Source organism: Rattus norvegicus, chromosome 11 (assembly GCF_036323735.1).
Source record: "Rattus norvegicus strain BN/NHsdMcwi chromosome 11, GRCr8, whole genome shotgun sequence".
NCBI classification, from domain to species: domain Eukaryota; kingdom Metazoa; phylum Chordata; class Mammalia; order Rodentia; family Muridae; genus Rattus; species Rattus norvegicus.
In genome coordinates, this window is record NC_086029.1 from 37,989,517 (window position 1) to 38,277,874 (window position 288,358).

The window sequence follows — 288,358 nt, forward strand, 5'->3', positions numbered from 1 at the left end:
TGTGGGTTCATTTCTGGGTCTTCAATTCTATTCCATTGGTCTATCTGTCTGTCTCTGTACCAATACCATGCAGTTTTTATCACTATTGCTCTGTAATACTGCTTGAGTTCAGGGATAGTGATTCCCCCTGAAGTCCTTTTATTGTTGAGGATAGCTTTAGCTATCCTGGGTTTTTTGTTATTCCAGATGAATTTGCAAATTGTTCTGTCTAACTCTTTGAATAATTGGATTGGTATTTTGATGGGGATTGCATTGAATCTGTAGATTGCTTTTGGTAAAATGGCCATTTTTACTATATTAATCCTGCCAATCCATGAGCATGGGAGATCTTTCCATCTTCTGAGGTCTTCTTCAATTTCTTTCCTCAGTGTCTTGAAGTTCTTATTGTACAGATCTTTTACTTGCTTGGTTAAAGTCACACCGAGGTACTTTATATTATTTGGGTCTATTACGAAGGGTGTCGTTTCCCTAATTTCTTTCTCGGCTTGTTTCTCTTTTGTGTAGAGGAAGGCTACTGATTTATTTGAGTTAATTTTATACCCAGCCACTTTGCTGAAGTTGTTTATCAGCTTTAGTAGTTCTCTGGTGGAACTTTTGGGATCACTTAAATATACTATCATGTCATCTGCAAATAGTGATATTTTGACCTCTTCTTTTCCGATCTGTATCCCCTTGATCTCCTTTTGTTGTCTGATTGCTCTGGCTAGAACTTCAAGAACTATATTGAATAAGTAGGGAGAGAGTGGGCAGCCTTGTCTAGTCCCTGATTTTAGTGGGATTGCTTCAAGTTTCTCTCCATTTAGTTTAATGTTAGCAACTGGTTTGCTGTATATGGCTTTTACTATGTTTAGGTATGGGCCTTGAATTCCTATTCTTTCCAGGACTTTTATCATGAAGGGGTGTTGAATTTTGTCAAATGCTTTCTCAGCATCTAATGCAATGATCATGTGGTTCTGTTCTTTCAGTTTGTTTATATAATGGATCACGTTGATGGTTTTCCGTATATTAAACCATCCCTGCATGCCTGGGATGAAGCCTACTTGATCATGGTGGATGATTGTTTTGATGTGCTCTTGAATTCGGTTTGCCAGAATTTTATTGAGTATTTTTGCGTCGATATTCATAAGGGAAATTGGTCTGAAGTTCTCTTTCTTTGTTGTGTCTTTGTGTGGTGTAGGTATAAGTGTAATTGTGGCTTCGTAGAAGGAATTCGGTAAGGCTCCATCTGTTTCAATTTTGTGGAATAGTTTGGATAATATTGGTATGAGGTCTTCTAAGAAGGTTTGATAGAATTCTGCACTAAACCCGTCTGGACCTGGGCTCTTTTTGGTTTGGAGACCTTTAATGACTGCTTCTATTTCCTTAGGAGTTATGGGGTTGTTTAACTGGTTTATCTGTTCCTGATTTAACTTTGATACCTGGTATCTGTCTAGGAAATTGTCCATTTCCTGAAGATTTTCAAGTTTTGTTGAATATAGGTTTTTATAGTAAGATCTGATGATTTTTTGAATTTCCTCTGAATCTGTAGTTATGTCTCCCTTTTCATTTCTGATTTTGTTAATTTGGACGCACTCTCTGTGTCCTCTCGTTAGTCTGGCTAAGGGTTTATCTATCTTGTTGATTTTCTCAAAGAACCAACTTTTGGTTCTGTTGATTCTTTCTATGGTCCTTTTTGTTTCTACTTGGTTGATTTCAGCTCTGAGTTTGATTATTTCCTGCCTTCTACTCCTCCTGGGTGTATTTGCTTCTTTTTTTCTAGAGCTTTTAGGTGTGCTGTCAAGCTGCTGACATATGCTCTTTCCTGTTTCTTTCTGCAGGCACTCATCGCTATGAGTTTTCCTCTTAGCACAGCTTTCATTGTGTCCCATAAGTTTGGGTATGTTGTATCTTCATTTTCATTAAATTCTAAAAAGTTTTTAATTTCTTTCTTTATTTCTTCCTTGACCAGGTTATCATTGAGTAGAGCATTGTTCAATTTCCACGTATATGTGGGCATTCTTCCCTTATTGTTATTGAAGACCAGTTTTAGGCCGTGGTGGTCCGATAGCACGCATGGGATTATTTCTATCTTTCTGTACCTGTTGAGGCCCGTTTTTTGACCAATTATATGGTCAATTTTGGAGAAAGTACCATGAGGAGCTGAGAAGAAGGTATATCCTTTTGCTTTAGGATAGAATGTTCTATAAATATCCGTTAAGTCCATTTGGCTCATGACTTCTCTTAGTCTGTCGACCTCACTGTTTAATTTCTGTTTCCATGATCTGTCCATTGATGAGAGTGGGGTGTTGAAATCTCCCACTATTATTGTGTGAGGTGCAATGTGTGTTTTGAGCTTTAGTAAGGTTTCTTTTACGTATGTAGGTGCCCTTGTATTTGGGGCATAGATATTTAGGATTGAGAGTTCATCTTGGTGGATTTTTCCTTTGATGAATATGAAGTGTCCTTCCTTATCTTTTTTGATGACTTTTAGTTGGAAATTGATTTTATTTGATATTAGAATGGCTACTCCAGCTTGCTTCTTCTGACCATTTGCTTGGAAAGTTGTTTTCCAGCCTTTCACTCTGAGGTAGTGTCTGTCTTTGTCTCTGAGGTGTGTTTCCTGTAGGCAGCAGAATGCAGGGTCCTCGTTGCGTATCCAGATTGTTAATCTATGTCTTTTTATTGGGGAGTTGAGGCCATTGATATTGAGAGATATTAAGGAATAGTGATTATTGCTTCCTGTTATATTCATATTTGGATGTGAGGTTATGTTTGTGTGCTTTCATTCTCTTTGTTTTGTTGCCAAGACGATTAGTTTCTTGCTTCTTCTAGGGTATAGCTTGCCTCCTTATGTTGGGCTTTACCATTTATTATCCTTTGTAGTGCTGGATTTGTAGAAAGATATTGTGTAAATTTGGTTTTGTCATGGAATATCTTGGTTTCTCCATCAATGTTAAATGAGAGTTTTGCTGGATACAGTAACCTGGGCTGGCATTTGTGTTCTCTTAGGGTCTGTATAACATCAGTCCAGGATCTTCTGGCCTTCATAGTTTCTGGCGAGAAGTCTGGTGTGATTCTGATAGGTCTCCCTTTATATGTTACTTGACCTTTTTCCCTTACTGCTTTTAATATTCTTTCTTTATTTTGTGCGTTTGGTGTTTTGTCAATTATGTGACGGGAGGTGTTTCTTTTCTGGTCCAATCTATTTGGAGTTCTGTAGGCTTCTTGTATGTCTATGGGTATCTCTTTTTTTAGGTTAGGGAAGTTTTCTTCTATGATTTTGTTGAAGATATTTACTGGTCCTTTGAGCTGGGAGTCTTCACTCTCTTCTATACCTATTATCCTTAGATTTGATCTTCTCATTGAGTCCTGGATTTCCTTTATGTTTTGGACCAGTAGCTTTTTCCGCTTTACATTATCTTTGACAGTTGAGTCAATGATTTCTATGGAATCTTCTGCTCCTGAGATTCTCTCTTCCATCTCTTGTATTCTGTTGGTGAAGCTTGTATCTACAGCTCCTTGTCTCTTCTTTTGGTTTTCTATATCCAGGGTTGTTTCCATGTGTTCTTTCTTGATTGCTTCTATTTCCATTTTTAATTCCTTCAACTGTTTGATTGTGTTTTCCTGGAATTCTTTCAGGGATTTTTGCGATTCCTCTCTGTAGGCTTCTACTTGTTTATTAATGTTTTCCTGTGTTTCCCTAAGTGTGTTCATGTCTTTCTTGAAGTCCTCCAGCATCATGATCAAATATGATTTTGAAACTAGATCTTGCTTTTCTGGTGTGTTTGGATATTCTATGTTTGTTTTGGTGGGAGAATTGGGCTCCGATGATGCCATGTAGTCTTGGTTTATGTTGCTTGGGTTCCTGCGCTTGCCTCTCGCCATCAGATTATCTCTAGTGTTACTTTGTTCTGCTATTTCTGACATTGGCTAGACTGTTTTATAAGCCTGTGTGTCAGGAGTGCTGTAGACCTGTTTTCCTCTCTTTCAGTCAGTTATGGGGACAGAGTGTTCTGCTTTCGTGCGTCTAGTTTTTCCTCTCTACAGGTCTTCAGCTGTTCCTGTGGGCCTGTGTCTTGAGTTCACCAGGCAGCTTTCTTGCAGCAGAAAATTTGGTCTTACCTGTGGTCCCGAGGCTCAGGTTCGCTCGTGGGGTGCTGCCCAGGGGCTCTCTGCAGCGGCAGCAACCGTGGTGATTGTTTTTAGAGGAATATATAACTTGTGGCTGTGAAGAAATCTTTCTCACACATAGAGAATTCTGTCTTAGGTGGTGTAGAAGGAGTAAGGGGAAAAAATAACATTGTTGGAGCCTTGCTCCATCCGTGCAATATATCTGTCTGTCTACGTATGCATGCATGCATGTATGTATGTATGTATGTATATATATATGTATGTATGTATGTATGTATATATGTATGTATGTACATATATGGGGCATATGTGAAGTTGTAAGAGCTTCTTGGAACTTGCTTCATCCACCAAATTTGTGTGAGTGCATGTGTGATCCCCACCCCCTTGCTAGCCCCAAAGAATTAAGGTTTGCTCCCTCAAAAGTTTGCTGAGTGATTACTCACTGACCACACTTAACCTTCCTTGGGTTACCCTGGAATATCAAAGCTGGCCTTCCATGAAACATTCCCTGTGGGAAGGGGCATGAATAAATCAGAGGGGCTACAGTGTCTAAGAGCTCTGGGGACCATCATGAACCTCTTTGATAGGGTAGACATCACCTCAAAACTGCTCTGAGTAAGTAATGTTTCTGACTAGCCTCGTGTTCTAAATACCTTTTGTATTGTCTGTATTTCATCATGTTTACCAGGATGGCAAGCGCATTCATTCTTAGAGATACATGTATGCTTACAAAAGAACATAGAAATATGGTCTGATCTTGTTCACGATTCCACATGTGATAGAAACAAGCAGCATTTGTCTCTCTGAGTCTGGTTTGTATCATTTAATGTGATGTCTTTAACCAACTTTCAGAAAGTGATGAATTTTATTTTTTATGGTTGAATAGCAGTCAAATATAAACATGTCAATAATATGCATTTCTGGTATACACTGCACAATGTTGAAATATCATAGAGAACATTATTAATATGTGTAATCAATATACATAAGCAAAAGCAAAGCATTATAAAGGAAAATAATAATACCATAGACACTAAATGTTGATCATATTACCTTGGGTCATTCGGAAGTACATTTCTAGCCATTACCCTTTTCACATTTAATGTCCTTATTTGATATTTATGATAAACCTTAGAAGGCTACATTATTGTCTTAATTTTAAAGATAAGGAAATGAACTCTCTAAAAAATTAGGTAATGTATCTGGTTTTTAAATTTATATATCTTGCTTGACCTTTAAACTCTAAAGTTTAGAGTTTCAACTTTGCTCAGAGTTTTTATTTCTGTGCCCCTTTCGCCCTCACTCCCTCCCTGCCTGCCTCTTCTCTCTCTCTCTCTCTCTCTCTCTCTCTCTCTCTCTCTCTCTCTCTCTGTGTGTGTGTGTGTGTGTGTGTGTGTGTATGTGTGCCTGTGTGTTGAGAGCTGGTGATGTGAACGATGATAGAATCGTTTGTAACGTTCATGGAGAAGCATATGTCTTTTGCTAAGCTGTTTTCTGCCTGGTTCACTGTCACATACACTAGAGATTGGGCAGAAGTGGTTAGGAGAAGTTGCCCTGACTTCCATCAAATTCCCTCAGCCTCAGACACAGTAAACATGTTCAGGTAGGGGCAGGTTGCTGTGATCTTCCCCTTCCTCAACTGATGTTGATTGGATGAGTCTTGGGACTATTTGAGTTTACTCTTGAAATACTTCATTTTCTCTGAGGTGCTTGCATGCCTATGACCTTCCTGGTTAACGTGGCAAAAGAGATTGCTAGACCAGTAACGAAGCACTGCCTCCCTCAGCAAAGCGGAAAAGTGAGGTTACAGCAGCAAGCAACCCAACTCCTTCTCATTTCTGTGGCTCCTTCCTACGTCATTGTTGTGCTACCTCAGTACCTGTCCTTTATCCCAGTCTGACCTTGTCTTTTGCACACAGGGCTCAGGTTTGCCTTGACTCAGCTGGCTGGTGCTCTGTACGGATGGCTCCTTTTGTCTCTCCCTTCTGCTCTGCTGCCCTGTCCTAGGGTGTCTGCCAACTCTGCCTCCTCAGCAGGTTTTGGCTTTAGCTGCGCTTGGCCTCCTGCCCCATGGCCATTGACCTCGCCACTGCTTCTGTTTCTGCCTTCTGCTTTAAACCCTCATGTCCCAACGTATGTGACATTTTCTATCTAGGAGGTAGCAAGTACAGGTCTCTTTGGTCTTATTAATTGAATATTTCTCCTTTTATTAACAAATTTGTCTCCTGTTCTCTGAAGAGGCTACTGAGAAGAGTCAATGAACAACACTTGCTGTCAGATTGTTCGTTATGGCTGTACAGCAATCTTCTATGAGGCCCATGCCTTGACTTAGGGTGAGGACCTTAACTTTACCTTCAGTAGCACCATGGCAACCATTTTAACCTTCTCAGGGCAACAAAGCTCTTAGCTGCACATAAGCCTTACTCATTGCTGCCTGTGCTTCTTACTGAGCACGGATAAGTTCTGGTGACAAATGTGAGTTAGATTTATGATACACTTTCCTGGTTTCTCCTCCTCTGCTTCCTTTTCCTTCCACTTCCTCTCTTTTGAGAGGGTCTAATGTAACCTAAGATGGCTTCAAACTTGCTGTCTAGCTGAAGATAACCTTAAACTGCTATTAGTTCCTTCTGCATCCACCTCTCAAGTGCTGAGACTATAGGTATGTCCAGTAGTTAACATGGCTTGTGTGATGTCATGGACTGGGATTTGTGCCTAAAAACAAATATTTTATCAACTGGGCAAACACTTCAAGTCCTGTATTAAAGCAAAGACTTGATTTTGATTTATTTATTGACAGCCAGATTCTCATTATCATGATGTGCTCTACTATTATAAGAGTGGCAATGGTGGTTATAATGGTTATTATTTATTCAGTTATTAGTTATTATTGCTGGAGTCCTCTGAAGAAGTCACATGAAGCCTAAACTTCTGGTTTCTTCTTGGAATAATGTTTCCATATTAAGTAACAAGATAATCCTTATACAAGAAAGATCGATGAACTTCTAGTTGACTGGCAAGAATTTGAAGAGACTCAGAGTTAACTTTGTCACCCTCTTGCTGACTCAGCCACTTTTGTAGAGGTGCTCCAGTGACACTGGGGGACAGCTGACCTGAGTATACATGAGGAGCCTGGCTATGAGCATCTACCACATGTTTTAGCAATGAACATGCTAATCTACCTGTTATAGCGCCAGCTTTAGTAATGAGTCAAAGGTGAAGAAATCAAGGATGGTAAATGCCATGATTGGGATGACAGGGTTCTAGTCCAGAGCAGAAGAGTCTGGCTATTATCTGGGTTCTACCATCACATCTCACACTGAAACTGGCCAGGCTTTTCCTGGTTCTTTACATGACAGAAGTTACAGTTCCTATGGAAGACCAATGTTGGCTGAGATTGAAATAGTAGCTGGAGGAAACAGAACTCCTGACTGAAGGAAGCAATTGCTGCAGGAAAATAGCCATAGCAGGAAGTAGCAGGCTTAGTATGCTGATATAATAGAGTCACTAGTTGGCTGCTTTTCCTGGACTAGGAATCTTCCTGAGGTGTGAGACTAGAGCTATAAAACAGATACAGTGCTGGGTAAAGTGTGGTATGTTGGCCACTCTATAAAGACATGCCTTCGTTTTTAACCATAATGAAATACTTGCTAAGTATTGCTCAAGATTAAACATTGAAAACAAAAACATGCATGCAACACGTATTATATGGAATTGGTAGAAATCAGAGTGATCAGTATTTATTTACTTCTTATTGATATATGTGTGATTGTAATTCTTAAAGCCTCTGAACTAAGAAAGACGTGAGATACCATTTTGTTTCTCACTATGTGAATAACAAAATGGAATCATGGAGATAAGATTGCTCAAATTTGGGTAGGTAGATAAGGGCACAAATCTTTGGAGAGTAGATTTCTCCTGGGCCTTCCTCGATTCTTTCTCTTACTCCCCTTGGCAAGACATTTACCTTTTGGGGCTGCTTATTTTTATAGTTGTCTCTCTTCAGAAGGCCATAGCAGACTCTAGCATGGCATTAGAAGAAAAGCAAGTTGTAATGCTTCTACAATGATCACTGATATGAATAAGAACTTTCCTTTTAGAGCACAGCTACTTAAAAAGACAAGAATGTCAGATCAGGTTTATAATGGCCCTGTTTCCTAGGTGGGTTGAAATGAAGCAAGTGTGGATTCAAGGATCTCATCGAGCTATCTTGACAACCTGTATCTCTTCCTGATTCCCACCATAAATCTCTGCAATGGAACCTTAGCTCTATGCTCAGTCAATTTACTCTTTGCAGCATGCCATTTTTTCCCTCCCTATCTAGCCTATAAGTCAAGTTCAGGACATGTATCCCAATAGGAAGAAATGAAGTAAGATACTACACAGTGACCCAAAAACTGTTGTAAGAGCAGGCCAGGCCTGAGGAGCTAGTGAGAAAGACAAGTAACCCTTTAAATTTCAAAGTTTAAAGGAACATATCGATTTCCACTGCAGGGTCAGCTTGCCGTTTTTCATTCCATGTATTGTCAGGTCTGTGATGTTGTACATGCCCAGAGGAGCTTCTCAAGGATTGTCTCCTACAGAGAGTTACTAGGAGAAAAAATGTTCTGAGCAAGTCCACAGGTGAGATGTGTTCATATTTTTCAAATGTTTTGGGTGACTACTGGAGCAAAAAAAAATCACTATCCTGGATTCTCCTCTTTCAAAAACTTAGACCAGTAGACTGTTTCCTGGTAGTTCAGCGAGATCCTGGGAGGATGGATGAAGAGTAAATAAGTAGCTGGTTAAAGAATGCAGATATGGTGTTTAGATACTTGAATCTGTAAAATTTCTAAATGACGAGTTATAGGTACTATTGCAGTATACTTTTTATTTTATGTGATTTCAAAGCTTTCATTTGTTTGAACTTACCTTTTTGTTCACAGCAATGGTCAAATTATTTAAAAAATGAATGGTGTATGTGGGAGCGTGTGTGTGTGTGTGTGTGTGTGTGTGTGTGTGTGTGTGTGTGTGTATGTATGTGTGTGTCTGTAGATTATTCCAGGAATAATAGAGTTTTTGGAATGGTAAGGAAGAAAATGATTGTTACTGAGACCAAAAATTCATATTACAGACTAAGAATATATTTTAATCCATTAGAACCATGTCATGCATAAGGACATTGATGTTTCAAAATTAATTTATGTATCACCAAAATTCTAAAGACTATCTTTCCCTACCATTGAGATGTCACTTTGTACAACAAATCTCTAAGTACTTTAAAAATGTCTTAGGATGACTAGTAGAATATATCTCAATGGGACTTTTCTTTCATTAAGTAACATTGCTTCTATCATGGTCTTACATAAACACCATGTTCTGGGTTATACAATTGGAAATACCTAGAAGAGTCTAGGCTCTTATTAATCCAATGCTTATTAAATACTAAGTAAGGATAATTCATCTCTTCTGTTACTTAATAACTGTTTGACCTAAAATAGTTGACTTTCTTCCTTTCTTACATTAAAGCCCTTGCATGTACTTGTCAGAAGCAATTAAAAATTAGCTTTATGAGAAGTTTAAATTTAGATGGTTAATAAACTCACTTGGGGAATTAGAGAACCATTTTCTCAGACAGAGTAAGAGGTTTTCTTCATAAAAATATTGTTTTTGATGAAGAATCAGCCCCTAAATGACCTACACAAATATTGACTGTGAAGGAAAAACAAATAAAATATTTTGTTATATTTAATATATTTTTATATATTTAAAATATTTTATTGGTGAGGAAGCTGCTGAATCACGTTCAGAAGGCAGAGTGGAGCCCCTGATCACACACTCAACATTACCCAAGGCAATGGCAAAAGGCAATGCTAATGATCCTTATTCTAACATGAAACAGTACTTCCCATGAACATTTGAGGACAAACACTTGGAGCGGTATCTGACAGTATACCTTTTAATACAGGTAACTTGTGTGGTGGTTCTTTTGTTGTGCTTGATTGGCTAGTTTTATCATCTTTTTAAATTTGTACCCAATCAAAATTTATTTTACAATTTCATTAGGACCCTTACCTAAGGAGTAACACAGAACAAAAGAAGAAAACTACACCCCATGGCCAAAGCAGATATGAACATACAGCACCTATCTGTGGGAAAGTTCAGGTTACTAATATACACTCTTTTCTCATCTGGTCACGAGTGAAGGGCAAGCCAAAGTTACCTCCTAGTCTCAGTGCCCTAGTATTTTAAATGAAAACAATTGTTGATGATACTACCTTTAGAAGGATACTGAAAAACTACTGAGAGTCCTCCAACATAGCATCCAATATTACAGCCATGTTGTCAGCTCAAAGAGATTCTCATCAGTATTCATTGTAAAGCTAGGTTATGTGAATAGAAAATAAAATTCACTGTGTTAACTAGCTTTTTGAGACTGCATTGATTAATCTTATAAAATGGATTTTTTAGACCTTATACCTTTTGCTTAAAACATGGGAGAAGCTTTCAATAGAGTAAGCCACTGTGAATATTATAGACTTGGCGAGGGTATGACCTTGCCGTAGTTTCCTTTGATTTACTCTGCCTTTTAAATGAAAACAGTTCTTTAGCTAAACACAAGCTGGAGATTGACAGAAGACTTCGCTGTTTCCTTCCTAGCCAAGCTGTTCTCTGGTCCCACCCCACATCTGGATATACCTCCAGCCACCTGGGCCCCAGAATGCTCAGGCTCAGGTTGCACACATCCCTAGGCAGCAACACTCTACCATGTGTTAGATTTGTCCCTGGGGGTTGGGAACTATTGGATCCCACTTTCCTAGTTATTTCAATGAAAGCTCTGTGCTGCACACTGATCTTTTCAAGAAGAGGTCTACCCTTCACAGAGGGAAATCCTGTCACTCACTACTGGATACCTCAACCGTGCTAGCAAGAACTCACTGAAATGCCTATGTTCTTCTTATATCCAGAGTATCATAGCCAGCTTGTCTTTAGATTTTCAGTAGGTGATATTCTCTATCCAAATTAAAGCAAAAGCAATACGAGGGAGGAAACAAGCCTGGTATGTATACATGGGTGGGAAGAAAGGAAACCCACCATGGTTTGTTCTTGACTGTTGAGTCTAAGGTATGCTGGAATCTTCTACACAGTGACTCATGATGGAAGAAAAAAAATGAGACTGATGTCTCGTAAAATTTATAGAGTTGATAACTTAAAACCAAGGATGGACAGAGTTATTGTTGTAAATTTGATTATGGGAAGGCCTAAAAATTATGTTTAATGAAATTAAAGTTTTGAACAACATCCATTCATATGATAATGCAGTTCCAAAGAAGGAGCTTTGATGATGAGACTCTGTGGACTTCAGGAGTTGTGGTGGGATGAATATTAAGATGGTGCCCATGACCTTCACCCCTGGAATCACTGTCATCATTAAGTAGGTCATCTATTCTAATTTTGAACACTTGAAAACCTTGAGTTTTCTTGGTTGAGAGTAGAAGAGGATGTTAGCTGAAAGTGAAGCCAGAGAAGGATTTTTCTGTTATCTCTGTCTTTGATGATGGAGAAGGCCTCTGTGAAGATGTGAGTGTAGCTATGGGCTGACAGTAAGGTAACAGAACCTCTGTCCCATGGTTCTTTTCCTAATCCTCCAGAGAACTGTCTAACCCTGACAAAACTTCACTTTCAACCTTGGGATATTCTAAGCACAAAACCCAGCTAAATATCCTGTGATTTAACAAATGGATGTGATGTAAAGATGGTGATAGCTATATAGCATAAGATAGGTATAATGTGTAGACCATATTCCTATTTGGGGCAACTTTGTGTCAAACAGATCACTAAAGGGGAAGTAGTTAGAAAAATGCTGGAAAGCCACTTTTTTCAGCCTTTATGCCTCCTGGAAGTAGAACTGGGGGGTGGGGCATTAAAACAACAATAACAATAGAAGCAACAACAACAACAACAACAACAATAATAACTTCTTGCAATTTATAGCCTGGATGGTGTAGAAAGTTCTGGAGAATGAATTCATGTGGAAGAATGAATAATTCAGGTAGTATTGTTGATACATGTCTTCAAGCTTTGCGATCATTCACCTACAGTTCTGGTAAAATTCCCATCTTCAAACTGTTGATAGATATTTAAAACAAGAAGAGGGGGAGGTGATGGAGGAGGAGGAGGCAAAGGAGGAGGAGGAGGGGGAGGAGGAAGTAAGTCCAACATAAAACATAATTCCAGGCAGTATAAATTATATCCAAGGTTGACTCAAGTTGAGTTATAGTCAAATGCTCAGGTTAAATTCATTGTGAGTTTTATACTCATACTTTGATATCTTACTTGAAGTAAATTGGGTCTTTCTCCTCCAGCCTGTCTCTCTTTCTCCCTTTTTCTAGAAGTCTATCTGAATGAAAGTATTGTTCCTATGCATGACTAGACAGATTTTTCTAGGTACAACTGAATACTCTTCAGAGTATTCTGTACCCAACAGAGGGAAAAAGTAAAATACCTTTGTAAACCTAGTACTTTGATACATAGCTATTTTAGTTATTGGTTATCTGTGTGACAAATAGCAGGGAAAAACAACTAAAAGAGGATTGCTTGTTTTGTCTCACAGTTTCAGATATTTCAGTCTGTACTTGTTTGGCCCTCTGTGCATGAGCATATCACCATGGCAACATGGACATGTAGTAGCGGAGATTGTTATTGAAGACAGGAAGCAGAAAAAGAAAGGGAGCCAACTGGAGACCTAGCCTAATAGTCAAAGAAAGGCTTACCTCCAGGGACACATTTCCTCCAGCTAGGCCACACCCCATAAAGTTATACAATTGTCCAAAATTGCATCATTTGCTATTCAAAACTCAAGGCTGCTGGGGATAATTCGTATGGAAATAAAGCAGTGCAGGGCATCTTTCCACCACTTCTGGTTATAATAAATGTTGAGAGTGCCGGAAACAGTACTAGACTTCACTTTCATGGCATGACATAGCCAGCATGTAATCCCTAAAATGTCACAGCAGTAACGTTCTGCACCATGAGATCACAGGGGAATGACACCGTTAGGAAAGAAAGGCTGGGCCAGTTTCTGCCTGCAATTAGTTGCTGTGAAGTAACAGCTGCCATTATAACATTAAGTTAGGGCAGGGGCAGAAAGGGCTTCCATCCCATGGAACATAGGCATGAGTAGACATAGTCCATAGAATTAAAGAGGGAGCAGGAAAAGGCAGCTACTTCGATTTCGAGACAGAGACAAATGTTAATAAATTCATATAATAGAGCCGAACAGATTCAGCTTAAACGTTTTTAGTTTGGGGGTTGGCTTTTCCTGACACTTATAAATAACACAGAATTGACCACCATTTTATCAAATTTAATCTCAGATGTCAGTAGCAGGGAGTATATTCCCATTGTCATGCAACCCTGGGGGCATTTGCAGTTGAAGGATATGACAGAAGTTTGCACAATGTTTCCAACACTGAAGCCTGCTGTTTTATGCTTTACTTTGTCGCTTACATTATGATGTAAAAGGTATAACTTTGAAGAGTTTTGTTAATTTGCATTCTACAGATAGCTAGCTAATAGAGGGTATTATGTCTGTAGTCCTAAATCTCCAGAGATAGCTGGAAAACTCCAGAAGCAGAATAATTGAAAATATTCATTACAAACTGTTCCTAGTATACAATGATGAGTTTCCACTTTATAATGGCGTGAAAGGCATATCCATTAAGTAAAAAAAATGGGAATTTGGATTTTGAAGTTTGATCTCCTGAAACAGTGAAAGGTGGTTGCATATTTTCTTAGGATGCTGAGAAATAGCTGTGACCCGTAACATCGAGACAGCCTCACATCGTTAGTTTGAATGACCCTCATTCTGTGGTGGGCTGTGTAGCTAAGTGATGATACTGTTTGGAAGTTCATGTGCATTACAAACATTTTCGACTTCATGTGTTCAATCTAAGATGCTTCTTTTGGGCACATATCTCATAATACAAAGGTCAAAGAGTGACTATATCTTCTTCCTGATATTTAGGCATGTGCTATTGGTCCATTAACTTTTAGACCTTTTTGAACTATGTAAAAATCATGCTCAAGTAAAAGATGGATCCTAGTCCTCAGCTTTCTCTCTCTCTCTCTCTCTCTCTCTCTCTCTCTCTCTCTCTCTCTCTCTCTCTCTGTCTGTCTCTCTCTCCCCCCTGTCTCCCTCTCTCTCTCCTTTCTCTTTCTCATTCCTTTCTTCATTCTCTTCCTTCCTTCCTTCCTTTTTCTTTCTTTTCTCCTTTTCTCCACTAGGATTGAGGTCAAGGAATTATGCGACATACACTTAGGGTGGGTCTTTTCATCTCAATTAAATGAATCTGGAAAACACACTACAGGTATGCAGAGGCCTGTCTCTTTGATGATTCTAGAAATGGTCAAGTTGTCATTGTTAACCTTCACACCTATGTACTCTTCAGTAAGTTTATACACTAATATATAGAGACAATACTTTTTCCCATTAAATTTACAATTCTTAAAAAAATTTACAATTCTTGGGAGCTAGAGAGATGGCTCACAGGTTAAGAGCACTTTTTGCTCTTTCAGAGGATGCAAGTTTGACTTCCAGCTCCGACATGGTAGATCATAATCATCTGTAATGCTACTTTTGGAGGCTCCAAAGCCCTCTTCTGGCCTCCAAAGGCACCAGTCACGCATGGGATACACAGGTATGCATGATACATAAAATAAAAATGTAAAAATATAAATTCACAATTCTTTAAAATATTGTTTTGCATAGATATCTAGACAGTGCCCAATAATCAGTTGTTTCTAAGAACATAAGTAGTAAATTCTAGAATTCTAGAAGGGTTTTCATGAGAAAAAAACAAGAAAATGTTTATGGTGAGCATAGGTGTTAGTAGCTTCCAAGTGGTTTCGTGTTTTGTCGTTTTGTAGTCAAGTTTTTATTTGGCACTGGCGTATCCATGAATCCAGACAAGGACTATTATTAGAAGTCGTTCCTTGTCACAGCTTTCCTGTACAATGCTGAAGGCAGTGTTTCTTAACTGGGGACTGGTGACATCTGGGGTCAGATGATTCTTTTGGAGTTTTGTCTCTACCTGCTAGAAGCTGATCGCTCCCTCTTGAGTGTGAGCAACAGTATTCTTCAGAAATCTTGAATAATATTCTGTAATCTAGCCAGAGGAAACATACACAGGAATTGGGGCATTTCCAGAGCTAACCACAACCCTGGTTACAGAACCCAGAGGTATGTAGTGAGAATGTGAGCCTCCATCATGGGCATACATTTACCAGATGTATGTGATTCTGAGGCTACAAGACTTTTCTTGCACTCTCCCCTGGCTTTAGTCCAAGCTCAGTTCCACCTCCCAAGTACGCAGAATATAAAAAACTCAATTTTGGATCAAGCACAGGTCCCTAGAATAAGCCTTGTCTTCTGCTGAATTATACTGACACACATTTATTGATTTAGTTCTTTCTATGTTAATCTTGGTTGCCAAGTTCACTGGCTCTGAATGAACTAATGTCTCTGGGTGGGTCTCTGAGTTAATCCTGGAAGCCTTGACAGAAGGGGGCTGGAAGACCCTCCCCAGAGTGGGCAGTGCCTTCTCTGTGTGTCCCAGGTACAGAGATGGGTGAGAAAAGGGCTGCACTAATGGCTCTCTACCTTCATTCACACTTACTGGAACACTGATTCCTTTCTTGTTGCCGATGCTACAATCCTTTGCTGTCATTAGTCTTCCAACATGACCTGAAGACCAGGGGCTATCCAGGAATCTTCCAAACCTTTAGCACCAGGTAAAGACTGCTAAAGAGTCTCTCTTCACAGACTGGGCAACTACTAAGCCCCATGTGCAGACAGCTCTTGTTGGACTACCCGGCTCCTGTTGTGCAAGCCAAATCCCATTTTGTGATATCTGCCCTGTGACTCCAAAGTACCCCAATACAATTTCTTACATTTTTTCATATCACTTCCATCTCGTGCAACCCAGAAGCAACTGTACTTATTGCCCTAGTCCACTTACAGCTGAGCTGCCGGATGCCTGTTCTGCCAGCCATCCCTCCTCTAAAACGACTGAGTTCTTTATCACCAAATACATGACGAAGCATATCTAGTTGGAGGTTCATTTCTTAGAAGGCCTTGTTTTGAAAATCAATGGGAAAATATCTAGAGAGAAATCTCTACAGCAGCTAACAGTGTAAAAACGGCTCCAGCTGAGAGGAGGACAAAAGCTTTGTCACAGTGGTGTCCTCTGAGCAGACAGTGCCTGGAGTCAGTCCTCAGACCCCTCACTGGCTCATTGACAAACAGCTCATGCTCACAGCAGATTCAGACACTGACAAACGTGCTCCTGAGGTGGGAGATGTCAGCCTGTGTTCTTATTTGGAACATTATTAAGCACTTGAATTCTAGAAACTCTGCTGTGTTTGACTTGGAACAAAAACCTGTACTCCTCTTTCTGACATTCATTATACATTATTTTCCAAATGCCTGAAACTCCTCCAAATGAAAATATTTATTTAAGGTACATTAAGAAAACACCTCATTCTTCTGCAGGTATAAAAAAATATAATGATCTACTGTTTTTATGATTATAGATGCCAATGACTGTTTCCTCCAGAATATAGTATTGTTTTTAAAAAAAGAATAGAGCCATCTCCTCCAACAGACATAATAATATATTTTTTGAAACTAAAATATAAGTACATCATTTTTCTCCATCCCTTTTCTCTCTCCAACCTCCTTCCATGCACCCCATTGCTCCTTCTAACATTCATGGCCTCTTTTTCTTCATTTATTGTTGTTACATATATAAGTATATAAATACAACCTGTGCAGTCTAGTTAGTGTTATTTGCATGTATGTGATTTTAGGGCTGACCAATTGGTATTGGAAAACCAATTAGGTGGCTCTTTCTTGGGGAATACTTTTTTTTTTTGCTCCCAGCATGTCTTAGTGCTTGTGGTTGCATGGTTAGGGGTGGGCCTTTGTGAGATTAGCATCTTCCACCTTCCATGTTAGCATGGTGTTGTATCACATCTTTATTAGGTAGTCATGTCGTTGAGGTCTCCTTCTCTGTTGTATCTGAGGAGCACATCACATTCTCTGGTCCTCTTGCTCTTAGATTCTTTCCGTCCCCTCTTCCATGATGTTCCCCGAGCTTAGCTACAGGAGTTGTGTCTATTGGAGCTAGACATTCCCTAGCCTTTGGTTTTCTGCATTTTGACCAGTTGTGGTTTTCTGTAAGGTTCTCTGCCTGTCGCAAATAAACATTTCTTTGATGAGGGGTGAGAGTTACACTTACCGTTGGGCATAAGGAAAAATATTTAAACTATGATAAGGAATTATGTTGGCTTATTAAGGTGGTGGTAGAAGAATCGTCTCTAAGATCCATGACCTCACTCATTTGGTAAGGTCGGGTAGGTCTCCAGTGCATGCTTTCCCTTCTGTTGAGATGTACTTAGGTCCATTTAGGCAGGTGTTGGTTACTACCAAGATATCAGTACCACTGTTGCACCCTAGGGCTATCTAATCATGCTGGTCATTGTTGTGGATCATAGGGAGGTCTACTGGTTACTTTCTTCCTTTGGGAGCTTACATGACACCTGTATATTCCTGTCTTTCGTATGCAGGTGATATAATTTATGTTAAAACCAAATCAATTCTCACTTTTTCTTTTCTGTTTTATGCAATATGGACCCTAGGTAGTTTTACCTAACTCCATTGTGGTAGATGTAGACATTTTAGAGTACAGTTTACTGCAGTCTGTATCTATGCTGATTTAATATTATATTCAACATGGCAACTACAGTACTTGTGAGCACATCTCATAAGTTTATCTGGTTATTTCTTATAGATTATAGAATCATAGAGGTGAAGAAGCACTTTTTGCACTTCTGTGTTCTACAGAGCTGCCCTGTTGTCCTCCTAAGAGATGCAGCCTGCATCTGTCTCCCACTCCTTCTCTAGACACATATTTATTGACAGGAAATTGGTTTTCATAACATTAAAAAGACTGGCCAAAGTGAACTCATGAATTGATTTAGTTTGACTGCAGAGTTCTGTGACAATGTTCTTTTAAACAATGATTACATCAGTGTTTTCCCAGGTGAAATTTCCTCAGCTGAACACACAATAGGAAGTTGTCAAGTGTGGAGAGAATTAACTTCTGTTTATTGGGCAGTCAAACTGCATCCATCTGTCTTATAAGACAGCTTAGAAGCTCGGTAAGGCAGCTAACATCAGATTGAGTTTTTCCTTTGGATTTTCTTGTTGAGAAGTGATGGGTTCAGGGAACTGTATTATTTTTATCACATTCCCTAACAAAGAAAAACCTTTACCTCACTTTTCAGCATTTCTTCTGATAGGGTTATTTTTGAAATCCCTTTCTATACAATTTTTTAGAAGCCAGAGCCCAAGTGAATCACAGCTTGATTCTGAACTTGATGTGTGGTGGTTTTCAGAAACTGGGCCAAGAGTTAGTCCTTGAAATACATGACTGTAGCCAGACTAAGGCCCTCTCTTATGGTAGAATGAGACCCTGCTTGGGGCTGAATCTGGGTCAAATGATGGCCGATGACACACTGACTTCATTATTTTCTTTCTTTATTTTTTGTCATGAGCAGCACCTGTGAACATAGAGTGGTAAAGGACAGAGCACTGCACGCTGTTACTTCTTCATAGGAGTCCCTAGCCACGGGGTCTCCCCTTTACATCCTTCCTTGATTTCCAGGTGAAGACAAAAAGGCAAAGGAGTTTTCATGTAGAGCTGGCCTCATGGGGTGGATGTCTTATAATAATTATAAGATTGGATAAACCAATGGATAAACCTGAGCATGCATGATATTCTTACATTGTAGGGGTCCTCTCCACTTATAAAAATAATATGATCAGATAGTGTAACTTATTATCCGAAAAATATCAGACAGTCTCCAGAAAACAGAATCTAATGTATATGTGTGTGTTCGCCCCCCATTTTATTTTTTACATAAACACTCCATCTCCATCTGTATCACTCCTGCTCCTCCCTCTCCCCTCTAACTCCTACTGTGCTCCGTTCCCTACTTTTTCTTTAACTTTCATTGTACATATATGTATATATGTACTATATACTGGTTTTATTTACTGTTATTCATCCGTATATGTGTCCAGGGATGGTCACTTGTACAACCACATGTGTGATTGGACAACATGTGAAAGGGCTAATCAACAAAGGGAACTGATTTGTCGTCTTTCAGGAACCGTTGGCTACCTGTAACTCTTCATCTACTGGTGGGACCATTTAAGAAACTGGATCATGTGATCATTGAGTCTGTCAAGTTTAAAATGTGCCTTGAGGTGCAGGAGGGTGAAAACTCATCCAGGTTTCCATGTTGATGTCACAGAATTCCTTCTTCCTCAGGAGTCCTCAGCATTTATCTCTGTCTTCAACTGATCAGGTGAGGCCCACCTGCACAATAAAGGATGAACTGATTTACTTGCAGTCAACTGGTCAGAAATGTCCATCTTATCTACAGAAACTTCCAGAGTAACAGAGATTAGTGCTTAAACAAACAAACAGGTACCACAAATAGACCAACATGGTACAAGATATACATCAGATGGCTTGGTATGGTCATCCAGGCCTATAATTCCATCATTCCAGTCCAGGAGAACCTGAGAAACAAAGCCAGATAAAATAAAATCACAGATAGCTGTTGGAAGTACAAGCAAACTTACAATCTTTAGTTTACATTTTATAGATAGATAAATCGAGGCACTGGGACGTTCTGTCACTTCTGGAAGGTCTTACAACATCTCAGAGATGTAAGAGAGATTTGAGTTCATCTGTAATTACTCCGAAGACCCCAGTGTGTTTGTTACCTCATATCAGACTGATGAGGATTTATGCAGCCACCCACTCAGCTCTTGCCTGCTTTCTACTAAATCCTGCAGAGATCATACCAGAGTAGAAGAACGCTGTCCCAGAAAATCTTTTATTGATGCAGGAAGGTGAACAGGGTATGGATCACCTGAGTCCAAGAAGAAGGTAGAGATTACAGATAACAAAACATCCAAATTTTGTTTGTGTCTAGTGATGATTTGAGTAGATTTGGCCTGAATAGATTGATGTGTTTGAACGCTTGGCCATAGGGAATACCACTATTAGAAGGTATGGCCCAATTAAGAGAGGTGTAAACTTGGCAGAAGTGTGTCACCATATAGGTAGGCTTTGACGCTTCCCTATGCTCAGATTCTGCCCAATGTGAGAGGTAGTCTCCTTCTGGTTGCCTTTGGATCAAGATATAGAACGCTTGGTTTCTCCAGGACTGTGTCTGCCTGAATCATATCCGTGATTCCCTCCATGATGATAACGGACTAAACCATTGAAATTGTAAGCCAGCCCCAATTGAATGTTTGCCTTTGTAAGAGTTGCCTTGGTTCTGATGTCTCCTCCCAGCAATAAAACCCAAACTAAGACAGGTTCTAATTTGAAAAGTCCTGTGACAAAGATAAAAACGGTTCAAGGGGTAACTAAGGCTGAGTCCTATATATGCTGAGCCTGAGAGAAAAAGTGATACCCACAGCAATGCGTCACAACAGTTCACACTATGTATCTAGGAGAAGGGGACGTGAGCGATTGGAAGCACTCCCCATTGCCTATAGCAGCTTTCCCAAACCTGATGAGCTTTAGGCTTCTGCTTCCTTTGCTGCTGTTGTGCAAGTTCTAGACCTACTTCCTGTCACTTGTGGCTAGTGTTATGCATCCCTGGGCAGGGAAGCAGTGCCTGAACAACAGAACTTTCCACTTTTGCTTTATAAATTCTCAAGCGTATACACAAAGGATATTAAATTTCTCACAAATCACATCCTCATAAAATAAGGGGCCAAAGTCACATTTTGTTTGCAAGAGACAATTGGTTAAAAATACTCGACTCAGACATTCATAAGAAACACAGACTCATGGGCCCTCATTTTTATCTTATCTGACATGAATTGTGTTATCCCCATCTGCCATCCACACAATGAATGGATGCAGCTTCATGTTTCTATTTAGGAGCAACTGACCATGATCAAGCAGAAGCATAGGTAGAACTACAGAAAGAGGCTAGACACACCGAACATTTCTTTTTTTCCTTCTTTTTCTTTTTCCCTTCCTCTTTTCCTCCTCTCTCTCCCTCCTTCACTTCTTTCTGCCTCAGAGCAAGTGGAATCCATGCCTTGTATCTACTGGGCAAGAAGCTCTACCACAGAGCTACAAACTCAGTTCCCCTCAAGGATTTTTTAAAAATGAAAACACACAAAACATTTTTTGAAACTAGTTTTATGCATTGGAATTTTAATGCTCGATGCACGTATGTGCTCTCTCTCTCTCTCATACACACACACACACACACACACACACACACACACACACACCCCACATATTATGTAGACTCAGAAAGGACATAGTTCTTCCAGTATGCATTTGGTATTAAGGGATATTTAAGTAAAAGAAAAATCAGAGAGCTATAACTCTTGTTAAGAGTTTTATTATAGGAACACCTCCCTATCTGCCACCTCCAATCATTCTCTCCAATTTTTCCTCTATCTCTAACTACTTCAAGGTTCTTCACATTGACCTTACATGTCTAAAGTTTCCTTTATCTTCTGTCGAATGCAAATACGCATCTTGAATATTAGTAACTGATCAAATAACCACAGACTTATATGTTTACATCAACTCAGCTTCTGTTCTTTCTCTCCCTCTTTCCCTCCCTGTCCCTCCTCCAACCCCTCTTCTCCCTTTCCTTCTTGCCCTCCTTTTCTCCCTTCCTCCTTCCCTCCCTCTCTAGCATACCCTTTTTCTATTATCAAGCAACTCTGTGAGGACAATGGCAATTATAAATGGAAACCCATTGGCATTTGAAGATCAATGCACAAATGCCAAGATATCTTCCAATTTTGTCATTTGAATTGAATACACTATTAGTAATAGGTTCATATCTATTATGTACATGTCTATCTATCTATCTATCTATCTATCTATCTATCTATCTATCTATCTATCATCTATTTATTTACCTATCATCTGTGAGGTAGTTTGAATATGCCTGGCCCATGGGAAGTGGCACTATTAGGAGGTGTGGCCTTGTTGGAGGAATTGTGTCACTGTGGGGATGGGCTTTCAGGTCTGTAGTTCAGGCTTTGCCTATTGTGAATGAGAGCCCCCTCTTGGAGGCCCATGGAAGACAGTCTCCCCTGGTTGCCTTCGCATAAAGATGTAGTACTCTCAGCTTCTCCAGCATGTCTGTCTGCATGCTGCCACGCTTCATGCCATGATGACAATAGACTGACCCTCTGAAACTGTAAGCCAGTCCCAATTTAGTGTTGTCCTTTTTAGAGTTGCCTTGGTCATGGTGTCTCTTTACAGCAATAGAAACCCTAACTAAAGCAGTCTGTCATCTGTCTGTCTGTCTGTCTGTCTGTCTGTCTGTCTGTCTGTCTGTCTGTCTATACCATCTGTCTGTCTATCTATCTATCTATCTATCTATCTATCTATCTATCTATCTATCTATCTATCTATCTATCTATCCATCCATCTACTTATTTATCATCATCTATCTTCTATCTCATTTGTCTCAATATTGATTTTTTTTCCATTTTGCTCACAGTAAACTTTTAAGTCCTTGCCATTCTGACATTAAATTCCTCTTCATTTTGTTCCATCTGCCCAGTCTTAAGAGGTTCCTTGCTCTTCTGTAAATAAGCTCACAGTGTCCCTGCCTTGGGCCTGAGTACGTGCTGCTCCTATGGGCTCTTGCATCCCCATGCCTCCTCCTTACCTTTAGTTCTCTCTTTAAAGATTATGGCAGTGAAAGTCTCTCCAGTTTCCTATAAAACATAGCTTGCTATTCTTTACATCAAACCTGTTCTGTCTTCTTGGTACTTGCTTTTGGTTCCTCAGAGATTTTTTTCTTTCACAATGGATGTCATACTTTTTCTTTTATCTTTTATCCTTCTTGTTAGAATGAAGTGCTAAGGAGTTTTGCTGTCTGGGATCCACAGAGCCCACAAACCACAGGCGACATACACAAGGCTCTCAGTCAGTACTTGCTGAACAAACCAGAGAATGTTGGTAAAAACTGGTTTACATAGTACCTGAAGCTCTTCTTTGGTTGTTCACCTGATAGTTTAGGTCAATTTATTTATTTACGTGTGTGTGTGTGTGTGTGTGTGTGTGTGTGTGTGTGTGTGTGTGTACCACAGGAGTACCAATGCATGAGTGGGCGTATCAGAGGCAACTTTGGAAGTCAGTTTTCCTCTACCACTTGTGGGATCTGGAGATTAAATTTAACTCAGTAGGATCAGACTTGCCATCAAGCATGATTACCCACTGGGCTATCTTGCTGGTCTGTTTTCAATCTTGATAAAGTGTTGTAAACTGTGATAAGCTCTTGGTAAAAGTAAGCAGTCATCCAGCCAAACACTCAGCAACTATCACTTTATAACGAACAAAATGGGAAGCGTCATTAGTCACTGATGTTAAACAATAAAAAGCGAAGAACTGTTAGGTTTAGAACATGTTCTTCAATGGACTTTAGCTAAAGTAAATAAAACAGCATTTTGCCACTAGGGTTCTGCAAGCATGTGTACATGGATCCTCTTCATCCATGATACATTCACATTAGTACATTTTCTGATCTATAATAAAATATCTAAGGGGGGATCAGGTGTGGGAGAGCTGGGGATAGAAGACTGGGAGAGCAAATGGAAATCAGTGGAAGTGTGGGTAGGGGAGAAATCTCCAAGACATGCCAGTGACCTGGGCACACTCCGGAGAGTCTATAAGGGTGACTCTAGCTGAGACTCCTAGCAGTAGAGGATGTAGGACCTGAAGTGGCCACCTTCTGTATCCAGTCAGGACTTGTAGTGTAGGGATAAGGACACCAACCCATCCATCAAACCTTCTACCCAAAATTGGTTCTGCTTACAAGTAGTACATGGATAAAGGTAGAGACTGAGGGAATTGCCAAACAATGGCTCAATTTGCAATCTGGTGGACAAGAATCAATCCCTGAACTATTAATGATACTTTGATTGACTTGAAGATAGGAGCTTAGCATGACTCCTCTAAGAGGCTCTGCCCAGTAGCTCACTGAAACAGATGGCAGAGACCCACAACCAAACATTAAACAGAGCTCAGGGAGCTCTAGTGGAAGAGTTGGGAGAAAGACTGAAGAACTGAAAAGAATATGGACTCCATAAGAATAGCAGAGTCAACTAACCAGGACCCTTGGGGGCTCCCAGAGACTGAACCACCAAATAAAAAGCCAGCATGAACTGGACCTAGACCTCCCGCACATATGTAGCAGATATGCAGTTTGGTCTTCATGTGGGGCCCCCAATAACCAAACTGGGAGTTTACCCTGACTCTGTTGCCTGCCTGTGGATCCTGTTCCCCTAACTGGGCTGGCCTGTCTGGCCTCAGAGGGTGAGGATGTACGTAGTCATTCAATGACTTGAGGTGCCAGAGTGAGTTGGAAACTAGGAGGGACCTCCTTCTTCTCAGAGATGAAAGGGAAGGTGGGTGGGGGGCATCTGAGAAGGGATCTGGGAATGAGAGGAGGTTATGATTGGGATGAAAATTGAATAAATAAATTAATGGAAGGAAGGAAATAACATTTATTTGGCTTACATTCTGGCAGCTCTGCCATCTAAATAATATGGAATTGATTGAGTCTTGGTTGAATCACAAGATGTAAAAGAGAAAGAGGAGCTGGCCGTCTGCTGAGAAGTTTATGTGTGGTCTACATACCACAGTAACAAACCACCCAAAAAGTGAAACTTTTAGCATCTTCTAAGTATAGTGTTCCCAGAGAACATTTTCCCCCCTACTTCTCAGCATCAACATTGCCACATTGAAAATGGATCTACAAGGGATTGCAGCAAAACCACTAACACCTACCCTGACCCTAGGTTTTAACTACTGCTTCAGAGACAATGGTTTGAAACTTGGTGATGTTTGAGGCTTCATTGTTTTATCTGTACATAATAATAGGCTACCTGTTCAATTATATGCTGTGACCCTGCTTCCCATCCAACTCTATATAATAAACAGGTCTTCACAGCACTTTCTGTAACTGAAATTGAATGAACTATTTTTGCGATTATTTTGTAGACTGCTCTGTTTCTGTGAGTCAAGATATCATGAGCAGTTTCTTTGTTGCTGTATCTCTAGTCTCGAGGTCTAGTACAAAGCAGGCTCTGGATTAAAATGAAAAGACATGAAATTAGAAGAATGAGCATGATCTTGGAGAAGGTATCTGCAGATGTACAAGGCTTACTTTTTGGAAACTTTATAGGCAGAGACCATTATCTTGTGTCTAATCTACTAATTTTATTTTGAAATTTATTCCCAGAGATGTCACTTTACCAATTGATTTATTTTGCTAAATTTCTTTTTTGTTCTCCCTAATGTAAGTAGAAATGTGGCTTTTAATATTTTAATTTTAATACTGTCTTACAATTAGAGGGCCTAATTCACTTAAGCCCATTCCCAAAAGCATACATCAAATCTGGTATCAGGAAACAGCACTGCTGGGCTGAAAATTCCCCTGACAAAGATCCAAAAATATCTGATATCAGCTATGCATAACCAAGCACCTTAGTTATTCACGTTACAACTTCCTTCTCACCAACTATAAAATGGAGCTTTTTTGGAGTAGAATGTAGGTTGCTATTAGGTTAAAAATATATCCTGGGTTGAACAATGGGAATTTGCATATGTCCCTGGGAGGCAGTGGCATGTAGCAGTGACTTGGGTAAGACATAGCTTTCACTATAAAACTACAGCAAGAGAGGCCAATGCACCACAAGAAGTGTTTTTACCACTTAACCACCAATCCCTGAAGCTTGAAGAAGAAAGTGGAGCTTGGACCTTTTCCAATACTCCCTTGTTCTCCAGATCACCCCAGCCAGAGATGCACATCATTGCTGATGACATCTATTATAGTTGTTACACATTGGCAACATTTCAAAAGTAGTGATATCTTAGAAGTTACATGGTAATCTTTATGGTATCTTCAGAAAGCAAATCTTGGAGAAAATTACCCCTGCTCTGTGGAATCAGATTGGGCTGTGTTTCATAGTATAGTAAGCATCACTAGTATTTCTCTAGGTAGGGTATCCATTGAAAGTCTAATGCAGAGTTCCAAATAGCTGTGGTTGGTATTGATGGGTCAATCCCTCCCTGTGACCTAAGTCCAGAAGTGAAGTAGCATGGAGATGAGTAAGGGGAGGAGAGATCTTTTTATGATGCCTGTTTGTATGTTTGTAGGTATTTATGTATGAGTGTAAGCATGCACATGGGGAATGTGCATATAAATATCTAAAGATAATCTCCAGTGTCAGTTCTAGCCTTTCACCTTGTTTAAAACAGACTCTGTGGCTCATCGTTGTTCATGTCAAGTTCCCCATATCTCAGCAAAAGCAGGGGAGATTAGAGATGCATGCTACCACGCCTAGTTCAACCAGGGATTTAAACTCAGATCCTCATATGTACACAGCAAATGTTTTACCCACTGAGCCATCTCTCAAGCCTGTGATGGGAACTCTTGATTGAAGAAATTTGAGCTTAAATTCAACTTTGCTTTTGTTAGAGCCTGCACTGTAGTTCTATAAGACACATTAGACCATTGATTCAGCATGTCTTGCTTTAATTGAATGCCTGTATTGGGTTCTGGGAACTATGCATTCAACAGACATGCCCTCACTCTCATGCAATTTAAAGTCCAATGGGAGAAAGAATACAGGTTTAAAGTAAGAAAATAATGCATATTTAGTTCGATGTCTTTGGGAAGCATGCAGAAAGGTGCATGAATGGGCTGTTGGAGACCCACTCAGGTGGAGTGTCAGGAAAGGCTTCTGAAGGACGAGAAAAGACATGAATGTCTAAACAGCAGGGAGTGCAGAAACCCCTGAGTGTGTGCTAGTGTCATGGGTGTGGCCATGTAAAGAATCCTAGCCTTAGACCCATGGGAAAATGGTAAAGCCTTTCCTCCTGGGTGTGACTCTAAGGGATGGATGGCAAAGCCATCTGGTCCATGTGCAGATGTTGAAAGAATATGCAAAAAATTTCAACGATAACTTTCTCCCCAGATGTTTATGGCCAGAAGGCTGTTTGCTTCCTGCTTGGTAACACCTGATGTTAGCTAACCCTGTCTCCTTTCATAGTCATATGCCATAAGCCATGCCTCCTTGTTTTTTTGTTTTTTTAAATTGTTATTAGATATATTTCTTTACTTAGATTTCAAATGTTATTCCCCTTCCTGGTGTCCTGTCCATAAGCCCCCATCCCCTCCCCTCTTCCTCCCCCATACTGGTATTCTCCCTATACATCCCCCTCATTCCCCCCTCCTATATTCCCCTGCACTGGGGGTCCAACCTTGGCAGGACCAAGGGCTTCCCCTTCCACTGATGCCCCAACAAGGCTATTCTCTGCTACATATGCAGTTGGAGCCCTGGGTCAGTCCATGTATAGACTTTCGGCAGTGGTTTAGTCCCTGGAAGCTCTGGTTGGTTGGCATTGTTGTTCTTATGGGGTTGCAAGCTCCTTCAACTCTTTCAATACTTCCTCTAATTCCCCCCAAGGGGGTCCTGTTCTCAGTTCGGTGGTTTGCTGTTAGCATTGACCTCTGTATTGGACATGCTCAGGATGTGTCTCTCAGGAGAGATCTATATCCAGTCCCTTTCCACATGCATTTTCTAGCTTCATTAGTCTTATTTAGTTTTGGTGGCTGTATATATATGGGCCATATGTGCGTCAGGCTCTGAATGGCCATTCCTCGAGTCGCTGCTCTAAACTTTGCTTCTATATTTCCTCCTATGGATATTTTTCCCCCTTTTCCTGATTTTTTTTTTGGTTCTTTTTTTTTTTTTTTTTTTGGAGCTGGGGACCGAACCCAGGGCCTTGCGCTTCCTAGGCAAGCGCTCTACCACTGAGCTAAATCCCCAACCCTTATTTTTCCCCCTTTTAAGAAGGAGTGGGAGCATCCCCATTTTGGTCATCCTTCTTGAGCTTCCTGTGGTCTGTGGATTGCATCTTGGGTAATTCGAGCTTTCTGGCTAATATCCACTTATCAAAGAGTGTATACCAAGTGTGTTTTTCTGTGAATGAGTAATCTCACTCAAGATGATATTTTCTATTCTATTTCATTCCATTTGCCTATGAATTTCATGAAGACATTGTTTTTGATAGCTGAGTAGTACTCCACTGTATAGATGTACCACGTTTTTTGAATCCATTCCTCTGTTGAAGGACGTCTGAGTTCTTTCCAGGTTCTGGCTATTATAAATATGGCTGCTATGAACATAGTGGAGCATGTGTCCTTGTTGTATGTTAGAGCATCTTTTGGGTATATGCCCAAGAGAGATATATCTGGGTCCTCAGGTAGTGCATTGTCCAATTTTCTGAGGAAGCTTCAGACTGATTTCCAGAGTGGTTGTACCAGTATGAAATCCCACCAACAATGGAGGAGTGTTCCTCTTTCTCCACATCCTCACCAGCAACTGCTGTCACCTGAGTTTTTTACCTTAGTCATTCTGACTGGTGTGAGGTGGAATCTCAGGGTTGTTTTGATTTGCATTTCCCTGATGACTAAGGATGTTGAACATTTCTTTAGGTGCTTTATGGCCATTCAATAATCCTTAGCTGAGAATGTTTTGTTTAGCTCTATACCCCATTTTTAATAGGGTTATTTGGCTCTCTGTAGTCTACCTTCTTTAGTTCTTTGTATATTTTGATATCCTTTATCAGATATAGGATTGGTAAAGATCTTTTCCCAATCTGTTGGTTGTTGTTTTGTCCTAATGACAGTGTCTTTTGGTTTACAAAAGCTTTGCAGTTTTATGAGGTCCCATTTGTCAATTCTTGATCTTAGAGCATGAGCCATTGGTGTTTTGTTCAGAAAAATTTCCCCAGTACCCATGTGTTTGAGACTCTCCCACACTTTTTTTCTACTATTAGTTTGAGTGTATCTGATTTAATGTGGAGGTCCTTGATCCACTTGGACTTAAGCTTTGTACACTGTGATAAGAATGGATCAATTTACATTCTTTTACATGTTGACCTCCAGTTGAACCAACACCATTTGTTGAAAATGCTATCGTTCTTCCATTTGATGGTTTCATTTCTGGGTCTTCAGTTCTCTTCCCATTGATCTATCTGCCTATCTCGGTACCAATACCACACAGTTTTTATCACATTTTTGCTCTGTAATACCGCTTGAAGTCAAGGATGGTGATTCCCCCAGAAGTACTTTTATTGTTGATTATACTTTTCGCTATCCTGAGCTTTTTGTTATTCCAAATAAATTTGCAAATTGCTCTTTCTATCTCTATAAAGAATTGAGAAGGAATTTTGATGGGGATTGCATTGAATCTGTAGATTGCTTTTGGCAAAATGGCCATTTTTACTATAATAATCCTGCCAATTCATGAGCATGGAAGATCTTTCCACCTTCTGACATCTTCAATTTCTTTCTTCAGAAACTTGAAGTGCTTGTCATACAGATCTTTCACTTGCTTGGTTAAAGTCACACCAAGATATTTTTATTATTTGGGACTATTATGAAGGGTGTCATTTCCTTAATTTATTTCTGAGCCTGTTTATCCTTTAAATAGAGGAAGGCTACTTATTTGTTTGAGTTAATTTTATACCCCGACAGTTTGCTGAAGTTGTTTATCAGGATAAGTAGTTCTCTGGTGGAACTTTTGGGGTCACTTAAGAAAACTATCATATCATTTGCAAATATTGATATTTTGATTTCTTCCCTTCCAATTTGTTTCCCTTTGACCTCCTTTCACTGTCTGATTGCTCTGGCTAGGACTTTGAGTACTATATTGAATAAGTAGGGAGAAAGTGGGCAGCCTTGTCTAGTCCTTGATTTTAGTGGGATTGCTTCAAGTTTCTCTCCATTTAGTTTGATGTTAGCTATTGGTTTGCTGTATATGGCTTTTACTATGTATAGATATGGGCTTGAATTCCTGATCTTTCCAGGACTTTTATCACGAAAGGGTGTTGAATTTTGTCAAATGCTTTCTCAGCATCTAATGAAGTGATCATGTGGATCTTATCTTTGAGTTTGTTTATAGAGCAGATTACATTGTTGGATTTTCATATATTAAACTATCCCTGCATCCCTGGGATATAGCCTACCTGATCATGATGGATGTGTTTTGATGTGTTCTTGGATTTGGTTTGCAAGGATTTTATTGAGTATTTTTGTGTCGATACTCATAAGGGAAATTGGTCTGAAGTTCTCTTTCTTTCTTGGGTTTTTGTGTGGTTTTTAGTATAAGAGTAATTGTAGCTTCATAGAAGGAATTTGGTAGTGCTCTGTCTGTTTCAATTTTGTGGAATAGTTTGGACAGTACTGTTACGAGGTCTTCTATGAAGGTCTGATAGAATTCTGCACTGAACCCATCTGGACCTGGGTTCTTTTTGGTTGGGAGACTTTTAATAACTGCTTCTATTTCTTTAGGAGTTATGGGGTTGTTTAGATGGTTCCTGATTTAACTTTGGTATGGTATCTGTCTAGAAAATTGTCCATTTCTTCCAGATTTTCCAGTTTTGCTGAATACAGGCTTTTGTAGTAGGATCTGATGATTTTTAAATTTCTTCAGGTTCTGTTGTTATGTATACCTTTTCATTTCTGATTTTGTTAATTTGGATATACTCTCTGTGACCTCTGGTTAGTCTGGCTAAGGGTTTATCTATCTTGTTGATTTTCTCAAAGAACCAGCTCCTGATTTTGTTGATTCTTTGTATAGTCCTTTTCGTTTCTACTTGGTTGATTTTAGCTCTGCGTTTGATTATTTCCTGCCTTCTATTCCTCTTGGGTTTATTTATTTCTGTTTGTTCTAGAGCTTTTAGGTGTGCTGTCAAACTGCTGACATATGCTGTCTCCTGTTTCTTTTTTCAGGAACTCAGAGCTATGAGTTTTCCTCTTAGTTCTGCTTTCATCATGTCCCATAAGTATGGGAATGTTGTATCTTCATTTTCATTAAATTCTGAGAAGTCTTTAATTTCTTTCTTTATTTCTTCCTTGACTCAGTTGTCATTGGGTAGAGCATTGTTCAACTTCCATGTATATGATTGTTTTGATGTGTTCTTGTGTTCTGTCATTATTGTTGTTATTGAAGAGTGTGGTGATCTGACAGGATGCATGGAATTATTTCTATCTTCCTGTACCTGTTGAGGTCTGTTTTGTGACCGATTATATGGTCAATTTTGGAGAAGGTTCCATGAGGTGCTGAGAAGAATGTATATCCTTTTGTTTTAGGATGGAATGTTCTATAAATATCTGTTAAATCCACTTGGTTCATAACTTCTGTAATTTTCTCTATGTCTCTGTTTAATTTTTGTTTCCATGATCTGTCCATTGATGACACTGGAGTGTTGAAATCTCCCACTATTCTCATGTGAGGTGCAATGTGTGCTTTGAGCTTTAGTAAGGTTTCTTTCTTTTTTTTTTTTTTAATTAACTTGAGTATTTCTTATATACATTTCAAGTGTTATTCCCTTTCCCGGTTTCCGGGCAAACATCCCCCTCCCTCCTCCCCTTCCTTATGGGTGTCCCCCTCCCAACCCTCCCCCCATTGCCGCCCTCCCCCCATAGTCTAGTTCACTGGGGGTTCAGTCTTAGCAGGACCCAGGGCTTCCCCTTCCACTGGTGCTCTTACTAGGATATTCATTGCTACCTATGGGGTCAGAGTCCAGGGTCAGTCCCTGTATAGTATTTAGGTAGTGGCTTAGTCCCTGGAAGCTCTGGTTGCTTGACATTGTTGTACTTTTGGGGTCACGAGCCCCTTCAAGCTCTTCCAGTTCTTTCTCTGATTCCTTCGACGGGGGACCTATTCTCAGTTCAGTGGTTTGCTGCTGGCATTCGCCTCTGTATTTGCTGTATTCTGGCTGTGTCTCTCAGGAGCGATCTACATCCGGCTCATGTCAGTCTGCACTTCTTTGCTTCATCCATCTTGTCCAACTGGGTGGCTGTATATGTATGGGCCACATGTGGGACAGGCTCTGAATGGGTGTTCCTTCAGTCTCTGTTTTAATCTTTGCCTCTCCCTTCCCTGCCAAGGGTATTCTTTTTCCTCATTTAAAGAAGGAGTGAAGCATTCACATTTTGATCATCCGTCTTGAGTTTCGTTTGTTCTAGGGATCTAGGGGAATTCAAGCATTTGGGCTAATAGCCACTTATCAATGAGTGCATACCATGTATGTCTTTCTGTGATTGGGTTAGCTCACTCAGGATGATATTTTCCAGTTCCAACCATTTGCCTACGAATTTCATAAACTCGTTGTTTTTGATAGCTGAGTAATATTCCATTGTGTAGATGTACCACATTTTCTGTATCCATTCCTCTGTTGAAGGGCATCTGGGTTCTTTCCATTTTCTGGCTATTATGAATAAGGCTGCGATGAACATAGTGGAGCACGTGTCTCTTTTAATGTTGAGGCATCTTTTGGGTATATGCCCAAGAGAGGTATAGCTGGATCCTCAGGCAGTTCAATGTCCAATTTTCTGAGGAACCTCCAGACTGATTTCCAGAATGGTTTTACCAGTCTGCAATCCCACCAACAATGGAGGAGTGTTCCTCTTTCTCCACATCCTCGCCAGCATCTGCTGTCACCTGAGTTTTTGATCTTAGCCAATCGCACTGGTGTGAGGTGAAATCTCAGGGTTGTTTTGATTTGCATTTCCCTTATGACTAAAGATGTTGAACATTTCTTTAGGTGTTTCTCAGCCATTCGGCATTCCTCAGCTGTGAATTCTTTGTTTAGCTCTGAACCCCATTTTTTAATAGGGTTATTTGTTTCCCTGCGGTCTAACTTCTTGAGTTCTTTGTATATTTTGGATATAAGGCCTCTATCTGTTGTAGGATTGGTAAAGATCTTTTCCCAATCTGTTGGTTGCCGTTTTGTCCTAACCACAGTGTCCTTTGCCTTACAGAAGCTTTGCAGTTTTATGAGATCCCATTTGTCGATTCTTGATCTTAGAGCATAAGCCATTGGTGTTTTGTTCAGGAAATTTTTTCCAGTGCCCATGTGTTCCAGATGCTTCCCTAGTTTTTCTTCTATTAGTTTGAGTGTGTCTGGTTTGATGTGGAGGTCCTTGATCCACTTGACTTAAGCTTTGTACAGGGTGATAAGCATGGATCGATCTGCATTCTTCTACATGTTGCCCTCCAGTTGAACCAGCACCATTTGCTGAAAATGCTATCTTTTTTCCATTGGATGGTTTTGGCTCCTTTGTCAAAAATCAAGTGACCATAGGTGTGTGGGTTCATTTCTGGGTCTTCAATTCTATTCCATTGGTCTATCTGTCTGCCTCTGTACCAATACCATGCAGTTTTTATCACTATTGCTCTGTAATACTGCTTGAGTTCAGGGATAGTGATTCCCCCTGAAGTCCTTTTATTGTTGAGGATAGCTTTAGCTATCCTGGGTTTTTTGTTATTCCAGATGAATTTGCAAATTGTTCTGTCTAACTCTTTGAAGAATTGGATTGGTATTTTGATGGGGATTGCATTGAATCTGTAGATTGCTTCTGGTAAAATGGCCATTTTTACTATATTAATCCTGCCAATCCATGAGCATGGGAGATCTTTCCATCTTCTGAGGTCTTCTTCAATTTCTTTCCTCAGTGTCTTGAAGTTCTTATTTTACAGATCTTTTACTTGCTTGGTTAAAGTCACACCGAGGTACTTTATATTATTTGGGTCTATTATGAAGGGTGTCGTTTCCCTAATTTCTTTCTCGGCTTGTTTCTCTTTTGTATAGAGGAAGGCAACTGATTTATTTGAGTTAATTTTATACCCAGCCACTTTGCTGAAGTTGTCTATCAGCTTTAGTAGTTCTCTGGTGGAACTTTTGGGATCACTTAAATATACTATCATGTCATCTGCAAATAGTGATATTTTGACCTCTTCTTTTCCGATCTGTATCCCCTTGATCTCCTTTTGTTGTCTGATTGCTCTGGCTAGAACTTCAAGAACTATATTGAGTAAGTAGGGAGAGAGTGGGCAGCCTTGTCTAGTCCCTGATTTTAGTGGGATTGCTTCAAGTTTCTCTCCATTTAGTTTAATGTTAGCAACTGGTATGCTGTATATGGCTTTTACTATGTTTAGGTATGGGCCTTGAATTCCTATTCTTTCCAGGACTTTTATCATGAAGGGGTGTTGAATTTTGTCAAATGCTATCTCAGCATCTAATGAAATGATCATGTGGTTCTGTTCTTTCAGTTTGTTTATATAATGGATCACGTTGATGGTTTTCCGTATATTAAACCATCCCTGCATGCCTGGGATGAAGCCTACTTGATCATGGTGGATGATTGTTTTGATGTGCTCTTGAATTCGGTTTGCCAGAATTTTATTGAGTATTTTTGCATCGATATTCATAAGGGAAATTGGTCTGAAGTTCTCTTTCTTTGTTGTGTCTTTGTGTGGTTTAGGTATAAGAGTAATTGTGGCTTCGTAGAAGGAATTCGGTAAGGCTCCATCTGTTTCAATTTTGTGGAATAGTTTGGATAATATTGGTATGAGGTATTCTATGAAGGTTTGATAGAATTCTGCACTAAACCCGTCTGGACCTGGGCTCTTTTTGGTTGGGAGACCTTTAATGACTGCTTCTATTTCCTTAGGAGTTATGGGGTTGTTTAACTGGTTTATCTGTTCCTGATTTAACTTCGATACCTGGTATCTGTCTAGGAAATTGTCCATTTCCTGAAGATTTTCAAGTTTTGTTGAATATAGGTTTTTATAGTAAGATCTGATGATTTTTTGAATTTCCTCTGAATCTGTAGTTATGTCTCCCTTTTCATTTCTGATTTTGTTCATTTGGACGCACTCTCTGTGTCCTCTCGTTAGTCTGGCTAAGGGTTTATCTATCTTGTTGATTTTCTCAAAGAACCAACGTTTGGTTCTGTTGATTCTTTCTATGGTCCTTTTTGTTTCTACTTGGTTGATTTCAGCTCTGAGTTTGATTATTTCCTGCCTTCTACTCCTCCTGAGTGTATTTGCTTCTTTTTGTTCTAGAGCTTTTAGGTGTGCTGTCAAGCTGCTGACATATGCTCTTTCCTGTTTCTTTCTGCAGGCACTCAGCGCTATGAGTTTTCCTCTTAGCACAGCTTTCATTGTGTCCCATAAGTTTGGGTATGTTGTATCTTCATTTTCATTAAATTCTAAAAAGTTTTTAATTTCTTTCTTTATTTCTTCCTTGACCAGGTTATCATTGAGTAGAGCATTGTTCAATTTCCACGTATATGTGGGCATTCTTCCCTTATTGTTATTGAAGACCAGTTTTAGGCCGTGGAGGTCCGATAGTACGCATGGTATTATTTCTATCTTTCTGTACCTGTTGAGGCCCGTTTTTTGACCAATTATATGGTCAATTTTGGAGAAAGTACCATGAGGAGCTGAGAAGAAGGTATATCCTTTTGCTTTAGGATAGAATGTTCTATAAATATCCGTTAAGTCCATTTGGCTCATGACTTCTCTTAGTCTGTCGACATCACTGTTTAATTTCTGTTTCCATGATCTATCCATTGATGAGAGTGGTGTGTTGAAATCTCCCACTATTATTGTGTGAGGTGCAATGTGTGCTTTGAGCTTTAGTAAGGTTTCTGTTACGTATGTAGGTGCCCTTGTATTTGGGGCATAGATATTTAGGATTGAGAGTTCATCTTGGTGGATTTTTCCTTTGATGTATATGAAGTGTCCTTCCTTATCTTTTTTGATGACTTTTAGTTGGAAATTGATTTTATTTGATATTAGAATGGCTACTCCAGCTTGCTTCTTCTGACCATTTGCTTGGAAAGTTGTTTTCCAGCCTTTCACTCTGAGGTAGTGTCTGTCTTTGTCTCTGAGTTGTGTTTCCTGTAGGCAGCAGAATGCAGGGTCCTCGTTGCGTATCCAGTTTGTTAATCTATGTCTTTTTATTGGGGAGTTGAGGCCATTGATATTGAGAGATATTAAGGAATAGTGATTATTGCTTCCCGTTATATTCATATTTGGATGTGAGGTTATGTTTGTGTGCTTTCATTCTCTTTGTTTTGTTGCCAAGACGATTAGTTTCTTGCTTCTTCTAGGGTATAGCTTGCCTCCTTATGTTTGGCTTTACCATTTATTATCCTTTGTAGTGCTGGATTTGTAGAAAGATATTGTGTAAATTTGGTTTTGTCATGAAATATCTTGGTTTCTCCATCAATGTTAATTGAGAGTTTTGCTGGATACAGTAACCTGGGCTGGCATTTGTGTTCTCTTAGGGTCTGTATAACATCAGTCCAGGATCTTCTGGCCTTCATAGTTTCTGGCGAGAAGTCTGGTGTGATTCTGATAGGTCTCCCTTTATATGTTACTTGACCTTTTTCCCTTACTGCTTTTAATATTCTTTCTTTATTTTGTGCGTTTGGTGTTTTGACAATTATGTGACGGGAGGTGTTTCTTTTCTGGTCCAATCTATTTGGAGTTCTGTAGGATTCTTGTATGTCTATGGGTATCTCTTTTTTTAGGTTAGGGAAGTTTTCTTCTATGATTTTGTTGAAGATATTTACTGGTCCTTTGAGCTGGGAGTCTTCACTCTCTTCTATACCTATTATCCTTAGGTTTGATCTTCTCATTGAGTCCTGGATTTCCTGTATGTTTTGGACCAGTAGCTTTTTCCGCTTTACATTATCTTTGACAGTTGAGTCAATGATTTCTATGGAATCTTCTGCTCCTGAGATTCTCTCTTCCATCTCTTGTATTCTGATGGTGAAGCTTGTATCTACAGCTCCTTGTCTCTTCTTTTGGTTTTCTATATCCAGGGTTGTTTCCATGTGTTCTTTCTTGATTGCTTCTATTTCCATTTTTAATTCCTTCAACTGTTTGATTGTGTTTTCCTGGAATTCTTTCAGGGATTTTTGTGTCTCCTCTCTATGGGCTTCTACTTGTTTATTTATGTTTTCCTGGAATTCTTTCAGGGATTTTTGTGTCTCCTCTCTATGGGCTTCTACTTGTTTATTTATGTTTTCCTGGAATTCTTTCAGGGATTTTTGCGATTCTTTCAGGCATTTTTGCGGTTCCTCTCTGTAGGCTTCTACTTGTTCTCTAAGGGAGTTCTTCACGTCTTTCTTGAAGTCCTCCAGCATCATGATCAAAAATGATTTGGAACTAGATCTTGCTTTTCTGGTGTGTTTGGATATTCCATGTTTGTTTTGATGGGAGAATTGGGCTCCGATGGTGCCATGTAGTCTTGGTTTCTGTTGCTTGGGTTCCTGCGCTTGCCTCTCGCCATCAGATTATCTCTAGTGTTACTTTGTTCTGCTATTTCTGACAGTGGCTACAGTGTCCTATAAGCCTGTGTGTCAGGAGTGCTGTAGACCTGTTTTCCTCTCTTTCAGTCAGTTATGGGGACAGAGTGTTCTGCTTTCCGGCGTGTGGTTTTTCCTCTCTACAGGTCTTCAGCTGTTTCTGTGGGCCTGTGTCTTGAGTTCACCAAGCAGCTTTCTTGCAGCAGAAAATTTGGTCTTACCTGTGGTCCCGAGGCTCAAGTTCGCTCGCGGGGTGCTACCCACGGGCTCCCTGCAGTGGCAGCAACCAGGAAGACCTGTGCCGCCGTTTCCGGGAGCTTCAGTGCACCAGGGTTCCAGATGGTCTTTGGCTTTTTCCTCTGGCGTCCGAGATGTGTGTGCAGAGAGCAGTCTCTTCTGGTTTCCCAGGCTTGTCTGCCTCTCTGAAGGTTCAGCTCTCCCTCCCACGGGATTTGGGTGCAGAGAACTGTTTATCTGGTCTGTTTCCTTCTGGTTCTGGTGGTGTCTCAGGCACGGGGTTCCTGCCGCTCCTGGGCCCTCCCCCACGGGTGCCCAGAGGCCTTATACAGTTTCCTCTTGGGCCAGGGATGTGGGCAGGGGTGAGCAGTGTTGGTGGTCTCTTCCGCTCTGCAGCCTCAGGAGTGCCCACCTGACCAGGCGGTTGGGTCTCTCTCTCACCTAGTAAGGTTTCTTTTACATATGTAGGTGCCCTTGTATTTGGAGCATAGATATTTAGGATTGAGAGTTCATCTTGGTGGATTTTTCCTTTGATGAATATGAAGTGTCCTTCCTTATCTTTTTTAATTACTTTTGGTTGAAAGTCAATTTTATTTGATATTAGAATGGCAACTCCAGCTTGTTTCTTTGGGATATTTGTTTGGAAAGTTGTTTTCCAGCCATTTACTTTGAGGTAGTGGCTGTCTTTGTCTCTGAGGTATGTTTCCTGCATGCAGCAAGATGCTGGGTCCTCTTTATGTATCCATTCTGTTAGTCTATGTCTTTTTATTTGGGAATTGAGTCCGTTGATGTTGAGAGATATTAAGGAATAGTGATGGTCATTTCCTGTTATTTCCATTGTTAGAGATGGACTTATGTTTGTCTCTCTTTTGTTTTCATTGCAAGGAAATTATATTCTTGCTTTCTGTATGGTGTACTTTCTCTCCTTCTTTTGGAGTTTTCCATCTATTATCCTTTGTAGGACTGGATTTGTAGAGCGATATTGCATAAATTTGGTTTTGTCATGGAATATCTTGGTTTCTCCATCTATGTTAATTGAAAGTTTTGTTGGATACAGTAACTTGGGCTGGCATTTGTGTTCTCTTAGGGTCTGTTTGATATCTGTCCAGGATCTTCTGGCTTTCATAGTCTCTGGTGAGAAGTCTGGTGTAATTTTTATAGGTCTGCCTTTACATGTCACTTGACCTTTTTCTCTTACTGCTTTTAATATTCTTTCTTTGTTTTATGCATTTGGTGTTTTAACTATTATGTGACAGGAGGAATTTATCTTCTTGTTCAATCTATTGGAGTTCTGTAGGCTTCTTGTATGTTTATAGGCATCTCTTTCTTTAGGTTAGGGGAGTTTCCTTCTATAATTTTGTTGAATATATTTACTGGCCCTTTAAGTTGGGAGTCTTCACTCTCTTCTATACCTATTATCCTTAGGCTTTATCTTCTCATTGTGTCCTGGATTTCCTGTATGTTTTGGGCTAGGAGCTTTTTCCATTTTCTATTATCTTTGACAGTTGTGTCGATGTTTTCTATGGTATCTTCTGCTCCTGAGATTCTCTCATCTATCTCTCATATTCTGTTGGTGATGCTTGTTTCTATGACTCCTTGTTTCTTCCTTTAGTTTTCTATATCCAGGGTTGTCTCCCTTCGTGCTTTCTTTTTTGTTTCTTTTTCCATTTTCAATTCCTTCACCTGTTTGGTTGTATTTTCCTGTAATTCTTTCATGGATTTTTGTGTTTCCTCTCTAAGGCTTCTACTTGTTTACTTATGTTTTTCTGCATTTCTCTAAGGAAGTTCTTTATGTCTTTCTTTAAGTCCTCCATCATTATCAAAAATGTGGTTTTAAATCTAAATCTTGCTTTTCTGTTGTGTTTGGATATCCAGTATTTTCTTTGGTGGGAGAACTGGGCTCTGATGATGCCAAGTAGTCTTGTTGTTGCTTAGGTTCTTGCGCTTGCCTCTAGCCATTGGGTTTTCTCTGGTGTTTGCTTGTCTTGCTGTTCCTGAGAGTGACTTGGCCCTGCCATAGGCCTCTGTGTCAGCACTCCTGTAGAACTGTTTTCCTGTTTTCTTTCAGCCTTTCCTGAGAACAGTGCTCTGCTCTCAGCTGTGGCGGTGCTCCTGGGGAGAATGTCTCCCAGCTCTAGGTGTGGGCAGGAATCAAAGGGTCCTGTCCCTGATTGCTCGTGTAGGTCCTTGCACTCCACGGGCATAGTTGGCACTATGCAATTCTCTCTCGGGTCTAGACTGTGGGCAGAAGTTATTCTCCTCTGACTTCTCAGAAGTATTCACACTTCTGAGGGTCCAGCTCTCTTCCACATGGGATTTGGGTGCAGGGAGCTGTTTGGCCAGTTCAGTTTGTTCCTGGGCTCAGGCCAGTACTGCGGTTACCAGTGGCTCTCTGTTCCTATATCCCTGTGTCCAGAGGCACTGTGCAGCTTCCCTTTGGACCAGGGATGTGTGCTGAGGTGTGCAGAGGTGGCAGTCTGTTCTGCAGTCTCAAGATGTCTCTCATGCCTCTGTTTTCATCAGTACATAATAACCATCTTTCTTGTTTCAGACATATGCATTAATCCTGCCTCCCATTCACCTCTATATAATAAATGTGCTGCGTTTCATGGGTGCTATGTTTCTTTTTCAGTCTACTCAAACCCATTGCCTGTCAGGTCAAGATTCAACACTAGGCAGGGAAGTGATGCACAGAAGTCCTTAGTTCGAGAGAGGCAACTACAATCAGAACCAATAGTTATGCACAGAAGTTTTTCTCACAGTGTAGTAGATAACAGAAAACAGACTGAGTTAGCAGTCTCAACTTCAACATTAGCTAGAAGTAACATGGAAATTAGCATATTATAATAGAAACTCTGTGATTATGACTGTCTCTATCACAATAATTTATACATTCACCTTCTGTTTGGAGCAAGCACTGTAACGTCAAGAGTGCAGAATTTCCTCCTCACAGCTGTTCCGCTACTGTGAATGCTCCATGAATCAATTTTCTCATCCGTGGAATGCAGACTATGTTATGACTAAATGAGATGATATTTATGAAAAGCTTCATATGGTGCTTGGTACACACTAAATACTATGCATTTGTTCAGCAAAAGGTGAATAAGAAATGGAATAGAGAGAGTAGTCAAGTGATTGAGCCTCATGTCAGGACCTGCTCAGCCTTGGTCTTGGATTCACTGAATGGAATAAGGTCACCATCCCAAGAATGGACTTGTTAGAAAAGTTGGTTATGTCCTCTCTTCCTCCCTTGTTCTTCTTCCCACTTATTCTACCTTTTACCATAGATGAGGTAAGGTCTTCACCAGAACAATACACTTTGGATTCTCAGCTTCCACAATTGTGAACCAAATAAATTTCAGGTTATTATAAATTTCCTGGTCTCAGGTATTCTGGGACAACAGCAGTCTAATATAGTTATTTTAAAACTCTGGTGTTTGTGTAAAGTATTGGAGTTAGTCATTAATTTAATCTTAAAGTTCTTTCTTATCTATAATAATGTCCAATTATTTGGTGTATACATATATATTTCTTTTGATATTGTGCAATAAACTTGAACTTCTAAACAGAGTAACACAATACCAACTACAAACTTCACAGGAATATTTGCACCAAGTAGACTTACCATTCAGAGGATGTTTGAAAGTACAGATAACCCTAAGTATGTAGTCTAATTTTACCTATACATACATAAGTACATATTTGCATACATGCATGCATACATACATACATACATGTATAGATACCTGTGATATGGTTTAATTTATAATGTAGATACAGTAGTAAACAGTTACCATCAACAATAACTACAATAATATATTAGAGTAAGAGTCATATGAACTCAGTCTCCAGAACATGTAACTGAACTCTTATTTTTTCATTTAATGGAAGCATTTTAATCTTGTCTTGAACATATCTGAATTAGCAGCCTCATTCTCATGTTATCATGCACCTTTATTATTTAAAATAGGGGTTATTCTCTGCTCCCAGACCCGGTGAGAGAGAGACCCAACCGCCTGGTCAGGTGGGCACTCCTGAGGCTGCAGAGCAGAAGAGACCACCAACACTGCTCACCCCTGCCCACATCCCTGGCCCAAGAGGAAACTGTATAAGGCCTCTGGGCTCCCGTGGGGGAGGGCCCAGGAGCGGCAGGACACCTGCCTGAGACACCGCCGGAACCTGAAAGAAACAGACCGGATAAACAGTTCTCTGCACCCAAATCCCGTGGGAGGGAGAGCTAAACCTTCAGAGAGGCAGACAAGCCTGGGAAACCAGAAGAGACTGCTCCCTGCACACACATCTCGGACGCCAGAGGAAAAAGCCAAAGACCATCTGGAACCCTGGTGCACTGAAGCTCCCGGAAACGGCGGCACAGGTCTTCCTGGTTGCTGCCGCTGCAGAGAGCCCCTGGGCAGCAACCCATGAGCGAACCTGAGCCTCGGGACCACAGGTAAGAGCAAATTTTCTGCTGCAAGAAAGCTGCCTGGTGAGCTTGGGACACACGGAAGCAGAATTTCTCTAGGACCGGGCACGTTCTGTGTTTACCGGAAGTCCCACACCCGCGGATCCCGGCCCGCAGCAGCTCTCTGCTCCCAGAACCGGTGAGAGAGAGAGACCCAACTGCCTGGTCAGGTGGGCACTCCTGAGGCTGCAGAGCGGAAGAGACCACCAACACTGCTCACCCCTGCCCACATCCCTGGCCCAAGAGGAAACTGTATAAGGCCTCTGGGTTCCGTGGGGGAGGGCCCAGGAGCGGCAGGACACCTGCCTGAGACACCGCCGGAACCTGAAAGAAACAGACCGGATAAACAGTTCTCTGCACCCAAATCCCGTGGGAGGGAGAGCTAAACCTTCAGAGAGGCAGACAAGCCTGGGAAACCAGAAGAGACTGCTCCCTGCACACACATCTCGGACGCCAGAGGAAAAAGCCAAAGACCATCTGGAACCCTGGTGCACTGAAGCTCCCGGAAACGGCGGCACAGGTCTTCCTGGTTGCTGCCGCTGCAGAGAGCCCCTGGGCAGCAACCCATGAGCGAACCTGAGCCTCGGGACCACAGGTAAGAGCAAATTTTCTGCTGCAAGAAAGCTGCCTGGTGAGCTTGGGACACACGGAAGCAGAATTTCTCTAGGACCGGGCACGTTCTGTGTTTACCGGAAGTCCCACACCCGCGGATCCCGGCCCGCAGCAGCTCTCTGCTCCCAGAACCGGTGAGAGAGAGAGACCCAACTGCCTGGTCAGGTGGGCACTCCTGAGGCTGCAGAGCGGAAGAGACCACCAACACTGCTCACCCCTGCCCACATCCCTGGCCCAAGAGGAAACTGTATAAGGCCTCTGGGTTCCGTGGGGGAGGGCCCAGGAGCGGCAGGACACCTGCCTGAGACACCGCCGGAACCTGAAAGAAACAGACCGGATAAACAGTTCTCTGCACCCAAATCCCGTGGGAGGGAGAGCTAAACCTTCAGAGAGGCAGACAAGCCTGGGAAACCAGAAAAGACTGCTCCCTGCACACACATCTCGGACGCCAGAGGAAAAAGCCAAAGACCATCTGGAAACCTGGTGCACTGAAGCTCCCGGAAGGGGTGGCACAGGTCTTCCTGGTTGCTGCCGCTGCAGAGAGCCCCTGGGCAGCAACCCACGAGCGAACCTGAGCCTCGGGACCACAGGTAAGACCAAATTTTCTGCTGCAAGAAAGCTGCCTGGTGAACTCAAGACACAGGCCCACAGGAACAGCTGAAGACCTGTAGAGAGGAAAAACCACACGCCGGAAAGCAGAACACTCTGTCCCCATAACTGACTGAAAGAGAGGAAAACAGGTCTACAGCACTCCTGACACACAGGCTTATAGGACAGTCTAGCCACTGTCAGAAATAGCAGAACAAAGTAACATTAGAGATAATCTGATGGCGAGAGGCAAGCGCAGGAACCCAAGCAACAGAAACCAAGACTACATGCCATCATCGGAGCCCAATTCTCCCACCAAAACAAACATGGAATATCCAAACACACCAGAAAAACAAGATCTAGTTTCAAAATCATATTTGATCATGATGCTGGAGGACTTCAAGAAAGACATGAACACACTTAGGGAAACACAGGAAAACATTAATAAACAAGTAGAAGCCTACAGAGAGGAATCGCAAAAATCCCTGAAAGAATTCCAGGAAAACACAATCAAACAGTTGAAGGAATTAAAAATAGAAATAGAAGCAATCAAGAAAGAACACATGGAAACAACCCTGGATATAGAAAACCAAAAGAAGAGACAAGGAGCTGTAGATACAAGCTTCACCAACAGAATACAAGAGATGGAAGAGAGAATCTCAGGAGCAGAAGATTCCATAGAAATCATTGACTCAACTGTCAAAGATAATGTAAAGCGGAAAAAGCTACTGGTCCAAAACATACAGGAAATCCAGGACTCAATGAGAAGATCAAACCTAAGGATAATAGGTATAGAAGAGAGTGAAGACTCCCAGCTCAAAGGACCAGTAAATATCTTCAACAAAATCATAGAAGAAAACTTCCCTAACCTAAAAAAAGAGATACCCATAGACATACAAGAATCCTACAGAACTCCAAATAGATTGGACCAGAAAAGAAACACCTCCCGTCACATAATTGTCAAAACACCAAACGCACAAAATAAAGAAAGAATATTAAAAGCAGTAAGGGAAAAAGGTCAAGTAACATATAAAGGGAGACCTATCAGAATCACACCAGACTTCTCGCCAGAAACTATGAAGGCCAGAAGATCCTGGACTGATGTTATACAGACCCTAAGAGAACACAAATGCCAGCCCAGGTTACTGTATCCAGCAAAACTCTCAATTAACATTGATGGAGAAACCAAGATATTCCATGACAAAACCAAATTTACACAATATCTTTCCACAAATCCAGCACTACAAAGGATAATAAATGGTAAAGCCCAACATAAAGAGGCAAGCTATACCCTAGAAGAAGCAAGAAACTAATCGTCTTGGCAACAAAACAAAGAGAATGAAAGCACACAAACATAACCTCACATCCAAATATGAATATAACGGGAAGCAATAATCACTATTCCTTAATATCTCTCAATATCAATGGCCTCAACTCCCCAATAAAAAGACATAGATTAACAAACTGGATACGCAACGAGGACCCTGCATTCTGCTGCCTACAGGAAACACAACTCAGAGACAAAGACAGACACTACCTCAGAGTGAAAGGCTGGAAAACAACTTTCCAAGCAAATGGTCAGAAGAAGCAAGCTGGAGTAGCCATTCTAATATCAAATAAAATCAATTTCCAACTAAAAGTCATCAAAAAAGATAAGGAAGGACACTTCATATACATCAAAGGAAAAATCCACCAAGATGAACTCTCAATCCTAAATATCTATGCCCCAAATACAAGGGCACCTACATACGTAACAGAAACCTTACTAAAGCTCAAAGCACACATTGCACCTCACACAATAATAGTGGGAGATTTCAACACACCACTCTCATCAATGGATAGATCATGGAAACAGAAATTAAACAGTGATGTCGACAGACTAAGAGAAGTCATGAGCCAAATGGACTTAACGGATATTTATAGAACATTCTATCCTAAAGCAAAAGGATATACCTTCTTCTCAGCTCCTCATGGTACTTTCTCCAAAATTGACCATATAATTGGTCAAAAAACGGGCCTCAACAGGTACAGAAAGATAGAAATAATCCCATGCGTGCTATCGGACCACCACGGCCTAAAACTGGTCTTCAATAACAATAAGGGAAGAATGCCCACATATACGTGGAAATTGAACAATGCTCTACTCAATGATAACCTGGTCAAGGAAGAAATAAAGAAAGAAATTAAAGACTTTTTAGAATTTAATGAAAATGAAGGTACAACATACCCAAACTTATGGGACACAATGAAAGCTGTGCTAAGAGGAAAACTCATAGCGCTGAGTGCCTGCAGAAAGAAACAGGAAAGAGCATATGTCAGCAGCTTGACAGCACACCTAAAAGCTCTAGAACAAAAAGAAGCAAATACACCCAGGAGGAGTAGAAGGCAGGAAATAATCAAACTCAGAGCTGAAATCAACCAAGTAGAAACAAAAAGGACCATAGAAAGAATCAACAGAACCAAAAGTTGGTTCTTTGAGAAAATCAACAAGATAGATAAACCCTTAGCCAGACTAAGGAGAGGACACAGAGAGTGTGTCCAAATTAACAAAATCAGAAATGAAAAGGGAGACATAACTACAGATTCAGAGGAAATTCAAAAAATCATCAGATCTTACTATAAAAACCTATATTCAACAAAACTTGAAAATCTTCAGGAAATGGACAATTTCCTAGACAGATACCAGGTATCGAAGTTAAATCAGGAACAGATAAACCAGTTAAACAACCCCATAACTCCTAAGGAAATAGAAGCAGTCATTAAAGGTCTCCCAACCAAAAAGAGCCCAGGTCCAGACGGGTTTAGTGCAGAATTCTATCAAACCTTCATAGAATACCTCATACAAATATTATCCAAACTATTCCACAAAATTGAAACAGATGGAGCCTTACCGAATTCCTTCTACGAAGCCACAATTACTCTTATACCTAAACCACACAAAGACACAACAAAGAAAGAGAACTTCAGACCAATTTCCCTTATGAATATCGATGCAAAAATACTCAATAAAATTCTGGCAAACCGAATTCAAGAGCACATCAAAACAATCATCCACCATGATCAAGTAGGCTTCATCCCAGGCATGCAGGGATGGTTTAATATACGGAAAACCATCAACGTGATCCATTATATAAACAAACTGAAAGAACAGAACCACATGATCATTTCATTAGATGCTGAGAAAGCATTTGACAAAATTCAACACCCCTTCATGATAAAAGTCCTGGAAAGAATAGGAATTCAAGGCCGATACCTAAACATAGTAAAAGCCATGAACAGCAAACCAGTTGTTAACATTAAACTAAATGGAGAGAAACTTGAAACAATCCCACTAAAATCAGGGACTAAACAAGGCTGCCCACTCTCTCCCTACTTATTCAATATAGTTCTTGAAGTTCTAGCCAGAGCAATCAGACAACAAAAGGAGATCAAGGGGATACAGATCGGAAAAGAAGAGGTCAAAATATCACTATTTGCAGATGATATGATAGTATATTTAAGTGATCCCAAAAGTTCCACCAGAGAACTACTAAAGCTGATAGACAACTTCAGCAAAGTGGCTGGGTATAAAATTAACTCAAATAAATCAGTTGCCTTCCTCTATACAAAAGAGAAACAAGCCGAGAAAGAAATTAGGGAAACGACACCCTTCATAATAGACCCAAATAATATAAAGTACCTCGGTGTGACTTTAACCAAGCAAGTAAAAGATCTGTACAATAAGAACTTCAAGACACTGAGGAAAGAAATTGAAGAAGACCTCAGAAGATGGAAAGATCTCCCATGCTCATGGATTGGCAGGATTAATATAGTAAAAATGGCCATTTTACCAAAAGCAATCTACAGATTCAATGCAATCCCCATCAAAATACCAATCCAATTCTTCAAAGAGTTAGACAGAACAATTTGCAAATTCATCTGGAATAACAAAAAACCCAGGATAGCTAAAGCTATCCTCAACAATAAAAGGACTTCAGGGGGAATCACTATCCCTGAACTCAAGCAGTATTACAGAGCAATAGTGATAAAAACTGCATGGTATTGGTACAGAGACAGACAGATAGACCAATGGAATAGAATTGAAGACCCAGAAATGAACCCACACACCTATGGTCACTTGATTTTTGACAAAGGAGCCAAAACCATCCAATGGAAAAAAGATAGCATTTTCAGCAAATGGTGCTGGTTCAACTGGAGGGCAACATGTAGAAGAATGCAGATCGATCCATGCTTATCACCCTGTACAAAGCTTAAGTCAAGTGGATCAAGGACCTCCACATCAAACCAGACACACTCAAACTAATAGAAGAAAAACTAGGGAAGCATCTGGAACACATGGGCACTGGAAAAAATTTCCTGAACAAAACACCAATGGCTTATGCTCTAAGATCAAGAATCGACAAATGGGATCTCATAAAACTGCAAAGCTTCTGTAAGGCAAAGGACACTGTGGTTAGGACAAAACGGCAACCAACAGATTGGGAAAAGATCTTTACCAATCCTACAACAGATAGAGGCCTTATATCCAAAATATACAAAGAACTCAAGAAGTTAGACCGTAGGGAAACAAATAACCCTATTAAAAAATGGGGTTCAGAGCTAAACAAAGAATTCACAGCTGAGGAATGCCGAATGGCTGAGAAACACCTAAAGAAATGTTCAACATCTTTAGTCATAAGGGAAATGCAAATCAAAACAACCCTGAGATTTCACCTCACACCAGTGAGAATGGCTAAGATCAAAAACTCAGGTGACAGCATATGCTGGCGAGGATGTGGAGAAAGAGGAACACTCCTCCATTGTTGGTGGGATTGCAGACTGGTAAAACCATTCTGGAAATCAGTCTGGAGGTTCCTCAGAAAATTGGACATTGAACTGCCTGAGGATCCAGCTATACCTCTCTTGGGCATATACCCAAATGATGCCTCAACATTAAAAGAGACACGTGCTCCACCATGTTCATCGCAGCCTTATTTATAATAGCCAGAAAATGGAAAGAACCCAGATGCCCTTCAACAGAGGAATGGATACAGAAAATGTGGTACATCTACACAATGGAATATTACTCAGCTATCAAAAACAACGAGTTTATGAAATTCGTAGGCAAATGGTTGGAACTGGAAAATATCATCCTGAGTGAGCTAACCCAATCACAGAAAGACATACATGGTATGCACTCATTGATAAGTGGCTATTAGCCCAAATGCTTGAATTACCCTAGATCCCTAGAACAAACGAAACTCAAGACGGATGATCAAAATGTGAATGCTTCACTCCTTCTTTAAATGAGGAAAAAGAATACCCTTGGCAGGGAAGGGAGAGGCAAAGATTAAAACAGAGACTGAAGGAACACCCATTCAGAGCCTGCCCTACATGTGGCCCATACATATACAGCCACCCAATTAGACAAGATGGATGAAGCAAAGAAGTGCAGACCGACAGGAGCCGGATGTAGATCGCTCCTGAGAGACACAGCCAGAATACAGCAAATACAGAGGCGAATGCCAGCAGCAAACCACTGAACTGAGAACAGGTCCCCTATTGAAGGAATCAGAGAAAGAACTGGAAGAGCTTGAAGGGGCTCGAGACCCCAAAAGTACAACAATGCCAAGCAACCAGAGCTTCCAGGGACTAAGCCACTACCTAAAGACTATACAGGGACTGACCCTGGACTCTGACCCCATAGGTAGCAATGAATATCCTAGTAAGAGCACCAGTGGAAGGGGAAGCCCTGGGTCCTGCTAAGACTGAACCCCCAGTGAACTAGTCTTGGGGGGAGAGCGGCAATGGGGGGAGGGTTGGGAGGGGAACACCCTTAAGGAAGGGGAGGAGGGAGTGGGATGTTTGCCCGGAAACCGGGAAAGGGAATAACACTCGAAATGTATATAAGAAATACTCAAGTTAATAAAATAGGGGTTATTTCAAACAGGCACTGCTTTATTACAGCAGTCAATAACCTGATAATATTAACAGTTACTCAGTGACCAAAGGGTGGACAGCATGAAGGGTGGGTATGCAGAACTGAGGAAGGATTCACAGCCAGAGTAGGATTTAGCAAAACAGGTGAGTTTTTATTATGCCTCTCAGAATAGTGTACCACGTGAAACTTATCAATTGTTCATTTCTGGAATTTTTCATTTGTTATATTGAACCACAGTTGGTTATAGATAACTAAAACTCTAGGAGAGTCAGAATGAAAAATTTATTGTGATATCTAATATTCATGTTGCAGGATACTGGGGAAGGGAGGATCTATTAAAGGTAGGTACTGAGCCCAGGTGCTGTCTCAGAGATAAGAGGGGTCCATTTTCTTTTGTCTTGCCCATATTGTCATAAAAATAGAAATTGGGGAAGAATTGCAATAGATGAACAATGGAAGCATGTGAATCATTAAGACTATTCAAACATGTGGCAGAATTCAGGCAGGACTCAGGCCTCTCCATGAGGCCCCAGACTCTGACTGGAGAGTTTCATGAGTACCAAATTTGGATGTACTCTTTGAAGAACTCAAAGTTTATTCTTACTGAAACAAATGCTTTTTCTTTTTAACTATGAAGTCCCACAGTACAGATTTTATTTACAAAGGCTTAGGGATGTTGATTGTCCCTACCACATAGAGTTGAGGAGGGTCAAATTTGTGAGAATTGGCATACGCACAGAGAGATATTGTCACTGTTGTTATGACAGGTGACATTTGTAAGGATGATTCTATTGAGAATCATTGTTCATGGGCATTTCTCCTCTTTACAATGTGAGTCAATGCACTGTTGCTCTCTGTATACTCAGTAACAGCACAGAAGGTGATTTCCATCTCGCTCCCATTTTCCTTCAGTTTTAACTGTGTTTTATTTCTATTCAGAATATTCAATTCTGCAATACACCTTGACGAAATGAAAACAAATGAATCATGGCATCTCTTTTCAGTACAATGGCTTTTGAGTGAGTTGCTTGTACACTGTACCTAAAGTTTGAGTGGCAGCAGAATCTATTCTATGGAAATGTGACTCATGAAGCAATTCTTTTCATGTAAAATAGGAGAAACTCAGTGTCAATGTAAAGAACTAGACACGGGACTCTGCCAGGCTGACATGTGGCTTTATTCTTTCTAAAGTAGTCAGTCAAGATGAATACCTTTGTTTACATGGACAGACATGTACATTGTGTTCAACACCAGAATGCACTTGTGTCTGGATAGATGTGCGTTATCAGGCAAAACCACCAATCTCCAGCATTGGCTCATTTCTTAGATCCTGATCTCATACTCTGGACACCATGTAAAATATTCTATTCACTGCTAGCTTGCCTCGTCTAAGTCTTAAATTCTGTGTGTTTGTGTATTGCGCTCACATGTGTGAGTGCTTGAATGTATATAAATTGAGGCACATGAATTTGCATGTTTGGGAAGGTCAGAGGACAAGCTCAAATATCATTTCTCATGAGCTACCCCCACTGGTTTTGGAGATAGGGTCTTTCACTTTTACCCGGAACTCAGTTAATGCACACTGGCCAGTGAGTGTCAGAGATCTGCCTGCCTCTGCCGGTCAGTGCTGGTATCGTATGCCTGTGCCACCATTTCTAAGGTTTTTTTTTTCTTTTACGTCTGTTTTGGCGGTTGAACTCAGGGGCACATGCTTGTCCAGCAAGGTGTTTACTAATTTATCTGTCACCCACACCCAATCGAAATATTTTAAAATGTCCAATATTTTTCTAACTGAATATTATTACCTAATTAGTTCATGATCAAAAATATCGTAACCTCAGGAGACAATGTCAAAGTTCCTGCTTTCAAAGAGTTTATAGGGACACAAAATCCTGGTTATGAAGAGAAAAGAATGGCTACAAAGGTGGAAAGAGGAGGGACACAGTGAGTTCTGGCTGAGAAAACTACTACAGTCTTCTCTCCAGAGTTTGGGTCCTTTGGAGGAATGATTACATTTTCCCAGAATAAGCAAGAGAATGAGCTATCCCCAAGGCCAACAGGAGAGCAAGCTAGTATCCTGTGTTCACACCATGGTGAGGGACTCAGAGGGGTTCCCTGAGGCATCCTCACAGGAGGTGAATTAGGAATAGTTGACTCTTCTGATCTGCTACCAAAGAGATCATCCAAAAGTGTGATTGGTGAGGAGATCCAGAAAGGGGTATCATCTTGTTTTATGTCTGTGGATTTTAGAGAAGATTCAAACATCCATGTTTCAAGCCATGGAGACAAGTTTAGGCCTTTCATTTGCTTATCACAGACAGCCCAAAACATGTGAGGAAACGATGTCTGCCTATACTCGGAAGTTACCCGAAATGGCTTAGAAGAGAAGCCAAGGGGGAGGAAGCAGAGCTGTGAGGTACTTAATGGTCTCCCTGTCCCGAGTAGGCAGAGCTTCTGAGCACATTTTTGCAGTCACAAGCTTTTCTTTGGATTTGGATTTATTGTTTCTGTGTCTATTGAAGGATTAGGCTAAGGAGTAACTCCATCCATGAACATCCATTTTGAAACTGCTCTTGCAATTGTCCTGATGAAGATTGCGTAAGCTTTCTGGAACAGATCCAAAAACAAAGGCTAGAATTTGGGACCCTGCTGAGAGGTCTGGAGACATGAGTGGTCTGTGGCAGACTCCTTTCTCTGCCAATCACCATGTGCGGAGCCTAGATGAGATTTATGAGAAACACAAGCTGAGCATGTCTCTTTCAATATTACTCAGGAATGTGGTGTTTGGCTAGCATGGCCTTTGTGTGTTGCCAGGTCCTCTCTACCCCTGTCACTTCAAGAAAAGCAAGTTGATTATAGCCAGACACAGCCCACAGCCCATAGCTATTGAGCCATTATGTTCCTGTTAGAAGGAAACATTTGTTTTTCTACATCACCTAATGTCCAAATAGCCATTGTAGAATATGATAAAATACCTTGTCTGTGAGAAAGAGTGCCAAGATGGCCCCAACCCTCTCTACCTATTTCTTTTTGTTTTCTGGTGTGATTCCTCTTGTTTTTTGTAGACCGAACCCACTACCCCGATTCTAAGCAAGAGCTATGGTAGAAATGGTATGCTTTCAATTCAGACAGATGAAGTTTCAGAACCTTGTGATTCCTGCTGCCACTCTGTACTTTACTAGCATGTTCCCTGACCCCATGAATCTTCTCATTTTCCTGCTCCATGGAGAGGCTCACATAGTAAGAAAGTGAAGGTGGCCTCTGGCCAACAGCTAATGTGCATAGTAGGTTCTTAATCCAAGTGTCTTCGAGGAACTGATTTCTGTCAACAACTATGTCAGGGAGAAAGCCTGAAGCAGACTTCTTTATTTGTGCATTGATACAACTGCAGCTTGGGAGAGCTCCTGGGCTCCATAGAAGGCCCAGCTGAGCCAGACCTGGACTCCTGATCTGTTGAAATGGGATGTGGATCTTGTTTCATGCTACCCAGTTCTACGGTATTTTCTTACTCAGTCATGGCTAACTAGATCTTTGATTAGAGAAGTAGCATGGCTTTGGGTGGGCACAATGTTGGAAAGTGTATGTATTTATTTATATATATATATACACACACACACATACACACACACACACACACACACACACACACACACACACCTTAAAACATATAGTTAGAACATGGTTGAGACTGAAACAGATATCAAAGTGTCTTTACTACTGGGCTCATCTCTCTCAATCTGAGGTGGCAGCAGAAGGAGTGGGACAGGCCTGGAGAGGGTAGACAGGAGGCTGCCTGAGGACTCTCCTTTCTTGACGGTACTGACAACTTGAAACCTAACATAGTGGTACTGACCATCATGAAAACACAGCCTTATCCATTACAGACTGTGTCTATAATCAGTTGATAAATGTTCCATTTTCCAAGCAGGCCCTGATTGGGGATCTGGTAGCCCTTACATACTTCTTTGATGACTAGCAAGGGATCCTGGGATGTTAGAAACTGGTGTTAGGTTGTTCTAATGAAGCTAAAAAGTGAAACAACAAAATGTCATGAACAATGAATATATGCAGTAAAACAATTCACAAGACAGAGGAGAAATCATACCAGTTAGTACGCCACACTGTGAGACTGATGGTGTCTCGTGGATGTTAGACCTCCCTCATCTACAACTGAGATTTGTCAACATGGGCTTTGCCAGGCAAAGACAAGCTTGGAGTAGTGTAGACAGATGCGTGGCAAGGGTCGTTTCTGTTTGGTGGAGAACAGCAGTTATAGGAAACAGAATAATGTAGTGTTGTGTCTTAAGAAGGTGAGGCTGGCCCTGGATGCTCCTGTGATGGCTAAAGCAGAGCTGGCAGCTGCAGAATGGATCTGACTCTACGAAGAGACTAAGGTTGTCTGAACAGCTCCCAAGAGGATACCATAGTCTGTTTCCAGTCATTAGCTCTTTTGCAATATCTCTATTCTTGGACAGAGCTCCATCATTGGCTCTCAGGGACCTGCACAGCATAGCCTGTTAGCATTACAATCCTTCCTTCCAACACTATTGAAGGGCACTACAATTAACTGACAACATTTCCACCTCTCTCATTGTAGATTCTTTTGTTTGCTCAAAGTCTTCACAGACTTTGCAAGCACAGCACTGTGCAGATTGGCCGGCTCCGGCCGCATCACTTTGGAACAGGTTGGTGAGACTGAAGACATTGTTTTTTTAAAACTTCATCTAGTTCCAATTAATTTAACTCTAAATGCACATGTCTAGATGCTGTTATTTTATTACATGTTTTAAAATTTTAATTTGGGCTTATTTGGGTAGGGTAGTTTCCAAGTCTCAGGCTCCAAACTAAAAAACAATTGCACACATCCATCCATTTTCCAGGAAACATGTGAGGCCCATTCTATCATTCACCTTTCACAGAGCAGAAGTTTAGCTGTCAGAAATAAAGTATCCACCCTCAAATCAATTAGGTAAGAGACAGCATTAAAGAGCCAGTGTGGCGACAGACCTATTTCCTTGTGTACAGAAGTAAAGGCTCATTCAGGAGGAATAAGGGGAGGAATAATGACATAAGAGAGTTAAAACATGGTTCTTGTTACTCTGACACACTTTAATCACAGCACTCAGGAGGCAGAAGAAGAGGCAGAGGGAGGAAGATCTCTGTGAGTTTTGGGCCAGCCTGGTCTACAAAGGGAGATTCCACACAGCCACCGTTACACAGAAAAACTCTGTCTCAAAACAAAAACAAAAACACAGAACTACAGGTCTCATTATAGCAAGTTCTTTCATTTTATTGCTCTTTGTAAATAATTTAGCCATAGCAAAGGTTAGTTCTTAAACAACCATAATCAAAAATTTACATCAAATATTGTTTTCCTCTGATATACATTACTTCTGGAAATAATCAGTGAACTTTAGAAATCCATGATATATTCATGTATGATAGTATGACACTAGTAAAAACCAGTAAAATTCTTCATTGTAAATATATAGGTTTGTGCTATGCCTTCAGGCGAGTCATAACCAACTCAAAGAGAGATAGTGTGGACAGTTCCCATGCAGACAATGTTTATAGAATGTCAGAGGCATGTGGTAGATGTACATTCGTGTCAAAATGAGCATTCAATTTTGGCAGACTTGCCTCTTTATTTTTCTTTAGAAATGTGTAGTGGATTTGCAAACAACTTTCTCAGATCACTGTGACTTTGGCATTGAGGATTATTGCTGTAGAGTGGTATAAACTAATCACATTTGCCGAAGAAAAATAAATCAAAGCCCATGTACTGCTAACACTATGCCGACACTTCATGCTAGGCAGGAAGCCTCTTACTAGAACAGACAGGACCCCTGAAGGCTTTTCACATCTTCGAAGCTAAGATTATTCTTGCCTAAGCCAAGCAAATCACTCAAAACAAACCTAGCCTCAATAACTTCTGTAGACCATGTTCAGTCAGACCCACATATTTCTACTGCAGATATTTGATACAGTAAAAGGCACTATTTATTCATATTAACTTTCTCAACTATAAGCTCAGATCCCATAGCCTATATTGTCAGATATTTGTTTTGGTTATTTATCAAGTATCTTGGTGCCATTTTGGAATATCATTGAATTATAATCATTATACCAGATTGTTTAAGTTTGGTTAGTGTTTTAGGTTTTCTTTTAAAGTGACATAAAGGTCTGACCTTCTATCCCTAGTGATCATCAAACAATTTTAAAGTACACAAAAAGAGCCAAGTGGAAAAAATGAATGTTAGGGTCACTTGGAGTAGAACATGACGCATTGGAATTTTTTATTGAATGCTTTCATATTTAAAGGCAAGCACGTCACAAAACCTAGTACTCGGGCAAAAGGCAACACAGTGTCCTCTTGCCTTTCCCATTAATTATTTAACTTTTCTAAAAGATTAGTTTTTATAAAATGGAAGCAATGGCTTGAGCATTCATTTCCCCCTTTAAAAAAAGTCTTTTGTCTATGGTCAAATTACACATTTTATTACTGATATAAAACCCTGGAACTATTTGGTTTCTCACCTCTTATTCCACAATTGGAGCAACCTTCATATACCTGTGACTAAAGCGATATGGGTTTTTAGGAAGAGTTAGTAAGGACTGTGGAGATCTTAGCGCCCAGAACCTGGTGGGTACCTTTGATCTTGTTTAAATAGTCAGAGTCAATGGGTAAGATTGAGTTACTGCTGTCACTGCTGCAGACACAGGTAGTCACACCCACCTAAGACATAAGCAGACAGTTTGAGGCTAAAAGGATCGATTCATTTTAGACACCTTTCTAGAACATTTCTTTACTATACAGCTGCATTTTGTTTGGGATCTCGATGGAAGAGCTTCACAAAGCTATCTAGTCAACAGTAAGGCTGCGACTGGTTTTTTGTTGTTGTTTGCTTAATTTGCTTTGTTTTACACACATACTTTAGAGAGGGCATGGGTTTCATATACTCATACTAATAAGACTTCAACATCACCTGTGAAGCCGCTTGTCTTTCTTGCAAAGCAAATTTCACTAGAGAATCACACGAATACTTTTTGGTTTTCTGGTACACATTAAAGTTATGTTTATACTGTATTATAGTTTGTTAAGTGTCTTCAAAGCAGTGTCTACACCCTCATTAAAATATTTCATTGTTAAAGAATGGCAACTAGCAGCCAAGCTTTCGGCAGGTCCAAATCTTTTTGGTGGTGGTGGGGTGAGAGTTGCTGATGATTAGGCTGGTGCTTGCTTAATCCGGTTAGTTCCTTCAAATAATATAACAGTGAAATCTGCTACATGGGTTGAAACATCTCTTCACAAACGGGTTCTCTGTAGCATGTGATGCTGCTTGGCAGCTTTTAAAGCACGGTGTTTCTTCCTTCAAAATTGTAATTTTCTCCAATCCCACTGCAGGCTTTTCAAGTCACTTACAAATACTCTAAACCCTCTGCTATGACCTCATCTCTGCCCACAGCACCTTTCCCCAGCAGTGTGTTTCACCAGAAGAACCAAAACCTCCATTGCTCACCGTAAGAAGCAATTGTTCCTCTTGCAGTGATAGCCTGAGACATAGTATCTGAGTTGCACCTTCAATTTCCATCTCCAAGGTTAGTTCCTTTGTGAGTTTACCATATCTGTAGGTACTTTCTCCTCCAAAGCCTTAGCAAAGGCAACATTATGTATGAGGGCCGGAATCTACTTCCTCCAAATGTGCATTAATACTGACCTCTCGATCTCTTCTTGTGAATCATGGGTCTACAGTCACAGATTCTTTCCAGGACTTTGCCAAGCCCCCAGAGGTTCCAATTTGTGTCAGTTATGACCTTATAAAAGGCAGTTATTAAATACCAAGGCTTAGAAGTTGAAGTTAACCATAGTCTATGGGACACAGAGTAGGACTGGAATCGTTGCTGCATATGAACAGATCTTTGTTTCTTTGTACATTTCCATTGGAGCACTTGGATGAGCTTTGTCAATAAGCAGTAAGGTTTTGAAAAAAAGCAACAACTTGTTTTTCCCTGAGCAGTCTCAACACTTGGTTTAAAACATTCATTAAACAACATCAAAAAAAGACCTGGTTGTTCTATGTATAGACTACAGGCAGAGCGAACTATGGCTATTCTTAAGAGGGCTAGGATTTTTGGCTAGAAAATGAACATTGAACACTGGCTTCATGTGAAAGTCAGCAGTTATGTTATAGACACTAGCAAGAAGGCCAGACTGTCTTTTGAGGTTTGGAGTTAGGATGGCTTCTTTGTTCTGGCTGTGGAAGTTCTAGAAGGCAAGCACGTCTTCCAACAGTAGAGACTGTCATTTCCATTAAGCAGCCATCTTCTGTGTGATCCTAACTAGGTCTTTGAGAGAACAGGCGTCAGCCTCCATTGCAGTGCCTGAAGCTTCACCTTCTCCTTTGAATACGGGGGTAGGGTAGCTCCTTCTCTTAACTTCAGGACCTGATCTCTGCTCCTCTCAATCTTTCTCTTACAGCATGCAAGCTATGCTTACATTTCTTGTTCGCCTCTGCCAGCCATTGCAGAATGAAGAGTTAGGTCCCAGCTCTGGATCAAGCTTTATGACTTGAGGGAATGTGGTTGTTTTGATCTGCTGCATACACCACTAATGAGTTATTCTTATAAGCAGTGGGGCTGGTGTTCTCTTTCTTTTCTATCATTTGTGTGTTTGGAGAGAGACATTTTTAGTTTCCTTTAAGAAAGCCTCATCTGTGTTTTTATGGCTTAACTTACAAGCTAGCGTAAGATGCTGGCCTTCCAGCCTATCTCAGATTTGAACATGCTTTTGTCATGAAGATGAATTATTTCCATCTTTGGGTTAAAGTAAGAACCATATTATTCTTTTAGCTTGAACACTTAGAAGTCATTGTTGGCTTGTTAATTGGCCTAATTTCAGACTGTTCTCGGAATAGGAGGAGAGAGAGAGAGGAGGAAGGGGTGGAGGTTTTCAGTGGAGCAAATATGATACATACACACACACACACACTATTTATCTCACTATTTATCACACTAATCTCACTGTTTTATAGGGGCAGAATTCATGACATCTCCAAACAAATATCTACTATAACAACACCAACCAACACTAAACACAGATCACCATAACAGACATAATAATCGTGGCTATGAAAACATTTGGAATGTTGGCGTACATGACCAACATGTAATACAAGGATAGGAAGTATGCTTCTACTGTTGGGAAAATGACACTGCTTGGTGCAAGGTTATCACAAACCTTCAATCTGTAAAAAAACATGCAACACCACTGTGAAGTGCAAAAGGTCAAAGTGCAACAAGATGAGGTATGCCTGTGCCAGAACCAACGTTCCCACTGGTTACTTCTATCCAGAGCCCCTAACGTGGCCAGGCACTGAGTGGGCTCTAAGGCACTTAATACATATTTGTGGATAAATGTAATAATGAACTGTTCTAGTTCTCCTAAAGCTATATGGAATGCAGCTCTTTCCTGATGTAGATAAGACTGTCCTCTGTTTGTCTTGATTCCAGGTTCAATGCTGAAGTTGCCTTCAGCTCGTCCTAAAGCAGCGTGATTATCACATGGTCTGCCAAGTGCATTGCTTTAATCTGACTGTGCCTGGGTGGATCTGTAGATCACGTAATCTGTGACTTTAGAGAACCACACATCATTCTCTACCTAGCTCTGAGCAGGGAAAGAGCCTGCTCCACATGAATAGTCTGCCTGAGATGTTATCTGACCCTAGCCAGTAGACAATCATTTTATTTTTTGCACGTTTCTAAATTGAGGCATTTTGTTCTGGGTAATTGCTAATTGTTACATATTCTGTTCTGCGAGGAGGAATATTTCCTTGAATTTCCAGGATACGGAGGGGGTGGAGAGCGCTGGGCTGAAGCTTGAGGGGCTGGAGAGTATGGTGGTGGCAGGTCTGTGCAATATTCCGTCTCATGGTCATAAGTATAGGGGGGCGGTGCCACTGCAAAAGAAAAGAAAAAAGAATATCAGGCATTTACTAAATGCCGTAGTGATGGTGTTCAACCATTGTGCTAGACACTTTGAGGGAGGAAACACTTTTTGCTTGCAAAACTAGTAATATTTGCTTAGAATGTGGACAGGTATGGCTGAGTAAATGAGTCTCTATAAGGCAGTGCCCTGGGTGAGGTTGTTTGTAGTTGGGGCTTAGAGAAAGTCCCTCAGAAATATGATGCTGGAGTGGCAGAGAGTGAGGAAGCAGGTGGTGGTGGGTAATTCAAGTGTGGCTAAAAGCACAGGAGCAGGAGAGTATGTGGATTTCAGCAGAAATGATGGGGGAAGGGAGCAATTTAAAAGAGGCTGAGGAATAGCCATGATGGGCTTGGTGAGGAAGAGGGCTCAGTATCCCTATGCTGGGCTTGGTGAGGAAGAGGGCTCAGTATCCCCATGCTGGGCTTGATGAGGAACAGGGCTCAGTATCCCCATGCTTGGGCTTAGTGAGGAACAGGGCTCAGTATCCCCATGCTGGGCTTGGTGAGGAACAGGGCTCAGTATCCCCATGCTGGGCTAGTAAACGATGCTGTATTCTTTAAAAGGAAATCATAAAATTTACTTCTTTAAGATAATTCATTGCATATGTTCACTGAAAACAATACCTTTTATAAAAGGGACATTTTCAGACAAATACACACTGCACATTGTCCTTCCCATAGGCTCTGCCCTCCCCTTTCTCCCACCTGCCATTCTCCTTTGTTCTTTGATTGACTTATATATTCATCTCATACGTGACCTTAGGCATTTGTATAAAATCTAGGATCACTATGGGAGCCATACTACCTGAGACTGGCTGAATTCCCCTAGCACAATGCTCTTTGGTTGTGTCCATTTTCCTACAAACAATGTAATCTCATTCTTCTTTGTAACTGAAGATGATTCTATTGAACACGGGCCACATCCTGTCTACCGCTCTGTAAGTTTATTCAACTTACTCTGAACAGTGTTGGAGTAGACATCATCGTGTACATATCTTTGTGACATATAGAAAAATAGATTAGGGAATATGCTTTGGCAAGCACATTCTCTCAGCTGAGAGGCAGCAGATATGAGAGGTAATGGAATTTCAAGAGTAGTTAGAACCCACTCCTGAATACAAGGAGTGGATATTCACAAAACACCAAGCAGACGAGTCTGTAGATCGCTGGGGAAGTAGAAAAGGGTTGGAGGGTGAAGGGAGAGGTAAAAGAATTGAGCACCCAGCATGAGAATTCCTGGAACTTGCAGGATCAACAAGTTTGGGAATGGAGATGAGGGATTGGATTTTCTAAACCTTACTTGAAAATATGCCTTAATTTAAGTTACTGTAGTATGTCAGTAATTTAATAATCACCTTTGTTATACTTGATAGTGACTTCTCCCGCACACCTATTTTGTAGTGATCCTAATCCTGTCTGCAGGGGAGGAAGAGAAGCATCTGGCAACTCAAATTCATCTATGTCCTCAGGATGGTTAGCCAGAAGTGAATTCGTTCTCAGGGGATAGATCCTATTGGGAAGTGACAGGCCTTAACTGGTCACTATGAATGTAACATAGATCCCAAAACTCATGTCACAATAATGTGACTAAATCACCAAGCTTTTAGCATTGCAGTGACAGCAGGGAACAGCTAGCGTTTCAGCAAACTGTTCTTCCCCCAAGGACCTGCAGCATGGTGGAAAAGAAGTACACGTGCACACAGTAGGTCTAGACTACTATGAACATAGAAGAGATCCAATGGGTCCCTCTGGTGTACCTCTCACTAGCAAGACCGTAATGTTTGGAGTCATTTACTAGCCTCACTATAGACAGAGGAAGCAAGGAAAGGAATTAAGTAACCAGAGAAAAGAGGACTATGGGTGCACCCAACTGAGTGGTATGTCCCCAGAGAGCTCCGCTATGCTGTAAAGACACCACTAGTGTCCTTGGGGGCCAGGTGTCTTTCATCAGGGAACTGGGCTGCGTGAAGTCATCGTCAGTGATGCTCACAGCTTCTTTAACCTTCCTTCAGACCTGCCTGACTCTAAGCTCTGTCTCCTATGAGCAAACAGAGAAACTCCTGCAGAGTGCGTACACATTCTCTCTGGATTTTTGTGCCCAGTTCCTGGCTCTGTGAAATATAAAAAGGCTGATACAAAGACTTGCATCCCAAGAAAGGAGGCCCTACAGCCTTCGCACAAGCTAGCAAGTCCCAGCAGGCTGTCAGGTCATGCTGGTTCTTGTAAACAGGTGGTTCCCTCTTGTTATTAGGCTGAAGTTTCTCCTGCCTCTGGCATGAGGAGCACAGACTGACTTATCCCATAGATCTTCTCCATCTCCTCTTCTGTCATGAACTTACCGTGTGTGTGTGTGTGTGTGTGTGTGTGTGTGTGGTGTGTGTGTGTGTGTGTGTGTGTGTGTGTGTGTGTGTGTGTGTGTGTGTGTGTGTGTGTGTGGCGCATTTATGCTCCGCAGTGTTATGAACACTGCTGGAGGACAGTTCAGTGAGGATCTTTGTGGTTAATGTTGCTGTGTGTCAAACATGACAATTCAGCTATGAACAATGTTCTGTCACTCACAGCTCCTTTGAATGCTGATGAAATGACAGTGGTGCTGGAGAGTGGTGCTCTGAGGCCTACTTATCATGAAAGAAGAACATCTTTTGCAATACAGTCACTGGAGGACATGCCTGAAATTGTGTCACACAATGGACCGTGTTATCTCTCTTCATGATGTAAGGTCTCATAAAGAAGTAGATATTCAAGGTATCTACTTTGGTTTTGGAGTTCCTGATTAGTCCTAGTTGATTAAAGGGTTTGGTTATTTTCAATTGTGCATACGGTTTCTGGAGGATGTTTGCATGCCTGTATAGAGCTGAATCCTTTAAAACTCTTGCATTTCTGATAGTCTAATTCCCTGATGTAACTGTGCTATCCATCTTTACTGTCAGGTACGAGTGTCTGTATTATTAAAAAAACCAGCGTCGAGTCTGATGGGGTACATCTTTAATCTCACCACCTGAAAAACTGAGGCAGGAGGATTTCAATTTTGAGGACAGCGTGGGTTATAAGCTTAGTTCCAGCTCAGCCTGGTATATATAGTTAAACCTTGTCTCAAAATGAATGAATAAATGAATAGATACCAAGGGAAAATATGAAAATTAGAGAAGAAATGCAAAGTTTTCGACTCCTTCAAGCAATGTTTCCAAAGATGAGAAAATTTGGATACAGAAGATAGTCGTCCTGAATTTTGTCCCTTCAGTCCGAGCGGTCACACCTATACCTCTGGTCATGTTGGCATTTATACCTTGGCAGTTGCATAAATGGGCGCATCTTTGTCCTTCATATCACACCATTGCTTATGTTACGTGCGTTCTCTCCAAAAGTTTGTTATTACGGGGTATATACGATTCCACTTCATATTTACCTACTCTGAGGTTAACATTTTCGTTCTTGTAAACGACTGACAAACATCTTCTCACAGGAGACTTTACTGTTCTGAATGATTTCATTTGGAATAAAAATTCTAGGGGCTGGGGATTTAGCTCAGTGGTAGAGCGCTTACCTAGGAAGCGCAAGGCCCTGGGTTCGGACCCCAGCTCCGAAAAAAAAAAAGAACCAAAAAAAAAAAATTCTAGAAGTCTTCTGGCTTACACAATGCCTAAGTGTTATTATCCACAAATGCATGGCCTGGCAGAGGTAGAGTGTCATATTAGAAAATTCGTAAAGGGGAAAATACAGCTATCCTATCCCATCATTTCTCAGGTCAAAGCTGGGCTTTAGAACTTCTGTATTATGTTTCAGTGCTTGAAATTCTGGCTGGATAAACAATGTATTTATTCAGGTTTGTTTCAGTCCGGTAACTTCTGAGTTGGGCTCTTAGGATTTAGAATGATTAAAGTAACAAGGCTATGAAGGACAGCTTTCACTTGAAAAACATTGTGTCAGCCTTCTCTGGTAGCACTGCCTTTAAGCTCAGCACTAGGTAGTTAGAGACACATGGATCTCTGTTCTTCGCAGGGGGTTCCAGCCAATTCAAACCATAAAGCAAAGCCCTATCTCCAAAATGAACAAAGAAACAAACAAAACAGAATAATTCTCCAAAGTTGCTCCTTTACTATGTAATTTCAGACATTCCAAACTTTAAAAGGTGTATTTACCATTTTTTCTCACCTTTACTGTGCTGTTCTTTGTAAGGATATAAATCAGTCTTACATTCACATACCTGGTTCGTAACCATTGTTTCTGAGTTTACCCTCCTTATTTTTATATAATTATACATTTTCTAAAGACAGCATATTGCTATGAAGCATAGGCTGACCAAAAACTTACAATGTAGCACAGGCTAGTTCAGCTGCTCCTGGCTTGTTCCCTGAATGCTGGGATTTGTGGGCCACAGTTTTATATTTGATACTTAGAGTAAAGTTTACTTCTCTTCTAAGGTTTTAATCTTAGCTAAGGCATCTATTTAAATGTGGCCTATTACATAATCTACTTGCTAATTTATTTGCTTCATTTTATGGACCATGCATGTCTTTTTATACCAGAAGTTTATCTTAATTGATTTAGTATGTGAGAGGTCTAGTCAATCACATTGTTTAAGTATGTGTGTATGTGAATATGTGTGTATATTTGTGTGTATGCCCATGTCTATGTGTGTGTGATATGTGTGTGTGTTGTTGTATGTAATTTATGTACTTGTTCAAAGCTTCTTTTTGCATACAATTTTTAGTACTGTTGCTAAAAGCAAGCTCTCCTTTACTTTGTCCTCTTGAGCTCCACCCAGAACAGAAAGTTTACAGAAAGGCTCCAGAGTGGCTGGCAGAATTCCCTCTGCCTCACCCTCTGACACACACAGATCCTAAGACACATGAGAATCCTGTGTTCTCCTTCCTCTCTGATAACATCAGGACAAGTCATATCATATCCTGTATCCTTTTATTACCACAAGAAGGACACTCTCCTAAGACCGCTTTCATTTTAGACTTGTAATGCAGGCAGGCTTTGCACATCTAGTATAGCTCGTCCACGGCCCCCCATTTGCTGTGTGCTCATCTCAGTGGAAAACAAAGTCTGGCTTAGAACAGTCTTAGGTGTCTCTCTTCCATTTCTTCATCCCTTCAGCTAAGGAATGGGAGCCTTCTTTTCTGTGTCTGTTTTGTGGTTTGAGCATGTACTCATGCGTGAATAGATTAACCAAAAGTGTCTCTTCCTCAGTTACTGAGACAGATGCTATCTCTACAAGTTCAACATTGACTAGGCTAGGATAGCTGGCCAGCAAGCTGCAGGAAGCCTAGCATCACAAACACATGCCACCATGCCTGGTCTTTTACCTGACTGCTGGAGATCCAACTTAGGTTCTTCTGCCTGAGCTACAAGCTCTTTACCAACTTCTGCCTCTTCGTGACCCTGCTCCTGAGTATTGTTCACGGTCTTGTGAGCCATGGAGAATGTATCTACTGTGGGCTCAGGGGAGGTTTTGAATTTGGGGAAGGAAGTGGAATGTAAGACTATTATCCTAGGGCATGGCTATGAAGAACAGCTTCACGTGTGTGTCTAATTAAAATTTTGATTTTTGCACTGGCGAAATGGCACAAGGAGATAAAGATAAAGATAAAAGTTGTCCTGTGAACCTGGAAGTTTGAAACTCAGAACCTGCAAAAAGCTGGGAGAAGAGAATCAGCTGCAAGGAGTTGTTCTCTAGCTTCGACATGTGGTCTGAGACACACGCACCCACAAATACTGTCTGGTGATGATGATGATGGTGATGATGATGATGGTGGTGGTGGAGGTAGTGGTGATGGTGATGATGATAACTTTAAAAAATTTGATTCCACCACCCCACCCCAAAGATGGCTTTTTCTGCCACATTATCGAACCCGAGTTATTTTTCTCCTGCATCCTACAATCTGCAGGACCAGAATATACACATGATGTGTGATGTTAAAGTCATTCTTCAAACTATTCTCTATTCTCTTTTTAAAGGTCTGAGCTCTTTTGTATTACATAAGCCATACGATTCTATGTCTATATCTTATAGATACCGGTGACACTTTCTCTTTCAAACATGTGTTCACCAAAGACTTACAAGAGGGTCACAAACATCTGCTACCACACCTGGTCCACATGAGCCTGCCTGATAATCCCCATGACGTTTACGCCTTTTATTATCCTTTCTCCCTGTCACTAGCAACTATATTTTGAAATTCTTTATCTTTAAAATATGATTTCCGCTTATTATTTTTCTAGACTACTCATTGCACTAAGCGTGGTCTTTCTGTTGGTCCCCAACATCTTGAATGCAAACTGAAGAAAACGATTTAAATGTGTGCCACCTCTCTTCTGTTTTCTCGCCCCTTGTCATGTGGTGTTTATGTACTGTCCCTCCAATTACTCCTTTGCATCTGCTATGCAGGCACTTACATCATTCTGCCCCTGTGGAACCCGTGATGGGAGGGATGACTAAAAAAAGACACTGTGAGTCTCCTTAGGATATCAGGTTATCAGGACATGGACCCCTAGGAATTGGAATTTCTGCCTGGAGTCTCTAGCTGGAAGCACAAGGCTGAAGCTTGATCTCAGCCAGAATAGGAAGTTGTCTCCAAGGACTGTGACTGACAAGTGATGTCACCTTGCAGGAGAGACTGTAGCCAAGACAAAATGGGTCAGTGATAGGCAGGACCACACCTTGGCCAGAACTTCTTGTACTCTATTTAAATCTAAGACTCCTGTCAGGTGTGTAAAGACAGATTGATAGATGAGGGGGAGAGATCAGAGCTTCCTTTATTTGTCCCTCTTCCCAGTGTAGACATAATGAATAGATAAACCCATATTTTGCTTTTCATTGTTGTCTATTTAATTGGCCCACTGAGGACTGGTGGTTGAGCGTAGCTTGTTAGGGCTGCCAGGGCACATGCTCTGAATGTAACAACACTAGCAACATGACTACCTGGCAGCACCCAGGCTTTGATTAAAGTCCAACATTTTAACTACCCCGTATCTGTAGGTAGAAGCTTTATGTGGCTAGACAAGAAAATAACCATGCAGACATGATCTCGCTTTAAAGCAGTGACCTTTTCTTAAATGTGTTGGCCATTGGTGTTGCTCAGAAAGCATATATTATGTAGGCATTTCACATGTCCCCCTTCCCAAGATTGCTTTTTTCACTTTCCTTCACCTCAAGTATATCTGTATGCCTCTTCATTCTCAGGAGAAGACTGCGTTCTTATTTCACTGAGAAAATAGGAAGAAACTGAAGAAAAGAGTCTCAAATCTGATGATTAAATGTACTTATTCCTTCTAAGGGAAAGAAAGTACACCACTCTGCTGGTGTATAGGATCCAGCTCTTTCTCAGATTCAGACTGATTTTTAAAACTTAAATATGTCACTGTGTATAGATGATGTGTATTTGAGCATGTGTGGGCTACAGTGCACACATGGAGGTCAGATTCAGTTATTTCCTTCCAACTTTATGAGAGTTGAAGGGATTAAACTCAGGTCTTCAAGCTCTTTGCACACTAAGCCATCTCACTCAAGAGTCTAATCTTTAATAATGCTTCCTGCCCTCTATATTTGCCAGCTTCCTTTTAATTTTATCTAAACATATTTATTGCTAAAATACAAAATATCATGAACTGTCTCTATGGGAAAGAAATCTGACTTCATCTCTATATTCTTGATCTGTTTTAAAGTAAAAGTTAAACAAAATTGTATGCACTTCTTTGCCTCATCACAGAATACATATGTGGTGGTGTGTATTTGAATGAGGCACCCGTGTATTAACTGACAGGAGGACTACTCCATGATATAGTTAAGTGGAAGGTTGTTGATTGTAGATGTGAGAGAGAATAACCAGAGGCACTGGGAAGAGTCTAGACACAGAGAGAAATAGACTGAATATGGCCAGCAGATGACATGGTTAGTGCTATCTGTGAGAGAAGAGAGAACATCTGCTGTCTGCGGATCCAAATGTAGCATTCTCACCTACTTCCCCAGCACCACGTCTGCCTGCGTGTTACTATGCTTCCTGCCATGAAGGTAATGGGATAAACCTCTGAAATTGTAAGCCAGCCCCAATTAAGTGTTTTCTATAAAAGTTGCCACAGTCATCGTGTCTCTTCACAACAATAGAACAATGGCTAAGACACTGTTTTAACATTAATTTTCTTCCAGGGACTAAGCCACTACCTAAAGACTATACATGGACTGACCCTGGACTCTGACCTCATAGGTAGCAATGAATATCCTAGTAAGAGCACCAGTGGAAGGGGAAGCCCTGGGTCCTGCTAAGACTGAACCCCCAGTGAACTAGACTGTTGGGGGGAGGGCGGCAATGGGGGGAGGATGGGGAGGGGAACACCAATATAGAAGGGGAGGGGGATGTTGGCCTGGAAACCGGGAAAGGGAATAACAATCGAAATGTAAATAAGAAATACTCAAGTTAATAAAAATAAAAAAGATTAATTTTAAATAAGTCTTGTCTTCCTTTTTGAGCAGGTAAGTGTGTACTTAGAATAAGTATCTACAAAATAGTTGTTGCCTTTTCTCCAATACTGTCTCTGCTTGGCTTTCATTTGTTGACTTGAGTTGCACATTGGGAAGGGCCTTTAGTGAGGAGGGTAAAGAATAAAAACATCCTTTCATCTCTAGCTTTCTTAGTCTCCATACCTTTATACATCCACAACAGTATTATTATCCAAATAGGAATATCTGAACTCACAAATTGCTTTTTACTGAGTAAAACTACATATTTCTGGGCAGGACTTTAGGTTAGGATCCTGCATTTTGACAGATGACAAAATCAAGTCTTGTGAGTGGTGTTAATTCAACAATTGTGTTTCATAAGTCCTCATTATGGGTCATGCCTTGATCCATGTTTGAGATAGAAATATAAATGAAATATATCAATATTCCTTTCTAATAGCATTAATAATTTAGGAGATAAACAGCAGTAAACAACATGGGCTCTTATAAGACAAAAAAAGAAAAAACAAAAAAATAAAAAAAACATGGTAAAATGTAGAACAAAAAAAGGAAGACTCATATGCTGGGGTGGGAGGGGACAAATTGACCTTCACTCTGAGTCTAGATGAAGGGAAAAGTCTGAATTTTAGGCAAAACCCTGATCACAGAATGGCAAAGGAACAGACTGGTGGAGCTAGAGTAGTTGGGGAAAAAGAAAAAGAAGTGAGGTGTATATGAGGAAAAGGGTAATTCTCCAAGTGCTTTGCACTCTCATAATGAACAATTTGCCTTTTGCATCAGGTAAGATGACTTTGAGTCTTCTGTGAGGTAAATAAGGTTCCATTGGAAAATTCTGAGTATAATATAACCCAATGTTTCCCTTTTAGAAAAAAAATTATTTGTATATATCTATACCTATACATCTATCTATCTATCTATCTATCTATCTATCTATCTATCTATCATCTATCTACCTATCTATCTATCTACCTACCTATTTATCTAACTGTCTATCTATAAGTATTTTACCTGCATGCATGTATGTTTTAGGAGGGCATCAGGTCTGCTGGAAGAGGAGTTACAGATAGTTGTAAGCTGCCATGTGGATGCTGAGAATTGAATTAGGATCCTCTGGAAGAGCAGTCAGTGCTCTTAACCACAGAGCTATCATTCCAGTGCTCAACTCCCATTAAAGGTTGATATGGCATCCATTTTGAGGGTCGATACCAAGGGTCAAACATTATGTATTGGGGGGCATGTTAGGATGGAGCTGTAGTCATGGAGCTAAAAGCTCACAATGAGACTCTCAGTTTCTTTTCTATTCCTGTGAAAAGACATCATGACCAAGTAAACTTATATAAGCAACAATTTACTGGGACCTACAGTTTCAGATAGAGCTCATGGTCATCATGGCTGGGGGATGGTGTGTTGCAGCAGACAGGCAGGCATGGCAGTGGAGCATTGCTGAGAGCTCACATCTTTATGTGGAAGTTGGAGGCAGAGAGAGAAAGAGAACTGGGAATGTATGGGCTTTTGAAACCTCAAAGTTCATATCCAGGGCCACATCTCCTAATCCTTCCCAAATGGTTCCATCAACCGGGGACCCAGAATTTAAGTATATGTACCTATGAGATCCATTCTCCTTCAAGCTATCACAGACTTCCACCCAGGAAGTAACAGTGTCTATCATGAGAAGTAGTCAGACATACAGCATACTTTAAAGGTGTCACTGAGAACTTTTCCTTGTAGATGTTTCATAGATTCTAGTGCAAGAATTAAGTGTGACTCCAGGGTGTTGGTCTGAGAGCTAGAAGACTAGAAAGGCTTCAGCCTCTGGGGTGAAGTTTGTGACTGAAGAGCAGAACAAAGATGAGAATATAGGCAGTGAGTGGAGGGAAGGTGAGAAATGTAGTTTTAAGTGTGTTCACTTCTGCATACTGATTAGATATTCTGGTGGAGATGCCCATTGAGTACTGAGATAAAATAAATCTTAAAATCAGAGAGGCAGTTTGGGAACCAAGATATTTAACTCTGGGAAGCATTAGCATATAATCTCTCTCTCTCTCTCTCTCTCTCTCTCTCTCTCTCTCTCTCTCTCTCTCCCCTATGTGGGCTAAAGAACACAACCACAGAAGGGTAAACATCATGTGGAAGAAGACACAAAGGTGAGTGGACACAGGAGAAGAAAAAGAACAGAGATATTATTCCTACACTCATCTGAAATGTGTTTCTTCAAGTTGAAGCATATAAGAGTCAATAAGGATGGACTGACAGTGGATGCACTTAGAAGGTACATTGTGTTGTTTTTGTATGACATTGAGATGATGAATATGGGTAGAGATGTGAAGATAATATCCTACAAGTTATCAAATTGAGAAATTGCTTACCATATCTTTATCGTTGGGCACTTTTTCAATTTTTGTTATGTTTGAAAATTTCATATAGGTATACAATGAAATATAATCATATCCAACTCTTTCTTTTTCTTCCAACTCCCCCACATCTTCCCAACATGTGCCTTCACAATTCATTCCTTTTTTTTTTTCTGATAGTTTACTTAACTCCGGCTAGTACTACCCATGTAGATATGGGTATGAGAAAAACTGCAAGTGGCCACACCCTCAAGGAAGAATGATTCTCCTGACTATCAACTCCCAATTGCTCCTTGGTAAGGGGAGGATCCAGGAGACCATCTAGCTCTCTATGTCAGAATGTTGACTGGTTTGATATTATACAGAATTCGAACATGTAACTGCAATTGGTGAGTTCATGAAACTGCTCACCTTTTATATGTTGTATGGTACATACTATTGGATTCCCTAATGCAAGGCAAAAGGCCTTGTTTATAGAATCTCACACACTCACTATATTTATATGTAGAAGTTCTAGCAAATTTTCAACATGTATCTGTCAAATTATTAATATCATTTCTGCTCATCCCTGAAGATTTTAATATTATGTGGGAGCTATACTCTTTGTTTAATGAGGACTATAAGAAGTTTTCTCTATACTTTCCCTAGAGACACACATACCTACTGCCTCAGAAGCCAGTTTATTAAGACAGATTGCACACTTTCTCCATAATTACTTGTCAGAACTCATTGGCAGGTAGATAGAATGGGTGTGAATTTTCTATTTATCTTCATTCTGGCTGACTGGTGACTGTAGTTAATGATACAGCCATTGAGAGAAGACTATATTCAAATGTAACATGAATTGTTTCTTTTTTACCAAGGTCTCCCTTCAAAGCTAAAGCTTCAATCTATCATTATTTGGGAATACTCTAGAAAATTGGGGATTATTTCAATGAGAATAGAGCCTCATTGAAGATAGAGTCTTTTGGAGAATTAGAGCCTCAGTAACAAACCCGTTTCTTCCTTCAAAAGTGAACCATGTTGCTTACTGGGATAGGAGATGGCATTGATGTGTGCTGCTCTGATGACTCCCACGCGGGTTCCCCGGTTGTTTTTCATGCACATGCAGATGCATATGGCAATTCCTGCAATGACCCCCATGATGAACACGATTCCAAACACGATGCCAGCAATCGCAGTGCCCCTGAGAAAGAAAACAAAAGCGTATTTTCCCCGAAGGTCTGAAAGGAATCCAGTCTCAAGCACAGCTCAATGGCTTTAAGCTAAATGATTCTCTACAGCTTAAGGGAAAGTGTCTTGCTTATTTAAAAGAACCCTTGAATTAATCATGCAAATGGTCTCTTGGACTTCAACAAGAAAAATTGAAAGCCTATAGGGAATCTTTGTATAGCAGAGTTAACAATGTCTTCACTCATATTTTTGTTTAAAATTTCCTAAAATTGGAGCTGGAAAGATTGCTTAGCAGCTAAGAATGCATAGTGATCGTCTAGGGAACCTGAGTTTGGTTTCTGGCTCCCATGTAAGGTACCTCACAACCACCTGCAAGTCCAGCTCTAGAGGAGACATCACGATTTACTGGCCTTTGCAGATAACGGCACTCCATGCATATTCCCTGCCACAGACACACATGTATAAACACACACACACACACACACACACACACACACACACACACACACACTCACATATGCTAATATGCATCCCTAGTACTATAAGCAGTAATCTAAAATCATTTTCCTATGTACTTGAACAGCAAAAATATGTATATTGTACAAGAAGCATGTTTGTTTCACTGAAAAATTTTAAAGGCAACTTAACATTTATTCTTAATTGAAAATGCGCCATAGAATAAGACAAAGAAAACCAAACACAACATCCCCCTCCCCACCCCACACACATAGAGGATAGACGATAAAATAAATATCCCCAGTCAATTCAGCCTCTATTCCTATTATGGATAATGGTTTTCTCCAGAAAGCATTAGGTCATGCAACAAAACTAAGTGAAAAAATTGCAGAAGCTTATCGTTATTTATGCACACCATAATTTGTAGCATCAATATTTGTCAGTGTTCATAGAAGTCATCCATCTTTACCAAAACGAAGAACCCGACTGAGCAGTACTAGTTCTCTTAAGGCTTCCCTGGAAATCTAGCACAGTAGTGCATGCATAAACAACTTAAGAAGGATGCTCACCAAAGAGCCCAAGGTGCAATGGACATGATATTCAACATGGCTGACTTCCTAACAATATAGTGAAGGAAAGCACAACTACTAACAGATAATGTCAACATTAACAGGATAACTGCAATACCCTGGGGGAGAAACAATATTTTCATCAGCTAGGTTTTTCTCAATGCATGCATATATACTGCTAGGTAATTGTGAAGCAATGAAGGCATTTTTCCATTCTCTAGTTCAGGCATTGCACCAGTAGCTACTATTTTCAACTTTCAGCTACATCATTGAACATCGCTGTAAGCTTATTTCTAGTCATCATTTTTAATTTTTTCAATCTTATCTAAAGGTACCTTTCGAATACATAATCACTATCGATAGTTAAAACTGTTACCAGTATTTATATTGCCATTGCACAGTACCCTGTTGGGCCAAGCAGAGTACTGTGGTAAACATAGACTTCTCTTACAACCCGTTTTAAGGATGTTCTACATATTTCATTTCTCTATGTACTACTGCAGTTCTTTTCCCTGACCATGGTTCCTTGAAAACATCCATACAACCAGTATGAATGTTCATTTGCACGCACAGTAAAACTACTCATCAGTTTGTTCCATTTCCATGAGAATCCCTGAAACATTATCAGGCCCAACACGGGTCTTCTCAATCTGGACCTCTTTCCATTTACACCGGGATCTCAGGTTCTCAGGCTCAGAACTGCATTCCCAAGTGGCTTCTTAGGGAGGAATTCAAAAGGAAGTCTGTGACTGAAAATGACTTTATAGTGTTCCCTCCCTTGATTCCTAGTTAGGGTATTGTGTTATTTCTGTTACACAGTGAACAGCACAGATGATTCACCATATAAGAAAGAAGATTTTATTTTGACTCAAGGTTTCAGAGGTCTCTGTCCATGGGTGCTTCTTCCTGTTGCCTTTGATCCTCTAGCGCAGCAGAGCATTGTGGGAAAGTGTAGTGGAGGCAGTTCTTCATCTTATGGCAGCTTGAAAGCAAAGGGAAGAGAAAGGGGTAGGAGGGTGGGGGGCTAAAACCACCTGGTCCCAGTGACCCAACTTCCTTTTATTGTGCTCTTTTGTGCTTTTTAGAGCTATTGACTCTTTTGTGCTTTCAGAACTTTGCAGTAGTGTCACCCCAAGTACCATACCTCTGAGAAGATGGCCTTTGAGAGACACTCACCTACACCCTGGCAGCTGAATATGGAATTCTGAAGCTAAACATAGTTTCTCTTGGGCCTTTCTCATTGTCCTCTAGAATCTGCCCCAAGAGAATTCCATAAATTCTAATTACTTTCCTTGTGTGATTTTTTTTTTCTAAAAGTCTTTCTAAAAATCCTTGGCATTTTCTACCAGAAGTTTAACATTTTCTAGTGTTGCTAGACAAAGAACTGACAGCCTCTTAGGATTCATCATTTCTAAAGACTCATTGTCTTCAATTTTTAGAATTACGTAAATCAACAACTCCTCCACTTTACAGCACAGTTTTCCTTCCAGAGCTTGTTCTGAGATAAACTTTTAATCTTCAGTTCCTTCTGTCATTTCCTCTTCCTCTTCCTCTTCCTCCCTCCCTCCCTCTCTCTCTCTCTCTCTCTCTCTCTCTCTCTCTCTCTCTGTGCGTGTGGATGTGTGTTAAATACTGTCTATGGGGTTTCATTTACTCAGTCTTCTTCCCAAGTTTTTCTTGACTTCAAAGGTCAGCATTAGCTCGTAACTGCTCTACTGGGTAACTTACTATGTTCCTGTAGTGTTAAAAGTGATAGAGATGGAACCATGTTGGTTAGACTTTTGGATATTAAAACTGTGAGATGGATAAATCTTCTCTCTCTCTCTCTCTCTCTCTCTCTCTCTCTCTCTCTCTCTTTTAAGCACGGATATTTTGTTAAAGAAATGGAGTAGAGACTAATGAACTCTTTTACTTAAAAAAATAGAAAGAGGTTCTGAATCATCTCCTATAAGTTTAGTGTGTAAGGCCAGCGTTTGACAAATGAATCATGAAAGCTCAAGTTTCACGTCTTCTTGATGATTTTCTTTTTCTTCAGAAAGGCAGAGTTTGTTATTCCATTTCATTGTCAGAGAACATAAATCTGACTGAAAATGTCCCAAAGTTAGAGTTTTTACTAGGAAGGTATGAAGTCAGGCTTTGACTCCAGAGACCCAGTCTTTTGTTCTATCATGATTACTGCCTTCGAGCTTTAAGAGCATGGTTTATGACTACCTTCTAACTGCAGCATGGCCACCTCACCCGAGTTGCAAAGCCTTATTTTGCCTTAGCTTTGTTATTCTTGACATGACAGCCACCTTGGGGCTCCTGAGCTTTTTCTGCCAGATTTCTTGTCATGAATCTGATTTCACAACTCATTTGCCAGATAAACAGATTTCTACTACCAGTGTGCTGTGAGCATCATTCCCACATCTTCTGTGATTAGCTCACACTTTCCACCCAAAGCAGGTATCCCACAAACCAGAAAGGCTTGAATGTTGGAAAGGACAGTGTGTGCGTGTGTATGTGTGTGTGTGTGTGTGTGTGTGTGTGTGTGTGTCATATCGTATGTCAGTCTCAGAGACAGCTTTGTCACAGTGCAGTCTGAGAATGTTTCTACAGTGTAGGTAGGGATACTAATAGGCACTGGTTACCTAGAGACCACTCAAAAGCTACGGGTTGCTTCAAGCCTATTCTTGACCCTCATCTGTGATTCTGAAATCCTTAAATGCTCTGAAAAGTAAAAGTATGGACAAAGGATCTGAACTTGTGTTGTCTAAAACATTTTTGTCTGTTAGACTCTGCCCCAACTCACTTCAAAAACAGAACACCACTGAGGAATCCAAAACTCTTTTATTCGTACAGGAAGTTTTACTTTCTTCTTGAATTACGAAGGCTGGATGGGAGACAACCCTGGAAGTGTTCCCTATTAGCAATTAAAGAATGTCACAGTCTAGTCATTTAACAAATACTTCTCTGTGAAGAGGAAGATTTGTCAGAGGAGGTAATTTGAAGGAAGAAAAGGAAAAGCTATCTGGAAATCTTCTTTGCATTATAATTTTCTGTTTTAAATACAATTAAACTGGAAGGTTTAATTTATGCTCCTGAAATAATCAGTGGCCCAATTATTGAAACATAGAGGTTCCAAAGTCTGTATTCTGCAAGCTGTTAAGATATAAAATTGGAGCAAATTTATATTCATTAATCCTTCTTTTTAAAACAGAAGAAAATGGAAAATGAAGTGCGTTTTGTCCCTCTGTTGACAGTTCTGGCAAAAGCGCATCCTAAGGTCATGTGGGTTGTAGCAGTGTGCTAAGTGAGGTTGGTGGATTTTTCTACCCTAAATCGTGATTTTGGTGTCCTTGATCCTTTGCTACCCATTAGCAACTGTAAATTAGTGCCTAAGACGCATTAATATAAAAGTCATAGCAGCATCTATTTAGCTATTAATTCAAAGAAAGAAGATGCGTACGGCAATTTTCTGTGTTTAAATGCCTTGGTCAGGGAAGAGAGAAGGTGTAAGCCTGGGACGTTTGGCATCATTGTCCCTTGAAAAAAGTTTTAGGATTTTTTTGTTCTTGAAACAATGTTTTGCAAGGGAGAAGGGTGGCATATTCCTTGCTCCTTTAAATTTTTATCTTGGAACAATTATAAATTCAGGGAAATTGTAAAAGTGATAGAGAGGTCTGCAGAGAGTGTAACCTTCACCACTTTCCTCCAGTGGTCGCCTGTTAGGTAACTCTAGAATAACAACTGAATGAGAAAACTGACACTGGTAAGGAATGCAGAGTTCTTTGTCTGCTTACCACACACACAGAGCCACACAAGTACCACAGCGGGCCACGGCTGTTCCTGCAATACTCACATTCACTTTGACTTTGCCTCTCTCACAGTTCTCCTGTACACACACACACACACATACACACAGTACACACAGTATATACACATTTTTGATTTAAAAGTTAATAGGACAAGACAGCAGCGTGATGAACTCTTTGGAAAGAGAAAAGGAGGCCGTGGGAGTGGAGAAGGATGTAGGGTGATGAGGGTGGATATGACCAAAGTACATTGGCATGTATATATGGAAACATCATAGTGAAATCCGTTATTATGTATGCTAATTACGTAAGTTTGGTGAAAGAACACACACACACCCTCCTAAGCAAAAAGGTTCAGAGAGCTTCCAGGCTGATATATACACGGAGGTGTGGGAACAAGAGTGTGCCCAAAAGGGATATTGTTATAGGCTCCCAGACCTTAGCACAACTGAGGTTCAGGCTTTAAAACCCTTCACAGGACAGTAACAACTGCCAAACCTAGAACCCAGATCTAATCTATCAAAGTCCATAGTTCTGCGAAAGTCCCTAACTATAGAAACCTTGCTTTTGGCTTTTATAGTTCAGCTTCTAGCTAACTGTTCTCTCTAACTGTAGTGTGTTAATCCAGGATGTGAACTTTGTGCTTAAAAACTCACTCCAAGAAAGGCTGGGGACTGCACCAGGGTCTTGAACACTCACTGAAGTCACTGGCTGGCTAAAACAAGACTGTCTATTGGTTTGAACATGCATCCGATTGGGCTTCTCTAGAGGATACCTCTCAATGGGATTGAAGCTGTGAAAGGGTTAGATATTCGCCCCAACACTTACTTTATCTACGCATTATTAGTTTGGCTTTTTCTAATAATGACTAATAACAACAATATACACTAATAACAGCAAGTAAGTGTTTTCTGAGTCCTGTGAGTTGTTCCTACAAATACCCAAGCCCCACAGTGGGAGAGTAGGAATGCTTTAACTGTGTAGCCAGGGTACAGAGAAGTGTTGGTAACCTGAGACCTGGAAATATGCACCCGGTATCTGTGGTCAGGAAGGTTTGAGGGACTGATTACTTCCCCTGGGGAACCTGAATGAAGCTAATTCCAATTAATTCATATTATTTAGAATGGTAGTGTAGGCAGCAGGGACCAGTGGCATACACCTATCTCCATATCTAGACTGGAGGCTGAGATAGAAGGATCAAACTTCGAGGCCTGCCTGTGCTACACAGTGAGTCAAGACATCCCGATCTCCAAATAAAACTGAACAAACAAGGCTGAGCTCAGATAAGATAGGCAAAACCCTTAGCGTGTGTGAGGCCCTGAGTTCAATCGCTAGTAGTGTGTGTGTGTGTGTGTGTGTGTGTGTGTGTGTGTGTGTGAGAGAGAGAGAGTCTGTGTGTGTGTGTTTGTGTGTATATGTATGTGTTTGTGTGTGTGTGTCTGTGTGTGTGTCTGTGTGTGTTTGTGTGTGTGTTTGTGTGTGTATGTATATGTGTGTATGTGAGTCTGTGTGTGTGTGAAAGAGGAATAGACATTCTTATACTTCTTTTTATGTCCTGTTAAGAAAAATACTGTGTATTCATGTAGTTACCAAGTGCCCAATCTTTATTTCTTTCCTTTTTTTTTTTTATTAACTTGAGTATTTCTTATTTACATTTCGAGTGTTATTCCCTTTCCCGGTTTCCGGGCAAACATCCCCCTCCCCCCTCCCCTTCTTTATGGGTGTTCCCCTCCCAACCCTCCCCCCATTGCCGCCCTCCCCCCAACAATCTAGTTCACTGGGGGTTCAGTCTTAGCAGGACCCAGGGCTTCCCCTTCCACTGGTGCTCTTACTAGGATATTCATTGCTACCTATGAGGTCAGAGTCCAGGGTCAGTCCATGTATAGTCTTTAGGTAGTGGCTTAGTCCCTGGAAGCTCTGGTTGCTTGGCATTGTTGTACATATGGGGTCTCGAGCCCCTTCAAGCTCTTCCAGTTCTTTCTCTGATTCCTTCAACGGGGGTCCTATTCTCAATTCAGTGGTTTGCTGCTGGCATACGCCTCTGTGTTTGCTGTATTCTGGCTGTGTCTCTCGGGAGAGATGCTGCCCACTTGCTGGTAATGAAAAATAAAATAAAATGAAACAAAAACCACCACCACCAACAACAACAAAAATTAAAAAAAAACTAAAAGAAAATAATTGATTAATAGTTTGTAACAAATAACATTTTATGATCAAGACTGTAAATGTGTTTTAATGGCTCTAATGATAATGGGAAACTCAGTAATAACAAGGCTTAGAGATAATGCCTTCTACTCCCAAAATAGATTTCTCTGTGTAAAGTAGAATCTGATAATACATTGTTTTGATAATATTTATAATGAACTTTCTTTCCTAAGCTCAGCTTCACCACAGCAATTTAGTACAGACATCTTGACACTATTTTCCTGTTAAGTGATATTTATGTAAAATAGTAAATATATAAATGTGTAATAGTTCCCTCTGACATGACTCAGTTTGCAAATACATATCATAATATAATATTTATGATTACTCTGTGTAGTAATTTAGTGGTATCAATCACAATGAGTCAGAAGAGTAAAGAGAAGCCATCAAAAAGTAAAGGCCCACATGAAAATATGAAGTATAAGCAAAGACATCCATTAGGAGAAGCATTTCACATTGACACAAGCATTTCCAAGAACTACATAGCTGTTGTGAGAGTCTCTTTGTGTGTGTGTGTGTGTGTGTGTGTGTGTGTGTGTGTGTGTGTGCACCTTCCTCGTAACTCCCCATGACAAAGCACAGAACAATTTCACCAGAGTTCACTGGGGGAACCAATGAGTTTATACAATTATTTATAAGGTAATCAGTGAGGGGTTATGGGAAGGAGCTTGGGAGACCATAAAGAAGACACACTGGAGGGTCTGAATCCAGCATGGGTGATTGGGTAGACAGAGCCCCTTCCCTCACTCTTCCCAGCTTGTTTACTTCTGGTTCCTCCCAGAGACCATTTGCAATTAGAGTAGATTGCCTTCATCTGGTTGGGCAGAGGGCCTTATATTTGGATAAAGGTTCTTTAACCCTTCCACCTTTCCTTCTATGAGGGAGGGCCAAGAGGCAATAAACCTAGCTGTGAAGATCTTTGCCAGAGAAACGGCTGAAGTCGTGATGGAAGCTCGGTGACTGGAGAAGAGTGCTGTGTGCCAAGAGCCAGAGATAAACTGTGTTGAAGAGAGTGCTTGGTAAAAGAAACAACTGAATTTTCAAAAGAGGAAATTTAAAATGAGTTCATTCCTTATTATAACAAACTACAAGTGAGTTAAATGGTTCTTGGGGAAAGAAATATTAAATGGACCAATTTATTTATGATAATTGATATGGGAAATGACAGGGCAATGAAGAAAATCTTATTCCAACAGCAGAAGAAAGTAAGATATAGACATAAAAAGAATGAAGTATGACATAATTCCCCATTAGAATATTCTAATTTCCCAAGAATCTGGGAGTTTTGAGCAGTGTATTACAGTAATATCTTTCAAAGCCAATACTTTAGTAGACCATTTTAGTAATTTATAATAAGATAGATAATTTAATCAAATTTCAACTTAAAGAGAGTGAATATATTGTCATCTATGATGCTTTACTCAATCACCACAGTATTGTAAGAGTAGGAAAACAAGTGGGTGGAGTCACACCTCAGCAGACCAGAACACTTCCTACTTTTGAAGTGGACCCAGGTACAGTTCCCAGCACCCAAAATCTAATCTATATGATTTCCCCCAATGCTATTATTCTGAGAATAATTGAGATAAGTTTCTAAAAATTCCCTGGGAGTAATATGCTAAGTGAAATCATTAAAGAGATTTGCAAAGAAGGAGGAGGAGAAGGAGGGAGATGGGGAGGGGGAGAGGGAGGAGGGGGAGGAGGAGGAGGGGGAGGAGGAGGAGGGGAGGAGGAGGAGGGGGAGGAGGAGGAAGAGGAGCATTATTTTCTTGGCATATTTTTATTTCCACTGCCTGTGGGGTGGAGAATTTAAAATCCACCCTCACATTCACAGTCATCGCCAGAACAGCAGCTGGCCCTCATGGCCTAAAGCTGAAAGGTCTAATAAGGTCCCTTAGGCATGGGTTGATGCTGGAGGATGGAGACCTTCCCGAAAGAACCACAGGAGCAGGTGATGGATCTTTATAGGATAATGAGACTGTGAGCCTTGCTCAAAATTTGCTTATGTGGCTTTGCCAATAGCCGGACTGACATACATTCAAACCTGGCAACTCTCCCAAACAACTGTGATGTTCTTTCTGGACCCTGTCTGTGCCTAGACAGACCTGTGATGGATCACTGTCTACTGAGGCTCTCTCCTGCCTATGGTTTGCCTGGCTCTGACGTTTATCCTCTTCTGAGATGAGGGCTGCCCTGTCAGACTTCTCTCCTGGTCTTCCTCACAGCCTCACCTGTGCCAGCCTGCTGTGATGGACTGGAGCTGCCATTTTGGCTTGTCCCCGGGATCTAGTATCATTATCATTAAAGTTATTTATAAAGCAATCCACTCTCCCCAGACCACTGTTTCATTTTCTCTCAGGATAGAACTATATGCAAATTGTTTCTAAGGTTATTATATCTTACTATTATCTACTCAAAAAAAAAACCCACCCTATTTTTATCTTATTTCATTTCAATAGGAAACACTTCCAGGAAAGGAATGTGATTCATGTGATTAGCTAGCTAGGGACAGAGAACAATCTCTAGATCAATACTTTTAGCCAAGGTCAAGTTTATTCTGAGTGACCCAGCTTGGTTTACTTACCTGTCTTCAAGCCTGCTCTTTGGAACCACAGAGTTAAAGGAGCAGTGACAGGAGAGTGGTTCAGATGCAGAAGCAAGGGGATTGGCAAGTAAAGGCATAAATGTCCATGCCCTGTAGCTTGGTGTAGCTGGTAATACCAGAATTGTATGCTGGCTCTTGGGTGAAAAGATTGGGAAAATCCTCAGTGACATCTTGAGGGAATCTGACAGTAGGAAGGAAGGTAAACAAATGAAGAGCTCCAACTATTGATCAGAGTGTACACTTATGAATGGTAGATTACACATAGAATATCTAGTATAAGAATTGCACAATGATCTTGGGAAAGAAATCAGAAGGTTCAGCTTGACAATAGCATATGCAATGGAAGAGACTGAGGGGAAGTTGGGTGGTTTAAGAGCAGAAAATTCACTGATGTCTACCTTTGAATCATCAAATTGAACGCCCAAAAGCCTATTGTAAACATCTGCTATCCTCAGGCACTCAAAGCTTTTGAAGAATCCCAGTATTTAAATGTTATTAAGCCTAGAGGTAACATGTATCTTATGGTAGAAAGTAGAAGGATAAGATGTTTCTGTGTGACTATTAACTTTTAGGATGAATTTAGTGTACCAGATTTTTTAAAAAACTCTCCCAAAGAGAACTTCTCTGCAGAATGGGTGCTTTGATCTGATCTTTTATAGGAGAAAAGGAAGAAGAAGAAGAAGAAGAAGAAGAAGAAGAAGAAGAAGAAGAAGAAGAAGAAGAAGAAGAAGAAGAAGAAGAAGAAGTAGTTGTTGTTGTTTAAGGAAGTGGTTACAGGGAGACCAGGGAACAAACTTGTCCATCTTGTTTCTTAATAGTCTGATTTTTAATGAAGTGTATTTTCTAAAGGTGATTATGTATTTAGAAGACACATCTATTTTTAACTGTATTCAGTAGAATTTTAAGATAACAAGCATGTACCAATAGGAACTTTGCTTTGGTCTTAAAATCTATGACCTCTGAACTGACCTCTGGAATTGTATGCTTACACTTCTGTGAATCATAAATTAAAAATGTGTCTTTGAGATATAATTAGATAACACCATGTAGTCTGATCTTGCTACCCAGATTCAGTTAGAATCTAATTGGCTTAGAGATGTTTGGGGTTCCTCCATCTCCCCAGCACATGACTAATTAACAGAAATCCTACTTTAGTAATATTGTTGCTGCAGGTCAGCATAGGAAAGCAAAGTGGATGGAGAAATCTTAATCTAATAAGCACTAAAAAATAGATCGGACCAGAATTAAATTTCGGAGTTGTGATTAATTATAGAGCAGCAGAAAGAAAATTCAATGTACATTGACTAGTTATAATTCAAACTGTATTTAATCACACAATTCTTTGGCAATATCTCTAATTCTGAGAAGGAAAAAATCTCTTTCCAATAATTCTTACCTCACTTATTCTCAATGTAAGAAACAATCTTATGCATGGAGATGTGATAACCATTAATAATAACCAGTAATAAATATTTTGTAATTATAACTCTCTCTTATCAAATTATCTAGGCAATGTAGCCAATGCTTTAATCTTTTGTCTCTCTGTCTCTATTCTGTGTGTCTGTTTCTCTCTCTCTCTCTCTCTCTCTCTCTCTCTCTCTCTCTCTTACACACACAGACATACACATGGTCTCAGTAGTAGCCCAGGCTGTCATCATGCTCAGAATCAGAATCATCCTGCCTTGTGTTTCCTAAATTCAGGAATTATAGGTAGGTAGCACATTATCAAGATGGGTCTTAAATTATGTTGTTTACTTTAAAAAGCTATATTTTTCTCAAAGATATTGTAAAAACCCCAAAGGCTACACTATGAGGGCAGACATTATATGCATCTCCTTTTCTCTTAAGAGAAATAAGGAGTCACTATCAAAATATCACTCTAAACACATGCTTTTTTTTCTCATGTGTCAATTAAAAAGGGTTAAAAGATATTTTTAAAAAATTGTACTCTTTGCTTAGTAATAGAGTATGTTTCTTTGTGTTCCTTGAAATTTACATAGGTCAAAGACTTCTCCCTTCCATCGCTGCAGAATTTGTAGAGTGGAATTTGAGGGAACATAACTTTAAGTTTTTGTGTTTTCATTGTCAAGAAATCTTCACTCTGATCCTGAATTACGACAGATAACATTGAGGAGGAGTAGCCTGAGAAGTGATAGTTTTCCTTCCAGGAAAGAAGAGAATTAGTCAGCACAAGCTATATTGACCAACTGTCAATACGTAAGAAAAAAATTCAAGCCACAAGGGTGGAGCACAGACAGAAGAACAAGGGATGTTACAGTCAGATTTGCTGCTACTGATTGGGGGTGGCTCTGATAAAATTAATGAAGAGTAGGCAGAGAGGAGAATCCAACGAGGACAATCCAATGAGAACAACTTCAACAGTACATGATAAGGAAGTGATATCTTCAATGTTGCAAATTCCACGTAGGAAGAGGGAGGGCAGCAGGGCAGGAGACACTGAAGTCTCACCAAGAGCAAAACCGTTCTCTGTATTTCCCAGTTTCCCATGCTCAGAGGGGGTCATGCTACTAATTCTTCCCCAAAGAATATATATGCATCATTTCCTGTCAACGTCACTCAATGTAATGTCTCTTCAATCATGTGTATCCTCAGGTTGTGTGATAGGAAGTGAAGGATGCTGGGATGGACAGTGAACTATTTGGGGTGAAGTGAGGTTGAGTTACCCAGTTATGGCTTCCAAGAGGGAAACACACCTGAGCTGCTGGGCTGATGAAGCCGCACGGGCTTCTGGCTTCACTGACATTATAGATTTTTCTGCTGCATGAACTTCAGGATTTAGACTAAGCACATTGGATCTAACATTTAAAAATATCCAGTTTTCTCTACTAAGAGACTTTATGACTTGACCACGCTGATCTTCAGTTTTGGGAGCACAAATCATGCCACGGGGATGGACTGCCGTGAGTGGTTTAGGCTTAGGAAATACAAGGGGAATGAGGGGATGAACTTAGGGAGTGCTACGTTCCAAGGTGCCTGAGGAAGACATCCAAGCTACACACACACACACACACACACACACACACACACACACACACACACACACACTTATGGGGAAAATTCTTGAAAGATTCTATGACCATTTTTCTTATTATCACATTTTCCTTAGTTTTCTTAGTGGGAAACAAGATGGCTCAGTGGTTAAAGGTGCTCACTGCCAAGCCTGAGGACATGGATGTAATCATTGGCATATAAATGGTGGGTAGAATTCCCAGAAGTTATCTTCTAACCTCTGCGTGCAAGTTGTACACCCCTCCCAAAAATAAACAAATGTAATAGAAATTTTAATAGCTTTGTCTTCCATGTACAGTAAAGTTCAAGTTCTTCTTAAAGACTTCAGGTTATGTGCTGTGGCTTAGGTGGTACAGTACTGATTAAGCAATGTTTGAAATTGCAAACTGTTGAATTGACTGGCATAATCCAAAATGAGTGCTATAAACAGGTCATTGGCATTTTCTCTAGAATATTTATTGTATCCATTTCCTGCTGAGAAGACTTTAGCAGAAAAGGTCCACCTTGCAAATTAAAACTGGGTAATTGTGAGGATATTAAGTTTCCCCACAAATATCTTTCATTACTAGGTGTTATTTTCAAAATTTTATGTTACTGGGACTTAGTGGTCTCACACCAAGGAAGGTTATGAGCAACTGACTGAAGGAATTTAGCATCTAACTTTCCATTAAGATTCACTTGGGTCTAGTAGAAAATGGCCTTCCTTGCTGATCATTAGTGATGGACTTGGAAACATGATGAGTCTGAGTTGATCTGGAATTTTCTGTTTCAATATTGCCCTCCACCCCACCTTTGGAAACACTGCTCTGTAGATTTTCTTACGGTCACACATATCCTTCAATGGCCATCTATGAACAGAAAACATTGCCAGCAACTGTTCACTGCTTCTGCTTTTGGAACACTGTGACACTGCTTGGCTAGTTCTGCATATTTACCAACTATAGGAATTTCCTATGTTAGGATGGCTGCAAGCATTTGAGTGACAGAGTGTGTGCCTAGCATGCATGAGCCTCTAAGTTTAGTCCTTATTAATAACCCATTAAGAAAGTACTCTATATTAAATATTCACTGTTTTACTTGCAGTATATTTCACCTATATACAATTGACTGAGAATATAGGAGAAAATAAAGATAAGTAGAAAAAAATGACGATTCCTACAATTGCTTTACTCTCATGTAATTTCTATTTTAAGTGTGTTTATCTAAATCCTGCCTTCTTTTGTTGAGGAACTATTATTATACGATTACTTCATGTTCTAGTTCAGAATATCTGAGTCAATCTGGTGATGCTTTCCCTTGGGCTCTGAAACAACATGTAGGCAACCTGAACCCCTGAAAGCATCCCTGAAAGTTTCTCTTGGCCTTGAGATCACTAAGGAAGGCCAGCAAGCCTCAGCGGGATCTTCTCCCATTGCTGAGATTACAATGGTGTGATACTATGTCAAAGTTACATGGATACTAGGATTGGACTCAGGTACTCATGCTGGGAAAGGCAAGCAATGGGTACACAGAGTCATCTCCCCAGACCCTTATCCCATGAATCCCAGACTTTGTTTCCTTTGTACTATCATCAGATAGATTTTATCTTAAATATTTTCAAGGAATGCTCTAAAATCCAAAAAGGGCTAGAAAAACACAGAATGTGCTCTTGAAATATGAGATGCTAAAAATACCAGAAGTGCAAACCATGTCCTGTGACCTAACTATGGCACAGTGCCTTATACAGTAAAGCTATAGTAACAAGGAATGAATCATTTCTTTGGCAAGACTTATAGCATCCAGGACTGTTACAGTATAGAAGCATAGGCATGCACACAGTGTTTTACACTGAAACATAAGCATTTTCTTTAGTGGACCCACATGCAAATAGTTTTTTTGTGCTTTCTGTTGGGGTACATTGACTGAATGTTGTCTCAAACTGGGCTTACATGTTTCATTTGTCTCATATATTTTTTATTTGGTTTGAAATTATAAGCAGCTATATTTGATGCCAACCTTCACACTTCCCTTCATTCATATTTGATGAGCCCTGGAAAAGTGATGGGGACCTCATCTCTTCATAGAATTATCTGTTATAAGTATTTTTTTCTGTGGATATAATTGTGACCTAGGAGAAATCACTTTTGACCTCTCCCAGAGATGGATTATTACACACCAGTTCTATCTGATATTTGAGATAATAATGCATTAAACATTTTAATTAAATCAGACCTTAAGGATGAGTTATTTAATGTAAAAAAAATCAAGGAAGTAGAAACCCATAGAGGCATGAAATGATACAAGGCTCTTTCAAAAGCACAGTTTAGCATGGTGGATCCTCTCTGTAGTTTTGATGGTAGAAAGGGAATTGACTAACAGCTGCAGATGAGCTTATGCAGATTAGCTCATGGTCATGTGGTTTAGACCCACAGCTGAGTGAGGTGTCAATAGAAGCAGGTAGGTGCCAGAGATCAACCTGTGTTCCTGCAAGCAGAAGAAAACTAGATCATAAGAAGGAAGAATGGAAACACGGCTGCCATCTGCCAGGAGGCTGCTTTGTGACTGGGGTGAGGAAAATCATTGGTTAGTTTAGTGGTTCAAGGGGGTGGTGTCCCCACAAAAGATATGTTTATTGATAAGTCCTAATTCTCAGACCCTGTGAATGTTATAGTGTTTGGAAATGACTATTAGTAAATGCAGTTAGTTTAAGGATTTTGAGGCATTGTGATCATTTTGGTCATTGTGATCATTTGATCATTGTGATCAATTTGGGTAGGCACTAAGTCTTGTGTTGACTATCCTCATAGGGATACAGAAGGGAGGTGTCACAGACATAGAAGTAGAGTGCAAGATGATCACAGCCAACTAAGTATGCAGTATGGTGAAGGACTGACATTTGCACAAGAAACTAAACATCTAGGCTAGAGAGATTGTTAAAGGGTGTGGAGTTCTGTTTCACGTCTGTTTTGAGGCTTCTGGTCCCCAGAGCTTCAGGAAACACATTTCTGATTCTTTAAAAGGAAAGGCTTCTTTATGGCAATTTGTCATGGCGGCTACATGTAGGTAGTATTATAGAAAGGGAAGGAAAATGGCAGGAGGAAGGAGTCAGTGCAGGTCAGTGTGAATTCTGAGCAAGGTCAGTAGAGCAGGACAGTACTATATACACGAGGGAGCAGCTGGAAAGATGTCCGAGTGGGCAGGCAGGCAGCTATGCTTATGAAAAGGTGCTGGGTTTGAATCCTCCTGTCTGCAGTTCAGCAAGTAGATCAGATTGGTTAGAGACAAGTGATGTTCTTTGGGTTGTAGAAAGCAAAATCAAAAAGAGAATAAAAACAAGGAGAACACTATTTTCTTGAAAGAGTAGGAGTCCACTGCAGAATAGTGAACAATTCTACAATAGAATGGGTAGAATTTGTATGCTGTACAAATGGAGCAATATCCCTCTCAGGGTGCATAGAACTAAAACTTCATGCAGGGGTTAAACAGGAGCTGTTTATTTCTTACAGTTATGTAGGCTGGAAAATTCAAGGTTCAGGCACCTGTTTGCAGATGGCTGCTTCCACTATGCGTCTTCACATGCCAGAGAGAGGAATCTCTGGTGTGTCTGTCTCTCCCTATATTTACTCCTGTTGTCATGGGGTTCTGCCCTTCTATTCTCATTTCAGACTTCGGCAATTTAGTATCATCGTAATGATTCCACTTTGCAAGCTGTGTTTCTGTGGAGAGGTAAATATTCATCTTATTATGAGGCGTTTCTTGACTTGTGGATGAGGTGTTGACCACACAGTAGTAGCATCTGGGATAGGTTCTGTGATAGCCACCTGAAAGAATAGTAAGACTGCTCCAGGAGAGCCTGTCTATGTAGAATGAATGGTGGCAGGATAGCAGGTGGCGCAAGGGACAGCTATCATTTGTAGATGTCAGCAAGCTCATTCATTCAGGAGAAAAGACACTCTGCAGCTATAAAAGGGGCAGAGCAGCCAAGAAAAGCATGCGCCAGGACCTGAGCTACAGCGGTGTGGTGGTCCTCTTCTCTGTTCACCCCCACCGCAGTTCTCACAATTTGGGCCAGCAACAGTTGTCTACATTTTTCTTCACAAATGCATGTGGACCACCAACTATTGGCTTTGGGGAGAAGTTTCACATGATATCTGAAATGTTTGCTGCTATTGTACGTGACATAAATTCTCTTGAGTCATGGTACCTTGCGACTGATAAGACTCAAAGGTTAAGTGTGAGCTGAAAACTCATGAATTTGAGCTACCAGATGAAAAATGCTTCCTGCAAACAGTTGGTGGGGGTAGCTATGGTTTGCTTGTCTAATAAGCTTCATGATTGTTCTATGTGAATAGGCCATGAAAGCAAAGGACATTTACTGCTACTAAATGCTAGTGAGAGAAACCTTTGGTTAGCACAGTCAACAAGGAAGCAAATGGCCGCTTTCCCATTCCTTGCTCTGATCCAAGGATGTGCAAATCACAGGGTGTGGTGCATGTGGTTCATTTCAACTCTTGATTGTGAGAGGACGGTTTACAGAGAACTTTGTAAGGTATCACATGCAGACTCCATTTTGCTTTCCCATGCCAAAGGAGAAGTCTGCCATCAGATCTGTGAAATGACCCAGGATGGAGAACAAGGATTCAAAGTCTTCTCCTCTTCATTCACACACACACCCTGCCTCTCCCCTCATCTCCCCCTCAACCAGCTCAGCCTCATTTCCTTCACCTGTGTACAGTGGAGATCTTGAGTGTCAATTTCATCTTGTTATATTGATGGATGGATTCCCACAGTTAGACTAAATAAAAATCTGACCACTTATGTATTGTAAGAATTAATGTATAGTAAGAATTAATTTATGGCACAAAATTAATATAAATATTCTAATGCTTCAGAACACACAGAGATGGGAGAGGGAGAAAAAGAGGGAGAGGAAGGGAAGGAGAGAGGAGGGAGGGGGTGTGTGGGTGGTATTAATGAGTGTCAAGGAATAAATATGTTTTAATGAATGTGGAAAGAAACCGCACTACAGAAGATGTTGTCTTGTCTGGCCCAATGTCTCTCAATGCTCTGAAGAACCGAGTATATGTGACAATAACAAAACAAAACAAAAAAACCACAAACAAACAAACAAACAACCAATTGTGCCTTGTTCTTTGGATCCACAAGTAGTGTAGGATTTTCAGACCACAGCATCGGTTTCTACACTGAAACTGAAATGATATCAGGCAGCAAGCCTAAAAAATTTAGAAGTATCTGCCTAGGAAAGCAAAAGTGAAAAGCAGACATTAAGAAGGAGAATCCAGATAAAGACGTCACCAACTCTGTGGCTGCTCTGGATCTGATCCACAGCTAAGGCAGTATTCTTTTAGAAGAATCAGTTGTATACATACAGCGGATGTCTATGCCATGCCATGCATTTAACCCCCAGTGAATTGTTTTTAATCTCATATTGTTTGTAGGTTGTAGCAAAGCACACCAGAGAGCAGTAATAAACAATAAAGAGAAGTTCAGGGTCTCAAGTCCTTTCTTCATCAGGACCGCGTGGAACAGGTGGGGATCTGCCGCCATCGGCGAACATTTTACTGGCGAGTTATTCTTTTTATTACTATTCATACAGGGTAGTTGATTTTTGTCAGGATATTTATAACCTACCCTATAGATGTAGCCTGAGTATATTTGCTGCGGTTAAAACATCTATTTAATAATTAATTCTGAGGGTTAATGAGCCAAGGAGAATTAAAGTGGACCGAATCATGGGAAGATAATGTTATTTTCCCCTTGTTTTCAGAAGGCTCAGTGGTAGAGCTTTTTGGCTTCCATACTCATAAGAAACTATTTATACTGACAACAGCTCTAATTTCACTCTGGTAATTTAACATATGAATGGTACTTCAAGATTCTTAAGAGAAAAGGGCAATTTTGGAGAACTTACTTTTCTGGAGTGTTTGGAATCTGTTCTTAAGTGGGAGACCCACTTTTAAATATTTAAGACCTGCAGATCTTAACAACTTCTCTCAATATACAAAAAGAATTTAATAAAACTAAGTATAATCAAAGTAAATCAATCTTTTGTTTGGAAAAAAGATGTTAGATATTATATCTTTCTGATAATAGTTAAAATACCATTAAACAAATAAATTTACATCTCACAATCTACTTTAAGAAGTTAATTAAAAATCAAAATCTTCCCGAGGATCCCGGCCCGCAGCAGCTCTCTGCTCCCAGACCCGGTGAGAGAGAGACCCAACCACCTGGTCAGGTGGGCACTCCTGAGGCTGTAGAGCAGAAGAGACCACCAACACTGCTCACCCCTGCCCGCATCCCTGGCCCAAGAGGAAACTGTATAAGGCCTCTGGGCTCCCGTGGGGGAGGGCCCAGGAGCGGCAGGACACCTGCCTGAGACACCTCCGGACCCTGAAGGAAACAGACCGGATAAACAGTTCTCTGCACCCAAATCCCGTGGGAGGGAGAGCTAAACCTTCAGAGAGGCAGACAAGCCTGGGAAACCAGAAGAGACTGCTCCCTGCACACACATCTCGGACGCCAGAGGAAAAAGCCAAAGACCATCTGGAACCCTGGTGCACTGAAGCTCCCGGAAGGGGCGGCACAGGTCTTCCTGGTTGCTGCCACTGCAGAGAGCCCCTGGGCAGCACCCCACGAGCGAACCTGAGCCTCAGGACCACAGGTAAGACCAAATTTTCTGCTGCAAGAAAGCTGCCTGGTGAACTCAAGACACAGGCCCACAGGAACAGCTGAAGACCTGTAGAGAGGAAAAACTACACGCCCGAAAGCAGAACACTCTGTCCCCATAACTGACTGAAAGAGAGGAAAACAGGTCTACAGCACTCCTGACACACAGGCTTATAGGACAGTCTAGCCACTGTCAGAAATAGCAGAACAAAGTAACACTAGAGATAATCTGATGGCGAGAGGCAAGCACAGGAACCCAAGCAACAGAAACCAAGACTACATGCCATCATCGGAGCCCAATTCTCTCACCAAAACAAACATGGAATATCCAAACACACCAGAAAAGCAAGATCTAGTTTCAAAATCATATTTGATCATGATGCTGGAGGACTTCAAGAAAGACATGAACACACTTAGGGAAACACAGGAAAACATTAATAAACAAGTAGAAGCCTACAGAGAGGAATCGCAAAAATCCCTGAAAGAATTCCAGGAAAACACAATCAAACAGTTGAAGGAATTAAAAATGGAAATAGAAGCAATCAAGAAAGAACACATGGAAACAACCCTGGATATAGAAAACCAAAAGAAGACACAAGGAGCTGTAGATACAAGCCTCACCAACAGAATACAAGAGATGGAAGAGAGAATCTCAGGAGCAGAAGATTCCATAGAAATCATTGACTCAACTGTCAAAGATAATGTAAAGCGGAAAAAGCTACTGGTCCAAAACATACAGGAAATCCAGGACTCAATGAGAAGATCAAACCTAAGGATAATAGGTATAGAAGAGAGTGAAGACTCCCAGCTCAAAGGACCAGTAAATATCTTCAACAAAATCATAGAAGAAAACTTCCCTAACCTAAAAAAAGAGATACCCATAGACATACAAGAAGCCTACAGAACTCCAAATAGATTGGACCAGAAAAGAAACACCTCCCGTCACATAATTGTCAAACACCAAACGCACAAAATAAAGAAAGAATATTAAAAGCAGTAAGGGAAAAAGGTCAAGTAACATATAAAGGGAGACCTATCAGAATCACACCAGACTTCTCGCCAGAAACTATGAAGGCCAGAAGATCCTGGACTGATGTCATACAGACCCTAAGAGAACACAAATGCCAGCCCAGGTTACTGTATCCAGCAAAACTCTCAATTAACATTGATGGAGAAACCAAGATATTCCATGACAAAACCAAATTTACACAATATCTTTCTACAAATCCAGCACTACAAAGGATAATAAATGGTAAAGCCCAACATAAGGAGGCAAGCTATACCCTAGAAGAAGCAAGCAACTAATCGTCTTGGCAACAAAACAAAGAGAATGAAAGCACACAAACATAACCTCACATCCAAATATGAATATAACGGGAAGCAATAATCACTATTCCTTAATATCTCTCAATATCAATGGCCTCAACTCCCCAATAAAAGACATAGATTAACAAACTGGATACGCAACGAGGACCCAGCATTCTGCTGCCTACAGGAAACACACCTCAGAGACAAAGACAGACACTACCTCAGAGTGAAAGGCTGGAAAACAACTTTCCAAGCAAATGGTCAGAAGAAGCAAGCTGGAGTAGCCATTCTAATATCAAATAAAATCAATTTCCAGCTGAAAGTCATCAAAAAAGATAAGGAAGGACACTTCATATTCATCAAAGGAAAAATCCACCAAGATGAACTCTCAATCCTAAATATCTATGCCCCAAATACAAGGGCACCTACATACGTAAAAGAAACCTTACTAAAGCTCAAAACACACATTGCACCTCACACAATAATAGTGGGAGACTTCAACACCCCACTCTCATCAATGGACAGATCATGGAAACAGAAATTAAACAGTGATGTCGACAGACTAAGAGAAGTCATGAGCCAAATGGACTTAACGGATATTTATAGAACATTGTATCCTAAAGCAAAAGGATATACCTTCTTCTCAGCTCCTCATGGTACTTTCTCCAAAATTGACCATATAATTGGTCAAAAAACGGGCCTCAACAGGTACAGAAAGATAGAAATAATCCCATGCGTGCTATCGGACCACCACGGCCTAAAACTGGTCTTCAATAACAATAAGGGAAGAATGCCCACATATACGTGGAAATTGAACAATGCTCTACTCAACGATAACCTGGTCAAGGAAGAAATAAAGAAAGAAATTAAAAACTTTTTAGAATTTAATGAAAATGAAGATACAACATACTCAAACTTATGGGACACAATGAAAGCTGTGCTAAGAGGAAAACTCATAGCGCTGAGTGCCTGCAGAAAGAAACAGGAAAGAGCATATGTCAGCAGCTTGACAGCACACCTAAAAGCTCTAGAACAAAAAGAAGCAAATACACTCAGGAGGAGTAGAAGGCAGGAAATAATCAAACTCAGAGCTGAAATCAACCAAGTAGAAACAAAAAGGACCATAGAAAGAATCAACAGAACCAAAAGTTGGTTCTTTGAGAAAATCAACAAGATAGATAAACCCTTAGCCAGACTAACGAGAGGACACAGAGAGTGCGTCCAAATTAACAAAATCAGAAAGGAAAAGGGAGACATAACTACAGATTCAGAGGAAATTCAAAAAATCATCAGATCTTACTATAAAAACCTATATTCAACAAAATTTGAAAATCTTCAGGAAATGGACAATTTCCTAGACAGATACCAGGTATCGAAGTTCAATCAGGAACAGATAAACCAGTTAAACAACCCCATAACTCCTAAGGAAATAGAAGCAGTCATTAAAGGTCTCCCAACCAAAAAGAGTCCAGGTCCAGACGGGTTTAGTGCAGAATTCTATCAAACCTTCATAGAAGACCTCATACCAATATTATCCAAACTATTCCACAAAATTGAAACAGATGGAGCCCTACCGAATTCCTTCTACGAAGCCACAATTACTCTTATACCTAAACCACACAAAGACACAACAAAGAAAGAGAACTTCAGACCAATTTCCCTTATGAATATCGACGCAAAAATACTCAATAAAATTCTGGCAAACCGAATTCAAGAGCACATCAAAACAATCATCCACCATGATCAAGTAGGCTTCATCCCAGGCATGCAGGGATGGTTTAATATACGGAAAACCATCAACGTGATCCATTATATAAACAAACTGAAAGAACAGAACCACATGATCATTTCATTAGATGCTGAGAAAGCATTTGACAAAATTCAACACCCCTTCATGATAAAAGTCCTGGAAAGAATAGGAATTCAAGGCCCATACCTAAACATAGTAAAAGCCATATTCAGCAAACCAGTTGCTAACATTAAACTAAATGGAGAGAAACTTGAAGCAATCCCACTAAACTCAGGGACTAGACAAGGCTGCCCACTCTCTCCCTACTTATTCAATATAGTTCTTGAAGTTCTAGCCAGAGCAATCAGACAACAAAAGGAGATCAGAGTGATACAGATCAGAAAAGAAGAGGTCAAAATATCACTATTTGCAGATGACATGATAGTATATTTAAGTGATCCCAAAAGTTCCACCAGAGAACTACTAAAGCTGATAAACAACTTCAGCAAAGTGGCTGGGCATAAAATTAACTCAAATAAATCAGTTGCCTTCCTCTATACAAAAGAGAAACAAGCCGAGAAAGAAATTAGGGAAACGACACCCTTCATAATAGACCCAAATAATATAAAGTACCTCGGTGTGACTTTAACCAAGCAAGTAAAAGATCTGTACAATAAGAACTTCAAGACACTGAGGAAAGAAATTGAAGAAGACCTCAGAAGATGGAAAGATCTCCCATGCTCATGGATTGGCAGGATTAATATAGTAAAAATGGCCGTTTTACCAAGAGCAATCTACAGATTCAATGCAATCCCCATCAAAATACCAATCCAATTCTTCAAAGAGTTAGACAGAACAATTTGCAAATTCATCTGGAATAACAAAAAACCCAGGATAGCTAAAGCTATCCTCAACAATAAAAGGACTTCAGGGGGAATCACTATCCCTGAACTCAAGCAGTATTACAGAGCAATAGTGATAAAAACTGCATGGTATTGGTACAGAGACAGACAGATAGACCAATGGAATAGAATTGAAGACCCAGAAATGAACCCACACACCTATGGTCACTTGATTTTTGACAAAGGAGCCAAAACCATCCAATGGAAAAAAGATAGCATTTTCAGCAAATGGTGCTGGTTCAACTGGAGGTCAACATGTAGAAGAATGCAGATCGATCCATGCTTATCACCCTGTACAAAGCTTAAGTCCAAGTGGATCAAGGACCTCCACATCAAACCAGACACACTCAAACTAATAGAAGAAAAACTAGGGAAGCATCTGGAACACATGGGCACTGGAAAAAATTTCCTGAACAAAACACCAATGGCTTATGCTCTAAGATCAAGAATCGACAAATGGGATCTCATAAAACTGCAAAGCTTCTGTAAGGCAAAGGACACTGTGGTTAGGACAAAACGGCAACCAACAGATTGGGAAAAGATCTTTACCAATCCTACAACAGATAGAGGCCTTATATCCAAAATATACAAAGAACTCAAGAAGTTAGACCGCAGGGAAACAAATAACCCTATTAAAAAATGGGGTTCAGAGCTAAACAAAGAATTCACAGCTGAGGAATGCCGAATGGCTGAGAAACACCTAAAGAAATGTTCAACATCTTTAGTCATAAGGGAAATGCAAATCAAAACAACCCTGAGATTTCACCTCACACCAGTGAGAATGGCTAAGATCAAAAACTCAGGTGACAGCAGATGCTGGCGAGGATGTGGAGAAAGAGGAACACTCCTCCATTGTTGGTGGGATTGCAGACTGGTAAAACCATTCTGGAAATCAGTCTGGAGGTTCCTCAGAAAATTGGACATTGAACTGCCTGAGGATCCAGCTATACCTCTCTTGGGCATATACCCAAAAGATGCCTCAACATATAAAAGAGACACGTGCTCCACTATGTTCATCGCAGCCTTATTTATAATAGCCAGAAGCTGGAAAGAACCCAGATGCCCTTCAACAGAGGAATGGATACAGAAAATGTGGTACATCTACACAATGGAATATTACTCAGCTATCAAAAACAACGAGTTTATGAAATTCGTAGGCAAATGGTTGGAACTGGAAAATATTATCCTGAGTGAGCTAACCCAATCACAGAAAGACATACATGGTATGCACTCATTGATAAGTGGCTATTAGCCCAAATGCTTGAATTACCCTAGATCCCTAGAACAAACGAAACTCAAGACGGATGATCAAAATGTGAATGCTTCACTCCTTCTATAAATGAGGAAAAAGAATACCCTTGGCAGGGAAGGGAGAGGCAAAGATTAAAACAGAGACTGAAGGAACACCCATTCAGAGCCTGCCCCACATGTGGCCCATACATATACAGCCACCCAATTAGACAAGATGGATGAAGCAAAGAAGTGCAGACCGGCAGGAGCCGTATGTAGATCGCTCCTGAGAGACACAGCCAGAATACAGCAAATTCAGAGGCGAATGCCAGCAGCAAACCACTGAACTGAGAATAGGTCCCCTATTGAAGGAATCAGAGAAAGAACTGGAAGAGCTTGAAGGGGCTCGAGACCCCAAAAGTACAACAATGCCAAGCAACCAGAGCTTCCAGGGACTAAGCCACTACCTAAAGACTATACATGGACTGACCCTGGACTCTGACCCCATAGGTAGCAATGAATATCCTAGTAAGAGCACCAGTGGAAGGGGAAGCCCTGGGTCCTGCTAAGACTGAACCCCCAGTGAACTAGTCTATGGGGGGAGGGCGGCAATGGGGGGAGGGTTGGGAGGGGAACACCCATAAGGAAGGGGAGGGGGGAGGGGGATGTTTGCCCGGAAACCGGGAAAGGGAATAACACTCGAAATGTATATAAGAAATACTCAAGTTAATAAAAAAAATATGAAAAAAAATCAAAATCTTTCCTTTTAATTCTTTTCTCTAAGTCATGCTCACACATACAAAGAGGCACACACACACACACACACACACACACACACACACACACACACACATACCTCTTTTTCTTCCTTAGTCAAATTAGTCCTCTCTCATCTTATTTCTGCTCACTTTTCTCCTCAGCGTGATCTGCCTGGAAACTCTGCTGCCAGGAGACCTGTGCTGAGGACCACCTAATGCTCGTTTCAACAAGGAGTTACACAGAAACTACTGGTTTGTTCCTGAGCACATGCAGTATTTTAAAAGAAATAATAAAACATTTGAAACATTTCTTTGGATATTAGTCATTCAGGTGCATAATAACTAAAGTAGAAACTATATAAGGGGGAAAGAACTTTTAAGAGTCTTCATTGCATCTGAGAGGAAGGGAGAGAGAGAGAGAGAGAGAGAGAGAGAGAGAGAGAGAGAGAGAGAGAACACTTAAATCTTCATCTTATGGGAGAACCATCCTGTTCGTTGTTTCTTATTTATTCTGACTTTTCAAATGACTCTGTAGGTCTCTAATTTCTGTGGTTCTGGCATTTGCCCACTGTCGTTCTCTTCAGCACAAAGGAATTTTAAAACAGACAATTTCGTGAAATGGAACAAGAGGAGCGATGGGCAGGGAGAGTGATAAAGGACACTAAATGTAATTGTAAGAATTGCTTATCTACATAGCTTCCTAGAATCTTCTATTGGAGTACATTCCAAGAATCCTGGTCACACACATGTCCAGATAACCCACAGTGTTGTGAGAAACCGAAAATTATCTTGTAACCTAGAAACTTTATCTGAATTACAACACAGCTCAGTAATGAAATCACAGAGAAAACAAGCCCCTCTTTTCTGAGTTTTATTAGTGTAGGTATTTATTTAATAGTTTGCTGTATTTATTTTGATTCTATACAATGTAGGCTTTCATATTGTGTTCATGGTTGTCCAAGTACAGTGAAATATCCAAAACTAATATTTACTGCAAACATTCTACTCCCATGTTAAAAAAAATCAGTGATAACCCCACAGTGCAAATGAAGATAAGCTTCCGTGTAAGATTTCAGAGATGCTGGGAGATGGGGCTTCCCAGGGAGCTAAAGATGAAGCTTTGATGACCTCCGTTCTGCACCGGGTCACAGTGGAGCCAGGAGCTGGCTGTGCAGCCTCACCAACCTCCCCAGTGCTTTCTTTGAATGTAAGAAAAAGGCGCAGCCTCAACATTCGTCACTTATGAGGATATTACGAGAATTAAATGAGGGTATATGTGCGAGCAGCATGCCGGAAGCATCCTAAGTGCTTGATATACATTAGCTGTGATCATTAGCATTATCTTTTAGTTAATTAAGCTGCTAGGATCATGAGCTTCTCAGACAGTTTCTTCAGGCAGCCATGGGGCCTAGTAACTAAAGAACTTCTGCTAAGGCGAAAGGAAGTTACTGCCTACCTAACACCATCTAAGGAGGACTTCCTTCCTGCAGAATGTAAGTTAATAAATAGCAATATTATTATTATTATTATTATTATTATTATTATTATTTAACAATGTCTCTAACCCTATTTTGTAGGCCGTAAGGAGAAATGACGTGATACCACATTAAGAAACTCTTTATTCTTGTAGTGGGATGAAATCAAGGTTCTCCCCCTTCTAAATGGTCCCTATACTGTTTATTAACTTGATCAAGCTGCTATTGTCTTGATATTTTAACATTAATTGCTATCGTTCTCTTATTGCTCTTGATAGTACCTAAATATTTAAATCTGCTGTTCGATGAAGTTCATGGATTTTGGTTTGTGCATTTGGAACCATTATCATAACCCTTGGGTTCACTGAAGCTCTTCCCAAAGGGGACATTTCGGCTGATTGCTTCAGAGTTTACATATTGTTCACTATAAAAGGACCTTTATGCATTTGCATAAAGCTTCTATTATCTGAAGCTTCTATTTCCGTTGCTGGTTAACTTTTAGTCCTCATCTATTAATTTCACTTTATTTACTCTGTCCTAGATCACCTTGGTTCTTTGTTGAAGTCATCCTTTTTCTAGTTTTCCTATGTGATGATATTTTTGACAAATAGGGACTTTCTCTAAACTATTAATCTCTAAGGTTTGGTGTCACCACAGGTGTTTTGATTTGCAAATCATAAGAATATAATTTTTAACCATATTATGCAGTCTAAACAAACAAAGGCTTACTTAGTAAGGATTCTGAGAAAAATAGATTCTGCAAAGACATAAATGCAATCTGTAGGGACAGCTACATCCTCAAACCCAGCCTTCCTAATGAAGGTCTGGTTCTAGTTTGGATACAAACTCATCAACCAATGAGCTCTAGCATCCATATCAAGGTATTACCCTGGAGATCTGACCCATATACTCATGTTGTGATTCTTTTTTTCATTCTGGAAAAAAAAAGTCTTAATTAAAAAGTTGCATGGACTGCTGTTGGATTCATACTCAACGTGGGTGGATGGATCACTTGGTAAATGATCCTGGCCCCATTTGCTCACATTTGTTTGGTAAATAAATACAGCTTTTCTTGTTAATAAAAGCAAATCAAAGTTTGCAGCTGACCACAGAGAAATAGAGCTCATCACAGAATAGTATGCCCAGGGCTAAGAATTACTTCTGTGCACTGCATGAAGGGAGAAAGAATACTCTAAAACTGCAGTTCGGAGAAAGTCATGGTGGCTCTGAAAACGATCAGCCCACAAGATTGCAGCAATCTCCACTCGAGTATGCTCGAGGATTCTCTTTATTTTCATCCTTCACATTCACACTCAATCTTGACACAGGAGGCATATGTCTCAATTCCTTATAGTACCAAGCATGTGAAAACAGATGACTCATGCACCACTATAAAAGCATGCTTCTACAGAAGCCAACCTTATGCTGACTGAAGAGAGGCTTCAAGTTGATGAGGCAAAACCCAGCAATGTCCCATCTCAGAACATATGTTCTGCTGTCATAGAAAACACAGGACTAAATATAAATACCAAACAATGCTGCATCATTGACGTTGAGCATCTTTAGGCTCATTGCTCTATCATTGCTTCTGGGATAGCATTCCTTACACAAATTTCATAATTTATGCGCTGACTTTTTTTTCCAACTAGTGTCTCCTTTATAGTCAAAGAATCAAATGAGGTTTGCCATAGAGAAATTTCATGGCAAGCCAGTGAGAATTTCAAAGACAAATTATGCGTGGGCATGAAAATGCCAAACAAGTAAACAACAAAGGACATCAACAAAACCCGACTTTATGAAAGACCTAGTTTGATATTAAAATTCTATACAGCCTCTAAGTTATCCAATAAACTACTGAAATAAATGCCCATACTCCTTGAGGCAGTATATGAGAACACAATACTCTTTGCTGTCTCTTGAGCATCATTGTTTGTGTACTGAGATGCACCTATCACTTTCTCTCAGACAGGTCAGCACCCATTAACAGGGCAGTTCTGCCTTTAGGGTTCAACAGTGATTGAGTACCTACTATTTCCCTCTGCTTCAGCTGTTTGAGATTCAAGAGTTGTCTTGTGGTACTGATGCAAGCAAGTTCAAAGTCACCTCTGATGTGGAGCATCCTGAAGGTGAGGCCAGGGGAAGCTTCACAAGCCTTTGACATAAAAATAGAAGCTGAAAGTAGTAGGACATTGTCAGCAAGACACAGTGTGGAAATCCTCCACTGGAGGCAGAATTTTTGTAAAGTCAAAGGTATGTAAAGTAGCTTATAACATTTGGGAAATAAACAAAATTATAAAGCGGCAAGAGCCTGTGCAGTCTAGGGATGGCAACAGAGGCAGCTAATCATGCAGTCAGGAATCTGATCAGGAGGGAATCTTTCAGCCTAACAAGGGGATTGCGTAAGAAAGACATAAGCCGTTGTGATTTTGGAAGACGCTGTCTTCAACAGTATGCAATAAGATGAGGAGGCCAGGGAAGCTCACAAGGGGCATTTCTACAGTTCACATGTCACCAAATAAGAACTAAGTCTGAGGATGTGTTAGGTTTTAGGAAAGGAGATTGGAGAGACATGGTGGAGAAAAGTACTTTTAGTAATGTCTGAGGCTCCTGGCTAGGAAAGTCTAGGGAATTTTCTGCACTGAGAAGAGCAGTGCAATAGTCACAAATTCCAGAGTTCTTAGAGTATTCATTTAGGAATATTCAAGTAAACTGTGAGGTCAATACACCTCTGTCATGACCCGGGACACGCCTTGCCTGATGTAAGATTATGTTTTCTGATGATCTTTTTAGTTTCTGAAATATAGGTAAGTATTCTTGCAAAGATCTCCTTGGCAACTATTTGATAAATATTTCAAACAAGGGAACTGCAACTGAGGGTACAGGGGACTTAGAAATCTGGTTATTTTCACTGGATGAACTAACCAATAGCGTTGGTTCAGTTAGAATTACTTCTGGGTCAAGTGTCACAGGATGGGTGATAACATTGCCTTGCCATAGTAAGTAATGCAAGTCACTGTTCAGTATCATACGTACTGTTTTTAAAACTGTTGTTTTTGTTTTGTACATTTTTTGCATGTTTGCTTCTTATTTTGCTTGTTTGTTTGTTTTTAAAGAGAGAAGGAAAATGAAGATAAAATTGAGTGAGTAGGGAGGAGAGGAGGATCTGCGAGTGCTTGGGAGAGGGGAAAACATGATCAAAATATATTGCATGAAAAATTTTCTAATAAAAGTGTGCTGTGGGCAGATCTAAATTCAATTAAGTTACTACATTGCACTTTATTTTTAATTGGATTATAATTCTATTCAAAAAATGGGCTGAAGTTCTCATAGTTACTCAACAGTCCTTCTGTGATGGGCCTCCTTCCTCCTACCTCCCTGACCTTAACACATATGTATAATCAAACACATAGTCAGATCAAGATGATTGGCTTGGCCATCTCCTTGCACATTTATTACTTCTCTGTGTCCACTTTACAAGCTGTTTGAAAGTGCACAATGTACTTGAGTCAACCATTGTTGGCCTACTATGCTGCATAATAATAAAAGTTCCTTTCTTCTTCAACATTATACCCCCGTATCCAACCACACTCTCTCTCCCTTCCCTGACACCCTTTCTAGGCTCTGATAATTAATGGCCTACTTTCTGCATCTTAGAGATGAACTTATAAACCTCTACGCCTTATAAATAAGCCCTTTTCTATTTTGTGCCTGGATGATTTTAGTTAATATGCCTTCTGATTTCATCCATGTTGCTGCAAATGACAGAAATTTATTCTTTTTCCTGACAGAGTAATATTCATGGTTGTGTATACATCATTTTTTTTTACCCATTCTTCTATTCATAAAAGCCTAGGTTGATTCCATATGTTGTCAACTGTGAATTATACACTTATATTATTACCTCTAGATGGCGACTTTCTAGGACATTTCTGAATCATTTCCAAATCATGTTTTTCAGACTTTTGGGGGAAACTTCCATATTGTCTTCTATAATTGCTTCACTAGTTTACATGGCCAAAAATCCTGTTTGAGAACCTCCCTTCCTCATAGCCTTATCAGCATTTGCTTGTTTAATTTTTTTTTGATAATAGGCACTTTAACATGGTTGAAACAATGGCATCCATATATCATAGCTCAGATCCGCATTGGGCTGCTGGTGTTTTTAAGTTGCAGAGTGGCATGATGCTGAGAGCTGAGGAGGAGGACGCACCAGGGCTGGGCATAAGACCTGGTTAAGTCCATTATATGGGAAAACAACCAACCAACCAACCAACCAACCAACCAACCAACCAACCAACCAACAAACACTACCACCAACACCAACACCAACAAAAACAAGAGAAATGACATATGCCCTATTTACACCCGAGGGGCTGCAAAGGACAAATACTGAAGTTAATAAACAAAGGGTCAGGAGAGGGCTGCTACTCAAATGCTTGCTGTCCAAGCACAAGGAACTGAATCCCAATCCCTAGAGTCAATGTTAATAAAGCTTTGCACAGCAACATGAGCAGGTAACCCCAGCTGTGGGGAAGGCAGAAATAGGCATATTCCTGAAGCTCATTGGCCAACCAGAGAAGCCAAGTATATGAAATTTAGGCTTAATGAGGGGCTTTGCCTCAGAAAACTCAAGGTAGAGGGTAATAGAGGAAGAATATTCATTATAGACCCTGGACCTCCAAATGCATGTGTGTACTTATACAGGCATGCATATGTGGACCCTCTGTGCATGCTTCTAAACAGAGTTTCCAAACGTAGGTTGACACTCAAATGGTAGTATATGAACAATTTTGATTTTATTAGGACTCTATGGAATGTTACTGTTTCCAGATCTGACGATTCCTTCAGCACTGACAGAAGTACCTGTTTATGAAATGACATTAGATGGTTTTATATTTATGGAGCATGAAGAAGGATAAATAATGTAAAGACCTAAGTTTATAGACCAGGAGAGGACTCTTCCCTGCATTGCTTCTGACCCTCAGTGCACTCGATACTGGAAGTCTGTGAGAGCTCTGCTCTAGGGATTCCCTATCCTAGGCAGGCTGGTATCATATAATCAACTGCTCATAATTCATGTCTGTTCTAGCACAAAGTGTGATGATGACCAAATACCAGGTATTTGAAAAGTCTGACTAGGTTGTATTGAAAAATAGATCAACATCTTCTTAATGGCATTACTTTTTCTATAAAAAAATCTATATTTGGATGATTAATAGATACATTTCTTGCCCAATTTCAAAGTAAATGAATTTAAGCCTTTTTTTTCAGTCTCCTCAAGGTGGCTGCTGATGATAAAAGGTTAATATTCATAACAGCAGTAATGATATCCAATTTTTCAGGTTTCTATATTTGGAAAGATATTATAAAGAGCACAAAAGAAATCTCTTGGGTATATTCAATTAAGGATACAGAAATATGTGTATTTATGTTATCTGTTCCAATTAGTTACAGAGTGACCAAGTGGCCTCTATGAGCACTCCCTCTGTTCACTGTGGCAGGCCGATTCTTATGTAGAAGAAAGTGCATCCTGTCTGTGTGCATCTGCATTCAGCAGCAAGTATTTTATATAGTGCACTGACTGTCTGCTTTGTGGAAACTCCCTCTGTCACTGGACTAAAAGCTGTCCCTTGCTGAAAGTGGCTATATTGTACACACTAACCAGTAGGGATGCCTTCAAAGTCACTCAAGGGCCACAGAGAGGGAGCACAAACTATTAGAGATCTTAAACTTGCAGTATTAGGCTAACCAACACACTGAACACAGATGAGAATCATGTCAAGAAATTTTCTATTTTCTTGTTGGTCTATGTAGCTCAGCTGTGTTGTTCAAGGAAGATGGACTCAGCCAGGCCATATCAATAGATACCCTCAGAAGCCTCTAGAAGCCAGATGGCACATAGATAAAGAGATAAGGCCTTTTACAGGTTCACTGCACCAGTGCTTTGAAACATGCCAAGTGCTGGCCTTAAAGTAACAGAGCTCAGTGCAGTTGTGTTCCACAGAGCACTGTATATAGATAGACTGTGATACAATGGGTTGTTTTACAAAGTGGCTGCTTCTTTGTTTTAACTTACTGAAAGCATATACTACTGTCTTCACTCAAGGATATGAGCTCCCCCACCCCATGCAAAGGATTGTAACCTTGAGAAAAAAATTGCTTTTCTTTTATTCTCTTTAGAATGCTTCTACCATCTTCTACAATAAAAAAAAAATACTCAGCCAGATGGCTACAGTGCTAAGCTGAGGCCACATTGTAAAGAGTGTTTGGAATAAAAAGATTATGAAAGTAGCTCTGTGAAAATAGAAAGCCCAGACCTCCCCCCACCTCAGCATACCACACCACATACCATATATACCATATATACTCACATAATATACACCACACACACCATGCATACACACTACTCATACTATATACACACACCATCCCAAAAATACATGCCCCATAACCACACATGCTTTCCACAGACACACATCATACACACACCCTCTATATACACACCATGCACACAACATGCCATAAACGTATACCTCATATGCAACACACACACACACACACACAAACACACACACACACACACACACACCATGTGCCTCATCCATGTTCTGTTTCACTAATAGCACAGATGAACTTCTTTCCTTTCTCACCCTTTCTGCTCCTCGTCTAATTCCAGTTGTACCATTTACATTGAGCCTGTATCAGAACTCACAAAACTACAGCCCAAGGACCAGAATTTTAACCAGCTGCCTGTTTTTGAGTGTCCAACTAGCTATCAAGATAATTTTCTTCACACTGTTAAGTCGTCATGGTAATTCAATTCACAATAATATTTTGTCAAATTATATTTTGGTGTCCCTAGATAAATTTTGGGAATGAATTTCACCCTTTACTCATGAATTGATTATGACTTCTTTGGAGTGACAAGGGCAGGGCTGAATAATTGCACCCTAGAGTATACAAACTCCACTGCTTAAATGGTCTGCTATTTGGCCACATAAAACACACAGAGCTGTCAAGCTCCGGTGTGTATAATTAACGCCCCTGAAGTTGGCAGTGTGTGGCTATATACCACAGTCCTCCCATCAAACATCTGTTAGCCTAAGTGATGGTTTTTGTCACTCAAGCATTCTTGGTTTTCTAGAATCTGGACCAGTTGAGAATCTCTTTATTAACATCTCCACTCACTGCTTATTCTTCCCTTGGTACCACTTTATCAGTCCTGTCTGTACACATGCTACTCTGTTCTTCACCTCCTGATAGTTAACACTGACAACCAGCCTCAGATGTCACTTTTATTGTGGCAGTTCAGAAGTGTGTCAAGCTAAAGTGAGTTTTCTGCTCCAAGGAGTTCACATGGTACTTTGAACTTCTCTGACACACTTTCTATCTCCCGCCTTGCACAGCCTTTAGTCATGCACTCAACTCCTATCTACTAATAGATCATACAGTCTTAAGTTTTAAGACTGAACTTGGTCATCTATGCACTTTTAAGGGTTTTTTTTATATATCCAGTCCCTGTACAGTTTTCATTGGCTGTGACTGAGTCTAGACTTCAAGTCAACCCTTAGTGAGCTCACAATTCCACCCTCCAGTTGAAGATTTCAAGGAATTCCAGTGGCATTGTAAAAGACACATTAGTAATGCATTAAAAGTATTCTGAACAAGCTGGACTCCATGAGAAACAAATGAGTTTGGAAATCCATGAGCCCAGATATGAATCCCGCAGATACTACATTGAAGACCAGCTAGATTCTAAAATAGAAGATCATATCATGAATTAGAGAGAAACCACTACAGAAACTTATTTGAATGCTAAGGATTCCTTGAATTATTCTTGCATATGTATATATATATGTATATATATATGTATATATATATATAAATCTTTTCTAAAGATTAGAAAAGCTGGTGAAGAAAGGAATCTGTCCCTAGCTACAGGTGAATAAGAAGAACACAGAGGAGAGAAGCAAGGAGAGTGTATAGAAGGATCAGGAAGGAGAAACTGACTTGAGCACTAACTACTTATCAAATCCAATGATACAACTATTCCAGTTTCTCATATGTTTGTCATATGTGCAGTAATTCTATAAGGCAGCTAAAGTCACTTGTTCTACAGGTGAAAAAATGCAGACTAGCAGAGATTAAGTAATCGGTTGAACTGGTAGAGGCAGGCATACATGAACCTAAACTAAATCTGTTATTGTGTTTCCACTATAACATTATAGTTCCTTGATAAATGCTACTAAATGAATAAGGATGATAAAGACTTGTGAGATCAGATCCTACATGGAATGCCTGGTAATGTTACTCCTTTCCTCACCATGTTTTCTTAACTTTTCCTTTGCTAGACAGCTTACACCTCTTTTATAGCTGACCCATGAAGGTTACAAGCCATGTGTTGTCTGTCATACGTTTCACAAAACACGGGGAAATATTTAAAGAGAAACATTAGAGCCACACATGTGCTATGATTCCAATAAGCTTAGGCAGAAAGATCATGAACTCAGGGCAAACTTGGGATAGACAAGGAAACCTGATTTGAACAAGCAAAGAATAAATGCCAAAAATAAAAATATAAAAAAATAAATGAAAAGCAAACCAAATAAATAAATAAAAGAACATATTAGTGTTTGGGGAACTGCTTTAAATCTCTGGCCATCAACATTTGGACAAAGTAGTTACACTGAATTCCATGACTTCTGCCATTTTGTTCATTCGCCTTAGGGTCTTCTCAGTTGATCACTGACATTATATTCTCTCTTACTAAAAGTCATGTGTTCATTCCTATCTCTGAACTCAGAAATAATCTTTCTTCCTTAACTATGTTCTCCTATAATATTATATAGTGCTGTATTTGATGTAAATAGTACTTGTGTACATGCAAAAGCTTCAAGAAGCATACTGCAAATATCCAATAATTTTGACTCATTTCTTAAATCACACACAAGTGTATTTATTGTAGTCCCATTTATTCAAAATCAGTGGGTTCAAGAGTGCTAGGTTCTACCAAATAATGAAGAAAGAAAATGTAACTTTCTTAGGCCCCGTGGTGATTTTAATGAAAAGTCCCACATAGTCTTGGGTATTTTGAGTGGTTGGTCCCCAGTTGATGACTCTGCTTGGGGAAGTTTAGGAGGTATGGGCTTGCTAGAGAAAGTATGCCATTAGAGGTGGACTGTAAATTTTATAAGTCAGGTGTCATTCCCTGTTTCCTCTTGGCTTCCCGCTTGTGGTTTAAGATGTGAGCTTCTCAGCTTGCTCCTCCAGCTGCCATGCTGGGCTGTTGCCACATCCCTTTGCTTTGGTGGTGATGGACTCGAATCCTTCAGGACCTATAAGCACCAAATCAACCTTTCCTTCTAATAATTGCTTTGCTCCTCATGTCTTATCATAGCAACAGAAAAGTATCTAATATAGGCCTGTTTATGTTTCCAATTTTTTCCTCAAAAGTTTGTTTTGGAAGATATTTAAGTGGGCTCCTGAGGTAGCTATTCTCATATCACCCCTCCTTCTGACTACATCATCTCCAATTCACACTTGTTTCTTCCGATTGCAATTCTGTGGAATGAAGTAGCTCTAAGAGATGGGAGAAGTTGGCATGACTGAGTTTGTGCCTCTCCCTCCCTCCTTTCTCTTTCTTCTTTTCTGCCTTTCTATTAAATGATGCAGGATCTCACTGTGTAGCTTTGAATGACCTGCTTGTTTTAACCACCAGAGTGCAGAGATCTTGAGAAGATTGGAGGCAAGCAAGCACTTCACAACTACCAGTCCTATGTAAAGTGTCATCGGCATTCAACCTCAATTTCAGTCTTTAACAAAACTCTACCCTGATTTGCATCCTAGGTTCATGGACGCTGCCAAGAAGTTCTATTCAAGTCCCTGCATAATTTCTTCTACTGCATAATTTACATTGCTGCAAACAGTCTGGGAGCTTGAAAGGCAGTTTGAACTGAAGGGCAAGCCATATTGAGGATGTTTTAAACTATATTAAAAGAGATGTTCCTTCCCACTTGATAAATATTAATATCTTTATTAATAGGTGACAAATGAGTACTAGCTTATAAAAAGTTACCTTCATTTCCAGTGTCTACAGAATATTTACCACTGTTGCAACTAAACATTTGAACAATCCTTTTAAAAGTTACATCTTATAAAACAATGATGGCAAGATATCAAACTCAAATAGTCTACCAGGTGATATGTTCTTTATTTTTGTTTGATAGGTTTTACACAGATCTCCAAAAATAAAATCAATTTTTAATTGTCTGTCTAACTTGGTAACAGTATCTGTCTTCATCGTGCATGGTACTGTTCAAAGTTGCTTATCCTGCTCACTAGAGTCTGTTATTCATTTGAGGTGATATTTGCTCCTAAACATTTTCTTTGACTTAATATTAAAATCATGCATAAGCTAAAAAAATAATGAAGGGATCTTAGGAAATAATAGAAACAAAGGTTTATCCAGGATTAAGAATTTACTAGGATAATCCATCCAATTATAACCTTCACTAAAATCAAGTTTTTAGTCAAGAATGGCCCCTCAATAAAGTGAATTACTGTGGAAGAAAAACAACCTTATGCTAGGAATGTCCAATTCTGTTCCTTCTACAATCTGTTTTTCACTTTTCGTGTTATTATATACAGCCTTAATATGGTATTACTTCTAATCTTTCAAGTACCCTGTCAAATAAACTTAATTATCTTCTCGGTGGTTTGCGAGTGAAAGAAAATTGCAGGAGAAAACTTAGTCATTCATCTAGATATATTTAATTCATATAAAAATGTTATTTTGTTAAAGGAATGGAGTTATGGGAAATCAGACATGTGTTTAAACGCTTTTAGAATGGACAGGAGGGTCCTAAGATTTGAGATAACCTAGACTGACTATTTTTTATTGAAGCTGTAGGAAACTCCAGCTGACTTTCTCATAAGCACAGCAGACATTTCTTGGAGACTCCAACATTAGCTTGTGGCCTGTGGGGGTATTACTGTTGTTCTCATGGGTCAAGAGGGCTGGACTCCTCCTTTAGTGAATCTCAGCTTACAGTGATTGACAAGACCTAGCCACCCTGAGAAGGTTGTATCTTTGTAAAAAAAGGATTGATTTCACAGATGGATGGGGTCACTCCTGAACCTGAAGGCAATATACTTTCTCTTAGTAAGTTTCACCTTGATCTATTTCAGTTAATGTTCCATGTAGAGAGATCACTCTGCCTTGGTGGTAGGATGATGCTACAGTGATTAAAAACAAGAACATCAAAAAGCAGGTGCGGGCTGTGAGTCTTCCTTCATCGTAGAAGATTTCAACCCAGCTCAGGGCCATAGAGCATGAAAACCCTTTGTAAGGAGATAATAGTGAGGACAGTTTAATTCCCAGTATATCTGAAGTTAGCTGGAGATTAAGCAGAACTTAAAAGGTAAAAAAAAAAGTTTTCCCAGACTACAATGAAATCAAAAGTGTTCTGGGCTCAAAGACCAACAGATGTAAAAATAGGTAGGGCCAGCTTGGCAGAACACAGGTTTCCTGAACATGCCATCCTCTGTAGGACATCCAATCACATTCGTTGTTGCTATTACCCTCATTCTATTTCCTCTTTTCATGCTCAGCGTCTCTGCTTGTAAATGTCACTTTTATTTCCTCAGATAGAGGGATCCGATGAGAACCATACCTAAGCTGTATGGATACATGTCTTAGCATGAACCCAGAGCACTTCTTTCTCTGGTCTAACTATCCCTAGGCCCAGGCCTGGAAACTTCTAGCCTAGTCTTCGAAGATGACTGATTCAGTACAGTTTCTCTCTGATTCTGAACGAATTCCTCTGATTGGCCTCATACTAACTCTGGCAATCTGTTCTAATCATCAGACTCTCCTCATTCTCTGGCTTGCTCTGTTCTCCCCTGTGTATTCTTTCTGCAATCTATTTTCAGTAAAACCACCACACACGCATACACGAATGCACACACACACCACACACACACACACACACACACACACACACACACACACACACACACACACACACACAGTCTCTGTTCCCCCTCCTCTCTGCTTTTAAGTAGCCTCTCTTTCTTGTGTTATTATCCTATGAGTTTAGTATCTCCTATCCCCAAGTTATTCTGTCAATCCCTTCTCTGTTTCATCACTTTATCTACCCCTCAATTAGATATCACTTTCAAACATGGCTGTTTTCTTCTACAAACTAACCTTACCTTCATTGTTAGGGATTCATGATGTGTACTAAAGGGGTATCTATGTTCCAGCTGAACCATACTTAATCCAGAGTGTGTTTGCATTCTGTCTGAGTCATATAGGCATAGAAGGGTTTTTGAAATGGTTTCTTGCCAGAGCAGCCATGTTGCTGGTTTAAAATTCCTCCACATCTACCCTTCTTCCTCTGTCTTCCTTTAGCTCATTTTCCTTACAGCAGGGAGAGCTAGCTGTGCAATGCATTCTCTCTTCTTTTCCTGGTATAGGAGAGTGTCTAAGAGCGTACTGCTCAATTCAGTAGCCACGAACCACGTGTGGCTATGAAATATTTAGTGAAATCAGAAATTCATTCTCTGTTGCACTAGAAACATTTCCAGCTCTCAAGAGTCACATGAAGTTACCACACTGGAGCTGGCAGAAATAGAATTTTCATCACTGCAGAGGGGCCTACATGTGGCAGACAATGAACACATACTTATATGCCCCTAAAATTCACATACTTAAGTCCTAACTCTCAATGTGATGATATTTTGAAGTGGGCCTGTGGGAAGAAACTAGAGATGGATGAAGTCATGAGACTGTGCCCAATGTATGAAATTTGTGTCCTTATAAAAAAAGAGAAGCAAGATCAAGGTCTTTTGTGCCTGCCCAGTAACAAGGCAACCATGGTAAAGATGGGTATCTACAAGCCAGAAATGTTGCTTTCATTAAGAACTCAGTAGCCAACACCTTAACTACACTATACTTTAAGATCCTACACTCCTGAGAAATGCATGCTGATTGGTAGCTTGCTACAGTTGATGAAGACAACAAATTTTGTAGAATATATATTGTTTTGTTTTGCCTAGAGAGAGCTATCTCTTTGATAGCCAAACTGAGTAAGTTTATTAAGAACAACACTTTCCCCACAGTTAAGGAGATACAGAGAGTTCCATAGTGGTCATCAGAAAGGAGGTCAGGAGAAGTCTGTTTAGTTCCTTAATAAAGAAAGCAAGTAAGAAAAAGGAACCACCCAGCCCCTCTAACAATGTTTAAGAGTAGAGAATACTAATACCTAATTCTCTAAATTGAAACTAGGATTATTCTCACATAAGAACAATAACAAAAAAGAATGGAGAATTTTGATAAGTTTATAGTTGGATAAATGAGATTTAGTAAGATAGCTGGGTAAAATAGGATTGTATAGTTTATATTAAAAGTCTATTTTAAGGTTTAGAGTTGACATTTAAGAAAAAAAGATGTACCTGCTTACCCATCCCCTTTTCAAGTTACAGAGTGCTTAGGTTTCTAATGCTTAAATATTTTATTCACTGAAGCATAACTACAAAGTATTGACTCTCAGCTGGAATTACAATCTCGTTACTGTTTCATTGATCCCAACAATTCCAAACAGCTCACTCTGAATGTTTGGGCAATTCCTGTCAAAGTCAACGTTGTAGAAAGGAAGAAATATGTTTGATCGGTACACATATGAAACCCTAATCCTCTTTCCTCCACAACAAATTCTACTACTAGACAGTCTAAAATAAACTATCTTGCAGTGGAGAAATAACGGCTTAAGTGGACTTTAGCCAAATCAGTGGAGCTGTGATGCCTAGAAACTCCTGATGCTCCATCATCTATCTTCATCCCTAGAAGACAGAGGCTCGGGGGTCTCTCTCTCTCTCTCTCTCTCTCTCTCTCTCTCTCTCTCTCTCTCTCTCTGTCTGTCTCTCTGAATTATTTGTGGTGTGAGTGTGTGTATGCTTACATGTGTGTACATGTGTGCTCACATGTATGTTGAGGCCAGAGGTTGTCATCAGGTAGCTTCACCAATCACTCTCCATCTTTTTGTAGTTGTTGTTGGGTTTTTTTTTTAAACAAAGGCAGGATCTCCTATTGAATCCAGAACTTGCCAATTTCCTCTAGTCTATCTAGACAGCTTTCACTGGGGAAGCCTGTGTATTCCTCTGACTGCTGGGGTCACAGGTGCTCTTCATGCTAGCTGGTGAACAGAACACAGAACTCATGTTTGTCTGACAAGCACTTTATCAACAACACTATTCCCTAAGCCTCTTTCTGTAACTTTTTTCTTTTTAAAATCTGAGCAATGTAACATTTTGCTTCATCAAACCAGGATCACTTAGAGAAGGGTGTACCTACCATGTGGAGTGTACTGGCCTGAGCATGTCACCATTTTGCCTCAAGTATTCATTTGCTTTCTTCCTTTCTTTCATTCTCCTCTCAAGTTAAACCTTGCTATAAATGTGGATTTTAGCTGGGCCACATGTTTCCTTATCAAATTTTATCTATGAACATTTGTATTATTTAGTTAACTGTTTTCTTCCTTTATCATATTGCCTGATAAACTACAATTTATCTATATTTTTAACTGAATGATCTCTTGTGAATTTAATGAAATGCCTACCTGCCAATGCTCCCTCCAATGAATATCTTTAAACTTGACTTCATCCTGTATCAAAAGTCCTTTTCATATATCTATTAGTAACGGGAACAAAAGCCATCTTCTTAACACTAGATAGTTGTATTTTTAATTGCCCTGATGCATTTAGTATTTAATTTTATGTTGGTTGGTCCGTATTGACCATTTAAATTTCTGCTTTGTTGAACTTCACAAATGATGCAGGTTTTCTTGAAAGAAATGAAATTTTTCTGCTTATTTTGTAACATTTTCTGAGTAAAATTTTTGCTCATACCCTATTTCTTTAAATGGTTGGTACTTATCTAACTACATATCGTTCAGTGTCTGAGATATCTCCTAACTTCTGTCATGATCCTTGGGGGGCATTGGTTGTTTCTCTTTAAAATTCTGTCACCTTGTGCTGTATTTCAGTCTAAGAAAGTGTTTCTAGTTGCATGGAGTTAGAATAGGTGCCTTTACAAGGACAACTTTACTGTTGGGTTGTAATTTTTCCCATAGTTAATAATCATATTATAAAATAGTGCCTCTGCCTTCAGTTTTGCCTCAGAATGGTTTCACTGTTGTCGTTTAGTCTGAGATGTTTTGCCAACCTTAATTTTGATTACTATTTGCATGGTGTATCTCTTTCCACATTTTTACAGCATTGTTTTTGCTCATCATAAAAAATTCAATGGTTAAATAGAATCTATCTTAGATGAATCTAAACTTCTAATGTGTGCTAATTGGTTTGTTTTTCCTGTGATTATGATAATATGATATCCTATGCATTCGTGCTTGTGTGTGCATGTGTGCGGAGATATCTGTGTTACCGAGCAGTGCAGTTTCTTAATTAAATTGATTGTTATTGTTTGTATACAGGCTCTTTAAAGAATTTACAGCAGCATATTAAGTGGAAGCTTCTCTGCTTCCTGAATGATTCTTTTGTTAATTAAAGGTGTGATTGGCTCTCTGACCTCCCTGGGCCACTATAACTAGTGCTCAGGTTTAAAATCATTTCACTCACTGTCTATATGGGTAGTCCCCTTGATTAAAGAGTTCGTTTCCCCCAATTTTCTTCTTTTTATAAACAATCCTTAGTTTACTGTTAGATGGCTAAAAAAGAAACCGTAAACTTATACTTTAAATGTCTCACTTCTAAGGTAGGAAATGCTTCTTCCTTAAGCTCCTAACAGCCATTTAAATTACTTGAACAAATAAAACAATTATGCTTAAAATGGAAGGGAAACTTCTCAGTACCAACAAAAGGACTCCAAGAGCATATGATTCCACCTTGGGACCTTGGTACAGAATCCCCAAAACCTCAAGTTTCAGTCTGGAACCATTTATTCATTAACTGTCTTTGAACACTTCATACACTCTCCTTCGCTCCTTTAATTCTTGATTTACATTTTTTCATCTTTAACATTGTAGAATAATCCCTGTCCTTGCTCCAGGGTCCTAGGTATCAAAGGAAATAAGGAAGCTAAAAGCAGTTTAAAATTCAGGAACCCTACTCAGGATCTATCCCGTGACCTGCAAACACACCAGGACTTTGTTAATTTTATCTGCCTGAGAAAAGATATTCTTTTTTTTCTGCACAAGAGAAGCCAAGAGTTATGTCAATCAATCACTAAAAATGAAATAAAAAATAAAGTGACATGACTCGAGTGTCATTTGGAATAACAGCTTACCCCCAAATATCTGCTCTAATTCATAATTGTGCAGAAGTCAGGTGGTGGCTATCCTCTTGTAACTGTGCTACTTAGGTAATCAAAATGCCAATTTAGACCTCTGGAATTAGCTGAAGCCAGATAGAGGATAGAAGTTCAGCAGCACTGACAGGTGCCCCCACTCCACACCACTTTCTTTTTTCTTTTTTTCCTCCACAGGCCAAAATACTATGAAAATAAAAATCTTGTCAATAAATGGGGGATTGGAATTTATATCGAGGCAGTGTAACTTCTGAAGTCCTCCTTTCCCTCTCAGCATGATGCTGGGTACACTTGATATGTTTTAATTATGTAAAGTAACCCCAGACACACAGTCAACAAATAGTCCCATCACTCTAAATTTCCCTCAGTGCCTGTCACATAAACATCAAAGGTTAGCAAGCTGACCAGAAAGACAAGCCTAACTGGCTTTTATCATTCTTCCTGGATTTAGACATCCTTTATTAGCTAGGTGATCACTAACAGTTGACTGGATTTGTTCTCATCATGGAGAAAAGGCGGCCTGCGTTGGCATGGGCCCACTTCCTTTTATTGTTTCGGTTCTGCATCCCTTTGATTTTGCATGAATATGGCTAGATGACTCACACAATAAACAAGACAGCTCAGCTGCCCTGGAGCAGGCTATTTCAATAGAAGCTGCTGATAAATTCAAGTCGGAAGCACCAGAATCTTTTCCAGGTATGGGGAGGACATTTTGTTCAAATGCTACAACAAAGAGTTCAGCCATTTTTTTGTCTTTTTTCACTCATCAGGACTCTAGAAAATTCCAAAGAGTCAGATATAATGAAGGTGAAGACAACATCATTACCTTTTCTGTTTAAAGCTTAGACAAAGATGGGAACTCTTAAAATGACATAGAAGCATCAAGAAACAAATGCTAATTCTGTGACTAACAGGGTTCTGTAAATAAAGGAAAGGATTAAGCAAAATTTCTTATGATGGAAAAGCCCAGATACCCTCTTTGCTAAAGAGCATGGCAGTTGTCAATCAGTGGAAGAGGAATAAGGAAGATTAAAAAAAATGATTTTGACAGAATAGAAATAAATGTTTATTTTACACTAAACCACTATCAATTTTGTTAATCAGTAAAGCTTTACTTTAGTCTCAAATGCTTCTTTTAGACATTTGTATTAAATAATAGTTTCCAAAAATGTATTAATGTAACATTGAAAAGGACTTAAGTGGAGGAATCAGTGCCCATAGGATCTAAGATTTAGTTCAATCTGCTGCTGTAGTACTGTCCTTTCAACTCAGACAAGGATCATTTCCAAATCAGAAGTCAATGTGACCGTTATACTAGGAAAACTGACTATGGACTTCAGGTGGGAATCAGTGAAGGAAACCATAAGAGAAGGAGGAGCATTACAATAAATCTCTTTAAAGCCTTTTAGCAAAAGTTTTCCCAGGGTGGACCGGTAGGCTACGCCTGTAAGAGTCTGTTGTTTATTGTCCGTTCTCTGCAAACATGGCCCATTACAACAAACAGAGGCTCTTTGCTATGGTGAAAATACGCAGTCCTTCTCAAGAGTTCTAAGTGCTTCTCCACAGCACTTGCCTGGCTACTTTATACATGGTAGGTACCTAAGTCCTGGAACACTCTTGTAGGTGCAAGTTGTCCTCGCTATCAAATGTATAGAGAAAGTGAGCTTCAAAGGGTTTAGTAGCTTGCCTAAGCTAACATGGTAAATGGACAATGAAACATTTTGATTTGTAGTATGTCTAGTCTGGGGTTCATTCTGTTTATACATACATATATATATATATATATATATATATATATATATATATGGTTTTATATACTTTGAGGAAGATGTGCAGTATTTTAGATAATGATTGAGGGACTGGGGAACTAGGTAAAGTAACTTTTTGGAATCAAGATCCTTTAGCATATACTGGAGGCACTCATTAAATGCCCAGACATTACATTCATAAAGTCCTCGCCTCATGAAGAGTAATGGCCCCCATGAGAATTTTGTAGGTTTTAAATGCTAGCGAATCTACTTGGCTTAGCCTAGCATGAACTAAATCTGTAGAAGCATAGTTTTGTAGGATCGGCCTTTATCATGGTTTTGGAAGATCTTTCCTGCTATGAGGAACTGGAGGCTGACTCAGTCAGCATGGCACTTAGAAACATGTCATGAAGTCGCAGACTAGTATGGTTTGTCACAGCCAAGGACGATGCCACCAATCTTAATTTCATTTAACGTTTCCAGCTGTGGGTAATGCTGCTTTTGACAAAGGTCCCCACGGTTCACTGCAACTGAGTTTTCTCTTACTAAGCACTTAGTTGTCTGCTACAATGATTGAGAGGGCGAGGGTGCATTCAGAGCTTGGGCGGGCCCTTACATCTTATGTGGAAACAGGCATCAGGTCTTCAAAGGCTCCCTTTTTGACAATAGTAACTTAACGCTGTCTATCCCATCTAGTGACAGAAGTGTACCATGTTCAACACTAATAAATATCAACAGGGACACTGACATCAGAATAAAGCATTTGCCCTGGAGGCTTACCATGTACAGTTTAAGCTATGTTGTGGTACACATGAAGCTTAGATTTGACAAACTCTTTGCTACTAGCATTGTGAAAGTCACTAAACTTGACAAATGGCTACTGGAACTCAAGCTGCTCATAGTAAGGCTGAGCGATTACTTTACCCATAAGAAAATTATCTTTAATGAATGGGGTACTCTAGCCCATATATTCAAAAACTGTCCATATGAAAGTACTAGTTACTGTATTGGAGTTCTTTGGAGAAATAGAGCCAACAGTATGAGTAGTATACGTTAGTGAAATACTATCTTAATTCCAAAAATTGACTCATACAATATGGAGGTCTAGATACCTCACCATCCTCCATCTGCAAACTTGAGAAAAACAAGTCAGTGGTAGATTTGACCAGAGACCGAGAACTCCATATAGAGGAGAAGTTGGGGTGGGAGGGTGGTGGCTGCTGATTGGAATAAATTTCAGAGTCAAAGTTCTGAGAACTGTGAGCACTAAAATCCAAGGACAGATCGGACCAAATACAACTTTGTTCTCCCTCTGCTTCTTTGTTCTGGATGAGCCCTCGATGGGTTAAATGATGCTCACTCCATGCTGGCAGAGAGTGATCACTTAATCTGGACCAAGATTTAAATGCTAATCTCGTTTCTAAGTGTCATCACCGGACACTCCAGTTTCCCTTAGCCACTCAAGCTGGCACACAGCGTTGTCCTTTACAATCTGCCTGCTGATATTGCCACTCATTACTTTTATTTTTGGTGGTGGTTGTGTTTATTGTTGGAGATGGTGGTTGTGTTGCTGTTGCTGTTGTTGTTGGTGGTGGTGGTGTGGTTGTGCTGGTGGTGCTGGTGGTGGTTTTGTCATTGTTGTTGGTGTGCAGGTATGTTCATGCTGTTGAATTCTTGGGGTCATAAGAAGACTAAAAAGTGAGTGCTAGAAAACACTGTTTTAAATCCCATTAGACATGACAGTATACACCTGGACTCTGTTTCCACCACTGAGAGGTGTAGGCAGGAGGATCAGAGGTTTAGACATAGCTTTAGCTACCTAAGGAGTTTAAGGCTAACCTGAGCTAAAAGGAGATCCTGTCTCAAAAACTGAACAAGCAACATAAACCAAACTCAACAAAAGGAAACACTATTTTGTATACCAACTGAATAAGGACACATATTATTTCATGGCAAATGTCTAGAAACTTGTGTTTAGAATTTAGAGTTAAGCATGCATAAGGGTGATTCAAAGGATATAAAATTCAGTATCAAAGTCAGAGTGTGCCCTGGACATAGCACTCCAAGTACATAGGACATGTCACTGCTTCCCATTTTTGTCACTGTGCCAGCATTTGTTTCTAGTCCATTTAAGTGATTGCTAAAAAACAAGAACTTCAAAATACTCTGCTGACCATTTGCAAATGTTTCTGATTTGTCTGCCACAGCCACTGGGGTTCTACTGTTTGCGTTGTTTCTTACAGTGTCTACATTCTGGCTTGCCCTGCATCAATGGCCTCCCACAGAGCCCCATCTTCCAAGGCTTCAGTGTCCTAACCATGCTCCAGAGGAGCAGGAACCTGAGGATCCCAAAGGCACATATTCAGTAAGCCCTCTCCATCCAGAAGCAGCATGATAGATAGATAGGTAGATAGATAGATAGATAGATAGATAGATAGATAGATAGATAGATAGATAGATAGATAGAGATATAGACAGATAGATAGAGATAGAGATATATAATGCTATTAATTGTTAGGTTGCCAAAGAAGCTTCAGAAAGAGGGTAGGCAACTCGTGTGTGAACACAACCCCAGGTATTGAGCTCTGCTTCCATGAAAGATGCCTTATTAGACTTGTAACAATTGGGCATCTCACCCATGTGGCTGAAGGCAGGCTGTACCGGATCAAAGGGAGGAGATGTCAAATTATAACATTTTAAAATCAGGAATGGCAGTGACTTAAGAGATTTTTCTTTTTTCTTTTAGAAGATGCAAGTCATGCTAGTCCACTTTGAACACTGTTTCAAAGCTCAGAGGTTTTCCTGTTTGAAAGGCATGGTGGGAGTCACTCCAGTGTCAATAGGAAGGGCCTGGAGCTGGCTTTTAAAATTCAACATTCAGGTAGAAAGAAAGTGGTAACTTTTTCACTTTGATTTTTCTATCTCTATTTTTATAACTCTAGCCACCCGAGATGCTGGAAGGAAATGTGTCTGCTCTGTGACATTACCCAAGCATCGCTACCTGGCAGTCTTTTAGCTGCTCTCATCCGTTCCAGAATCTGCATTTCCTAAGCCACATCATTTCTGTGTTGTTTAGACTTATTCTGAGCTTTCTTGATGCTCCATTTGCTTCATTCATCGAGGACTTATTGTGCAGCATTCCATGTAGGGATTTTTGAATCCTGAATATGAACTTTCCAGCCAAGCCCAAGAGACAAATGCATGAGTGATTAAGCGTTTTGCAATGCTCAGCAGGTAAAAGCACTTGCTGTCAATCTTTGAGGACCCAAGTTCAAGCTCTGGGACCACATGATAGAAAGTGAACTCCCTCACATTGTCCTCTGACTTCTACAACTATTATGGTACATAAGCACACAGATGCTTGTAAATAAATAAAGGTAATTTTAAAACTATAAAAGGAGTAATAATAAAGACTAGTCAGATTTGTAAAGGAAAACTCACCATAGAATTGATTTGTGATTAATTTAAAAAATTATGATTGTGAGTATTTTATTTGTATGGGGTATGTGTGTAACATTTGTGCATTGGCCATGGAAACCATACATGTTGACCAGAGTTACAAATTGTCATGAGCCAGTATGTGGATGCTGGGAATCAAACCTAGATCCTTTAGACGAAAAGCCAATGCTCCCAACTGCTGAGTCATCTCTCCAGCCCACATTGTAGGGAAATAAATAAATGAAGCTTTCTTAAGTCACAGAGTTCAGAATCATTTCATGGAAAGAGATACGCAGAAGAGAATAGTAACTAGTTAATTAAAGTTGACTAAGGACTAGAAAGGGATAGAGAAAAGATGTTCTAGGCAGTAGTTTATCAGACAAAGGATAGTATTTAAAGGACTCATTCACACAATGAATGGCCTGAAATATGCTCTGTTTGACTTACAACTGCTGGACTTTAACAATCAAATGGGCAAGGTAAAGCTCAGACAGAAAAGGATTTGGGGTTTGACCCTTCCTACTCTTTTGGTGAAGCAACTTCCTTTGGTTCATGTCTTGAAATATTTTCTGTTGCTATTTAAATTTATATTGAATTTATTTAGCACTGTGGTTTAGAGTCTGGGATGTCTAACCGCATCTGTCTAGCATCTGCTGAGGTCTTTCTTGATGCATCATAACACTGCATAGGGGATCACATGGCACGACCGAGCAAGGCACCGCATGTCTGGCCTCCTTTTACTTTAAATTCACTAATGACACTCACCCTCACCTCATCTCAGTGTCTCTACAATATTACCCTCTTATCCTAATACTTTCATTCCTATTTGGGTGTTGAGTTTGTGATAGAGGAATTGGAGGGTGAGGCACATTCATAACTCAGAACACAAAAGAGATCAATGCATGGGAGTAGATGGTTATTCTTATGTTAACACCAATGACCTTGAGCTCTCAGTGTGGGTGCCAGCAAGGCTTATCTATTCTTCAAACTTTAATATACAGCCCAAGCTGGCAGAAAGGAGTGGTTGACCTCCACTGGCACACCTTAGTTCAGGCTGGAAGAGGCTCCTCCACTGTGGCAGAGAACGGGCTGCGGTAGACCAGATGGTGATCCAGTCTTTCTCCGGGAGCACTGTGCCATTTGCTGGCTGCTGTGTTTTGAATGTGAAATGATGCTCACAGGTTTCTTTGCTTACATACCTGGTCCTCAGATGAGGGAGGGACTGAGAGAGGAAAAGAACAACTGCTGACTGTGGTCTACTAAGGATAGACCTTCAGGTTTCTTGGTCCAGACCTACTTCTAGTCCTCCTTGTGTTTCCTCTCAGTCTATGTCCTGTGACTAACCAACTCATGCCTTCCCCTCCTTAAAGGCTTGTAGCCCTTCATAATCTGTAAGCAAAATTAAATTCTCTTTTTCTTAACTTGTTTTCCTATTAGGTCTTTGGTCACAGCAATGGAAAAAAAGTAAGTTAAGCACAGGCCAAAGGCAAACCAAGAGCAAGGCTCAAATTAGGGATGGATAGAACAATCCCACCATAATGCTGTTAAGTAAAAAGCTGGAGATTCTCAGCAATTGTTGTATATCCAGTGCTTATCCACCCTCCAGATTCATCCTGAAGTCTAGTCCCTGATTTGATGCTTTTAGGAGACAACCTTTGAGGAGGTTTATCAAGAGTGAGCAAAATGAAGGGTGGATTTAGTGTGCCACAGGAAGCTGTGTAGCCCCTTCCACCATGTAGACGTAGTGAAAAAGAACATGTGTTTAAAACCATTTAGATATTGAATCTACCAATGCCTTGACCTTGGACCACCCAGCTTCTATGGTATACTATATCCATTTCTGTTGTTTACATGGTATCTAGTTAATATACTTGTTACTGTAGCCTGAATGAACTGAATCAGTCAGTAGTAGTAGCAAATACCACAGAAAAGAGACTTTCCTTTGTCAGATATTGTTTCCATAAAGAACAAATTGCTGACACTGGTGCCAAGCCTTCATCTAAGCCATTTTGGGACCCTTCTTTAGTTCTGACCATCTGCTTTTAACTATACACGGGGGCAGAGGATATTGTAGAGAAGTAGAGTTCGGAAGGTGTTTACTGGGGGAAGGGGAGTGCATAATGTTTTAACAGATGTAAAGTGAGCATAATGTATACCATACCATTCCATTTCTTTGCTTTCTAGGTCAGGAATAATTTCTTTCCAGTCATTTGCTGAATTTTTAACTGAAGCTATCTGGTTTAATTTTATAAGAACTATTTCCTGCTCTTTGTTCTTTTGCATGTAGCATCCTGGTTTTCTTTTACAGATGCAATGTAGTTTTGTATTTCTCTTAGGACATTAATTATTTGGTTTCTGTTAGTTTACTTTTCTACCACTTTGTATGTATTCTCTTTGTTCTTGTTTGATTCTTCATTGGTTCTGCTTCTAACTTTTATAGCAAAGCTCTCCTCAAGTGTCTGTTCTCTCATATATGTCAAATTATATTTAAAAATGAGCCTCAAATGGTCTGCTTTGCATTCCTCTTATCCCAGCTACTTGGAAGGTGGAGGCAGGGGGATTACAAGTTCAAGAACCACATGAGCAATTTAGTAAGACTATGTCTCACTAAAGAAGTGGATGATTGAACAAATAAATAAAAGGTAATGGTATGGCTCCATCCGTGTTGGATTACTTATCTAGACTATAAAAGGTTCAGTGTTCAGTCCTCAGCATAACAGGAGAAAAAGGAAGAGGGGCCATAAGAACTCCATTCAGCAGCCTGAGTGTGGTTGTCAGTTTATCCACTTCCCTGTATGTTTGTCACTGTGGGATCATTATTTTGATGGGGGAAACTAATACTGTTTGTTTCTATTGTTCAAAGGCCCCTTGGTGATAAGGCGCTCATGGGCTCCGTGTCAAAGTTATATATTGAGATTGCTGTAATTTATAAATACTGGTGTAATTATGAGAAATATAAGGAAGAATCCTGCAGGAAATAAAAAAAAAAGCTATGATTCTTATTTGTCACAGAGTCCCGAGGTGTGATTATATTATGATGGCCTGCTGCTTGCATTAGAAATGAGAGAAATGTTAGCTCTCAGAGGCTAACAGGGATGAGTGACTGTTCTCATTTAGGTTCACAGACTCGCTGGTTAAAATCCCTGCCTTAGGATTTTACTTTGGGGGTGGATCGATTTTTCCAGGAATCAGCCTTCCGACTTCCAGCCTCTCTTGAACCATGCAGAGAATAAACCTCTGCTCACTGGGATGGCTTCCTTAATGACCCTCAAAGCACACTCCATCTCCAGTCCATTAGCTGTGTCCAAGTTCAGAGACTGATGAAACTGCTCTAAGAGTAGGCTCCAGATTTCTCCCTGGTGCAGCCGTGATGCTGAGGGAACACGGGGAGTCCACCTTCTCTTTGATCTCTCAGCAACACTTAGGTTTCTACTTCCAGCTTTTGAGGGGGTTGTCCATCTGCCTTCAGAGAACTGGTGGACTCTAACCTGTACAATTCTGGAGTTTTGTATAGAAATAAGAAGCTTTTTAGCTCTGTGTTGTATTGTGCACAACATCTTGGTATTCTGTGTTCTCACATCTGAAGCAAGGACCAGGGGTTAAGTAAGCTGTTTTCCAGATTTCAAAATGTCATTTTTCTGTCTACTGTCTTCACTTTGTCCTTGTGAGTTTTTAAAATTATTTTATCATCATAGATTTGTGAAGACTCAGGGGGACTCATAGGTAGACATTTGCTTTCCATCTACCAAAAAATTACTGAAGCCTAGTGCATTTATAAGTAGCCTTTAGAAAAAAAATCATACCTGAAATTTATTCCTCTCCTAAATAGTTTCTTATCTCTTCCTCTGGTTTGGCAGAAATTAAATGGGAAACAGGCACAATGTATTATAAGAAAGGCTGTTTCTTGAAAGGACTTATTAGACATCTGTAGGCACCTTTGTCATCTCTGTTCAAGACATTAGTATGTGTTGTTCTTCAAAGGCAATGACCAGGTATGGCGAATTCTTCTCTGAGAAGAATAGCTGTGGTATCCTCCTTGTGGGTAAATCCTGCCACACACAGATCGCAACTACAAACTCTTGACAAAATATGAAATCAACTCTTAGATGTAAAAATTCAAACTCAGGTACAGTGTTGAAGTTCATCTAGCCTCCAACCCAGACTCATATGTAGCCATAACATTTTAGGAGACAAAGATTCAGGAAAATATACAAGTGTTTTCTTTCTTTTTAAAAATTACAATTTTTAAATTAATTCTTTGAGAATTTTCCATGTGTGTGTGAAGCACCAATGTGTGGGGATTTTGACTGGCTTGATCTTGTACTGGTCTTGTGCAGACTGCTGCTTGAGTTCAAGAGTGCATTGTCATAAACAGTAGACACTGTTTTGCCCCAGTCTTCCCTGGTTCCTACATTCTACAGTGTCCTCTTCCCTAATGGCCACTAAGCACTAGAGAGGAAGTGTGACACAGAGACATTTTCAAATGAAAAATGAATGAAATTGTCCAGAAAACCCTTCCTAAAAGAAGAGCTAACACAAGCCCTTTAAGAGAGGGAGAAACTATACCAGATAATTCAGTAATTCAGATAGCGCTCTCTCTCTCTCTCTCTCTCTCTCTCTCTCTCTCTCTCCTTTTCTTTTTTCTTTTATTGCACCTGGGACTTAAACTGTATACAAGATGGGAAGGTGCTTACCCACAATTCATTTCTTTAAATTTGAATGACATGAATAACACATTGTGTGGAAAACATTGTATAAATGACAGAGAGGGTGGAAACGATTTCTAAAAAAGCTATTATGGCTTACAAGAGGGGGAAAAGGTAAAAGGAAAAGGGAAGGAAGAGAGGGAGAGGGAAAAGATGCTTTTCTAGTAATGTAAGAGTGATGTAAATTTTGAACATCAACTATCTAATTCAAAACACTTTTCAAGAGAACATAAGGTGATCTTTTCAATCGATGCAAAGAGGTACTTGATGAACTTCTCCATCCCTTAGAAGAGGCCCAAGGCTTTGTGTACAGGAGTTATATGCAGACATAATTCTCTCAGTCCAATTAAGAGACCCAGGTAAATGATTAAGGTCACACTTAACTGAGGTTTTGTCCACAGGGTCTAGAACAAGACAAACTATGTTATCTAACAACTTTGATTCAATAAATTCAACAAGTCCAAATAATTAACGTAAGACAAGAAGTGAAAAGATTTACATTAGAAGTGGGAAGTAAAAAACCCCATTATAGGCACAGGTCTTCCTGGTTGCTGCCGCTGCAGAGAGCCCGTGGGGAGCACCCCACGAGCGAACCTGAGCCTCGGGACCACAGGTAAGACCAAATTTTCTGCTGCAAGAAAGCTGCCTGGTGAGCTTGGGACACAGGAAAGCAGAATTTCTCTAGGACCAGGCACGTTCTGTGTTTACCGGAAGTCCCACACCCGCGGATCCCGGCCCGCAGCAGCTCTCTGCTCCCAGACCCGGTGAGAGAGAGACCCAACCGCCTGGTCAGGTGGGCACTCCTGAGGCTGCAGAGCGGAAGAGACCACCAACTCTGCTCACCCCTGCCCAAATCCCTGGCCCAAGAGGAAACTGTATAAGGCCTCTGGGCTCCCGTGGGGGAGGGCCCAGGAGCGGCAGGACCCCTGTGCCTGAGACACCGCCGGAACCTGAAAGAAACAGACCGGATAAACAGTTCTCTGCACCCAAATCCCGTGGGAGGGAGAGCTAAACCTTCAGAGAGGCAGACAAGCCTGGGAAACCAGAAGTGACTGCTCCCTGCACACACATCTCGGACGCCAGAGGAAAAAGCCAAAGACCATCTGGAACCCTGGTGCACTGAAGTTCCCGGAAGGGGCGGCACAGGTCTTCCTGGTTGCTGCCGCTGCAGAGAGCCCCTGGGCAGCACCCCACGAGCGAACCTGAGCCTCGGGACCACAGGTAAGACCAAATTTTCTGCTGCAAGAAAGCTGCCTGGTGAACTCAAGACACAGGCCCACAGGAACAGCTGAAGACCTGTAGAGAGGAAAAACTACACGCCAGAAAGCAGAAAACTCTGTCCCCATAACTGACTGAAAGAGAGGAAAACAGGTCTACAGCACTCCTGACACACAGGCTTATAGGACAGTCTAGCCACTGTCAGAAATAGCAGAACAAAGTAACACTAGAGATAATCTGATGGCGAGAGGCAAGCGCAGGAACCCAAGCAACAGAAACCAAGACTACATGGCATCATCGGAGCCCAATTCTCCCATCAAAACAAACATGGAATATCCAAACACACCAGAAAAGCAAGATCTATTTTCAAAATCATATTTGATCATGATGATGGAGGACTTCAAGAAAGACATGAAGAACTCCCTTAGAGAACAAGTAGAAGCCTACAGAGAGGAATCGCAAAAATCCCTGAAAGAATTCCAGGAAAACACAATCAAACAGTTGAAGGAATTAAAAATGGAAATAGAAGCAATCAAGAAAGAACACATGGAAACAACCCTGGATATAGAAAACCAAAAGAAGAGACAAGGAGCTGTAGATACAAGCCTCACCAACAGAATTCAAGAGATGGAAGAGAGAATCTCAGGAGCAGAAGATTCCATAGAAATCATTGACTCAACTGTCAAAGATAATGTAAAGCGGAAAAAGCTACTGGTCCAAAACATACAGGAAATCCAGGACTCAATGAGAAGATCAAACCTAAGGATAATAGGTATAGAAGAGAGTGAAGAATCCCAGCTCAAAGGACCAGTAAATATCTTCAACAAAATCATAGAAGAAAACTTCCATAACCTAAAAAAAGAGATACCCATAGACATACAAGAAGCCTACAGAACTCCAAATAGATTGGACCAGAAAAGAAACACCTCCCGTCACATAATTGTCAAAACACCAAACGCACAAAATAAAGAAAGAATATTAAAAGCAGTAAGGGAAAAAGATCAAGTAACATATAAAGGCAGACCTATCAGAATCACACCAGACTTTTCCCCAGAAACTATGAAGGCCAGAAGATCCTGGACTGATGTCATACAGACCCTAAGAGAACACAAATGCCAGCCCAGGTTACTGTATCCAGCAAAACTCTCAATTAACATTGATGGAGAAACCAAGATATTCCATGACAAAACCAAATTTACACAATATCTTTCTACAAATCCAGCACTACAAAGGATAATAAATGGTAAAGCCCAACAGAAGGAGGCAAGCTATACCCTAGAAGAAGCAAGAAACTAATCGTCTTGGCAACAAAACAAAGAGAATGAAAGCACACAAACATAACCTCACATCCAAATATGAATATAAAGGGAAGCAATAATCACTATTCCTTAATATCTCTCAATATCAATGGTCTCAACTCCCCAATAAAAAGACATAGATTAACAAACTGGATACGCAACGAGGACCCTGCATTCTGCTGCCTACAGGAAACACACCTCAGAGACAAAGACAGACACTACCTCAGAGTGAAAGGCTGGAAAACAACTTTCCAAGGAAATGGTCAGAAGAAGCAAGCTGGAGTAGCCATTCTAATATCAAATAAAATCAATTTCCAACTAAAAGTCATCAAAAAAGATAAGGAAGGACACTTCATATTCATCAAAGGAAAAATCAACCAAGATGAACTCTCAATCCTAAATATCTATGCCCCAAATACAAGGGCAACTACATATGTAAAAGAAACCTTACTAAAGCTCAAAACACACATTGCACCTCACACAATAATAGTGGGAGATTTCAACACCCCACTCTCATCAATGGACAGATCATGGAAACAGAAATTAAACAGTGATGTAGACAGACTAAGAGAAGTCATGAGTCAAATGGACTTAACGGATATTTATAGAACATTGTATCCTAAAGCAAAAGGATATACCTTCTTCTCAGCTCCTCATGGTACTTTCTCCAAAATTGACCATATAATTGGTCAAAAAACGGGCCTCAACAGGTACAGAAAGATAGAGATAATCCCATGCGTGCTATCGGACCACCACGGCCTAAAACTGGTCTTCAATAACAATAAGGGAAGAATGCCCACATATACGTGGAAATTGAACAATGCTCTACTCAATGATAACCTGGTCAAGGAAGAAATAAAGAAAGAAATTAAAAACTTTTTAGAATTTAATGAAAATGAAGATACAACATACTCAAACTTATGGGACACAATGAAAGCTGTGCTAAGAGGAAAACTCATAGCGCTGAGTGCCTGCAGAAAGAAACAGGAAAGAGCATATGTCAGCAGCTTGACAGCACACCTAAAAGCTCTAGAACAAAAAGAAGCAAATACACCCAGGAGGAGTAGAAGGCAGGAAATAATCAAACTCAGAGCTGAAATCAACCAAGTAGAAACAAAAAGGGCCATAGAAAGAATCAACAGAACCAAAACTTGGTTCTTTGAGAAAATCAACAAGATAGATAAACCCTTAGCCAGACTAACGAGAGGACACAGAGAGTGTGTCCAAATTAACAAAATCAGAAATGAAAAGGGAGACATAACTACAGATTCGGAGGAAATTCAAAAAATCATCAGATCTTACTATAAAAACCTATATTCAACAAAATTTGAAAATCTTCAGGAAATGGATAATTTCCTAGACAGATACCAGGTATCGAAGTTAAATCAGGAACAGATAAACCAGTTAAACAGCCCCATAACTCCTAAGGAAATAGAAGCAGTCATTAAAGGTCTCCCAACCAAAAAGAGCCCAGGTCCAGACGGGTTTAGTGCAGAATTCTATCAAACCTTCATAGAAGACCTCATACCAATATTATCCAAACTATTCCACAAAATTGAAACAGATGGAGCACTACCGAATTCCTTCTACGAAGCCACAATTACTCTTATACCTAAACCACACAAAGACACAACAAAGAAAGAGAACTTCAGACCAATTTCCCTTATGAATATCGACGCAAAAATACTCAATAAAATTCTGGCAAACCGAATTCAAGAGCACATCAAAACAATCATCCACCATGATCAAGTAGGCTTCATCCCAGGCATGCAGGGATGGTTTAATATACGGAAAACCATCAACGTGATCCATTATATAAACAAACTGAAAGAACAGAACCACATGATCATTTCATTAGATGCTGAGAAAGCATTTGACAAAATTCAACACCCCTTCATGATAAAAGTCCTGGAAAGAATAGGAATTCAAGGCCCATACCTAAACATAGTAAAAGCCATATACAGCAAACCAGTTGCTAACATTAAACTAAATGGAGAGAAACTTGAAGCAATCCCACTAAAATCAGGGACTAGACAAGGCTGCCCACTCTCTCCCTACTTATTCAATATAGTTCTTGAAGTTCTAGCCAGAGCAATCAGACAACAAAAGGAGATCAAAGGGATACAGATCGGAAAAGAAGAGGTCAAAATATCACTATTTGCAGATGACATGATAGTATATTTAAGTGATCCTAAAAGTTCCACCAGAGAACTACTAAAGCTGATAAACAACTTCAGCAAAGTGGCTGGGTATAAAATTAACTCAAATAAATCAGTTGCCTTCCTCTATACAAAAGAGAAACAAGCCGAGAAAGAAATTAGGGAAACGACACCCTTCATAATAGACCCAAATAATATAAAGTACCTCGGTGTGACTTTAACCAAGCAAGTAAAAGATCTGTACAATAAGAACTTCAAGACACTGAGGAAAGAAATTGAAGAAGACCTCAGAAGATGGAAAGATCTCCCATGCTCATGGATTGGCAGGATTAATTTAGTAAAAATGGCCATTTTACCAAAAGCAATCTACAGATTCAATGCAATCCCCATCAAAATACCAATCCAATTCTTCAAAGAGTTAGACAGAACAATTTGCAAATTCATCTGGAATAACAAAAAACCCAGGATAGCTAAAGCTATCCTCAACAATAAAAGGACTTCAGGGGGAATCACTATCCCTGAACTCAAGCAGTATTACAGAGCAATAGTGATAAAAACTGCATGGTATTGGTACAGAGACAGACAGATAGACCAATGGAATAGAATTGAAGACCCAGAAATGAACCCACACACCTATGGTCACTTGATTTTTGACAAAGGAGCCAAAACCATCCAATGGAAAAAAGATAGCATTTTCAGCAAATGGTGCTGGTTCAACTGGAGGGCAACATGTAGAAGAATGCAGATCGATCCATGCTTATTACCCTGTACAAAGCTTAAGTCCAAGTGGATCAAGGACCTCCACATCAAACCAGACACACTCAAACTAATAGAAGAAAAACTAGGGAAGCATCTGGAACACATGGGCACTGGAAAAAATTTCCTGAACAAAACACCAATGGCTTATGCTCTAAGATCAAGAATCGACAAATGGGATCTCATAAAACTGCAAAGCTTCTGTAAGGCAAAGGACACGGTGGTTAGGACAAAACGGCAACCAACAGATTGGGAAAAGATCTTTACCAATCCTACAACAGATGGAGGCCTTATTTCCAAAATATACAAAGAACTCAAGAAGTTAGACCGCAGGGAAACAAATAACCCTATTAAAAAATGGGGTTCAGAGCTAAACAAAGAATTCACAGCTGAGGAATGCCGAATGGCTGAGAAACACCTAAAGAAATGTTCAACATCTTTAGTCATAAGGGAAATGCAAATCAAAACAACCCTGAGATTTCACCTCACACCAGTGAGAATGGCTAAGATCAAAAACTCAGGTGACAGCAGATGCTGGTGAGGATGTGGAGAAAGAGGAACACTCCTCCATTGTTGGTGGGATTGCAGACTGGTAAAACCATTCTGGAAATCAGTCTGGAGGTTCCTCAGAAAATTGGACATTGAACTGCCTGAGGATCCAGCTATACCTCTCTTGGGCATATACCCAAAAGATGCCTCAACATATAAAAGAGACACGTGCTCCACTATGTTCATCGCAGCCTTATTTATAATAGCCAGAAACTGGAAAGAACCCAGATGCCCTTCAACAGAGGAATGGATACAGAAAATGTGGTACATCTACACAATGGAATATTACTCAGCTATCAAAAACAACGAGTTTATGAAATTCGTAGGCAAATGGTTGGAACTGGAAAATATCATCCTGAGTGAGCTAACCCAATCACAGAAAGACATACATGGTATGCACTCATTGATAAGTGGCTATTAGCCCAAATGCTTGAATTACCCTAGATCCCTAGAACAAACGAAACTCAAGACGGATGATCAAAATGTGAATGCTTCACTCCTTCTTTAAAAGGGGAAAAAGAATACCCTTGGCAGGGAAGGGAGAGGCAAAGATTAAAACAGAGACTGAAGGAACACCCAATCAGAGCCTGCCCCACATGTGGCCCATACATATACAGCCACCCAATTAGACAAGATGGATGAAGCAAAGAAGTGCAGACCGACAGGATCCGGATGTAGATCGCTCCTGAGAGACACAGCCAGAATACAGCAAATACAGAGGCGAATGCCAGCAGCAAACCACTGAACTGAGAATAGGTCCTCCGTTGAAGGAATCAGAGAAAGAACTGGAAGAGCTTGAAGGGGCTCGAGACCCCAAAAGTACAACAATGTCAAGCAATCAGAGCTTCCAGGGACTAAGCCACTACCTAAAGACTATACATGGACTGACCCTGGACTCTGACCTCATAGGTAGCAATGAATATCCTAGTAAGAGCACCAGTGGAAGGGGAAGCCCTGGGTCCTCCTAAGACTGAACCCCCAGTGAACTAGACTATGGGGGGAGGGCGGCAATGGGGGGAGGGTTGGGAGGGGAACACCCATAAGGAAGGGGAGGGGGGAGGGGGGTTTTGCCCGGAAACCGGGAAAGGGAATAACACTTGAAATGTATATAAGAAATACTCAAGTTAATAAAAAAAAAAAAACCCATTATATATATATATATATATATATATATATATGCTGCATAGAGAATCTTAACCAATGTGCCAATGTGCAAAATCATTTATCAAAGTACATAGTAGCATGAATAAGGTTGTTGGACCCACTATAACTAAAAAACATGTGTCTTCCTCAGGGTTTCTATTCCTGTATAAAACATCATGACCAAGAAGCAAGCTGGGGAGGAAAGGGTTTATTCAGCTCACACTTCCACATTGCTGTTCATCACCAAAGGAAGTCAGGACAGGAACTCAAGCAGGTCAGGAAGCAGGAGCTGATGCAGAGGCCATGAAGGGGTGCTCCTTACTGGCTTGCTTCCCCTGGCTTGCTCAGCTTACTTTCTTATAGAACCCAGGACTATCAGCCCAGGGATAGCACCACCCACAATGGACTGGGCCGGCCCACCCTTGATCACTAATTAAGATAGTACCTTACAGCTGGATCTCATAGAGGTATTTCCTCAAGGAAGGCTCCTTTCTCTGTGATAACTCCAGCTTGTATCAAGTTGACACACAAAACCAGCCTGAACAATGCAGTTTTATAATACAGCAGCACTGAAGCACTGAAGACAGTTTCCTGTATTACCATGTTAAGAAACAAACTAATACATAATACATACGATGTTTACTTTTCTTCTTATAGTTTAATATTTAAACTTAAATTTTAAAATAAGAAATTTAAAAAGAAAACAATTTAGCATGAAACAAAAAAGGCAAAGTTTGAGTTACTAAACTAATGAGTAGCAGAATAAGGAATAGCATATTCAACTAATTTATTAAAAAGTCAAATACAATGCTCCTTTGCTGTGAAAGAAATTTAAAGTTTGCTTTGAAATTTAGAAGTTGTGGGCTTAGTAGAGTGCCTGCCATGCAGGGTGAGGTCCTGATTTTGGTCTTCAAGATTCAACTAAAAAGCTCAGAATCCTGGAGTGGCCTGTGAAGTCAGTGCTCAGAAGGTGGGATAAAAGGCCAAGAAACCAGGAAGGGGAATAACAATCGAAATGTAAATAAGAAATACTCAAGCTAATAAAGATGGGGGAAAAAAAAGGTTCTCTGGGGCATGCTGGCCAGTCAGCTAGCGTTTGTAGTTGGCAAAATCCAGGTCACTGAGAGACCCTGTCTCACAAAGCAAGTACCTACAGAATGATAATCAAGGTTGACTTCTGTTCATAACACACATTCATGCTATGCTCACAAAGACTTGCACCCAAATAATCTGCTTCTTCCCTCCCTCCCTCCCTCCCTTCCTTCACCCCCACCCCCACTTACTCATCCAGGCATAACCATTCTAGACTTAAAGGAACTCTCATCCTACATTGGAGGCTCATAGTCTTCCCTTTGTTGCCCTGGACCTGAGCTAACTTTGCACTCTGAACAGAATAGGGATTGATTACACATGATCAATATTCATAAGCCATTGATTGAGACTTGGTCAAATAGTCACATACACCTCAAGTTAGGAAGGTAGTGGAATGATCACGTATTCTAGCACATCATGGTGCTCTATTAAAACTCAGTTTCCCAAAAATAAAGGACATTCATTGAATGATAGGAAACAACAGATGTGTTCTGACCCCCAAGCGCTGACTGACTAGAAGATTCAATTAGGACAAAGTTTAATAGCAATTTAAACCTGAAAATAATTTGACATAATTTGAAATATTGGCCTTATCAATGGGTTTGTAGGTCACTTTTTCTAACCTACCAGAACACAAAGAAAGTTCTATTCTGCTGCTTTATTTGTATTGTTGTATTGTTTTGTTTTGTCTTCTTTTGGTGAGAAAAGAGCTTACACTACAGCTGAAGCTAGTCCACAGAACTCTTTATCTAGTCCATTATGACAACCCTCTGACTTGCCTTTTTGAGTGCTGGGATGACAAGCCCAAGTCACCATACCTACCTCTATTGGGTATTTTTATTTACCATTGGAATTGCATGCAGATAATCAGTTTTCTTCACCCAACCCTTCAAATAAAGAGGTATGGGACCCACTGCTAAAGGCTGGTCATCCAGAAGACTAAAAATATGCTGAGAAGGATTTATGAATTACATGTTAAAGCAGAAATTGTAGAGTAAGATTTGTGCCTGATCAAATTATAGATTTTGGTATACTGACTCATAAATCAAACCCTGAAATCCCAAGGGTAACAGAAACATTTATAAATCCCAAGTTTACGGGGATTTACTGCCTGAGTGACTATCAGGGGGATGCTATGTTTATAAATCTCTTTTCAATTTACAAAGCTACATTTTTATAAACTTTTGACACTGTTGATGAGGATCCGTTCCAATGCTTTCTGGTGACAGAAGGAGCACACAGACTGAAGATAATGTTAGGAGGCAAGTCATCTGCCTTAAATTATTCAATGATATATAACATTTTATACCGACCTATATATTTTTAAAAAGCAATTTCATAATAAAATATGTTTGATATATACCAGTTAAGAAAAATTATTTGAACATGAAGTGACATGTAAATATTTGTATAACTTAAATATTCATATAACTATGGGCATGTTCATGCCCAGAAACATGGAATGATACAATCTCTCAACTATGTATCACGGTCTGGTTTACATTTTAATTAGACAAAGGTATTTTATATAAAAATACTGCAATTTTTTACTCTTACAAAACCTTAAAGTTGATTTTGTAACCAATTTGGGAAAAAGGTATTTTAAGGAGACACTTGGGTCTCTCAATTGTTTATCAGATTGTTGAAACAATATATTCCAAAGAAGTGGAAATTTCTCCAGGAATCTCATGCTGGGAGGAAGGCACCAGCCAGCAGGGGAACTTGTCTCCTTGCAAGAGATTTCATGCAATTCTAACAACTTGTTAAACCACTAAAGGATGAGACTGAAACGGAGGAGAGATGGGTCAGTGGCTGGGGGGACTACATGCTGACTGACCCAGCTCAGACGCCTAACCTGGCCCTCCCTACAGTTACACTTTAATCCTGCATCAGGACCCTGAAGATGGACTTAAGGGTCTGCTGGATCATTTTGTCCTTTTCCCCAGTATAGCCTCATTGAATAAATTTCCTTTTTTTGGTTTCCACTCTTAATTTACCTCTCTTTATTGGCTAGTGAGGCCTGGTGCCTATACCTGATGGGTGGTGTACGTTCAGACCTCCTTGGATCAGTACAAAACAGAGCACATTAAATGGTAAAATGGAGCCACTATCTATCACAGTCTATGTTTAGATTTTAGTTAGGCAAATACATTTACCAATATTAAACTCCTTTGTTCTGTTACCTTCACAAAATGGCTTAGCTGTTTTTGAGAAACCACCTTTTCCAGATTCAGTTCTTTCCTATGTGAGTTTCGTGTCCAGAATCTTAGGATTTACTTCCCACACGCACATTGGTATTCTTCAAAGCCTTCACCTGGCCCACTTTATCATTTCATCCTGTCCTCTGCTCTTAAGCTCCCACCCACCACACTTATCCTTGCTTCACAGAAAAATGCTAATAAACAACTCAAAGATTTATGTGCAAGATGGCAGAGTTCATCAATGACAGCACATATGAACAGGTTCATTATGGAATGGTTTCAATCTTGTGATTAACGAGATAGTTATTAATATGTGTATTTAATATTATTTAGTATCAATACAAATACCTAGAATTGTGTTCATAATGAAATAACATTACTATATAATAAGGTTAAAGATGGTTTATATTAATTTGTAAGAAACAAAAGGCAAAACCAATATAAGTTTCCATACAAGGGCACACAGAATCCAGTGGAAATATCAGCTCTGTGGCATCAAGACACTGTGAACAGAAGTAGCCTTGTGAATTAGCTAATTTAGGACTAATTCTTGCCTTACTCAGTAGATATGCTACTTAAATTATGTGACATCTAGAAAGAAAGAAAGGAAGAAAGAAAGAAAGAAAGGAAAGAAAAGAAAAGAGAAAAGAAAAGAAAGGAAAAGAAAAGAGAAGAGAAGAGAAGAAAAGAAAAGAAAAGAAAAGAAAAGAAAAGAAAAGAAGAGAAAAGAAAAGAAAAGTAAAGTTTGGGGGTTGTGGATTTAACTCAGTGGTAGAGCGCTTGCCTAGGAAGCGCAAGGCCCTGGGTTCGGTCCCCAGCTCCGAAAAAAAAGAACCAAAAAAAAAAAGAAAAGAAAAGAAAAGTGTTGTGTCTTACAGTTTAAGAAAGATTTAGTCCATCAAGGCAGAGATAGCATGGTGGAAGGAGAGGCTGTCTGTGGCTCCAAGAGCATAACTCTAGTTCCTTACATTATGATAGGCAAGAAACTGTAAAGAGGCAAGAAACAGAAATGGGTTTATCTTTCAAGACTCACCTCTAGTAAATTCTAACTCCTGAAGGTCCCACAGCCTTCAAATTGGTGACACAAGCTGGGGATTGATCATTGAAAGCATAAACTCATGGGGGACATTTTAGATTCAACCTTTAACACTCATCATATATTAGCCCATATGCTTCGAGCATATTGTGATAAAGAATGGCCATGTGGTAGTTATTCATGGCTAAGCACCAACTCCTATTCTTGACTCATCTAATCCCATGGGAACCAATGGGGCAGATTCCAGTGACATCATCATTTTATGATCCGCATTTTCACACAGGCAGTGCTTTATAAATTTGGCTTTTTCAGACTTCTGAGAGCTCACTGCTCTTCTTACTCTATTCAAATACTTTAACCAAACAGAAACGAACCTTCATATTTCATTTTCAATAGTCCTCGATACAGTTGGCTCAGTAATTTAAGATAATACCTCATGGTCAGTCGATTTAATTGTAAAGAAGTTACAGCTTATAAAATCACTGCTTAATTACATATCATAATTTGATAATTAACTAGATCAGTCGAATGCCAAAATAAAATGATTTTTGATGTGGTTTATTTAGACTTGTGCATTCCCAGGACCATTTGTTCCAGGATTTTCCTGTGAGGAGAGATGATAGAAACAGATTTGCTGCATCCGTATTTTACCTACTATATATGAATGTCTAGATTAAGTCCTGGGAAAATGTAGTTTTGGAAGTCACTCCCAGGAGAATTTCATAAATATTATCTATTGAGAACGTGTGCTTTACGCTAACTTAAATGCTATAAAATCTCTGATTTAGGTTTTGCTGAATAGACATAATGAAGACTGGTGTTTATTAATGCAAAAACACTTAAAAGGCTTGCACACCATTTAAGAAATGGATACATTTGATACATTTTTTTTTACAAATGGATACTGGTTTGAAACTGTTATTTGTAACACAGAGTGCTGTGCAGGAAAAGAAATAACTTGCATGGTCTTTAAATCAAACCACTGATTAATTGAGACCCCTGGGGGTTGGTATGCCTAATGGCATAATCTGAAAAGCAGAAAAGATTTTACTGGCTTTGGAAAAATCGTTTCAGGATAAGCTTCTTTCCCATGAGAACTATTTTTCCCCCTCTATCCAGAGATGCATAAATTTGGGGCCTTTTCAGTTCTGTGTGAGCTCTCTCTTAAATATTTAGGCTACAAGAAAAAAAAATGAAGATAACATTTTTCTTTGATTTAATGGATTTTTAGAAATGTATGAACCCAATATGGAAAGCCTGCCAATAATTAGAAAGTCTTGATTTTAATATTTTTGTCTTCCTTCCCAAACAGCAATGAGACATTTCACGAGACACCGTTTTCTCTTAATAAACCTATTCAAGTCATTTTTACTCGTTTTCATCATGAAATTTAATTATCAACACTCTTACTTTTCTGTTTTCTTAGTTCTGATCTTTATTCCACCTTACCGATGGGATCTCTTTTCCTAAAGTGTAGGAAGTCACTATCCCAACTGTTGCTGCAGTGGGTTTCCATCTATGGATGTGTGGAGTGAACCATCTCCTCGAAGACCTCAGTTACTAACTGAGGTACTTGCCCAGATAGCAAATGACAGGAAGTATTCTGATTTTAAGCTGGAGTAGAATGGCAGAGACATAAGTTGCTCTAGCAATACCTATAACTCACAGGAACAACAGTTAATTAAAATGAAAACTATATTGGAGAGGGCTGGGTGTGGTGGTGCCCGCTCTTAGTCTTAGCACTATGGAGGTGGAGGCAAGTAGATCTTCGAGTTGGAGACCAGCCAGGTCTGCCAAGAAAGTTCAAAGACAACCAGGGCTACACAGAGAAACTCTGTCTCAAAAAACCAACAACAATAAAAACACAAATGATCCTGCAGAGAGAGATAAATAATTACATGTAGGCCCACATGTACTTCACCATGGATAGATGTGTTCTTTTTCCCCTGGAAGATGACTTTTGCAAACATAAGGTTTTTTGTTGCTGCTCATAAAATCTAGCATTAAAACTCTGTGTTTCTCTTTTGATTTGTTCTTTTACTAAAAAAAGGAATCATGATTTTTTCATTAAGCATTTTCTACAATAACGCACCCTGGGAGACCTAGTGTCCTTGCTGGGCAGTGGATGGCTCAGTGTTTGTTCTCTTTTGCAAATTTTAAGGTATTATGACTTGTGGACTGATGAAATGGGTTCCTGCACTTCTTTTTATTTATCTGACAAGTGTAATAGTTGTACCTGGTCATCCCTTTATGCCAACAAAAGACGGTTTTTCAATATAACCTATGATAGCCACACTTTTCAGCAACTCCCAAGAGAGACATTTTGGTCAAATGGAAGGGACTCCTGTTAGGTATTCCCTATAAGTAAATTTACACCAACATAGCATGTATGGTTCTTATCTTGTAATGAGTCTATAATTTAATAAAACATTTTAAGGCCCCATGAAAAGAATGTTTCAGTCCAGTGTAAACAACTATTGCTAGATATTCTTTATACATATGCTAAACTTTCTACATGAAAGGCTTAAAGGAGTTTTTTCAAAATGCATCCATATCATAAAGCAACTTAGAACCCTGGACATGTCCTTTCACAGGCTAGGTTTTCTCAGTCTTGCCATTATTGACATTTTGAACCAATCATTCCTGGTTGCGAAATACCAGCCTGTGCAATAGAGGACACTTAGTAGCATGTCCAACTTCAACCTGAAGGGGCTCAACCCAAAGATTTCAAAGAGGTGTCAGTGATACCCCTTTTCATAAATATTTTTAAAAGACATTTTAAAGTATCCACTCTAGGGACAAAAGTCTCATTAGCTGAAAACCACTACTGTAGATATTTCAGGATTTTTATCCTGCTCTATCAAGGCAACCTAATCTTACTGCTATGATACATCTTCGTATGTCTGATGCAGAGTCCACTGCTGAACCATTTTCTCCGATCTCATGTATGCATTCATTACATACAGGAAACATTTTTATACATAACTTCAAGATGTTGTACTGCCTGGTTTTGTGTGTCAACTTGATACAAGCTGGAGTTATCACAGAGAAAGGAGCCTTCCTTGAGGAAATACCTCTATGAGATCCAGCTGTAAGGCATTATCTCAATTAGTGATCAAGGGTGGGCCGGCCCAGTCCATTGTGGGTGGTACCATCCCTGGGCTGGTAGTCCTGGGTTCTGTGAGAAAGCAAGCTGAGCAAGCCAGGGGAATCAAACCAGCAAGTAACACCCCTCCATGGCCTCTGCATCAGCTCCTACTTGAGTTCCTGTCCTGACTTCCTTCGGTGATGAGCAGCAATGTGGAAGTGTAAGCTGAATAAACCCTTTTCCTCTCAACTTGCTTCTTGGTCATATTTATGTAGGAATAGAAACCCTGACTAAGACAGATGTCTATATGTGTAACTGAAATACTTGTATTATAGAATTCTACATGTTCATTATAACACAGAGAAATAGACATTTTTACTGAGGACACAAAAGAAGGCATAGATTCCATGGTTTACCAGTAACAGCTTAGTGGTTCATCTTCCCAGATCTTGGTTGGACACAGTTGGGGAACCACCCATATTAGACATAATTCTATGCTTTTTCATAAAAATATGTCATAGGTGATGGAACCCAATGAAGTACACACCCACTCCATCACAGTCATAGAGTAAGGTACTGCTTTGTTTAGACTTTAATTTTTTTTTCTATTTTTTCTTTTATTGTTTTTTTTAACTACATTTTAAATGTTATCCCCTTTCCTGGTTTCTCCTCCAGAAACCTGCTATCCCATCCCTACCCCTGCTTCTATGAGGGTGCTCCCTCATCCAACCACCCACACACCCACTCCCTCCCACCTCTTTGCCTTGACATTTCCCTACACTGGGGCATCAAGCCTTGACAGGACCAAGGGCCTTTCCTCCCACTGATGCCTGACAAGACCATCCTCTGCTGGAGCCATAGATCCATCTCTGTGTTCTCTTGGGATGGTGATTTAGTCTCTGGGAGCTCTGGGCGGTCTGGTTGATGGATGTTGTTCTTGAGTCCTAAATCCTCCATTGAGGACCCTGTTCTCAGTTCAATGATTGGCTGCAAGCATCTGCCTCTGTATTTGTCAAGTTCTGGCAAAGCCTCTCAGGAGACAGCTATATCAGGCTCCTGTTAGCATGCATTTCTTGCCATCCACAATATTGTCTGGGTTTGGTGTCTCTATATGGGATGGATCCTCCAGGTAGGGCAGTCTCTGTATGGCCTTTCCTTCAGTCTCTGCTCCAAGTAGGGCAGTCTCTGTTGTCTCCATATTTCCTCCTGTGAGTATTTTGTTCCCTCTTCTAAGAGAAGAACTGAAGTATCTTTCTTCTTCTTGAGCTTCACGTGGTGGTTTGTGAATTGTATCTTGGGCAGTCTGAGCTTTTGGGCTAATATCCACTTATTATGGAGTGCATACCATGCATGTTCTTTTGTGATTAGGTTACCTCACTTAGGATATTTTCAGGTTTCATCCATTTGCCTAAGAATTTTATGAATCGTGATGTCCTCTCAAGATGCAACTGAGAGTTAGAGAAGTAAATGGGAGAGGTTCTTGGTCCTGTGAAGGCTTGATGCCCCAGCGTAGGGAAATGCTAGGGTGGTTAGGTGTGAGTAGATGGGTGGGTAGGGGAGTACTCTCACAGAAGCAGGGATGGAATGGGGGGTGGCAGAGGGAAAATCAGGAAGGGGGATAACACTTAAACTGTAAATAAATAAAATAACCAATTTAAAAAAACAAAAGAAGTAAATGGATTTGCCCATTTAACAGATATAGAGCCAGGAGGGGTCCTGGCTTTATTGGTCTCCAAAGCTTTCTCTTTCTTTGGATCTTACAAGTGAAGATTTGTTTATTCAAGCCTGCAAATGTCTTCTAAGTGGATAGCATTTTGTCACACTCTAAACTGGCAAGGGACTGGGCGTCACACACAGTGAAAGAAAGAGATCTACAAAACGGATATAAGCTGTAGTGTCCTCTTAGGAGTTTAGAACCAAGTAGCATGGACCAGTTTAGAACCAGTGACATGGACACAAATGTGCAAACAGAGGGGAGAAATGCTTGAAGAATTGAGAGAATAAATTGCTTGAAAAACTCAGAGAAAGGGATCGAATGGTTATTTATTGGCTGGATGGACAGAAAATTATTAGGAATGAGAAAGAATTGATATGTGTATCCCTTGATTTAAATTCATTGTGCAGCTTGACGGTTCTCCATTTTATGGTTATTTATCATAACAGCAGAAGTAAATTATTGTGATAGATAACTTAGATAGTTTACTCATTTCGAACACGGGTAATTTAGGTCTTTCCCAGTGTTCCTAGGAGCTTGTCAATGCTATTGATATTTCCCGAGGATAAGCTTTTGGCTTCATTACTTTACCTAACATTCTTTTGTTCTCCTGCTCATTGATTTTTGCTTTGAGTGTATTTTCTTTGTTTTTCCCTGGCTTCGAAAGATGGAAGCCGATTATTGATCCAAAGAATTCTTTTCCTAATATAACCTTTAATGCTGTATATTACTTTTCACACATTACAAACATGGTTCCTTATTTCTTAATTTCAGTTTAAAGCCTATTTTTTTTTTTGCAGTGGCCTTATGATTGCTTCATGAGTCACGTGTTTTCATAAGTAGGATGATTTTCAAGTATTTCCTTCATCAAGTTGCTCTTACCTTTCTGTTTCCTGATTTCTAGCCTAATTATGCTGATGAAAGATTATGTACTTCATTCTTTTCAATTTTAAGCTTGTTTGTGACCAAGGATGTGGTCTTTATTAACACATGATTAATGAAAGTGTTTGTGAACAACAGATACAGGCTTCTGTTGGTGGGACGTTCTGTGCATTAGTTTGCAGCGTAGGTCCAGTCTTCTACATCTTTGCTGGTTTTTCTCTCTAGTAACTCTGTGTTTCGAGAAGGGGATCCACACTAAGAATGGACTTGTCTTCTCTGCATCCCTGTTCTTCTGGTTTCTGTTTCGTGAATGTTTGTTCTTTATTCTTAACTGCATGTGCACTTAGGGTAGCCATGTATTTTTGACTCATGGACCACTGAACCCTGGAATATTCTACTTTATCTTTGATAATATCCTTTGCTCTGAACTTTTTGCTTAAATTAGTGCAGCCACACCACTTTCTTTTCGTAACTGATTCCATGGTGTACCCTTCAAAATCCAAATTGATTTTTAATGAATTTAAATCCTGATATTTCGGAGGAGTTTCGAATAGATAGTGTAGATTTGAGCTACCTTTCGCATTTTAAGTAGCCAATTTTTGTCTTTTATTTGGTATATTTAGACTGTTAGTATGATTATTGGTAATTTTTGATTGATACTTAAAGTTTTTAAATTCTCATTGTCCCTTCCGTCTGTTTCTTCATTCCTTTTATTATGTTTCTTGCCTTTGTGATTGGTTAAATCAATGTTTAATATTTACTTCCCTTCAGTGCTGTGAAAATATAGCTCAGCAAAGTAACTTTAGAGTTTTACTTTGGCTCATGGCATGAGGGTGTAGCCATCATAATGAAAACAGTTCATGGTGTCATGGTGCAGCCCGTCATGATGGGGAAAGCATGGGGGCAGGTGGGAAATGAAGTGAACCTTTGTGCTGCATTGCAGAAGAGGAAAATCTCATTCCTTAACTCCTTTACTTTAGCTCAGTCCAGGACCCCTCCCCTAAGAATAAAGCTGTCCAAATTCAGATCTCTCATCTCAGCAATACCTCTCTGGAAGCAGACATACTCAGAGGTGTACTGCTACATGATTTTAAATCAAGTTGACAGTGATACTTGGCCATCATCATTAGCATTCCATTTTAACTATGGACTGTGAATTTTAATACATCACGCTATAGATCAACAAATCTGTTGCCTCTTCTGGATGCTAAAGGGGTTGATAAAAGGCAGACTTATCTTTACTTTGAATGAATTTGGTATCACTTTCACAGGGTAGCAACACTGTCACAGGATACTTTGTCATCTCAACTCTCCTGCTTTGCTCTTAGCTGCATTAGATATTGTGCCTATGATGTAACAATGCCCATTGTTAGTGCATTATAGCACATGATGCTTTCTTAGTGACTATCAGCTGCATTTTAAAGACTAGGAGGAGGCAAAAGACAGACTAATACCAGCCCTGACCAGATTTTCTTAATCTCATTTGCTTTCCCATATTCCAATTTTCTTTCTGGCACCATCTGCTTTATGGCTTATCTTCTTTTAGTAATCCATTTAGGTCAGATCTGCTGGCCTAATGCTGTCACAGTTTTTCTTAATAATGCATTCTTACCTTTTCTTAATCTCAACATGGCTGTCTTTGCTGAGGAATAATTTTTACTGAATATAGAAATGTAGATTTCTACTTCTCCAGCACTTAAAAAAATCACGTTTCTGTCTTTTGTATTTCTGATGAAAAAAAAAGAAGTTTCCAAACTGTGGTTCCCCTATAGTAGTATAGTAATGTCCTTTCAAAATATTTTCTTTTTTTTCTTATTTATTTATTTATTTATTTATTTATTTATTTATTTATTTATTTATTTATTGGTTATGATTTGCCTGGGTGTGAATTTATTTGGGTTCTTCCAATTTGAAATTGACAGAGATTTTTTGGATCAGTAGATTCTTTAATCAAACTGGACATTTCTTCATTATCTCCCCCTCTTCCCACTTTATTTACGATTCTCCAGTAGGTAATCCTGACATCCCTGCCATCTTTTGATTGTCTTCTCCCTTGTGTTAAGACCTTTTTTTAAATCTTCTGTGTGCTGGGTAAGGATGCATTGTACCTTGGACTTTCTTAAGTCCTTGTCATAAGACAGAATTCTGTCAGGGAAAAGAATCGTTTAGATTTAGTTGAGAACATACAGCCAACCTCTATGAGTGGCAGTTGTTAGAGCAATTTCCTCCAAATTGGGACACTCTGTGCTGCATGGAGTCTCTTTAAGACTCAGGACATTCTGAGCCTCCTTAAAAATCAGGAAGTAAACAGCTCAGAGTTTTCAGGAAATTCCTGAAACTGACAGGTTGCACTAGGCACTCTCCTTCTCCCTTATGAACCATCACCGTGCATGCTTGTTATCTAGTAAAGGCTTTCTGTTTCTACGTTTGAGTTGATTTTTCTCCTATAAGCAAGCCCCCCCCCAAGTCCTGTAAGTCACCCTAATAAACTCATTGGCTCACTAAGTTTGACTTAGGTCGTATCTTTATTTTGGTTTGTTGCTAACACACTGTCTGGGGTGAGTAGACATTTGTTCAGGAATTCATACATCATTATAAAAGCCTCTTCTTGAGTTTCTTTATCCTTTATCATTTCCATAGTATTTCTGTAAGATAACCCCTTTTGGATCTCTTGCCAAAAGATGAGCTTTATTTTTCCAACTTTTTAAACATATCCATATATAATGGGCTCATATATATTGAGGGAGGAAGAAAGGGAGGAAGGGAGGGAGGGAGGGAGATGGGGGAGGTGGTAGTGTGAGCACATGAATGAGAATGGAGGAGAGAGTGTTCTATGAAGATTGGAAGACGCATCCTACTCTCCTGGTCCTACATTGTTCTCATTAGAAAGTCAGGTCTGCCCTGAAATTGTCCTAGTTCTGGGTCCTGCTGGGTCTTATTGTTGGTTGTGTCTCTTGCTGCTGCTGCTTCCCTGTTCAAGGGATCACCCCAGATGTTGGGTACAAGACTTTGCTTGCCCAGCCAAAGCTAGAGGCCTCCTCCTCCTCCTCCTCCAGCTCTGAATGATACTGAGGTCCACCTAATACCTGGGCAATGTTTGGTCTACTGTGGATTTAATAGTGGAAGAAACCTGGCAAAGGCCTTAATTAGTTAGGCAGAACTCTGAATTTGGCTTCAATCTGCCAGGTATCCATAGCCTGAAGTAGCTGCTGTACTCACCCTGTCCAGGTTTGAGAGCTGCATTCAGTGATATCATGAGGGAAGGACGTGCTTTTTCCATCTTCCTCAGAATCAGAACCAAGCCTTCCACTTAAAAAGTAAGAACCAAAAACTATCATAAACACAGCACGTACTTCATGCCATGTATAATAAGTTGACTATATGAAGCCAAAAGCTGAATGGAAAGAAATTGTTCTAGACATGATAGACCTCAGTCCTTGGAATAATCAGTGGCTTGATTCGCCATACAATCTGTATTTTGTTTGTTACTATGGGAAATGCTTTCTGTCTGTCTACTGTGGCTGTACATTATAGACAATATCTTCAAGGCAAACTGTTGTTTTTTTACAGCCCTGTAAGTTTTATAAGCACTGACTTTATTGAGAGAGCTGCTAGTTAGCATAATGTTTGAAAAGCCCAATCAGGACAATTCTAAACGGCCGCATGCGAAGGCACACTCATATCTGTGGATCATTGTGACCACACTGCTGAAATGCACAGCCGTCAGGACACTGCCGTGCACATTAATTATTCATGTACCAGTAGAGATGAGCCAGACACGTTCAAAATAGATGCCAGAAAGCTTGTGAATTAAATTTCAAGAGGGGAATTAACTAGAATTCTATAATGAATCTGTTTGTGAAGCAAATCATTACCTCTTGGCTTTTGTTATTATGTGTGCTATTTCTTTCCCGTAAATAAGAGTTATGTAACTTTATTCAGACCTGTCCCTGTTTCTGAGACCCTGTTCTAACTCCCTGGTCAGCAGCCTATGGTAACATGGCAGACGTGTAAACCTAAGGGTGCATGCCTTTAGGGGCTGTGATATATTGGCAATCTCTGTGCAGAGGGATACAGCATTCATTGAGCTGCCTTTCAGAAGGCAAACTGTAATTACATCTGATGGAGAGGGTGGACTGCTTCCCTGAGGCTGAGGGTGCTCCCTGGGGCTGAGATGCTCCTGGGTCAGCAGGTGGCTGTAGCAGATGTTAGTCTTCTGTTGGCACCAAAGATATCAAGGGAAAGCCCCTCAGCAGGAGAGGCCCCGTGCAGGGCCTCAAACCATCTTGGCGAAGACCCTCTGCTCTACACTTGTTCTCCTCTCTATCGTAGTCCAGATATTTTCCAAGTCTGATATGTTTACTAATAAGAACAATGCATAAATCCTTGCTCAATGCTTCAATGTATAAATATGTCACCCAAGCCCCTTTAGGACCCAGAAGCAACTTTTCCCTTTATTGCCCTTTGAACTATTTTCAAAGGAAGTTAATGTGGTTAAGAAGGTCAAGAGAATTCCAAAGGCAACCTTTTCTGCATCTAAACATTCATGATCTCCCCTCTATAACTTCTCTTTATTATAACTAATATAAAGTTTCAGAAGCTCCCAAAAATGTCTTGTTATCTAGTAAAAGGTGAAGTGTAAGAGTGGATATTTTTTGATATTACAATCCTAAAGTAGAAGGTTTAGATACAAAGAATGTGCTTACATTAATTCTTATCACTGGCTGTAACTAAGCTGCAAATCAGCCTAGGCACCCATTGATGAATAGACGGGAGGACTAATGAATGAATGGCTAACGATTAAGTATCACTCACAGACCACTATTCAACTATTAAAACATGGCAGATTACTGTCATTTGTGCAGGCGTGGCTGGAACTAGGAAGCATGCATTAAGCAAAATGAACCAGAAACATAGTACCACATTTCTATGTAGAAGCTACAACAAGAAAAATCATCTTTCATATAGATTAACAATTACATGGGTTGGGAAGTGGGAGGGAGATGGGTAAATGTAGGTTGGATTTGACCATCACATGCCTTCTGCATATGTCAATCACTGGGCTCCATCAACTTTTGGAACTCATATAGTTTTATCAAAAGTAAATTCAGAAAAAGTTTAAAAAATGTGTAAACTCCAGAATTTTTCTGTCTGTAATATTGTAGAAGCTGCTATTGCATTATTTTTGATGTCTATGGAGGAAGAATGCCTTTTTTTTTTAACATTTTAGAGCTGGCTGTCTGCAACCCCAGGTAGTCACTGGTTTTGCAAAACATAGCATAGAGAAATACTGACCGGCTGACCGCTGGCCAGCATGAATGTGTACAGAAGTACAGTGGAAGGAATTTGATGTTTTCTGTATCTTTGTGTGATGTGCACAGTGGTAGGAGGCATTTCTCTCGCTACAGGTAAGGTCTACTTCCTTCTGCGCCCTTTCATTACAATGCTATGGAAACCACAATTTCTGTTTGTCTTGAGTCACAAAGATTCTGTGAGTTAAATAGCCCAGACATACACCCGTGGCACCTCGGATGGAATCCTATTAGACTTTATGAGGTTATCCTCGCCTGCAGAAATTCATTAGTTATGAAGTGGGTTCTACCTAACATTCTGCAGTTGGGAGACAGCTGGGAGGCCCTGTGTTCTGGGCTACAGCTGTCTGCCAGAATTCTTCAGACACAATGGGGTAAAGGAAAAATCACTCAGTGTAAGGAATTTTCCCCTCTTCAATAAAATATTTTATCTCCCCAAATTATGGAGGTGAATAGAGATGCATAGGAGACCCATTGCTGTAACAGTCTGTGGCTGGTGGATCACTTTGCTTCATTGACGGAGGAAACAAAGTAAATCATCATAATCAAATCAGCGTTTCATCTCTCGTCCCCCTCATCTAATTCTAGTTTATCATAAACAGTGTGATCAGGATGTGATGACTGACTATCATACCCTTTACTGGGACGGTGCCTAATTTGTATTCCATGGAAAGATAGTCTCGGAAGCCAATAACATATTCAAGTTGTGATTTGAGTTTCCTAAATAAATATTTATCCAGATGTTGCATATCAATAATTTAGCACCCACAAACTCTCAAGGTGTTCGTGCTTCAATGGCGGATTGCTGCTCATTAAAATGGTATGTTATTGACCCTATAGAACCAAGAGCTTTCATGATGGGTGAGAAGACTGGCTTCTTACCCTGGCAGGCCTGGAGTACAGAAGGGCAAGCGACCTTGGAAACCAATGAATAACAATAGGTTAGAAAAGGAGCAGTGTAATATTAGCAGAGAGGAAAGTTTTTAATAGAGACATTGGGGATAAAAAAGGGAAGCAGGGTGCACCCCAAGTAGAATGTTAAGGTTCTTCTAATTTCAAGGAATGCCAGGGACCCTTTACACTTACTCCATCTTGAGATCATCAAGGAAAGTTGAATGCCCATATCCTACAGAACACTCAAGTTCACCTGAACTGACATTAAGTGAGGCTTGTATACTTAGATTTATCTAGAGTTAGCTAAAATTAGCTTAGACAAGCATCCTCTTAGAAAAAGCAAGGACTGACTATCTCACACGGAGGGGGCTGGGCACTTGGAAGATATAGTGGAATGTGAGAGCACAATTGGATTTGGAATAGCTGCAAAGTCCACGTGTTAAACACTTGTTGGATGGTTTGATGCTATTGGATATGTGAGTTTTCAGACAGAGGATTCAGTAGAAGGAAGCTGGGGGTGTGATCTTGAACCTCTTCTGTCTCCCTCCTTTCTTTCTGGGTACCATGAAGCAACAGGCCTTCTATCTACACATCTCATTAATAATATATTGGGCTGCATCATGCTCAAAGCAACAAAATAGAAAGTAACCAACTTGATTGGAAACCTCCTTAATTACAGATTATAATGAACCTTTTCTTTTACTAAAGTTGCACGAATCCAGGATTTTGCTACAGGAATGAACATGACTGACACATAAGACCTAAGAAACACTGTGACACGGTACCTTGTACAGCATCAGATGCCTCTTTCTGCTGTGATCCTGGGGTGACCAGGTATTGTGCTTACTAGGAAATTTCTAAGTCCTATAGTCTTTTGATTTATCCATGATCCAATAACACATAAGTTATTTTCTAATAAGTATATTTTCATGTTTGAATTTATTATTACTATTACCATTATTATTGGTGGTGGTAATGGTGTGTGTGTGACTGTGTGATGTGTGTGACGTGTGGCCTGTGACATGTGTAGTGTGTGTGTGTGTGTGTGTGTGTGTGTGTGTGTACAGCCATGTGTGTGCCCTATAATAGGACATGTGTAGATCAAAGAACTCTAAGGAGGAAGTTCTGTGGGTTCTGGGGTTCAAACTCAGGTTGCCAGTGTTACTCAGCCAACACATTTAACCACTGAGACATCTCACAGGCAGTATTTTTCCTTCAAAGAAGAATGTCACTGTTTCCCTGGCTAGCCTTGAACTCACGCTCATTCTGCCTCAAGCCTCTGAGTAACTGGGATCACAGAGGTATGATAAATGTTCATATCTATCATGGCTATAGGAAAAGTCTGTTCTCCTTGCTTTTTTTTTGCAGCCATTTTCAGTTTTCTAAGATCTTTATTACACAAACCTTAGGCACAGTCTTCCAAATTCAGTAAAAAGCAACTTTGAGGATTTTGACTGAAATGGCATGGAACTGACAGATAGTCCTGGAAAAACTGACATCACTACGCTATCATGCTGGCCTCTCTTACCTCCTCATTATGGAATGGTCTGAATAGGAAGTGTCTTCATAGGTACATGTGATAGAGCCTAGGTGTCCAGTGCATGGTGCTGCTTTAGGGAATCAGGTCCCTGCGGCTATATTATCCTAGACTACTTCCTGTCTCCTCTCTGCTTCCTGCCAGCAAGCAATGAGGAAAGTCCTTTGCCATACACTACCTCTTGCTGGTGAGAATTTGCCCAAGCATAGAGGGTCACACAATCAGGTGTTTTTGTCACAGTGACACAAACATAGTGAATTTTTATGTTTCCGCTGCTCTGTAAATATCAGGTATATAAGGAGTTGCTTACTCTTTACATCAAGTCTTTTATTGGGAGTGGGGGTAATGATGGGTATGGAAGCCAGGAATTTCTGCATACAAGGCAAGTACTATACTGTTGAGTCATAACTCATCTCTCGTATGGCCCTTAGGTGGTTTGGGTGTTTGTTTGCACATGCATTAGGATTCCTAGTATGTGTAGCTAGCTTAGAGTTGTCCACTAATTTTGTTACATGGATTGTATACATTGTCTATTTGGTGAAATTTTGTTAGTTTAAAAACTCTGTATTAATGATCACAATATTTATAAATGACAATAATTTAGTTTCCACCTTTCCAATTATTTTACCTTCTTTATACTGCCTTATGGGACAGGCTGGTTGAGATTTTCAGTACAATACTGAGTGGCCACAGTGACAGACAGGCTTGTCTACCACTGGCTTTAAAGGAAGGCACCTACGTAGCACAAAGTGTGGGAATTGATGCAAACTGATTTGACTTTATGAAAATAATCTATTAACTTAAAATTTCCCCTCTATCCGTAATTTTCTAAATGTTTGAACAGCGTGGAACATATTTTATCAATTCCTTTTACTTTCAAGATTTATTTATTTATAGCAGTGTCTCCTGAAGCTAGGGCTGTTCTGAACTCTTTATAGTTAAAGATGACTTCGAACTCCTGATCCCTCTGCCTCCACCTTCCAAAGGCTGGCGTTTTGGGCGTGTACTACCACACTTGGTTTAGGCAGTGCTGGGGATCCAAGCTAGCACCTTGTGGATGTTAGGCAAGTTCCCTAACATCTGCACAACATGCCCAGCTCTTGAGTTAGATTTTAGAATAATTCCTCTTCAAGAAGCCTTCGGGGCAGGCTCAGGGCAGAGTGAAGCCTGGTCCTTTTCGGTTCTGCCAGGTTTTCAGCTCTACCAAGCACAGAGGGCCAAGCAATCTGCTCAGAGCTCTCTATTACCTGCTAGCTGCTAGGAGATACATGGGCAGGTCCATGTTTTATTGATGGCTTCATCCTGCGGAAGTCGATGTAGAGCGCTGAATAGCTGGAGTGCTTTTCTACAAATAATCTCTTGAGACTATGTCCTAGAAACTTCACCATTTTCTTTCTCAAAACAAATATTTATGTTCAATTCACTTCATTTATAAAGGCAATTGGAGAATAAATTTGACTGAAAAGCTTCGTTTATTAACACATTTATACTTGCTGTTAATAAAATATACCCTAATATATAATTACACCCTCTGAGAGAGACGCCTACCTTTTACTTTGATAAAACAGAAATGATTGTTATATTTTCAATGAAGCTCATCTTCATCTTAACATTGTCTTTTGTTTCTGCTGTTCATCATGGTGCTATTAATAAAACAAGTAAGACTTTCACTGTTAGCTTTTTTCCTCTTTTTCCTTTTTATCAACTCAAAACTAAAGTGAACTAGAAAATGCAAGTTTAACTGAGAAATTGCTTCCAATAGACTGGCCAATATTTTGTAGATTAATGGTTGACATGGAAAAGCCAAGCCCACCGGAAATGGTCCCAGTTCTAGACTAGTATTTCTGAGTTGTTTAAGAAATCTGGCCAAGCGAGCCATGGGGAGCAAAGCCATTCTTCTATGGTCCCTGTTTCAGTATCTGACTCCAGGCCCCTGTGTTTGCTTTCTTCTATGGTGGACTGTGTAAGCCAGTTTCTTCCTCCCAGAAGGTGCTTCTGGTTGTGTAGTTTATCACAGTAATGGAGAAACGACTAGAACATTCGCAAACGTGGATTGGCCCAGCGTTTACTTTTTCCAGGTTTTTTTTTTCATCGCTGAAACTAAAATAATTTTCTTTCCATTTAAATGCTGTTCTTAACTGATGCAAAAAAAAAAAATCTCCTGAGTTTAATTAACACCCTCAGCTCCTTAATTACCGCAGGACCCCAAATGCCATTTCGAAATGTAAAACCTTTCTATTCTTTAACTTCGTTTCACCTTCAAGCATAGCATGGCTCTAAAATCACAGTAGTGATCTTTATTAGCTGTCTTTGCAAAACTGTGGGCAATTCGTCTTTCATATTTCACTGAAAAGCAAAGAAACCGAATCCCACCAGGATCTGCACCGCTGGTTCTTCCTCTCGATTGCTTCCTGTGGGCATGTTTTTCTGCTATTAGATGTGCCCGGATTAATCTTCGTTTTTAAAATGGTAGACTGGAAAAACAAAACCCTATTTTCGAGTTAGACAATTAAGTCCTACGTCGGACGGTCTGGCTCACACTGCCTCTCAGCCAGTCTGACTCTCAAATAAGGTGGAACAGTAATTCCTGATATGGCCGAGTGTCTTTATTTTCAGTACGGTTACGTTTTGTTTGTTGTTTGTTTGTTCCAGTGGATAACAATCTGTAGTGACTCTGTATCATCCTGGGCTCTTTCAGACTCTACCAGTTCTAAAGAATCCTCTACAAATGGCAGCTTCTTGCTGGATTCACTTCTGGGGAGTGTCGGTCAGGTTCTATCAACAACAGGGTTGCAAGCCTCTCTTTACACATCCCTCAGGGTGTCCCACCTTCTCTGTGAAAGAGTTGCTAAGCAATGGGTGTGACTCAATCTGGTGGGAAATTCCTTATTTCTCAAATTAACTCAAATTCTCACCTTTTTTTTATTTTTTTTTTTAGCATAGAGGTTTCTGGTTTCTAAGTTGAAGCCATTGCTCATATTACAAAAAAAAATCTCTTAAATATAGAACTAACCATCATGTCCTGTATCCTATCCAAAGTGCTCCACACACAATGCCCTGTGTCCTTTCTGATCCTCTAACTATGGAAAACTTGTAATCTCCCTTTGGGGGCGTCCCTCTTTCTAGGATCTTGGTGCTGCTTAAGGTTGTGTGTACCCTACATAAAGTCACATGTCTACTTTTTCCATGGGAAATGGAATTGTTTCATTTTAACTCAGAGACACACAGTCAGTAAGAGTCTATTAATACCAATCCACCTTTTATCCGAACCCACGTTTTTTGTATCTCCGAATCCAAATTTAATTTCCCTTCCGGCTACTTTGAACAAGGCGGGTTTTGCCAAAAGATCATTTCCTCGCTTCTATCTCTGGCTGTGTGTGCAGGAGTCTCTCTGTCTCGAAGGAATTTCCTTTCCTTCACTGTTCATTTGTGTAAACATGTACCCTTCCTTCAAGACTCTTATCTAATGCCACTCGTGAAGCCTTCTCTAAACATCTCATTGTAAACACACCTTTAAGTCTCTCTGTCTTTGTCCGTCTCTGTCTGTGTGTGTCTCTCTCTCAGACACACACACACACACACACACACACACACACACACACACACACACACACGTTAAGTTTTAAAACTAGCAGCACATCCCTCCTCAGCTTTAATTGCCACCGTGGTAGAGGAAGGCCCCATACTCCTCACTTAAGCATTTTATAGACATTACAGAATGGCCCAACTATCTTCTGAGTGCTCCCTCATTTTTTTAAGGTTCATTTTAAACTAAGTGTTGGCATTTTTATTTTGGAAACTAAGCCATGAGATAAAACCAATTTATAAAATTATTCAAGACTAAATTTTATTATCTCCATTGCATTTCTTTCTTCCTTTCTTTCTTTCTTTCTTTCTTTCTTTCTTTCTTTCTTTCTTTCTTTCTCTCTTTTTTGCTACTTTCCTGATAACAACCAAAAAAAACCTTTAAATTTCTGTTGAGATGATTCAAATTACTTAACAGAATGTGCCGAGAAGTTTGAGAAAGGAAGTATAGATTTTGAATTCCAAACTGGCAGTATTAGGAAACATGTGCATAACAGAACTCATGTGCTCATGTGATCATTCTCAGACCTGATCACCCCTCCCCCCATTGCACTTACTACAGTATAACAGAGGGGAAAAAAAAGGCTTGGGTGGAGTTGAAAACTCCTTTCAAATGTTAAACAATCACTGGAAATCCGGAAAATGTATCCTCCTCCATCCAGTGGGAAAAACACTTTAAAGTTTTTTTTTTCCTTAAGAATTGTTTAGCAAGAGCTTTGCTCAGAAGTTTCTATTTTTGACAGAAAGTTCAGTTTTAACTGCCTGAAATATAATGCCATCTGTGTTTACATTTCCCTTGCAAAACACAATTCCTTTTTCCCCTGTATGCACAAGTGCATGGTTCCAGTAACCCCGATTAATGTGTTGGAAAGGTGTAAATCTCTCTTTTGAATCTAAGCCACAGAAAGCATATTTTCAAATTAAAAATTTTAAGATATGCTAGTTAATAGTTAAGGCCACGATATTTACTTCCCACTGAGACAGGGTAGGAAGTTAATCAACTGGACACAATACATACTGAAATTTAATGAGCGCCACTAAATTTAGTGACATCCAGGGCACGGGACTAAAGAATTCCAGACTTGCTCATTCAGATCCATGACTGTTTCCACTCCCACATATACTCAAACAGTAGCACATGACATCAGAAAGCATTAACAATGTAAATTATTAATCAGAAGCTTTTAATTATCTCATATTCTGTGCAACTATCTACAATCATAAAAGTCATTATAGATTTTTTATATTCCTATAAAATTAATTCCTTGGCAATTAATTGCTTTGCCACTGATTCCTCCATAAGGGAAAATTTACTCAGTTTATATTTCATTGAATGGTTAATCTCCATTTCAAATTAATAAATCTTTCATTTCTAAAATTTCATCCTGGCATTTCTTTCTAACAGTCTTTAAGGGTATCCTAAACCAGATTTTGGAGGAATGAGGTCTAGAGTCAAACAGATCTGTATTTGTGGATTCTTGAAAGTTTTTGTTGTGATAGATTCCCCTTTTAGATTTCCCTTTAAAGCGACAGAGCATCTTGTGGCCAGGATCCTCAATGGACTTGTTTCTGGAGCAGCTGGACCAGGAGGCAGAAGTTGAGCTGAGCTTCCTGGGTTGGAAGAGTTTCCACTCATCCATGTGCATAGGGAGAAGGAAAGCAGAAGAGAGCCTGGTTGGACCTCTGTTCATAGCCAAGAGCCACAGCTCTGACTGAAGTGTGACCTTTTCCACCAGCTCTTGCTTTTCACTTCTCCAATCTATGGGCAGAGGAGCTGGGCGCTCACACTTACATGGATTTAGCAGAACTACAAAAATAATTTTCGAGGCTTTCAACCCGAAGGTGGGCAACCACCACCATTGTCCTTTGGTCAGAAGCAGCAATAAAGTACATTCTTAATCCAATACAGGGACCTACTTAACACAGTCTGCATTTCTGTGTGTGGGGTGTGATTATATATTACTCGTGCCTACCTTTACTTAGGTTCTAAATTTATTTCCAAGTTGTCCTATATGCGTTATATAAACAACTGAGATTTCATATTACTATTGTTTTCTTTATTTATAACTTCTCATTTTCCTGAATGACTGATGTATTAGACAATTTGGGGCCTGGTTGGTAAATACGCTGACCGTAATTTAACAACAAACGTCAGTTTGTACATCCCTCCGTACAGGAGACAAAAGGATATCATGAAAGAGTTTACCAATAATAAGACTACTTAACACATTACTATAATACATACAAAAACCAATGGAAACATCCTTTTAAAACTCCCTTCTAATGAAGGTGTTTTTTTAAAAATTTACAAGTAATATTATATCAAGTAATATTATATCAAGTAATGTTATATGCATGGTACTGATGACTGTTTAAATCTCTAGTAAAAATTTTAAATCAATAACCAATCTTTTGATGTGTGTGTGTGTGTGTGTGTGTGTGTGTGTGTGTGTTGTGTGTGTGTGTGCGTGCATGCATGTGTGATGAAATTTCATGCAGTTTCCAAACTGGATGAGAAATAATTACGTTACTCAGGCTGCCTTTAAACTCTTAGCAATCCCCTGCCCTCATAACTTAGTGCTTCTTAGAAGAGTGACCGAAGCAAAGGAAGATGAACACTGTCGAGCTGGACCCCACTCACGAGAGGATGCTCCCAATGTAGGCGTAGTAGGAGCAGCAGTGCGGTGTGCTTCCATTGCAGCAGTAGGCTCGGCAGTCTTTGCCACACTGAGCACGGCAATCCTCTACAAAAGTGCAAACGAGAGCGGTTGAGCTTGTGAAATCACAAGTCAAGGAAAAATTATTCTGTTCACGTCTGAATCAGCCAACCGGTTTTGAGCACGTAGGTGTTCATTTTCACACGCTAAATTCCAAAACCTAAGAGTCTAAACTGGCCCTTCTCCCCAGGCAGACTCTAAGCTGGTAGACATAAAGCCATTCTTCCTAAGGCTCCTGCTCGGAACATTATTACTGCAATTGCAAAGCCGGCTTTGGGTGAACCAGATTATGACGGAAGGAATGTATCAACTCATCAGTCGCTAAAGTTGCTAGTGGAGTTTTTATAATAACTTATATATAGCAAAATTTCCTGAGTTTTGGAGTATCGATTCTCTACGAAGTTCAACTAATGACAAATATTATTGACATGGGTAATGCCAACAGTGATCATTGAAAACTAATAGGTGTATTTGCAAGGGTAATTTAGTAATGCTTTTTCTTACGTTATTTATACCTCCATAATTAGACTTCCTAAACATACCATTACATAAATGAGTCTACATACTGTTGATCTACTAGGCTTGGACGTCAACAAGCTGGTTAGAGAAGATGTCTATATAAATAACTTGTGAATTGACGGTTTTCTTGATATCAGATTTTACAATCAATAATAAAATAGCACAGCGTGAAGCAGGAGATTTCCGATTAAAAGGACATGTTGGACCTAATATGACTATGTTGCTTTTCCCCTGTGTGCTTTTCAACAAGAGAATTTATACAAAAATATTTAATTAGAATCCCACTGACCTTAAACAACTCTTTGTCCAACTAATGATTTACTTTACAGTATACGGTTATCACTGAGCTCTAAGGAGCAGAATAAAATTATATTGCGTATGTTTCAGGTATACATTTTTAAAGCATTATAGTCCCACAGTTTACATTCTATACTCAAGAATTTCAAAATGAGCCACTTCAGCTCCTTAAAGTAATGTGGGTTGTACGCTATAAATTATATGAAGTTTTCATTCTATCAAAGCTAAAGAATTGAAACTACAAGGTATTATATTTATGGACACATGCTATTTTGTTGCTTTCTCTAAACAAGGAAAACTTAGGAAGCTTTTAAACCAGGTCTTCCTAAGACACCCTCCAAATAGAGCCGAGGCCGTCTGACTTTTTTAATTAATGTGGTTTTCGTGGAACAAGTGAGAAAGGTCATATTTTCTTACTCTTCCCCTTATTGCTGTATCACAGAAAAACAAAATGAACTTTAAAAGTTTCCACTTGACTGGAGAGGGAAATTATTTCTGTTACTCTACTTAAATCCACGGGAGGAACGCAATCAATCGTATGGCTCCGAGAAAGAAGCTAGAACACCAGCAACAGTATGTTCAGGAAAATACATCACTCTTTATCTGGTTGGAATAGCTCAGGCTGGACTGGCTACCTGAAAGCTGAAGATGACCTTTAACCCCAGACCTCTTGACTTTACCCTCTACACACTGGGATTCGAGTTCTATGCCGCCTTCTCCCAGCTAGGGCATCATAATTCTTTAGGCTTCCTATCCTATCGTGTTCTTAGTGAATTTCTCCAGCTTGATTTTGTTGTTGTTGTTCTTTGACTGATTGAGGTATTCAGACGAGTCAGCTCTCTGCAGAGCTTAGCAGGGACGTGCCACGGTTTTGTTCTTCATAGCAACCGAGATCATGAAGTAAAGACCCCATTACTCCTGGTGCTGACCAGGAGCCCTGACTTCCAATTAAGCTTCCCAGGAATTGAATGATTCAACTGCCCCATTGCACTCCTTACCATTACTTCTGACATGCGGACACAGTGTTATCAAAACACTGCAAGCCAGCTTTACAGGAAACCAAGCCCCAAGTTTTCTAGCCACGAAGCTAGATAATTCCTGAAGCAAGCATTCATGTCACACACAGTTCACTGTTTTTATGGTGGTTTCTAGCACTGTTGTCTGCTTCCCAGAATTAAACTATGGAAAAGGGTGAATTTGGTAGCTTGACGAGTGTCCTCACAATCACAGCTCTTCCTTCAGTCAGACCCAGGAACTAATAGTGCTCTCAGAGTCATTTTTCTCATATTAAGAGAGTAATATGGTGGAGATCGCAGTGCACACTGTACCAGGCCTGTTTCTCCTTTGTGAAAGAACGCAACAGTCTACTTGCCCTCAGCAAATAAAGAACAAAAAAAAAAATCACTCCTAATATCTAATTTAATATCCCAGAAAGTGAGTTCAAACTGTCTTCAAGGACTTTTCAATGAAAGATGTGATTTGGATGGTTTCCCCAGCACATCTGCCCACCACACCTTCAGGAATGTGTAGCACAGGAGAGCGCTATCTGGCTTGAATCCCTCGATTAGAAATGGCTTCTGCCAGCTATAGCTGAGGCTGAGAGGAAGGAAAAGGAGGGGTAGAAAGGCACAGGCTGAGGCCCGGAAGGAAAAACCTTGATAGGATCCTGTCTTTGTAGCCTGCAGTGGGACTTGTACAATAGTGTAAACACTTCATTTGTATCTTTTTCCAAAAGTTACTCAAAAAAATTAAAAAAAAAAACCAACGAATTAAGCACAGAAGAAATTATTACTTGCTTAACTTTGCTTAACCAAACAGAACAGGAATGTATTTCATTTGTTTTGTGTAATGTAACTAGGCCATGGGGTTTTAGGGGTTTTCTGTGTTGTGAAATCACTTATTAGAATTCACTTATTAGAGTGTTCAGACATTTAGCCACAACACATTGGTCTAGTTTTGTGTCTTAGTTCCAACTAAACTGAGCTCCCCACTGTGGGATTACCATGCAGCCTAGGTTAATACTATATCCTAATGTTTTCTTGGGCGAGGGCTTTCCTAGTCTCTAAACATCTTGTTCTTGCTTGCTTTCCTTCTTCAGATTTAGCAAGCTATAATCTGATTTTGAGTGAGCTCTTCTGTGGTCTAAGAAGAGACCCTCTGTGGCCTTCTTCTGGGCTCTTGCCTGCCTGTGAGGTTCTTTTGGTAAACCAAAGAGACTTACACTCGAAATACCAATATGGGCCCCTTCTTTGATAACACAGTACAAGATTGTACCTATCCCATGACACATGCTTTCCCACGTCAAACTGATCTATAAGCTCACCTTACCACCCACCGAAAGCTCAGAGCATGACCTCTGCTCTAGCATCAAATAAATGTGGCAACAGCCTCCGAAATAGGAGGTTTGGAAATTTTCACCACAGAACTCATCAGCTTAACAATTCTCACCCAAGCCAGCAAGCCACCCTAGTGCTGGCTTACAACTCTTTTTGTAGAGGATTAGATAGAAGCCAGAGAAAGTGAAAACTACCTATAAAACCACCTCATTAGCCGCTGCCCACTGATGAGTTTCCCTGAACACTGTAGGAGCTATGCATGTGGACCGGAGAGTGGGGAAAGGACAAGAGCAAGAGACAGAAAACAAAGAAGCTGAGGTCCTGAGCCAAGGCAACAGCATTCCTCCCAGCATCCTTTGCTTCTTGCTATGCTCTTGTGTTTGTGTTACGTTGACAAGCTGAAGAGCTGGGGAGAATCATCATCGTTTTTAAGAAACTAGGAGGGAGATGTTGATGTAAAATGACCAGGAGGACCATTGATACTTAGTGTCTCAGACAGAAACACTGTACACAATCTAAAGAGCAGAAAGGCTATAGTCCCTAGAACAGGAATTATCTTCAACAAGTAAGACGGACTCTTTCTGCTTTTCTCAATTTTTATATTTGAAAGTTGGCATTTCCCCTATACTATCTTTAATATGATAACTTCAAGAGCAATTTGCTTTCTAAAATATGCTTTCTTTTGAGACAGGGTCTCCTATTTGGGAGGGGGGTATCTTAAACTAACCATACAGCTGACTATCACCTGAACTTCTGACTTTCCTGCCTCTGCCTCCCCAGTGCTGGGCTTACAGTCGTGGGCCTCCACAGCCAGTTAATGCGGTACAGGGGGCATTGAACCCAAGCCTGTTTATGTTAGGAAAGTACTTGACTAACTGGGCTCAACCCCAGACCCTGGTTTGCATCTTAATAGATTAAATTTTTTGGACTAGCAAAGAACTCCTTTCTGGCAGACCATGGCCAGGAGGAATTTGATTATTTTGATGCGATGATGAAATTCAGTTCTCTTTCGGTAATGAAGGGGGCTGAAGAACATCTTCCTTTCGGTTGGAGGGTTTTGTCAAGTATGGAGAACTGAACTGCAGGTGCCTAGGTTAGCCTGTGATTCATTGTCTTAGAAAGTTAGAAACGCATGATGCTTTAAGCGCTCACTGCCGGCGAACACGAAGATTCGAGGAACGCACGTGTAATTAAATTTATACTTGACTTAGCAGTGAAAGGCCATCTAAGGCTCCCTGTCAAGCTCAGAACAAGGAAAGCACTCTGCTTCATTAATTATCAGCAGTTGCCACTACGAATAATTATATAGGAAGGAAACGAGGGGCCTTTCACAAACAGGTGCTTAATCACATTTAAAAAAGAATTTCATATTTGCCTGGTGAAATCCTATTTCGCCCAGACCATATAGCTCAGAGCATACGGTTGTTCAACCAATTTTGTGGAGCTTCAGAAAAAATATACGGGGACATGTCTAAAGTAACTGACTTCTAAAAGAGGGGAAACTGGATTATTCCAGACGTGAGCAGCCTGAGATAAAATGCAAAAGTCACTAAAGCGTTTAGTTTGGAAAAACTTCACCTTTCAAGTTTCAAGTATTTTAAAGAGTCGCTGGTGGCCGGTCCTCGACCTGGGTGTGACTTTACACTAGTCAGACTAAAATCCCCTTAAATGAGAACTTTTGAGATGCTTTACAAAAAAAAAAAAAAAAAAAAAGCAAAACAACAAATTGGTAATGTTAAAGGGGAGATGTGGTTCTAGCATGCAGGTCTGGTATTGCCTCCTAGGGGACTCGCCACCCTGCTACATTCCTGCCTTGGCCCCACGTCCCTGGCTGGACCCTCTGTCCCAGTCCGTGCTACCACTCACCTGCATAAACAAAGAGCAGGACCACCTTCCAAAGCAAGACCCCTAGACGCCGGGGCAGCCTCAGCGCATCCATCCAAGCCGGTGGCCCCAAGCTGCTCTGTAAGACAGACCGGTAGACCTGGCCGAGATTGAAGTGAAGGGACAGCCGGGAACTCCAGCAGCAATGCGGAGGATACAGGGCGGTCAGGAGAACAGGGATGTGCTCCCGAGAGCAGGGTCCAGAGCGGCCCTGGCCATGACCCCAGCCCTGGCGAATCCAGCCGGCTGCGGGGCAGCTGAGCTCCGGTGTTCCTTGCCTGGGTGAGCTGCGGCAGGGGCTTTATGTCCCGCCCAAAGGTGCTGTGCTCTGGCAAGCAAAAGGCAGCCTCTCTGGCGTCCTTGGCCACCCAGGCTCACGTTTCATCTGCGAGGGTGGCACCAAAGTGGGTTGGGGGTGGGGAGGTGACGGACTCCTCCCCACTTTGCTGACTTTTCCCCTATAGAATGGCAGGGTGCTTGGATCCAGCAGGAAAGAACTTCTGAATTGTTTGGCTTTTGCTACAGTTTAGCCAACCCTCCCCCACCATCTCCCTGGTCTACTGTTCTCTCTGGGTCACAACACTCCCCATCCCATTTTATTAATGTTTTTCTTTTTTGAAGGAATGGAGACTTTAGCTTCCTATCTAAACCAATGGGAGTTTTCAGATTTAAAAGGCACGAAGAATGCGAAACTACACAAACTATACGGAATCTCGACTGAAAGCCGGTAAAATGTCTGTTTATCAAACACTTGAAGCATTTCAAACAAATTCGGGGAAAACAAGATGAAACAAGAGGTGTCTGGCCACCATTGCTGCTCTGGAGTTACTGTCCTATGCAATTAGTTAAGAGAGAAAAAATATAGTTGAATCTAAAACATTAGCAAGTAACTTGTCCACGTGTATGGAAAAATCAATCAAAGCAAAAACTCTTTTCTAAAAAAAAAAAAAATCAATGCTTCTGTTTGTGAGTGGAAGTGCTCAGTTTTATGCAGAACTGAAAACCGAGAAAAATACAGGAAATAGTTCTCTTCACTAAGAAAAGTCAGTAAAATGTGTTTTCCTCAATCATTCTGCAAATTTGAGGCTAAGATAGATGTCACTACAACTGCCAACCTGAAGCTCTTCAGGTAAATTGGCTTCTAAGGTTCACACAGAAAGTGAGTATGTAAGGACAGGAAATCAGATAACAGAAATGTGGAGATTTTGACAGTCAACTCACTACGTTTTAAAAGATTAAATTGATTGGAAGACATTACCTGTAAGTATAAAACCAAGTAACTAAAATACTGCTTTTAGGAAGCAGGGCACCCTTTAAAAGCTAAATGTATCTGCACCTTATTTAGTTTATCTTCTTTGAAGACTGTTTCCCTGTGTACGAGGCTGAGAATATACAGCACCCTAACTGTATTTAACGCCTGAGAAAGAGTCTGCTGCTCCAAGCGAAGCCTGATCAATTCCACTTTCACTCCAGCCAAACACGGTGAAGTTTTAGGGACACCCTTCAAATCTATCCTAATCTAGAAAAATATTTTCATGCATTTTATTTAAGGCAGGAATGTTATGGGCACATGTGGAGGCCCAAAGATAGCTTACTTTTCTTCTACTGTGTGGATCTCAGAACAAAGCCAGCCGGTCTGGGTGTTTAGCAAGCACTCTGTGTGCTGAGTCACCTGTTCTGCTTGTAGGCTGTATTTCTATCTGACTTTAGACCCTTATCGTCTTCATTAGAAGTAGGTTCCCTGCCCAGAAATACCTGTCCCTCTAATACTACAGAATTTCCTTTTCCCTGCTGGCAGATATAACACCTGCAATTCTATGATTATTGTCCCATAGTTAAAAGGTGGTGCTGAGGCTGAGTTTGCATCTGAATTATCTGAAGGCTGTTAGACTAGAGGTCAGCAGATCCGGAGCGCCCGCCCCCCCCCTCCAGGATCAGAAGCACCAGAGGCAGACCTGAGAATCTGCATTTCCAACACATTCCTTACTAGGCATCCAGCTGTGATAGCACTACAGTGAAAGACAAAACTCAGAACAATCTGGCCTAGGCACAATTCTCCCTGCATCTAGCTACTCCTGAGATGAACAACCCTGTGTTTATCAAGAATAATATTTTTAACTGATCCACAATAATTACACACATGTATGAGGTATAGTGTTTTTGTCCTATTGGGACGTTTAACCTCCCGATCCTTTTAAGCATTTATCAGTTTTGTGGTAAGATATATTATTTGCTAGCTGTTTTTGGCTCTATAGGATTGTCAACTATGGATGTCTCCCTACTTACTGTTCAGTAGAACTCAAGAGCTTATTCCTGATCCCTAACTGGTCGATCTATTCTTCCGGCCTATCCTCTCCAGGGCCTGGTAACCACTGTTCTATTCTCTGCAGCCATGTGATAAGTTGTTTTAACTTCCCACGTGAGTAAGGAGAATGTTTTCTTAGTCAATGTGGCTTATTTCACTTAGCATAATACTCTCCAGTCCCACTCATTTTACTGTGACTGATAGAATTTCTAGTATTCAGTGGAGTATCTATACTACACTTTCCTTACCCATTTGTCTACCAATTGACCTGTTGGTGACTGTGAATTATGCTTCAGTAAATACTGGAGTGTTAAAGTCAGAAAAACACGAGCATGTCACAAAGCATATGTAAAGATCAGAGGACAACCTTCAGGAGTTGGTTCTCTGGATCAAACTCAGGTTGTTAGAGTTAGTAGAAATTGCTTTTACCAACTGAACCACCTTGCCAGCCCACAATTTACTTTTAAGAGGTAAAATTGATTGTTTATGTTGTATTCTCAGGCTTTGATCCTTAGCAGAATATAGAAACTGTATTAATCCTTTAGTCTTTTGTTTTTTAAATCAGATTATCAAAGTCGTCAGTAACAAATGTTTTAAAAACCCCACATGATAAAATGTATCAAAAGTAATATGTTTAAAGATTGTTTAATTCATTATTTGGTAAGGTACAGGAAGTAAAATTAACATGTAACAAGCTATAGTATTGCAGCCTAGAAATCATTAGTACTTAACAAGATACTTTATACCCTTTTAACTGGTAAACAGTTTTATAAGATGACCTGAAATCGAATGACCAAGATTATTGTCCATTTGAAGATTGGATGCAACAATTTTAGTATAAGTGGAATGTCCACATCTTAGGGTTTCTAGTGCTGAGATAAAACACCATGACCAAAAGTGACTTAATGGCAAAAAGATTATTTCTACTTACAAGTCCGTATCCCAGCCTGCCATGAGAGGTTTTCAGGAAAGGAATTCAAGAAGGCAAGAACTAAGCAGAGAACATGCAGGAGAACTGCTTACTGGCTTACTCAGCCTACTTTCCATAGAGCCCAGGACCACCTGTGCAGGGCTGGCACCACCCAGAGCAAACTGAACTCTCCCACATCAGTCATCAATGAAAAGCACTATAGCCTTTCTCATTGGCCATTCTAATGGCTGTATCTTCGCAGTTGAGATTCCTAATTCCAATATGATTCTAGCTTATGAGTAGTTTGCCTAAAACTAGCCACTAATCAATGGTGTCTTGTCTCAGTTTGCAGCCCAGACCATGACACCAAAATGGAATGCCTCTGTGTATTTAAAAAAAAAAGCAGTTTTACTCTGCAATGATAATCACATATATAAATATTGCCAGGAGTGAAAGAGAGAACCTCTTCAATTAATTAGAACAAGTTTCTCAGTCTGCTTTGTAAAATAGTACATTCATTAAAAAATTGAAAGGAAAATTGTCATTCAATCTTCCATAGTACTCATTCCTCATTCTTGTTTCTGTCACATATATGGTGACATCAGCCAGAAAAGTAAATAGTGTATCTTCACAATATCGTCCTGTCGTCTGTGCTTTTTGAATGCTAACACCCACCCTTTACCATTCAGAAATAATATTATTGTAAATAAAGAAATATCCAATAAAATTAAAAGGAAATAATATTATTTTATTCATTCACTCTGTGTATATACGTTTTCTGTGTGAATATATGTGTATAAGTATGCCATTGATAGAATCATGATCTCATCTTCTTTTATAGTTAACATTGCATCATGAGTGTGGTGCTAAGTAAGAATGGCCCCCATCGGCTCACATATCTGAATGCTATGCCCCCTGTGTCATCAAGGAATGGCACAGGAGGCATAGCATTGTTGGAAGAGGCGTGGCATTGCTAGAGGAAATATGTCATTTGGGGTGGGCTTTGGGGTTTTACATGCTCAAGCCAGGCCCAGTGTCTCTTCCTGCTGCCTGCTGGTCCAGAGGTAGGACTCTCAGCTACTTCTCCAGTTACATGTTTGCTGCATGCCATCATGCTTCCTACTACCATGATACTGGCCACAACATCTGAATGTAAGCAAGCCCTGGAGTTGCTGTGGTCATGGCGCCATTTCACAACAACAGAACGTTACTAGGACAGTGAGGCTTTCCCGAGTTGAAATGGTGTTCATGCTCATTAGTTTCTGTAGCTTCGCTGTACCAGGGAGGTTGCATACTTTAGCTATGGCAGTAGTCTTCCCGTATGCCAGATTTTATTCTCGGTCAGTTCTAAACAGCTTAGTGTGTTAGTTGCCCAGATTTTTTCAAAATGGAAATATATCCAATATCTCTGCTAACTGACTCTCTTTTCTGTAGTCTTTTTGGAGTTGGAATAGAATTCTGATTCTCCATGAGACTTGGCATCATGAATAACTTGAGCTGCATCTGACTTTCTGCCTTCTTTGCTGACCAGACATGACAACATAAGCCTCCTTGAAGTTTCCCGGGAGAGCTGTCACTTCCTGGCTGCATGTTGTTCCGACTTTTAAGACCTGTCCTTCCCGTCCACGTCCGTCTTACAGATCCTTCCTGAACTATGATTTTCCTCAGAGCTCTTTTCTTTGCTAACCTTCCGTTATTCTTGACCAAACTTCTTACTGGTTTAAAATAATGAAAATTCTAATACCTATTAATTTTTGAGAACTGATCTGTAAAATGCTGCCCAGTCATACTATGTGAGCCACATATGTGATTAAACTTTTTCATAGCTACATTTTAAAAGTAAAATAAATGAGGCAAAATAAAGTTAATGATGATCTTTTGCTTAACTAAATCAATCCCAAACATCATTTTAACTTGTAAGTAATATAATCATTTATGACATATTTTACAATGTTCTTTAGTATGGTGTCTTCGGAATGCATTATATCTATAACTAATCTCAGTTTTTGTTTTAAATATTCATCAGAGGTCTCCAATCAATATTTATACTACCTGTGCAATAGTGAAAATGGAGTTAGATACTAAATTTTATTTTAATATATTTAACATTTTCTAGTAACTAAATGAATTAATTTTAGGTTAAAACTTAATTAAGAAGACATAAATTAAACAATATTATTCACTAGTTACACTAGCTTGTTTTATGTATGCTATAGACCTGTTCATGCTTGTTTTTATCAGAACTTCGGAACATGGTTTCACTCATTGGGATGTGCAGCAAGTTTAGGGTTTTTTTTAAATGGTATTATAACTCACATAGAAAAGTTAAACCAAGAGGTCTAAAACATATTTGCTTCACTGTCTGGGCAAAATCAGTTTCAATCTTACCCTCTTGGGAGGAAGAGGTACGATTCGTCTCTTTGCCACAACTTTGGCTACTGCCAAGATGCTTCCCTGATGTCTTCCAGGGATTTCTCTAGAAGATAAACTTAAAATGGTATATCGATGATGAGAAAAATAGAGTGACCTTGAGTGCACAGCCAGGGGTGCTTTGGTTGGCAATCTCTGGAACTATGTCATTCAGGGAAATTGCTTACCCACACTCTTTAAGGGAAGCTGATATGAGCACAGGCACATGAAAGGACACACATTGTGCTCGCTTCAGCAGCACATATCCTAAAATTGGAATGATACAGAGAAGATTAGCATGGCCCCTGCACAAGGATGACAGGCGAGTTCATGAGAAAAAGGACACACATGGGGAACTACAAGCAGACATTATGATAACAAACTTATTTTTTCTCTCATAGCTTTGTTGGTCAGATTAAGCAAAACATCAGATTTGAATTCATATTTAAGATTGCCAAACAGCTTTTTAGCATTGCTTTATGGTGCTTCCTATGAAATGTCCAGCACAGTCCCAGACGTTTGAATGCTTGTTATCTAGTTAGTGTCTTCATTTGCAGAGACTGAGGTAATGTGACCTTACTGGAGGAAGTGTGTCACTGGAGGTTGGCCTTCCGATCTTAAAGGCTTGAGTCATTTTCCAATTTCACTCTCTGCCTCAACACTGTAGTTCAAGATGTCAGCCCTTATCATCCTGTTCCAGCCTCCGTGCCTGATGTTCTCCATTGTGACAGACTTTTCTGTCTCTGCAACTGTAAAGGAAGAAAACTTTCTTTTATAAGTTGCCTTGGGCATGATGTTTGGTCACAGCAAAACAAAACTAGCACATCCACTTGGGGAAGAATTAAGAGTGGCTCATAAGAGGGATCCATGGCTCCAATTACATATGTAGCAGAGGATGGCCTTATCTGGTATCAGTGGGAGGAGTGGCTCTTGGTCCTGTGGCAGGACCTTGATGCCCCAAGGAGGGGAATGATAGAGGGTTGAGGCTGGATTGTGTGAGAGGATGGAGGAGCACCCTCATAAAGACAAAGAGGAGGGGGTGTGGGATGGGGGATTTGTGGAAGGGGAGCCTGGAAAGGGGGACAACATTTGAAATGTAAATAAGTACAATAACCAGTAAAAAAAGAGAGAGAGAGAAAGAGGGGCTCTTTGGATTATAATACGTTAGAATTCAAGTTATAAAATACCCAAATGAGTGATGGCAGTGAAGCAAAATATGCAGGATTCTATATTAGGAGAGAGTCTGAAAAAGCTTGCAAAAGCTGTTTATTTTTCTAAATGAGCAAGAGGTCAATGGAATGGAAGAAATGAGGTAGAGAAGTTAATTAACATGTGTCATATAGGCATAAGCACACACTTATGGATCCATACATACATTACAGATTTTCCTTTACTGGGAATGTTCTAAGTTTACACATTTAAAACCTTTAATTATGTCTTGTAATGGTCTGTGGGATTTTGAGCAGATGCAGTTAGATTAGTGACACTATTTTCTCCTGAAACCCCCAGTCTAATATTACCTCTCTTTCTTCCTATCCTGTTGTCCTTCATCTCCGACACACTACATTAATTATCTACATAGCATGAATTATCATCTTTATTTCCTTGAATATTGATTGTGGTTTCCTGTCAGCTTCTCCTGAGTGAAAGTAGGAACCCTGAAATCAGGAGCATAAGCTTTTCTTCTATACATTACTGAAGCATTTCTGGTGGTGGAAAATAACTTTGGTAAAAGAGTGTGTGGCATGTAGAAAATTACACGTGCCATATGCAATGGGAAGTTTGGCGTTCTAAAGAAATTTCAAAGATCTGCAGAGATGCTGGTTGCTGCAAATTATAATTCAACTGTGTTAAGACTAAAAGATCCTGGGCCGAGGTCCGTAGGCTTCTCTTGCACTTTTTTAAAAGAACTGATTCCACAGACCAAGAAGACACTTCAACTCAAAGAGCTACAAAAGTTTTAGTTGTATGCATTTCTAGCTTCCAGAATGTGAAGACAGTAAATATCTGTCTTTTGATTTTTGAACCTGGTTTGTGATATTGGGCTGAGGCACCCCTAGGAAATTGTATTGTTGCTATTCAAGAGCAAAATCCTGACAGAAATTATTCAAGGGAAGATTATCTAGAGAAACTTGGGCTAAGAAATGAGCCAAACAAAAGGTACTCCCAATTGGAGGTTCTGTGGAATTGGAAAAGAGTCTAGCTGGGTTCTGATCCTAGTGACTCCTCAGAGCTTCCGGTAACAGATGGATATACAGAATCTGACCTAGACCCTCTAAATCTAGTATCGTGCTTAAACCTACATCTTTTTCAGTGATTCATGCTAGTGCTGACTCAGTATTAGAAGACCTGGGAGACCCAGAAAATTTGTGCAGTATTGACTTCAGGGCTCATTAAGGGGTACACAGATCTAATTATTACTAATAAACAACACCAGAGTTTTAAACTTGGTCAGAGGACTTTGAAATTCATTCTCTTCCCACTGCCAGCGTTGTGCTAGCTCTGAGAAATGGTGGAAATGAGCATAGCAGACAATGCTGTTCCAGTTTAGTCTGCAAATGCCTTACCGATTGTGCATAATTTGTCATTCATGTCATAGACCGAATGGTTAACTTGCTCAGAGTATGGGGCCCTGAGAAGAAAACCCTGCCTTCCATCTTCAGAAGTGAATGTCTCTGCTCCACAGATATTAGACAAGCATTTAGGGCCTCAGCTGCATATTCCTTCTTGGTTACAAAGAAGGTCGTATGTATTTTAACACACCTTCGCCACCCTCTCTTTCTCTGTGAGCACACATTTCCTAGTTCTGTATCCTAAAGTGAGAGGTAGTCATACTTACAGTCATTCTTCCTGTCTATACAGTTAATTCAAATATTGGAGTAGATGGCATTTTTAACATATATTTTATTATTAATTTAGAAATTGATTTGAGTACTGCATTTACATCTGCACTCCTTCCCCTTTCCTTCTAATTCTTCCCATGCTTCTTACGTCCTCCTAACTTAGTGATCTCTTTAACTAATATTGCTGCAAACACACGTTCACACACACACACACACACACACCACACACACACACACACACACCACACACACACACATACACACACACACACTCACACACACACTCACACACACACATACACACACACACTCACACACACACTCACACACACCACACACACACTCACACACACACACACACTCACACACCACACACACTCACACACACACACACCACACACACACACACACTCACACACCACACACACTCACACACACACACACCACACACACACACCACACACACATACACACACACACCACATACATACACATACACACACACACTCACACACACACTCACACACACTCACACACACACACACACCACACACACACCACACACACATACACACACACACCACACACACACATACACACACACACTCACACCACACACACACACACACCACACACACATACACACACACATACACACTCACACACACACACACCACACACACACTCACACACCACACACACACACACACACCACACACACACATACACACACACACTCACACACACACACACCACACACACACACCACACACACACATACACACACACATACACACTCACACACACATACACACACATACACACACACACCACACACACACACACACTCACACACACACATACACACACACATACACACACCACACACTCACACACACACCACACACACACACACACTCACACACACACCACACACACACATACACACACACACCACACACACACACATACACACACACACACTCACACACACACACACACTCACACACACAGAGAGAGAGATAGATAGAGAAAGAGAGAGAGAGAGAGAGATACATATAAACACAAGTTTCGTAGCCTATTTAGTGTTTATCATGTGTGTATGTGTTTGGGGTTGACCAGTTGAATTTCGGTAACCTATTGGGCTCATAGCTGAGGAAAACTGATTCTCTCTCTCTTACCTGCCTGGATCTATTGTTCTAGGGGTAGGACCTTTTGAGATGTTTCCTTTTGAGATGTTGTGAAGGTCTTGTTTAGGCAGACATATTATTAATATTTTATGGATGAAGCGTCTTCCCTGTCATAAATACAAGATGCTATCCTGTAACAGGCACCCAGGTTCTCTTGTTTTTATACGTTTTACATTTGTTTCTGTGATATTACCTGAACCTTAGGTTTGGGGGTTGTCTTATGGATGTAGGAACTGGAGCTGGGCACCCCAGAGTCATTCATTCTCTGCATTTTTATGACAGTGAAGTTTTATGATAGTCTCTGTGGTGGCTGTGCTTGGTTGTCAACCTGACTCCGTCTGAAATTAACTAAAATCTAAACACCTGGGTGGGACCTTTTACTCAGTTGGCTCATTTGAAGTTCAGAGACTCATTCTAAAGCCAGCCCTTTTGAGATAAGAACATCCACCTTAAATCTGGGCCACACCCTCCGGTGGCAGCCTGTGTAAAGGATGCGGAAGAAGGAAACTTGTCACCTTTTTCTTGCTTGTCCTCATTCTCTCTGGCATGCTTACGTCCTTACTGGTATTAAAACCCGTTTCTTCTGGATTCTGAGGTATACGAAAGACAAGCTGATGCATCCAGTCTCAGACTGAACAACTGCTTGATTCCTGGTCTTTCCACTGGTAGACAGTCATCGTTGAACTAGCTGGACCATAGCCTGTAAGCCATTCTAATAAATTCCTTTCTATATATTTTCATCCTATCAGTTCTGTTTCTCTAGAGAGCCCTGACTAATATGGTCGCCATCTGAGGCAAATAAAAGAACCTTCTTTGGTGAGGACTGAGAGAGATATTTAGCTGTGGATGTAAGGATATAAATTATGGAAATTTCCAATATAATTGGAAATTATAGTGGTTTAGTAAAGTGTCAATAGAAGATTCTCCTCTCAGCCCATGAACTCACCAGCCCCCAATCGTTGGCTAGGTATACAATGTCAAGCAATAATTAATTCCTTCTTATCAACTGGGCCTTGCATCTAATTAGCTAGCTGTTGGTTATCCCCATACTGTGGGTACCACTACTACACTATTGAGGATATCTAGCTGGGTTGGTAGTTGTAATTTGTAGACATTGCAGCTGGTATTGCTTTCAATTGCATTTCTTCCTTGTGTGGCACCTGGGGAGAAAACTAAGGTCAACAGCAATGCTTATATTGTTCTGTGAGTCCCTCAAATACTCTGACCAATAGCTCAAAGGGAAAATGCCCAGGCCTGGCACTGGTATTTCTATTATGTAGCCTATGCTCTTGGAGGGAAGCATTGTCACCTCAAGTGGCATGACTTCCTTTTAGCTATTTACATACCTTTATCTCTCTATGAATATTCCTATAAACATACATTTTTATGTAAACATAAAAGGATGTTTTTCTCTGCGTTTTTTTCCCAGTTACCCTTGGTTACCTTTATCCCTCTACCACCCAGCTCCCTTAGAATTACCCTTCTTTCTTGTTTCTCAGACAAAGTCCCTTAATCCCTTTTGCCATTTCCCTCATCACAGCTTGTATGTCCTGCATCTGCCCCTCTCTTCAGCTCCATTTCCTATCCTCACAGTCTCTTTCTTACTGCCTGCTCTCTGCAGTTACTCTAGCTTAGACACTCAGATCTGAAGATTTAGAGATAGGACCCAAAGTTGAGAGATAACCTGTGGTATTTACCTTTCTGGATCTGGCTTATGTCACACACTACACAGTGCTATTGTCCAACCACTTAAAAGTTAATTGTGGTACTTTTAGAAATATAAAACTTCATTTTTTTCTGTTTTCTGACTTATGTTATGTATTTCAATTTTTAGATTAGAATCTTTTTCTACATGTTAACTCCCAAACCAAGATCAACATTTTCTCCTTTCCAAGGTTAATCCACCTACCTATGCTTTGACTTCTGCCTCCTAATGATTGCATGTCCAAGAGATTTGCTTGTTATATATCATTTCTGCATTTTGGCACCTCTTCCTTTCTTCTTTTCCTCAGTATGTAAATATGACTGCAGATGTTAAAAACTGAAGAGCTATATAGTCGCTTTGGAAATTTTAACTGTTATGCATACGTTTTTGGCAAAGCCATGCGTCCATGGATTTTGTTACTCCTTAGGGGGAATGTTCTGTTTATGAATATATTTATATTGTAATATACTAGTATACTGTAATTTATTCTTGGAGATTTTACGTCTTCTTACTTGACCAGATATTTTCTGGAATAAGGCTCTCATTCCAGGTAAGGAGAACTTCAAGAGGTTGATTGGTACGAGCATCATTTTCAACTTAGATAGCAAAGAAACAGAAAGCCAAGGCAGTTAGTTTTCAGGAAGCACGGACATTTTGTTTCTCAGTCTTGTCTGAAAACAAAGAATGTAGATACTTGGAAGTAACTTCATGCAGGGCGCTGGGGTTTAGAGATGCTTGTCACGTCCAGGCAGAAGGAAAGGCCACAACCTTCTCAGGGCGAGGCTTCTCCTTCAGAGAAGTATTCTCTGCTAACCAACTAGGAAAACTGAAGAAGCCAACCTCAAAATCGGTTGAAGTGGAACTTTTCCTTTAGTTAGAGTCTTAGTATGTTTTGGTTTAGTAATTGCACTTGGAACAAATATACCCTGAAAGTTCCTCTTAATTCTTAGATTCATTACTTGATGTTATAGAATCTTAGGGTGGGCAGGAATTTATTAGCTAGCATTAGCAGTTGATTAAAAATGAAAGGTAGTTGACATTTTAAGAAGGTATACCTCCATTAGGTTAACCAGGTATCTTTCTTTGGGGTTCCTCTATTTTTAACACCCACTTCAATTTTAGACTATATCTCCTTCTCTCCATCAATAGCTAAATGAGAAACTGAAACAAATTTTAATATTACCAATATAATGCAAACCAAAGCATAATTACAAAAGTGTGTAAAGAATTAAATAGCTGAAATCCTGTTAATGCAGTTCAAAGCTCAGTAGGAAATCATTTTGTAATTACATGCTCATGAGTTATGTGCTGTAGCATCCCAAGGGAAGTGCCTATTCAGACCTAGACACTGACCTCAGTACTGTACTGTTATACTACTGAGTGGTATAAAAGAAAGTGAAATTATTCTTTTCTCATCTTTCACTTTCACCTGGGACTGGGGAGAAAGCAGGATGATTCTCTGTTACTAGGCCAGCCAGCATTCATTGGCCTTCCCAAAGGTCTACTCTGCATGTGTGTGTGTGTCGGGCGGGGGGGGGTAAGGGGGGTTGAGTAGGGAAAGCATTGTAAAGAAGGGTACCTTGTATAGAGTTTCAAGCATTCCTCAAGCTTGGAATTGGTTCTTCCTTTCATACTTCTGAAACCTTTTGATTGTTCTGTAGGCTTTGCTGGTCCTCTGCTTTTTCTGGCTACTAAGCCCGTTATTACACACACATCTGTTTTCTTGAGTTTAATCTGATGTTGTTTGGCCTGTTCTTGATTCTATGCTCCCCATCCTCATAAGATTATGACTTGTACTTTTTTATTGTTTGATCTTATTTCAGTGAGATTTCTAGTAGCAAGAGTGGAAAAATGCTTCCTTGCAACCTACCACTCTGGAATAGATTTTCTGGAGAGTATGTTGAGACAGAAGGAAATAATCTTTGTATTCTCTTACTCTTTCAACATATTTCCTCCTCACTCTTTGAAAGCAGGCATAGTGGTCTTAACTAGCTGTCAGTCCATATCCATCAAGATGTTAGCTGGTAGAAGCTTAAAAGATTAGTCTGTATAAAGAACATTATACATAGAATTTTCCATCCTCCAAAAAGAACATGTTTTTCTCAGCAAGCAAAATGATGCAGAGGCACACAATGAGATATGGAAATGTCTTTTAATGGGAACTCAAACAAACAAAAAGCAGATAGACATAACCAAGCAATCTGTAAATCATGACTGAGATTTCAGGCTGTGCGTATTGCTTAGAAATGGAATATCATTATGAAGTATCCAGATTAACCCGGGGCAATTCAAATAAACAAAGTGCTTCCCACTGAACTTCAAACAGCTGCTATGCTACCAAACAAAAATTTCCCGTTGTAGACAAACAACTGTGAGTAAAGAGATAAAAGACCATATGAAGAAACACTTGTTTTCCAAAGCATTACATTAAAAAAATGTTGTATTGGGTCAATCTTTTAACTGGTTGACTAGATAACATTACAACTAAATGTTTATAGCTCAAAATGCTGGAGAAAAATCTCATTTCTAAATGTCTAAGAATTGTGAAAAATACACATTTAAAAGATCACCCCAGTTATGAGAATAAACATGGGGAAGCAAACAACTCATTAGTCATTTGTCTGACAAGTTATCTTACGTTTCCTATTTGGGTTAATCATACCCCATGGCATGGCACTTGGAATAGGGCTAGAATGAGCATAAGGACTAAGGTCTTGGCTTGGAGTATATTACTTCTTCATAAAGTAGACTGAAAATGAAGCAAACCTCCCAAATCCCAAGGAAAAAATAAGCAGTAATTAAAAATCTATTATTAAACAGTTAAGAGCAGCAGAAATTTATTCTTATGACTCTGTTGTAATAATGGAGGTGTTTGGTAATGGTATATATGTAACAATATTTACAAGCAGCCAGTTCCGTATACAGACTGTTCCCAAATGAAAACTTGGGGAAATTTATCTGCTATTAAATCTTTAGCAAAGAAGCTGACACAGTCATACTGTTAAGACCTCTTTGGCATACCAGACTTTTCAGACTCGAGTTCTATTTTATTTTAAAAACTTTCTAGTCTCGATGTTTATTTTAAAATCGAGCTACAGCCCGAGCCCCTGCAGAGTGGCCTTTGCCCTTACCTCTGTTTTCTCTTTCTACCAGTGTTGTCCAGCTCTCATTAGTCTCCGTGGGAATAAATACCACACTTTATCTTAGGTTGCAGGATTTTGATGCTGCTGTGTCTGAAGCCTATGTAGAAGGGATCAGTCTGTGAGTATTAAGACTGTGTTGAAAGATTAGAAAATAGAATGTCAAGGATGTATTGACCCAGTTTCTTTACCAAATGTTAATTCAACATGTAAGTTCCTGTGGTGACGATCCCACTCCAAGGCTCCCCATCCTTCTCTCAATGATAACATGTACAAAGAAAAGCAAGCAAGCAATAGTCCAGTGTGAGGCCAAGAATCTCTGAAACAAAAAACCTAATTTGAAGCTATTGCCAGTTCGAGCCATTTGTATATCAAATGCTTGTCCCATGGTACATGCATGATTGGCATCCATATAGGATCGAGGGGAAATTCCTGTGATTCGTAAGACCTTTAGCATCAAAACTGATTTAACTGTAGAGAGGAAAGCTCAGAGACATGTGAAGGGCTGTGCGGAGAAGAGAAATGCTACTCTACATTCTGTAACACAGAGAGAACTAGTCTACGTGCTGGCTGCTTTGTTTTATGGCTAACATCAGACAGAAAGCAGACACATGTGGCCTCGGATCCATTATATCAGCATAGCATTATCTTCTTCACTCACTGCTTGTGGAGCTTGAAAACTGATTCCAAACCTATGGTTGAGATTTTTTTTTCCCCAACGACTAAATGTTTTTTCTTTGCTTTTCGCTCAATAAATCTGAACTGTGGGTTCTCTCTTAAAAGTGGCCTTTTGGACTTTCCCTCTTTGTAGAAAGCAATTCTGCCTGCTTTATTGTCTAGTAAGCCTTAGAAAGCTTTTAGAAGTTGGCAGTGTAAACAAAACAACTTGCAAAATATTTTTGCAACAGAATTAACAAAACGAGTTGAAAATGAAAAAAGAAGACTTGAGGCAAATGTTCCCAGCTGGGGTGCTAGGACGTCTGGACTCTGAGAGTCAGTTAAGCTGTGCCTTTCCTATTGATCAAATTATAGATAGCAGGGCTCCTTTCATTGAATCTGAACAGATGTTGGTTTTGTTTAAATGTTTATTGGTTTTTTTCACACATGTATATAATGCATTGAGTTCAATCTCGCCCCACCTTTATCAAAGTCCCCTCTTTACTTTTTTTTTTCCATTTTGATTTTTTTAAATTTTTTTTTTATTAACTTGAGTATTTCTTATATACATTTCGAGTGTTATTCCCTTTCCCGGTTTCCGGGCAAACATCCCCCTCCCCCCTCCCCTTCCTTATGGGTATTCCCCTCCCAACCCTCCCCCCATTGCCGACCTCCCCCCAACAGTCTAGTTCACTGGGGGTTCAGTCTTAGCAGGACCCAGGGCTTCCCCTTCCACTGGTGCTCTTACTAGGATATTCATTGCTACCTATGAGGTCAGAGTCCAGGGTCAGTCCATGTATAATCTTTAGGTAGTGGCTTAGTCCCTGGAAGCTCTGCTTGCTTGGCATTGTTGTACATATGGGGTCTCGAGCCCCTTCAAGCTCTTCCAGTTCTTTCTCTGATTCCTTCAACGGGGGTTCTATTCTCAGTTCAGTGGTTTGCTGCTGGCATTCGCCTCTGTATTTGCTGTATTCTGGCTGTGTCTCTCAGGAGCGATCAACATCCGGCTCCTGTCGGTCTGCACTTCTTTGCTTCATCCATCTTGTCTAATTGGATGGCTGTATATGTATGGGCCACATGTGGGGCAGGCTCTGAATGGGTGTTCCTTCAGTCTCTGTTTTAATCTTTGCCTGTCTCTTCCCTGCCAACAGTATTCTTGTTCCCCTTTTAAAGAAGGCGTGAAACATTCATATTTTGATCATCCGTCTTGAGTTTCATTTGTTCTAGGCATCTAGGGTAATTCAAGCATTTGGGCTAATAGCCACTTATCAATGAGTGCATACCATGTATGTCTTTCTGTGATTGGGTTAGCTCACTCAGAATGATATTTTCCAGTTCTATCCATTTGCCTACGAATTTCATAAAGTCATTTTTGATAGCTGAGTAATATTCCATTGTGTAGATGTACCACATTTTCTGTATCCATTCCTCTGTTGAAGGGCATCTGGGTTCTTTCCAGCTTCTGGCTATTATAAATAAGGCTGCGATGAACATAGTGGAGCACGTGTCTTTTTTATATGTTGGGGCATCTTGTGGGTATATGCCCAAGAGAGGTATAGCTGGATCCTCAGGCAGTTCAATGTCCAATTTTCTGAGGAACCTCCAGACTGATTTCCAGAATGGTTTTACCAGTCTGCAATCCCACCAACAATGGAGGAGTGTTCCTGTTTCTCCACATCCTCGCCAGCATCGGCTGTCACCTGAGTTTTTGATCTTAGCCATTCTCACTGGTGTGAGGTGAAATCTCAGGGTTGTTTTGATTTGCATTTCCCTTATGACTAAAGATGTTGAACATTTCTTTAGGTGTTTCTCAGCCATTCGGCATTCCTCAGCTGTGAATTCTTTGTTTAGCTCTGAACCCCATTTTTTAATAGGGTTATTTGTTTCCCTGCGGTCTAACTTCTTGAGTTCTTTGTATATTTTGGATATAAGGCCTCTATCTGTTGTAGGATTGGTAAAGATCTTTTCCCAATCTGTTGGTTGCCGTTTTGTCCTAACCACAGTGTCCTTTGCCTTACAGAAGCTTTGCAGTTTTATGAGATCCCATTTGTTGATTCTTGATCTTAGAGTATAAGCCATTGGTGTTTTGTTCAGAAAAATTTTTCCAGTGCCCATGTGTTCCAGATGCTTCCCTAGTTTTTCTTCTATTAGTTTGAGTGTGTCTGGTTTGATGTGGAGGTCCTTGATCCACTTGGACTTAAGCTTTGTACAGGGTGATAAGCATGGATCGATCTGCATTCTTCTACATATTGACCTCCAGTTGAACCAGCACCGTTTGCTGAAAATGCTATCTTTTTTCCATTGGATGGTTTTGGCTCCTTTGTCAAAAATCAAGTGACCATAGGTGTGTGGGTTCATTTCTGGGTCTTCAATTCTATTCCATTGGTCTGTCTGTCTGTCTCTGTACCAATACCATGCAGTTTTTATCACTATTGCTCTGTAATACTGCTTGAGTTCAGGGATAGTGATTCCCCTGAAGTCCTTTTATTGTTGAGGATAGCTTTAGCTATCCTGGGTTTTTTGTTATTCCAGATGAATTTGCAAATTGTTCTATCTAACTCTTTGAAGAATTGGATTGGTATTTTGATGGGGATTGCATTGAATCTGTAGATCGCTTTTGGTAAAATGGCCATTTTTACTATATTAATCCTGCCAATCCATGAGCATGGGAGATCTTTCCATCTTCTGAGGTCTTCAATTTCTTTCTTCAGTGTCTTGAAGTTCTTATTGTACAGATCTTTTACTTGCTTGGTTAAAGTCACACCGAGGTACTTTATATTATTTGGGTCTATTATGAAGGGTGTCATTTCCCTAATTTCTTTCTCGGTTTGATTCTCTTTTGTGTAGAGGAAGGCTACTGATTTATTTGAGATAATTTTATACCCAGCCACTTTCCTGAAGTTGTTTATCAGCTTTAGTAGTTCTCTGGTAGAACTTTTGGGATCACTTAAATATACTATCATATCATCTGCAAATAGTGATATTTTGACTTCTTCTTTTCCGATCTGTATCCCCTTGACCTCCTTTTGTTTTCTGATTGCTCTGGCTAGAACTTCAAGAACTATATTGAATAAGTAGGGAGAGAGTAGGCAGCCTTGTCTAGTCCCTGATTTTAGTGGGATTGCTTCAAGTTTCTCTCCATTTAGTTTAATGTTAGCAACTGGTTTGCTGTATATGGCTTTTACTATGTTTAGGTATGGGCCTTGAATTCCTATTCTTTCCAGGACTTTTATCATGAAGGAGTGTTCAATTTTGTCAAATGCTTTCTCAGCATCTAATGAAATGATCATGTGGTTTTGTTCTTTCAGTTTGTTTATATAATGGATCACGTTGATGGTTTTCTGTATATTAAACCATCCCTGCATGCCTGAGATGAAGCCTACTTGGTCATGGTGGATGATTGTTTTGATGTGCTCTTGGATTCGGTTTGCCAGAATTATATTGAGTATTTTTGCGTCGATATTCATAAGGGAAATTGGTCTGAAGTTCTCTTTCTTTGTTGTGTCTTTGTGTGGTTTAGGTATAAGAGTAATTGTGGCTTCGTAGAAGGAATTCGATAGTGCTCCATCTGTTTCAATTTTGTGGAAGAGTTTGGATAATATTGGTATGAGGTCTTCTATGACGGTCTGATAGAATTCTGCACTAAACCCGTCTGGACCTGGGCTCTTTTTGGTTGGGAGACCTTTAATGACTGCTTCTATTTCCTTAGGAGTTATGGGGTTGTTTAACTGGTTTATCTGTTCCTGATTTAACTTCGGTACCTGGTATTTGTCTAGGAAATTGTCCATTTCCTGCAGATTTTCAAGTTTTGTTGAATATAGGCTTTTATAGTAAGATCTGATGATTTTTTGAATTTCCTCTGAATCTGTAGTTATGTCTCCCTTTTCATTTCTGATTTTGTTAATTTGGACACACTCTCTGTGTCCTCTCGTTAGTCTGGCTAAGTGTTTATCTATCTTGTTGATTTTCTCAAAGAACCAACTTTTGGTTCTGTTGATTCTTTCTATGGTCCTTTTTGTTTCTACTTGGTTAATTTCAGCTCTGAGTTTGATTATTTCCTGCCTTCTACTCCTCCTGGGTGTATTTGCTTCTTTTTGTTCTAGAGCTTTTAGGTGTGCTGTCAAGCTGCTGACATATGCTCTTTCCTGTTTCTTTCTGCAGGCACTCAGTGCTATGAATTTTCCTCTTAGCACAGCTTTCATTGTTTCCCATAAGTTTGGGTATGTTGTACCTTCATTTTCATTAAATTCTAAAAAGTCTTTAATTTCTTTCTTTATTTCTTCTTTGACCAGGTTATCATTGAGTAGAGCATTGTTCAATTTCCACGTATATGTGGGCATTCTTCCCTTATTGTTATTGAAGACCAGTTTTAGGCCGTGGTGGTCCGATAGCACGCATGGGATTATTTCTATCTTTCTGTACCTGTTGAGTACCATGAGGAGCTGAGAAGAAGGTATATCCTTTTTCTTTAGGATAGAATGTTCTATAAATATCCGTTAAGTCCATTTGGCTCATGACTTCTCTTAGTCTGTCTACGTCTCTGTTTAATTTCTGTTTCCATGATCTGTCCATTGATGAGAGTGGGGTGTTGAAATCTCCTACTATTATTGTGTGAGGTGCAATGTGTGTTTTGAGCTTTAGTATGGTTTCTTTTACGTATGTAGGTGCCCTTGTATTTGGGGCATAGATATTTAGGATTGAGAGTTCATCTTGGTGGATTTTTCCTTTGATGAATATGAAGTGTCCTTCCTTATCTTTTTTGATGACTTTTAGTTGAAAATTGATTTTATCTGATATTAGAATGGTTACTGCAGCTTGCTTCTTCCGACCGTTTGCTTGGAAAGTTGTTTTCCAGCCTTTATCTCTGAGGTAGTGTCTGTCTTTGTCTCTGAGGTGTGTTTCCTGTAGGCAGCAGAATGCAGGGTCCTCGTTGCGTATCCAGTTTGTTAATCTATGTCTTTTTATTGGGGAGTTGAGGCCATTGATTTTGAGAGATAGTAAGGAATAGTGATTATTGCTTCCCATTATATTCATGTTTGGATGTGAGGTTATGTTTGTGTGCTTTTCTTCTCTTTGTTTTGTTGCCAAGACGATTAGTTTCTTGCTTCTTCTAGGGTATAGCTTGCCTCCTTATGTTGGGCTTTACCATTTATTATCCTTTGTAGTGCTGGATTTGTAGAAAGATATTGTGTAAATTTGGTTTTGTCATGGAATATCTTGGTTTCTCCATCAATGTTAATTGAGAGTTTTGCAGGATACAGTAACCTGGGCTGGCATTTGTGTTCTCTTAGGGTCTGTATAACATCAGTCCAGGATCTTCTGGCCTTCATAGTTTCTGGCGAAAAGTCTGGTGTGATTCTGATAGGTCTGCCTTTATATGTTACTTGACCTTTTTCCCTTACTGCTTTTAATATTCTTTCTTTATTTTGTGTGTTTGGTGTTTTGACTATTATGTGATGGGAGGTGTTTCTTTTCTGGTCCAAGCTATTTGGAGTTCTGTAGGCTTCTTGTATGTCTATGGGTATCTCTTTTTTTAGGTTAGGGAAGTTTTCTTCTATGATTTTGTTGAAGATATTTACTGGTCCTTTGAGCTGGGAGTCTTCACTCTCTTCTATACCTATTATCCTTAGGTTTGATCTTCTCACTGAGTCCTGGATTTCCTGTATGTTTTGGACCAGTAGCTTTTTCTGCTTTACATTATCTTTGACAGTTGAGTCAATGATTTCTATGGAATCTTCTGCTCCTGAGATTCTCTCTTCCATCTCCTGTATTCTGTTGGTGAAGCTTGCATCTACAGCTCCTTGTCTCTTCTTTTGGTTTTCTATATCCAGGGTTGTTTCCATGTGTTCTTTCTTTTTTTTTTTTTTTTTCAAAAAAACTTATTTTTTTTTTATTAACTTGAGTATTTCTTATATACATTTCGAGTGTTATTCCCTTTCCCGGTTTCCGGGCAAACATCCCCCTCCCCCCTCCCCTTCCTTATGGGTGTTCCCCTCCCAACCCTCCCCCCATTGCCGCCCTCCCCCCATAGACTAGTTCACTGGGGGTTCAGTCTTAGCAGGACCCAGGGCTTCCCCTTCCACTGGTGCTCTTACTAGGATATTCATTGCTACCTATGGGGTCAGAGTCCAGGGTCAGTCCATGTATAGTCTTTAGGTAGTGGCTTAGTCCCTGGAAGCTCTGGTTGCTTGGCATTGTTGTACTTTTGGGGTCTCGAGCCCCTTCAAGCTCTTCCAGTTCTTTCTCTGATTCCTTCAATAGGGGACCTATTCTCAGTTCAGTGGTTTGCTGCTGGCATTCGCCTCTATATTTGCTGTATTCTGGCTGTGTCTCTCAGGAGCGATCTACATCCGGCTCCTGTCGGTCTGCACTTCTTTGCTTCATCCATCTTGTCTAATTGGGTGGCTGTATATGTATGGGCCACATGTGGGGCAGGCTCTGAATGGGTGTTCCTTCAGTCTCTGTTTTAATCTTTGCCTCTCCCTTCCCTGCCAAGGGTATTCTTTTTCCTCATTTAAAGAAGGAGTGAAGCATTCACATTTTGATCATCCGTCTTGAGTTTCGTTTGTTCTAGGGATCTAGGGTAATTCAAGCATTTGGGCTAATAGCCACTTATCAATGAGTGCATACCATGTATGTCTTTCTGTGATTGGGTTAGCTCACTCAGGATGATATTTTCCAGTTCCAACCATTTGCCTACGAATTTCATAAACTCGTTGTTTTTGATAGCTGAGTAATATTCCATTGTGTAGATGTACCACATTTTCTGTATCCATTCCTCTGTTGAAGGGCATCTGGGTTCTTTCCAGCTTTTGGCTATTATAAATAAGGCTGCGATGAACATAGTGGAGCACGTGTCTCTTTTATATGTTGAGGCATCTTTTGGGTATATGCCCAAGAGAGGTATAGCTGGATCCTCAGGCAGTTCAATGTCCAATTTTCTGAGGAACCTCCAGACTGATTTCCAGAATGGTTTTACCAGTCTGCAATCCCACCAACAATGGAGGAGTGTTCCTCTTTCTCCACATCCTCGCCAGCATCTGCTGTCACCTGAGTTTTTGATCTTAGCCAATCGCACTGGTGTGAGGTGAAATCTCAGGGTTGTTTTGATTTGCATTTCCCTTATGACTAAAGATGTTGAACATTTCTTTAGGTGTTTCTCAGCCATTCGGCATTCCTCAGCTGTGAATTCTTTGTTTAGCTCTGAACCCCATTTTTTAATAGGGTTATTTGTTTCCCTGCGGTCTAACTTCTTGAGTTCTTTGTATATTTTGGATATAAGGCCTCTATCTGTTGTAGGATTGGTAAAGATCTTTTCCCAATCTGTTGGTTGCCGTTTTGTCTTAACCACAGTGTCCTTTGCCTTAAGAAGCTTTGCAGTTTTATGAGTTCCTTTTGTCGATTCTTGATCTTAGAGTATAAGCCATTGGTGTTTTGTTCAGGAAATTTTTTCCAGTGCCCATGTGTTCCAGATGCTTCCCTAGTTTTTCTTCTATTAGTTTGAGTGTGTCTGGTTTGATGTGGAGGTCCTTGATCCACTTGGACTTAAGCTTTGTACAGGGTGATAAGGATGGATCGATCTGCATTCTTCTACATGTTGCCCTCCAGTTGAACCAGCACCATTTGCTGAAAATGCTATCTTTTTTCCATTGGATGGTTTTGGCTCCTTTGTCAAAAATCAAGTGACCATAGGTGTGTGGGTTCATTTCTGGGTCTTCAATTCTATTCCATTGGTCTATCTGTCTGTCTCTGTACCAATACCATGCAGTTTTTATCACTATTGCTCTGTAATACTGCTTGAGTTCAGGGATAGTGATTCCCCCTGAAGTCCTTTTATTGTTGAGGATAGCTTTAGCTATCCTGGGTTTTTTGTTATTCCAGATGAATTTGCAAATTGTTCTGTCTAACTCTTTGAAGAATTGGATTGGTATTTTGATGGGGATTGCATTGAATCTGTAGATTGCTTTTGGTAAAATGGCCATTTTTACCATATTAATCCTGCCAATCCATGAGCATGGGAGATCTTTCCATCTTCTGAGGTCTTCTTCAATTTCTTTCCTCAGTGTCTTGAAGTTCTTATTGTACAGATCTTTTACTTGCTTGGTTAAAGTCACACCGAGGTACTTTATATTATTTGGGTCTATTATGAAGGGTGTCGTTTCCCTAATTTCTTTCTCGGCTTGTTTCTCTTTTGTATAGAGGAAGGCAACTGATTTATTTGAGTTAATTTTATACCCAGCCACTTTGCTGAAGTTGTTTATCAGCTTTAGTAGTTCTCTGGTGGAACTTTTGGGATCACTTAAATATACTATCATGTCATCTGCAAATAGTGATATTTTGACCTCTTCTTTTCTGATCTGTATCCCTTTGATCTCCTTTTGTTGTCTGATTGCTCTGGCTAGAACTTCAAGAACTATATTGAATAAGTAGGGAGAGAGTGGGCAGCCTTGTCTAGTCCCTGATTTTAGTGGGATTGCTTCAAGTTTCTCTCCATTTAGTTTAATGTTAGCAACTGGTTTGCTGTATATGGCTTTTACTATGTTTAGGTATGGGCCTTGAATTCCTATTCTTTCCAGGACTTTTATCATGAAGGGGTGTTGAATTTTGTCAAATGCTTTCTCAGCATCTAATGAAATGATCATGTGGTTCTGTTCTTTCAGTTTGTTTATATAATGGATCACGTTGATGGTTTTCCGTATATTAAACCATCCCTGCATGCCTGGGATGAAGCCTACTTGATCATGGTGGATGATTGTTTTGATGTGCTCTTGAATTCGGTTTGCCAGAATTTTATTGAGTATTTTTGCGTCGATATTCATAAGGGAAATTGGTCTGAAGTTCTCTTTCTTTGTTGTGTCTTTGTGTGGTTTAGGTATAAGAGTAATTGTGGCTTCATAGAAGGAATTCGGTAGGGCTCCATCTGTTTCAATTTTGTGGAATAGTTTGGATAATATTGGTATGAGGTCTTCTATGAAGGTTTGATAGAATTCTGCACTAAACCCGTCTGGACCTGGGCTCTTTTTGGTTGGGAGACCTTTAATGACTGCTTCTATTTCCTTAGGAGTTATGGGGTTGTTTAACTGGTTTATCTGTTCCTGATTTAACTTCGATACCTGGTATCTGTCTAGGAAATTGTCCATTTCCTGAAGATTTTCAAATTTTGTTGAATATAGGTTTTTATAGTAAGATCTGATGATTTTTTGAATTTCCTCCGAATCTGTAGTTATGTCTCCCTTTTCATTTCTGATTTTGTTAATTTGGACACACTCTCTGTGTCCTCTCGTTAGTCTGGCTAAGGGTTTATCTATCTTGTTGATTTTCTCAAAGAACCAACTTTTGGTTCTGTTGATTCTTTCTATGGTCCTTTTTGTTTCTACTTGGTTGATTTCAGCTCTGAGTTTGATTATTTCCTGCCTTCTACTCCTCCTGGGTGTATTTGCTTCTTTTTGTTCTAGAGCTTTTAGGTGTGCTGTCAAGCTGCTGACATATGCTCTTTCCTGTTTCTTTCTGCAGGCACTCAGCGCTATGAGTTTTCCTCTTAGCACAGCTTTCATTGTGTCCCATAAGTTTGAGTATGTTGTATCTTCATTTTCATTAAATTCTAAAAAGTTTTTAATTTCTTTCTTTATTTCTTCCTTGACCAGGTTATCATTGAGTAGAGCATTATTCAATTTCCACGTATATGTGGGCATTCTTCCCTTATTGTTATTGAAGACCAGTTTTAGGCCGTGGTGGTCCGATAGCACGCATGGGATTATTTCTATCTTTCTGTACCTGTTGAGGCCCGTTTTTTGACCAATTATATGGTCAATTTTGGAGAAAGTACCATGAGGAGCTGAGAAGAAGGTATATCCTTTTGCTTTAGGATAGAATGTTCTATAAATATCCGTTAAGTCCATTTGGCTCATGACTTCTCTTAGTCTGTCTACATCACTGTTTAATTTCTGTTTCCATGATCTGTCCATTGATGAGAGTGGGGTGTTGAAATCTCCCACTATTATTGTGTGAGGTGCAATGTGTGTTTTGAGCTTTAGTAAGGTTTCTTTTACGTATGTAGGTGCCCTTGTATTTGGGGCATAGATATTTAGGATTGAGAGTTCATCTTGGTTGATTTTTCCTTTGATGAATATGAAGTGTCCTTCCTTATCTTTTTTGATGACTTTTAGTTGAAAATTGATATTATCTGATATTAGAATGGTTACTGCAGCTTGCTTCTTCCGACCGTTTGCTTGGAAAGTTGTTTTCCAGCCTTTCACTCTGAGGTAGTGTCTGTCTTTGTCTCTGAGGTGTGTTTCCTGTAGGCAGCAGAATGCAGGGTCCTCGTTGCGTATCCAGTTTGTTAATCTATGTCTTTTAATTGGGGAGTTGAGGCCATTGATATTGAGAGATATTAAGGAATAGTGATTATTGCTTCCCGTTATATTCATATTTGATGTGAGGTTATGTTTGTGTGCTTTCATTCTCTTTGTTTTGTTGCCAAGACGATTAGTTTCTTGCTTCTTCTAGGGTATAGCTTGCCTCCTTATGTTGGGCTTTACCATTTATTATCCTTTGTAGTGCTGGATTTGTAGAAAGATATTGTGTAAATTTGGTTTTGTCATGGAATATCTTGGTTTCTCCATCAATGTTAATTGAGAGTTTTGCTGGATACAGTAATCTGGGCTGGCATTTGTGTTCTCTTAGGGTCTGTATAACATCAGTCCAGGATCTTCTGGCCTTCATAGTTTCTGGCGAGAAGTCTGGTGTGATTCTGATAGGTCTGCCTTTATATGTTACTTGACCTTTTTCCCTTACTGCTTTTAATATTCTTTCTTTATTTTGTGCGTTTGGTGTTTTGACAATTATGTGACGGGAGGTGTTTCTTTTCTGGTCCAATCTATTTGGAGTTCTGTAGGCTTCCTGTATGTCTATGGGTATCTCTTTTTTTAGGTTAGGGAAGTTTTCTTCTATGATTTTGTTGAAGATATTTACTGGTCCTTTGAGCTGGGAGTCTTCACTCTCTTCTATACCTATTATCCTTAGGTTTGATCTTCTCATTGCGTCCTGGATTTCCTGTATGTTTTGGACCAGTAGCTTTTTCCGCTTTACATTATCTTTGACAGTTGAGTCAATGATTTCTATGGAATCTTCTGCTCCTGAGATTCTCTCTTCCATCTCTTGTATTCTGTTGGTGAAGCTTGTATCTACAGCTCCTTGTCTCTTCTTTTGGTTTTCTATATCCAGGGTTGTTTCCATGTGTTCTTTCTTGATTGCTTCTATTTCCATTTTTAATTCCTTCAACTGTTTGATTGTGTTTTCTTGGAATTCTTTCAGGGATTTTTGCGATTCCTCTCTGTAGGCTTTTACTTGTTTATTAATGTTTTCCTGTGCTTCCCTAAGTGTGTTCAGGTCTTTCCTGAAGTCCTCCAGCATCATGATCAGATATGATTTTGAAACTAGATCTTGCTTTTCTGGTGTGTTTGGATATTCCATGTTTGTTTTGGTGGGAGAATTGGGCTCCGATGATGGCATGTAGTCTTGGTTTCTGTTGCTTGGGTTCCTGCGCTTGCCTCTCGCCATCAGATTATCTCTAGTGTTACTTTGTTCTGCTATTTCTGACAGTGGCTAGACTGTCCTATAAGCCTGTGTGTCAGGAGTGCTGTAGACCTGTTTTCCTCTCTTTCAGTCAGTTATGGGGACAGAGTGTTCTGCTTTCGGGCGTGTAGTTTTTCCTCTCTACAGGTCTTCAGCTGTTCCTGTGGGCCTGTGTCTTGAGTTCACCAGGCAGCTTTCTTGCAGCAGAAAATTTGGTCTTACCTGTGGTCCCGAGGCTCAGGTTTGCTCGTGGGGTGCTGTCCAGGGGCTCTCTGCAGCGGCAGCAACCAGGAAGACCTGTGCCGCTCCTTCCGGGAGCTTCAGTGCACCAGGGTTCCAGATGGTCTTTGGCTTTTTCCTCTGGCGTCCGAGATGTGTGTGCAGGGAGCAGTCTCTTCTGGTTTCCCAGGCTTGTCTGCCTCTCTGAAGGTTTAGCTCTCCCTCCCACGGGATTTGGGTGCAGAGAACTGTTTATCCGGTCTGTTTCCTTCAGGGTCCGGCGGTGTCTCTGGCAGGGGTCCTGCCGCTCCTGGGCCCTCCCCCACGGGAGCCCAGAGGCCTTATACAGTTTCCTCTTGGGCCAGGGATGTGGGCAGGGGTGAGCAGTGTTGGTGGTCTCTTCCGCTCTGCAGCCTCAGGAGTGCCCACCTGACCAGGCGGTTGGGTCTCTCTCTCACCGGGTCTGGGAGCAGAGAGCTGCTGCGGGCCGGGATCCGCGGGTGTGGGACTTCCGGTAAACACAGAACGTGCCCGGTTCTAGAGAAATTCTGCTTCCGTGTGTCCCAAGCTCACCAGGCAGCTTTCTTGCAGCAGAAAATTTGGTCTTACCTGTGGTCCCGAGGCTCAAGTTCGCTCGTGGGGTGCTGCCCAGGGGCTCTCTGCAGCGGCAGCAACCAGGAAGACCTGTGCCGCCCCTTCGGGGAGCTTCAGTGCACCAGGGTTCCAGATGGTCTTTGGCTTTTTCCTCTGGCGTCCGAGATGTGTGTGCAGGGAGCAGTCTCTTCTGGTTTCCCAGGCTTGTCTGCCTCTCTGAAGGTTTAGCTCTCCCTCCCACGGGATTTGGGTGCAGAGAACTGTTTATCCGGTCTGTTTCCTTCAGGGTCCGGCGGTGTCTCTGGCAGGGGTCCTGCCGCTCCTGGGCCCTCCCCCACGGGAGCCCAGAGGCCTTATACAGTTTCCTCTTGGGCCAGGGATGTGGGCAGGGGTGAGCAGTGTTGGTGGTCTCTTCCGCTCTGCAGCCTCAGGAGTGCCCACCTGACCAGGCGGTTGGGTCTCTCTCTCACCGGGTCTGGGAGCAGAGAGCTGCTGCCCATGTGTTCTTTCTTGATTGCTTCTATTTCTATTTTTAATTCCTTCAACTGTTTGATTGTGTTTTCCTGGAATTCTTTCAGGGAATTTTGTGACTCCTCTCTATGGGCTTCTACTTTTTTATTTATGATTTCCTGGAATTCTTTCAGGGATTTTTGTGACTCCTCTTTATGGGCTTCTACTTGTTTAATTATGATTTCCTGGAATTCTTTCAGGCATTTTTGTGATTCCTCTCTGTAGGCTTCTGCTTGTTCTCTAAGGGAGTTCTTCACTTCTTTCTTGAAGTCCTCCAGCATCATGGTCAAATATGATTTTGAAACTAGATCTTGCTTTTCTGGTGTGTTTGGATATTCCATGTTTGTTTTGGTGGGAAAATTGGGCTCCGATGGTGCCATGTAGTCTTGGTTTCTGTTGCTTGGTTTCCTGCGCTTGCCTCTTGCCATCAGATTATCTCTAGTGTTACTTTGTTCTGCTATTTCTGACAGTGGCTAGACTGTCCTATAAGCCTGTGTATCAGGAGTGCTGTAGACCTGTTTTCCTCTTTTCTTTCAGCCAGTTATGGGGACAGAGTGTTCTGCTTTCGGGCCTGTAGTTTTTCTTCTCTACAGGTCTTCAGCTGTTCCTGTGGGCCTGTGTCTTGAGTTCACCAGACAGGTCACTTGCAGCAGAAAAGTTGGTCTTACCTGTGGTCCCGAGGCTCAAGTTCGCTCTCGGGGTGCTGCCCTCGAGCTCTCTGCGGTGGCAGCAACCAGGAAGATCTGCGCTGCTGTTTCCGGGAGCTTCAGTGCACCAGGGTTCCAGATGGCGTTTGGTGTTTTCCTCTGGCGTCTGAGATGTGTGTGCAGAGTGCAGTCTCTTCTGGTTTCCCAGGCATGTCTGCCTCTCTGAGGGTTTAGCTCTCCCTCCCACGGGATTTGGGTGCAGAGAACTGTTTATCCGGTCTGTTTCCTCGGGTTCCGGCGGTGTCTCAGACGCAGCGGTCCTGCGGCTCCTTAGCCCTCCCCCACGGGAACCCAGAGGCCTTATACAGTTTCCTCTTGGGCCAGGGATGTGGGCAGGGGTGGGCAGTGTTGGTGGTCTCTTCCGCTCTGCAGCCTCAGGAGTGCCCACCTGACCAGGCGGTGGGGTCTCTCTCCCAAGGTGTCTGGGAGCAGAGAGCTGCTGCGGGCCGGGGTCCACGGGTGTGGGACTCCCGGTAAACACAGGAGGTGCCCGGTCCTAGAGGAATTCTGCCTCTGTGTGTCCCGAGATCACCAGGCAGGTCTCTTGCAGCAGAAAAGTTGGTCTTACCTGTGGTCCCGAGGCTCAAGTTTGCTCGTGGGGTGCTGCCCAAGAGCTGTCCGCGGCGGCAGCAACCAGGAACCCCTCTTTACTTTTGACTTTTGGGATTGTTTTGAGGGAGAATCATTTAGTTAAACCACACCATTATTTTGGAAAAACCTATTTGTGATGATTTAAATATACCTGACCCAGGAAACAGCATTATTAGGAGGTGTGGCCAATTTGAAGTAGGTGTGGCTTTGTTGGAGGAAGTGTGTCACTGTGGGGGCGGGCTTTGAGACCCTCCTCCTAGCCATGTGGGAGACAGGCTTCTGTTTGCCTTTGGAACAAGAGGTAGAAATCTCAGCTTCTCCAGTGTCATGCCTGCCTGGCCGCTGGCATGCTTTCTGCCCTATGATAATATGATAATAGACTGAACCTCAGAACCAGTAAGCCAGCCCTACTTAAATGATGCCCTTCATAAGTGGTACCTTGGTCATGGCGTCTTTACAGCAATGGAATCCCTAACTAAGACACTGTTGGAGCCTGGTATGGGCATCACACATACACAGCTTAAGGTAATGAGTTCCGCTCTTTCTAGATATATCTATAACAAATATTCCAGTTAAGTAGATTCAATTTCCTGAATGTCTCTTCTACACATATGTGACTAGTGGTCCATTCTTGTTTAGAGTCAGTGTAGGCCTCCTCCGAAATGAATTCAGGATTTTAAAGGCCAAGTCTCAACCAGAAGATGACATTTCTTAGTCTTTCTCTCTATTTTCCAGCTCAAAGCTTCATTTTGACCTCTTTTCACAGTGTTCACTGGGTCTTAAGAAGCATGGTATACACGGCTTGTGGATGGCTGAGCACTCACTGATCACTTATTCCCAGAACCTTGTGCAGTCATGGGTCTCTATTTAGCACAGTACACTGGAAAGGGAAGAAGAGCCTCTCATTAATGCAAGCATAGAATTTGCCTATAGATATAAACATAAACATTTGGAAGGTGGTTCTTAAATGTCAATTTATTTACAGAGTATTTGATTCTTCTTCCTCACCTTTGGATTTTTACCAGATTTACAGTACTAAATATGTATTCCTTCCTGTGGAATGGGCCTTAAAGCCAATCAGGGAGTGTTGACTTCACCTACAATATTACTGTCACTGTTGCACAAGCTGGCATATTTTATCTGACAGAAAGATCTAGTGATTTGTAGTATCCAAAGCTGGTGAGATCATTGAGGTCTTTTCTTACCTAGCAGCTCACTGGCTAGGAAATCTAGCGAGTAGAGAGGCTATTCTCAGGTTAGTTCCAACATATTTTATTTCTATCATAAAAGCCAAGTATGTGGTATCTTCACCAGTATTGTCTTATCATCCAGCTTTGGTGGGCAAAGATTCCTCTGAGCCTCCCAGAACAAGAACTCTTAAGGAACTATCTCATTTCCAACACAGGTTTTTGCTCAACAACCTATGGCTTCTAGGGGCAGGGTTTTTTTCCTTACTATGGAGGATATTCAAATTATTTTAAAATTATATTTTAAAAAATTAGTTATGGGGCAGTTAAGTTTCAATTTGTTTTTTTTAATACCCCTTCATTTTGGCTAACCCCCTTTCTTTTTTTTTTTTTTTGTTTTAAATTTTTTTATTAACTTGAGTATTTCTTATATACATTTCAAGTGTTATTCCCTTTCCCGGTTTCCGGACAAACATCCCCCTCCCCCCTCCCCTTCCTTATGGGTGTCCCCCTCCCAACCCTCCCCCCATTGCCGCCCTCCCCCCATAGTCTAGTTCACTGGGGGTTTAGTCGGCTAACCCCCTTTCTTATCTTCTTCTTCTCACTCCTTGTTTAAGTCCTTCCACCCCTCTATTTTCATGTTACTTACATTTTATTATCCCTCCTCCTTGAGATATCTCCTTTCCAATGATCAGGTTTTAGTTTCCTGACCTCTCTAGGTATTTCTTCGATTTTTTTTTTTATGAAAATAGATTCTTGTCTCATCCAAACTGCAGTTTCCCCTCTGTCCACTTTTCCTAGCAGCTCGACACTTCTTCTCCCCACTGGATCTACTGTCCCTCAATCTCCCTTCCCAAAGGAACACATCTCTAGGAGACAACTACCAAATGCAACAAAACAAAATACAGTAAGATAAGTCAAATGCCCTCATACTGAGGCTTGACAAGGCAAACAAACAAGAGGAAGAGAGTCCCCAGAGCAGGAAAAAGAGTCAAAGACATACCTGCTCCATGGTTAGGAATCCCACAAAAACCCACCAAGCTAACAGGCACAACATATCTACAGAGGATACAGCACAGACCCCTGCAGGCCAAACATTTGCCATTTCTGTCTCTGTGATCCCATACGTGCCCTGCTTAATTGGGCCACGTTCTCCTGGTCTTCTCCATCTCCTCTGATTCCTACAATCTTTCCTCTGCCTCTTTCTTAAGGCTCCTCAAACTCTGAGGGAAGGCACTGATGGAGACCTCTAGTTTAGCCTCTCTCTTTCCATACAATGCCAGGCAATGAGTCTCGTATTTGCTCCCATATGTTGTGGGAGGAAGACTCTCTGATGACCGCTCATGCTATATATGATTAGAGCAGAATATCATTAGGTCTCATTTTGGTGTGTGTGTGTGTTTACTGAGTAATACTCTGTTTTATAAATGTACCCCCTGTTCTTTACTCATTCTTCTGTTGAGAGATATCTAAGTTGTTTACAGTCTGTAGCTATTGTGATAAAGCCACTAAAAACATAATTGAGCGAGTGTCCTTGTGGTAGGATGGAGTGCCCAAGGAGGAGAATAGTTGGGTTTTGAGGTCTATCAATTTCCAATTTTCAGAGGAATCACCATATTGATTTTCATGGTGGCTGTACGTGTTTGCACTTCCACCAGCCATGGAGCAGTGTCACCAGTGCTCCACATCCTTGCCTGCATGGGTTGTCACTTGTACTGTTAGTCTGAGCCATTCTGACAGGTGGAAAATGGGATCTTAAAGTTGTTTTCATCTGTATTTCACTGAAGTCTAGGGCTGATGAACAGTTCTTAAGTGTTTCTCATTTGATGCTCCTCTATTGAGAATTCTGTTTAGGAATGTACCTTAGTCTTTAACTGGGCTATTTGTTTTTAGTTTTATTGATATTTAGTATCTTCAGTTCTTTATATATTTTGGATATTAGTACTCTATGAGATATAAAGTTGATAAAAGACTTTTTTCCCAATTTGTAGGCTGCCTATTTGTCTGATTGGCAATGTCTTCTACCTTCCAGGAGGTTTTCAGTTTCGTGTGATTCCATTTATTAATCTCTGATCTTTGTGCCTGTGCTGTCAGTGTTCTGTTCAGAAAGTTGGCTTCTGTGACAATGCATTCAAGGCTATTTCTCAGTTTCTCTTCTATTGGGTTCAATGGATCTTGTTTTGTGCTTAGATTTTCAACACATTTGGACTTCAGTTTTGTGCAGGGTAATATGAAGGATCTGTTTGCATTCTTCATTGTGCACACATGTACCCTGACCAGCATCATTTGCTAACAATGTTGTCTTTTTTTTCCTACTGTGTATTTTTGGCTTCTTTATCAAATATCAAGAGTCCATAGGTGTGTAGATTTATGCCTGGGTCTTCAGTTTGATTTCATTGATCAACCTGTCTGTTTTTATGCCAAAACCATGTAGTTTTTATTATGATAGCTCTGTAGCACAGCTTGAAATTTGGAATGCTGCTATCTCCAACAGTTCCTTTCCTTTTCAGGATTGTTTTAGCTATTCTGGTTTTATTTTTGTTTTGTTTTATCTATATAAACTTGAGAACTGTCCTTTGAGGTTTGTTAAGAATTGTGTTGAAATTTTGATGGGGATTGCATTGAATCTGAGATTATTTTCATAGGAGGGCCATTTTCACTGTGTTAATCCTAATGATCTGTGAGTATGGGAAATCTTTCCATCTTCTGGTATTTTCTTGAATTTATTTCTTCAAAGATTTGAAGCTTTTGTCATACAAATCTTTCATTTGTCTGGTTAGAGTTACCCTAAGATATTTTATATTAATGGAAGCTACTATGAAAGGTGTTATTTCCCTGATTAGTTTCTCAGTCTGTTTGTCATTTGTATATAGGATGGCTACTGTGTTTCAAGCATTAGTCTTGTATCCATTCATATTGTTGAGAGTGTTTTCTGGTCTACCAGTTCCATGATGCAAATTTCCAAGTCACTTATATATACTATCATATGATCTGCACTTAGTGATCCTTTGACTTCTTCCTTTCAAATTTGCACCCACATGATCTCCTTCAGATGCCATATTGCTCTATATAGAACTTCAAATACCATATTGAATAGATATGGAGAGAGTGGATAAATTTGTCTTGTTCCTAATTTTAGTAAAATTGCCTTGAGTTTAATCTTCATTTAATTCAATGTTGCCCTAGGCTTTCTGTAAATTGATTTTATTATATTTAGGTATATCCCTTGTATCCTTAATCTTTCTAGGACTTTTGTTATGAGTGCATGTTAGATTTTGTCAGAGGTCTTTTCTTCATCGAATGAGATAATGTTTTTTTTCTTGTCAGTTTGTTTATATGTTAGATTACATTTATTAATTTTTATATATTAAATGAACCATCCCTGTAACTTTCAGATGAAGCCTACTTGATCATTGTGTATAATTTTTTGATGTGCTCTTGGATTCAGCTTACAAAATTTTATTAGGTATTTCTGCATCTATATTCATAAGGCAAATTGATGTGAAATTCTTTCTTTTTTTATTGGACATTTTTATTTACATTTCAAATGTTATTCTCTTTCCTGATTTCCCATCCATAAGCCCCCTATTCCATTCCACTCCCCTTCTTCTACAAGGGTGTTTCCCCTCCTCAACCATTCTCCCTTCCTGCCTCCCTACCCTGACATTCTCCTACACTGGGAGGTCCAGTCTTGGCAGGACCAAGGACTTCTTCCACTGGTGTCCAAAGAAGCCTATGCAGCTGGAGCCATGGGTCTGTCCATGTGTACTCTTTGAGTAGAAGTTTAGTTGCTGAGAGTGCTGGTTGATTGGTATTGTCGTCCTTATGGGGTTGCAGGCACCTTCAGCTCCTTCAATCCTTTCTCTAATTCCTCCAATGGGGACCCCGTTCTCAGTTTAGCGGTTTGCGGCTAGCATTTGCCTCTGTATTTGTCATGTTCTGACAGAGTCTCCCAGGAGACTACTATATCAGGCCCTTCTGTCAGCATGCACTTCTTGGCTTCATCAATATTGTCTAGTTTGGGTGGTTGTATATGGGTTGGATCCCCAGGTGGGGCAGGCTGTGAATGGTCATCCCCTCAGTCTCTGCTCCAAACTTTGTCAAGTTTGGAAATTCTCTTTCTTTATTGGGTATCAACGTAGTGTCCTCAAAAATTGAATTGGGTAATGTTCCTTCTGTTTCCAGTTAGTAGAATAATTTGAAGAAGTATTGATTTAATTCTTCTTTGAAAGTCTGGTAAAATCCTGGGCTAACGCCATTTGGAAGTGGGCTTTCTTGGGTTGAGACTTTTAGTGACTGTTTCTTTTTCCCTAGTGGTTATAGATCTATTTAAGTTGTTTATCTCATCTTAATTGAACTGTAGGAAGTGATATCTACTGAGAAACTTGTTCATTTGTTTCAGATTTTCCAGTTTGGTGGAATATAAATATTTAAAGCGTGTCCTTGTGGTTCTCTGGATTTCCTCATTGTCTTATGTTACCCCTATTGTTTCTTTTTTATTAATTTAAATATCTTCTCTCCATCTTTTAGTTAGTTTGTGTAAGAGTTTATCTATATTATTGATTTTCTCAAAGAACCAACCCTTTGTTTCATGATTTTCCATGTTGCTCTCTTTGTTTCTAACTTATTGATTTCATCTCTCAGTTTGATAATCTCCTGCCATCGATTCCTCTGCATCGTGCTCAGTTGTTTTTGAAGCAGACCTTTCAGGTGGTGTGTTGTTAAGTTTCTAGTATGGGATCTCCTCCCTCCCCCTTAGGCACTTAGTGCTTTGAACTTTCCTTTAAGCATTACTTTCATTGTGTTCCATAAGATGATGCATGCTGGGTGTTCATTTTCATTGAATTCTACAAAGTCTATAGGTGTTTCTATTTGAACACTCTAAGTTAGAGATCCAAAGCTAGGATCCACTTATGAGGGGAAACGTGACATTTGTTTCTCTGATCTTGGGTTGCCTCACTTGTTTTTTCCCCAGTTCTATTGATTTACCTAAATAATTGTCAAAATTCATTTTTTTTATTTACAGAGGAATAAATTTTATTGTGGACATGTACCACATTCTCATTATTTATTCATCAGTTGATTGACATCTAGGCTGAGTCTTTGTGAATAAAACGGCAATGAACATGGATGCACAAGTATCCCTGAAGCAGGACATTTCGCACAGATTCCTAGGACTGAAACAACTGAGTCATATGCCAGTTTTATTTCCAGGTTTTTGAGAAATGTCCAAACTGACTTTCATGGTAGCTGTACCAGTCTGGACTAATAGTGAGTAAGAATTTCTTTCTCTATATCCTCTCTAACAATTGTTTTTCTACCAACTACAAGCACACCTAGAAAGGAATCTGGGACAATATATTTATAATATTCACAAACAAACACAACAACAAAACCCTCAGAGCAAACCTAATCAGGAAGTCAAAGACCTCCACAATAAATAATTTAAAACTCTGAATAACAAAATGAAGAAAGACATTGAAAGACAAAAAACCTGCTCATAGAATATTGTGAAATGATGACCCTATACGAAACAATGTATAATATAGTACCATTTAAAATTTTCATGTTCTTCATAACGTCCAAAACTGTAATTGGAGACACAAAAAATCCTGGTTATCTAAGTTAACTCACTAAAAAGAATAATGTTGATGGTATCACCATATTCAATATCAAGTTATACTACATACCCATATAATAAAATTAATGTGGCACAGGCATGAAAATACTCACAAAAACCAACGGAATAAAATAGATGGCCCAGATTTAACTCTATGCAGTTTCAACTACCCTATTTTCAACAAAGTCCCTAAAAATATACACTGGAGAAAAGAGCAGCTCAAAGCTGCACATGGTGCTGGAAAAACTGGATGTCCATATGTAGAAGAGTCCAACCAGATCCTTATCCCTCAATCTACATACAAGTCAATTCCAAATACATCAGAGACATTAACATAAAACCTGACATTCTGAAGCTGCTAGAATAGAAGGGCAGAAAAATTCTGCAACATCTAGGCAGAGGTACACATTCTTAAAATAGACCTCTGGTCATTCATGAAATCAGGCCAAAAATGAACAATTGGAAATGAAATTTAAAGCCTTTATAACAAAGAAGTCAGGCAAGCAAATGGATAGTGTGCCAAAATTTTGACAGCTATAATCGAACAGAGCATTAACATATAGAATGCATAAAGAGATTTTAAAATACAGTAAGAAAACAAATAACTCAATAAAATTGGACTATATATCTGAATGGAGAAGCCTCCAAAGTAAAAAAAGTACTTGTCTAATAAATACTTCTAAAGGTTTCGACACCCTTATTCTCTAGGAAAATCCAATTGAAATGACTTTGACATTTCATCTACCCAGTCAGAATAGCTATCATGAAGACATCAAATGCTTCTACATTTTTAAATTCTCAGCTATGTATACGAACACTCATGGACTCAGTTACTACCCTGATTGTATATTTGGGGACAGATATGAATAAAAGTTCAACTTTTAAATTAAGAAAATTTTAAGGAATTTGAGCATGGATCACTATCAGGTCACAATAGGAGGCTGAGATGCTGAGCTAAAAGCAAGGAGACATTGAAAATGTGACTTGTGAGTTCCCTGCACCCAAATCCCTGGGGGAAGAGAGTGGACCACCCAGGAGTGCAGACATCCTGAGGCCACAGGACAGAGCGCCACCTCTGCACACCTCAGCCCACATCCCTGGTCCAAGGGGAAATTGCACAGTGCCTCTGGACACAGGGATATAGGAACAGATAGCCGCTGGTACCCGAGGTTTTGTCTGTGCCCAGGAGCCCACTGAACAACCGACCAGCTCCCTGCACCCAAATCCCATAGGGGAGAGAGCTGGAAACTCAGGAGCATGGATAATCCTGAGAAGTCAGAGGAGAATACCCTCTGCCCACAGTCCAGACCCAAGAGGGAATTGCATAGTGCCAACTGTGCCCAATGGGTGCAAGTACCTGTACGAGCAATCGGGCAGGACCCTTTGATTGCTGCCCTTGCCTAGAGCTGGATGACACTCTCAAGGAGCACCACCATAGCTGAAATCAGAACACCTGTTCTCAGGAAAGGGTGAAAGAAAACAGGAAAACAGTTCTAAAGGACTGCTGACACAGAGGCCTCCAGCAGGGTCAAGTCATTCTCAGGAACAGCAAGACAAGCAAACACCAGAGACAGCCCAATGGCTAGAGGCAAGTGCAAGAAACTAAGCAACAGAAACCAAGACTACTTGGCATCATCAGAGCCCAGTTCTCCCAAAAAGAAAATACTGGATATATAAGCACACCAGAAAAGCAAGATTTAGATTTAAAAATCACATTTTTTGATCATGATAGAGGACTTTAAGAAAGACATAATGAACTCCCTTAGAGAAATGCAGGAAAACACAGGTAAACAAGTAGAAGCCCTTAGAGAGGAAACACAAAAACCCCTGAAAGAATTACAGAAAAACACAACAAAACAGGTGAAGAAATTGAAAATGGAAATAGAAACAATAAATAAAGCACAAAGGAAGACAACCCTGGATATAGAAAACCAAAGGAAGAGACAAGGAGCTGTAGATACAAGCATCACTAACAGAATACAAGAGATAGAAGAGAGAATCTCAGGGGCAGAAGATACCATAGAAATCATCGACACAACTGTCAAAGATAATGTAAAGCGAAAAAAGCTTCTAGCTCAAAACATACAGGAAATACAGGACACAATGAGAAGATCAAGCCTAAGGAAAATAGGTATAGAAGAGAGTGAAGACTCCCTACTTAAAGGGCCAGTAAATATATTCAACAAAATTATAGAAGAAAACTTCCCTAACCTAAGGAAAGAGATGCCCATAAACATACAAGAAGCCTACAGAACTCCAAATAGATTGGACCAGAAGAGAAATTCCTCCCATCACATAATAGTTAAAACACCAAATGCATAAAACAAAGAAAGAATATTAAAAGCAGTAAGGGCAAAAGGTCAAGTGACATATAAAGGCAGACCTATAAGAATTACACCAGACTTCTCACCAGAGACTATGAAAGCCAGATGATCCTGGACAGATATCAAACAGACCCTAAGAACACAAATGTCAGCCCAAGTTACTGTATCCAGCAAAACTTTCAATTAACATAGATGGAGAAACCAAGATATTCCATGACAAAACCAAATTTATGCAAAATCGCTCTACAAATTCAGCCCTACAAAGGGTAATAGATGGAAAACTCTAAAAGAAGGAGAGAAACTACACCATATAGAAAGCAAGAATATAATTTCCTTGCAATGAAACCAAAAGAGAGACAAACAAACATAATTCCACCTCTAACAATGAAAATAACAGGAAATCACTATTCCTTAATATCTCTCAACATCAATGGACTCAATTCCCCAATAAAAAGACATAGACTTACAGAATGGATACATAAAGAGGACCCAGCATCTTGCTGCATGCAAGCAAAACACCTCAGAGACAAAGACAGACACTACCTCAGAGTAAATGGCTGGAAAACAACTTTCCAAGCAAATGGCCCAAAGAAAAAAGCTGGAGTTGCCATTCTAATATCAAATAAAAATGACTTTTAACCAAAAGTCATTAAAAAAGATAAGGAAGGTCACTTCATATTCATTAAAGGAAAAAATCCACCAAGATGAAGTCTCAACCCTAAATATCTATGCTCCAAATGCAAGTGCACCTACATTCATAAAAGAAACCTTACTAAAGCTCAAAGGACATATTGCACCTCACACGATAATAGTAGGAGATTTCAACACTCCACTGTCATCACTAGAGAGATCATGGAAATAGAAATAAAACAAGAGGCGTAGAGAAAGTAACAGAAGTTATGAACCAAATGGATTTAAGAGATATTTATAGAATATTCCATCCTAAAGCAAAAGGATATACCTTCTTCTCAGCACCTCATGGAACCTTCTCCAAAATTGACCATATAATCGGTCACAAAACAGACCTCAACAGGTACAGAAAGATAGAAATAATCCCATGCGTGCTATCAGACCACCATGCACTAAGACTGCTCTTCAATAACAACAATAATGACAGAACGCCCACATATACATGGAAGTTGAACAATGCTCTACTCAATGACAACTGAGTCAAGGAAGAAATAAAGAAGGAAATTAAAGACCTCAGAATTTAACGAAAATGAAGATACAACATTCCCAAACTTAATGGAACATGTTGAAAGTGGAACTAAGAGGAAAGCTCGCAGCTCTGAGTTCCTGCTAAAAGAAATAGGAGAAAGCATATATCAGCAGCTTGACAGCACGCCTGAAAGCTCTGGGAGAAAAAGAAGCAAATACACCCAGGAGGAGTAGAAGGCAGGAAATAATCAAACTAAGAGCTAAAATCAACCAAGTAGAAACGAAAAGGACTATACAAAGAATCAACAAAACCAGGAGCTGGTTCTTTGAGAAAATCAACAAGATAGATAAACCCTTAGCCAGACTAACCAGAGGTCACAGAGAGTGTATCCAAATTAACAAAATCAGAAATGAAAAGAGAGATATAACAACAAAATCTGAGGAAATTAAGAAAATCATCAGATCCTGCTACAAAAGCTTATAGTCAACAACAGTGGCCAATCTGGAGGAAATCGACAATTTTCTAGACAGATACCAGGTACCAAAGTTAAATCAGGAACAAACAAACCATCGAAACAACCCCATAACTCCTAAAGAAATAGAAGCAGTTATTAAAAGTCTCCCAACCAAAAAGAGCCCAGGTCTAGATGGGTTCAGTGCAGAATTCTATCAGACCTTCATAGAAGACCTCATAACAGTACTGTCCAAACTATTCCACAAAATTGATACAGACAGGGCACTACCAAATTCCTTTTATGAAGCCACAATTACTCTTATACCAAAACCACAATAGGACCCATCAAAGGAACATAACTTCAGATCAATTTCCCTTATGAATATTGTCGCAAAAATACTCAATAAAATTCCTGCAAACTGAATCCAAGAACACATCCAAACGATCATCCATCATGATCAAGTAGGCTTCATCACAGGGATGCAGGGATGGTTTAATATATGAAAATCCAACAATGTAATCCACAAAGCAATACTCATAGAAACTGTATGGTATTGGTACAGAGAAAGGCAGATAGATCAGTGGAACAGAATTGAAGACCCAGAAAAGAACCCACACACGTGTAGTCACTTGATCTTTGACAAAGGAGCTAAAACCATCCAATGGAAGAATGATAGCATTTTCAACAAATGGTGCTTGTTCAACTGGTAGCCAGCATGTAGAAGAATGCAAATTGATCCATTCTTATCACCATGTACAAAGCTTAAGTCCAAGTGGATCAAGGACCTCCACATCAAACCAGATACACTTAAACTAATAGAAAAAGTTGGGAAGAATCTTGAACACATGGGCACTGGGGAAAATTTCCTGAACAAAATGCCAATGGCTTATGCCCTAAGATCAAGAATCGACAAATGGAACCTCATTAAACTGCAAAGCTTTTGTAAAGCAAAAGACACTGTCATTAGGACAAAACGGCAACCAACAGATTGGGAAAAGATCTTTACCAATCTGATAGAGGGCTAATATCCAAAATATACAAAGAAATCAAGAAAGACTCCAGAACGCCAAATAACCATATTAAAATGGGGTACAGAGCTAAACCAAACATTGAATTTTGAAATTTGATTATCGAATGGCCAAAAAACACCTAAAGAAATGTTCAACATCCTTAGTTATCAGGGAAATGCATATCAAAACAACCCTGAGATTCCACCTCACACCAGTGAGAATGGCTAAGATAAAAACTCAGGTAACAGCAGATGCTGTCGAGGATGTGGAGAAAGAGGAACACTCCTCCATTGTTGGTGGAATTAGACAGGTACAACCACTCTGGAAATCAGTCTGGAGGTTCCTCAGAAAATTGGGCATTCCATTACCTGAGGACCAGCTATACCCCTCTTGGGCATATATCCAAAAGATGCTCCAACATACAACAAAGACACATTTTCCACTATGTTCATATTTATAATTATTTATGATAGCCTTATTTATAGTAGCCAGAAGCTGGAAAGAACCTAGATGCCCTTCAACAGAGGAAAAGATTAAAAAAATGTGGTACATCTACACAATGGAGTACTATTCAGCTATCAAAAACAATGACTTCATGAAATTCATAGGCAAATGGAATGAACTAGAAAATAATCATCCTGAGTGAGGTTACACAATCACAGAAAAACACACTTGGTATGCACTCTTTGATAAGCGGATGTTAGCCAAAAAGCTCGAATTACCCAAGATGCAATCCACAGACCACAGGAAGCTCAAGAAGAAGGGTGACCAAAATGCCTATGCTCCCACTCCTTCTTAAAAGGGGGAAAATATCTATAGGAGCGGATATGGAAGCAAAGTTTAGAGCAGTGACTCAAGGAATAGTCATTCAGAGCCTGATCCACATGTGGCCCATATATATATATATATATATATATATATATATATATATATATATATATCCACCAAAACTAGTTAAGATTGAAACTAGAAAATGCATGTGGAAAGGGACTGGATATAGATCTCTCCTGAGAGACACATCCTGAGCATGTCCAATACAGAGGTCAATGCTAGCAGCAAACCATCGAACTGAGAACAGGACTCCCTTGGTGGGAATTAGAGGAAGTATTGAAAGAGTTGAAGGCGCTTGCAACCCCATAACAACAACAATGCCAACCAACCAGAGCTTCCAGAGACTAAACCACTACCGAAAGACTATACATGAACTAACCCAGGGCTCCAATTGCATATATAGCAGAGAATAGACTTGTTGGGGCACTAGGGGAAGGGGAAGCCCCTGGTCCCACCAAGGTTGGACCTCCAGTGCAGGGAAACATGGGGGAGGGCAATAAGGGGGATGTATAGGGGGAATACCCTTATGGGGGAGGGATAGGAGAGGGAATGGGAGCTTATGGACAAGAAACCGGGAATGGGAATAATGTTTGAAATGTAAGTAAAGAAATATATCTAACAAAAAATTTTAAAAAATAAAGAAAATGTGACTTGATCATAGACTTTGCAAACCTGAGACTGTAGTATCATCATGAAGCATTTTGTGATCTTTCTTCATAGTTGGAACACAGGCAAACTCAATTCTGAATCAGTTTAATAGAAAGTCTGAGATGCTAACCTCTGTTTCAAGAGATGTCACAACTATGGACACATGTTTATACTCTGTGAAGCAGCCAGTATTGTAGATGAAATCACTTCAAAAATTGAGTGATGGGGAGTTGTGGCAGGGAGGACTCTAACATTCCTAAGTAATTAAAAAATAGCTGTTATGAAGCCTCTGACATGGTTTGACACAGTTCTCGTCATTCTTAGGCACCTAGTTAGAAATAGCAAGTTTTCATGTACTTTATCTAGGGTAAAATAATAAAACCATCCCTGCAAATAACATGTCCCACCCCAGTTCTATAGTATACATGGAAAAAGTGCCCACAGTCATGATGTGGTTGATGCAACCAGGTGAATTTGTTTCTGTATTTTTCAGTTGTTCAACGGGAACACTAATGCATATGTATGAAGTTCACAGGTGAACAAAGCAATTTAGTATAAAATGCATTTCTGAGTTTTACTCAGAAGAGAGAATATAGCATCTTGAAGACTTATCTCATTGCAGCAATATGAACATAAGGGAGGGGTGAAAACAACATCGTGTAGACATACATAGATGAATAGCCTACACAGAATTGTTGTTGTATTATTATTAAAAAAATGGTGTCTTTTACCCCTACTTTATCCAGCACCACAGTGCCTCAAGATATCTGATAGATATCTTAATCTCAGGCAGCAAAGCCTCTCACCCTCTCCGCTCCACCCCATATCGCACTGGTGAAGGTCCCTCTCTGAGCAATTCCTCCACCCATCCAGCTCCCAAGGCAGGCTACCACCACGCCAAAAGCATACTGTGGTGGCCTAGTGTGCCAGCCATCACACACTCTCCCAAACTCAAATCGCCACAAGAAAGAACATACAACACAATAACCTCTGATCCCATTGATAAGATATAATTGCCCACCTAAACACACAAAGCCCTGTACACATTCATTTCTTAAGAATATTCATAACAACCTGTAAATACACAGAGTGGAATCTTAACATCCACCTACATGTTCTCTCTGCAGCTTCCTTTTCAGTCTCCTTCTCCTCCTTCAAACGTTTCTCCCGCCCATCCTTCCTTCTCATCCAATGACAGGCCTCATTCTATCTTGTACCTGCCTTCACCTGCATAATGACATCATCCCACACATAATAAGCACATACAATGCAATGCCATTCTGCTTCAAAAGAAACAGGCGTCCTTCCATTAGTCCAGAACTGGTGAGCCCTGAGAAGATGATACCTATGAAATAAGATTCACAGAAGGACAAATATAGTCAAACTCATGGAAACAGTAAGGATGGTTAGCCCGGCAGGGAGAATCTACACAAAGGACAAGGTTGTGTAAGGTGGGAAACTGCCAGCAATTTGCCATACCAGGTACACACAGTTACCAATATTGCAGCACACATTTCTATCATTAATAAGTTGTAGTTCACAGTACATACATGTAACCATTGAGTTTGTGTTTATAGGCCTAACTGAGTTTAGTCACACAGGTGAGAGCACTTCCTTAGAATGGTTTAACATTGCTGGGTGAGAAGGGGATGTCTTTCGAACAGGTTTACAAGCCAGGTGACTATGGGGTGACCTGGGTTCACCATTCAGAAATGTCTGCCAATTAGAATGCACAGGAGAATAAAGGACAGAGAAGCAAACAGAGGGAGATACCGGACTCTTTTTGTGCTACAGCCTGACTTGTACCAAGCTGTATTTGGTATAGAATGGCTATGAGGATTGTGAGGAACATGGCTGTGTGTCCAGGACTTCATGATCAGGCATGCACCAATCCCCAGGTGCCAGAAGATCCTAAAAGAAAAAGACTTTGATCAGGGTTTCCTTGTTTGGTGATCATAAGGAAATGGGGGTGTGGGTGTGGGTGGGGCAGGCATCTTGGCACAAAAAGGGGAGCATCCATTTCTAAGGAGTGTCCCTGAGCTTAATGGTTGAGAACAGTGAAGACCTAGCACTCAGAGGTTAAGGACAGATGAAGGAAGGGCACAGAAGAAAGGATTAATCAGCAGTAGGAAATGTTAACTGGATGAAGGACAAAAAAATGTGGGTTTGAACCTAGTCTCTAGCCCGGAGTTTAGGCTTGTGACAGGAAATTCCCCAATTGGGCTTTTATATGCATGCTTTTATTTGATGTTGTCATGGTAATCTAGAAACGTGATCACCTAGAAACTTCGGTTTTCCCGTGAATATTATCTATTATGTGTACCAAACCAAATCAAGAATTGTTCTTGGAACAGCTGCTGTTCTGTATAACGTAAAAAATTATGTTAGTGCAGATCTCTGTGTTTGAGGTTGTATCTGAGTCTTTGCCTTTGCCCTGATTATCCATCCTCCTTTTGCACATTCCACCAGGGTATTGCAGTTTTTTTACCCTTACCGTTTAATTTCTTCTCAGAGGCCAAAATGACGATTATGTATCTGTCATAGTCACACATTACATATGAACTGTGGGAGTGGATTTTTGAAGGCTTTCCCTTCCCTCCTTTGTTACCTTTCCAGAGGACATAAAATGGAGAGAAAGTGAATGTGCAAATGTTTCCGACCATTTGATGGGCCCACATAGCCAAACAAGGGACTTTCCTAGAGTCAACCATTGGCTAGAACTCGATTACAGTCCTTTCTTGGTCACTAACTTCATCTGGGAACTGGATAAAGGGTTTTTTTTATACCTCATGGTCTCATTCATTGTTTGTAAAATAGTTCTAGATTGTATAGTGTTCTCTAATAGCATCTCTCTCAGAAGTTGAAACTGAGGTTGCCTGTGAGCTCCCGATTTTCCTCTCATCTAAATGCACCTTTTGTTCCTCTTTATAATAGTCGTTTTTAAGAATAAAGATTATCTAAACCACCATCCAAAGAGTACACATGGACAGAACCATGACTCCAGCTGCTTACGTAGCAGAGGATGGCCTTGTTGGGCACCAATGGGAGGAGAAGCCCTTGGTCCTGACAAGGCTGGACCCCGCCCAGTGTATGGGAATGGCAGGGCAGGGAGGCGGGAAGGGGTGGGCGGTAGGGTAACGTCCTCATAGAAAAAGGGGAAGGGGTATGGGATGGAGGTTTATGGATGGGAACCAAGAAAGGGGATAACATTTGAAATGTAAATAAAAATATCCAATTAAAAAAAGAAAATAAGATAAAAGAAAGAATAAAGATTATCTCACCTCCTTGTACAGCAGTCCTCCTCACTTACCAGAACTGTGCTCTGTGGATTTAGTGTAAACAGTATTGAAGCTCATGTACACACTCTGATTCCTATACGTCCAGCACCTTTTCCATATGGAACCAGAGTCAGCCTGTCCTTCCTTCTCTCATGTTCTGGTACCTTCTTTACTTTACTACCTTGTACTTTGAGGCAACTGTTAAGTAAAATAAAGGATCCTCCAACAGAGACATTGTAATATTGTGGGCAATTGATCTGAATGTCAAGATGACTACCAATTAGCCAGCATATGGTATACACAGCATGTGTATACACCGAGAAATGACATGAATCATGTCCTAAAAAGAAGAGTATGACTCAATGAGCTTTTATCACATGATTTAGAATGCAACTAAAATTTCTCAGTGGCTGATTTCTGCAATTTTCCACTTAAGACTTTCAGACTATAGTTAGGTACAGGTAAGGAAAATCCTGGAGAGCAAAGGTAAAGCCCAGAGAGAAGTTCTATACTATGCCCAGGTAGTTTCAATGCATAATGAAATGTGAAGCAGCAGTGGACTTTGACTCTTCTTAAATTCACTTCCACCTCAACAACATAGTAGTGGTCTAGTATTTGCATGAATATACTCACCTTATAAAATAAAATAGTTTCATTCTTCTTCACAATTGATCAGGTATTTTCATCTACCATCTATCAGTGGTATAGGCAAGGAAAACTCAAACACCTCTTTCTCGAGTGTCCCTCTATCTTCTCATCAAATCTCAGGGAGAAAGACAGTTGCCATGGGTGATCATGTTCAATTACTGAGTATAAATTATTGTGTGTCCTCCAGACTGAGACTCCTTTCTGTCTGCTATACGTACTGATTGTCTGCTGTGGTAGAGTATGCATCCTGCGAAAAATTTTGTAGATCCTATTATGATAGAAGTTTCCTTTTCTCGTCACAGCACTGGGATGTACCTTCTCTTTGAGTATTGTGTTATAGATGCAGCCCTCATTCTGGTCCTTAGACATATAAATTCTGTCTACTGTTCCCTTATGAATAATTGGTGGTCTTTATTAGCTGGGCATCTCCTCCACAGTTTCCAACAGTGAGGACACCAAAGATTCTTGACTGTTTATCTTACTTAGAGTCTTCTGGTTTCCAAGTTTCAGTGCTTCATGGCTTGTTAATTTATCTGGCTGTGGTAAAGTCAATGCCAATCTAATGTGTCTACAGGTGGATGCTGACTTCCTGTGTGTTCTTCCTCCATTTTTTTTCTCAGGTGTCCGCTTGACTCTAAATTTTCTTTGTTTTGCTCTGGGTAGGGATTTCTCTTCTGTAAATTCTGACCCCCAGCATTTCAAAGAAGGGTTTGTTTTCCATTTTCCATGAAGGCCTATTTGCCACTGACCATAAAGGCATTTTGAATGACATTAGAAACATTTCTACTACTGAGGCATAGTTCACTCAAAAACAAAAACAAAAAATGTATTGTTTTAGTTTTTGCGAAAGAGAAGAAAAAGCATTTGGTGGGTCGCTTTAAGTTGATGACAGTGTAGGTCATATCAATAGATACTGTTCTGGTCTACTTTCTGGGTAACCTGCGGGCTGTGTTGTCCTCCAGGGGGAAGGGAAAGGACTTTTCTTTTGAGGCCTTGGAAGGAAAGCTCTTTGCCATTTAGACCTTTTGAAGAGTTAGGATCCATTTCCTTTGTACTTTCTTTGGCTGATTGGAATGTCCTATGGTTCCTCTGGTGAATCCCAGGAGGAGAATTATTGAGGCCTTGTGGGGCTCGCTCAGCATGCTTCAAGCTATGTGTCATGACCCATTAGTGAGTTGTGAAGTCCGTTTAACAGATCTTGAACAGTATTTAGAAAATGTGATAGAAACAAAAATGGAAAGGAAAATATCAGAGCCCACAGTGCAGACAACACCTATCAAGACTAATTTATTCTGTTTAACATCTATTGTCTTGCACTGGTTTGAAAATTAAAATGCATCCCTTATAGAGTTCTCAAGCCACATATTTTGAAAATCAGTTCTCTAAGGATATTTGAGCAATGTCATGCCTGTGTGGTCAAATAATATGTTTTCTTTAAAACAACAGCAACACATCTTTGGGTTTGGTAATGGGAACCGAAAGATGATGAATGAGTGTTTGATGGGCACACATGAAGCTACCTCATGGCTTATCACCAACTGCAGGCCATCAGATCAGCACTTGATAAATCAGGGTCCTCCCAGTCCTACCATCACACTGTCAAATGCATGGGGCACCTATGAAATGAAATGGCTACCAATCTGAAGCTTATAAAAAGAAATGGGACTAGGCGCATCTTCATCCCAGCATTCAACCTGTCATCTTTTCCACTGTCAATAACTAGCATCCCAAGAAGAGCTCCAATGAAATGATTAACTCATTCTAGAGAGAATTAACCCAGATTTCGCAAGAACCATAATTGTCCCCTTTGCAGTCAAGTGATGTTCCATTAGGCCTTAACTCTTTAAAGGTTCATTATTCACCCTACCATAGTAAGAATCAAGCTTCAGACACACAAGCACTTTGGGGTGACATACCACACCCAATAAAAAGCACCTCCCCAAATTCTACCACTGTAGGTGATAGTATTTTGATTGATACTCTTTCTAATATGGAACCATATAGAAAGATGACTGTTTTGAACTTTTCGAAACATGAAAAGAAGCATTCTGTCCTAGTTGGCTTATGCTCTTACCTAAATCTGGATTTTTCTGTTTCCTTTTGTTTTCAAAACTTATTATTTTATTAAAATACCACATAATAAAAGTAGTACTGTCGAAAATATAAATGGATCCGTGAAACTGGGTACAGAGACTAAAAATAAGAAGAAAAATAAGTATGGACATTTCTAAAATGCCAACTGAATTTTGCAAGTCACCAAGCTAATTCAATGAAGAAAGACATTTCTCTCCCCCCAACAAATGTTACTGTAACATTAAAAATTTTATATAGATAAAAATACTGACACTATTACTGATGCTATGGTGTGTTGACAGACAGAAGCCTAGCATGGCTGCCCTCCGAGGAAACGTCGGACAAGCAGCTGAAAGAGTCAGATGCAGATACTTACACACAACCAATGGACAGAAGCTGGGACCCCTGTGGTTGAACTAGGGAAAAGCTAGAAGAAGCTGAGGAGGAGGATGACCCCATAGGAAGACCAGCAATCTCAACTAACCTGGATTCTCTAGATATATCAGATACTGAGCCACCAACCAGGTAGCATATACCAGCTGATATGAGGCTCCCAACACATATAAAAGCAGAGGACTGCCTAGTCCGGACACAGTGAGAGATGTTCCTAACCTCTCTTGCAGCCCCAGAGAGTAGGGAGGTCTGTTGGGTTGGGGAAGGGGCAAGGACATCCTCTTGGAGATGGGGGAGGAGGAACAGTTAGAGGGTAGACCAGGAGGGGGATAATGACTGGACTGTTGAAAAAGATTAAATAACAACAACAACAATAATAATAATTTTAAAATAAATAAAATCTTAACTGGTCTAATACATTTAATGCAATATGTACTTTTGTTATTTAACTTATTGGATATGTATTTAAAAGTGTCTTCATTTACCACATGCAATATTGAATATAATTCACTAATCCTTTTTATGGTAAATAAAACAAGGTAAAAAAAATGTAGATAAAGTCTCATGAGATTCATTAGTCTTACCCTGTATTTTGTAAGTTGGAAGCTTCACTCATTAAGAGTGAAGGGGGAAAGCACATTATCGTGACCTAGTTACAGTCCACTTGGTAGATTATTTTTGTAGGAAGCGGTATGAAGCATTCACTTGCAGGTTCCGAAGTGTCTCATTGCCTGAGTGAATACATTTTGAAGCAGGAAATGGGAATGAATTTAATAGTTCCCATCCTTAAAAATGTCATTTCCAACCCTGCAATCTGAGGTGTTTTGGTTTACATAGTTTAGGAAGCAGGGGATAATTTCCTTTATCAACATACACACACACACACACACACACACACACACAGAGAGAGAGAGAGAGAGAGAGAGAGAGAGAGAGAGAGAGAGAGAGAGAAAGCGCAACCTGAATATGAGAACCCAGTGAGGTGGCATGGTAAATGAATGTTGTCATCTGTTTGAACCGATTATTCAAATGTGCCTTGCTAGGGGAACTTGCTAAGCTCCAATTCAGAACTTCAAACAATGCTAAGACCTGATCTCTGATATAAACCTGGGGAACCTCAAGGGCCCAGTACTATTGGTCACTCCTCACTTAAATACCCACCTTCAAACTTTGTTGAAAATCATTAAACTAGTCAGGCAAAAACCATGATTTCTACAGAATGTGTCAAAGCTATAGGTTTTGAATAGAATTAACATTAAATTATAAGTAGAAACAGACACATATTACTATCCCTGTTTCCTTTTGGGGTTAGATAACTCTACAAAATGCCATCAATTCTCTGCTTTGCCTTTTCTTTCTCTCTTGAGGTCAGGGAAAGTGGCCTGAACACAAGATCATAAGACACTTCCCATGGCATGCTAAAGGGCAGGTTCTTTATTGATTTTTTTGGAAAATATCAAAATCTGTACAATTTAAAGTAGATTTCTTTGTTGCTCTGCTGTTGAAAGAAACCTCTATGAAAGGATTAATTGGCAGGTAAGAGATTTAAACAGTTGTTCAGAGAAGAGAGAGATTCTGGGTGGCAGCAGAAGAAGCAGGCAGGCTTGCAGCACATGGAGCTGAGAGGAACCAATGGCAGGAAAATGAGAGAAACTGGAAAAGGTGAAACACGGTAAATTCCTGTGTGTCATGTAGCAAAAGTTAATTTGATTCAATGACATAAAGGAAGCTAGAGAACTTTCAGTGGCAAGCATGCCTGAAAGGTCAAAAGACTCAATTATTACCATAGCGATATATTCTGGAAGTGTGTGTTGATAATATGCAAGATATAATATACAATACAATATACAAGACTATACCTATCTAACGAATGTACTAAACGACAGATACATATACAACATAAAGCCTCTACCTAAGGCCCAGGGAACATCAAGGAAGAGGTGGCAGAAAGATTGTAAAGACAGGAGACCAGAAAGTCTGCTGTGAGATTATGTCTCCTGGAAATGGCAGGGAAGCCACACCCATATTTCAACAATGTGGCTGCCTAAGCAAGACCCAAACAATAACAATATAAAGCTATTGAGAGAATAAACAGGAGAAGGGAGAAATCTCACAGGGCTGCATCCCTAGACGAGTACCAACACAGGTGACTAATGATCATGGAGAGACGGAGGATTAGTCTTTCTGAGGGATGATCCCCTAACCAGTTATCCAATACCAAGCGATCAGTCCTGGAACAACACACAGCACACACACACACACACACACACACACACACACACACACACGAGTAATGATAAATGGATTCACCAGGATTTATTTATTTATTTATTTATTTATTTATTTATTTATTTATTTATGTGTTTATATTATTAACTATAATAATCAAAGAAAAAGAGGCCATCTGAGAGGGACAGGGAGCATGAGAGGGTATGAAAAGAAGGAAGAGATGAGTCAGAGGAAGGATACATGGGAAGGGCTAAAGAGGGAAACGGAAAGGGAAGAAGTGATGCAATTATAGTTTAGTTAAAATAAAAAATAAAACATACAGCATTTGATTATCCTAATTCTATCATTAAAATGTCATCATGGGTAAATACTTTATGTTCAAATGAAAAGAACACCATCCTTTTGTAATTGTAATGATTGATTTGTCACCAACTTTTGCTCTACTTATGCAAGTGGTTTTGTATCTACTTGGAAATGTTAGCTATTTGTTGAAGGTGCTATACTTCATTAGACCTGGCTATTTCTTGACCCCAAGCTTTCCCCACCAGTCAAGTGTTCTTCGCAAACAAGTTAATTTGTCTTTTTTTTTTTTTGTAAAAAAAGTATGTACCTTAGCTTGGAAACTACATTTCACACCCATAAGCCACATAGTTGACACTACACATTGTGAAGACGTATTAAATTAATTCCCACAGCTAACACTTATTTTCCCTCTAACTGACTTGATCCATAATTAGGAAGCAAGTTGCAGAAAGGAAAACACAGTATCCTGAAGGGCCTATTAAGGCCCACACTATAGATTTGCTTGGTTTTTCATGCTGTCTTCTGTGATTTTTTGTCATTATGATTGATACAAATTAATTTCAGAAACCTTTCAAATAGAATGGACACATTACAGAAGAATAACTTGTTGAAGTGATAGCATTGAATTTTTTCATTAGTATCTCCTGGTTCACCTGATGTGTGCTATAATTGGCTTGAACACAACCTCAGGAAATCTCTTACCTAATTATGTACTTAGTCAATGGGCCATGCAAGCTCTGAAGAGGCTCATTCTACCTTATTGACTAAACAGGCATTTATTCATGATGGTTATGCCAGCCTCATGGGTGAAAGCTTATTTTAGAATCCCCCCAAAGTATTTTTAAAACATTTATATAGTTGCAATAAAATTATAATGGCAAAAGATGCATTTTTGTCATTCAAACCAAAGGAGATAGCCAGAGAAGAAATTATGTAAAAGTAAGTAATCACTTTTCCTTTTTCTAGTGTAATAATGCTATCATTTGACCCTTCTGTTTCTTCTTCAACCATTATAATTTAAGATAACTGTAGGGTGGGGGAGTTGCTCATTATTTAAAAACATATACATTTCTCACTGAGGAAGGGAGTTCCTTCTCTGTTCCCCTCTGGGCAGCTCGCAGTCCCCTGTAATTCCATCTCTAGAGAATTCAGTGTTCTCTTCTGGCTTCCTTGGGTATATGCACCTGCATATAACCACCTCCACAGAAATGAAACACATTTAAAATTATAACTGATCCCCTTCAAACTTGGTCCTCAAAGAAAATGAAAAACACAGGGAAGTCAAGTGTTTGCCGGTGTGACTGAATTATAAAACTTGGATTTTATAAGACCCTTGAACAGAACATTTGTTGAATTTACACAGTCAAGCTTAAATAACTAGTTTCCAAGTTCTCAGACATAGGGTCGAATAGTAGTTTTTTTTTTAATTTCAGAAATATTTCCCTCAGATTTTCCTAAATCCTCTAGCACTATCCTCCAATGAGAAAACCTGTTCTGTGTATTTTTCCTCTTAAGTCCATAGCGATCCTTTATGCCTAACAAGCTCTTCGTGAATGAAAATGGACCCGAGTGGAGGTGGTGGGTAAACAGGATATGCAGAGTTTGTGATAACCTAACCTTCATATTCTCTATTAAGAAATATTAAGTGTAGCATTTCTATGTCCTGAGGAAATGATGTTGCTATGGCTACTGCCTTTATGAATCCCAGTGAAACTGACGTTAGCAATAGTCCTCTGATTTTAGTTTCAGGTGAGTTAAGGTTGCTCAGCCTCCAAAGCTTTCTGTTGATTGCTGACTATGTTATCTCCAGGGCAGTAGAGCAAAGCATGTAGATATATGAGACTCTCATCTTTGCCCACAGTGAAGTAGAGAACAGGAGATAAGGCACCAAAACTGTCAAAGCAAAGGATGTGTGTTCTCATTGCATCCAGAATAGCCATGAAATAACCTTTTGTGGTTTTACACATAGAAAACAAGAGACACAAAAGTTCAAGATAACTGTAATTGTGATGATGATGATGGTGGTGGTAGTGGTGGTGGTGGTGGTGATGATGATGGTGATAATGGTGAAGGTGGTGATGGTGTTGCAAAATATTTATTGAAAATATATAAAATAACATGTGTCTATATGCATAATATAATATACATATTATATATGTATAATGTATATGCATGTGTCTATATGTGTATGAAGTCATTAGGTTTATAGACAAATGCCTTTAGATTATATAAACTATCTTATTGGCCCCTTCTTGTTATTTTATAGTTTGGGAACAGACCCTGTTAAATTGTACAGGCTAACCTTAACCTTGGGATCTTCCTATCTAACTGTGCTATTAAGCATGATTTTGAATTTTTTTTGTGTGCGTTAAGATCTAACGTTATAAATAAAATTTTTCTGCAAATAACGTTTACACACCTTAATTTGATCTACACTGGCTTATAAGAAATATAGCAGTTTCCAAATAAAGACTGTTCAGTAACATTGTAAACAATTTACAACAGTAACAGATGTCCTCTGTTTTGCTTTACAGTATGGAAACACTGTTTCTCTTTCTGAAACTTACCACAATTCTAGAAGATAAAGGCTGAGTTCAAACTTTCTAAAACCAAACCAAAATGATCTCATTTTTCTTAGTACACTGAGAAATAGTAAAATGTATTTTCTTGACAAGGAGTTGTTTGATAATATTACCATTTAATTTACAGAGGGTTACTTTCTAGAATACTGTCCCCTTTAAAGGTGATGGTTGTTAGCATGGAAATTTCACTCTGTGTACCCTTGACCTGATTGTACCTTGTGAATTCTATTAGAATACCAGTTTACTTGACATGTTTACCCATGCTTTTCCCATAAGATAGGACCCTGGGATGTTGGATCTTTTCTTTCACTCTATCTGTCTGTAGCAAACACATAATATAGTGCCTGAAATGAAAGTCTTGGAGTATTTGTTGAGAAAATATAAGGCATATCCTGTGGAATATCTGGCAAATTCACCCCACTTGTTTTTTGAAAAAAAAATTATAGATGTTTTTTATGTTTAGTTGACTAGGGACTGGATTGATATTCAGAAAGCCTATTACTTAAATTTTATACTAGTAAGTGCTGTGTATCATTTTTCTCTGTGATTCACACAGCCTATCCTACTGGGAAGCTCCTTAAGACAGAAAGTAAACAACTCTTTTTTTTTTTAACAAGAAGCCATGACTTTATTAGTGATAGAAACAGTACCAAGCTGTAGTTCCTCTTTTTAAACACCAAAAAAAACCCCAAAACAACAACAACAACAACAACAACAAAAACGGGGTTAAAGAGGCAGGGGTGTCCTTGCTGTCAAATAGTTACACTGTTAATTCCAAAATAATATTCCCATATATCCTTACTGTTGTTTTTCAGGGCTCAGCCTTTGCTACCGATATATTTGCTTGTGACATGACCAATTCTATGTCCTTAACTCCCACACCCATTTTATCAACCTCTTCTTCTTCACTCTCCTCTTGGATGGTTGGAGTCTGAGTGTTTTCTTGAATGTTTGAAACAGTTCACTTTGTACTTTGCATCTCTCAGCAGCTGCTTACTGAGACAAATTTTCCATCTTGGCTTTCTCAAACACTATGTAGGCTCTTGTAGACATCCAGTTTTGTGATGACCAAGAGGATACTTTTAGATTTCTGGAGAGTGACTCTCATAGCCCCTGTAACCTGTCGAAGACCCAGTTTGGACATAACCTTCCTCACCTTCTTCTCACTCCGGCTCCTTTGGCTTTTCTAACCGGTTCTTTGTCTGTCTCAGCCATGGCTGCCAGCTCGGCTTGTTGTGTGACTGTCTTTGTAGAATCTTGTTCCTCGAGCTCTGGCACCGATTCATCACTGTCAGACTCTGTTCCCAATCCTGTCTCAGCCTGAGCTGTGGCAACTCCTGCTCTGTAGCAGGGACGGTTTCTGTGGTTTCACCGGGCATTTTGTGCTGAGAACACAGAACCAAGATGGCGGTGGAAAGAGCTGTAAGCAACGCTTAATGGCTTCAGAAAGTCCCTGCAACCAAAAAGATCCATTAGACTCCTCCCAGACCTCCACATAAAAGCAGATAAGATGAGTCTAGTAGAAGAGAAAATGCGAAAGAACCCTGGACACATTGGCACAGGAGGAAATTTCCTGAACAGAATACCAATGGCTTATCATCTAAGATCAAGATCGACAAATGGGACCTCATAAAATTGAAAAGCATCCCTTCCAGTTTCCATCTGCGCCCACAGCTGACCCTGTCCCACAGCTCTCTGTACCCAGATCCTGTGGGGGAGAGAGTGAGACTCTCAGAAGTGAAGACAATCCTGAGAGCACAGGGGAGACCACCACTTCCGCTCACATTCCTGGCCCACAACCAACCAACCTGGAGCCCTCTAGACACAGGAACAGAGTAGCAGCCTATCCCTTTCATTTCTTCAGCTGAAGTGATGAGATGAGGGCTGTACCTAAGCTGTGCAAATGCATGACTTGGGCTGAGCTCAGAATGTTTCCTTCTTTGTTCTAACTATTGTCAGTCCTAGGCCTGGAAGCTCCTAACCTCGGTACAATCTAATCTTCCAAGCTGAGTGATTCAATCTGGCTTCTCTTGGCTTCTGACTGAATTGTTATGCCTGGCCTCATACAAACTTTGGCAACATGTTCAACCCTTTGACTCCTTCTCATTCTCTGGCCCATTCTGTCTTCACCTATGTCTAACTTATTGACTCTGTAGCCTGACTATAAAACTGTCCCCGTGAAAGTGCCATATACACAAGCCATTCGTCACCCACTGCACCCAAAGTCCTTTTTCTCTCTCACTGTTTTTTAGTAGTTTCTCTTCCCCGTCTTTTTCTCAGGACAGTTGGGTGTACCCTACCTTTGAATCATCCTGTTAAGTCTTTCTTTGATTTATGACTTTGTCTGCCCCTCAATTAGATGCCACTTTCAAACATGGGTGTTTCCTTCTACAAAGTAACCTTACCTTCATTGTTAAAGATGAAAAGGGTGTGCTAAGAATGTCTGTACTCCATCCACACCATACTGTAATCTATGGCTTGCCTGCATTCTGGCTGGATTTTATCTTTGGATGTGATCCCTTGCCAGAGCAACTATGTTGCTGGATTAAAATTCTTTGACAGTGCAGCTTCTCCCCAGGAAACTTTTGTCACACAACAAGAGATCTTTAAAGTAGTTGAAAAATAAAACAGTCTGTACAGGTCGCACAAAAGTATGCTTTTTTAAAGCATGGTGCTGAACATCATCTAGGAGATGGAATTTAAGGTTTAGATGAATGCTATTTGTCTCTAATAAGTTAACATCACCTTTGGAAATCCTTTGCAATAATGAGAGATAATACGCATTGTTTTAGAATGAAGAATTGTTTCATGAGATTTATGGATTCAATTACTTAGTGTTTCTCTTCCCCTAGTATTGATCAGATAACTCCTTTCCTCTAGAGGGATACTTTATTCTATTTTCACATTCTATTTCTTCAAAGTATTGGCTGCCCCCAGAGTTCTGTTTAAGTCCCTTTCCATTTAGATCCAAATTCTAAGTGAAGCATTGTACCCATTCCTTTTCTAAAATATAGAACTGGTGAACCCAGAGTCTGCTACCCTGAACCTCCATTTGCTCCTAAAGCCTTTACGTATTCTGTTTCAGAATCTCTCTCTCTCTCTCTCTCTCTCTCTCTCTCTCTCTCTCTCTCTCTCTCATTCACTCCAACCATGAACCAATGAACCCAAGAAAGCCTTCTTAGACTTAGCCTCAGACTCTTTTGCTATCCTAACACACCTCAGATCTCCCAAATTTATATTCCAAAATATTTCTCCAATCTTGGCCAATTCACCAACTCTCCTGCTTGAAATTCTCTAATTGTCTCTCACCCTCCACTGTAATTGGTCTTCCATTTTTCAAACTTGACCTTTTTGAAATCCAGTCACCAGCCTGAGAATAATCTATCCAAAATAAAATTGACCTTTAGAAAAGAAATCCATCAAAGAGTGCTCATTTTCTGCCCACTTACATGAGGCTCTGATGACCCACACTTGTCCATCCCAAGAGCTTTGTTTTCTTAATCTGTACCTGACATTTTCCTCTTTTCACGGGTTACAGAACTGTAGAATTTTTGTTCTCATACATCGTTGGCCTATTCTCTCTGCCAGTGAGCTTTCTTTAGGAGAGAACTTGTTGACTTATTTTAATTCTCTTGTTGAATAATCCACTAAAGTATTGCTATACTCCTGAAGTCTCTTGTCATTACCTTGTTTACATACATAATCTTTCTCTTGGGAATTACCACAGTTTACCAAAAATTATAAGATTATATAAAAATTATGTCTCTTTGTTTTTACCAGATACTGAATTTCTCAAGAGACCAAACAATTTCCTCTTTCCCAATACTTAATATGTGGTCAGAATTAAACGTGGGATTAAACAGAGCTGAGATAAGACAAGGAAAACTTGTTTTCTTATTTACCATCATAAGCTAAACATTTCTGTCAATGCTGATAGAGAAAAGACTGCCACATTTTCATATCATCTTCATCATAGAACTTTGATTGCCACTAAACATAAAGTGTTAAACGTTTACGATACCATAAACTCAGGACAGGTAGTCTCTTCAAAATAATTGTAAAGATGAAGAGGAAAATGGAGAATATCACTCACTGAAGTGGTAATGGACAGAGTAGAGGGACATGTCCTTCATATCCAAGCTTTAAGGTAAGGTAGGCATCTTCAAGGAAGAGGGGTGTGTGTACACACTCATGTTTAGTTCTGCCAGAATTACCTGCACACCTAACGAAATTTGAAAATGAGAACGCACTGCTTTTCTTCAAAGGTGAGCTTTCTTAAGAAAGGCTCTAATGTACCAAATAAGTGGTCCATGGAGACCATGTGGAGCACCACAGCAATTTGGCATATGCTTCTGTTGTTATTTGAATGACTTCTGGTGACTTCTTATTCTCCCATGGAAATTTACTGTAATAACTTTAGATTAATGACCTTTTCTGCTTATTAAGCTGCCCTGATGACAGTCTGGAAACCTTGGCAAAGAAGATAGTGCTGTATCAAGGACACTTCTCTTTATCATTGGGGAATGATTCTAGGTTTTGTGGCCTATCTTCAGGAGAATGACAATAGAAAAACATAATCATTATATTCACGATATGCCTTTAAAATAATATTTGTTTATCATATATTTATTTTACTCTTTGAGAATTCCATAATTTAACAAGATAATTGGGATCATCTTTGTTTTCTCCCTTCAACCCATCCCTAACATGCCTCCTTCCAACTTTATATCTCCCCCCCTTTTTTTTGATAGCTAACTCCAATTAGTACTGTCCATATGCGATGTGTATGGAGTCATTCACTGAAGCTGGGGTGAGGGGATCAGTCTTCTACGATAGGCTATATCTTTAAAGAACATTTTGTAAAGCAATCATGACCTTATCTGATGAAAACACAGGCTTCAGAGTGCTTTTGCTTATCAATTTTGTATTTATATTCTGTACAATTGTGCTTCTGCACACAAAATCATGTGGCAATCATTACAGAAGCCGACAGAATGCTAATGGCACAGATGTGATTCAGGTCAGTGCTAAAATATTAGCAGCACGCATTAAACTGAATGGCAAATCTCAGTGATGTTCTATGCTAGTGGACCTTGCTGTTTTGAAGATCTCAAAACAAAATTGTGAAGTAGAAGGCATGCATGTCTTTCCCTCTGTCTCAGGCTGAGGGTTCCAGTCCCATTCATTTGGCTAGTGGCTGCCCAGTTGGTGATGTCATCATTCATGCAGGGGAAGAAGAGTCTAAAGGATCCCTTATTTGTCTTACTGCTCCCAATTCATAAAGCTCAAGATGCTTAAAGATTCATAATCCTTTTCATGGTATTGATTACATGGAATTTGCAGGTTTCTGTATATGTAGTCTTAGAAGTGTTCTTATTTGTTGCAAGTATTAAACTGCAGCTTATTGAAGTGAAATTTTTTATTCAGTATTAACAATAAATTATAACTTTTATACTGTTATCTTTTCCAGCCCACTAGTTCTTCCTCTAATTAACTTACTTATTTATTTATCCTTTTGGTTTACATAGTCCTATGATTTGTGAAACTGGCTTCTTCATCTCTAATCTTATTTCTTATCTTGTCTGATAACTTAGGTGACAGTGGCAAAAGTAGAATGACCTAAGCACTCAGTCATACAGTTCATGTTTTATTTTTCTAAGTGACACTGAAATTCATTTCAGTTTTCAAATTTTCTGAGAAGTCAACATCAGTAAAATTTTAGAGTAGGAGGTCCCTGGCTGTCTATCTTTGGTGCACCAAACAAACAGATCAATTTCCTTTGAAATAAACCCAGAAACTGACTGAAACCATACAGATGAGAAAATATCAAAGTGAGTAGGGAATTGGAGACACATTCTGACCACATGCATGCATGAAGGCCTGGGCTTGATGGCCTGTATAGCATGAAGTATTTATGGGGACACCTGAGGCAGGGTATATCTATATGATGTATGTAATATCAGAATTTGAGAGGTGAGAGCAAAAGCCAGAAGTTCAAAATCATCATAGGCTTCTTAGCAAATCTGAGGCAAGCTTGTAATATGTGAGATGCCCCCTCCCCCCCAAAATTTCCCAACTAACCAAAACCCAAAACACTTAGGAGGCTTGTGAGACATGAAATGGCTTAGCAGATGCAGGTGTGGATTGCCATCCTGAGAGCCCACCTGAGTTTGATCTTTGGAACTTACATGGTAGATGGAGGGAATCGACTCCTGAAAGTTGTTCTCTAACTTCTTCACCTAGACTATGCCATGTGCACACTCACAAATGTATGTGAGTACCTACACACACACACACACACACACACACACACTCACACACACAGCACACATACACACACACACTCACACACACACACACACTCACACACACACCACACATACACACACATACACCACACATACACATACACACACACACACACCACATGATTATTTCATTAGATGCTGAGAAAGCATTTGACAAAATTCAACACCCCTTCATGATAAAAGTCCTGGAAAGAATAGGAATTCAAGGCCCATACCTAAACATAGTAAAAGCCATATACAGCAAACCAGTTGCTAACATTAAACTAAATGGAGAGAAACTTGAAGCAATCCCACTAAAATCAGGGACTAGACAAGGCTGCCCACTCTCTCCCTACTTATTCAATATAGTTCTTGAAGTTCTAGCCAGAGCAATCAGACAACAAAAGGAGATCAAGGGGATACAGATCGGAAAAGAAGAGGTCAAAATATCACTATTTGCAGATGATATGATAGTATATTTAAGTGATCCCAAAAGTTCCACCAGAGAACTACTAAAGCTGATAAACAACTTCAGCAAAGTGGCTGGGTATAAAATTAACTCAAATAAATCAGTTGCCTTCCTCTATACAAAAGAGAAACAAGCCGAGAAAGAAATTAGGGAAACGACACCCTTCATAATAGACCCAAATAATATAAAGTACCTCGGTGTGACTTTAACCAAGCAAGTAAAAAATCTGTACAATAAGAACTTCAAGACACTGAGGAAAGAAATTGAAGAAGACCTCAGAAGATGGAAAGATCTCCCATGCTCATGGATTGGCAGGATTAATATAGTAAAAATGGCCATTTTACCAAAAGCAATCTACAGATTCAATGCAATCCCCATCAAAATACCAATCCAATTCTTCAAAGAGTTAGACAGAACAATTTGCAAATTCATCTGGAATAACAAAAAACCCAGGATAGCTAAAGCTATCCTCAACAATAAAAGGACTTCAGGGGGAATCACTATCCCTGAACTCAAGCAGTATTACAGAGCAATAGTGATAAAAACTGCATGGTATTAGTACAGAGACAGACAGATAGACCAATGGAATAGAATTGAAGACCCAGAAATGAACCCACACACCTATGGTCACTTGATTTTTGACAAAGGAGCCAAAACCATCCAATGGAAAAAAGATAGCATTTTCAGCAAATGGTGCTGGTTCAACTGGAGGGCAACATGTAGAAGAATGCAGATCGATCCATGCTTATCACCCTGTACAAAGCTTAAGTCCAAGTGGATCAAGGACCTCCACATCAAACCAGACACACTCAAACTAATAGAAGAAAAACTAGGGAAGCATCTGGAACACATGGGCACTGGAAAAAATTTCCTGAACAAAACACCAATGGCTTATGCTCTAAGATCAAGAATCGACAAATGGGATCTCATAAAACTGCAAAGCTTCTGTAAGGCAAAGGACACTGTGGTTAGGACAAAACGGCAACCAACAGATTGGGAAAAGATCTTTACCAATCCTACAACAGATAGAGGCCTTATATCCAAAATATACAAAGAACTCAAGAAGTTAGACCGCAGGGAAACAAATAACCCTATTAAAAAATGGGGTTCAGAGCTAAACAAAGAATTCACAGCTGAGGAATGCCGAATGGCTGAGAAACACCTAAAGAAATGTTCAACATCTTTAGTCATAAGGGAAATGCAAATCAAAACAACCCTGAGATTTCACCTCACACCAGTGCGATTGGCTAAGATCAAAAACTCAGGTGACAGCAGATGCTGGCGAGGATGTGGAGAAAGAGGAACACTCCTCCATTGTTGGTGGGATTGCAGACTGGTAAAACCATTCTGGAAATCAGTCTGGAGGTTCCTCAGAAAATTGGACATTGAACTGCCTGAGGATCCAGCTATACCTCTCTTGGGCATATACCCAAAAGATGCCTCAACATATAAAAGAGACACGTGCTCCACTATGTTCATCGCAGCCTTATTTATAATAGCCAGAAAATGGAAAGAACCCAGATGCCCTCCAACAGAGGAATGGATACAGAAAATGTGGTACATCTACACAATGGAATATTACTCAGCTATCAAAAACAACGAGTTTATGAAATTCGTAGGCAAATGGTTGGAACTGGAAAATATCATCCTGAGTGAGCTAACCCAATCACAGAAAGACATACATGGTATGCACTCATTGATAAGTGGCTATTAGCCCAAATGCTTGAATTACCCTAGATCCCTAGAACAAACAAAACTCAAGACGGATGATCAAAATGTGAATGCTTCACTCCTTCTTTAAATGAGGAAAAAGAATACCCTTGGCAGGGAAGGGAGAGGCAAAGATTAAAACAGAGACTGAAGGAACACCCATTCAGAGCCTGCCCCACATGTGGCCCATACATATACAGCCACCCAATTAGACAAGATGGATGAAGCAAAGAAATGCAGGCCGACAGGAGCCGGATGTAGATCGCTCCTGAGAGACACAGCCAGAATACAGCAAATACAGAGGCGAATGCCAGCAGCAAACCACTGAACTGAGAACAGGTCCCCTATTGAAGGAATCAGAGAAAGAACTGGAAGAGCTTGAAGGGGCTCGAGACCCCAAAAGTACAACAATGCCAAGCAACCAGAGCTTCCAGGGACTAAGCCACTACCGAAAGACTATACATGGACTGACCCTGGACTCTGACCCCATAGGTAGCAATGAATATCCTAGTAAGAGCACCAGTGGAAGGGGAAGCCCTGGGTCCTGCTAAGACTGAACCCCCAGTGAACTAGTCTATGGGGGGAGGGCGGCAATGGGGGGAGGGTTGGGAGGGGAACACCCATAAGGAAGGGGAGGGGGGAGGGGGATGTTTGCCCAGAAACCGGGAAAGGGAATAACACTCGAAATGTATATAAGAAATACTCAAGTTAATAAAAAAAACAAAATAAAATAAAATAAAATAAATTTTAAAAAAATATAAATTAATTTGTTTATTCATTTACTTAATGTATATGGATGGTTTGCTTTTGCCTATATGTAGTTGTGTTCACCATATTGGTGTCTGGTGCGACTGGGGCCAGAAGAGAGTATGGGATACCCTGGGATGGAAGTCAGGAGTCTATCCTTTCGCCATATTTTATTACAGCTATTAACACTGAGAAATTTCTACAGTCTCCAAATCATTAAAAAGTAAATTTTTTATTTATAGGTGTTTTGCCTGGGTTTAACACCCACCTCAACTCTACTTGTGTGCCCCCGGAGGCCAGAGAAGACATTAGATTAGATCAGCTGAATCTGGATCTATAGAGGGCTATGAACCACAGTGTGGATGTAGGAATTGAACCTGGGTTCTCTGCTGTAAGGAGCAGCTCTCTTAACCCCTGAGCCATCTCTCCAGGCCTCAGGCTCACTCTTTATATAACAGTATCACAGGAACAAATATACACTTACTAGACCTGATCTACTCTAATAAGTCAAATTTTAATGCACTTATTATGGTGAAGGTACCTTGACCATATTGATTCCTGTGGAGCCCCTGCCTGAGAGCCTCCAGCACTCCGGGGCACAGTCACTCTTAGGTTCAAGCCTCCATCTTGGAACCTCTGGGTAATAAACCATATGTCAACTAGAGCAATATCCTGATCATCGAAACAGTTGAGCAATCACTAACAAAATCCCAATAATATATGAACAGATTTAAAAAATTTTTAATGACTTCAAAGCACAAAATACCTGAGGCAACAGAACAATCTTATGAAGGAACAAAGGTATAAATCCCATACTTCCCTTCATTCAGTTTATATTACAGTCATAGAACTCAAGAGACGGCAGCCACTACATAAAGTCAAGTGCACAGAACAGCCAAGAAATAAACCAAGGCTTCTATGGTTGAATAACCTTGCCATCCACGCATACTAGATAGTCTCTTCAACAGATGATCCTTGGAAAACTGAATGTATGCAATCAAAATAAAGTTTATCCCTTTCCCACCATACAAAAAGATTAGAACATGTTAAACATTTGCATATCATAAAACTCTCAGAATAAAATATAAGGCAGAAACTCTTCAGTTTGGCTTCAATAATAATATTTTGAATGTTAAGCCAATAAGTCAAGAAACGGAAACAATGCATGTGATTGCATGAAATGTAAAAGCTTTTGGAGAGCAAGGTAAACATTTAATAAAATGAAAGGCAGCATGGAAGTTGAGAGAAAGGATGCAACCCATCTACCCGATAAAGGATTAAACTGTTGTAAAAACATAAGAGGAATGACTGTAATCTAATAGCAGCAGAATTTTCTTTAAGAGTGAGTACAAGTTACAAAGATGGCATAGAATGGACAGTACCAAAACAAAAAGGAAATCCATCCACTCATTAGAGAAGTAGAAATCAATACCAGAGTGAGACATCCCCCACATCAATTAGGATAGGGTGGCTGCTATCAAAAAGACAGGTAACAAATGTTGCCAAGGATTTTCAGAAAATCGGACCCTTGTCTGTTGTCTCCATGGCTGGGAACATGGGCTTCTATAACTATTATCATAATATACATTAAAATGCTCCCCATAGTCCCACATGACTAAAGGTTTGTCATGACTGTGTTGTTTGGGAAGCTTGTGGGGCAGTTAGGTCAAAGGGGCTACAGGTCACTACAGGAAAGCCTTGAGGGCTATAGGTGGATCTTGCCTCTTGTCCAAACTTGGTTTCCTGATCTGTCAAGATGTGAGAAAACTACTCATGCAAGCTTTTACCAATATGGACTGACCAACTATAGCTTCCATGTTTTCTCCATCATGATAGATTTCACCCTCTGCGCCATGAGACAAATTAAACCCTCTCCTTCATTACCTTGTTCTGATGTCTTTTATTACAGTAGTGAGAAAAATGACTAATATCGCCACTAATATAAAGGCGACAGGGACTTAAAAATAATTAAGAACAGATCAAACATATATTGAACAGTATATCCGAAGGAAATTAGGTTGGGAAGAAATGGTTCCTTCATTACAGCATTATCAATGCTAGGAAGTGTATAGAAGAGCTCTAAATGTCTGTTGATATATGAAGGAATAAATGAATTATGATATATACATGTATCCATAAACACATTTATGCATGTATGTACACAATGAATACACATGGGGTAGTACATAACCATAAAGGGGAGGGGATGTTGCCATTGACAACAGCATGAAATAACTTGGAAGACATAATGTTGAGTGAAACAATCCAAGTACGAAGAACAAATCATCTTACTTCTACATAGAACTTAAAACGTTGAGTACACCGCAGTCAAGAATTGAATGATGGTCACCAAGGAGAAAGAGCTGGGAAAGGAAGGCAGGGAAACATTGGTCAACAGTACGCCTTTTAAATCTCACTTCTTCACAGTGTACTGGGGTATTTATTTAGGGAGGAAGATTGTTTGCTATGATCGAGAAAGGTATTTTGTAGAAACAGTACAAGGAATACAGTTAACCAGTCACTTTTTACCTTTTTTTTTATTGGATATTTTCTTAATTTACATTTCAAATGTTATTCCCTTTCTCGGTTTTCCCTCTGAAAACTCCCATCCCATCCTCTCTCCCCCTGCTTCTATGAGGATGCTCCCCATTCACCCAGCCACTCACACCTCCCCACCCTGGCATTTCCCTACCCTGGGGCATTGAGACTTCCCAGGATCAAGGCCCTCTCCTCCCACTGCTGACTGACAAGACAGTCACTTTTTAAATAACAATTGTAATGAGCTCTGTAGTTTGATTTTGTTATTATCAAAAGTTATGTTCCTAAGTATCATGTAAGTTTAAAACTATAGATGTTTGAAGAGTTGCGGGAAATCCCAAGTGGTAGAGATAGTCTGGGCTACTTCTGTATTATGGTAGTCTAGGTTAGTAATGCAGGAACTGGGGAGGATGTAAGGAGTTTGAGCAAAGGTATTATAGGCTTGGTTTATGAGCAAGATCAGTTCTGCCTCTGGGAGTCTGAACCAATGAGATGTGTTAGGGGATTTTAATACTCAGCAAAGAAGGGCAATGGACCTGAGCTGGATGACAAGTTTGTGATGAATTTAAGAGAACAAAGGGCAAAGTACAGTTGTAAGACACAAATAAATTATAGGAATACAGCAAGTGAGTCTTTGCTGCAAAGGGTTTTTTGTACTGAAAATATTTTTTTCAGTTAATATACTTAATATGAAGAGAGTTAAAAAGATGCACCTGGTAGGCATTCCTGTGAGTCCAGTACTCTGGAGTCTGTGGCAGGAGGACTAGGAGGTGTTCATGCTCTACTTTTCTAAGGAAAAAGAAAACAAAAAGAAGTGTTTTCTAAGTTGAAATGCTTCTAATTTTTAAGAAAAGAAGGGAGGGAGAGTACATGCATGTGTGTGTGTGTGTGTGTGTGTGTGTATGAGAGAGAGAGAGAGAGAGAGAGAGAGAGAGAGAGAGGTAAAACTCAAAAGCTTAGATATGAATTTCAAAGAATTTATTTGGCTTTGTATGCTCTTTGTTTATCCTTCTTTAATCATAAAAACTTAAGAAGCATGACCCATATTTCTGCCTTTCAAATGCGCCTTTCTTGTGGGACTGACTTTCAGAAGATGAATAGATGTGCATCTCTCAGGACTTGTTGCCAGAGCACAATAGAGGTACATAGAGCTTGTAATAGTATACACTGGGAACAGGGGATCGGGACATTTTACTTTATCTGAGATGGACAGGGTTGAAAGAATTACTTACACTCTTTTCCTTCATAAACCACTATGTAAGTAATCTCTTAGAACAACAAGAGAAAGATAAAGGTGATTTTCTTTTTCCATTTAACTTTATTAAATATCTAGTTCATAGAAAGTCAGCAGACCAGTAAAATTAACCATTCTTATCTTGTGATTTTAGTCTGCCCCCCAAGGAAGCAGCTTTATTTTGGATTGATGTTGTGAGAAGATGAGGTTGTTTTCTTCATATTTTGTTATTAACCCACAGTGGGCTTGGACTGAGATTAAAGGATAAAATGTTTCCTTTAGGAAAAAACAAAAGTGAAAAGAAGGTCTCAGCCAGTGGATAAAAAATGATGCCTTACACACACTCATTCACATACACACATACAAACATATGCACATGCATGTACACACACCCATATACATACACACCTGTGCACACGCACATACACACAGGCACACCAAAATAAAATAAAGAATAATAGAAATCAGTACAATAAAAAAGGAGGATGCAGAACACCTAAAGACAATTTTAAATTACTAACACAAAAAAAATTCATTCTGTACATTACCAATTCTGTACTGGAGGTGTGCTGTGAAATTGCCAACCAAAAAAGACCGAAATTAATGGCTATGCTCAGATAATTTTATTTTAGTCATGTTTCTTCTAACTTTCTTAAAATACATTTGGCAAGTATTATTATATATACTTATAAGGATGTGTATACCACTGTATATATAGAAAGATACATGACAATGAATGCAGTAGCTAACATATTGATCACCTACCATATTTGTCATTTATTTCTAGTAAGAATTTCTAAACTGTTTAACACTCTCAGGTGTACAGTACCTTATTGAATGTCCTATTAAGCTAGTCAGTTTCTGTTAACATGACACAAACTAGAATCAAGTAGGGAGACTACTGAAGAAGTGGGTGTCTACTTTGGGCAGTATCATTCCTAGGCAGGTGGACCTGGAATGTGTAAGAGGAGGAGCTGATCAACCCAGAGATCACAAGACAGTAAGCAGCATTCTTTCATGTCTCTGTTTGAGTTCTTGCCTCTAGGTTCCTTCTTGGGTTCCCTCCCTCAATGATGGCTTATGATATAGTAATGTAAGATGAAAGAAATAAACATTCCCCTTCTCAAATTAGTTTTGCTTAATAATTTATCATAGCAATATATAGAAAACTATGACATCCATACAATAGATCACCAAAAATTAATTAATTTCAAAGGAGCTGTGAGAGTGTCTTTATCCTCTTTTGTTGGGCCTTTTCTGGTTTCTGTGATGCATCAGTCTGGCTTTATTAATATTTGTGAACATATTTTTCTGCATGGATAGTTAAAACTGGTATTTCTGGGAGGATGGACACTGGAACGTCATATTCTGGTATCCTGATGATACCACTCTCTTCATAATTCAGATGAAATTTATACATCATGAGATGCACAGATATTAAATTCATTGAGACTTGACAAAGGATGGGTATATCATGAATGTTTTTTATAAATGGTCATGAATGTTTGAAAAGCATGCTCCTTGCATTTTTAAGCTATATTTTTGATACATTTTATATTTTGATTCTATTCTGTCTTCTCCATTAACTTTCTAAGGCTCTATTGTTCCTCCCTGCCCGCACACATCATGTTTTTCCTCCTTCTTAAAAAACAAAACAAAACACAAAACCACTGAACAAATAAAAAACAAAGCAGCAATGAAAACCACAGATTTTTGCATTGTTGGTCAATCACTGATGACCATGAGTGCTACCCTGGAGTGATTTATATACACAGTATCATTCCATTGAAGGAAACTGATTTTTCCCCTCTCCTAGCAGCCATTAACTGCAAAGAGCTTCTTGGGGTGGGACTCAGTGTCCACTTACCTATCTCTCTAATGGGAATTAGTCTGGTTTGAATTTGTGAAGGTCTTGTGCATGCTGTGACAGACTCTAGGAATTCTCATTTGGTCTTGAACAAACTCTTTTACAGACCTTGTCCACCACTTCTTGCTCTTACAGTCTTTCACCTCCCTCTTTCACATAAGTCCTTGAGCCTTGAGGAGAGGGGGTTGATGAAGACATCTCATTAAGGACTGAGCATTCCGAATTCTTTCACTCTCTGTATATTGTCCAGCTGTGTGTCTCTGTGTTAGTCACCCACTTCAGTAAGAAGAACTTTCTCTGATGAGGGTTGAGTGATGTAATAGCTCTGGGTATAGCGATGATGTCCTTAGGATCATTTTATTGTTGTGTTCATTGGCAGTGCATTTTCACTAGGGATCATGACCTATCTATTCTCAGGCTTTTGCCAAGTATGTTCCACTTCAGGGACCATGCCTTGAATCCAGTGAAAAGGAGGTTGGTTATTCCCACCATATTTAAGGCACTATTGACCCAGTGCATATGTCTTATATTTATGTCTTTATTGTAGCTCACAGAGTTTGTACTTGTGTGATATTGATTATTATTACTCTCTTTTGGTAGCATGTAAAAAATCTCCCAGCACTATGAGAAATAGTTATTAGGGACAAAGATGTACTTTCTGATACTGGGTATTTTACGTGACATTCTTAACTTCTCTCTTCTCTTTTAACGGATGTGTAGATTATGTCCTACATTTTACAATATTGTGGTACAAATCTTTCTATGATTGTTTATGAATATGAATTTGCATGACCAGTTTTGTGAGTCTGTAGTATGAAGGAAATAGAGATTAAGTGTAAATTATATGGACAGCAAACTCCATAATTTGTCATTGGCTTCCACTCAAGCAATCCGAGACGGCCTGCCTTTTTCCTTCTTGGTGCAAAGAACAAGAATGAGGAACATATTGAAACTTTGGAAGTTGTTCATTGTGTCTAACACCATAAATATTAAGATAATGTTATGATGTTCTCGTGTGTCCAAACTTATCAAATTACATAAATTAAATACATATATTACTTACACATATATCAGTATCTACATATGTATGTATGTATGTATGTATGTATGTATGTATGTATGTGTACACACATATATATTATCTATCTAAAATCAACTTGTCCCACTAAGGTCATTAAAATGAAGCTTTCTTATATAAAGATCCTATGGGGATGTATGTACATATACACAGTATAAACATATCCATGTATAGATAAATCAGCTTGTCAAAAGAGGTCTGGCCACAATAGAGAACAGAACCACTGCCTCTGGTTTCCATGGCCAAACTCTCTCTGCTGTATACCTTTCCTCTGGAATCATCCACAATGCGAGTCTCCTTTACAAATTTGTCAGCCATCCTCATGGGCAACCTATTTAACTCCACATTCTTGGAGGCTGCTACAGTTATACTGAGATTTTCGTCAGCATGTTTTAGTCCTTTGTTTTTTTTTGTTTTTTTTTTGTTTTTTTTTGAAGAAAGGAAATTGTAAGTTGGCTCTTGGGCAAATCTTATACTTTAGCCATGATTCAATTGTTTAGGTTAGAAGTTGCTGAATTTTGTAGCATTTTACCAATCTGCTTCTCCAATTTCTAAACTCAGGCTCAAAGATCAACAATTAAAAAACAGAAATTCATAACACTGAAAAGCTTCCGTAAGACAAAGGGCACTGGACACAGGACAAAATGGCATCCTATATACTGGGAAAAGATCTTCACTAACCCTACATCTGACAGAGGCTAATATCCAAAATATACAAAGAGCTCAAGAAGTTAGACTCCAAAAAACCAAATAACCCAATTAAGTAATGGGGTACAGAAAAGTCTCAACAGAGGAATCTAGAATAGCTCAGAAGCACATAAAGAAATGTTCAACATCCTTATTAATCAGGAAAATTCAAATCAAAATGATCCTGAGATTTTACCTTATACTAATCAAAATGGCTAAGATCAAAAACTCAAGAGACAGCACATGCTGGCAAGGGTATGCAGAAAGGGGAACATGCCTTTCTATTGCTGATGGGATTGCAACCACTGTAAATCAATCTGGTGGTTGCTCAAAAAATTTGAAATAGTTCTACTTGAAGACCCAGCTACACCACTCTAGGGCTTATACCCAAAAGATGCCCTACCATGTTCATAGCAGCTTTATTCATAATAGACAAAAATCGAAAACAACTCAGGTGTACCTCAACCAAAGAATAGATACAGAAAACAAGAACACATGAGTTTTGCAAGCAAATGGATGGAACTAGAAAATATCCTCCTGAGTGATGTAACCCAGGCCCAAAGGGACATGCATGGTATGTACTCACTGATAAGTGAATATTAGCCATAAAGTACAGGATACCCATAAAAAGGATTTTTAAAATAAATTTCATTTTTAAATCATTTTAGTTAGGTTCTGAGAGGAAAGCATTGGCTGTTAGTATTTTTGTCATGATCTTAAAGTCGCAATCTTTACTCAGAGTTCCTGTAAATATCTCTTTGGAAGTTTAGATTCTAGGCATTGACAATTTCCAGTTAATAAGAATGAAGCAAAAGGGTGAAGGCCTTTGTCCTAGATTGCTTTCTGTTCATGAGACAAATCAATCTGACTAAGAGCAATTTGGGTAAGGAAAAAGTTTACTTCAGGTTATAATTCCAGGTCATAATCTGTCATTGAGGGAAATCAGAGTGAGAACTAAGCAGGGAACGAAGTAAAAGTCATGGAGTAAAGGTCGCTTACTGATTTGCTGCCTAGGTCATGCTCAGTCAGCTTTTTTAAATGCAAATCAGGACCACCCACATAGGGTTCACACTGCTCACAGTGGGCTGCACATTTCAATATCAATCACTAATCAAGACAGTTCCATGTACATATGGCCAAGGCCAGTCTGATATGGAAAATCCCTCAACTGAGATTCAGTCTTCCCGAGTAGACACTTGGTCTATGTCAAATTGACAATGAAAACCAACCATGACTGCATTAATTAGATTTTCATTGATTTCATATTGAGGGGAGTAGATTTTATCACTAGTAATTTTTCACCTTGTAGAAGTTTACCTGGCCAAACTAGATGATCTATCTGAGAAGGATGACCACGCTAGCTCAGTCAGTCAACAGGGTCTCCATGGAGGAGTGTGGCTTGAAAAGACAAAGACAACTAGACAAACATTGTAACATGACTCCAGCTAGTGCTGAGGCTGAAGCAGGTTTATTTTTCTCCAGCATACTTTTATATCATTCTAGGTACATCCAAAAACCATGGTCAGCTCTTAGATCAACGACAAAGTAATAAAGCGAAGTAGTAAACTAGGAGATCACATATGATAGTAATCAAGGAAAGTAGAAGCAAAAGAAACACATAAGGTAATAATTAAGTAAAATAGTAAGCAAGGCGATCTCATAAGGCAGTAATTCAGCAAGGTAATCAACAAAGCCCCATGGTCACTCTTTCTAATATTCTTATCTTAGCCTACTTCTCTGTCAGAGTCCAGTGACAAATGCCAAATTCCTAAAAGTGGCACCAAAAGCTCTTAACAGAGGAGTTTCACACAGCCCTCCTTGCTATGATGGGTCTCAATGTGTCATTTAGTATTGTTATGTACTCTTAGGCTTTGGAAAGCATTCCTTTGGGTGTGGGGAAAGGCAGAAAAAGCTTATGCCAGAATTCCACTTTCTCAGTTATAATGTGTAAGATAATGAAGTGTCATGGTGTTATATACATAATCAAATTTGAATAATAAACAATGGTCTACAAAATCAAATTATTCACTACAATATGTAATAGATTTGTGTTTTCTAATATTAGCCTTATAATCTGGTATGGTTGAATTTAATGTCAAGCAACTTCTGGAATTTTCTTGGGTCTCTTCAGCTTCTTTATCCTGAAGCAGGTATTAGACATTTGCATGTGTAAACGCTCTTCTCCCAATGACTCGGGTGAACTCACGTGTTCAAGTTCACACAATTTCTCTAAAAAATAATACTTTTTGTGGTCAATCTCAGAAGGCACTTCTACTATTTGTGAGTTACTTCTGGCAGTTTCTGTTTTCTTCTAAGGTAGGTAGCTGAAGCGTTGCCTCTGTGGTAGTCAAGAGAATACAGAGCCGTACAGAGCTAGCAGTAACATCTACAGAGCTGAACACAAGCCATCTGCGATGAGTATGGTGGTGCTGTGTCCGGCTCTATTTGTCGTACAAGGTTGGCAGATGCCAGCACCTGTTTCAAAGCAGGAAAAAGTTCTCCGTAGAACAATGATGCCCTAGAAGGAGGTGGACTCAATACTTCTGTTACAATATCTAGGTGTTTGCCGATGTGTTTATTCAGTTTCTCCCTTGCTCTTAGAGCTTGTTTAGTCATTCAAGGAGTAGGAACATGGGGGCAGGGACGGGGGAGACAGAGACAGAGACAGAAACCCAGAGAGAAAGAGACACAGAACCAGAAGGATCCATGGCATTTTGTGCTAAACATAAACTCTTCCCTGGATTGTTATTAACAAAACTCCCCAGACTCTTTAATGGCTTCACTCAGAGTGGTAAAAATACATTTGAATTCTAGTAGTAGCCACAGAATGTACCCAAGCTGTTAATTAGCCCCATTTTATGCATGCATATTATGTTTTTTTGTTTTTGAGATTATAATATAATTACATTTCTCCCTTCTCTTTCCTCCCTCCAAACCCTTCCATACACCCTTCTATTCATTGCCGGCCTCTTTTTTCATCCAATTGTTATTATGTGTAGTTAAAATTCTGTTCCCTCTTTCAGAGTTTTAGAGTTCAAAACTTATTTTCAAGCCAGTGAAATTTAAATAGCTTGATGCCTTGTGCCCAGACTTCGACTGTCCTTCCGTATGATGGGGTGATGATCAGTCTACATGGTCAACTGCCCTATACTTAGAACCAGCACGGAAGCATGTCTGTGGTTGTGCTGATGCAGCAATTTCGACCGAAGTTTAAGGGAAGGGAGTGGCTGAGTGTGTAGCACCCATATGTGCTGATATCCCAGACTGAATACGAGGAGAAAGCAGAAAGTGGGTGGAGCATCGGCTTTCTGATTAGAGGCCACGTGACCAGCTGCCTCACTCTCCTGCAACCATGCCTTTCCATCGTCCATTAGACTGTACCCTCAAACTGTGAGGAACAAACAACGCCAACAACCGTCTTTCCTTAATCTGATTTTTGTGAGGTATTCTGTTACAGCCACAAGAAAAGTTAACAATGTAACAGATCTTGGTTGATCAATATGATTTACAGGCAGATGCATTTTATTGTAGAAAACTTGCTTTTATTGAAATTCATGCTTGTACCTAGTCTAACCAGAAGCCGATTTTAAAATAGTTTTACTGTTGTTATTGGTCTGTTCACACACACACACACACACACACACACACACACACACACACACACGGTATATGCATCTGAACTCCCATCAGGGTGCATTTTATAGGAGTCTATAAAATATAGTATTCTACCTTGGGACTTGAGAAACAAACTCAGGTAATTAGACTCAAAAGAAAACTTCCACTTGCCGAGCCATCACAACAGTCTGAGAGTCAGTTTTTATATAGATTATAAAACTGACATATTCTTGCCTCTCACTGAGAAAAACCTGGGTCAAGATGGTATTGTTGTTTTTATACACTTAAAATGTGAAGTAAACACAATAATTTGAAAATATGTCGTTATTAAAATTCAGTAAGCAATTAACAAATATTTTTATTGAAACACATGTTTTAAAAATAGCACAAGTTGAAAATGCGCTGATATAAACATGATCCAAACCCCAAGCAGAACATTCCGTGATGACTGATGGCTCCACAGATCTGCTCCTAGGAAATATCAACCCCATGGCTCTGTAGGGTATATTTTTACTTTAGTCCCAAGGGTTAATCCTTTATATTTAACAATATTTAAATAAAGTTCTGTTCACTTACGATATTTGTGTAGAAAGAATACAAATTCTAAATTTTCTATGGAAATTAAAATTTCTAATCTTGTGATCCAGTGTTCCTTCTTTCCAGAACCTTCTTTCCAGTCAGATGGTAACAACTGTCTCCATTGCACACACTATATAACTTCATGTTGACTTTCTAAGTGGAAGGCATTACAAGTGGAATTATACTCTGACATGCTTGTTTGGCTTGTTTTGCTCAGTATCATCTTTGTGGGGTTGTATTTTGTTGGGGAATATTGCTGTGGTTCATTTGTTTTTTTAATCATTTCATAGATGGTCTTCTAGTCTCTGACTATTATAGCATTCATACATTTTGATTAATGGGCATATGCATTTTTTATTTGTGGCCATTAAAGATAGAGCTTAATGGGGCCATGACAAGCATCGATGTACAGGTGTTTCGATGTATGCAGGCACATAATTCCACTCATTTCTACTGAGTAGTGTAATTGCTAGAGTACAAGGCAATGCATCTATTGAATGTCATCCTAAGAGCATTTTCCAAAGTGGTTGTTTCATTTTGTACCTTCAGCCCCAGGATATGATGCTATCATTTCCATGTATCTTAGACAGTGTTTGCCATTGCTAGTCTTTTCATTTTGGGTGAGCTTAACTGTTGATATTTTATTTATTTTTATTGGTCATTTGAGAAGTCTTTCACAATACAGGAAAGTCTTTTTGCCGTCATGACTCGTGTATCTATCCTTCTTGTTATGTCTTGGTTGATATCCACTCTCTATCTTATTGTTGTCTAGAAGATAAATTTTAATGGCTAGAAATAATTTTGGAATAAATTATTGCTAACATTAAGATCAAGAGAATATTTCCTTGTGTTTTAATCTGAAAGACTTAGTTTTACTGCTTACAAGTAAATCTAATGTTCACCTACTGTTTGTATGGTATGCAGCATGGTAAGGGCCAAACATGGTTATTTTCTTTCCCAAGTAGATTAAATTGATCTAACACGATTTGCTTAAAAGGCAAGAATTTTTATGGTTTAGTTTTTCCTTTGTCATATTCAGATATAGATGCATCTCTTCTTACATTTCCTCCTAGATTTTATTAATATCTCATTCTGTTAATACTGTGTCTTAAAAAGTACAGAATTTTAAAAGCTTGATGATTGAAAGAACAAGTCTACCTCCTAGCTTTATCCCAAAGACATCATTTTAGTTGTCTGCAGTTTAAATATATTTTCAAATCAGTTTGCCACTTTTAAAATATTGCTAGATATAATTTTAATGGATTCATACTAACATTTAAGAAATCTGGTGATAGTTACATTTAAAGATACTTTGTATTTTATTCCACATGTATTTGCATTAGTCCACTTATTTGGCTTGTGGGTCTGGAGATTCTAGCCGAAGATCAGTGAGTTATCTGCTTTGAGCCTGCATTGGGCCCTACTTTCCAGTGTTGGCACTGTATAGTGCAGTAAACCACTAGATAGTGAGTTCGAGATAGGAAAGGTAAGGGAGGCTGAGTACCCACAATCCTTTTGAAGGGTATGCTGCCAATGGTCTATGTACTTCACAAAGAGTCGCATCATGTACCTTTTATTTTTTATTAATTATTGTATTTATTTACATTTCAAATGTTTTCCCCTGTTCCAGCCCTCCCTCCAAGAGCACCTCACCCCTCCTTCCTTCTCTTCAACTCTAAGAGTGTACTCCCCTACTGAACCATGCACACCCACCTCGACCCTCTAGTATCCCCCTTCTCTGGGGCATCAAACCTCCATAGGACCAAGCTAACTTGGGATCCATCCCATGGTCAGACACCAAACATCAACATCATTATTGATGCTAAGATGTGCTTGCAGATAGGAGTCTGGCATGGCTGTCCTCTGAAGGGCTCTACCAGCACCTGACTGAGACAGATGCCAATACTTGCATCCAACCATTGTACTGAGCCTGGGGACCCCTATGGAAGAGTTGGGGAAGGACTGAAGGAGTTGAAGGGGATTGCAACCTCATAGGAAGAACAACATCAATTAACTAGACCCCTCAGAGCTACCAGGGACTAAATCACCAACCAAAGAGTATACATGGGCTGGTTCCTGGCTCCCACGACATATGTGATAGAGGTCTGCCTCATCTGGCATCAGTGGGAGGGTAGGTGCTTGGTCCACAGTGCCTTTTAATTCAACTACCTTTTACATGTACAGCTTTGATGGATATCTGTTCAAGCCATAGAGTTCATCTCAATTTGTTTAGATCACCTTTAATAATGTAGATAATGTTTCATAGTTTTTATTAGGAATTTTTATACACTTCACAATGTTTCATTCTATTGTTTGTTACTGGTAGTATCACTGATAAGTTTTGGGTGGTTTTCAATTGCTTGGTAATAGTATAAAAATGAATGCCTTGTCTGTAGTGGCCTTACAGCAATGCAATAAATTCTTTTATTAATTCAGGGTTTATCTGTAGATTATAATGGTATTTCTACATATATGATCCTTACTGTGAAGATTATTAGAAGACACTTTTATTCACTTCTGAAGAATTTTTTTTAGTTGCATCATTTTGTGCTGACATAAATTTATTCAATTTAAAATGTCATCCTTTCTTTTTTTGGTCTTCCATTGTTAATGTTAATGACATCCAGTCCTGCATATTTGTTAGTTGGTGGCTAAATGTAACAAAAATTGGATTAGAAAAAAATGCAGTGATACAGCATTTTTCAATAAAAACATGTAAGCTACACATATATTCCTTACATTTCCTGTTGCTGCAGTAAAACACTCAATGTAAGTAGCTCAGAGAATAGGGTTATTATAGCTCACTGTACCAGATACAGTCCATCACAACGGGAAACAGTGGGAGCGTGAAGCTAGAGTTAGGAATGAGAGATGAATGCTTGTCCCAAGATAATCTCCTGGAGAACACTGTGTATAATCAGGGATCCAAGTCCATGGAATGGTATCACTCTGTATAGATGGGTCTCCGCACCTCAGTTAACCCAAGGAAGAAAATTCCCCGTAGGCATGTCCAAAGGTTCACCTTCCACTTTATTTCTCACGTTGATCATTGGGATTAGCGATATCATTTCACAGACACTAAGAATTAAGTCCCGTTCTTACTGTCTGGACATGAATGAGGTAAAAATAAAACCCAAATGGCAGAAAACAATAAGAAACAGGCGATGACACATAGCTCCAGTGTTGAATATATTAAAAACAGTGCCGTGAATTCTACAAGACTATGAATGGGACTGCCATGAATACAAACCTCTAAAGTTGTGTATATTTAGAACATCTGTATGGATATAAATCAGGTAAGGTTCTAAACACTTTCAAAATTTGCAAAAAAAAAATAAACAGGAACAAGAAGTCATGATATTTTCCAAGAAAGCATGTGTCTAAAGGTCAACATACCTTCTATCCACTGATGTGTATGTCTTCATCTATAGAAGATCATAACGGCTGAAGTTCTTTCTTCCCAGTGTGTTTCGTGACCAGTATGTGGGAATTGTACAAAGCAATATTTACAAATCATTAGTCAGGAAGTTCTTTTCTGAAGGGTGATATTAGGGTCAATGAGTACTTAGGCTGTTTGGAATAATACAAAGCCTTAGGGAATCGCTTGCTGTTTTATTCCTGTATTCAACAAATGCCATGCCACTGAGTGATAATCATTTCTATATAGTGTTAATATGAAAGGTCTAAAAACAACAACAAAATAGATAGTTTACTGTTAGCAATAATTTCTAAGTTAAGAGATGTACTACTACCAAACTTAATGTTATTTATGACCAAAAGGTATATAGAAAATTGGGAATTGATTTACAACTTCAGTATGAGAAAATATTTCCTCCTTAGTTTTTCTACTACTTCTACTTCAAAGACAGTAAATAGAGTGTGAATGGGAACTAGGAGGCTTGAAACATTTTGGAAATAAATTTTTAGGTCATGGACTCATGAAAATGAAAAAAAAAAAGGCAGTTGCTGCACCTGGTTCCAATATCTTTTTTTTTTTTTTTGTGGAACCTAACGTGGAGAAAGACAACAGATAACTGTTTTTGTTTGTTTGTTTGTTTTTGTTGTTATTGGTTTTTCTTTATCGTGGGAGCCTGATTGACTTAAGACTTTGTGTGCTGTTGCCCTATATGTAGTGAGGCTGTTGTAATGGACTGGATGGCAATTAAGTTTACTGTGCTCTTATGCCTGCTCCTTTGTACGGGCAGATCCCAGTGCTTGATGAAGAGCCAGGGGATCCCTGTGGAGAAATGCAGGAGCTGACCAGTTCTTCAATAATTCTAGAAGCTCCAGCAAACGTTAAGAGGACTGGATAAATTGCATTTGGTAGGCTACGTGACAGTCGATTTGCACAAAAGATGCCATGGGCTATGGGAAAGTAATGTGTTTTACTTGTGGCAGACGTGCTCAGAATAAAAGCATCCTAATGTAGCTGTCTCAGTATGGCAGAGTAGAAAATAAAACAGAAGTTAAATTGGGGTACGTCTCTTGTTCTTTTAATAAACATTGAGCAAAGTGAGCTGAAGAAGTGTTTGGCAGAGAGGAACACTTCTTTTTAATAGGCTTTTAGGAGCTTTTATAAGGCAATATGGGAACATAAGCAAAATATTGTTGCAAGTTTTGTTATAATAACAAGCATCTTACAGAAGACAAAGCATAATAAAAAAGGATAAAAGATGAAAAATATAAACCATCTTCTATCTCAGAAATAATCTTCCTGAATCTCACATTTCCGTACATGTCATTCTATAAGTATAGCTTCCTGTGTGTTGCTTGTATATACACAGTTAATCTTTCGTGTGTGTTATTTGTGTATACACAGTTAATGTTTTCTGACTTCTCGTTCATCATTTAACAGTATATTGTATTTTCTCATGTTACTAAAATCTTACTAAAAGGTCATTTGAATAGCTGCTTGGACTTGTTTAATTTGGTGATGGACCATCCTTAGGTTATTATATACCTGCTGACAATAATTTCACTCTTTCCCACTTTCTTTCACTCTTTTAATTTTCTTACCTGTGTTTACCATACAAATGATATTACAATGAAAATCTCAAGTTACTTACACAAGTGACCATTCATGATTAGTCCTCTATATTAAATAATTAGAAACATAGACGATGGATCAGAGTCTACATGCCACACCACAGTAGCTAGTTGGGCTCAATAACATACCACGAACCCCTCCCTCCTTACTCCTCATAACACTTTTCCTTCAACCCCTGATTGTTAAGTATTAATCAATGTTTTTGCTACAAATGAAAAATCTTAGATTTCATGTTTTGTGACCCTTTTCAATATAAAGCATGCAGTTTATCTCAAATTACACTTGTCTTTTCATGATGCTAGAGATGTGGCTCAGTCGGTAGAGTACGTGTCTGGCCCGTGTAAGGTTCTGGGTTCCAATGCAAGTGTATCAAAGAAATCCCCAAGCAAATCTTAAGTCTACAGAATGTTACAGCCCAGTATGTGACTAGATTGCATTGGAAATAACTACTGTTCCCGATGAAATCATCTGAGACTTTTCTGATAGACTACAATGTAGAGATAATCTCTTGTACAGTGTATAAAAGCATTCACCTGTCAATACAACACTGACTGGCCAGTGCACTGAGGCAGGATCAGAAGTTGGAACACCCTGCAGAGAGAGAGGAATTCTGGGTTTGAGTCAAAAGCTGGAGAATTGTCATGACACTGAGGAAGACCGTCAGATGAATCTGAGGACTAGTTAACCAGACATGTGGCATGACTTAGACTAAGTAGGAAAACTGAGGTATGAGCTAGTGGAAACAAGTCAAAGCTATTGGCCTAGGGATTTAGTCATATAAAGTAAGTGTCACAAGTTCAACAAACTTATGCACTGATAGGAAAGCCTGCAGTTCCAGGACACTAACATTGAAACCATCAATGAACAGGGTAATGTCCTAACCCTGGTCAGCTTCAGAAAGCCTGGCATGCTTAAATCTCACCACAGCTCAGTTTTCTATAATCCAGTGGTTAGCACACAACCCTTTCTTGTCAAAACATCCCTCTGAGGGGAATTATCTAAACTGTCACATTCCTAAATAGCTTTAGTAAAATTTTTCAAGACAAACTTTGACATGTTCATAATTACTTTCACTAAAATGTTTCAGAGAATTTTATCTACAAGGGGAGCTTATTCCAGTAAGATAATTAAAAAAAATGACAGACACCGTTTACTAAATCGATCAAATAAAGAATAAATGTCATATGGTTATATTGATATGGAAAAATAAATGTTTAAGTTCAATGTTTACTTATGATTAAAACCAATTTAAAAAACTTTATGTCAAATGAATAAGGAACTCCTAAGCTCTAAGGAAGAACCTATTGATGTTTCGCCAAATGACTGTGTTGTCAAACTGCCTTCTAAATATTTCTGTTTATTCTGATAGATTTGTGTGCTGCTCAAAACATTAGAGAAACTTTCCATTGCAGTGACTCAAAAGTGTTCAGAGGGCAGGGAGTGGGTGACTGTATCAGTAGCTCCAATCCTCAAAGCTCAGGTAACATCATGAAAGAATGTGTAGGGAAAATATGTGAACGCTTGAGGTCATGGAGTAGAGCTATACAATGCTGTTCTCTGGACTTGGTATGCTTGCTGTATAAAGAACTCATGATAGCTCTGATCGTCTGAAGAATGTCAAGCCATTAAAAATTCTAGTATGAAAGGAAGATATCCAGATATCCCACTCCTATTGCCATGCAATTAATGGATGTTTGGGGAGGAGGAATAACTTTTCTTTGGGTGTGTGGAAGTCACAGGACAATTTTGAGGAGTTTGTTTTCTCCTCTCTTTTTTTTCTTTTTTTTTTCTTTTTTCTTTTTTCCGGAGCTGGGGACCGAACCCAGGGCCTTGCGCTTGCTAGGCAAGCGCTCTACCACTGAGCTAAATCCCCAACCCCTCTCCTCTCTTTATGTGGGTTCTGGGATCAGAGACTCAGTATGTCAGGCTATACCCCTTAAAGCATCTCTCTGCCATCTTTCTCTTTTTAAGCTGTTTCTCTCAGGCATTCTGCCACAGCAAGTAGCTAGCACACAGGCCTTCCTGATTTCATGCACTCCTATATAACTTTGGAAGAATGATTCCACCACAATTTCCAAAGATTCTTGGGAGGATAAAGCTATATGAGAAAGAGTTGTAGACATCCATGCAGGGATGGCATTGTTTCTATAGCTGAACACCAGGATGTGCCACATATGTGTAGGTTGACAAGCTGAGAGTTTGAGAAAGGCATGAGCAGCATGATATCAGCAATCTCAAGAACGAACACACAAAAGGCAAGCAAGAATAGTTTTTATTTGTTAACCAAACAGAAAAAGTCCATATTGAAGACTTGGCTCATCAAAGAGGAAAAGAGAAAGGTAGCTGCTCGGTTATGAGGCAGAGCCCCATATTATACATCGTACACCTCAACAAGTCTTTAGGCTGGCCAGTGGGGATGGAGATACACAGCACGATTGAGTTCTAGGGATTTTTAAAATTGCATCATAGTGTGTCTGTAATTAACAATAAATTATCGTTTATTTTCAAAGAGCTGCAAAAAAAGAGATTATGAATATTCTCATCACAAATTATTAATGTTTGAGTTGATAGCTGAGTTAATTGCTCAGATAAGATTGTTCCCTTTTGTAAACATGTTTTGGAATATCACACTATGCCTCTCAAATATATGTGATAATTCCATTTCAATTTTTTAACATTAAAAACTCCATTTAAAACAAGACATTGCAATTAATGACAAAGTTTAATATTTAAAAAAATCACTAGATAGTTGCACACTTGAAAACATAAATACATTGTGTTCAAAAGTACAAGAGAGGCAAAGCCTATAAAACAAAGACTTGTAATCCATTAGCCAGGGGAACGTCAATAGCAAAGGACACATGAATGGTAAAGACAGGGAAATGAATAGACAAGACCATGGTAATAGCTTGTATAGCAATGCTCGGTGTGCTTAAGTACTTACACAGATGAGAAAGATGCACTGGGGAAGAGAAAATCAAGCAAGGGAGATATGAAACAGGGATGAGAACAATTGAGAAGGCAAGGTTGAAAGCAAAACAGCCACAGTGGGCTCTCCCCCTGCAAACACGAAGAACTATGGTAGAAAGCATAGAAACTTGTCCTGAAAGAACAGGGAAAGACTTTTTTGTCCATTTATATCCAGAGTCCACTGACCAGCTACAGCCTTTGATGTATAGAAGCCCATATCAATTTGTGAAGGAAACTTTTTGCTCCTTTGATCGATCCATTAACTCACCCCTTCATTGACATTTTTGACTAGTTTTTCTTCGGGAATCATCAGATGAAGTAGTTACTAATGTCATTGTAGGGAAACAGTTCAGGTGGGTTATGAAAAACCTCCATTTGAACAAGCAGAGGTTAGAACATTGGTTAGGTATCCCATGACTATTTTCCCACCATCTAAACTTGAGTCTTTGATGAGAAGCTAAGATTATTGTGATAGGTCACCACTTGGTTCCCTTTGGAAGACCATCCTGACGAACAGGATCTGCAAAAATGAGAACAGCAGTGGCAGTGGTTTTAGATTCCCTTGTTTCCTGTTCACTTGTTCAGTTGCTTCTGTTGTCACAGAACTACACATCAATCATAAATCATAGCAAGCTCCCAAGGAGACATCTAAAAGTAAGAGCAACAGGGCATAGGGTGATTATAACATCCTGAAACTTGGTAATCAAACATGACTTACTTGCCTTTCTAGATGGAATAACTGTACCAAAATAGCACCAAAGACTCACCTTTCTTCATGCATTGCTTTTGGTCTTGTGTGTTGAATCACGTTCTACAAACCCACACGTTGACTCCTTATTTACAGATACTCAGAATATAACGTGATGTAGAGATGAGGTCATGGAAGAGTCTGTAGTTAAGTCAGGATGGGGTCTTACTGGAGTAGAGAGGATGTTTAATCCAACATGATTACTCCTCTTACAAAGGGCAAGGATTTGCGGGGAGAGGCAGAGGTCTAAATGATGTATCTAAATCAGGGAAGCTGGTCTTTTACAGAAAAGTGAAACAAAGTCTCCATTGAACTCAGAAGACGACACTGCCTGCCCACACTTTGATCTTAAACTTCTAAATTACAGAAAAGCAAACGAAAATGTTCTGTTCTTAAAGATACCTGGTGTGCAACACTAGTGAATGCTTGATGGAGCGGTCTGGTCCTCAGGAAATTATGCACTAGGACAGAAAGATGAAATGGAAAAAGAAAGGCTACCATTTGAAAAGTATACATGGAGTGTTCTGTATTACGTGTGGTACATGTGAAACACACATGTGCTGTTAGCAGATACTAACAGCAATATCGGCAAGGTTGTGGCTGCAGAAAGGAAGCCCTGTTTTAAAACAAGGGACCAGACAAGCAGTTTGAATCACTTTTGCCAGGCATGACTCTTTAAATGAAGCATACTTTTAATATGTTGTGCTGATATAAATGAGACTCAGTAGGAACAAAACACAAAGTATAGAAATATAGTTTATTATTGATTGAGTTTCACTACTAGCATCTTGCATTAAACTGGCTCTGACCCAGCAAGCTACCACTTTCCAAAGATATGTCTAAATTTAGTTCAAAATACCTTTAAATTATAACAAGCAGGGCTGTGTGATTTCAATTCTTTGTGCTTCTCTGGACCTTAAGACTAATAGAGTAGGGTGGTGAGTTATTATTAAAATGCCCTTCATGTCTGAGACATTTTTCCAGCAAGTTATTCACAGTGATCACTCATTGTGATTCTTTTTACCAGTTATCCTCTGTACTTTCCGGGTCAGCAAGGACCGTGTACGATGCTCTTACGTCAAATGACTTCAATATAAAAGATGTTAGGGAAGCAGAATTGCGTGCCAAGCAAATCTTCATCTTAATTAGCTTCTAGAACAAGAAGAGCTTGCCTCTGTGCCTGCAAAAATAATTCAGCTGCTTTCATTGATGTGGCCTTTGTCACACTACCCAGCACAGGCCTGTGTCTATATTTAATGGAGATAGAATTTTAAAAAAGAATAGCAAACCCCTCTTGAATGCATTATATTCTGTAGATTGAGGGAGTCCTGTAAATCTCCATCAGAACAGAGCTTACCTGATTTTAAAAATTCCATGTTAAAGCTTACAATTCTGGGGCACGGCTTCCAAATGGCAATCGTTACAGGCTATTCATCTTCCGTAGGCAATAGAGGATGCTCCTGAATGAATTTTTCCTGGAAACTAGCTGACACTATTACTTTTTTTTTGTCTAGGCCACAAGGTTGCTTTTTTTTGCTTCGCAGTAGAGTAGAGAAGCAGCAGAGTCTCTTGAGTTTCTGCTTTCGATCCATACCATTTCTGTGACTCGGTGTTGGCACAGCAGAGCTCAGGGCTGTGCCATGTAATTTTTCTACATAAATACATTTGATTGATTGGCTCAATCCATATTGACTTAATCATAGTAGTTAAGGTAAGACATTATTATAATAGGTGACTTGTCCAAATCCAATATATCCTTATTTAAGGATTTATGTCTGCTTTTCGAACTTGGAAACACAGTAAGGAAAGTAATGGCAATGACGGGGTTGGGAAGATATAAGCAAGTTAGCCAACTACCAAATTTGAGTATCAAGTTGACCTACGTTACTATAGAAGACCATATGGATGGTACAAGAAAAAGAATTTCAGAGTCTGATGAAAGGATGTGATGTCAACTGATACATGTTGGATCCCAATGACTGTAGCATATCATCCTAGAATGCCACATTTAAATCATACTAAATGATGTGTCCCTGCCACGTTGCCTCATGTGGGCTCTGTCTTGCAAGCACTGATTATGCTGTTTTCCATTTGTCCATTTGCAATTTGTAACCAGGACACTGGTACATCATGGACCTCTGGATTTTGGAGATGGAGGAGGGGTGTGGTGGGGTGGGCAGGAGGGAGGGAGAGAGAGAGGAATAATGATATGGTATGGTATGTAGCATAGTCTGGTCTGGTCTGGTTTGGTCTGGTCTGGTATATTTTCCCCCTAAGGATGGTAATTCTAGAGGTGCTGAGTTCAATACTACACGAGACAAACAGAATAACTGGCTAGAGACTTTTTCTTAAAAAGGCAGGCAATACTCACTGATGATTTTCTAAGAATGGCAGAGAGATATGAACAACCTTACCTCTGTAAAAAAAAGTTTCTAAGACCTTAAAACACATTGACATGTTCCTATCTGCTGATTTATGCTGCTTTGACCAAATGTTGGCAATGTTTGAGAAAATTTAAATCTTAGGGAAACAGCTATAGATGGGCGCCGTAAGGATCTTTTTCATTTATCTCTAATAGAAAAAATGTGGCTCAAGCCTGGAATTAAAAAAAAAATGGAATTCCCGGCCCGCAGCAGCTCTCTGCTCCCAGACCCGGTGAGAGAGAGACCCAACCGCCTGGTCAGGTGGGCACTCCTGAGGCTGCAGAGCGGAAGAGACCACCAACACTGCTCACCCCTGCCCACATCCCTGGCCCAAGAGGAAACTGTATAAGGCCTCTGGGCTCCCGTGGGGGAGGGCCCAGGAGCGGCAGGACTTCTGCGCCTGAGACACCGCCGGAACCTGAAAGAAACAGACCGGATAAACAGTTCTCTGCACCCAAATCCCGTGGGAGGGAGAGCTAAACCTTCAGAGAGGCAGACAAGCCTGGGAAACCAGAAGAGACTGCTCCCTGCACACACATCTCGGACGCCAGAGGAAAAAACCAAAGACCATCTGGAACCCTGGTGCACTGAAGCTCCCGGAAGGGGCGGCACAGGTCTTCCTGGTTGCTGCCGCTGCAGAGAGCCCGTGGGCAGCACCCCACGAGCGAACCTGAGCCTCGGGACCACAGGTAAGACCAAATTTTCTGCTGCAAGAAAGCTGCCTGGTGAACTCAAGACACAGGCCCACAGGAACAGCTGAAGACCTGTAGAGAGGAAAAACTACACGCCGGAAAGCAGAAAACACTGTCCCCATAACTGACTGAAAGAGAGGAAAACAGGTCTACAGCACTCCTGACACACAGGCTTATAGGTCAGTCTAGCCACTGTCAGAAATAGCAGAACAAAGTAACACTAGAGATAATCTGATGGCGAGAGGCAAGCGCAGGAACCCAAGCAACAGAAACCAAGACTGCATGCCATCATCGGAGCCCAATTCTCCCGCCAAAACAAACATGGAATATCCAAACACACCAGAAAAGCAAGATCTAGTTTCAAAATCATATTTGATCATGATGCTGGAGGACTTCAAGAAAGACATGAACACACTTAGGGAAACACAGGAAATCATTAATAAACAAGTAGAGGCCTACAGAGAGGAATGGCAAAAATCCCTGAAAGAATTCCAGGAAAACACAATCAAACAGATGAAGGAATTAAAAATGGAAATAGAAGCAATCAAGAAAGAACACATGGAAACAACCCTGGATATAGAAAACCAAAAGAAGAGACAAGGAGCTGTAGATACAAGCTTCACCAACACAATACAAGAGATGGAAGAGAGAATCTCAGGAGCAGAAGATTCCATAGAAATCATTGACTCAACTGTCAAAGATAATGTAAAGCGGAAAAAGCTACTGGTCCAAAACATACAGGAAATCCAGGACTCAATGAGAAGATCAAACCTAAGGATAATAGGTATAGAAGAGAGTGAAGACTCCCAGCTCAAAGGACCAGTAAATATCTTCAACAAAATCATAGAAGAAAACTTCCCTAACCTAAAAAAAGAGATACCCATAGGCATACAAGAAGCCTACAGAACTCCAAATAGATTGGACCAGAAAAGAAACACCTCCCGTCACATAATTGTCAAAACACCAAACGCACAAAATAAAGAAAGAATATTAAAAGCAGTAAGGGAAAAAGGTCAAGTAACATATAAAGGGAGACCTATCAGAATCACACAAGACTTCTCGCCAGAAACTATGAAGGCCAGAAGATCCTGGACTGATGTCATACAGACCCTAAGAGAACACAAATGCCAGCCCAGGTTACTGTATCCAGCAAAACTCTCAATTAACATTGATGGAGAAACCAAGATATTCCATGACAAAACCAAATTTACACAATATCTTTCTACAAATCCAGCACTACAAAGGATAATAAATGGTAAAGCCCAACATAAGGAGGCAAGCTATACCCTAGAAGAAGCAAGAAACTAATCGTCTTGGCAACAAAACAAAGAGAATGAAAGCACACAAACATAACCTCACATCCAAATATGAATATAAAGGGAAACAATAATCACTATTCCTTAATATCTCTCAATATCAATGGCCTCAACTCCCCAATAAAAAGACATAGATTAACAAACTGGATACGCAACGAGGACCCTGCATTCTGCTGCCTACAGGAAACACACCTCAGACACAAAGACAGACACTACCTCAGAGTGAAAGGCTGGAAAACAACTTTCCAAGCAAATGGTCAGAAGAAGCAAGCTGGAGTAGTCATTCTAATATCAAATAAAATCAATTTCCAACTAAAAGTCATCAAAAAAGATAAGGAAGGACACTTCATATTCATCAAAGGAAAAATCCACCAAGATGAACTCTCAATCCTAAATATCTATGCCCCAAATACAAGGGCACCTACATACGTAAAAGAAACCTTACTAAAGCTCAAAACACACATTGCACCTCACACAATAATAGTGGGAGATTTCAACACCCCACTCTCATCAATGGACAGATCATGGAAACAGAAATTAAACAGTGATGTCGACAGACTAAGAGAAGTCATGAGCCAAATGGACTTAACGGATATTTATAGAACATTCTATCCTAAAGCAAAAGGACATACCTTCTTCTCAGCTCCTCATGGTACTTTCTCCAAAATTGACCATATAATTGGTCAAAAAACGGGCCTCAACAGGTACAGAAAGATAGAAATAATCCCATGCGTGCTATCGGACCACCACGGCCTAAAACTGGTCTTCAATAACAATAAGGGAAGAATGCCCACATATACGTGGAAATTGAACAATGCTCTACTCAATGATAACCTGGTCAAGGAAGAAATAAAGAAAGAAATTAAAAACTTTTTAGAATTTAATGAAAATGAAGATACAACATACTCAAACTTATGGGACACAATGAAAGCTGTGCTAAGAGGAAAACTCATAGCGCTGAGTGCCTGCAGAAAGAAACAGGAAAGAGCATATGTCAGCAGCTTGACAGCACACCTAAAAGCTCTAGAACAAAAAGAAGCAAATACACCCAGGAGGAGTAGAAGGCAGGAAATAATCAAACTCAGAGCTGAAATCAACCAAGTAGAAACAAAAAGGACCATAGAAAGAATCAACAGGACCAAAAGTTGGTTCTTTGAGAAAATCAACAAGATAGATAAACCCTTAGCCAGACTAACGAGAGGACACAGAGAGTGCGTCCAAATTAACAAAATCAGAAATGAAAAGGGAGACATAACTACAGATTCAGAGGAAATTCAAAAAATCATCAGATCTTACTATAAAAACCTATATTCAACAAAATTTGAAAATCTTCAGGAAATGGACAATTTCCTAGACAGATACCAGGTATCAAAGTTAAATCAGGAACAGATAAACCAGTTAAACAACCCCATAACTCCTAAGGAAATAGAAGCAGTCATTAAAGGTCTCCCAACCAAAAAGAGCCCAGGTCCAGATGGGTTTAGTGCAGAATTCTATCAAACCTTCATAGAAGACCTCATACCAATTTTATCCAAACTATTCCACAAAATTGAAACAGATGGAGCCCTACCGAATTCCTTCTACGAATCTACAATTACTCTTATACCTAAACCACACAAAGACACAACAAAGAAAGAGAACTTCAGACCAATTTCCCTTATGAATATCGACGCAAAAATACTCAATAAAATTCTGGCAAACCGAATTCAAGAGCACATCAAAACAATCATCCACCATGATCAAGTAGGCTTCATCCCAGGCATGCAGGGATGGTTTAATATACGGAAAACCATCAACGTGATCCATTATATAAACAAACTGAAAGAACAGAACCACATGATCATTTCATTAGATGCTGAGAAAGCATTTGACAAAATTCAACACCCCTTCATGATAAAAGTCCTGGAAAGAATAGGAATTCAAGGCCCATACCTAAACATAGTAAAAGCCATATACAGCAAACCAGTTGCTAACATTAAACTAAATGGAGAGAAACTTGAAGCAATCCCACTAAAATCAGGGACTAGACAAGGCTGCCCACTCTCTCCCTACTTATTCAATATAGTTCTTGAAGTTCTAGCCAGAGCAATCAGACAACAAAAGGAGATCAAAGGGATACAGATCGGAAAAGAAGAGGTCAAAATATCACTATTTGCAGATGATATGATAGTATATTTAAGTGATCCCAAAAGTTCCACCAGAGAACTACTAAAGCTGATAAACAACTTCAGCAAAGTGGCTGGGTATAAAATTAACTCAAATAAATCAGTTGCCTTCCTCTATACAAAAGAGAAACAAGCCGAGAAAGAAATTAGGGAAACGACACCCTTCATAATAGACCCAAATAATATAAAGTACCTCGGTGTGACTTTAACCAAGCAAGTAAAAGATCTGTACAATAAGAACTTCAAGACACTGAAGAAAGAAATTGAAGAAGACCTCAGAAGATGGAAAGATCTCCCATGCTCATGGATTGGCAGGATTAATATAGTAAAAATGGCCATTTTACCAAAAGCAATCTACAGATTCAATGCAATCCCCATCAAAATACCAATCCAATTCTTCAAAGAGTTAGACAGAACAATTTGCAAATTCATCTGGAATAACAAAAAACCCAGGATAGCTAAAGCTATCCTCAACAATAAAAGGACTTCAGGGGGAATCACTATCCCTGAACTCAAGCAGTATTACAGAGCAATAGTGATAAAAACTGCATGGTATTGGTACAGAGACAGACAGATAGACCAATGGAATAGAATTGAAGACCCAGAAATGAACCCACACACCTATGGTCACTTGATTTTTGACAAAGGAGCCAAAACCATCCAATGGAAAAAAGATAGCATTTTCAGCAAATGGTGCTGGTTCAACTGGAGGGCAACATGTAGAAGAATGCAGATCGATCCATGCTTATCACCCTGTACAAAGCTTAAGTCGAAGTGGATCAAGGACCTCCACATCAAACCAGACACACTCAAACTAATAGAAGAAAAACTAGGGAAGCATCTGGAACACATGGGCACTGGAAAAAATTTCCTGAACAAAACACCAATGGCTTATGCTCTAAGATCAAGAATTGACAAATGGGATCTCATAAAACTGCAAAGCTTCTGTAAGGCAAAGGACACTGTGGTTAGGACAAAACGGCAACCAACAGATTGGGAAAAGATCTTTACCAACCCTACAACAGATAGAGGCCTTATATCCAAAATATACAAAGAACTCAAGAAGTTAGACCGCAGGGAAACAAATAACCCTATTAAAAAATGGGGTTCAGAGCTAAACAAAGAATTCACAGCTGAGGAATGCCGAATGGCTGAGAAACACCTAAAGAAATGTTCAACATCTTTAGTCATAAGGGAAATGCAAATCAAAACAACCCTGAGATTTCACCTCACACCAGTGAGAATGGCTAAGATCAATAACTCAGGTGACAGCAGATGCTGGCGAGGTTGTGGAGAAAGAGGAACACTCCTCCATTGTTGGTGGGATTGCAGACTGGTAAAACCATTCTGGAAATCAGTCTGGAGGTTCCTCAGAAAATTGGACATTGAACTGCCTGAGGATCCAGCTATACCTCTCTTGGGCATATACCCAAAAGATGCCTCAACATATAAAAGAGACACGTGCTCCACTATGTTCATCGCAGCCTTATTTATAATAGCCAGAAAATGGAAAGAACCCAGATGCCCTTCAACAGAGGAATGGATACAGAAAATGTGGTACATCTACACAATGGAATACTACTCAGCTATCAAAAACAACGAGTTTATGAAATTCGTAGGCAAATGGTTGGAACTGGAAAATATCATCCTGAGTGAACTAACCCAATCACAGAAAGACATACATGGTATGCACTCATTGATAAGTGGCTATTAGCCCAAATGCTTGAATTACCCTAGATCCCTAGAACAAACGAAACTCAAGACGGATGATCAAAATGTGAATGCTTCACTCCTTCTTTAAATGAGGAAAAAGAATACCCTTGGCAGGGAGGGGAGAGGCAAAGATTAAAACAGAGACTGAAGGAACACCCATTCAGAGCCTGTCCCACATTTGGCCCATACATATACAGCCACCCAATTGGACTAGATGGATGAAGCAAAGAAGTGCAGACCGACAGGAGCCGGATGTAGATCGCTCCTGAGAGACACAGCCAGAATACAGCAAATACAGAGGCGAATGCCAGCAGCAAACCACTGAACTGAGAATAGGTCCCCTATTGAAGGAATCAGAGAAAGAACTGGAAGAGCTTGAAGGGGCTCGAGACCCCAAAAGTACAACAATGCCAAGCAACCAGAGCTTCCAGGGACTAAGCCACTACCTAAAGACTATACATGGACTGACCCTGGACTCTGACCCCATAGGTAGCAATGAATATCCTAGTAAGAGCACCAGTGGAAGGGGAAGCCCTGGGTCCTGCTAAGACTGAACCCCCAGTGAACTAGTCTATGGGGGGAGGGCGGCAATGGTGGGAGGGTTGGGAGGGGAACACCCATAAGGAAGGGGAGGGGGGAGGGGGATGTTTGCCCGGAAACCGGGAAAGGGAATAACACTCGAAATGTATATAAGAAATACTCAAGTTAATAAAAAAAAAAAAATGGAATTGAGTTTTTCTGGTATATAATTAATGATTCCAAATTACATGTTTTGTGACTGGGGTAGTATATTACATGAGTCTTTGGAAGAATATATATATGAGAGAAATTTTACATATGTGATCAAAAGCACTTTAAGTATGTATTATGAAGGAAAATATGCATCATCAAAAATAAACAAGTAAACAATGCCCAGATAGGAAGCAATGGCATCACAAAGTAACATTGTGGTAGATCCACCCAGTCTCTTAGTCGATTGACCATGTTGACTTTCTGGAGGATAAACAAATGATAACCATTGGGATGACAATGACTAAGTCAGTAAAATGCTTGTCTCAAGAGTGTGACAAGAATACCTATGTATAAAAAGCCATCTGTGACAGTGCACTCCCATGACCTCAGAGCTGAAGTGGAGACAAGAGAATTCTATGGATTGATGAACAGTTATCCAAGATGAAATGGTGAGCTCTGGATTCAGAGAGACATCCTATCTTAAAAAATAAAATGGACAAAAATTGAGGAAGACGCTCGATGATGACTACATTTAATTCACACACACATACACACACTTACACATGTGTACACATGAGGTGGCAGGGAAGAGGTAGGAAAGGGAGTGCCCTAATGGCTTTTTGCTTTTGCTTTATTTGCTTTTAAACCATAGAGGCTCTTAGCCTGAATAACTAGGCAGCCTCCTCTCAAACAAGTCAGATTAGTGAGACTGGCCTGTGAATACAGAGGTCAGTTGGAGAAGAGCTCTCTCTCTCTCTCTCTCTCTCTCTCTCTCTCTCTCTCTCTCTCTCTCTCTCTCTCTCTCTCTCTCTCTCTCTCCCCTGAAATAAGGTTTGGAATAATTGTGGGCTACCTTCAGCACATGTCTAGAGAAACTAGCTAGTATTCAAGGACTACCTTGGGCTTGTTTCTCCAGTCTTTAGGCTGTGACCACAAATGGGTCACTCAATTTTCAAATGCTCTATGACACTTTTTATCTTCACAACGGTACTACTTCAGGCTGGAGAAATAGATTAGCAGTTAAGAGCACTGGCTACTTTTCCAGAGAAGTTCAATCCTGACTTTCACAGCTGTCTGCCACTCCAGTTGCAGAGAATCTGTTCGCCTCACATAGATATGCATGCAGGCAAAACACCAGTGTTTTAAAAAGAAATAGATTATTTTCAGAAAACAATATATACCTCAGGCCTCTCACCTTGAATTTACAGAATTTCAGATCTCATTGGAAGCATCACACTGTCAAACAGAAGTTTTACCATTTCTTGTGAATTTATTGAAATCTCCACCTATTTAAATAAACTTGTGTAATTATAGTAAGGTACAAGTTTAATTACACTTGTATTCTAAACTATACTATTACAAAAGTCAATTTATAATTTTGTGAAACTGTGATGAAATTATGTTCCACAGTCACTTTGGAGGTTCTAATAGATGCGGGAGCAGGGACAGGCAGTGACTTGAGCTGTTTTCATTTGCTAGGTTTTTTTTCTTCCTGAGAGATACCATTTTCTTTGAGAAACATATTCATCAACTTTATGGGACTATATTGACTGCAGTCTTGAGCAATTGGCTTATTTCTATTTTATGGTTACTGTGATACAGTTATCTGATGCATGCTGATGGCACTGCTCCCTCTACTGAATACCAACCTCAAATTCCATTCACATTTGATGCACAGGAGGTCTTCAGCCAGAGTCAAAGTCAGCGTATGCATCTGGCCATTAATGTTATTTATGACTTCAGTTAACTTTCCCCACATTATTTCTTTCTTTCACTTCATGTACTAAGTGCTAATAATATCATTATATTAGGCATATTTTTATAAAGCTTAAATACTTTCTGAAGCAACCTGTTATATAAACAAATTAGGTATAGACATGGTAGATGAATGGATAGATGATGTTATAGATACATAATTTAACCTGTATTAATCTGCACAGCACCAATTATGATATACTGGAAGGCCAACTGAATAGCTATTGGTGTTTTCTGGTTCCTGTTTGTCTTTAAATAACTTTGAAATTTTAGAGGTAGACATTATATTTTTATATACCGTAATGATGTGCTAATATAGAGAATGATTGGACAAAATTTGAAGTCCATTTCAAGCTTAATAATATGTAAAGATAAAAATATCATTGGAAAAAGCTTGTAAAGTCTTCGTGCAGAAGTATGGTACTGACTTCTATGTAACCCAAGGCCACACCCTGCTGAGAATTACTCTAAGTAGTTGGGACCCTCACCAATCTAAGCAATGGCTAGGAGGGTCAGGCGTTTTCTCCACTGGCAGCAACTGACAATGATGAATGAGTCTCCTTACCTAGAAATAAGTAGGGAATATTGGGGTGCTCATAGGGCAAGCTCTTCATAATCTCAGACTGAGGTTAGAGTTCACCTGAGCCTCTCCTACATCTTTGGGGCTAGCTATTGGCCAACCCTATATCGTATATTGTCTTAAAGCTGTATCTTATGAAATTCAGCCTATGGTGAGAACTGGTGTCAACTTAGAAAGGAAGCAAACCGAAACATCCCGCTGTTCTCTTCAGATACTTTCTGTAAGATTTAGGAAAGCTTTGGACTCCAGCAACCAGAGTATCAGAAGACTCTAGCAGCTCAGGAGCATTTACTTAGGTTGATGGACTTAAATGGGTTTCTGAGTGCAGGTCAACTCATGTCTTCCGTTTTGTATAATGTCTATATTCTTTTGTTCCTCTAGTCTTAAAATACCACTGTAAACAAATTAAAACAAAAGAATCCTAGCATTTCTTTAACTCTTCTCTATTTGAAATCTTCAGCTTGTGTTTTCTTATCCAGACTGGATTGTGCCGAATAAATCACTTAGCGTTTAAGAGGTAACCCAGAGCATGTAGTGCTTCTTACAACCACACACGTTATAAATGTCCACTCACTCGGTCTTCAGGATGGCAGCACAGCTACTTTATACATACAGAGAGCTACAGAATTCATCTAAGACTGGCTATTGAGTGGCAAAGATGGACTTTGACCCCAGGCCATTGAGTAACTTAGGTCTTGAGGACTTCTCCAAAACATGTCTTCTGTTAATTGTTTAACATTCCCTCAATGTTTATAAATATGTACATATCATAGGATATTTCAACATTCTGTGAGGGTTTGTTGTATGCTGGCTTTTGTGCATTCAACTTCGTTAGAACTGCCAAAGAATTATCAGTGATCATATCATTCATGCCTACTGTCATGAGTTGATCGCCTTTTAAGGATTCAATCCCTCAATATTTGTCAGACTGGTAATTAAATTTTAGCTTAGATTTTAGAAGGAACATTGAAATATGGCAAAGTGGCATGTGGCAGTCAACTCCTTCTCCTCCCTCTCCTCCTGCTCCTTCCCCTCTCCTCCTGCTCCCTTCCCTCTCCTCCTGCTCCCTCCCCTCCCCTTTCCTCCTGTCCTCTCTCCTTCATTCCCCTCCTTTCCCTTTCCCCCAGAATCAGAATGCAAATAAATATCTATAATTTATAAATGAACCATTCCTCTCCTTTGCTTGAAATCTAAGGTAGCAATATATGTTTCCTGTTTGACAAGCCAAGAGGAATTCAGTCTCGGAACTGTGTTGCTTGAGGTAAGCTTACTTGTTTACGCAGATAGCACAGTACCAGGTGAAATCGAAATGTTAAGAATATGGATGAAATTATTTCCCTTGGTGTTCAGTTTTTAGAGTGACATTTTGAAAAGCTGGAAGGAATAAATAGCCATCTACAATAGTACTTCTAGATTTGATTTTTTCTCAACTTTGTGAGTCAATTTTTTGCTGTTTCTTATGAGTCCTATTTTGTGGAATATGAAGAGCATGTATATCAGTAAGGACTTACTGCTTTTTAAACAATAATAAAGAGAATATTTGGAGGTCACTGAGATTCTAAAATCCCAACTATAAATATTAATACATACTAAAATATGTGATAATTAGTGATGAGTACAAGATTAAAATTAACCATTCTTTAGCTAAATAAAATGATTTTAGTGTTTTATCCTAGATATTCATGCACTACCTAGAAAAGTCATTTAAACTTCTTTTCTTTAGTCCCTACCTTAAAATGGAAACATGAACTGGAATTTTCATAATACTTCTGTGGAGATGAGTTCTACGAGGATTACACCATGTACTTGGCTAGACGAGAGGATTATTGGGGAAGGGAACAAAGCAAGTAAGGGAGAGAGACATGGAACAAGGGAGTGGGGACAAAATGCGAAGGTGGGAGAAAAAGAGTAAAAGGGGGCAGGAATAGGGAGTAGTGTATCCTGTTTTCTGCTACTGGAAGAGATCATCACAGAACAGGCAATTTGTAAATGATAGTTTATTTTAATCCTGCCTCTGTAAACTAGGGAGCAGAGAACGTAACAGCATCCAGGGAGAGCTCTGGGTTCTGTCATACAGTGCAAGGAGGGCAAGAAAACATGCACAGTGTAGAAAAACAGAGGTGCTTTTGCTTGTAGAGCAAATCCATGCTCATGACTCCACCATAACAGGAGCCATTCGTTTTTGAAGAACTCTTCATGTCATAGTCACCTCTTAGAGTCCCTCCCCTAATACTTTCTGTCATCAATTAGCTTTCAACATGCCTTCCCTCTCTCTGCACCTCCCTTCCCCTTCCCATCTCCCTCTTTTTCTCTGTTTGTCTTTCACTTAGACTTTGGGTTGGAAGAATCTAAATTATAAATGGATGGTTTAAGTAAAAATGTATTAAAATATAGTCAGCTCAGTCACAAAACTCAAATTTTAATTTCCTAGAGTAAGCATCATAGCTAATAAAATTCATATTTTCCTGACTTAGATAAAAACATATCTAGTAACTGTGCCATTTTAGATGGAATCCCAGAATTACATTGACAAGAACAATTAAATCTAATTATAACAAAACCAAGGAATTCTAAATGCTTTCTTCAATCAGCAAAACTTTTGTTCTTTCTGTTCACCACTTTGCCTCTTCTAAGACTCATGTCAATTAAAACTTGGATTTTATTTAACACAATTTTAAAGCAATAGAAATATTATTGGATGGATTTTTAAAAGGTTCACCTCATTCATAAGGTAGATAGCTCATGATGAGTACAGTTTCTAGGATGTTATAAAAAAATAGTGTGTTGGGTAGAGTTGGTGAATTGGTGTCCAGCCATAGTTAAAATCTGTCACTGAGTTCTATTTCACTATCCCACAGTATGTTGTCTACAAGTAATGAAAATGTATTCTATAGATCAAAAGGCTAGAAGAAAGGATTTTGGACATTTTCGCCACAGTGAGATAATAACTTTTTGGGGAAATAAATATGTTTACACTGATTTAAAAGTTTCCTTATATATGGATGTGTATACCATATATTACCCAATAAATATGTATTCTTTTTATGTCTCCATTTAGTAGACTTTAAAGAACACCATAAAATATTTACGTGCTCAAATCCATTGTATTATGTGAAGCTTTTGCTTAGCAGACAGAGAAAACAGCATTTCAAGTCTCCTACACATACCACAATTTTGCTTCCTATATTTCATGTCAGAGTAGATGTTTCCATACCAAAAGGGAGGAATGTGGGAGGAGGGGATTATAGAGCAGTGCTAAGGTAGCAAGATTAATAATAACAGCATATCTAGGATCCAAGGTACATAGTGTCACAAGGTAGGCTTCCATAGCCTTCGGAAGTTCCGGCCCTATGATCTCACCTGTTGTCACATGCATGGCTTCTCTTATGTTAGGTTCACTTAGTGCCTACAGCTTTCCTCAGAAGATGGCTTATGTTCCTGACATCTCCAATGTCTTGGTGCTTCTAATGCAACTTAGGCTTCCTTTAAAAATCCATGCATAGCCCACTGAAGGGCTCCGTAGATTCCAGCACTACCATGCATTTTCACCTAAGCCCTATAACACTTATGCCCTGCCTACCTGCCAAACAAGCATCAACTAGATAGTGATGTCCTTAATAGTGCTAATCTCGTTTGACAGTTTCAGTTGCCTTGTTTTTGCCTTGTCAGCCAAGTTAAATGTGTTCTCACATCCTTTCCCGGAAAAACTACAGTTTTTCAAATATTTTTGCTCTACTTTTGGGCTCTTGATCCTCATTGGAAGCTTGGCCAAAATCAGGTGGCATTTCCCATGCCATAGTCTGGATGCTGTGTTATCTGGGAGGTGAAGAAGAGTGGATGGAATTTAGTTCATTAAGGGATGCTTTTGGGGACAGAGGATTCCTAGCCCTGTCTATTTTCTTACTTTCCTGTTATGAGACAAGTGGTTCCTTCCATCACTTTCCTGCCATGTTGTGATATTCTTCCATGGGATCCAAATCAAGGGAGGCAATTGTTCAAAGACTAGAATCTCTATAATGGTGAGACATCCATTTATCTATCTTCTATCTATCTTCTATCATTCATTATCTATGTATAAACTATCTGTCCATCTATCTATCATCTGTCTGTGACCTCTCTGTCCCCAAGATATAATTGGCCAATCTCAGTTCTTGAGGACAAAAGGAGAAAAGATGATAGACAAGGTGTTCATAAGTCCTATGAGTATACATTGAGACCAGCTGAGGGGAAACAGATCAACTTTACTTGGGGTGATTCGATGCTTATGTAGTGTTCGGGACTGGAGGTAGAAACTTCCAGGATTGGCAAAAGTACAAGGATGCCTCATTTGCATGGGTAAGCATTTTTGGACTCTCAGGTGCTAGCTGAACTGGTTCTTACTGGGAGAAAGGAATTTGAACCTGTCATCTTAACCAAGGCTACTTGACATTCCACATGTGTGTGGGGATTAAGGTCAGAGAAGGAGAAGCCCTGCTAATGCAGGAGTCTTCCACTTGGCACCGAGACCAGAAGGCTATTGGACAATGGTAGATTTTGACATCAATTAGCAGGGCAGCATCTATCTATCTATCTATCTATCTATCTATCTATCTATCTATCTATCTATCTATCTATCTATCTATCTAAAATCTGTGTATCTCCATCTATCTAACCTCTTTACAAGTAGATTATCTCAGGCATTTGTCATAGTGCCTGGAATCTGAAAATGCTCCAAGTAGCAATACTTAGGCCTTCAGTGCACGCTGACTACAAAAATCACCCTTACCCGATTTGCACATTTCTTCCCCTGGACTTTGTCAGATCCACATGATTTTCACTCTTGGCTCTCTCTCACACACTATTGTTGACTTCATTTTCCCATGATCACTTTAGGCACATTTATATCTTCACATTTTGACAATCTGAGGATAACTGAATATGGTCCCTGAAGACAAGAGAAGGCGAAAAAAAGCTGTAGAGAAACAAGTCCCAGGAATCTTTTCTTACAGTGATACCTAGGTGAGTGGGTGGCTTTCCAAATTCTTAAGCCTGTTTTTTGTTTTATATCTAAGGATTATTGTCTATCCATTTTAACTTACAAGTATGTCATAATAATGACTATTTCTAGTAAAAATAAAAGAAGTCAAAGTAAATTCAAGCAATTTGAAAGCTAACATAATGGAAATATGACTATATGAGAAAATCATTTACTCCTAAATCACATAACCATTGTGTTCTAAGTCATTGAAGATACAGCTGAACATATCATCACTTAGGAGAAAAAATTTTTTAAAAAGCTGAATTCAGGATGGAAATTATATTTCTTTTTTTTTTTAGCAATCATAAGCTTATTTGATAATTTAAATTAATGAAGCAGTTGGAAACACTCGTTTTGCATTACAAATGGAGTAGAGGAATATACTATTCAGTTGAAGAGAGAGTTTTATGGCTATGAACATAAATGTATTATTTTATCCCCATAATGAACAGAGCAAAGCTGTATGCAAAGGCAGGATGACCATCTTTACATATTTAGATTGTGCCAGGAAGAGCAAGAGACTTCATCAATGCATATTCTTTTAGAAATATGAATGCTTGACCCTGACTCTAAAAGTCAAAACTGTTACTTATATAGAATTTAGTTTGTGACGAGATCTTTAGCCTGTGGAGTTTGACAAGATGTCTGTATCATATTGACATTGTCTAAATCCTGAAGAAATACATTGCAATTTGTTTTGGGCTCATTTGCTTTATTCATTGTATCTAATGTTCTTCTGTTGGATATGCTAATGAGGAGTATTTGGCCCATAGGAGTTTGGCTTGACAGAAAATAAAACTATTATTTATGTAACTCAGATGTTAATAATTAGTATAGTTTGTGCATGGAAAATTCTCTCATATTCCTTGCTTAAGAACAAGTTGAACTAATTAGATAAGATTGCCTTAGTAACCCAAAATTAGAAACAGAAAGGTTTTCACAAATTAAACCAAAAATTAAGTTGTTTTTAAACCCCATTCCTTCATTTTTTTATTTTAACTCAATAGAGTGTAAAAATTTTATATTATTTTATTTTAACTTAATCGAATATGATAATATAAAACATATTATATTAATTATTTATATTAATATAAAAATTATATTTGATTAAGTTAAATAAAAAGAAAAATGAGATAGAGCTCTCCTTGTTTAATCTTATAAACTAACCACCTGAACACAGCTGACTTTCAATGTTCTTTTAGTATGTGTGCTTGACTGGGTTCTTCTGACCCACAGACCAAAGTAATTAGAGAGACTGTTGAGCCGATTTCAGAGTTTCTTCCAGGCGTTATAAGCTTTGGTGGAAGAGTGAACCCTTTTAAACCTCCTGCCCTGTTTTCAAAAGGAGCTAATGTTTCTGCCAGATTGTTGCTACTGCTTCTGTTGAAGGACCTGAAGATGCTTCAGTACATCACCCAAACAGCAAGCCCAGAGCATCCATGCAAGACAGCTTGGTAATAAAAGGCAGGAAACCGCCCATGGAGACAGCACAGAATATTGTTTCTGGATAATTGATGGAGCTCCACTACTTTCTATGTCCTCTGACCGTCAGTGAACTCCATCCTTAGTCTTCTGACTCTTCAGACTTCGGGAGACAACGGTTTTCTTGCTTTATTCCCACTTTGGCATGTGAGGTAGTGTGGTTTTATCGTGCTTAAACTTTTCAAAGGCCTTCTGTTGGAACCACGTTCTCTCCGACTAGCTCACCTCTCTGGGCCCTCATTTCAGTCCTAGTATTTTACCTTCTCAATGGCCAACTAGCATTTCTCAATTTTTGTCACAAATCATACTGGCTTTAGTTCAGGAATAAAGAGAGTTTGGTAAGATGTTGCTTTTCACCCAGGGTTGAGTTGTTGTCGTTCTTTTGTTTTTTGTTCTGTTTTGTTTTTGTTTTAACTCCCAGCCTATGCTTAGAAATAATAAACACGATCCACAAATGCGTGTGATGTGGTATTGTCAGATGTCCTCCACATTTGAGTGTAAGCATGCATGTGTGCATTTTCATGGATTCATGCACCTGTAAATACACAAACACACGCATATACAGGAGCACGCACACACCCCCACACATGGATAAATTTGTATTTTCAGAGTTAAGTGTGAATAAAAGTCACTTCAACTCTATAGGTGGCAAGAAACAGCATACAAATTTAAAACATCGATAACATGGTCTTGCCTGTATATAACGTTAAGATGACTTTTAAGACAATTTTGAAAATTCACCATAACTCATGCAAACAATTTATAAGCCATGAAACAGCACAAATGCAATTGCTGTTGTGATGTTTCTTCTAGTTATGTGTCCAAACATGTCAGGGATTTTCTTCTGTTGGCTCTTCAATAGCACCTAGCATAGGCAGCATTTAATAAATTTTTGCTCATGAAAGTGGGCAGATTTTGGAAAAAGAAATCATTTGAATCATATCTCTCAGTCTATAAATAGTTTTTCCAGTAAGTTTACCTTTGTGGACAATTATAGTATAAGTAATTAGTGAGGAATAAAGAATGGCCCTGTAGATCGTTGTTTATAAAAGCAGGCTGAGGTGTATCTGAGATAGCTAAATGGTGTTGGGGAGGAGCACAGAACCAAAGGGGATGACGCCATAATCTTCTGGCCACATTACTCTGAAAGAACATTCTTTTCTTTAATTCATGCATGCAGCTCCCCGAATGTTAATGAAAGTGGATGTACCCAATGAGGGGAGAAGAGAGCTGGGATTAAAAACCAACACTAACGATGCACAGAGAATAAACTGATCTAATGGTTTCATGCAATGCTTGTTTAAAATTCTTATTTTTTTAAAAAATGCTACATTAACAGTTTCTATTTGGAGCTAAGAAAAATTTAAAAGACATAAAGAAAACACATTTGAAAATTTAAGGAGTGAATGGGTGTCCTGGCAAAGAAAAACATCTTATATTTAAAAGCATGCCTTTTCAGAAAAGTAGGCATGTTATTAGCCAATATTAAGGCATTATCATGTGTACCATGTCTGCTCAGCCACTTCTCACCTTTATTTTTGAAATATTTTATTTCATTCTTGTATTGAAGGGTGGATAAAATATCATGTGGCTGAGATATTAATAAATTTAGAGATCACTTGTTTGACTCTTCAGTGTTATTTTGAATATATTTGCCCTATGAAATATTCTATTTAATGTGGCATCATTCAATATTGACATAATGTTAAAGGCCCAATGTTCTCTTGCATAGTATCGTAAGAAGCAGCCATTTTGAAAGCCTATAAGAGAGAATCATTTCAGATGTCCTCTTATGTCACAAACCATTGGGATGTCATTGGGGTCACAGGCTACCCCAAGAGTGGCTCAAATCATTTTTCACTTTAAAATTATAATGAATTCAACAATTAGCAAAGTGAAGAATGTGTGTATCAATGTTTTTCCCCTATATACTCAATTATATAAATTATCCACTGTTCCCTCAGTTATACGAAAAGCAGAACAGTTAAAGGTTAATATGTTGGATTCAATGAGTTAACAGTTTTCCAAAGCAGTCTCTGTTAAAGTGTAATTTCAGGACAACAACACCAGCACTGTGCTCTTGAGATATGCTTCTTTGTCATCTATTGTTCTGTGACTCTACAACGTGACAAAGGAATGTTAAAACAATTGTAAGGTGTTTTTGGTGAAACACGAAACTCCACGAAATGAAATGAGTAACCATGAAAAACGTGAACGCCAGTAGGCATCAAAGTTACCTATTCACTTATGGTATACGTGCTTAAAGGTGCTGCGTGCAGACCGGTTTGTGTGTAAATTCTAGGCGACTGGAAAGTGGAAACATGCTTTTGTTTTTGGGTTTGCCATACACGTAATAAATAGGCGATGAGGTAAATGATTTTTTTCAGTGAAAATGTTATAAAGACAATAAGTGATATAATATCAAATTCACAAAGATTATCTTTGCATGTGGAGTAAACAGGTTGGAACTGTCTTCTCAATGAACTTGAAGCATTAACTCTTGTTTAAATGGTGTTGATTATTTTCTAGTAAGATATGTTGTTCAAAGCCTATGGTGTTTTGTTTTGTATTTGATTTCTTTTGTTTTCGTTACATATTCATGTTTGTATATTTTTATAGAACATGTGTGTTCTTTTATTTTTAATTTTTTATCTTTATTAACTTGAGTATTTCTTATTTACATTTCGATTGTTATTCCCCTTCCCGGTTTCTGGGCCAACATCCCCCTAACTCCTCCCCCTCCCATTCTATATGGGCTTCCTCCCCCCATTACCACCCTCCCCCCAACAATCACGTTCACTGGGGGTTCTGTCTTGGCAGGACCAAGGGCTTCCCCTTCCACTGGTGCTCTTACTAGGCTATTCATTGCTACCTATGAGGTTGGAGCCCAGGGTCAGTCCATGTATAGTCTCTGGTAGTGGCTTAGTCCCTGGAAGCTCTGGTTGGTTGGCATTGTTGAACTTACTGATGGGTTTTACTCTCTTCAGCAGGTATTGAAGTCCTTGGGTTTAGGAATGGTTTCTAAGCCGCTAAAATTTCATTTTACAATCAGAAGTTCATGACCACTTATTGGTACTTCATTTGAATAAGAAGCATTAACGTGCTATGAAAGTGGATTTCTGCAATTTCGGTTAAGAGTGGGAAGTAAAATGATTTTAGTCTTTATGACTTCAAGGTACTTATATCCGAATGGATATAGATACTGCTTTGTTTTTTTCTCTCTTAGTCTTTACAACTGAACAAGGACAATGAAGAAGAGAGCCTAGAAAAATAGGAATGAAAAGATTAAATCCATTTAAATTATATGCTTTATGTTTCTTGTAAGCCTGCGTTTTTATCTTTACAGTGTCTAGTCAGATTGACAGATGGGAATGAAAGTCATCCTCATTCTAATACTGTCACTGGATGATTCTTTGGCCCATGAGATCCGAAGGGCAAACTCACCACCTCTTCCACTAATGAGGCAAGGATCTGACTTTCCATAAACTTAACATTTGCTTCTGCTGGACAGTAATGCGATGCTCATGCCTGCTATGAAACTTTTACCAGTGAGAGATTTTAATTTTAGAATAGACGTCCTTTGTGGCACTTCTTCATGCTCATTTTCTGGAGTTCTTAATAAGCTGCTACAAGTAGCAACATAAAACTGCAGTGGTGGAAGACCACTTGATTTTCCATTCAGATCATATCTTCTATTTCCATTTTAAAATACTTGAAGCATTTGGGCCTCGTGTGCGAGGCACTTGTCTTTGAGTGTTTCAGTAAAAAGTGATAATATAAGCAAGGACTTGAAAGTGCATTATGCTAATATTTTAACCTGAAAACATATATATTCTCTTATTCTCTTGAAATGTGCAATCTCATAGAGATGAATAGATTTTATCTACTCATCCTTAGCAAAGGGAGATGAGATGACCATCACTTAGGTAGCTCTTAATACATTAAAGGCACAATGACTTCTCTTCAAAAGTCTAAGATGGTTGGTTTTTTCCCCCTCCCTCTTTGGAAGTTTTGATGTTTTCCCAGAATGGATATTTTTATATGTCAACACCTGCATATTCATCCTCATCCTAATCTATATTTGTATGACAGCCATCACGCTGAAGTCAAAGCTTTTTCACTTCTAAATGAAAATAACCTTAATTAGCTGCTTCAAGGAGGTTTGATAGCAAAAGTGCTCTAGGGATTCGTCATCTCAGAGACTAGAAGAGCCACTAGATCTCATACACTCTCTTAATATGAAGGAACATTCACCAGTTTTAATCGGAAGAGAATAGTGGTTACAGAGGTTACTCAAAAATAACAGGCTAGAACAGGGCAACCATGGCAATTAAGTCAGTGTAGGCTGGCAGGAGAGCAGTAAGTTTTTACAGGAGGAAAGTGGATTCTGTGAGGATCAACAGATAAGACTAAGTTCACGGGGAAAGAGAGATCCTTTTATACTAAACACTTTGATGCTAAAACACTTTGCCATTCAGTGCTACGGGCTGAACATATTCCCGTGCAGATTGGCTGGGAGATTTTAAGGAGGAAAATAGAACAAGAATGAAAATTATGGAGTGTGCAGGAAGTTACACCAATTTATATGCATGGGATGCAAGGTATTTTCTAGAATGATTAATTTTGTTGGAGGTGGGCAGTTGTGGCATAAACTGTATAATGAAAGCTGGAGCAGCAATGAAGAATAATTAAAAGGTACTCGATGCAGAAACGACTACTGGATGTCTTAGCAGTAAAGTGATGGATTTCTCTGGTTGCATAGAAACGGGTGGTTTTGATTGCTTTTCTATTGACGGAGCTATATTACAGTTGGGTTGAGGAAGAAGTTAGGTTGTAGAAATTGATGGCTATGAAAACAAATTTTATTTGAGAAAAAAATTGATTCCTTCCCTTTAGAAAAGACAGGTCTAACCATTATAATATATTGTCTTCTAGGCCATTAGCCAGTTTTGTGTTAATTCGAAATCTCAGTTCAGTGGTTTTGTATTTTATACACACAATAAACACGTGTATACATTTATATAATATACTGTACAGTCGGTTTATTTCTTGTACTATTTTGTCAGCTTACTGATTCTCTCAGTTATCAATTCTTTCTCATTGACTCATTTATATATTTGAACAAGAGTCATGTTTTATCTTTGGGGTTTGGTTCTAGTTTTTGTTTGTCAAGACAGAGTTTCATTGCATAGCTGTCTTGGATGTCTTGAAACTCATTCTGTAGAATAAGATGGCTTTAAACATATATATATATATATGGATATATATATGTTTATATATATATGGATATAGATATAGATATCTGCCTCCATTCCCACCCCCAACCCCCAAGTGCTAGAACTAAAGGCCTGTGCCACCACCACCATCTGACATTGTTTTGCCTTTTTGTAAACCTTTAAACTGGCAGCTATCTGGATTATCTGGGATATAAATCTGAAGTGCAGAGAGAAGACAAACTGTCATAGGGGATAACTTCTCCTGGTACTCTTGGTCAGAGGCAGCAGTCCTAGACTTGGCTAATCCTTTAAGACATTTTGAAAACAAAACCAAGACAGGACTTCTTGCTTTATTGACAGGGGAATTAACAGAAATCAAAGCAGAGTCAGAGATGAAGTAGCAGGTCTTAAGCCATAAGAATGAAAGTATTGCTTCTCACCTTGGCTTCCTTAGAAGGCATGGTCTGGTATCTGTCATTTCCAATGCTCATCCTCAGCCCTGCTCTCTGTGGTCTTGGTAAGCACAGTCTTTGGCATCCCATACATCTTTAATGAAACACTGCAGAAGTGGGGAAGCTATGTGCAATCTTATGAGCAGTGTGATGGAATCTCTTTACTCCTCAATATGTGAATCATGTCTGCCTATTATGTCCATGCTGTGTAAGCCACCCAGCCATTAGTAAGTTAGCTGTCACTTAGATTTTTCTGTAGATTGTCATAGGACTAGAGTGCATCAAATAAACATCAATTTACTTAATAATGAGTGAAGAAATGATAGGTAACAATTTGGGTCTTCCACAGAGAGAGTCACAAATTGTTTATTTAAGCAAGAATGAGAAAGAAGTTGACAATTAGGAGAAAAAAAGACACCAGCTGCCAAAGATGCAAAGGTCCATAGAAGAATACATTTCTCTATGAATTGTAAACTTGGTAAAATAAATCTGTGCTCCTTTTTTGCTTCACCTCAAACCACAGAAGTCTAGGAAACAGTTGATATGTACTTAGTTATTTCATTCCCTCAAGTGCAGGCATTGTCACACCTCAATCATGACAAGAATGATGAGTGGGGGGGGAGGATCCACTTCAACCATAGTAAGTCATTTACTACACGATTAACATCATTCTATTTTTTTTATTAACTTGAGTATTTCTTATATACATTTCGAGTGTTATTCCTTTCCCGATATCCGGGCAAACATCCCCCTCCCCCCTCCCCTTCCTTATGGGTGTTCCCCTCCCAACCCTCCCCCCACTGCCGCCCTCCCCCCACCAGTCTAGTTCACTGGGGGTTCAGTCTTAGCAGGACCCAGGGCTTCTCCTTCCACTGGTGCTCTTACTAGGATATTCATTGCTACCTATGAGGTCAGAGTCCAGGGTCAGTCCATGTATAGTCTTTAGGTAGTGGCTTAGTCCCTGGAAGCTCTGGTTGCTTAGCATTGTTGTTCATATGGGGTCTGGAGCCCCTTCAAGATCTTCCAGTTCTTTCTCTGATTCCTTCAACGGGGGTCCTATTCTCAGTTCAGTGGTTTGCTGCTGGCATTCGCCTCTGTATTTGCTGTATTCTGGCTGTGTCTCTCAGGAGCGATCTACATCCGGCTCCTGTCGGTCTGCACTTCTTTGCTTCATCCATCTTGTCTAATTGGATGGCTGTATATGTATGGGCCACATGTGGGGCAGGCTCTGAATGGGTGTTCCTTCAGTCTCTGTTTTAATGTTTGCCTCTCTCTTCCCTGCCAAGGGTATTCTTGTTCCCCTTTTAAAGAAGGAGTGAAGCATTCACATTTTGATCATCCGTCTTGAGTTTCATTTGTTCTAGGGATCTAGGGTAATTCAAGCATTTGGTCTAATAGCCACTTATCAATGAGTGCATACCATGTATGTCTTTCTGTGATTGGGTTAGCTCACTCAGGATGATATTTTCCAGTTCCAACCATTTGCCTACGAATTTCATAAACTCGTTGTTTTTGATAGCTGAGTAATATTCCTTTGTGTAGATGTACCACATTTTCTGTATCCATTCCTCTGTTGAAGGGCATCTGGGTTCTTTCCAGCTTCTGGCTATTATAAATAAGGCTGCAATGAACATAGTGGAGCACGTGTCTTTTTTATTGTTGGGGCATCTTTTGGGTATATGCCCAAGAGAGGTATAGCTGGATCCTCAGGCAGTTCAATGTCCAATTTTCTGAGGATTCTCCAGACTGATTTCCAGAATGGTTGTACCAGTTTGCAATCCCACCAACAATGGAGGAGTGTTCCTCTTTCTCCACATGCTCGCCAGCATCTGTTGTCCCCTAAGTTTTTGATCATAGCCATTCTCACTGGTGTGAGGTGAAATCTCAGGGTTGTTTTGATTTGCATTTCCCTTATGACTAAAGATGTTGAACATTTCTTTAGGTGTTTCTCAGCCATTCGGCATTCCTCAGCTGTGAATTCTTTGTTTAGCTCTGAACCCCATTTTTTAATAGGGTTATTTGTTTCCCTGCGGTCTAACTTCTTGAGTACTTTGTATATTTTGGATATAAGGCCTCTATCTGTTGTAGGATTGGTAAAGATCTTTTCCCAATCTGTTGGTTGCCGTCTTGTCCTAACCACAGTGTCCTTTGCCTTACAGAAACTTGGCAGTTTTATGAGATCCCATTTGTCGATTCTTGATCTTAGAGCATAAGCCATTGGTGTTTTGTTCAGGAAATTTTTTCCAGTGCCCATGTGCTCCAGATGCTTCCCTAGTTTTTCTTCTATTAGTTTGAGTGTGTCTGGTTTGATGTGGAGGTCCTTGATCCACTTGGAATTAAGCTTTGTACAGGGTGATAACCATGGATTGATCTGCATTCTTCTACATGTTGACCTCCAGTTGAACCAGCACCATTTGCTGCAAATGCTATCTTTTTTCCATTGGATGGTTTTGGCTCCTTTGTCAAAAATCAAGTGACCATAGGTGTGTGGGTTCATTTCTGGGTCTTCAATTCTATTCCATTGGTCTATCTGTCTGTCTCTGTACCAATACCATGCAGTTTTTATCACTATTGCTCTGTAATACTGCTTGAGTTCAGGGATAGTGATTCCCCCTGAAGTCCTTTTATTGTTGAGGATAGCTTTAGCTATCCTGGGTTTTTTGTTATTCCAGATGAATTTGCAAATTGTTCTGTCTAACTCTTTGAAGAATTGGATTGGTATTTTGATGGGGATTGCATTGAATCTGTAGATCGCTTTTGGTAAAATGGCCATTTTTACTATATTAATCCTGCCACCCATGAGCATGGGAGATCTTTCCATCTTCTGAGGTCTTCTTCAATTTCCTTCTTCAGTGTCTTGAAGTTCTTATTGTACAGATCTTTTACTAGCTTGGTTAAAGTCACACCGAGGTACTTTATATTATTTGGGTCTATTATGAAGGGTGTCGTTTCCCTCATTTCTTTCTCGGCTTGTTTCTCTTTTGTATAGAGGAAGGCAACTGATTTATTTGAGTTAATTTTATACCCAGCCACTTTGCTGAAGTTGTCGATCAGCTTTAGTAGTTCTATGGTGGAACTTTTGGGATCACTTAAATATACTATCATATCATCTGCAAATAGTGATATTTTGACCTCTTCTTTTCCGATCTGTATCCCCTTGATCTCCTTTTGTTGTCTGATTGCTCTGGCTAGAACTTCAGGAACTATATTGAATAAGTAGGGAGAGAGTGGGCAGCCTTGTCTAGTCCCTGATTTTAGTGGGATTGCTTCAAGTTTCTCTCCATTTAGTTTAATGTTAGCAACTAGTTTGCTGTATATGGCTTTTACTATGTTTAGGTATGGGCCTTGAATTCCTATTCTTTCCAGGACTTTTATCATGAAGGGGTGTTGAATTTTGTCAAATGCTTTCTCAGCATCTAATGAAATGATCATGTGGTTTTGTTCTTTCAGTTTGTTTATATAATGGATCACATTGATGGTTTTCCGTATATTAAACCATGCCTGCATGCCTGGGATGAAGCCTACTTGATCATGGTGGATGATTGTTTTGTTTTGTTTTTTTTTTAAGATTTATTTACTTATTTTATGTGTATGAATACACTATATCCATCTTCAGACACACCAGAACAGGGCATCAGATCTCATTACAGATGGTTGTGAGCCACCATGTGGTTGCTGGGAATTGAACTCAGGACCTCTGGAAGAGCAGTCGGTGCTCTTAACCACTGAGCCATGTCTCCAGCCCCGGATGATTGTTTTGATGTGCTGTTGGATTCGGTTTGCCAGAATTTTATTGAGTATTTTTGCGTCAATATTCGTAAGGGAAATTGATCTGAAGTTCTCTTTCTTTGTTGGGTCTTTGTGTGGTTTAGGTATAAGAGTAATTGTGGCTTCGTAGAAGGTATTCGGTAGTGATCCATCTCTTTCAATTTTGTGGAATAGTTTGGATAATATTGGTATGAGGTCTTCTATGAAGGTTTGATAGAATTCTGCACTAAACCCATCTGGACCTGGGCTCTTTTTGGTTGGGAGACCTTTAATGACTGCTTCTATTTCCTTAGGAGTTATGGGGTTGTTTAACTGGTTTATCTGTTCCTGATTTAACTTCAGTACCTGGTATCTGTCTAGGAAATTGTCCATTTCCTGAAGATTTTCAATTTTTGTTGAATATAGGTTTTTATAGTAAGATCTGATGATTTTTTGAATTTCCTCTGAATCTGTAGTTATGTCTCCCTTTTCATTTCTGATTTTGTTAATTTGGACGCACTCTCTGTGTCCTCTCGTTAGCCTGGCTAAGGGTTTATCTACCTTGTTGATTTTCTCAAAGAACCAACTTTTGGTTCTGTTGATTCTTTCTATGGTCCTTTTTGTTTCTACTTGGTTGATTTCAGCTCTGAGTTTGATTATTTCCTGCCTTCTACTCCTCCTGGGTGTATTTGCTTCTTTTTGTTCTAGAGCTTTTAGGTGTGCTGTCAAGCTGCTGACATGTGCTCTTTCCTGTTTCTTTCTGCAGGCACTCAGCGCTATGAGTTTTCCTCTTAGCACAGCTTTCATTGTGTCCCATAAGTTTGGGTATGTTGTACCTTCATTTTCATTAAATTCTAAAAAGTTTTTAATTTCTTTCTTTATTTCTTCCTTGACCAGGTTATCATTGAGTAGAGCATTGTTCAATTTCCAAGTATATGTGGGCATTCTTCCCTTATTGTTATTGAAGACCAGTTTTAGGCCGTGGTGGTCCGATAGCACGCATGGGATTATTTCTATCTTTCTGTACCTGTTGAGGCCCGTTTTTTGACCAATTATATGGTCAATTGTGGAGAAAGTACCATGAGGAGCTGAGAAGAAGGTATATCCTTTTGCTTTAGGATAGAATGTTCTATAAATATCCGTTAAGTCCATTTGGCTCATGACTTCTCTTAGTCTGTCTACATCACTGTTTAATTTCTGTTTCCATGATCTGTCCATTGATGAGAGTGGGGTGTTGAAATCTCCCACTATTATTGTGCGAGGTTCAATGTGTGTTTTGAGCTTTAGTAAGGTTTCTTTTACATATGTAGGTGCCCTTGTATTTGGGGCATAGATATTTAGGATTGAGAGTTCATCTTGGTGGATTTTTCCTTTGATGAATATGAAGTGTCCTTCCTTTTCTTTTTTGATGACTTTTAGTTGAAAATTGATTTTATTTGATATTAGAATGGCTACTCCAGCTTGCTTCTTCTGACCATTTGCTTGGAAAATTGTTTTCCAGCCTTTCACTCTGAGGTAATGTCTGTCTTTGTCTCTGAGGTGTGTTTCCTGTAGGCAGCAGAATGCAGGGTCCTCGTTGCCTATCCAGTTTGTTAATCTATGTCTTTTTATTGGGGAGTTGAGGCCATTGATGTTGAGAGATATTAAGGAATAGTGATTATTGCTTCCCATTTTATTCATATTTGGATGTGAGGTTATGTTTGTGTGCTTTCATTTTCTTTGTTTTGTTGCCAAGACGATTAGTTTCTTGCTTCTTCTAGGGTATAGCTTGCCTCCTTATGTTGGGCTTTACCATTTATTATCCTTTGTAGTGCTGGATTTGTAGAAAGATATTGTGTAAATTTGGTTTTGTCATGGAATATCTTGGTTTCTCCATCTATGTTAATTGAGAGTTTTGCAGGATACAGTAACCTGGGCTGGCATTTGTGTTCCCTTAGGGTCTGTATGACATCAGTCCAGGATCTTCTGGCCTTCATAGTTTCTGGCGAGAAGTCTGGTGTGATTCTGATAGGTCTGCCTTTATATGTTACTTGACCTTTTTCCCTTACTGCTTTTAATATTCTTTCTTTATTTTGTGCGTTTGGTGTTTTGACAATTATGTGACGGGAGGTGTTTCTTTTCTGGTCCAATCTATTTGGAGTTCTGTATGCTTCTTGTATGCCTATGGGTATCTCCTTTTTTAGGGAAGTTTTCTTCTATGATTTTGTTGAAGATATTTACTGGTCCTTTGAGCTGGGAGTCTTCACTCTCTTCTATACCTATTATCCTTAGGTTTGATCTTCTCATTGAGTCCTGGATTTCCTGTATGTTTTGGATCAGTAGCTTTTTCCGCTTTACATTATCTTTGACAGTTGAGTCAATGATTTCTTTGGAATCTTCTGCTCCTGAGATTCTCTCTTCCATCTCTTGTATTCTGTTGATGATGCTTGTATCTACGGCTCCTTGTCTCTTCCTTTGGTTTTCTATATCCAGGGTTGTTTCCATGTGTTCTTTCTTGATTGCTTCTATTTCCATTTTTAATTCCTTCAACTGTTTGATTGTGTTTTCCTGGAATTCTTTCAGGCATTTTTGCAATTCCTCTCTGTAGGCTTCTACTTGTTCTCTAAGGGAGTTCTTCACGTCTTTCTTGAAGTCCTTCAGCATCATGATCAAATATGATTTTGAAACTAGATCTTGCTTTTCTGGTGTGTTTGGATATTCCATGTTTGTTTTGGTGGGAGAATTGGGCTCCGATCATGCCATGTAGTCTTGGTTTCTGTTGCTTGGGTTCCTGCGCTTGCCTCTCGCCATCAGATTATCTCTAGTGTTACTTTGTTCTGCTATTTCTGACAGTGGCTAGACTGTCCTATAAGCCTGTGTGTCAGGAGTGCTGTAGACCTGTTTTCCTCTCTTTCAGTCAGTTATGGGGACAGAGTGTTCTGCTTTCGGGCGTGTAGTTTTTCCTCTCTACAGGTCTTCAGCTGTTCCTGTGGGCCTGTGTCTTGAGTTCACCAGGCAGCTTTCTTGCAGCAGAAAAGTTGGTCTTACCTGTGGTCCCGAGGCTCAAGTTCGCTAGTGGGGTGCTGCCCACGGGCTCTCTGTGGCAGCAGCAACCAGGAAGACCTGTGCCGCCCCTTCCGGGAGCTTCAGTGCACCAGGGTTCCAGATGGCCTTTGGTGTTTTCCTCTGGCGTCCGAGATGTGTGCACAGAGAGCAGTCTCTTCTGGTTTCCCAGGCTTGTCTGCCTCTCTGAAGGTTTAGCTCTCCCTCCCATGGGATTTGGGTGCAGAGAACTGTTTTTCCGGTCTGTTTCCTTCATGTTCTGGTGGTGTCTCCGGCAGGGGTCCTGCTGCTCCTGGGCCCTCCCCCACGGGAGCCCAGAGGACTTATACAGTTTCCTCTTGGGCCAGGGTTGTGGGCAGGGGTGGGCAGTGTTGGTGGTCTCTTCCGCTCTGCAGCCTCAGGAGTGCCCACCTGACCAGGCAGTGAGGTCTCTTTCCCACGGGGTCTGGGAGCAGAGAGCTGCTGCGGGCCCGGGATCCGCGGGCGTGGGACCTCCGGCAAACACAGGACGTGCCAGGTCCTAGATGAACTCTGCCTCTGTGTGTCCCGATCTCACCAGGCAGCTCTCTTGCAGCAGACAAGTTGGTCTTACCTGTGGTCCCGAGGCTCAAGTTCGCTCGTGGGGTGCTGCCCAAGGGCTCTCTGCGGCGGCAGCAACCAGGAAGACCTGTGCTGCCCCTTCCGGGAGCTTCAGTGCACCAGGGTTCCAGATGGCCTTTGGTGTTTTCCTCTGGCGTCCGAGATGTATGTACAGAGAGCAGTGTCTTCTGGTTTCCCAGGCTTGTCTGCCTCTCTGAAGGTTCAGCTCTCCCTCCCACGGGATTTGGGTGCAGAGAACTGTTTATCCGGTCTGTTTCCCTCCCATTTTATATATATATATATATATATATATATATATATATATATATATATATATATATATATATAATGAATTTACACTTACAGGGTTTTGTTATCAGACTTAGAGTCACAACTTCTTTCCCAACAAACTAGGTTCACCTAATTAGGTTCATCCCTGATAAGCTAATTAAAGTAGTCAAATTAATGGCAGAAAATTAAGAAGATTTATTCAACATATACACATTGGGAAAGGGGAGAAATGATCCATTGATGTCTCTAAGTCTTATTTTCTGGATCCTGACATAAGGCTAAGGCTTAAATTATCAGTATCTGCAGTCCCCAGGGAAAGTGTGGCCCCACTCACCCACTGTCCCACCATTGTCTCTTCTGTAAGGTGACCTAACATGTTGTAAACTTTTTAGGGGCATGGAAGGCTTTTCCTTCTCCCAGCATGAGATTCCTGGAGGAACTACAGTTTGTAGGGCCTGTTGTTTCATAGTCCTATAATCAAAGTGAGAGACACCTGTGTCTCTCAGGCTCTCTCCATCTGTGCCGGGCTGGTTACACTTTCAGGCATACCTTGGGCTGGGAGGCCATGTGTTCAGTAGATCTGGGTGATGGCTGTACTTGACATGGTCCCCAAAGGGAGTGCCCTGCTTTTCATATTGTGCTGGAAAAGTGCCTGGCTCAGGTATTAGCATTTTTTCCTCATGTAATTTACAAATACAGAGACAGCTATTGATCAAAAAAGATGAAAAAGACCAATTTTAGAGAAAAACCAAACTAGCAGCAATCCTCCACATTAAATTATAAATTCTCAGTTTACCTTTTGTTAGAAAATAAACCTTTAAGCTCTCGAATTATTTTTAAATCTACTATCGTGACAGAAAGAATATAAGTAACCTAAATATTCTTTAAAATGTAATGATCGTAATTTAATATAGTATTATTTGTTCATGAAAAATTGTTCATATGAAATTAGTATATTATCAAATGTCATTTTTGTCTTCTGTGTGTAGCAGACTGATCTCAACTAATTGAAATACGGAAAAGTCGAGATCTGCTGTGAGAACTGAAGGAAGCCCAGTATCTGTATTTGTAAATTCCCTCCACGTGAATCTCCTCATCAGCTGAACTCTGTATTTATTTTAAAAAATAATAAATGGATGCTGACTCACAATAATTTATTTAACAATTTACTGGCTCTTGCTCAACACCGTATTTATCATTCTAGAGGTGAGAGTGGCTTGAATCCTTTTGTAATAGGGCCATTTTCCAGGAAATTTTGCTTTCCTAGACAACTGAGTCACTCGAATGAACACACTGGCTGGCAGTTTATACCCCAGTTACTTATGAAGGGACACCTTCACACTTTATGGCCCCTATCAGCAGAAATAACTTGTATATGACACAGCAGCTCCTCCCATTCTTGCCCGAGCTTGGCCACTTTAGTAAACATGTCAATAGTGTGGCATCTGAGCCAGCCATTTTTTCAAGCATTTCAGCTACATCAAGATATTTAATGAAAACACATTATAGTAGATCAAAGAGGGCAAAGTCATTTCATCTGTCTTCATCAGGCCCCTCATTTCCTTAAGCTGCTGATTCACACCCATGCAGGAATTTCAGCCATTTTTGACTGAACACTTCCTCTGCTTTTAGTGTACTCTAAAGCTTTCCCACGGTTCATTTCCACCCCTACCCTTAGTCCTTTGCCAGGTAATGGTAATTAAGAAGCTCCCTGTGAGAGGTGACCTTTGCCTTCACGGTCCCATATAAACTTTTCAGGGGTTCTATGATGAATACCTGTGGTTCTGCTTTCTGTAAGAGGAATGAACATAACATTGAAAGATTAAGGAATAGCCCCAACATGTAGCATGGCCTCCCTTCTATGTTAACTAACTCCTACATGACTTACAGGTGATAGCAACTTGTGGTTCAGCTTCTAAGATTAAGACCATAACCACAATGGAGGAAGGAAAAAAAATTAAAGTGATACAAATTGTCAATTTAAAAATATGGATAGAAGAGAAATAAAACTGATGTATAACTTTAGCATATGTTTGAAAAATCTACAAGTTCTAAGCTGCAATTTCTTCTCACCCATTCACACAACACTGTAGTTGGAAACAGTGATTTGCTACAAATCTTCTTTGTGCCAGGTATTCATATGGAATCAGAGTTCCAATTGTTCAATATATTATTTAAGGCACAGTATAGACTGCAAACAAACTCTTGTTTAACTCGTATATGAATCTGTTCCTATTGTATATTTGATCCATTTCTAGATAAGAGACCTAGAGAATATTCCTACAAGCTCTGGAATTGATAATGAGTGCAGGTTCACTCTGTTACTTCATTTCAGAACAATGGAAAGACTTTTATCTTTACGTTAGATCATTCCTCATCTCCTGCAGGAGGAAGCTTTTCTGGTGATAGCTGAGTCAGATATTGAGTTACGGGTATAGCAGAATGTCATTTGGAGCAGAACAATAGTATTTTTTCCCTGGGTCCCTTGTCTATCTAATCTCAGGTTCTTGGCCACTGGAGCAGTATTAGGCATGGGCTCCATTTCACAGAGTAGGCCTTAAATCTAATCAGATAGTGACTAAATATTCCCACAACTTTTTTGCTACCATTGTATCAGTATATCATGCAGACAGGTCACCATTATCGAATAAAGGATTTGCAGCTAGTTTGATGTTTACCTTTCTCCTCTGGTAGCTTCAGAGTATCTTCCAGTACCTTATTAGTAGGAGTGAAGGCTTTAGTTAGACACCAACTCTGTTTCCCGGTGTTCAATCAGGTATGTAGACATGTTCCTTTCTAAACAGAGAATCCACTAGTTCATAGATCACTACCCATCCTATTTATCACATGACTATCCTCAGATGCAAGGGAGTCTGGGAATTGTAGTTTCTGAGTGAGGCAATGGGCAAGGTGCTTGGATTGTATGATTAGAATGAAGGAAAAAATGGGAATTGGAGATAATTAGTAATCTTTGCCATGGTGTCTAGAAATATTCATAAATGTGCATATGAATATTTTGGCATAATATAGGGGACAGGGGCAAAGATAGAGTGATGTTTAGCATCCAAAAAATGCTCAACTTATTTGCCTACTTGTTTGTGAAGTTAGATATGGATATGATTGCTAGTCTGGGATGAGAATCTCCTCTGAGAAATGGGTTCAGCAAGATTAGGATGTTTGTTTCTATCTACAAGTATTCATAGAGATATGCTTCATAATGTCAATTGGCAAAACATTTGTCAATAGGCAAAACATTACCCTCAGTGTAAAGTCATCATACACTCACCAGTTTTCTAGAGTAAAAATGGATTTGCTCATGGTTCTGTGAAGGACTAAATGCCAGAGGGCAAGAATTTACCACAACTCTTTCAAACCCATGCATGAAGGCAGAGTAAGTGAATTTTTTAGAAACAAGCTTCAAAATAGAAAAGTCAAAGATTTTGACAGAGAGCAAGGGGGTTGATACAAGAGGGTTCTGAAGAAGGAAAGGTAGCGGGGAAGTGATATAACTGTATTATAATGTGAAAAAGTAACCCTACTAACCCTGAGCACAGACTGTTCATTATTTTAGTTCTAAGAAAGTCTTTTGGTGAATAGTCTCCATCAAAGAGAACCTGAGTGGCTTCAAAAATCAGGGAGAGATAGAACCAATGAGACTAACAGGATGGGATTGGTTTTATGCCAAATATCCTTTACCAAAAGAATAATAGAATTAGATCTCAGGCAGAATAATGAGCATTCAAGCCAGTGGAGCCTCACACTGAGACTATGTTTCAGAGCTCTTTATGAGGCGCCGTTCATACGTTCTTTGCTTAGAGTGGGATCTGTGCTTCATTGAACCTTACATAGCATAGCTTTGTTCCCCATTGTTCATTTATACTTAAATGCTATTCCTCCCTTCCTCCCTACTGTTCTTGTTCTCTTTCTCTCTTCTCTCTCTCTCTCTCTCTCTCTCTCTCTCTCTCTCTCTCTCCATGTCCATGTCCATGTCCATGTCCATGTCCATGTCCATGTCCATGTGTAGAGATGAAAGCATTTAGAAGATTCTTCCCTTCCACTATGTGAATCCTGGGTAAGGTAAGTACCTTAACCTGCAGAGCTTTACTGGACAAACTTGATCTATATTGAAGATAAAATGTCACCACAATCAAACTCCTTTTGAGATCAGTTGTTCTCAATAGATGCTTGATACTTCAGTGGCTTAGGAAGGTTCAGAGTAAACAACCAATAAAATGATGATTTGCCTAATGCCCTGACCACTTCAATGTAATCACAAACACTTAAGAAAGAACTGTCTATCTAGTTTTAGGAATTAGCAGGAATTTGCATTTTGAACAGAAATAAAATACCTATAACTAAATAGAGAGCAGAGGTCTCCTGCCAGTATCCTTCTGAAGTATGCAATTAAAGGTAGACCTCTGTAACTATCGAGTGGATTGCTGAAGAGTAGTGAATGGGAAATTTTAGGAGTAATGGCGAAGGACTAAAGTACTAAGAAAAATTGGATTGTGGGAAGTGGGATGTATTGTGTTCAAAATCTCTAAGCTATCGCTTCCCTCTGTGCCATCTCTAAGAGGGCATATACTCAAAAGTTCTTTTAGTTAATATATTATTTATTCTTATATTCCCCATGACTGATTGTGATTGTCACAACTTTAATTTTGCTATAATATTTCATTGTATGATACATAGAAAAATCTTTATTCCAGATCATGTGCAAACTTAACTAAGATGAAGTCTTTGAAACATTATTTGAGTTCAAAATTAGTTAAGCATTATTTAGTTCTAAAATCATTTTAGAACAGAAAATGTCTGCATTCCTAGTTAACTGGCAGTTCTCTACTCCACAGAGAAGTGCATAGCCTAAATGCTTCTCTAGCTTGTCACAGTATGAAAGGATATTGTACAGACGAAGAAAGGATAGGAAAAAAGAAGATTCCATCCCTGGGAAAGACATGTTCCTAAAATGTTTACAAATTTTTGCTTCAAGATCGTTTTGAGAAGAATAAAGTACAATATCACAGGGCACTAGACTCTCTGATCTCAATAGGAACTATAGAGACCCTTTGAATCACTAAGTTTCTCTTCTCTATATGACCGGGACTTCCAGGGTGACTGTAAGAAGTGGGGATACAACAGTGTCTCAAAATTGCAAAATCTGTACTCTGATACTGCTTTTGTTTTGTTTCCCTCTATGGCTGAAAAGATTTATAAGATTACAGTGTCTCCAAGACCCAATACCATACATTCCAAATAAACAGATTGAGCGAACATACATTCTCAGGATGTCTTCTCTACCATATTTTCTCTCTATATGAAGCTTTATGTACCTTTAAAATATTCTAAACCTTATTATCATTACTCTTTTTTTCATTTTAACATGACCCAGTTCTTTAAAGAGAATTCTCCACTTATCTTCTCTCAGATCAATACTTTAGTAAATAAAAACCACTCTCTTATTACCTTCCTAATAATGATCCACTTTCATAAACTGCAGTTGATATAAGAATAATTTGTATATTTTACCAATAAAAGTTCATTTTGAACATACACCAGCCTTAAGGTATTTTAGATAGTGATGTAACTGTTCACATTGTATGTCTTCTCAATAGCATAATCTTATAATTAAAAACCCATTTCCCAATAGTAATAGTGGTGGAGCAGAATAACTTTGTGATAAGGCAGAGTGGCATCTTTTTTTTTCCTTTCCATTTGCCAGAGTGTTGAGATTATAAGCCTCATTTACTCAAATGTACCCCGACTTATTCCATTACAGTTAAGACAATTTATGAGTAACGCTGCGGGCGACCTACTTGCATAGAACTCCGTCTTTGTAGGAAATTGCTCTGAGTCATTTCAGAATCGTTTCTTCTCTTTGTTAGTGGTTCTCAGCAGTCCTTGCGAAATATGCTTGGAAGGTAATACCATGAAGTGGAGTCAAGCTGGCAAGCACAGGCTGGCATCTCCTTGGGATTTGTTTTGTTGGTTTTCCCATCACTTTCCACTGCCCTGGGGTGTAAAAACAAGACTAAGCTCTTTCCTGGAGCTCCTTAGCTGTGGTGCAAGAAGAGTGCATGGCCTAAGAGACACAGCCAGAATACAGCAAATACAGAGGCGAATGCCAGCAGCAAACCACTGAACTGAGAATAGGACCCCCGTTGAAGGAATCAGAGAAAGAACTGGAAGAGCTTGAAGGGGCTCGAGACTCCATATGTACAACAATGCCAAGCAACCAGAGCTTCCAGGGACTAAGCCCCTACCCAAAGACTATACATGGACTGACCCTGGACTCTGACCTCATAGGTAGCAATGCATATCCTAGTAAGAGCACCAGTGGAAGGGGAAGCCCTGGGTCCTGCTAAGACTGAACCCCCAGTGAACTAGACTGGTGGGGGGAGGGCGGCAATGGGGGGAGGGTTGGGAGGGGAACACCCATAAGGAAGGGGAGGGGGGAGGGGGATGTTTGCCCGGATACCGGGAAAGGGAATAACACTTGAAATGTATATAAGAAATACTCAAGTTAATAAAAAAAAATTAAAAAAATTAAAAAAAAAAAAGAAGAAGAGTGCATGGCTACAATTCTTTCTGACCTAGGAAATGTTCCTGAACCTCAGGGGAAGAAAGAACCTGAAGTCAATGCATGGGCATTCTACTATTCCTGCCTGTTTCAGTAAACCCACTCTCTGTGGTGTGTGTGTGTGTGTGTGTGTGTGTGTGTGTGTGGTTTCTAGTCTCTGACTCATGAAACTCAGACAGTTGGTGAGCCCACTTCACACTTTTAATGCTGTGATAAAATGGTTTGTTAATAAGTCAATTTCTTATTGTGGCAAGAATGTGTGGATGCAAAATTGAGAGAACTTGAAGAAGGTGTTTTTTTTACATCATAAGGTTATATCATAGCATTTATCACACTATCGCTTATGAAACATCATAAGAGATTATGGAAGAAAAAAATGAATGTTTGGAGGAAAACCATCTTACAGATTTCGAAGCATTTTCTGTGGAGTATTTTTTCCATCAGAAAGAACTAGCAACTTAAAAACACTACCAGACACTATCTTATCTTGCCCAAAAGACCCAAATCAGAGAGCAACTCAATATCAATTTGTGTTGTTTCAAACTGTATTTTAGAAATTAGAGAACTCAGCTGCAATTGTAGAGAGGAGTTTTATAAATAACCTTAACACTTTCTGCACAGAGTTCGTTTGTGTTTTCTCACTTTTATTTATGGTCTTTGGAAGCCACTTGAGTTCCTGCTAAAAGCTCCCATGTTTATTACTGTAGCTTAATCACTTACAATGTCATGATTCATAATATTTTTACAATATTCACTAACCATCTATTTTGTAGTCAGCATGTAAAACTGTGGCAAATTGAATTTGATATGGGCAAATCCATTCTTTCTCATACATACATCACCACATCTAAGTGATATCAATTGTTTGTTCTCAGTTTAAGAAGGTAACATGGTTATCAAACTATCTCATATATTTAAGTTGAGACGCTGGGACCAGAATGACTATTTTAAGATACACACACCATCAATCCCCATCAAAATTCCAACTCAATTCATCATAGAGTTAGAAAGAGCAATTTGCAAATTCATTTAGAATAACAAAAAATCCAGGATGTCAAAAACTATCCTCAACAATAAAAGGACTTCTGGAGAATCAGCATCCTAACCTCAAGCTGCATTACAGGGCAATAGTGATAAACACCATATGGTATTGGTAGAGAGACAGTCAGGTAGATCCATAGAATAGAAGACCAAGAAATGAACCTACATACCTATGGTCAATTGATCTTGACAAAGGAGCTAAAACCATTCAGTGAAAAACGATAGTATTTTCAACAAATGGTGACAGATCAACTGGAGGTCTGTATGTAGAAGAATGCAAATTAATCCATTTTTATCACCCTGTACAAAGCTCAAGTCCAAGTGGATCAAGGACCTCCACATCAAACCAGATACACTCAAACTAGTAGAAGAAAAAGTGGGGAAGAGCCTCAAACACATGGGCCTTGGGGAAACTTTCCTGAACAAAACACCAATGGCTTATGCTCTAAAATCATGAGTCGACAAATGGGACCTCATAAAATTGTAAAGCTTCTGTAAGGCAAAGGACACTGTCATTAGGACAAAACAGCAGTCAACAAACTGGGAAAGGATCTTTATCAATCCTATCCTACATCTGATAGAGGACTAATGTCCAAAATATACAAAGTTCTCAAACCAAGTCACTATCAAACAATTGTCCTGTCTGGAAACAGTGGGATTTCCTTTGTGTTGGTGTGCTTGATCATTCCCTGAGATTATCTGGGAAGGCATATGGGTGCAATGTCAGCAATGGGCTCAGTGCCCTTGTCTGTAATGTAATGTTAGTCAGAATGATTCATTCTCAATGCATCCCCAAAGATGTTCCAAGTGTAGTGTCATTATGAAGTATTCTGTACATAACCAAACACAGGGATATCTAAAGGGATCAATATCTGTGGATAGAGGACAATACCAGAGTTGCTGTATACAAAGCCCATACAGGAAGTGAGTTCATTTAAGAGGGCTATGAGGTTGAGGAAGAGCCAAATGGAAAAAGGTAGAAATTTCTGATTAGTTCTCCATGAGGTGATACCAGGTCTGGCACAGTTGTAGAAGGGGCAATATGACAGGATTTCTGCCTCTGAAGCAGATCCAGCAGGGTGTGGATCTCCTTCAGTGATGATGATGCTGTAGGCATAAAGCTTGTTTGCATAATAATGTACAAATTTTCCTTCATGGCCCTTCTTCATGAAATGTTCTCCTTGCCAAGATCAATGTCTCTATGATAATCAGAAACAGCATGATTTGGGGAAGTGAGAATATGTCTGGTAATCTTCAGCAAAATGGGAATGCTGTGACCTTCAGGATGTCTCTTAAGGCTGTGGGGAAAAACTCTGAAAACATAAGGTCAAGAATGATAAATCAGTGTGAAAATTGTTCTTCACAGGATTTCCCAACTATATGAAATATAAGGATGTAACAGGAATTGTACAAGGGGCTTCACAGACCTGAAAGAACAGACAAGTGCACTAATGAGTCAGCTGAATCAGAAAAATATTAAGGAAAGAGACATGATTCGGTCAGTACAAGGGAAAAAAAAAACCACTGGGTCACAAAAGAGCAAGGACTATTTAAAAAACTGTGGGCTCAAATAGATGGTTACATAATATTAGTGGTAAAATGATGATCACCTCCACAGAAGACATCAACAACTAAATTTGATCCAGACATTCTACTCCTTAATGCTGGTAGTTTTATATGCAATCCAAATAGTGGTTGAAGACAGACAAAAATGTCTGGTCATCAAGAAAATAAAATGACAGCTTAATGATATTCCTACTTTCTGGGATCACTTAATACTTTCTAATAATAAGTATTGGAGTTGCTGCAATAAAGAAATAAAAAGTCCAAAGATTAAAAGAATATATTGAGGTAGGTAAGAACTATAAAAATGAGCTTTAATGCTATTGCATCAGCACAAACAAGAGCTTGCTAAATTTAAGTATAAGTGTATTATATTTGAAGCTAATTTTCTCACATCAAAAGTAGCCTCTATGTTATGTCTCCACTTGGCAACCACAAGCGCTGTACCTGTGAACAGCACAGGACCTGCTGTGTTTAAAAAAAATGTAATTGCTGTCTAGACTGATATACAATTTCCAAAGAAGTAATTTATGCAAATAAAAGACTGGACTTTGTCTGAAAAAGAGGGCTATCTCAAGCAGATCACACAGTTCTCAACCTGCCTCCACTGATTCCAAGTCACTCTTCAAAGTGCTTCCATTCACCCTTTCCTGGGGACCTTTTCCCAAGATGAGGCTGGTCCTCAGCAAGCTTAAACTTTTGTGAGTTCCTGGTAGAGAAAGAATCTGAACAACACAGTTTGATGATGATTTGTGATGATGTTCATTATCCTTAATTTGAAACATGCCTAGACATAACATTGCTATAGGCAACATGTCCCTCCACAATTTATGTCAATGCTATGACCTCAGTGGAGCAGCTCTGAAGTTGAGGTCTTTAGGACATAGCCAAGGTTAGATAATGGTGGGATCCTCATGATAGGATAAGTGGTTTTCTGAGGATATACATACATACATATAGATAGATATAGATATAGATATAGATATATAGAGAGATATAGATATAGATATAGATATATAGAGAGATATAGATATAGATATAGATATAGAGAGAGATATCTATATATATATAGAGAGAGAGAGAGACAGAGAGAGAGAGAGAGAGAGAGAGAGAGAGAGAGAGAGAGAGAATTCTTGCTGCCTCATGAGGACAGGAAACAGAATGATCATCTGTAAGCCAGGAAAGGAGCCTCAAGAGAAAAACCTTCTGACCTCCTAAGAACCTGTCTTTCTGAGACCCCTAGAACTGTGAGACTCTGAGAACTGAGTAGGCACTGTTTAACTCCTCTGTCTGTGAAGTCTTTTCTTGGTCCAATAAAAACGACTGAGACAAATATTTAACGGAGGGAGCTCAGTGTCAAACTGAACATGCTTCTTTAGTTTACACAGGAAAATATTTTTGGAGAAATTTGCATGCTGAGAAATTGACACACTGCTGATTCCCTTAGGTCTTGATATGCTTGTTGCCCTAATTGCTGCTTCTCTTGATGCCTGTGTGGCTCCGTGGTTGGTTTGTTAATTATAATTCTCCAAAGAAGAAGCCCATGGGGTCAAAAACCATAAAACTACTTGTGATACCTCATAGAATTGTAGATGAACTGGAAAGTCAGATTCAAGTTTCTGAACTGTTTTCTTACACTCTCCTCTGATAAGACATGGTGCAGTGCGTTGAATAGCCATTACTCTTGGTACCACTGTGAGTAAAATAAAACAACCTCTTTTTAGTTAAATAGCACTCGCCAGCAGAATCTGACTCACACATCACCATGACTAGCTGCAAGGGAGGCTGGGAAAATAGTTAACATTCTCAGCACTTTTAGGAAGAGCTCTTTGTGCCCTACCAAGGATCAAAAGTAGTAGAAATCATCAAGTGAGAATGGAATTCATTTGTTGGGTATAGAAAATCTGTGACACTGCACTAGAGTGAGCACCTCCTCTACCTCAGTCTTCCTTGCATCTTCAGTTCCTGAAGGTGCAGATTCAGTATTTCTTGAATAAGTACATGGCTTCTAAAGAAGTGCATCGACTCCAAGCTTCTCAAATCTCAATTTAAAGAATGGAAAAAATACTCAAATTCTGTTCTTTTCAGATACTAAACTAACTCCATGGAGAAATTTAAAAGAACTCTTTTATTGCTGGGGAATAACTTACATCTGAATATTTGTTGCTAAAGACGAGAAGGACATTTGACCCGATATCATGGTTAATCTTGGTTGTAAGCTGAACTAGATTTGAATTTATCTGAAAAGGAAAAGTTCTGGGTTCATCATATTTGAAGTGGGAAGAGCTACCTTAAATGTGGGCAGCCTGGTTCAGTGACAGCATAGCTAAAAGGAGCTGGAAGAAGGAAACTTTAATTTGCCTGCTTGTCTCCACTCTCGCTTGGCAAGTTCATCTACCTGGTTGCTACAACTGCTGATGCTGATTCCGGGTTCCCTGGGGTTCTAACATAGATTGAAAACAAGCAGTTCCCCAGGAATCTTGCAGGTCTTTTGTGGCAGATTGGGATGGATAAGTCATCTGCCTTTAAAGACTGAGCGAATACTGGGATTTTGGCTTCACTAGTGTGAGCCAACAATTGTTGGATAATTCAGACCACATTCAAGAAGACAATCTAACAAATCACCTTAAACACATTTATCAGTCCTCCAGAGAATATAGTGAGCACAACTGTTTAGCAAATTGTTATTCACTCTTTAAGATTCTGTTTTTCCTGCTTGCTTCAGTAAGCTTCGTGATGAGTTGATGCTGTTTGTCTCTGTACCCCACTACCCTACTATGTTCTATTCTCCCACATCAGGAAATTCTCCTTTCTCATTTGCTGCTGTGTGTAACATCCAACATGGACTCTTCTTACAGTATAATTAGTGTATGTTTACTGAACAGTATATAAGGTCATTGTCTATAGGCAGTTCCCTACTTTATAGCAAACTGGAGAAATAATGAGATGTATTGTTATAACAGGCATTTGTATGGTACAGCTGACATTATTTTCTCTTATTTGGTTCAGATTCTGAAAATTCTTTTATTCAATCCTCTTCCTGAAGTTTTAGATTCACACAACACCTGTTATATGAATATATTCATATATTCTCAGAGAGCCAAGGATGGCAGGGAGCATATAATGGTTATTGATTTTCCTTAAAAATGGCATTTATAAACAGGCATTCTTCATGTTGTTCACTTTATAAGCAATGCAGGAATATTGAATTTAAATAAGGAAATCGAGTGAATTTTAAAATCAGAATCTAACATTTTTAAATCGCTACAGTTCACTCCAGTGTAGTCTTGATGATACCTATATGTGCTGCGTATTTCTTGGAGCTTCCAAATCAAGAAATATAGCACTTTAGTGATACTAAGTATGAGTGCAGCTTGAATGATTTGGCCTGTGTCTGTGCTGTCATTTTCATCATTTTTAGCATGTGGCAATCAGTTCTCCATTACAGCATCAGTAGCAGGACTGAGCACACAGTGTGTGGGATTGGATAATGGGGATACTACATGCTGCTTTCTGCCCTCCATTCTCTATTCAGTCATCTCCCTCCTCTACCTCTTTCTCTTCTGAATATTTTCTCATATGCCAGCCTGCCTGTGGGTAGAGTCCTCATGTGGGTATCCCTCTGATGTGTGTCATTTGTGGATGGAGCTCTTGTTCTGCATACCTCTCTCTGCTCTCCTGGGCCCTGTTCTCCACCAAGCTGTCCTCAGCCAGCTGTCAAATTAGAAGACAGCAATGAGTCATTAGCTGAAGAGTTAGGAGCTGAATGTGGTATAGTGTGCCAGCCCTCACAGTAGAATTTGTACCCTTTTTAGAAATCATCACTTAAAAATTGAAAAAACTAAAGATAATATTTGCAGTCTAAGGCACGAGAGAGTAAAGATTTGAAAGAGCATATAGAGTTTCCTGATAAGGCTGTCGCTTAAGCCGCTCTCTGTAAGACTAATGCAT

The 288,358-nt window shown here is 39.7% G+C and overlaps 1 protein-coding gene, 1 non-coding gene and 1 pseudogene across 5 annotated transcripts; 1 reads left to right on the forward strand and 2 right to left on the reverse strand.

Moving 5' to 3' along the window:
* Positions 1-54,486: 54,486 nt before the first annotated feature.
* Cyyr1 (cysteine and tyrosine rich 1) lies at positions 54,487-160,875 on the reverse strand. Of its 4 annotated transcripts, none has more exon segments than NM_001013980.1 (4): positions 54,487-59,176; positions 71,051-71,205; positions 155,244-155,346; positions 160,338-160,697. In NM_001013980.1, coding segments are annotated over 4 exon segments (498 nt in total). In that variant the 5' UTR covers positions 160,411-160,697; the 3' UTR covers positions 54,487-59,009.
* A 5,347-nt stretch (positions 160,876-166,222) lies between these two features.
* On the forward strand, positions 166,223-166,329 carry LOC120095815 (U6 spliceosomal RNA). The gene has a single exon (XR_005491579.1). It is a non-coding gene; the product is annotated as a U6 spliceosomal RNA (small nuclear RNA).
* Positions 166,330-215,200: 48,871 nt separating this feature from the next.
* Positions 215,201-215,895, reverse strand: Naca-ps1 (nascent polypeptide associated complex subunit alpha, pseudogene 1; annotated as a pseudogene).
* Between the last annotated feature and the right edge of the window lie 72,463 nt (positions 215,896-288,358).

What these genes read in the sequence shown, in the direction of transcription:
- Cyyr1 (XM_039088443.2), bottom strand. Translation starts at nt 160,410, where the DNA reads ATGGATGCGCTGAGGCTGCCCCGGCGTCTAGGGGTCTTGCTTTGGAAG. An exon ending in CCTGCTCTTTGTTTATGCAG is followed by an intron (nt 155,347 to 160,337) that starts GTGAGTGGTAGC and finishes GCACTTTTGTAG; the next exon opens with AGGATTGCCGTGCTCAGTGT. An exon ending in TACATTGGGAGCATCCTCTC is followed by an intron (nt 81,003 to 155,243) that starts GTGAGTGGGGTC and finishes TCCTACTGTCAG; the next exon opens with ATTCCCTCAAGATGTCACTG.